The 219,803-nt window shown below is 36.4% G+C and overlaps 2 protein-coding genes across 2 annotated transcripts; one reads left to right on the forward strand and one right to left on the reverse strand.

The window, feature by feature from the left end:
- Positions 1–379: 379 nt before the first annotated feature.
- Positions 380–88,686, reverse strand: LOC150076005 (protein RER1-like). The gene is made up of 7 exons (XM_090388162.1): positions 88,544–88,686; positions 65,980–66,099; positions 56,211–56,315; positions 42,337–42,436; positions 22,213–22,291; positions 12,698–12,833; positions 380–622 (listed from the first exon to the last, which is right to left on the reverse strand). Exons 2-7 carry the CDS (start codon positions 66,049–66,051, stop codon positions 530–532), a joined length of 585 nt encoding a protein of 194 aa, XP_090244288.1. The 5' UTR covers positions 66,052–66,099; positions 88,544–88,686; the 3' UTR covers positions 380–529.
- A 19,699-nt stretch (positions 88,687–108,385) lies between these two features.
- Positions 108,386–169,376, forward strand: LOC150076006 (tRNA pseudouridine synthase-like 1). Its single transcript, XM_090387232.1, has 6 exons — positions 108,386–108,507; positions 122,951–123,005; positions 140,125–140,321; positions 153,305–153,481; positions 163,347–163,566; positions 169,179–169,376. The coding sequence occupies exons 1-6, from the start codon at positions 108,461–108,463 to the stop codon at positions 169,374–169,376; spliced, it is 894 nt and encodes a 297-aa protein (XP_090243358.1). The 5' UTR covers positions 108,386–108,460.
- The last annotated feature ends 50,427 nt before the right edge of the window (positions 169,377–219,803 follow it).

Raw genomic sequence — 219,803 nt, forward strand, 5'->3', positions numbered from 1 at the left:
TGGAATGCAAGCCCTACTAGCAACATGTTGTTCGTGGTCTGAAAATCATTTTAAGTTAAATGAAGTGAATAAACAAATAAAAATATTTAAAGAATAAAGCAATGAGGTCATTTTTGACTTTCTGTCACACATGGGTTAATATATATGTAGAAGGAACAATGTTATGAATGTATATATACACTGGAACTCATAAGCTTAATTGTTTGTTTTGATATGACAAAATTTAAGTTTTTTTATTTTGATATAAAAAGTCACTGTTGGAAATCTCAAATTAAACAGATCCAAAGTTATTTTTTTTAATATAATTTATACAAATTTATGACAATTCACCTTTAATGCTAAGTGCAAAACTTGCTTTATTTACAGAAATAATGGGAGTCTTTTCATCCACTGAACAGGTACATCAAATGATAAAATTTCTTAGCTGGTTCTCCAGTCTATGATATAATCTCTTAGGAAACCTGTCTCAATCAATTTATATTTCCACTGTATGTCAAGAATTCTAAAAGTTAATCATGCACTATAGACTTCATTTAGTAAGAATCACTCTTCCTGTATCTTCTTTTCCTCTGTAAACAGTCTTTCCTCTTGTCCATGGTAGGTACCTATATTTAATCATGTGCTGAAAAAAAATTAAGAAAATTTAACTTTAAAATGAAATAAGCTAATATTTATAATATTAAAAAATGGCTTTGGAATAAACAAGAAAATGGATAAGATTAAGTAAAATAAAGATGCATGGTTCAGCTCTAAAATAGGCAAACAAAATCCCTTTTAGATAAAACGTTATCTAGGTGGATGCTTTTTTTTTTTTTTTTTTTTTTTTCATTTTCATAAAAAGGCCCAATGTAGCTGAGTGGGCAAATAAAAAAGTATAGTAATGCACATACGTGAGTGGACCACGGTACAAGTCTGTATGACCTAAATGCAGTTAATGACTGTATTTGTAGTAAATAGAATAAGCTTTTTTAAATGTTTTGTTTATACTCTGGCTTGACCTAGTGGTCATGCCAGAGTATAAACAAAACATTTAAAAAAGCTTATTCTTAAGTATTTCTTCATAATATCATACCAAATCCATGTAACTTAACATTTTATAGTAAGTTTCTTCAAAAATTTTTAAAATTCTTAAAAATTTGTACATAAATGCTTTTAAATATTAATTTTTTCTTATTTTGACTTGATTGTCAACATTAGCACATAAAACTGTCAAAAATCAAATCAGTATTTAAAAAAAAAAAAAAATTGTAAAAATATACTTAATAAATTCACTACGCTTTTTAATGTAATATCTTATATCATCTATTTATGTATCATTTGATTCAATTTCATTTACTTTTTAATCTGAATTCTAGAGAATTTCAGCTGTTGTAATCCAAAATCGGACAGGCTGATAAGAACACTCTCCTCTGTTTTTAAAATCTACTTTTGTGCTGTAACCTTTAATAAACTGTCTACAATTACTTTGAAATAGAGACAAGAGATGGCAGAATATAATGAAAAATGTGGCATATTTTGAAGTGTTGTTTTATATGATATTTGATAGGTACTTCAATCTAGTTTTTAGGGTATATAATCATAAAATATTAAGATTCAACACAACTGCCATCATTACTGATATAAAGTGTAGTGCAATTCTGCAATTCCATAAACACATTCTCCAGCTGTGTTTCAGTTATGGCATAAATTGCATTTATCCTGGTAAAAAGGTCATTTAAAGAGTGCCGTTTTGAGGAGTAAACAACACATTTAAAATGCCCCCATAGAAAAAAAAAAAAAAAAGTCCAATGAAGACAAATTGGGTGAGCAAGTTGACCAAACAACTGGCCCACCTCTACTGATCCACATGTTTGGCAAGGCTGCTTAAAAATTGTTGAACATTCCAAGCAAAGTAGCAAGGTGCTCCCATATTGCTGAAAAAATGTATTGGCTTCAATTCTTTGTTTTAGTTCAGGAATAATAATAATAAAAAAAAAAAATCCAGGATTCCATTAAAAAGAAAGGGACTGATGTGTGTTTTTCCCACGCAAACCAGACAGTCGCTTTAGTGGAATCCCGGACTTCTTGTAGTTTCTCTATCCTCCTAAATACAGCAAATAAACCCTGTTATAATTTCTGATTGCTTCATCACTGTCAAGAGATAAGCTGTTGTTTTTATGTTTTCATTAAACTCGTGACAGCTAATTTTGCAGCAACATTTGATACACTTAAATCTTGTCACTTGCACAATTTCACTCTAAGAATTTTAATGGGCTTTGCTAAAAGCTTCCCCAGCAGATTCCATGGCCTCCTCATTTAATCCAGGCCTTCCAGTTCACAGCTTATCATTAATAGCACAACCATTCTCTTTAAATCTTTATCCAGTTTGAAATTGGATTTCTCTTCCTTCGTGTAAAGTGTTGTAATTTTTGTTCTAACTGCTGATATGCACTTAAGCTCTGCTAGCCAGAGGACACAGTTTACTTTGTCTCCTACTGAAGCCATCTCTTGTGGGGTAGATTATCTGGAAAAAACAAAAACAAACAGTAAATTAAGTAATTATTTTTGTGCATAAAAACTAGTATAAGTTACCTTTCCAATGCATTTTACAGATTTTCTCATATAAAACCTAAGTTACTACAGTTTTAAAGTGCATGTGGACTTTATAGACATCCTGCATATATACACATATGCAAAAGAGTAACATACAGCAGTATTATCCTGTTTCAAGAATATACTTTAACACTAATCCTGTCTTAAGCAATTCTCTTCATGGGATGGCTCCATATATATAGTAATCACAGATAATCCACAGTGTCACAAAGTACGTTGAGGTTTAGTCTAAATTGTGTATCTAATGAAATCACAATTTCCTCACAAATACATATTAATTTTTTTACTTGCAAATTAATGTCACATTCATTATTCCTCAGTTAGTCAAGGCCACCATTTATCACTTACCTGTCAATCATATAAAATTAGAATATTACTACATCAACAGTTAAGATAATGATTGTTTATTTCCTTTTTAAACTTTCTACAGGATAACATTCTTCTGTACATCAAGGTCACCTCACAGAATTACAGAAAAAAAAAAAAAAAAACTTTACTATACATAGAGCACAATTGGTCCATTAGCCAACACAATCTATATCAAGAACAGCATTAGCATTAGTAGAGGCATATGATGCAAGAAAGCAAGCTTATTCAGCATCAGCCAAAAAAAAAAAAAAAAAACACACACCACTCCCATTTCACCCCTCCGTTCGTTCGAAATACCTGTCCAGTTGAGCTTTAAATTTGTTTAGGCTATCAACTTCAACAACAAGTGATGGAAGTCAGTTCCACCAACCAACCACCCGCTGGCCAAAGGCAAATTTCCACACATCTATCCGACATCCGTCCTTCCTCAATTTGAATTTATGCCCTCTGAGGTGATTATTCTGAGCAAGATGAAGAATCCCATTGGCATTGAGCATGCCCAAACCATTCAAAGCCTTATACACCTCTATCAGATCACCTCGCCGGTGCCTAGTCTCCAGACTCTGTAATTTGCAAAACTTAAGCCTTGCTTCGTAAGAGCAACCCTTTGTTCCATTCACTAATCTTGTTGCCCTTCTCTGTACCCGTTCCAGCAGCTCTACATCCTTCTTGAAATGAGGCCTCCAGACCTGTATACAGTACTCAAGATGTGGCCTAACCATTGCCTTATACAAGGGAATAATCACCTCCTTATCCCTGCTAGAAAAATTCCTGTATATCATTGACAAGACACCATGAGCTACTCTTGCAGCTCGTCTGCACTGCTCAGAGAACTTCATATCTGCCTGCACAATTACCCCCAGGTCCTTTTCATTCTCCACCACTGTCAGTGTAGTACCGCAGAGTTGATACATTGCTCTGGGGTTACTGTTTCCCATATGTAGTACTTTACATTTGTCAATGTTAAACTTCATTTGCCACCTCTCAGCCCATCTGTTCAACCTTTCCATATCCTGTTGCAGAAGCATAGCATCAGTAGTGTCTTTAACAACCCTGCCAACCTTTGTATCATCTGCAAACTTGGACATTAAACTTGATATCCCATCATCAATATCATTCATAAACACCGAAAACAACAACGGACCCAACACTGAACCCTGAGGAACTCCACTAATAACATTAGTCCACGTTGAGCAGTGTCCATTGATTACCACTCTCTGTCTTCTGCCACTCAACCATCCCCTTATCCATAGCAGCAATTTGCCTCCAATGCCACACTGCTCCAATTTGTGCAGCAGTCTTCCATGTGCAACAGTATCAAAAGCCTTTCTAAGATCCAAATATATAATATCAAAGTTATTCCCTGCATCCAGTTCTTTTGTGACTACATCATAGTATCCAATCAAATTGGTCAGGCAAGACCTGCCCTTAACAAAACCATGCTGCGTCTGAGCTATAACTGAATTCTTGTCTAGATGATCCTGCAGTGCTTCTTTAACCAGTGCCTCCATTAATTTACCTGGAACAGAAGTTAAACTAACAGGTCTATAATTACTTGTGTCAGCCTTTGATCCTCCTTTGTGAATTGGGGTTACATTTGCACATCTCCAGTCTATGGGTACCTCCCCTGAGTCCAAAGAAGCTCTCATAATTATGGCTAGGGGTTTGCTTACTTCCTTTGCTGCCTCCTTTAATATAACTGGATAGATCCCATCCACCCCCAGGTGCCTTTTTTATGTTTATCCTCAAGAATCTCTCCTCCACTTTCCTCTCAGTTATTACAAAATCATCCAGCTCACTGCCAATGTTTACTTTACCTACATCATTCTCCTTCCTGAATAACTCCTCATGCGTGAATGTAGATGCAAAATACTCGTTTAGATTGTTAGCCACCTGAGCAGGATCCTCAACTGTTGAACCATCAATATCCAGCGGACCAATCTGATTCATCCCTTTCCTTCTTGAGTTTAAATATGTAAAGAACTCTTTTCTGTTTTTCTTTGCATCCTTTGCCAAGGATTTTTCGTCGTCTGCCTTTGCCTGCCTAATCTCCTTTGTGACTTGGTTACAGACCAACTTATATCTATCATAGGCTTCCATGTCTGTATCCCATGCATTTTTCTTCTCTGCCACATGTCTCATTAGTTCATCTGACAACCATTTAGGCCTAAACCTTGAACAATATTTCTTAGTTGGTATGTAAAGCCTGGTAGCCTCCAAGATTAGTTCCTTGAATGCTTCCCATTTTGAATTTGCTGTTGGTAACATCATCAGTTGGTCCCACTGTATAGAATTTAAATACTGTCTCAGACCATCATAGTCGCCTTTACAAAAACCCTTCCCTTTACCTCCTTGAGTAAATCCCACTTCAACACACTGTGATCACTGCCACCTAGTGGTTCATTTATCTGCAGATTCTTAATGCAAGAAGAATCACTACTGATAATCAGATCAAGAGTATTGCTCCCTCTTGTTGCATCACGAACATGCTGATGTAGAAAACAATCATCTAATAAATCCACAAAAGCCTTGCTAGTGTGCGAGTGACCAACCCACAAATTCCAGTCAATATCTGGGAAATTAAAATCCCCCATTATAAGACTCTCTGATTTACTGGCCCACTCTATTTCCCTGTACAATATCTTATTATACTCATCAGAGTCATTAGGCCTATAGCACACTCCTACTCTCAATTTTGATTTCCCTATGCTTATGTCACACCAAACTGACTCGACACTGCCCTGTCCATCGATGTCGACTGGCTTCACTTCCTTGGACTTTGTGTTTCTTAACTAATAGCATAACCCCTCCTCCCCTCCTGTCCTGTCTATCCTTTCTATACACATTGTATTCCCCAAATTCCAGTTCCGCATTACTTATATCTGTGTGACACCACGTCTCTGATATCCCAACAATATCTGCCTTTGATGTTTTGAGCAATACCTCAAATTCATCAAATTTATTTACCAAATGCCTAGCATTGGTGTACACGCAGGTATACATGCACCTGTTTCTATTCTTAGCTACCCTAACACAACCCATGTGTTTACTTGTACCGCAATGACTCCCAGCAGTCTCTGAAATATCCTGCATCTTGTTTTTCAGGCTTCTGCTCATTTCAATAGAAGCAGTGCAAGAATCACTTCCACCTCTGCCAGTGGCTACTGTTAATCTATTAGTCCTTGTATCCCCCCCCCCAACAAGGGGTGGTCCATAGGTATTTACCCTCGCCTACAAATAATTGGACTGGAATTTGTAACTTGGCTAGCAATTTAATTCTTCTCTATGTAGCCACCTTCTAGTGCTATGTAGAAGTGGATAAGCTCTTTCAGACCTCTTGAATAGAACTCACTTTGACTTCCACTTCATCATCTCTGACTTTAGTGAAATTTAACTGACAAGCAATGCCAATCAAATTTCACTTAAATCAGAAATCATGAAAAATATTTGGTAAAAACTAGTAGATTTAGCAGGTCCATTTGAACCTGCTAAATCTATTGAGAACATTCTGACTGGAATGTCAAAAAGGAATCCACTTTAAATTAAAATGAACAAGTTTCTATTATGTTTCGTTAAAAAAAATTTGCAAATTTCATAAAATGAATTTGAAAAATATAAAAAAAAAAAAATTAGCAAAATTGAAGCAGAAGTATAGTTCTCTCAGGAGTAGACAACATCAACATGATTAGAATTGCTCTGGCAACAGCCCATTACACTATAAGGTTGTTAGGGTCTTAAGATTTGTTACTTTCCTACAAACATCTGTTCAAAAGTTATTTTCACTTGACATCATTATACCTAAATTTTATTATTTTCATCAGATGCTCACTTCCCAGAAGTGACAAGAGGTATCATTCCAAAGCTTGTGGAGTAATTGCAAGGGGTCCATAGGTATTTACCCTCGTCTACAAATAATTGGACTGGAATTTGTAACTTGGCTAGCAATTTAATTCTTCTCTATGTAGCCACCTTCTAGTGCTACGTAGAAGTGGATAAGCTCTTTCAGACCTCTTGAATAGAACTCTGACTTCCACTTCATTAATTACCTCCTTAGCTTTCAAACTCCACTGTAAGAGGAGGAGCATTGTCAGTTAGATGGACACCTTTGTATGGACACCTTTGTATAGCTTCCTGTGTCTCTTCAAACTTGACAGCTTCTCTTAACTTTCCCAGGAGGTTTCTGTACTCAGTGAAGCTGTTGCCTTTTGGGAAATAATCTATAAGAATGATACTTTTTGAGTTCCAGAAGACTGAAAACATGACATTCTTGCCAGACAACTGAACCTGCCGACCAGGCTAGCCGGGTGGGTAGAGTGCCTGCCTGGCAACCTAAAGGTCGCGGGTTCGATTCCCGCCTCGGGCATGGATCAAAGTACTGCAAAAACCTTGGGAGGTGCATTATGGCCACAGAAGCCTATGCACCAACAACTACCAAAAAAAACAACTGAACCTATGCTTTTTTGAGGGTTGGTAAAGATGACAATATCAGAACCCATCAGGCTGCCAACTCAGACATGCACAGCAACTTGGGCATTATGGTACAAACAGACCAATGGCTAATGTTCACTTCATTTGCAATAAAAGTTAGTTACATGTCTGTCTTAAAGGACTATCTTTTCCACTTTAGCCACATGGACGGTTCAGACATGGGCAAATCAATGTGCACCTTTTCTTGGTGCACATTGATTTGCCCATGTCTGAACTGTCTTTTTAAATTTTTCAGTCTCATATAATGGGCAATCCTCTCCATATATAGCTTTTATCTCTTCATGAATTTGTTTTGCTTCTATCTTTGCAAATGAAGAAATTTTATAATAGATCAGACTTCAGCCTTCTCCAGTATACCACGTCTTATGTTCATGATTCTAGTTCAGTAACCAATGGATCTGGAAAAAACAAAACTTATGAGACTTAGTAGTATATATACATAATATCAATCCCTAACTCAAATATTTCTAGATAAGGGTAAATATTTATTGACTGCCCCTCTTAAGTCAGTGATCGAATTTTGTACAGAAGCCAAGAAAAAACAATTGAAATTTTAATTTATCAGGCTTTAAACTGGGCTGTGTTACTCTACAGGTGTTACTCTTAGCACATGGCAGAAATATCTATTTGACAACGGTTGTGAAAAAAGTTTATGCTAAGTCACTTCTGGATTTTGACATAAGTCAGAGCTTAAGGTCTTGCTATCTGAGGAGGCCTAGCCATTTCCTTTATAGGATAAACATTTATAAATTCATATTTTAGGGCCTCTCATATGCTTTTGCTTACAGCCTCATGATGTCAAAATCCAGCCCTGTTACCAATAAACATCAAAGAATGCTTTTTTAAACAATTTTAACAAATTGTGATTCATTAATGATTTTTACATTTCAAAGAAGACAGTTCTGCATAAAAACCATCGTGCAAAAACTGCTACCCATACTGAAGGAAAGAAAAGAAAGAATTGTATATTTCACCGATTTAATTTTATAATGGATCATAACAAAGTTAAACTTTATATAGTTATAACTTTATAACTTCAAAGTTATAACTTTACAGCTTCATAAAAAACACATTAATAAAAAATTTTGATCATCAACCAAATACTGTTGCTGTTTTTGAATAAAAATTTTTTACATTAATGACCACTGTGAATTATTTTGGGATCAGGAGTGATGTGTCTTATTCTTCTTGGACACAGATATTTGATGAAAAGAGTAAAACTTAGATACACAACCATTAAAAAACCAAGGTAAAAAAATAATATTAATGTCAAAAAAAAAATAAATAACTTTGGAATAGATCAACTACCTGCTAGCATAGTGAACTGGTCTGCTGCTACTAGAGCAACATCAATCACATCAAGTGTCTTCTCCTGAGAGAAGACACTTGATGTGATTCAACTTGACTAACATTCTCCACTTACAGAATACAACTACGACGTGTGGCTATTAAATAGCAAAACTGTTGAAGACGCGTTGTTTAAAACAGGCACACAATAAAATAAATATAATGAAATACTTTGTACCTTACAAGTTATCCCCTTCAAAATAATTGCCTTGGGTTGCCCACTGTTCCATATGTTTCTTCCAAGCACAGAAACATTTCTGGAAGTCATATTCTGTAATCCCTTTTAATACTTTGGTAGTTTTTTTCTTGAATGTCTTAAATGGACTGATTTGGTTTGGTTATTTGGTTTTTTTTTTAGGAAGATTAGCAACTAAGGCCATATTGCTCCGGAGATATGCGGTGGTCATTCCCTGACCTTTCCGCATCCTCTGCATTTGATGGTCACAGGCTCGAACCCCAGTCTAATCAAGAAGCATGTGCTACGCACTGCTGCTCCTGCCCACCTGGCTACAGAGGCACCTTTAAATGGACTGAAAATAGGTTCCCTGAAATACACTTTTCAGTTCAGGGAGGAGAAAAAAGTCACAAGGGGCTAGGTCTGGTGAGCAGAGTGCATTTTCACACACAGGGATTTGTTTTTCAGCCAGAAACTGGCAAACAGAGCACATTGTGTGCCAGAGCATTGTTTTGATGGAGCACCCAATCATCCTTCCACAATTCAGATCTCTTCCTTCAAATTTTTTCATGCAGCCTTGTCATAACTTCAATGTAGTATGTTTGATTGACAGTCTGATTTGGTAGGACTGTATTCAGCCATAATAATTACTTTAATTAAAAAAATTAAAAAACAAGCATAGTTTTCACTTTTGATTTTAACATTTTTGCTTTTTTCGGTCATTACATTGACTGTCTTACTTTTTGGGTTGTACTGGAACAGCCAATTTTCAAATTAAAGTAATTATAGTACTCAAAGTCTGGATCTTCAATTTTTTTCAAAACATCTTCACGAACTTGGAGTCTTCTCATTCTTTAATCTTCATTCAAAATTTTTGGTATCATCTTGGCACAAACTTTTCTCATGCCTAAATTTTCAGTTAAAATTTGTCTGTTTCTCTGTCCATATTGAGTTCTGATGGAACCATTCTAATGCTTAAATGATGATCACTTCTAATCAATGCCATTACTTGGCCCACATTTTCATTAGTTTTCACGGATATCAGACACAGCCTGGTCATTCACTGTCTTCCACATTCTCTCTTCCTTCTAAAAATCTTTTATGCCTTCAAAGATCTTGACATAGTATCTTCCCCATAAACTGGGAGTAACAACTCATGGCTTTCAGTTAGTGTTTTCTTTAGTTTTGCTATTCGATTCATTTGTCTGTCTGTCATTTTTCCGGCAAACTGCAAAAACACAAGGTAATGAAAACCTGTCTCACTGCAGTGCAAATCAGTGTGTTGGAATGTGACTTGGTAGACAACTAGGGAAAGGTTCAAGGCCAACCAATGTGCCTTTGTTTAATAGATGGCACTTGGTATGTATTGGCTGCAAGTGCAATCTTCAATCTTGCTATTTAATAGCCACATCTTGTGTAAATGGAGAAAACATCAGTAGCAATGGTAGTAGTATGCTCCACTAGTCACCTTTTGCTGAAAACTAAATATAAACCTATGCAAACTATAAATAAGCAAAAAAGTTTTGATTTCAAAAATATTTCCATATTAATAGTGCATTTACCATTCTTGCATCATACAATATACCCTTTATTTTAATTTGTCATAGAGAACAATCAGTTATTGCTGTTTTACTTCCTGAAATTTCAAATTAATAAGATATTTCTGATTCTATGCTGGGGAGTGGGCTAATACTAAATATTTTCTCTCACTACTGTTGATCCACATAACTAGATATGTATCATATCACCTAAGATACATACCTTACAAAAGTTAAGGTGTGTGTGCATAGGTTAATGACAATGATTAATGTATTGCTTGAATGTAATTTTAACAAACAGTTGCTATGACAACACCATAACAGTAACTTTGCTAATTTCCAAAGGTAATTACAGTATAAACCAGTTATCCAATATCAATCTATGATGTTTGGAAGGTGGGGTCCCAGATGCATGAACATTATTCTTACAGGCACTTATACTATACAAGGAAATACTGCAAAGTAAAGTTAAACTTTTCAATCATACCAATTTTTACATCTCTTTTGGCTTAATTTTAAAATTACTTATTTTCACACTTTTTATCACTGAAAAGTTATCACCAATTATTAAAAGCCAAGACTGTATTCTTTTGTAAGCACCATCACAATTTTGCATTCTTCTAGTTATTACAAACACCCAGTTCTTTTAAGACTAATACAACATAAGATTACGAACCTAAGAGGGCATAAATTCAAATTAAGGAAAGACAGATGTAGAATAGATGTGCGGAAATTTGGCTTTAGCCAGCAGGTGGTTAATTGCTGGAACAAACTTCCATCTGTCATTGTGGAAGTTGATAGGTTAAATAAATTTAAGGAGGAACTGGACAAACATTTAGAGGGAATTGTTTTGTAAAATTTTTTTTTTTTTTTTTGGCTGATGCTGCATAAGCTCATACACTTGCTTTCTTGCATCACATGCCACTACTACTATTTTTTTTTTACCAACTTTCTAATCTTTTTTGGATAACATAACAGGTGGTTTGGTTACAGATATGTTAATATAAATACACTTGCTGAAGTAAGCAATTTTTTAATAGGAATAGCTGAGTAAGGGACAAACAGTGCTGTTGTCACTTTTGATGTAAGGCAAATAGCTCGTACAATTTTTCCAACTTTCTAAAAAAAAAGAAACTTTTTCAAATTTGTCAGTTATATGAGCTTTCTGGATGGATACAGATACATATCATATATGTGTTCTTTTACCATATATTGATGATTTAATAATAATAATAATAAATAATGACTAAAATAAAATCAACAATAAGGAAAATACATCAAAAATGAGTGGAATTTCTTTTATCTAACAATAGGGTTTATTTGGTTCATATCCCAACAACTGGAAGAATTTCTTAAAGCCCCCCCCCCATTTGGAACTACAGTTACTGGTCTTAAGCAAGCAAAGCTCCCCTCCCCTCAGCAGTAATGGGCATAATTGAATAGACAGATAATCAAAATGATTAGGAAATCAAAGACGACAAAAGTTAAAAAAAAAAAAAAGCTGTAGGGATTCAAGCTGATGTTATCAAAACTAAAGCTTAAGTCCTGCATCATCTTATGCCACTCAGCCAGGCAATCTCTCTCACCCTAGGTATGATTTTTGATTATAGATTTCAATTAAGGATGATCAAATGTATATAATAAATTATTTTGATTATTTGCTATAATCGATTACTTCAATTGACTTCTCAAATATGCCCATTACAATCCCTCAGCAAGGTATTCTGGATTTTTTATCCTGCAAATACGAAACTGCTCTAGAATATATGGAGACCATATTCCTTCCTTCACATTGCAGCCAACATAACACTATTCACTGATGAAATGAAGTGATTTTCTATATTAATGCATTATGGGATTTTTAATCTTTTAATTTATTGCATCAGTCTCTGCCCTCCCCAATACAGACTGACTCATTCCATAATTTTTGAATTTAGTTCATAAAGGTTGACAGAAGAGCCAGCAGCAAAAATGCTAATGTTTGACATACCTGTATGAAGGCCAAGTTATAATAGCAAGTTCTAATACTATAGAACTGGGAATAAGAGATGCAATTCAGTGATTTTAATGAAATCTGCAATAACTTTCTGAACCTATTCAGAGATGGAGTTCCCCAGCTAGCATTATATACAAGGAAGAATATGGTCATATCAAATGTGATTAAAAAAGAGAGCACATAAGAACTTACCCTAATTTGTCGTTTCATTGTAATGCACAAAAGAGTAATGAAATACAGCAATAAGATTGGCCAGAATACAGGTACATTAAAAGCCTCAAAGCATGTACAAAACATTGCAATCAGGATTGCTTTCGTGGCTGAATACCTAAAATGGCAAAGTATAAGCAAGCATTAATTGAAAAAGTCTATACAAAACTATATATCTACAATTCCTTTCTGAACATACAGTATACAAATAAATATAATATCATATATATTTAGAAATCTTTCTGAACAATTTTTTAGCAAAAAGATTAATCCAAACACATTGAAAGCCATTAATACAAGTGTAACAAAATGCCCACTGCTGAATTCTACAATACGAATGAGTGGAATGTGTGTAAATTTTCTCATAGATGTTTTTGTAAATACCTGTCTCTTGTTCAGTTTTAATCACTGTTTGTACTACTTGGCATAACTATTAGGTTTTCATTTTGCAAATTATGGAAAAAGGTTCATGTGATTAGAAGAGTGGAAATGTATGACTGTATGCTGTAGCTCAGTGTTTCTCAAAGGGTGTGCCGCGTCACATTAGTGTGCCGCAAAATTTTCCAAATGTGCCGCGAAATCTTAAAAAAAAACTAGCGTCATTTTTATTTTAACATCATTGTCCGAATATTTTATTTTTGTTGTAAGAATTGTTTGCATAACACAAATATAATATAAGTATAAATAAAAAAAATGTTAATATTATTTTTCGTTCTATTTATTTAATTTAGAAATTTCTTCTTCTGTGACTACGTAGGTGTGCCGCGAAATTTTTCTTCTTGGGAAAATGTGCCACGAGAGTAAAAAGATTGAGAAACACTGCTGTAGCTTGATCTGGCTTTCTCTTTCCACTTTTGCAGGTCAACAATAGACATTACTTTGAACTGAGAACAAGTATACTGCTAAATGAACCATGCACTTGGAAATGTGTAGAACATATGGAAATTCATTACTATTTATTTAATTGAGCAATGTACTTTCTTGTAGCAAATGTAATAATATGGTAATAGAGAAACAAATGTTGCATTTGTAAATTTTTTTTTGTTCTATTTTACTCCAGAATTTACAGAGGATGTCAAAGAAATCCAAGAAATTAACTTAAAAGCAATGACTGCATTAATTCCTATTTCTTATGTGGAAATTGATTCACTCTGTGTTACTTTCAAAACAACACATTTGAGTATATTTGCTATAGCAAATTAATCTAAAGTTGATCATTTGTTTTTATTAATTCCTTAGAGAATGTGGTGAATTTATAGATGTTTTTCCTAGCTCAATTACAAAATTTATTTCCTGTCTAATGGCAATTCTCCAAGTCATTCACAACTGATTTATTACTGAAGAAGTTCGCTCACTTTTTTTTTTTTTTTTTTTTTCTGTTAGTTGTTGGCGCATCGGCTTCTGTGGCCATAATGCACCTCCCAAGGTTTTTGCAGTACTTTAATCCAAACACTTTTGAAATTTCTTATAAACTGGATGCTATATGAAGCAGTATTTCTTGCAGTAAGCATAGTAATAATTTAGTGAATAGCTTTACTTCTGATTCTTAAAAAAATAATAAATAAAAAAAATCTAATATAACATTTTGAAATCTTTTGCCAACCAAACTACAGCTCTTAATTATAAGAGCCAAACAACAAGTATACTGTGCTTGTTTCATCATTGCCAAATGTATTTTCATGACAACTCTTCTGATAAAATAGGTTCATTAAAGGATGTGACTATCAGCAATTAAGATTTTTACTATTTTAAATAAAATGCTATCTACAAAATGGATCAGTCAGTTACATCAAATGCTTCTATACTAGTCACTTCTCTGGCTGAGTTCCCATTAAGATCAAAGCTTAATTCTGAAGTCTGTCAATTGCCAACACTCTTACCCTCTCATCTCTACAATTGTCAAGCTAATGTTTCCACCAACAGGAATGGACTTTTGTAATTTTGACAATGTCAAAATGTATTTTCAGAGCCCATACATGAAAAACATAAATATCTATCTACTCCCTAAAAGACATTAAAAATAAACTTACAGAACACCAATAGAGAGAGAGTGTGTGTGTGTGTGTGTGTGTGTGTGTTCGTTCTCTAACTGGGGTCTGCAAAACAACCCTCTGGAATTGGTCAAATTATTCATTCTATGTATAGCAAATCAATGTTATTATTATATAGTTATTATTATATTTAATAACTTATTATCAAGTTATTATTATATATTTATGTAAAAATAAGAATAAAGTTGAGTTGTTTTAAACATAACTTTTGAATTTTCTTTTCAGAAAACCCAGTGTTCCTACATATACACACATACAGAAACATGCATATATATATATATATATATATATATATATATAGGGGATCTGCAAATTTTTTTCATTTTTGAAGGGTTCTGTAGATATCAGTAGTTTGGGAACCACTGTTCTAAACTATAATAAGTTTAGTATAATATATACTATAATAATAATTCCATATTTCACAGGAACTGTGTTTGAAATATCAAACACAGTTCCTGTGAAATATGGAATTGAGGGCTTCATCTTCAGAGTTCTCAAGCTCTTCTCTCCTGACAACCTAAAACTAGAACTTACTATTATCAAACACATCCTGATAAATAACCAGTATCCACTACCCCAAATTCAGCAATAAAATTAATAGAATCCTCAAAGATTAAACAAATATCGAACTAATCAGACACCAAACAGTTGGACAAAAAAAAAAAGTCAACGTTTTCTTACCAGGAAGTACAAACCTAAAATTTTAAGATCAAATCAAATGCCCCACCCCTTCACCCACTTGCATCTACAAACTAACGTTCACAGTTTCATACAGAACAAACAATATCAAAATATCAGCTTGAGGAACAATTCAAACATACAAGGTTTTGAAATCTACAGAAGCGATGCTGCATACCACACCATATCATTACAAAGGATGGTTGTTTCAACTTGGCTAGTACAGAATATTTATCATTGTTCCCTGATACAATTTTTTACATTTTTGCAAACTTTGTTGAAAGATTTCACATATCATCCTTCACAAGTGGTTAACAGAACAGGGAAGAGTTCTCATTCTCACATAATAACAAACAATTTTCAAAGAACTTACTTAAGAAAATATATTAAACAGATCTCCTTATAATGAAATCAAAATTTCAGTATAATTAACATTTATCACCAATAAAAATAAAATTAATTCCACATCCATTCAAAGACAAACACTGATTACATTTATCTTTGTGGTAAATAGGTATCTATTTTGGCTAACTTCGGCTAGTTTTGGACTCAACGGCTTTGCCAAATAATAATGATTAGGTATCACCCGAAATTCAGCAAAATAATCCATTATGAAATGAACAAATAAATAATATGACATGGATTGCAGGAAAGAAAATTTCAAATATTGTTGCCATTTTATTTGCATTATCCAGAGTTACTCAGTATGTGGAGTTGTTCAGTCTTCTGTTCTTCAGCATATTGTATACTGTACTGCATGTAGTTAGAATTATTGCACATTACAAAGTGATTTAATTTTTTATTTTGGTGATCATTAAAATGAAAGTCTTGCCTGACCAATTTGATTGGATACTATGATGCAGTCACAAAAGAACTGGATGCAGGGAATAGCTTTGATATTATATACTTGGATCTTAGAAAGGCTTTTGATACTGTTGCACATGGAAGACTGCTACACAAATTGGAGCAGTGTGACATTGGAGGCAAATTGCTGCTATGGATAAAGGGGTGGTTGAGGGGGAGAAGACAGAAAGTGGTAATCAATGGACACTGCTCATCGTGGACTAATGTTATTAGTGGAGTCCCTCAGGGCTCAGTGTTGGGTCCATTATTGTTTTCTGTATTTATAAATGATATTGATGATGGTATATCAAGCTTAATGTCCAAGTTTGCAGACGATACAAAGGTTGGCAGGGTTGTCAAGGACACTACTGACACTATGCTGCTGCAACAGGATCTGGAAAGATTGAGCAGATGGGCTGAGAGGTGGCAAATGAAGTTTAACATTGACAAATGTAAAGTACTACACATGGGAAACAGCAACCCCAGAGCAACATATCAACTCTGTGGTACTACACTGACAGTGGTAGAGAATGAAAGGGACTTGGGGGTGATTGTGCAGGCAGATATGAAGTTCTCTGAGCAGTGCAGACGGGCTGCAAGAGTAGCTCATGGAGTATTGTCAATGATATACAGGAATTTTTCCAGCAGGGATAAGGAGGTGATTATTCCCTTGTATAAGGCAATGGTCAGGCCACATCTAGAGTACTGTATACAGGTCTGGAGGCCTCATTTCAAGAAGGATGTAGAGCTGCTGGAACGAGTACAGAGAAGGGCAACAAGATTAGTGAATGGAACAAAGGGGTGCTCTTACGAAGAAAGGCTAAGTTTTGCAAATTACAGTGTCTGGAGACTAGGCACCAGCGAGGTGATCTGATAGAGGTGTATAAAGCCTTGAATGGTTTGAGCATGCTCAATGCTGATGGGATTCTTCCTCTAGGTCAGAATAATCACCTGAGAGGGCATAAATTCAAATTGAGGAAAGACAGATGTAGGATAGACATGCAGAAATTTGCCTTTAGCCAGCGGGTGGTTGGTTGGTGGAACAGACTTCCATCCCTTGTAGTGGAAGTTGATAGCCTAAATAAGTTTAAGGCTCAGCTGGACAGGTATTTTGAACGAACAGAGGGGTGAAGTGGAAGTAGGTTTTTTTTTTTTTTTTTTTTTGGCTGATGCTGCATAAGCTTGCTTTCTTGCATCAAATGCCTCTACTAATGCTAATGCTAATGTACAAAAAGAATGAAGAACGACAACATTTCACATTAATAGAAAAATTGTCAATTTTGGAAAAAAAAAAATAGATGCTGAGAATAAAAGTGAAGTTGCAAAAGAATTTGGCACTGCTCCATCATTGTCTGCAATTTTAAAAGATCACAAAAACATCGAAGACAAGATTAAAGAGAGGGCCTTGAGATCTCAAAGAAAGAAGGTTCGAAATGCTTTACATGATGATATTGATTTTTTTGTGGTTACAAAATGTTTTGTCAAGAAATATTCCAATTAGTGGTCCAATAACACATGAAGAGGCATTAGATTCTGGGAAACTTTTAGGACATGATAATTTTCAAGCAAGTGTTAGAGGGCTCAACAGGTTTTGAGGACAATATGTTAACGCTTGCAGGGCAATCTGTGGATGATGTACCAGATATGCAAATCGATGATGTTTTAAGAATGTTATGATCACTTACCTGTGATTATGATGCAAATAATGTGCTTGGATGACAAGCAATATTTATGCTAGTGTCATCCAATGGCTAAAAAAATTGTATTCCCAAATGAAAAGACAAAAGAAAAATCCTTCTCTTAATTGATAACTGCTTGGCACATAACTGACATGTGTATTAGGAACATGCCAAAGTTGAATTTTTATCTCCAAATTTTACAGCAGTTCTCCAACCTTTGGACTTAGGAATTATATGTGCAGTCAAAATGAATTACAGGAGCCAATTTATCAAAAAGCTATTACTAAAATTAGTTTCAGAGGCTAAGAGAAAAAAAAAAAAAAAAAAAAACAGATGTTAAAGAAGCATATGATATGATCACCGTGGCATGATGGTCCATAAAAGAGTCAACCACATTGAAGTGTTGAAAGAAGACTTCAATTCTTACAAACAGTGATCTTGAAATATAGACAAATATAATAGAAACAACTGAAATGGAACATGAGGTTAGAAAAATGTAGGATTCTATAGTTACTGCCATGGGAGTTACAAACACAGTTAATTATGAAGATTGCAGAAGCAGATGACAATTTATTGACTCTGAGCGAGTTGACAGACCAGGAAATTATCGAAACTGCACAGGAATCTTCATGTAATGCCTACATGAGGTTTGAGAGTGAAGATGATGAAAAATGTTGTTGAGCCACCTGATGAAGAAATTTCACTCTTGGAAGCTTTAAACAGCCTGAAAAGGGTTCGTGTGTATTTGTCCTTTACTACAGACACTCCGGGAAATATTTTTCCGCAGTTAAATGGTATCGAAAATAACAAACTTCTTGATCAAAAATTAAAATGAATTTATAATTTGTTTTCTTTTCTTTATCCAGTATAACGAAATTTCAGTATAACAAGATTTAACCTGTATTTAGCAAACAAAAACATTTCTGGGCAATCTCCTAAGATCTTAATAAATCCCCCCCCCCACCTCTATCTACAAATTTTAATGTTCAAAGTCTTATACAGAACAATTTCACAAATATCAGAGAGGAATAATTCAAACATACAAGGTTTGAAAACCTACAGAAGAGATGGGGCATGCCACGCCCTTCATTACACAGCATAATATTTCAAATTAACTAGTTCAGAAATATTAATCATTTTCCCCTGACAATTTTCCATATTTTCACAAACTTTTGTTGAAAGATTTCATATTATCCTTCACAAGTAGCAAAACAGAACTAGAGAAAGGGCTTGCTACACATAACAATACAGTAGACTGTCAAAATAATGGCACATTGAGATCAGATGTTTACATACAGCGGAGATGTCTTGAAGTGCCGAAAAAAAAAACAAAAGAAAACGGCAAGTCACATGATTACTTTATTTGTTAAATTTGCCATTTTGAAAGTGAATTCTGTACTGGTATCATGGATTATACTGCTATTTAATTTATTTTAAATTAAAAATCCCTCACTATGGCTCCTAAAGTTAATAAATCTCATACAGAGAAGAAAAGAAGAATAATTAAGAACATTGAAGCTTAGTGACAAACTTGATATAATGATAGAAAATAGAATGGGTATAAGTAAGAGTGTATTAACAGCAGAATATAACATTGGATTGTCAACATGTTTATCTTTTTTATGTGCAGTTAATAAAATTGCATTCTTAATCTCTTTATTTCTTATTTAGCCTCATTATTTCTGCATTAAATATATTAAAAATAAAACTTTCTAGATAACGGAAAAATCAAAATAACAGCATTGTGAATCCCCGAAAGCGGTTATTCTGAAAGTCTATTGTATTTAGCAAACAAAAATACTTCTGGGCAATCTCATAGGATTTTAATATATAACACAACTAGTAATACACAACTTCTCAAATTCCATAACAAACATCACGAGAATAATAATCTATCTTCTGCAGAGGCAGCAATGTTAGCTTCATCCAGCCAATTTCATCACATTCAAAATGTGAGCTGTTAATATTGCACAGTGTGATAAAGTGGGCAACTCAGTCCCTCCACACAAGAAGCTTCGAGGGGTTAGAATTAAACCGTGCATTTTTAATTACAGAAACAAGACTGTTTCAGTTCATAAATGAAGAATGGATGAACACACACACACAGGCCTGTCCATAACATGTACGTGTGTGTGTGTGTGTGTGTGTGTGTGTGTGTGTGTGTGTGTGTGTGTGTGTGTGTGTGTAAATAAATAAAAAAAAAAGAAGTAAATTGTTACTTTTGAGGCTTGCTGCCTGCATGCTGATTACAAAACCCACACTTATTTGAATAGCCCAGGGCACTCTAAATGTCAAGTTGTTTCCAATAGGTCTTATCTGTGGAAAATTTTACATAATCTGTGTCAAGGTTCTAGATTTTCTCTAGGAGTTGGATTGGTAAGGACCTGTCTTCCAAGCATAACTTAATTCTTATGCAGAGAATCCTTTGATATGATATTAACCATTTAGGTAATGACTTACTTTCAAAGCTACTAATCCCACAGTCCAAGTAACTTTTGGAAAAAGATGACTTTTCTGAAAAGTAAGAAAAATGCTACAAAAATTAATTTTTATTCCTGATACATAAGTGGAATATATTTTATTAACTTAAGAAATATTTTAGCGCTAACATAGCACAAGAATATCAGAATAGTAACTTCAGAACAATAAATTAGTCAAAATTTGTACAGTGTGTGATACAGCTTAAAGCATGGATCACACAATTTCACATCACCCTTCTTTTCTTTTGATATATGTACAAACATGATGGTACCTCACTAAATTTTTCTTGTGCAGGGGTACTAGGAACATTAGAAGGAAAATGATGTTCAGTAAGTATGTGAGGGCTTTCACTTGATTTTCTTCTGCAACCTTTTCCCTTTCTGAAAGTATAATGATCCTGTGAAAGTTATTATACTATGGATAACTGAAATTTTGCAAGAGGAATTTTTTTTTTTTTTTAACAGTGTGCTCTTGGTAAAGAGGATAGGCATTCAGTAAGTATACATCCACAAAATGTAAAAATGCTTTTACATTTTGTGGATGTAAAACTTATACTGTATACTTATACAGTTTTGTGCCGACATTCTAACAAACTTAGTATCACACAGATCGGAACCCATGTTGCTGTTACATGCATTTATCCATTCTGGCTTCATTATTTTATTTTTTGTTTTCTTTTCGACTTTTCTAGTGTCAACTATCTTGTCTGCCTGAAGTGTTATCAGCATTCTAACTTTCCTTCTGTCCATTAAATGCAAAGCCAGCATATACAAAGGTGCTACACAATCATTCGGCACAGAATGATTGTCTAGCACCTCTCAGTAATTTTTCCTTCAAATTGAAAGGTAGCATTACATGTCTTTTAGGATGAACAGTACCACAAGAATTAGTTTTTCTTTTCCTGCAGTTCTTGAGAAAGTAATGGATGTATACCAGTTATCTACATACAGACTACGACCTTTACCTAGACATGACTGAAGTAAATGCATTACAAAAGTCCACTTTACACCTGAATTTGTATCTGATGGTACTTCAGTGTGGATCCACTGTAAACTACTAGGTCAAGGATATATCCAATCTTTACATCATATAAAATAAAACAATACAAATATGTACTGTTTTATTCTAATATCCATTAGTGTGTATTTTATTATTACATTAGCAGCAGAATTTTACTTTCATTTTTTAAGCAATTTAATGCCAAGTAATGAACAAATTCACCAACTTCATCAGATAAACACAAATAATAACTTTTACTACAAATAAAACCCAATAATTTTTAAATATTTAAACAATTCCACTTAGCAGCTCTCACAAGGCAATGTAATATATATATATATATATTTTACATTGCTCACTCAATATATAGTCTATGTAGATGCAAGAGTTATTTAGTTATTTGGTTTTTAGGAGCATTAGCAACTAAGGCCATATTGCTCTGGGATATGCGGTGGTCATTCCCTGACCTTTCCGCATCCTCCGTATTTGGTGGTGACGGGCTCGAACCCTGGTCTAATCAAGAAGCGTGTGCTACACACTGCTGCTCCTTCCCACCTGGCTACGGAGGCGCCATAGATGCAAGAGGTTAAGAAGTCCAATACTGCCTGAAAGTAAAACAAAAGCCAAACAGCTAAATGTTTGGCCCTATTATTTATTGTAAAAAGATATCTAAAATGAAATTTCTAAATTCAAAACATAATCTGATAATTTTTTTGAATAGTGACCCAGTTTCAAGAAATAAAACACCTTCAAGTTAATCACTTACCAAAACTTAAACTCAGGTAATCTTCTGATAAAGGGGCGAAATTCTTCATTAGCTTTTGTAGGAAGCTCTGGACCCTCCTCTACAAACAAATTTCATGATAATATATAAATTTTGATTTTCAAATATTTTCATATATAAACAAATAGCAGTTTATAAAATACTGACAGAATATTAATAATTAATACAGGGTGTCTCAAAAATATTGGTACCAACGTTTAGGGGAGGTAGTTAACATCTAAAGGAATGTGAATCGCATAGGAACAGATAACCGGAAACGTCACCGTAAGTCGGTACACTGCACTCGTCGGTAAGTCGGTACACATCAGTTCACGAGAGGGAAAATTTTCTGGTTTACTCATTCAAGCAGCAGTCGCCGCACGAAGAGCATGCATCGATATACGAACTGTGAGCTGGCAGACATGCACCTAGTGTATGGGTTAGCAGAGGGTAATGGACGAGCCGCTCAACGAATTTATGGAGAACACTTCCCAGACAGACATGTACTGGACCACCGTTTGTTTGTTTCTCCAAGAAAGTGTTCAAGACTTGAACATTCCAGCCTATGTTTTGGCCACGGATGAGGCTTATTTTACTCGGGAAGGCTTATTCAATCAGCACAATGCTCATGTGTAGGCTCACGACAACCCACACAGTGTGCGCCCCCGTGCGGCACAACATCGCTTCGCAATAAATGTGGTCAGGTATGGTCGGTGTCTGCTTAGTCAGCCTACACCTGTTACCATCCCGCATGAACTCCACTAAATACCGGATCTTTCTTGAACAAGTTCTACCAGGGTTACTTGACGACGTTCCAGCAAATGTGAGACGCAACATTTGGTTTCAACATGACTGGCCACCTGCCCATTATGGAAGGTGTGTTCGTGACCATTTGAACAGGCGTTTTGGGCGTTGATGGATTGGCCGTGGTGGATCCGTTGCCTGGCCCCCACGCTCACCTGATTTGTTGAGCCTTCATTTCTTTCTGCGGGGGGGCCCCTCAAATCTTATTGTGTATGAATTGCCTGTGGAGAGGGAAATGGATCTCGTGGCGAGACTCGTCTGCATTGCTGCTACTGTCAAAGAAACTCCAGTTGTGTTCGACTGCGTCCGCCAATCCATGCTGCATCAGTGTCATGCATGCATTGCATCTCATGGTGGAAACTTCGAGCATCTGTTGTAACATCATGAAATGCATCCATCTCGTACTCCATTGTTAATATTATGTCAAATAAATGTTTGCCACTAATTACTGTCTTGTGACATTTCTGCTTCTTGTGCCTCTGCTACTACTTTCCTGTGACATTTCTGGTTATGGGTTCCTATGTGATTCACATTCCTTTACCCTGTATATACCCTGTTCCAAATGATCAGTATAAAATACTGATCATTTGGAACAGCTATAGCTATTTCAACATCAATAAGAACATTTAAATAGTAATATTAAAAGATCAAAATATCTTTTACTAATGTGATATATATATATTATCAGAAACTACATATTCCAATTATTAAATTACAAACCTTTACAGAATTCAATCAGTCAAATTAGACAAATTATAATCTTTATTGAAGTTTACACAAGTTTTTGTTTATACTTAGGAAGAGCCGCAAAGTTAGAGGAGTTCATAAAGGTTGGGGGCCATATTTCAATGTGGGGATTAAATCATTTCAAGAAAACTGTATGAATTTTCATATTCAATTCTGTCTTAGGAACATTCTGGCCCTTCAGTAACATACACCAACTTTTGGCCTTGAAAGCTTTAGCTTATTCTCACATTAGAAATAGCCCAATTATCCATAGTTGATCTAAACTGCCAAAAATCAAATACAAATAGTATCATCAAAAAAAAAAAGGGGTGAATGGTGAACTTTTGATGACACTATTTACAATAAACTGATATTTAAATTTAGGTTGTCTCATTGATAACAGTGTCATCTCTAATGAGAGCTTAAATTTAAGCCTTGAAGACTGATCTCTATCACTGGTGGTATCAAAGAGTCCCAAGACAGAACAATTTCTAAGATGCACATATTGCAAACAAATTTATGTTTTTCATTTAGAATGGACTTTCAATATCAGTAATAATAAGTAACACAAGTGAACTGTTGACAATATTAAGGTTAGCACTAAACTGTGCAATCCTTTTTCTATATTTACTGCTGAATAATCAGGAAAAAGAAAGCATGTTACTTAATTATCTTTGTATGAAGGGGTATCAAAAACTTCATACCCTGACCTAGATAAAACATCAGTAGGACGATGCCGTTTTAATATAAGTTGTCTACATATTCAATAACTAACGTGAAATTTCATTCTCATAGGTGATCAACTTAATCATTTCCTCATATTTCTCTTAATCACCAATATCAATTCTCTTCACAACAGCAATCCATAAGAATGCTAACAATTCCATGTAATCTCTCTTAATTTAGCAATATCAATTTTCTTTACAACTTCCAGCCAATAAATCAACTCAATAACATTTCCTTATTTCTCGTGTTTCTTCAACTTCAACCTTACTCTAAAATAATCTTCCACTTTATCTAAATACCATTTCCAAAACACAAAACAACACAGTTCAGAGGATTTACCTTCCATCTCTTTCACGGTGGAATTCCTTTGTGTGGGTTCCTTCCACAGAGTGCAGTGATCGATCTCTCTCTCTCTCTCTCTCTCTCTCTCTCTCTCTCTCTCTCTCTTCCTCCCTCCCTCCCTCCCTCCTTAGTTGAACTCTGCTGTATAGCTCTTCCAGTACTGTCTTATTTCGGGGTTTCGAGAACAGTTCCGTTAATACTGAAGGAAATTACCACAGCAGTAGTAGAAGCCAGGGCACTATCTGACTGGCTTGTTATTCAACTTCTGGATTAACTTCTAGCACAGGAATATGCCCGGCAGAACCCTTCACTATATAGCTGGACACTCCCAGAACTACCACTGGAATTCTGCAACCCCTCCAAACAACAACCACAAAACCCTCTTTTGGTGCGAGCACCTTATTTATTTCCTTCTCATTTATTTATTTATTGAACTGATTGCAAGTTACAATTGTCCCCTGTAGTACTTTTTTTTATACGCAAGTTTATGTGCAAACCCAAGAGGTTTTCCCGCAGCATAATTTTCCCACACGACGAAACACTTATCTTTTACCTCAAGATCACCTGTTAACAATACCTTTTGAACTGCTCCATACTGACACCCTTTCCCAAAATGCACTAAGTAGCATCCTCAAGTAGCAGTGTAATAGAGGGATTAAGCTATTGTTCACCATATTCCTTAATTGAACTACCAGGCCTACTGCCACTAATGGAAATATTTCTGTAATGATGTTTTAGTTATTCCTTAAGTGTTTTACTTCCACACACACACACACTATACTTACTAAGAGAAATATACTTGTAAGATTTTATGTCTTACAGTTTCATGACGTTTTCAGGTTTCTGTTACATTTGTACTGTGAATTTGCTCATTTGCAAAGTCAGCAGGATTAATGATTTATTGTTGTTGATTTTATAACCTTTATGTGAATAAATCATGGATAATTATTTTTTAAATTAGTACTGAAAAACTATTTTTATATCAATACCGGGATTTGAATACCGGAAAAAAACGACCAGGGTCCTGGAATCTCTGTATTGTAAGCCCTAGTTACCAGGTGACTCTTAAAAACAAAAAATTAGTAATCAAAAAGTGTCTCCACAAAATAAGCAGCAAATGACTGAACAGTAATTACTAGGACTTGCTTGAAGTTAATACATGCCAACATAATGATTACGAAAAAGCAATGGTAAAAAAAACAACTGTGTTAAATTCCATTGATAAAAGCATAAAAAATACATATTCCCATCCCAGCCTACGAACTTCAAGAAGATGGTAGAATGGAAATTTTAAAACACAGCACCCGACTGAAAATGTTTAATCTGTTAAAAAGAGAAAGCATCATTAGATGTTCTCATTTTTTACTATGTAAAAATACTAATAAATCTGAGATGAGACGGCACCAAAGGTTAGGCATAAAGAGATTAAAAGCAGTTTATGGAAAAAAACATTAAGCTATAATATGTTATTGGTTACTAAGGCGCATTTAGGGCTAGAGCCTCAAGCTGCGAACAAATTTAGACTATGTATATAAAGTGCTTAGCATCATAATACACAGCCATTTCTGAATAAACAGAAAATTTTTTTTTTTTTTTTTTTTCCTAAGGAGAAGACTTCACCTAAGGAGTCTTCTCCTTAGGTGAAGCGTTACTTAATCGAAGTAGTGCAATATCATGGCAACTCGTTGTGAAGGCATTCACAATATGAGATATAACCTAAAACGATGCCACCTTAAAAATTTTCTGTTTATTCAGAAATGGCTGTGTATTATGATGCTAAGCACTTTATATACATAGTCTAAATTTGTTCGCAGCTTGAGGCTCTAGCCCTAAATGCGCCTTAGTCTAAATACATCATACACCATCAGGCATCTCTCATATTGTGGAGTTATACTTCATAACTGTTTTTGCCATCATTGCATCACTTGGGTACCTACCCACTCACTGACGAAGGGCCAAATAGCCCTGAAACAGTGCTGTCTGGGTGGTGGTACCTATCTGAGAATAAGTAACACTAGTCTTCTCCTTAGGTGAAGCGTTACTTATTCGAAGTAGTGCAATATCATGGCAACTCGTTGTGAAGGTATTCACAATATGAGATATAACCTAAAACGATGCCACCTTAAAAATTTTCTGTTTATTCAGAAATGGCTGTGTATTATGATGCTAAGCACTTTATATACATAGTCTAAATTTGTTCGCAGCTTGAGGCTCTAGCCCTAAATGCGCCTTAGTCTAAATACATCATACACCATCAGGCATCTCTCATATTGTGGAGTTATACTTCATAACTGTTTTTGCCATCATTGCATCACTTGGGTACCTACCCACTCACTGACGAAGGGCCAAATAGCCCTGAAACAGTGCTGTCTGGGTGGTGGTACCTATCTGAGAATAAGTAACACTAGTCTTCTCCTTAGGTGAAGCGTTACTTATTCGAAGTAGTGCAATATCATGGCAACTCGTTGTGAAGGTATTCACAATATGAGATATAACCTAAAACGATGCCACCTTAAAAATTTTCTGTTTATTCAGAAATGGCTGTGTATTATGATGCTAAGCACTTTATATACATAGTTATTGGTTACTGTAAGAATGTTAATTTTGAAGGTCACCTGACAGATGACCCTCAAAAATAACATTCCTGCATTAACCAATTAATCAATGGTTAAAATCTTAAATTTTTTCTACCTTCTTAAATATAGTCAAACTTTTACTGCAATAGTTTGAAATCACTGTGTTTTTTTTATGGTTTTCATATATAAACTGAGTTTGATACCCTATCAGGAGACCCACGAGTCTTTGCAACTATTTGTCATTTTGCTTGAGAGTGGAAAAGTGCTGGGTAAGTACCAAAACTGTGTTTGTTTATAGTTTCAGGTAACCCATTTTCCTTCTCCCATTAAATATCCAGTCTTACCCCAGTTGTTTTTGAAAGATTTATTATTATTTTCACATAGTAAAGATGAGAACATGAAACTTGATATTCTCTCAAGGTGGATGGTACTCTACAGCAGGGGTGGCCAACTTTGTGATGCAATCTACTTGTTTTCTTCAAAATGTACCGCAATATACCCTCAAGAATTTCATTGTACATGCTTAAAAAAGTTAAACACATATTGAAAAATGCTGTTTATAAATTTTAAAATTAAATACAATTCAAAATTCTTATTTTAAATTCATACGTATTTAAATTTTTAATTTATGTGAAGTTTGTGTGTTCATGTCATCTGCCAAGCTTTCAAAATCGGGGAACTGTGATAAGGCCAACTGCAAAGAATCTTCTGTATGCAAGTCCATAAGAGTAGTGTGATTGTCTTTGTAGAGCAGAGAGTTCGCCTTTGTTTATTTCAAATAAGAAAAGGCCAATTCACACAGATATTTGGAACTAAAACAGGAATTTAAAAGTTCACTGCGTTTTTTTACATTTGGGTACTTTTCTCAGCAAACATATTTCCAAACGTCTGTTTACGATGATCTGGCTTTTAGGAAGATATCATTCTGAAATGTAATAATTTCATTTTCAAGTAATATTTTCTCCACGTGAAAAATCTCAGTGATTTTTAGTTGCAATTTGTTAGTATCTAAGTCAGTATTAAATGGATAATAAATATATTGAACAACACCTTCAATTGTTTTAAAATCACTGAATCTGGTTTCAAAATCATCCCCAACTCTCTCAATTTCAGAAACATTTTCACTATTAAATTAAAAACAGGATATTTTTACAAATGATTTTGCTATTTTCAAAATGATAGAATTTTTTTTTTTTTTTTTCTTTGAGATCCTTAGCCATTGCCAAAAGTTGATATTTATATGCAGAAATACTACGAATCATGTCACCCACATTTTTATTTTTTTCCTTGTAATTCCAAATTCAGATCATTTAATTTACTGGTAAAATCTGCCAAAAACGCCAGATCACACAACCAATCCATATCTTGTAGCTACTGATGATCAACTCCCCTTTGATCAATAAATTTTTTAATTTCATTCAGCAAATTTCGATATCTTTGTAGAAACTTACTCCAACTCAGCCACCTCACATCTGTGTGTAATATCAGATCTGGTTCATTTTCATTGAGTTGCATTTTGAAATGTTTCCTTTGAAGAGATTGTCCTCTGATGGAATTCGCAATTTTGAAAGCTACACATGTATATGTCCATAGCACTTTTAGTATTTAATCTTTTGATGGCTAACACTTGTTGGTGAATGATGCAGTGGTTACTCAAAAATCTGGGAATTCATCATCCTTTTGGCACAATACAATGAATCCGTTAAGATGCCCCGTTATTGCTTTAGCTCCATCTGTTGTTATTGATACAATCTTAAATAGTGGTAATTTAATTTTTTTCAATAAAATTTTTGAATGTGTTAAATACAGTATATCAAGACCACTAGTTCTTTCTTTTAACGAAACCATACCCAGCAGTTCTTCTGTAGTGGCAGAATCATCGAAAAACATATGAATATAAACGAGCAATTTAGCTGTATCATTGATGTATGGAGATTCATCCAGTTGTAAAGAAAAGAACACGATTAGCAATATGAGCACACAATTGTTCGCTCACATTTTTACTCATTTTATCGATGTGTCGCATCACAGTATTTCAAGATAATTGCAGATCTTGAAGAGCACATTTAATTTCATTTTTGTTCTTAAAATTTTCAAAAAGAGAATCTGTAATTTCTAAAAATGTGTCTGATGAATTGACCATCAGAAAATGGTTTGCATTGTTTTGCAAGATGACACTTTAAATGATGCTACAGTTACTGCTTTAGATTGTAAATTAGGTGTCATGAAGAAATTTTGTTGTGTGAATAATCTGGATTTAAGTTCTTTTAGTTTATTTTTTCTAAGGTTATGTGCCTTTCTAAGGCACATAACCATAAGGTTGAAGTGACTTTCTAAATTTCTTTATTTTTTTTGGGTATAGCCACGGAAGCATTGCAAATCAAACATTTTTCTTTTATCATTACAAAAAAGGTACTCCAGTTCCCACTCTTAATGAAAATGATACGTTTTACTCTTTTTCGTTGTATTCATTTTAAAACAAAGGATATTAAATTGCCTTATAAGTACTGTCCATTACTTAATAATATTAATATATAGTTTTATAATTTATATAATAAAACTTATTAATAGTTATTAATATTAAGTAAGTTAAATAAGAATTCAACAATACAATATGCTCCCCACAACGTAACTGCATGAATTTTCAATGGACAAGCCTAGCAACAAGAGTAGTCACGTTTTCAAAGGATTTTAATAAGCCTGTGCAGTGAAGCGCATAATAATAATAATAACATTTAGATTTTAACTAATCTATTTTATATCGTCTGCATGGTAGCACAGTGGTAACGTCACCATCCTCCCCACACCGGGTGGAAAAGGCCCGGGTTCGAATACTGTCAATGACGCGAGGAACTTTAATGGGCTTTTTTCACTCCGTGGCTGAGTTAGTCAGTCTCGGGCATAGATAGCAAGGTTCATCTCCCCCCCCCCCCCTCCCAGTTGTTATGTAGTTTTGGGTATGAACATTTTATTTTTTGGAGCATCATCTCTTTATATCATTTTATCTATGGAAAACTTTTCCTGATTTATGAACTTTCACTTTACAAACCCCTGGGGGTTAACATACAAATTTTTCAAAAAAATACCACAATATAAGAAATATGTTACTTTTTTGGTCTGTGTACTCTTCAGAGACCCAAAAACTCGGCACTTGAATACTAAATTTAAAATACAAATACTAGACTGGAATTCTGATAAAATCTACTCAATGGATGTAGAGTTTAGTCAGACTATAATTACCCTTCAGAGTTTTAGAAGTAAAACACACAACAGACAGTACCACGTGGCATTGAATGTGAGGTGTGCATAACTCTGTATGTGTATCTAATAATGCAGTATAAAAATACACAGCTAGTTAAATCTTCGAGTACAAGGAATCAGATGGATTCCTGAAATCCAAGTATAGGATATCAAAATTATTTTTAGTATCCAGTTCCTTCGTAACCACATCATAGTATCCAATCAAATTGGTCAGACAAGACTTCCCCTTAACGAACCCATGCTGTGTCTGAATTATTACTACAGCCTTGTCCAGATGATCCTGCAATGCTTCTTTAATCAATGACTCCATTATTTTCCCTAGAACAGAAGTTAAACTAATAGGTCTGTAATTACTCATGTCACCCTTTGATCTTCTTTGTGAATTGGGGATACATTCGAACATCTCCAGTTTGTGCAGGACCTACCCTTAGTCCAAGGATGCTCTCATAATTATGGCTAAAGGTTTGCTTACTTCATTTGCTGCCTCCTTTAATATAACTGGATAGATTCCATCCACCCCAAGTACCTTTCTTATGTTTAACTTCAATTTCTCCTCCACTTTTCTATCAGTTATTACAAAATAATTTAGCTCCTATTAGAGTTTAATATACTTCTGTCCTCCACATCCCTACAGAATTCCTCATGTGTGAATGTAGATGCAAAATACTCATTCAGTTTGTCAGCAATCTGAGCAGGATCATCAGTAGTTGAACCACCAATATCAAGTGGACCAATCTGATTCATCCTCTTCCTTCTAGATTTTATAGAAGTTGTTGCTGTTTTTCTTTACATTCTTTGCCAAAGATTTCTCATAATCTGCCTTTGCTTTCCTAAACCCCTTTTTGTGGCTTGATTACAGACTAGCATATGCTTCTGTGTCGCCTGATAATTTATATGCATCCCATGCATTTTTCTTCTCTGCCACGAGCCTCATTAATTCATCTGAAATCCATTTAGGCCTGGACCCCGAACAGTATTTCTTAGTTGATATGAAAAGCCTAGTAGCCTCCAAGATTAAGTCACTGAAGGCTTCCCATTTATAATTCACCATTGGTAAAATCATCAGTTGACACCATTGTACAGAATTTTAAAAAACTGTCTGAGACCACTGTAGTTCACCTTTACGAAAGCAAAAGCCATACCTTTATTCCCGATGATAGTTACATCTTTAAGTAAATCTCACATCAGTACACTGTGATCACTGCCACCTAGAGGTTCCTTTATCTGCAAATTCTTAATGCATGAATAATCACTGCTGATAATCAGATCAAGAGTATTACTCCCCCTGGTTGCCTATCGAACATGCTGCTGTAGAAAACAATCATTAAGTCCACAAGTCTTGTTAGTGAGCAAGATTATCTGTAATTCCAGGAGGTCTTAACCCAGCAGCCATTGGAAATCTCAATTAACAAACCCTTTAAATCATTCATGCATGAAGGCCAAATGGATGGCAACACCAAATCATGATTTAACACCAAGAAGACAAAGCATTCAATAATTTCACAAGTGAATAGGTGAAACCATAGGAGTTAATGAAACAGGAGATAGCTGCAGACTTTCAAGAAATTTTAAATCAGCAATATCCTTTTTGGCACTGAAGATTTTACATTCTTTGAAGAACAAGAATGTTCAGATCACAATATTAATAATAGATGAGTGTGACAGTATTAATGATTTTTGGCACTCTATGATGCCAAAAATTACACTGACATTTAGTTCAGCAAACACTTGTGAATTTGTGGTTCAAATATACACATAAAAAATATATCCCCCCCTCAAAATGTTTTCTAGAACATGGATAAGTCTTATGGTTGTGTGTTCTACTGACCAGAAAATATAGTACTTAATATAAGTTGATCAAACTTTATTAAGCTGAAGATCTTTCAATTAGCATTTATGTTTCAAAAATGAACACAGTGCTTAAAAAATTATTTAATGTAAGGAAGGCTATCCTCTCAAGGATGCAATGAACCTGTAAATCACTGGACTAACTGGACCAGTGGCTCAAACAGTAAATTAGCATTACTTTTAAGTTCTCAAATGACTGGGCAAGTCATTCAATAATTTAGAAATTTACAATTTTTTGATAAAGTGGCTGCTTGCAATTTAAAAAAAAATATATATATATACATACATATATATATATATATATATATATACACAGTGGAACTTCTCTATTACGAACTTCTATTTAATGAATTTCTCTATATTATGAATTTTTTCGCAAAATATTGCACCTTGAAATGCAATTACATGTAAAATCAACCCCATATAATGAAGTGTTAATCTCTCTATAACGAATTTTTAAAAAAATTAGTAAAAGCATTTTTGAAGATTTTCAAGCATTTACTGCTAAACAGCCGCTCAACTATACTGCCTCCCTCCCTCCGAAATTTCGCATTAGCATCTGGAATTAAATAATCATCCTTTTAGTGAACACTTGTGGCCATTGATACCCGTAGGAGGGTCTTTGTTTCATTTTTGATACAGTTATTAAACCAAATGGGTTTTCTTAAAAGTGGTCCTAAACTTTACAATAAATAGGGTAGATTTGTAAATTGATGTTGGCTCAGGGGAAAACGAAATTCGCTGCGGTAAACCTTTAGCATGCTGCAGCAGCAATACATAGAATGCTACCATAGTCGGTTTTTAGTAACGCCTACTGAGTGACATTCGCTTCTCACCTTAACTGTACCACGTGACCTTCATGTCAATCATTATATGATATGTTTGTTCTCGTCTAATTGGACTCCCAGTAGATGGTTTTCATGTTTTTTTTTTTTTTTTTTTTTATTTGTCATCAATCACAGGCCATATGCTCTTGTATTATTTTTTTTCTTTAAAGTAACATACAGCATACGTTAATCATAAATTTTCTTTCATGTATAGGAATGAAAGCAGAATAAAAGAAATTCAAAGTCGTATATTTCTTCAAAGGGAGTGATACTGTTGAATTGGCAAGCGAACGTCATTGAGTAGGCGGCACCTGTACTAACAATTCACTATATGGCCAGCGCAGCGAAGTCTGTGGTGTATGTATTGGCAAGAGCTGCAGTCCAGTAATTTTTACAATTGCAAAAACAATGTTGAAGAGAAAGTGTTTAAGTATTAATGATAAAGCAAAGATTGTTATGATATTGACCAGGGTTTTAAGAAAAAAGATGTTGCAGAGAAATATGGCATATCTGCAAGCAGTTTATCTACGATTTTTAAAAAATCGAGAATCAATTTTAAATACAATTGAAGGAGGAGCAGACAAGAAGCGAATTAAGTTGTGTATATACGAAGATGTTGATAAAGCTGTTCTAAAATGGGTGCAAATGATACGTGAAAAGAATATCCCAATATCGGGCTTAATAATTAAGCAACAAGCTCTGAAATTTGCAGTGTCCTTTGGACATACAGAATTTAATGCGAGCACTGGGTGGCTAGATAAATTTAAGAAGCGCTACAGAATTGTGGAAAAGGTTATTTGTGGAGAAAGTTTTAATGTAAGCGAAGAAGATTGCAACAGTTGGAGGAACAATACCTTAAAGAAGATTTTGGAAGAATATGAGCATAAGGATGTTTTTAATGCTGACGAAATGGGTTTATTCTTTAAATGTTTACCAAATAGAACACTTGCTTTTAAGGATGATAAATGTTTTGGCGGAAAACAAAGCAAAGAAAAGAATCACTGTGCTAGTTGGAGAAAATATGACAGGAAGTACAAAATTAAGACTTTTAGTCATCGGAATATCAAAAAACCCAAGATGTTTTAGAGGAACAAAATCTTTGGAAGTTGACTACACCTTTTAATAAAAAAAGCATGGATGACAAGTGATATTTTTGAAGAATGGATATTAAAACTAGACAAGCGTATAACAAAAGAAAAAAGGAAAATCGTGTTAGTAACTGCCAACTGTCTGGCACATCCTGCCAGTATTTCTGCCAAACTTAAAAGTGCGAAGTTGTTTTTACCACCAAACGTAACGTCAGAACTCCAGCCAATGGACCAAGACATCATTAAAAATTTTTAATTTCATTAACGAAAGAGAATAATAATGAAGATTGTCAATGCATTATCAGAAAATAGAAACTTGGAGGTTACAATTAACCTTAGAGATTGCATCTCTGAACTGGCAAAAGTTTGGACAAACGATGTCACTGAATATACTATTCAAAATTGTTTTTTGAAAGCGGGATTTGCATTGAATACAGAAGTCGAACAACGACTGGATGAACTAGATGAACTGCCCCTTTCACAACTGAAAAACTTTTGAACATTATTAGAATCGTCCAGAAACATCGAAAATGAAATAACACTGGATAGTTATGTTTATGTAGATCACAGCAGAACATCCAAATGAAGATGAAATACTGCTGAACAGTGTTAAACGCAACCATGATCATGAAGAAATGATCATAACGATGACGCATCAGAACAACCCGTAGAAAAGCCAACTCGCGAAGAAATGATTAACGCTTGATTAACAGTTCGTATGGGTTGGTTGGTTGTTTTTTTTTTTTTCTTTTTTAGGAGCATTAGCAACTAAGGCCTTATTGCTCCGGGATACTCGGTGGTCATTCCCTGACCTTTCCGCATCTTCCGTATTTGGTAGGGACGGTCTCAAACCGCGATCTAATCAAGAAGTGTGTGCTACGCACTGCTGCTCCTCCCTACCTGGCTACAGAGGTGCCAGTTCATATGGGTCTACAGTTTTGTGAAAATGTTCCTGATAATGTTTTTAATGCTCTGAACAAATGTGAGGTTTTCTTTGAGAATCAGACAATTTTTTAATTTTACTGTGCAAACGAAAATTAGATGATTTTTTTTTAATTTGTGATACTTACCGGCGAAAATTGTGTAAACGTAATTTAAATAAGTATGTTTTTGAAATAAAATACATTAAAAATAAATGTAGATTTGTTTTCATTTTACTAATTAGATAGTTTCTAATAAAAAAGATATTCTCTGTATAACGAAATTTCTCTATAACGAATTTTTTCGCTGGATTTATCGAATTCATTATAGGGAAGTTCGACTGTATATATGAAATAAGTATATTGGGTTAACAAGTGGCAACAGAGAGATATATATGTATGATATGATATGACAAATGCAGCTGAGCATGCAAGGCAGCAACAAAGGATACAAAAGTTTATATATGCATGGTAAAATTAATAGGTCTGTGAAAAAAAATTGAAGATGGAAGCGTAAATTACACAAAATGCCTCCTCTCACTGAAAGGAGAAGGATAGCAGAAAAAGGAAGTATTGTAGGCATGAAAAAGAGAAAAAAAAATGTGAAAATCCTATTTCTTATAATGAATTGATTAAGCAAAATTACAGGCCGAATTGAAAAGCCAATTAGAGAGAAGGTAACTGTAAAGCAAAAAATGATTAAATTAAAATAAAGAGTGATAGCCAGCATCAGATATGGGTGCATAATTTTGGTTAAGGTTCAAAAAGGGGTAGAGCAGGGCTCCCACTCCTGGGTTTTTCCACCCAGATCTGGGTTTTTTGATTGTCATCTGGGTTGATAGGTTTTTTTCACAAAAATATCTCATTATCTGGGTTTTTTCGGTAATTTTTAATTTTAAGTCAAAATTTATTTTTATTTCTTGTAAATACAATAAAATTTAATACATTTAATAACAGTTTACAATTTTCTTAATTTTATATTCTAACAATACTTATCATAATTTGTAATATCTCAAGTGCTTGTACAAAATACTACAAATGTAAAAGGATTTCAAAGTTTTCGCAGGGTTCTACACTATGAAATTACGCTTACATGTTCATACATATAAGCATACATGTTCGTGTTACTAACATGTATGCACAGCCTATTGAGCAGGCGGAAGGCGGTCTTTACTGCACAGTCTTTCGTGATCGTTTGTGGTATTATTGCATTATTTGGTGTAATTTTTACATTTATGCGTGTACTACATACAGTGATATAATAAATTTAAATTGTAGTGACTATTTCTATTTTATCTTAATGGATTAGTGATTTATTTTTTATTTTATAGAACATTTTAAATAAGATAATTGCTAATTAGCCATACCCACAAATTACCCACAATGTCTGAAACTTGTTCCCCACAGAGAAAGATGAGTAAACGGTGGTATACTCAAAATTTTAGAAATGAATGGTTAGAAGATCCGGAATTAAAGATTGGTTGAAAGAAGACAGTAATGAAAAAGGAGCGTCTTACTGTATTTGTTGTGAAATGAAATTAAAGAATGCCAATAAATCGATGTTACTAGTGCATAAAAATACAGTTAAAAAAAAAAAAAAAAAAGTGCAAATATTGCTAAGACAAGTTCAACGTTAGACACGTTCTTCACAAAACGTAAACCTACGGAGAATGAAGAAGTAGCAAAGGCAGAGTTAACAATTGCTGCACTCATTTCTGAGCATAATATTCCATTTGCACAATGTGTTCACCTTATAGAAGCATGTAAGAAAGCATTTCATGATAGCAATATTGCAAAACAAGTTCAGATGAAGGCGACTAAAGTCTCTTATCTTATACAAGATGGCATAGCCTATCATGAAAATATATACATTTCTAACATATGCAGAAACAACAAGTTTTCAATGATAATAGATGAAAGTACAGATTTATCTTTATCGCAAGTTCTAGCTGTTGTTTGTTAGATATTTTGATATTCAAAAAGTTGATGTTGTAGATGTGTTACTTGACACTGTTTGTGTCGAAAATGGTACTTCAGAAGGGCTTTATCAAGCTGTAAAAGATCTTTTCATAGAAAAAAACATTCAAATAAGTAATCTCGTTGGTTCTGGAAGTGATAATTGTGCCACTATGATGGGTACTAAGAGTGGGTTCCAGTCATTGCTAAAAAAGTATGTACCATCAGTATTTATAATGGCATGTGTTTGCCATTCTTTTGCATTATGTGCTAGTCATTCAGTCAAGGTACTACCATCATATCTAGAAATATTTATAAAAGATATCTCTTGTTATTTTTCCCGTAGTAGTAAAAGATTAAACAAGTTCAAAATGATTCAAGATGTTGTAGATACTGCTAAGCATAAAATCCCCAAATTAGCACAAACACGTTGGTTATCCCGTGGCAATGTAATAAAAATTATTATTGAGCAGTGGGATGCGTTAGTTCTTTATTTTCAGTCTCAATCAAAAATTGACAAAATCGATGGTGCAGGAAATATTTACAATACTATGATCACCAAAGGAACTAAGCATATGTTGTTTTTAGGATATGTACTGGAGAAAATAAACTGCCTAAATATTGAATTTCAATCTGAGTATTTCAGATTGTACTTACTTCATTCAATGGTTTCAATTGAGTATAAAAATATTCTTAGTTTTTTTCATAAAAGAAGAAGTCATTACTTCGTGCAAGCTGGTTGAAATTGATCCAAGCAATACAATAAATCATAAGCCTCTGAATAAAATATATTTGGGAGGCTGTTGTATGGCCTTATTAAATTCAACACCCCTTGGTGACAGTGAAAGCAGGTTTAAAAATGATTGCTTAAAATTTCTTGTTGAACTTTGTATGGAAATCAGAAAAAGATTTCCTCTAAATGATGATGGAATTATCGCCAGTCTCAATGTTCTTCACCCAGCAGAGATACATGATCGTGCCAATTCGCCATCCTCCATTTTCCATTTAGCAATGCAGTTCCCTCACCTTGTTTCTGAAGACAAACTAGATCTTCTAGATGATGAATGGAGATCATTTCGTTTAAATCAAGATTTAGATTTCTCTTACAAAACCATCCCTGAGTTTTGGTATCTGTTACGTAATGTAAAAGATGGCTTTAATAATTCTAAATATGAGATTTTATCTAACTTTATGACCAGTCTAACTATTTTACCTCACTCTTCGGCAAGAGTAGAAAGAATCTTCTCCCAAGTAAACCATATAAAAACAAAAGCCACAAACTGTGAAAAATCGACTAATGGCAAAACAGGTGATAAATAGATGTAATCAAAATTGCTATACATGGAAACCTAAATCAGAATTGGTAAAAGAAGTCATACAAGGAACTTGTCATAAAAGATACGAAGAATGTTTGAAAAAAATGAAAGAACTTCAAAAAATAAATGTGGAGGGAACTGAATGGGATGAAAATTCTGATTACAATTAAATAAAAGATATTTTTGCATGGTAAGTTTTATCTTATTTGTGTTGCTATACTATATGATGAAAACTAGGTTTTTTTTGGGTTTATTTAAGTTGCAATCTAAGTTTTTTTAAAATTTGTGAGTGGGAGCCCTGGGGTAGAGCAAATATAAAATTCAAATCTGATGGTACTTCATCAGGGGGACTACACCTGATTATGTGTCAAGAACTGCGTTTATATACTTGTCCATACCTGGACATTTATATACTTGTCCATACAAGCAAATTTAAGAATAAAACTTAAAAACATAGACAAGATAGTCCAGTCCAGTCCCAATGCAGCATATCCTTTATAGCAAAATAAATTAAGTATAGTGGTAATAATATTAAAATAGAAAAATAAATGTTTATTGTGCAAACTATATGCAAAAATAAGTGGTTATAAGCAAATGATGCTATTTAGAATAAATTTAATGAGAATATGTATATAATTTAAAGAGAATATATACACAGGTAGTTCCCGACTTTACGAGTTAATTCATTCCTAGCACGTGCTCGTAAAGCAAAAACTCGTATAGTGGGAATTTATTTCCCATAGACAATATTAAAAATAGGGTTACGTTCTCAACAATGAAATTAGTTAGCTAATTAGTTCGTTTGAACAATGATCGATTTATCCAAAGAAATGGAAAACGTAGCCTGTAAAATCAAGCAAATTATAATAGAGAAATTATTTATGACTTACAAATGTTAAAGAATGTTTATTCTTCATCATCATCACCGACCAAATGCACACTCGTTGATTTGTTGCACAAGGAGTCTTCTTCTTCAGAAATGCTTCAAGAGGCATTTATTTCCAAGATAACCTTCTCTTTTCTTTATAAATTTCAATAGCATGCATAAGCATTTTTTAACGAAACGCACAAATTGCAACTAACACGATTTGTGCAGAGTAACAAGTTTATGTAGCTTAAAAAGAAAAGGAATGAAGAGAAGATTCTGAAAATTTGTTTTTATATGATTGAAGATTTCAGTAAAAGGGAAACACGTTTCACCATAATAATGTAAAAAACCACAATTCCAGCTATCGGTATTTTCTCAAATGCAATAAGATCGAGTTTACTACCCGTTTATGCTTGCAGTAATTACAGGAAAGTCCAATAAACCGGAAAGTGCAAATTGTTTTATGATCGTGACCTCCAAGAAATGTGCTTTAGAAAAATATCACAAAGCCGTTCAAAATTGGTTCTTAATAACAGAACATAACAATGAAAGTGTAGTGCATTTTAACAATTTGAATTGGTAACTAATATAATTTACACTATAAAAACGATAAAATTTCAACTTCCAAGGTCGTGAAATGAATTACCAAAAAACAATGTCATTGGGTTCACATTACGATATTTTCATGATATGATGGTATCGATTAATATTGTAAAGCAGGGCACACTGTATTGTATAGCTAAGTGTGTGGTTTGAAATGCAGTATTTATGAATGTTTAACATTCATTTTTTACAATTAATGTTCATATTTTCAATTTTGTTAATATTTGACACTTGGAAAAAAAAAAAAAAAAAAAACAACCCGCTCATAAACCCGGGAACTCGTAAAGCGAGAACTGCCTGTATATAAAATTTAAGATTTTTCCTACCAACTCTTGCACAGTCTTTATGATCCCAGCTAGCTCAGCAATTTTAATATCTTTTTCTTAACTATTTATCTTTATACTTCTACTTTTTCCCCGTTCGTAAAGCTATTAGTGCAATTATTATTATTAATAGCTATATGGTGCAAGGAAACCTGAGGCTTATGCTGCAGCAGCCAAAAAAAAAATTTCCCCAAGTTACCCCTGAGAGAGAGAGAGAGAGAGAGAGAGAGAGAGAGAGACAAATGGTGATATCCAGCCCAGTAATGTTCCTGTCCTTAATCTCTTGCTATCTTTGCCTTCTTTTTATTTACACTTTTATTTGTTCTATCCTCAATTCACTCCCTTGCCTTATACCATTTGCTTGCACTAAATCTTAAATTTTATATACATATTCTCCTTAAATTATACACATATTCATTAAATTTATTCTAAATAGCATCCTTCACTTATAACCACTTATTTTTGCATCTAGCTTGCACTATAAACATTTTTATTACCACTATACTTCCTAATTCATCTTAATTTATTTTGCTATAAAGCATACACTGCGTTGGAACTACCTTGTCCATATTTTAAGAGAGTTATACTACTTTACCCCTCTTTTGACCTCACTCAGTTATTCTTAAATTTGCTTATCCTCCACAGGTATGGACAAGTATAGAAATTCAGTCCTTGATACATGATCGGGTGTAGTCCCCCGATGAAGCACCTGATCATGTATCGATTTTTACATTTAGCTAACATCAGATTTGAATTTTATTTGCTCTACCCCTTTTTGGACCTTAACCAAAATTACCCACCCATATCTGATGCTGGCTATCACTGCTTTTTTTAATTCAATCATTTTTACTTAATCATTTTTTGCTTTACAGTTACCTTCTCTCTAATTGGCTTTTCAATTTGGCCTATAATTTTGCTTAATTCATTATAGTAAATAGGATTTTCACATTCTTTCTCTTTTTCACACCTACAATACTTCCTTGTTCTGCTGTCCTCCTATTAGTTATGGCATTTTGTGTGATTTGCACTTCCATCTTCACTGTTTTTTTTAACAGATCTATTAATTCCACTTTGCATATACATATACTTAAGTGAGAATAATAATTAAAAAAAAAAAAAAAAAAAAAAAATATATATATATATATAATAAATTGCCAGCAGCATGGCAAGACAGAAGAGCGAAAATTGTGAAATTATACGTAACAATTAAACCAACAGAGAGGGAAGAGAATTAAATTATTGCAGCCGAAACTCGAAGATAATTTAGAAAGATGTGAACAACTACAATAAAATATTTTATTGTAGTTGTTCAACATCTCTGCTTGTGATATTTCACATAAATCTGGACCTGGTGCCCGTCAGAGGGGGCGCCGTTAAATTTAATTTAATTGGCTATTAAAATTTAATTGATTATTTTTATTATCTTTGTATTTAGACTTTCTAAATTATCTTCGAGAGTTTCGGCTGCAATAATTTTATTCTCTTCCCTCTCTGTTGGTTTGATCATTACGTATAATTTCACAATTTTCGCTCTTCTGTCTTGCCATGCTGCTGGCAATTTATTATATATATATATATATATATTTTTTTTTTTTATTTATTATTTTTTTTTTTTTAATTATTATTCTCACTTAAGTTTATATCTCAAGCGTCATGTAGAGGAAAATGCTTTTTGCTGCCTGTGATGTATGCTTTACCTCTTTTTTATGTAAGATTCAGTTTTCAATTATTTCAAACATTATTCAAATATACATATACACACACATACCATAATATATAAACACATACAATAATAACTCCAGTGATACCAAAATTACCAAAGAAATATATTTAAAAAAAAAAACTGTTCTGATGGAAAACACAATTAGCTAAAATAATTAACATAAGGAATATATTTTAGTAGAATTCTATATTACAGTTTTGCTTCCTAATGTAAATCTTACCTGTATCATCAATAACTGCCGGGTCTATTTTTGGTGTGAGAAATGCAATAAAGAGATTCAGATGATAAATTCCTAATGCATATGTTATAATGTACCATCCCTAAGGAGATAAAAATATTCTATTTAATAATCAAATTCAATTTAGACAATTTTAATGCAGAGGTAATAGTTTGACTAATACTGATGTTTAATATTCAGTGAAACCTCTAAAGTGAACACCTGGGTCAGAAGAAAGTGCCCACTATATAGAAGTATCTCCTTAGAAGAGGTAAAGTATAGTCAGTTTCAGTAATTTTTTATTGATTGTCACTGTACATCTGTGTTTCAATTCATTAACTTAGTAAATAACAATTTTTTATTAAATAAATCAATAATAATACGGACCCTTCATCCCGAGTGCCGGGCACTCGGGATGAAGGGTCCGTAGTCACAAATGGTTATTAGTGTAGTATCTCGAATAGAGCTTTATGGTAATTTAAAAAAAAAAAGTTTCTAGTACACTGGCTTGGCCTAAAACTGAGGAACTAACAACAAAAACATCTATTTGAGTTCCAGATGCTGTGAATAACAAGGGCAGGAGAAGTGACTCAGATTTCTTCCTGAAGAAGTGATTAAAGTCTTGGGGGAGAAGTGACTGGCAGGTGAGGGCCGTGAAAGACTCCACGGAGGTGCCTCACCAATGCCGCCTCAACACTGGCTCTCTGAGTAACCCCAGCTTTGAAAATTGTTAAAAAATACTTCTCATTGCAAAATTTATGACCTTTATATAATTATTAACCAACTATTTGGCACCCTTTTTGTCACCAAAAGAAGAGTTAGTGTACAAAGAAGTGCAATAAATTGGTTTCTTAATTTTAACACAAAAAGTAAATAACAGATTTCAGTCGGAATACTTACCCTTGATAAGCATTGAATAATGCATAGCCAATGTGATTTTTAAATTTTTAGCTCCATTAGTGAAGGAAATAGAGGGGGGGGGGACCACAAAAATTACTCACATTTTCCTGTCTGGCGCCGCCATTTTTAATTTTAAAAATATTTTAAACTTACTTGTTATATAATAAGCTATAGGTTGTCGACAACATTTTTTGTCCTCCCCCACTATAAACATAGTGGGGGGAGGACAAAACCCCATTTCTCAGACAAATTTTTGTCAACAACAATCAATACGGCATTATGTTGGCCCAGAATCTGTATACATGCTATATTCTTAAAATTTATAGTAGTATACTACTATGGGAGATTTGACATAAGTTAATACATACCTAATGTTTGAAAAGGAAGACAATGAAGTTTGCTTTTTTCCCCCCTTGATTCAACTTCATACAAGTTGTAATGCATAAATTTCAAAGCATCATCTTGTCAGTGAGAGTGGTATCTCCTTGTAGTCAAGTAGAGATACATTAAATTTAACACTTGTGCACGTTTTTCATTATTGATGAGTTAAAATTTTTGTTCAATAGAAACACCTCTATAGCATCAGCTATTTTCTGATGCTATCGAGGCAGTGTTAGGTGGGTCAGAAAACTGCTAGCTTGGGGAGGAGGAATTCACAGACTAATAGATTAATGGTAGCCACATGCAGAGGTGAAAGTGATTCTTGCACTGCTTCTATTGGGTAGACTTCTGCAACTGCTGCAAGCCAATAAGTTTTCATTTAAATTTTATATTTTTGATTAGTTAGCGTATTAATTTTTGTTTTACAAATAGATTAAATAGGCTTAGTGGCATTTGTTAACTTATTTTTTAAAGATAGCTAGTGATTTTATAAGTTACAACTTGCTACTCCTACCACTATCATAGTGGTGTTTATGGCGGAAATATTGTAGCATAACCATTAGCTCAGAAGAATAGTAAGGTTTAAATTGTAATAAATAAGTATTTTGAAGGGTTAAATCAGTGGTCTCAAACTGGCGGGCCGCATCCATCCCCTGAAGCAATTTTACACGGCCCACAAATACATTTCAATTATATATTTGTTGTAAATACGGTGCTTATAGTTTTAGAGACAGAGATATGGGCTGAGCTTATGTGTACGACTGCTATTGAAGGAAAAAGAGATAGAATGAATAGGTTGGGGCTTTGTCTTTGTCACTGTATGCTTGCCACGTGACAGGGCTAAGGTGGGAGAACTTCCCACATCGGTACAATCAGTAAATTTAGTTCGCCAGCCAACAGTTGGTGGCGCTTCAGTATTCTGGTGTTTCCGATTTTTTCTATTGAGTTGGTACTTCTGATATATATATTTTCCTTGAGTCAGTCACTAGTTGGTTAGCTGGATGCACAGCTGCACAGTTCATATTGCTATATAGATGGAGACAAACTAACGTACGGCTTACAAAACCTGTTTATTTGTGCTTGTTGTTAGGTCTACAGTGTAGATCTAATGATAAATGATAGGTATTGATATAACGTAAATTCTACATTATATGAATACCTATTGTTTAGAATTGTGCATAACTTTTGAGTGTTTCTTTCATACAAAAATTCATCTTGTTAAATTAAAGTTGTAAATAAAATTATAATAGTTATTTTAATTAAGAGATTAAACTGCAAGCCATGTCTTTAACAAAGGGTAAAAGAAAAGTGGACGAAGTAGGACGTGTTTTTCAAGATAAATGGAAAATTATGTACTTTTGTGGTGTTGTGCACAATAAAATTGTATGTTTTATTTGTAATAAGGGAATATCAGTTCCAAAAGAATACAATTTACGTCGCCATTATGAAAAGAATCATAAAGAAAAATTTGAAATGTTGGAAGGCAAATTGAAGGAAGAAAAGTTACAGTTTCTGAAATCTGGCTTATAATGACAACAAAATTTTTTTACTGAAGCAAATAAATCCAGTGAAGCAACAGTTCACGCAAGTTTTGCTCTCGCGCACATCATCGCAAAACGATCAAACCATTTACTGATGGGGAATTCCTTAAAGATTGTTTGATTAAGTCTGCTGAACTTCTTTGTCCTAACAAACAGCAATTATTTAAAAATATTAGTTTGTCAGCCAACACGGTAGCACAACGTATTAACGAAATCACTAGTGAGTTACGATGTCAGTTAAAAAAAAAAGTATAGATTTTGCAGCATTCTCAATAGCAGTTGATGAGAGTACTGACATCACAGATATAGCACAACTTGCTGTTTTCGTACAAGGTGTTACTGATGAATTTGAAGTAACTGAGGAATTATTGCAAATAATTCCTATGAAAGGAAAAACTGGTGCACAGGATATTTTTTCTGAAATAAAAACTATAACAGATAAACATAAGTTGGGATAAAATGGTTGGATTTGCAAGTGATGGTGCAGCTGCTATGGTTGGTAAAAAAAATGCAGTAAAATTAAGAAATATAGTGAAAGAAGAAAAATTTCAGAATAATTTTTGCACTATACATTGCATTATTCATCAAGAAGCACTCTGTGCCAAAAGTTTGCAGATAGATAATGTTATGGAAACAGTAACTAAAACAGTAAGCTTTACCCGTGGACGAGCTCTAAATCATCGAGAATTTGTTGCATTGCTTGAAGAAATTGAGTGCGGAGAAATGATTTATTATAACGAGGTGATGTGGTTAAGTCGAGGAACTGTATTAAAACAGGTTTTTTTTAATTTAATAAATGAAATCAAAATTTTCATGACAAAAAAATAAAACCGTCGACGAGCTACATAATGATACATGGATAACAGATTTAGCATTTCTTGTTGACTTAACTGGCCATGTAAATATTCTCAATAAAGAGCTGCAAGGAAAGAATAAACTTATCACTGACATGTATGCTTGTATTAAAGCTTTTAAAGTTAAATTGCAATTATGGGAAACACAACTGGAATCAAAAAATTTCGTACATTTCCTACATCTTAAATCCTGCCCTATTATTTCAAATGAAAAATCTCAAGAATATGCAAGAAAAATAGCATTTTTACGGCAAGAATTTGAAGAAAGATTTAAAGATTTTAATTATTTGGAGTCCAATTTTACATTATTTTCATTACCATTAAAAACGAACGTGAATAACGCACCAGAAAATCTACAAATGGAGCTAATTAATTTACAGTGTGATATAAATCTTATTCAAAGATTTGAAGATACAGATTTGATTAACTTTTATTCGTACTTGTCAAAAGATAAATACCCTCACAGTTACGAATTTTTGCAATAAGAATAATCGCTTTGTTTGGGAGTACATTTATGTTGAACAGTTGAAAATTAATAAGTCTAAGAAAAGAACCCGATTGACCGATGAGCACCTACAATCCGTGATGAAGATAGTTTCTAGTAATTTTTCTCCAAGGCTACAAACTTTATCAGAATCGAAACGCCATAAAGTGTCAAGTTGTAGTAAAGAAATAAAGTTTATAATTATTTACATACAAACATATGTATTTTTTCTCTGTGTGTCAGAGAAAAATTTAATAAATAAAAGAAAGAGAACAGGTTGAGAAAGAGAGAGAATTTCCAAACTTATCATAAATTTACACGCAACACACCCACCCACCCATCCACCCACACACACACACCCACACACACACACCCACACACACACACACACCCACACACACACACACACACACACACACGTAACACCAGTTATAAAGGGGTGATATCCATACATTAGGGGTAAGTATGGTGCAATATATATATATATATATATATATATATATTCACTCTCATTTAGTTAAAAAAAAAAAATTCCAGCCCGTCAGCTGCTTTCAGATCATGCATTCGGCCCGCATCCAATTTGAGTTTGAGACCACTGTGTTAAATCACCTTCAGGGCATATATCAGTTGTATTTTTTGATTAGTTAACGTATTAATTTGTTTTACAAATGGACTAAATAGGCTTAGTAGATATCATCTTTTAGTAGCGTTCGTTAGCATATTTCTTTGAATTTAGCTAGTGACTTTGTAAGTTACAATGCTATACTCTTACCACTATCATAATGGTGTTTTGGCTGGAATATTGTAGCGTAATCAGTAGAATAGAAGAATAATGGGGTTTTAATTGTAATAAATAAGTATTTTGAAGATTTTAATCACTTTTTGGGTATATATCTTTTGTATTTAGCTAAGGATATAACTAATTTAGCATTGTGATCGTTACAGTATAGCGTAACTTGATAATGTATATCTCGAATCTGATAGCTAAGGAATGACGTAAAACTATTTGGCGGAATACATATTATTGCATAGCTTAGTATAGTATCATCTAGTAAATTATTTAAAACAGAAATCATGCACAAAGTAGCACATATGATTTCCATCATGAAAACATGCACAAAGTAGTGAGAGTGCTGTTGCTTGGGGGAGAACCGAATGGGGAGATTCCCCAATGCATCACAGCGCCTAAAGAAATGTGCAACTTGTGAAATGTTTGCATACCTTTCTGGAACGGGACAAGATGTTGCCAAGGGGGAGGGATGTCTTTGTGTGTGCTCAATGTAAGCAGAGCGAAGTAGTTAGACTCCAACTCAACGTTGTCATGAGCCTTTATAAGAGCTTGAAAGACAAGGTAGATGCCCTCGAAGGACTTAAACTGGGGGACTAATCAAGCTCTTAGCTGCCCACGTCAATGCCAGAACTTGCAATTGAGTTGCCAATTGAGAATCAGGCAACACAGTGGCAACCTTCAGAGCAGAATGAGCTGGTCCTACAGGAGCTAGTTATTGTCGGAGATATGGGAAATATATTGTGCATAATGGATAGGTGGAGTAGAACCAGGATGTATCTGCCAGGGGCAAAAGTTGATGATGTTGTAGAGCAGATATCTTTTAAGGGATATTGTCGTACACGTTGGCATTAATGACATTAAGAGTAGGAGATTTGCAGACTTACTTAACAAATACAGGTCAATGTTGAAAAACAAGTCACGAGTTAGGGTTAAATTTGAAAGTGTATGCAATTCTGCCCAGACATGATAGGAGGGGGTATATGATGAGAATCTTGTCAATCAAGATTGTGCAAGAGATTAATTGCTGGAACAAACTTCCATCTGTCATTGTGGAAGTTGATAGCTTAAATAAATTCAAGGAGAACTGGACAAACATTTAGAGGGAATGGTTGTGTGAATTTTTTTTTTTTTTTTTGGCTGATGCTACATAAGCTCATAAGAGGCACATTATAGCCATAGTAGCTTATGCACCTTTAAACTCCCATAATAACAACAACAAACATAAGCTCATACACTTACTTTCTTGCATCACATGCCTCTATTACTATTATGCACGGCTCATGGGGTACAATTTTTCTCAGCGTGGTCTGTGCTTGCTAACAGGAGAGATTGTTTCTATGGGAGTGGGATACACTTAAATAGAAAGGGTGCAAGAATATTTGCTGATGCTATCGCGGCAGTGTTAGGTGGGTTGGAAAACTGCTAGCTTGGGGGGATTTCACAGAGTAATAGATTAACGATAACCTCAGGTAGAGGTGAAAGTGATTCTTGCACTGCTTCTATTGGAATCAGCAGTACCCTGCAAAGAAAGGTACTGGGGATTTCAAGGATGCTGAAAGTCATTATGGAACAAGTAAATACAAGTAATGGATTGTGTTAAGATAACTAAGAGTAAGAATAGGAGTATGTATACTTGCATGTGCACCAACGCTAGGAATAGAGTAAATAAATTTGAAGTGTTGGTCAATACATCAAAAGCAGATATTGTTGAGATATCAGAGATGTAGTGCCACACGGATATAAGTGGTGCAGAAATGCACCACTTATATCCATGTGGTGGACAATGCGATGTTGAGTCAGTGTGGTGTGACATAAGCACTGGGAAAGGGAAAATGAATAGGTGTGTGTTATAGGCCGCATTAGCAGAGGCATCTGATGCAAGAAAGCAAGCTTATGCAGCATCAGCCAAAAAAAAAAAAAAAAAAAAACCACTTCCACTTCACCCCTCTGTTCGTTCAAAATACCTGTCCAGCTGAGCCTTAAACTTATTTAGGCTATCAACTTCCACGACAAGGGATGGAAGTCTGTTCCACCAACCAACCACTCGCTGGCTAAAGGCAAATTTCCGCACATCTATCCTACATCTGTCTTTCCTCAATTTGAATTTATGACCTCTCAGGTGATTATTCTGAGCGAGAGGAAGAATCCCATCAGCATTTAGCATGCTCAAACCATTCAATGCTTTATACACCTCTATCAGATCACCTCACTGGTGCCTAGTCACCAGACACTGTAATTTGCAAAACTTAAGCCTTTCTTCATAAGAGCACCCCTTTGTTCCATTCACTAATCTTGTTGCCCTTCTCTGTACTTGTTCCAGCAGCTCTACATCCTTCTTGAAATGAGGCCTCCAGACCTGTATACAGTACTCTAGGTGTGGCCAGACCATTGCCTTATACAAGGGAATAATCACCTCCTTATCCCTGCTAGAAAAATTCCTATATATATCATTGACAATACACCATGAGCTACCCTTGCAGCCCGTCTGCACTGCTCAGAGAACTTCATATCTGCCTGCACAACGTCCCTTTCATTCTCTATCACTGTCAGTGTAGTACCACAGAGTTAATATGTTGCTCTGGGGTTGCTGTTTCCCATGTGTAGTACTTTACATTTGTCAATGTTAAACTTCATTTGCCACCTCTCAGCCCATCTGCTCAACCTTTCCAGATCCTGTTGCAGCAGCATAGTGTCAGTAGTGTCCTTGACAACCCTGACTACCTTTGTATCGTCTGCAAACTTCGACATTAAGCTTGATATACCATCATCAATATCATTTATGAATACAGAAAACAAAACTGGACCCAACACTGAGCCCTGAGGGACTCAACTAATAACATTAGTCCACGATGAGCAGTGTCCATTGATTACCACTCTCTTATCCCTGCTAGAAAAATTCCTTTATATCATTGACAATACACCATGAGCTACTCTTGCAGCCTGTCTGCACTGCCCAGAACTTCTCTTTCTTCTCCCCCTCAGCCACCCCTTTATCCACAGCAGCAATTTGCCTCCAATGTCACACTGCTCCAATTTGTGCAGCAGTCTTCCATGTGCAACAGTATCAAAAGCCTTTCTAAGATCCAAGTATATAATATCAAAGTTATTCCCTGCATCCAGTTCCTTTGTGACTGCATCATAGTATCCAATCAAATTGGTCAGGCAAGACTTCCCCTTAACAAAACCATGCTGTGTCTGAGCTATAACTGAAGTCTTGTCTAAATGATCCTGCAGTGCTTCTTTAACTAGTGCCTCCATTAATTTTCCTGGAACAGAAGTTAAACTCACAGGTCTATAATTGCTTGTGTCAGCCTTTGATCCTCCTTTGTGAATTGGGGTCACATTTGCGCATCTCCAGTCTGTGGATACCTCCCCTGAGTCCAAGGAAGCTCTCATAATTATGGCTAATGGTTTGCTTACTTCCTCTGCTGCCTCCTTTAATATAACTGGATAGATCCCATCCACCCCGGGTGCCTTTCTTGTGTTTATCTTCAACAATTTCTCCTCCACTTTACTCTCAGTTATTTCAAGATTCTCTAGCTTACTGCTAGAGTTGAATACACCTCTGGCTTTCCCTTCGCTAAATAACTCCTCATGTGTGAATGTCGATGCAAAATATTCATTTAGTTTGTTAGCTACCTGAGCAGGATCATCAACAGTTAATGAATCTGACGAGAAAAATAAGCAATTGTGCAGAGAAATAGAGTGGGCCAGTAAATCAGAATATAATGGAGAATTTTGACCTTTTCACAAGTTCCAGATATTGACTGGAACTTGTGAATTGGTCAATCACACACTAGAAAGACTTTTGTGGATTTATTAGATGACTGTTTTCTATAGCAACATGTTCAAGAGGCAACAGAGGGAGTAATACTCTTGATTTGATTATCAGCAGTGATTTGTCATACATTAAGAATATGTAGATAAAGGAACCACTAGTTGGCAGTGATCACAGTGTACTGATGTGGGATTTAATTAAAGATGTAACTATTTGTTTGTTATTTGGTTTTGAGAGCATTAGCAACTAAGGCTATATTGCTCAGGGAAATGCGGTGGTCATTCCCTGACTTTTCCGCATCCTCCGTATTTGGTGTTGACGGGCTCGAACCCCAGTCTAATCAAGAAGCGTGTGCTACGCACTGCTCCTTCCCACCTGGCTATGGAGACACCAAAAGATGCAACTACCATCAGCGGTAAGTGGAAGGGTTTTTTTCTTTTGCAAAAGTGACTACAGTGATCTCAGAGAATTTTTAAATTCTATACAGTGGGATCAACTGATGTTGTTACCAATGGTGAATTCTAAATGGGAATCCTTTGGGGACTTAACCTTGGAGGGTACTAGGCTTTTCATTCCAACAAAGCAATACTGTTCAGGGTGCAGGCCTAAATGGATATCAGATGAATTAATGTCAATCGTAGCAGAGAAGAAAAATACATGGGATGCATATAAATTATCAGATGACATAGAAGTCTATGGCAGATATAAGCTAGTCTGTAATCAAGTCCAAAGGAGGTTAGGTAAAAGGCTGATTATGAGAAATCTTTGGCAAAGGATGCAAAGAAAAACAGCGAAGAGTTGTTTACTTATGTAAACTCTAGAATGAAAGGGATGAATCCGATTGGTCCACTTAACATAGATGGTTTGACTATTGATGATCATGCACACGTAGCTGGTAAACTGAATGAGTATTTTGCATCTACATTCACACACGAGGAGTTATTCAAATAGGGGAATGCCAGACGTTTATCAAACTCTAACAGGGAGCTAAGTTATTTTGTAATAACGGAGAGCAAAGTGGAGGAGAAATTGTTGAAGTTAAACATAACAAAGGCACCTGGGGTGGATGGGATCTATCCAGTTATATTAAAGGAGACAGCAAAGGAAGTAACTAAACCCCTTAGCCATAATTATGAAAGCTTCCTTGGACTCAGTGGAGATCCCCATAGACTGGAGATGTGCAAATGTTTCCCCAATTCCCAAAGAGGGATCAAAGGGTGACACAGGAAATTATAGATCTGTTAGTCTAACTTCTGTTCCAGGGAAAATAATGGAGTCATTGGTTAAGGAAGTGATGCAGAATCATCTAGACAAGATTGCAGTTATAGTTCAGACACAGCATGAGTTTGATAAGGGGAAGTCTTGTGTGACAAATTTGATTAGATATTATGATGTGGTCAAAGGAATTGGATGCAAAGAATAATTTTGATATCAAAAATGTGGATCTTAGAAAGGCTTTCGATACTGTTGCACATGGAAGACTGCTGCACAAATTGGAGCAGCGTGGCATTGGAGGCAAATTACTGGTATAGATAAAGGGATGGTTGAGTGGGAGAAGACCTAGAGTGGTTATCAATGGCCCCTATTCTTCATGGACTAATGTTATTAGTGGAGTCCCCCGAGATTCGGTGGGCCCATTGTTTTTTCAGTATTTATCAATGACATTGATGAAGGTATATCAGGGTTAATGTCTAAGTTTGCAGATGATGTGAAGGTTGTTAATGACAGTAATGGTAGTATGCTACTGCAACAGGATCTGGAAAAGTTGAGCAGATGGGCTGAGAAGTGGCAACTAAAGTTTAACGCTGACAAATGTAAAGTACTGCATATGGGTAGCAGTAACCCCAGAATAACTTATCAACTGAGTGGTAGTAGACTCAAGGTAGTGGAGAATGAAAAGGACCTGGGGCTAATTGTGCAGTCAGATATGAAGTTTTCATAGCAGTGCAAAAGGGCTGCAAGGGTAGATCATGGTGTCTTGTCAATGATATACAGGAATTCTGCTAGTAGGGATAAGGGAGCAATTGTCCACTTGTATAAGGCAATGGTCAGGCCAACTTGAGTACTGTATACAGGTCTGGAGGCCTCATTTTAGGAAGGATGTAGAGCTGGTGGAACAAGTAAAGAGAAGGGCAATGAGATTGGTGAATGGAACAAAGGGTTGTTGTTACCAAGAAAGGCTTAAGTTCTGCAAATTGCAGCTTCTGGAAACTATGCACCTGCAAGGTGATATAATTGAGGCATACAAGGCCTTGAATGGTTTGAGTATACTCAATGCTGATGGGATTCTTCTTCTTGCTCAAATTACTCACCTGAGGGGACAAAAATTCAAATTGAGGAAAGACAATTGCAGAATAGATTTGCAGAAATTTACCTTTAGCCAGCAGGTGGTTGATAGTTGGAACAAACTTCCATCTGTTGTAGTGGAGGTCAGCAATTTAAATAAGTTCAAGACAGAACTAGCATTTGGAGTGAATGGATGGGTGAAATGGGAAGGTTTTTTTTTTTTTTTTTAGCTGATGCCATATAAGCTTGCTTTCTTGCATCATATGCCCTGCTAATGCTAACACCAGAAATTTTATGTTAATTTTAGGATTTTTTTAGGATTTTTAGGATTCCTTCTACAGGAATTCTGCTAGCAGAATTCCTGTAGAAGGAATCCTGCATAAATATTTAAAATTTAATTTTAAAAAATTAAATTTTCAATATCAAAAAAATGGAATTTTCACATTTCTGTTTGGAAAAGAACAAAAATAAAGATGGTATCAAAAATTTAACAATTTGAATTATTTCTTAATGATTTTTAAGATTATAAAAAAATCACTCCATCCACACTTTAGACATGATTTTTAAATTTTCTTTTAATACTTGGAATTTGGGAATTGTCATTGTTGACAATTGAAACAAAAAAAAAAACCATTGTCCTCAGCTGGATATCATCATTCTTCTCTTTCTTGGTGATTTCCTTCTACTTCTCTCTCTCTCTCTCTCTCTCTCTCTCTCTCTCTCTCTCTCTCTCTCTCTCTCTCTCTCTCACAGGGTAACTCAGAAATTTTTTTTGGCTGGTGCAGCATAAGCCTCAGGCTTCCTTGCACCATATGGCTATTAATAATAATAATAATTGTTGACAATTGAAACAAAAAAAAAAAAAAACCTGGCATGTTTCAACAATTTTAATGATAGCCAAATGTATAAACACATTGGAAGATGCTGCCAATTTTAAATTCTCATCATAATTATATGCAAATACACATGATAATTATATGTGCAAGAATTGGCAAATAAAGCCTAAAAATTTATTTTTTTATGGCTTTCAACGACTTCTTCAACAATTAATGATACAGATCAAACCAATAATGAAAGAAAACAAATTCCCACTGCTGTCTTTAACAGATATTTTTATTTTTAAATTAAGTCATTTTGGTGGATATTTATAACCAAAAATGTTCATGATGGACGAATATGGGAGCAAATTAAAAAAAAACTTGAATATTAAAATTAGTTGTGCAATAAAAGGATTACTGAAATATGACTTGAGTGTTAGCAGCCAGAAAAAAAGAAGGGATGAGGTTTCTGAGAAATTCAGCAGTTTTGTTTACATTTTTATTTGTTATATTTTAACAGCACAGGAACTTGTTGTTCACATCCATATATTGTATAGTTGTCTGCTGAAATGTACATCCACAGGTCAATTTGACCATCAATGCAAGCCAAAAAATCCGAAATAGCTCACAGGGAAAATCCTATTTTCTGTGGCTTGGTTTGGCTGATTACAACCTTGATTGAAGAGGACTTTAGAATTCCTCAAGTCATCTAATATCCATACAAAGGAGTGATAGATATCAATGTATCATTCCAATTAAGTTGCCATGGAAGATGGTTGTGTCTTGTCAAAATTATAAAATGCAAACAAACATCTTTAATGGATTTCACATATTTCTTTGTTGTCCAAATTAGACTGAGAAACTTTCATGTGCCATGGCAACCCCAGTTAATCCACCCCATATAATCAAGTCTATTTACATATATACAGGATCACTCCAAAACTAATGCCTTAATTTTTTTTTTTTACTCATATTATACTGCATACTGCATATAAAATGTAACAATGTTAGGTGGAGGGGCTACAGTAAAAATGGAAGGCGATGTTAATATGTACATAAAGCAGCAGTATCTTATTGAGTTCCTGACTGCAGAGAACACTGTGCCCACTGAAATTAATTGACATTTGAAGGTTATTTATGACGACATGACAGTCAATGTTAGCACATGTACACATCACTGATGATGGTAGTGGTTTGAACAGCATGCTAAGGCAAGACTCCTCCTGTTGCAGCAATGGCAGAAAACAAGGACAGAGTAGATATACTAATTGATAAAGACCCAGGAAATTAGAATTAACATTAGTAGAAGCATATGATGCAAGAAAGCAAGCTTATGCAGCATCAGGGTTTTTTTTTTTGGTGGGAATGGGAAATTTTTGCAAAAAGAGAGGGGTCATCCTTGTGGATTTCCTGGAAGAGAGGCACAATCAATTCTGGTTGCTATGTGAAGAAGCAACAGCAGCTTCTTTGGCCCTGAAGAAGGAAGCTGAAGATGTAAGTTGCAAGAGTGAGGCCAGAGAAAAAGGAAAATTTCTTCTTTAACATGACAACACCAACTCCCATACCAGCATCCTGACAAGGGAGATCATTGTGGAATTCTGATGGATGGTTCTGCACTCTCCCCACCATACAGTCAAGGCCTTGTACTATCTGACTTTCACTTATTGGCTCTACAAAGGATGGCCTTCTTGGGAAATACTTTGCTGATGACAATGCTATCATTTCAGAGAAGGGGTGCTTGGAGGCTAGCAGCAACTTATGAGAGAGAGAAATGCAAGCTCTGATTCAGCAGTGGAGAAAATGTATGTTAAGTGCTTGAAAACAAAGTATATAATATATAGTTTAAATTGCATTAACTTCAGTGGTAATCAAGAAAAATAATTTGGAAGCACTAGTTTCAGAGCAGCCCATGTTATATTTTTTATTTAACCAAAGTTTCTTGAAAAGTTTGTGATCAAAATATTATAGTCTTTTCCTGCTTCAATTTAAAAAAATTTTAGTTTTAAAAAATCCTTTTAAAACTTCTACTTCAAAAATATACTCACTTGTAAATATAAGACACGAATCAAGAATATGAAAAGTAAAAAACAGGAGCCAATCCATCTTAGAGTGGTATGAGGAGTCCATACATCTAAAACATGTTGATAAACCTAGTAACAATAACAAATACCTGTAAAAAGATTTTTTTAAAAAATCCTGAATGGATTAAATTATTATGGACTGGTAAAAAGAAAGCAGCCATACAAATTCACTTTTCACTTAAAATAACCAGTATTTAATCCCCAATGATAAGTTAACAAATATCATTTTGAAGACAATTTTTTTTTAATCCTCAGTAGAAAAAAATTAAAAACTATGCAGTTTTTTGCAAATTATTTCACTTATTTCTATAGCAGAAATTTGTATAAATAAAACAAGCTATAAAATTTCTTTTTTGTTGACTAGCCCACATTGGATTTAACTGATCTGTAGCAATAATATTATTCTTATTAATAAGGTGATGATATTGAAGTGGATCAGAAAAGTTTCTTGGAATGCATAAAAGCAAATAACTCTTATAACAGACTTTAATTTTTTTTTTTTAAAATACAAATTAGATGTGTTCCTCTTCATACAGATAATTATATGGTAGATCTTTGAATTTATTCAAACTGTCAGCCTTAACTCTACCTGTGAAGGCAATTATTCCAACAATCAATGACTCACTGTCTAAAGGAAAACTTCCTACAATCTAGTCTAAACCTCTTCCCCTGCAATTTGATTTATGACCCCTAGTTCTAGAATTCTTTATAACAGTGAAAATTCCACTTTCAATTTTACTTAACCCCTCTCAGAACCTTATAAACCTCATTCAGGTCATCTCTGAGGTGCCCAGTTGCCAAACTCTGTAGCCTGCATAATCACTCTTCCCTTGTACAGTCGCCTTTTGCTGATCTCACCATGCGAGTTGGCATCTTTGAACAATTTCAAGAAGCTCAAAGTCTTTTTTCAGATGAGGTCTCCATACCTGAACAGTACTCCAAATGTCTTACATAGCTTACATAAATAGCTTAATTTCAACTCTTTTTTTCCTTCTATAAGTTCACTTTTTTAATATGGATTCTGAGGCGAGTGCTGCAACCATAAGCCACTGCTAAACAATTTAATGATAAACTAATAGTACTTTAAGCTCTAGTTGATTAACATAATTATTTCACCATACTAAAACATCTGGTATAATGAGCTGGCGTTTGATAAAATCTCTTTGTGGAAGTATGGTGCCAATGCATCATTAATAAGGCAACTACTTCTTTGTAGGAAAAAGTGAAAAAAAAAATCCTTCTGGGACTTCTCTTAGTGACACTTGAAAACATTGCCAATTTCAGTACAAGACATGCCAAAGCATGACTTGTACTGGAATTGAGAACTTATTTCAGTATGAAAGTCACAGCTTTCATCAATGAAATAAGTACCTCTCTGTGAGTTGCACACTGCAAATAAACACAATTAGCATTAGCAAATACGTATGATGCAAGAAAGGAAGCTTATATAGCATCAGCCAATTAAAGAAAAAAAAACCACACATTCCCATTTCACCTATCCATTCACTCCAAATGTTTGTCTAGTTCTGCCTTAAACTTATTTAAGTTGTTGAGCTCCACTACAACAGATGGAAGTTTGTTCCAACTATCAACCACCTGCTGGCTAAAGGCAAATTTCTACAATTGTCTTTCCTCAATTTGCAAACCCATCAGCACTATACTCAAACCATTCAAGTCCTCATACACCTCAATTAGATCAGTTCAAAGGTGCCTAGTCTACAGATGCTGCAATTTGCAGAATTTAAGCCTTTCTTGATAACAGCAACCCTTTGTTCCACTGACCATTCTTTGCCCTTCTCTATACTTGTTCCAGCAGCTCTACCTCCTTCCTAAAGTGAGGCTAGAGTTTGATATATAAGTCAATATAAGTCAATGGTCAAGCCACTCAAGATGTGGCTTGACCATTGACCTATACAAGGGGACAATCACATCCTTAGCCCTGCTAGCAAAATTCCTGTATATCATTGACAAGACACCATGAGACAGGCTGCTACTCTTGCAGCCTGTCTGCGCTGCTCAGAAAACTTCATATCTGACTGCACAATTACCCTCAGGTCTTTTTCATTCTCCAACTTCCCCGAGTTTAGTACCACACAGTTGGTACGTTATTCTGGGGTTACTGCTACCTATATACAGTTTTTTGCAATTGTCAATGTTAAACTTCAGTTGCCACCTGTCAGCCCATCTGACAATTTTCCAGATTCTGTTGCAGTAGTGTACTATCATTAAAACAATCCTGCCAACCTTTGTATCGTCTGCAAACTTAGACATTAACCCTGACATACCTTCATCAATATCACTGATAAATGCAGAAAACAACAATGGGTCCAACATCAAACCCTGGGGGACTCACTAATAACATTATTCCACAAAGAGCAGTGTCCATTGATTACCACTCTGTCTTCTCACACTCAACCATCCTTTTATCCATTGTAGCAACTTGCCCTTAATGCCATACTGCTCCAATTTGAACAATAGTCTTTCATGTACAACAGTATCAAAAGTTTTCCTAAAATCCAAGTATATGTTATCAAAATTATTTTTTTGCATTCAGTTCCTTTGTGACCCCATCATAGTATCCAATCAAATTTGTCAGATAAGACTTCCTTTTATTAAACCCATGCTGTGTCTGAACTATAACTGCAGTCTTGTCTAGATGATTCTGCATTGCTTCTTTAACCAGTGCCTCCATTATTTTCCCTGGAACAGAAGCTAAACTCACAGGTCTGCATTTACTCGTGTCACCCTTTGATCCTCCTTTGTGAATGGGAACACATTTGCACTGAGTCCAAGGAAACCTTCATAATTATGGCTAAGGGTTTGTTCGCTTCCTTTAATGGATAGATTCCATCCACCCCAGGAGCCTTTCTTATGTTCAATTTCAACAATTTCTCCTCTATTACAAAATCATTTAGCTCCCTGCCAGAGTTTGATAAGCTTCTGGCCTCCGCTTCCCAACAGATTTCCTCATGTGTGAATGTGGATGCAAAATACTCATTCAGTTTGTCAGCTACCTCATCAGGTTCATCAACAATTGAACCGTCAGTGCCAAGTGCACCAATCTGATTCATCCGCTTACTTCTAGATTTTACATAAGTAAAGAACCCTTTGCTGTTCTTCTTTCCATCCTTTACCAAAGATTTCTAGTCATCTGCCTTTGTTTGCCTAACCCCCTTTGTGACTTGGTTATAAACCAGCTTATATCTATCATAGGCTTCCATGTCACCTGTTAATTTATATGCACCCCATACATTTTTCTTCTCTGCCATGAGTCTCATTAGCCTGTCTGACATCCATTTAGGCCTAAACCCTGAACAGTATTTCTTAGTTGGTATGAAAAGTCTAGTAGCTTCCAAGATTAATTGCTTGAATGCTTCCCATTTGGAATTTGCTGTTGGTAACATCATCAGTTGGTCCCGCTGTATAAAATTTAAAAACCTCTGAGACCACTGTAGTCACCTTTACGAAAGCAAAATCTCCTGATGGTAGTTACATCTTTAAGTAAATCCCACATCAGTACACTGTGATCGCTACCACCTAGTGGTTCCTTTATCTGCAGATTCTTAATGAAGAATCACTGCTAATATTAATCCCTCTGGTTTTAGTATCAAGAGTATTAATATCAAGAGTATTAATCCCTCTGGTTGCCTCTTGAACATGCTGCTGTAGAAAACAATCCTCCAATAAAAAATTCCACTACAACCATTAGAAGTTTCCAGATGTTTTGCACATTATTCTTTGCATCAATCAAATGAAATTGAAAGTCACCCAACTTGATCTTATTGTTTTTATGCATCATAATACTGCTTCATCCCAAAAAATTCTTCGAGAATATTAACAGGTTAAAAGTGACATAAGAAGACTTCTCATTTTACCATGGATGCAGAAATAAAGTGATAGTGAACTGTTTTGTGCTGTGCTCAACACAAAACTGTTCACTATTACTTTGCTTCTTTATCCAAAATTAAATGAGAGGTCCTCTACTGTTGCTTTTATTTAGCCATTCATTTTTAAAACTAAATCAGCCAAAATCAAAAGTTCAGTAAACCTTGAAAGAAAGTCTTATATACAGAGCTTCACAATCAATGTTGAAATCCTGAAATGACAAGGTATAATGTCACATCATATTGATGGCAAAAAAAAAAAAAAAAAGTTTTCAGATTGTCTACTAAGCAACAAAAACCTATCCAAAAATTCTAAAACAACTTTGAAGATCTACTGATTTTCTTTCAAGATCTACTGAACTTTCAATTTGGGCAGGTGAATGGCTAAATAAAAGCAACAATAGAGGACCTCTCATTTCATCATGGATACAGAGCAAAGTAACTGTTTTGTGTTGAGAACACAAAACAATTCACTCTCACTTTGCTTCTCTATCCAGGATGAAATGAGAGGTTCTCTTATGTCACAACTTACAACCAACTTAAAACAATAGTTAAGGAAGCAAGGATATAAAGAGAAATAAAAATGGTTTTTCTGGGAATGATAGAAAAAAGAAACAAAGAAATTATTCATTTAGGGAAGAAGGATAGACAGACAGAATGAGTATTCAACAGCAGATTTTTTTTAGAAATCTGCTACTATCAGTATTTGCCATACTGTTATCAAAAAAACTTTGCCTCGGTTTTGCAACAGTGAGAAAAAAAAAGGAAGCACAGAGCAGAGTTTTAAGTTAATATCATTTCTAACAGTAGTAAGTTAAAAAATAAAATAAATAAATCTTCTGCCATTACATTATGCAAATTGTATAATGTAATGGCAGAAGTTGAAAATTTTTCCAAATTTAATTTCTTTAAAAAATTAAAATAAAAAAGTACTTAAGCAATATTTTAAAATAAGGACAAAATGGACCAAGTTAAAAAAAAAAAAAAAATATATATATATATATACACACACACACACACACCCCGATGAGTCAAAACATTGACCACCTACCTAATATGATGTGGGTCCTCCATGTGCAGCCAAAACAGCTCGTACCTGGTGAGGCATGGATGCTACAAGATTTCTAAATGTGTCTTGTGGTATCTGGTACCAACACGTAACCAGCAGATCCTTTAACTCCTGGAAGGTCCATGGCTGAAATGCCACAGATCGGAGTTGCTGTTCCAACACAAACCACAGATGCTTAATGAGATTGATGTCTGGTGAATTTGGAGGCCAGGGCAATACCTGGAAATCTTCCTCATGTTCCACGAACCAGTCTCAAACAATCCGGGCAGTATGGCATGACACATTATCCTGCTGAAAGATGGCGCTGCTAGAGGGGAAGACCGTTGCCATGAAAGAGTGTACCTGGTCAACAATGATGTTTAGGTAGGTGGTAGATGTCAGGGTCCCCAGCACATGGATGACTGGACCCAGGGTTTCCTATCAGAACATCGCCCAAAGCATGACACCGTTGCCACCGGCTTGTTTTCGTCCTATGGTGCATCCAGGCAGCATCATTTCCCCAGGTAAACGACGCACACGTACTCTGCCGTCCACATGGTGCAACAGGAAACATGATTCATTGGATCAGACAACCTTCTTCCAATCACTCGAGGTCCAGTTTCGATGCTCGCGTGCCCATTGTAGGTGCTGTCGCCGGTGAACCGTGGTTAGCATGGGCACTCAGAGTGGCCTACGGCTACACAGCCCCATTTTCAGCAGGGTTCGATGTACTGTGTGTTGTGACACATTACTCCCTTCACCAGCATTCCAATTACCAGCAAGTTGCGCCACATTCACCCTTCTGTTGCCACATACCATTCAGGAGAGCCTTCGCTCACCTCAAGCATTAATGAGCCATGGTCATCCAATACCTCACCAGCAGTTCATGGTTTTTTCCTCCTCTGACCACTTTCAGTAGGTACTAACCACGGATGATCATGAGCATCCCACCAGCCATGCTGTTTCGGATATGCTCTAACCCAGTGGTCTGGCCATTACAATTTGTCCTTTGTCAGCCATTGCAATTTGTCCTTTGTCAAACTCGCTTAAGTCCACTGCCTTTCCCATCTGAAGAACAAGAGTAACACTGATTAATGGAGATCAGTAGCAGGTGTTTTTTATACCATGTTCCAACCTGCGCACGTGCCGTAGTTCACCTGCAGTTGCTTCAATTTGCATAATGACTCACTGGTCATAATGTTTTGGCTCATTGGTGTATATAAAGGAAAAATATATAAAAAAAACTATCAGTAAAATAATAAGAGGAGTTTACCTCAATATAGTACGTAGAACACTTCCGTATGATACCCTCCAGAAATTAAAACGGAAAAACCGAAAAAAAAAAAAAAAAAACACTGACAACTTACCAGTACATTAGAGTAAAATATAAATAATTAAATAATCAATTTAACACAATTCAAATCAATTTAAAACAATTGAAAATCAAATTAATGCAATTAAAAGAATCTAACGAAAATATTTTAAGGAGCAGAACATAAACCGTCCCCAACCCACCTAGTTTATGTTCTGCTCCTTAAAAAAAAAAAAGGAAGGAAAATCGTTTTGAATATTTTCGTTAGATTCTTTTAATTGTGTTAATTTGATTTTTAATTGTTTTAAATTGATTTGAATTGATTATTTATATTTTACTCCTAATGTACCGGTAAGTTGTCGATTTTTTCGGTTTTTCCGTTTTAATTTCTGGAGGGTATCATACGGAAGTGTTCTACGTACTATATTGGGGTAAACTCCTCTTATTATTTTATTAATATTATTATCAACGTAGAACATATTGAGTATTACAGCTCTGATTCATACTATCTAATAAAAAACTATATAGGAAAAATAAGGACCATTTTGGTACCATGTATATTTCACTATGACTAGACATGAACACAGCACCTTAATAATGATAAAAACTGTTTCAATTTTTTATAGTTACCGTGTTTAATACATTCTGCAAGTGGTATCCCAAGGCAAAACTTATATCTGTTGGCTCAGTCGTACTACTATCTGTGATGAAAACTTCAGCCGTATCTGCACTACTTGTTCTCTATTTCCCAATTATAACCATTGCCAATTAAAATGTACTGTACGTGGAAGTAGTAAATTAACTGACTACACTGCATATTTTATTTTTGCAGGTGTGGGAAATCCCAACTTTGACATGCTATGAACTTCTGAAAATTGAGCAGCACATTTTTTTTATTAACACGTTGACTGCCAAATACGAGTTAACTCGTATTTGGCAATCTGGCCCAGCACAATGCATACGAGTTAACTCAGACTGGTATGACTTGCCTTTCAGGCGCAGCTACAAGTATATTTGTTGCAAATACATGCAACTGATGGATAGTGGGCATCTGGAATAAGAATGAAAAATCAACCACTGCTTCAGAAAACAGAAAATTTATTTTCAAAAATAAATGAAGAAAAAAGTGTATTACTAAAACTCACAAAAATAATATTGTTTATTTGTGATATTTCTTGAAACATTCTTCTACACAAAGAGCTGGCTTCTCTTGACACACTGGACAATAATAGCGTGTTTCATGGCGTTTTTTTATTTCTTGTACATACTCAACACAGCTTAGTTGGGTGTGTTTTTTTTTTTTTTTTTCAGTTGGTGGTATAGCCTCTAAATAATGAATTTCACGTTCAGACCTAATCTTCTTTGGAAGATTTAGAATTTTTTCTCCAATCAAAGATTAAATGAATGTTTCTCTGAATTTTTGTCATTTTATGGTGGAACCTGTAATCCGACGGAAAAGGATGTATGCATTATGTATATATATTTCTAAAATATGTAATGCAATTTTTTTCGGCCATCTGATGGTTTTTCTTAGTGATAATTAATATGAGAGCATTTGATCCAATCGATCTATGCCAGACATTCGGCTATTGTAATCTCAAATTATGTTAGGTTTAATTGAAATTTTTCCATTCTGGTTACATACCTAGACCATTTCAACAATGCGTTTGTTATAAATAGTGAGAACTTCTCTTTTATCCTTCCACTTACATACTAAAACAGGGCCATTTTGTGGCCACACAACGCAACTTCTTTCTTCAATTTTCGCATCACCAAATCTTTTGGATTTTCCCTTCTGTAGGTGCGTAATGTTCCACATACATAAGCAGACAACAATTTTGTCAGAGCAACAATAAAAACTGTCCATATACAATACATATCCCTTGTTTAAGAAGTCCTCAAGCAAGTATAGCACAACTTCAGCAGTATAGCCTATGTTTTGTTCAGTTTCTGATTTGCTGTAGCAAATTTTTATTTTCATAATAAGGCTATTGGACTCAGTTTGTAAAGTTTGATTCCGTATTTGCACTTAGTTTTTATGTACTGGTGGAAATTCGGTCTCCCACTCCACATCATTGACTCGTCAATACAGATATTTTTATTTGGTACGATTATTGTGCATAACATTATTGAAATGATTCAAAATCAGTTTTACTTTGTACAGCCTATCAGCAGATTGTAATGATTTATCTGCGAAGTGAAAATATTGTAATATCAACTGGAATCTATTTCGATTCATAAATGATCGGCAAAACATAACATTGTAGAATGCACTTTGTACTCCAGTAATGCTAACATTGTAGAATGCACTTGCACTCCAGTAATGCTCTATTGAAGGAAAAGAACAAGGACCCATTTGTAACAAAAGTCCAAGAAACACTTTCATTTCTGAGATGTCAGTGTCCTTCCAATCTTGACAACCTGGCAGATTTTTGCAATTGTCCACATTTTTCAATTTCTTGCAAAGCGTATAAATTAGTTTGTTCAACTAATAATGTAAGAAATTCTTCCGAAAAATACTGGTCTACCAATTTTTGTACACTAAGTTCTGTTGTGTCCATTTTCAAACCAACGTTCCCTTCAAAAATAAATTGTGGAGGATCTTGTGCTATTTCATTCCACAAATTGTCATTATTTGATGTACTTGCCTGCAGAGAATTAGGATTATCTTCATGCTGGGAGCTGGCTTCATCTTCATTATCCTCACTTGAATCGTTAGAAGGTTCATCATAATTGTCACTGTCGGAACCAGAACTGTATGGCTCGTCAAAAATCTCTTCAAATTCCGAGACTCATATTAGCATAGAGCTGAAGCTCTTCTTCGGTCAGTGGTCTCTTCTTATCCATGTTTTAGAATTTTTATTTTGTAAAAAAAAAAAATAATTACTAAATACAACATACATGGCACAGTCTGTGTCACTACTGCAGATTTACACACAGCGCTAACTCATACAGCAAATTCTGCAAGTAACAATAAGTCTGAGTTAATCGTGTTAACTCTTAGTTGGCTGCTGCAAAGAATTTTCTATTACACACGCCATCTACGAGATGATTCGTGAAGCTTTTCTTTTTTTTTTTTTTTTTTTTTTACAACAATAAGCTTTTTTTACGAGTTTTGGTAATGAATATATATTATAATTTGGGTTTTGAATAATTTAACATGCCTAACTCAGATTGGCATCAGAGACCTGTTTACCTGTTAAAAAAAAAAGAAAAACCAGTAGCAGTCAACATGTTAACAAGAAAAAAAAAAAACACTTCCAACATGCCTATAACATTTTATTTACTGAATATTAATCATGTTGTTTAGAAATAAATGCTCATAAATGGTACAATTTTTTTTTTAAAACCTGGGTTTATCAACATGCATTATTTAAAAAAAAAAGGGTCAACATCTCCTAGGAGAGAAAAGGTTTATCTTATTTCGATGATATTTAGAGTGTGAAATACTTTCAAGTACAGAAAATAAATATTAAGAAATAAACTTACTTGGGAAATTTTCTGTGTTGTACAGGTAAAAGCAGATGGCCTGGGTCTGACACTACTGTCAGTATCTACCATTTTGATGACAGTATATTATATTCACTGACTAAACATCAGAATCCTTTTCTATATATATATAAATAAAAAACTAATTAAAAATACCATTTTATACCCTTAAAACTATTTAAGAAAGCTTTTATACTTGAAACTTAGAGTTATACTGTATATTCATTGAAAGAAATATTTGATCTGGCAACACTTAACTGTTCTATGTGAACCAAATTCATTGATTAAGCCTTAAAGAAGCCCCAGATGTCACTGGAAGAGAGAAAAGGCAGATTCAAGTTGTTAAGGCAGCTTCAACTAATTATGCCTTTGCTATTGTTAGCTTATTTATAAAACATCAATACCTCCTACTTCAATTTATAAATCCCTTCACTTATAAGCCAACTTATTCTCCAATGTCACTGTGACAAATCATTTCCTTCATTACTGATGTTAACTCATCAGCACCTTCATGTGGATACTTGACTTCCTCTCCCCCATTCATCCAGCAGTAACGTTGACCTTGTGTTCTTTCATTTCAATGATATACCTACTGCGATTTATATCCATCAAAATATACCTGGAAGGCAACATCTTTTAATGTTACAGGCATCTCATGTCCATTTTGACATACAGTGCACTCCTAAAAGTAGACGACATGAATTTTACTTATTAGAAACTGGGTTTTTTTTTGGTTTTTTTTTATTATTAATAGTTTACATTTATCCCATTCCTCGTTGCATGAAATTTCTTGAGCTGCACTGCATTTTCACTATTTTTTAAATCTTATATCTGAGTAATGAAACTACAAATTGCCCCACCACACAAGATTCTCAAGTTGGCTACCCTGTGCTTTTTAATACCCATACCAAATCAACTGTTGCTTCTCCCCCTCCTGCAGTGGGCATGTTAGTTTCACAACTGTATTCTCCACTACCCCAACTTATATCAACAATGGAGTGTTTCACACTACAAACTGGAACTGCCTGTTCAATGCCAAATTCCATGCCATTCTATTAGATATCAGTTAAACACGTAACCTCTGGTAATCGACATCAAATTAAAACAAACAGAAAATACTTCATCAAAACAAGAAAACAGTTTCTTTCTTGAAGGTACCTGATGGAGGGAGTCGAGTTAGCACATGCAAACAGATGGATGGATATGGTGAAGGTAAGACACATTTTATGCATCTAACAAGGATGAACTGAATTGTTTAGAAATAGGAGTAGAGAAATTAAAGTCATAATAATCAGTTTACCATTTATGTAAATTTCATGATTTTTTATGATTGGTTTAGCTGTTCTACAGGATGAAAAATCTGTATTTCTGGAAGGAAAAAAAGCACCATGCAAAAAAAAAGTCTTGAAAAATTCTTCCTGTTCTTGATAGAATAGGAATCAAATGCAAGTGTTTTTCCACACAGGAAAGGCTTGGCGTCAGCAGTCACTGTATTATGGGAATTTAAGTCAATCAGGGTTATAAAGAAGTAATATAAAATTAATTTGTGAATGGTCAAGTGGAAACACTTATGGATAATGCTCTGCAGTTGTTTTGACGCTATTCAATAAATTTCACAAATTAAAATTCCTGCAGGATATTTTGGTTGAAAGGTACCAAGAGATATTGCTAGATCAGAGTTTCTGTGAAAAATCATAATTAATAATTAAAAAAATAAAATAAATAAATTTTGCATATTTGTCGCATCACTTTTGTATCATTATAATTTTTAACAATTTTTTTTTCTGGTTATTAATGTACTCGCATAGACTAATAATCAAAGAGACCACAGAACACTTTATTTTGGCAGGCTTTTGCATAGATAAGTATGCGTAGAGGTAATGACATCTACAAAAACTAGCAGTGTAGTGATCTAATATGCCATTCGTATGCAATTTAGCCTGTAGTACACGGGTTGAGGGAGAGGGGAAAACAAACTGATATCATAACTAAACTCACTTCCTTGTATAAATTTTTTTTGATAATTATCAGTATTTCGAAATATTATTAAAATAAATGACCATGGATTTGTGGTTGAAAAAGGAACTTCAAAACGAGAAGCAAGTACTTCTAGTATTGCAACTGTGGTTGATGAAAATGAACACAATATTGTCACACTTCAAAGTGAGGATGAACAATCGTAGCCTTTTTTCCTCAAAAATCCGAAGTGAAAAAACAGGAACCAACTAATAAAACACCAAAACAAAAGTATGATGACAGTTATTTGAATTTCAGCTTTACGTGCTGGAAATAAAGATGCTCCTGATGCACAGTGCATCACATATAATAAAATATTAGCAAACAGTTCTTTGGCTCCCGTTAAACTTGTGTTTCGTAAATATACTGTGAAATGAAAAGTGTTCCGTGACTAAAAAAGTTTGGGAAACTGTGCTAGATGATGTAAAGTGCAAAAGACAAATTGATGGGCATCAAAGTGATCCCACACATCTGATAATGGGTTGGAAAAAGTGACATCAATATCTGCTTCTATCAAGTTTTCTGCTGTTCAGCTTTAAATGAAATTCCAGAAGTTTAAGGTCTTCATCTTTGATTTTTCTTAATTTCATAACCCATCTAGGCAAAATAATTCTGACAACCCCACCACAATCCCTTCAGGTGGCAGTGATGTGGCTATAAAAGCCATATCGATGCGAGATTTATTCAAAGAAACAAGTACTGTTAAGGATAAAGGGAAAGAGTTCGGTTTTCACAAAGGTGATTATAACGGGCTCAGACATTTTTTAAACTCTTTTCAGTGGGACCAACTAATGTTAAAAAATAGTAAATCACAAATGGGAAGTGCTCAGAGAAGTAATCATAGAGGCCATGTGTTTTATAGACTACAAAGTACTCTATGTTCAAGATTTAGACCAAAATAGATGTCAGAAGAACTGTGAAGTTTATTGGCAGAGAATAAAAATGCATGGGATGACTATAAATGGTCAGGGGATACAGTGTTATAAGTGCAAACTGGGGTGTAGTCAAGTTACTTAAGGAGTGAGGTAGACTATGGCAGATCATGAGAAGTTTTTGGCTAATATTGCACACAAAAGCAACAAGGTTTTCTTTGCATACATTAAAACTACAAATAAAGGGATGAGTCACATTTTTCAGGATATGAATAATAACTGTGATGATCCTGTATAGAATGCTGATAAACTGAACATTTTGCATTTACATTCACACGTTTTTAGAGATGGGGCTAGCATGAGCCTGTACAATATTGATTGGGAGTTAAGCGATTTTATAATAGCAGAAATTAAAGTGAAAGAGAAATTGTTACAGCTAAAAGTAAAAGAAGCATCAGTGGCTGATGAAATCTATCCAATTATATGAAAAGCAGCTGCAAGAGGTACTTTAACCTTTAGTCATCATAATACAACCGTACTTTGATTCAGAAGTACCTGCAGATTGGAGATGGACAAATATTCGCAAGGTGGTTTAAAGAAATGGGTAACTACAGATCTGTAATTTCAACCTCTGAGCCACGAAAAATAACAGAATCAAGAGTTAAAGAAGTAATACAAGATAATCTTGAAAGGAGCGGATCCATAAGGAAATCAGAGCACAGATATGTTAAAGGGAGATCATGTCTCACCAAATGTTGTATAAATTAGAGCAATGTGGTATTAAAGACAAATAACTATGGATAAAGAGATGGCTAAGTGGTAGGATACAAAGAATGGTTATAAATAAAAATTACTCTTTGTGGATTAATGTAATAAATGGGGTTGGACAGGGGTCAGTGTTGGGCAGTTAATGTTTTTAATACTCATTAATGAAATTGATGTAGGTATTCCCAGGTCGATAAAAGTTTTCTGATGATAGACACAATCATTAATGACAGTAATCAGGCAAGTCCCTACTGGCAAAAACTTTGCCAGTAGGGACAAAGAGGTGATTACCTCATTGTATAAGGCAAAAGTTAGGCCACAAGTAAATTGTTACATGCTGGGTTTGGAAACCTTATTTTAGGGAGGACGCAGATCTGCTGGACAGGTTGCAAAAAAGAGAAACAAGATTATGTGGGAGATATTCTTACCAAGAAAGACTAGAATTCTGTAAATCAGGGATCTGATTTACAGAATTCACTGCGTGTTGACCTAAGTGAACTAAATGCTGACAGCTTCTTTACCTTTTCTCAGATGAAATACACAAGACGGCATAAATTTAAATTGAAAAAGGATGAATGATTGCAGAAAAGACGTGCAGAAATTCATTCAGCCAAGGAGTAAGCAACCATTAGAATATTCCACCTAATGCTGTAGATGTCAGTAGCTAGATTAAATTTAACCTTTCTTCACTCATTCCCTCAATTAAGTTTTTTAGCAAGAGCTTATATTTTTTTATTTTTTACGGTTCTAACCTCTAAATCCGTATAGTTCGGATTCAGTAGTGAGAAAAATAAAAGCTCTTCTAAAAAAAAAAACTTAATGACAAAAATCATCAGTACTATAAGTGCTTTCTATAAATAATTCATATCCTCAATTAAACAGACACTTGTGTGGCATTTGTGAGACAGCCTTTTGTTTTAATTATCAAAATTTAATTTTTATCTTTTTTACTGAGTTGAAAATGGCAATCTATTCATCATGATTTGCTAAACTCTATTAAAATAAGTTGTACAAAACTAAATGAGAGAAACCAATAATAAAGCTTTTTTTGTATTTTTCAGAATTTTTGAAGTTGCTCATTCCAGATTGAAATACAAACACTCACGTGGTGTCTGGCAGATATAATGTGAATGACGTATTTTTGTCAGCTGTCTGCATTTATCTGATGAAACAAACTCTTTAGCAAAATAAGACACCTGTAACTGGTGTTTCACAGACGTCGTAAGGGGAACCACCGAGACAAAAGACAGATGCTTCTGTTCATGTGTCTTAAATACCAAAAAATTAACGTCTTATAATTTTATTATTTTAACTCATAGTATATCAAAATGAAAACAGAAAATACTATACAGGATGTCCCAAAAGTCACTGCATATTTTGGTGAAACTGTGATTTTCAAATAAATCACATCACAACAAGTATATTTATTATTTTTTACGTAAAAAATAAGTATTTATAATGTGTTAGAGATGTTATAAATTTTTTAACGTTTTCTTTTCCCATAATTCATGATGAATGTTCTGTACACATTGCTGCTCAACATGGAAAATCTTCATGCAAGGTAGTAGTAGTAGTAGTGGCATGTGATGCAAGAAAGCAAATGTATGAGCTTATGCAGCATCAGCCAAAAAAAAAAAAAAAAAATCACACCATTCCCTCCAAATGCCTGTCCAGTTCCTCCTTAAATTTATTCAAGCTATCAACTTCCACAACGACAGATGGAAGTTTGTTCCAGCAATTAACCAACGCTGGCTAAAGGCAAATTTCCGCACATCTATTCTACATCTGTCTTTTCTTAATTTGAATTTATGCCCCCTTAGGTTCGTAATCTGAACAAGTGGAAGGATCCCATCAGAATTCAGCATGCTCAATCCATTCAAGGCCTTATATACCTCAATCAGATCACCGCGCAGGTGCCTAGTCTCCAGCCACTGCAATTTGCAGAACTTAAGCCTCTCTTGGTAAGAGGATCCCTTCATTCCCCTCACCAATCTTGTTGCCCTTCTCTGTACCCGCTCAAGTAAATCTACATCCTTCCTAAAATGAGGTCTCCAGACCTGTACGCAGTACTCAAGGCGTGGCCTGACCATTGCCTTATACAGAGGAATAATCACCTCCTTTTCTCTGCTAGCAAAATTCCTATATATCATTGACAAAACCCCATGACCTGCCCTGGCAGCCTGTCTGCATTGCTCAGAGAACTTCATATCTGACTGCACAATTACTCCCAGGTCTTTTTTCATTTTCTACCACCTTAAGTGTAGTACCACACAGTTGGTACGTTTCTCTGGGGTTATTTCTACCCATATGCAGTACTTTGCATTTGTCAAGGTTAAACTTCAGTTGCCACTTCTTAGCCCATCTGCCCAAATTATCTAGATCCTGTTGCAGTAGCAGACTGCCATTACTGTCATTAACAACCCTGCCAACCTTTGTATCATCTGCAAACTTCAACATTAAGCCTGATATACCTTCATCAATATCATTGATAAAGATACAAAACAACAGTGGACCTAACACCAAACCCTGTGGGACTCCACTAATAACATTAGTCCAAGAAGAGCAGCACCCATTGATTACCACCCTCTGTCTTCTCGCACTTAACCATCCTTTTATCCATTGTAGCAACTTACCCTTAATACCATTCTGCTCCAATTTGTACAATAGTCTTCCATGCGCAACAGTGTCAAAAGCTTTCCTGAAATCCAAATATATGATATCAAAATTGTTTTTTGCATCCAGTTCCTTTGTAACTACATCATAATATCCTATCAAATTTGTCAGACAAGACTTTCCCTTAACAAACCCATGCTGTGTCTGAATTATTGCTGCAGTCTTGTCTAGATGAGCGACTCCATTATTTTTACCCGGAACAGAAGTTAAACTAACTGGTCTGTAATTACTCGACATGCAACAGCTGGATGTGGTAAGGCTATTTCATCAGTGTCGAATGCAAAATTCTGTGAACTGAATGTCTTGGGTACGTTAAGTCTTTGAGATCCCTCCCCAACTGATAATTTTGGGTCCTCTTCAAACATTTCTCGAATTGATTCAACGCTTTCACGTGCTGTCCTTGGGCATCTGTTTTCTTTTCAGACGAACATTCATGATGAATGTTCGTCTGAAAAGAAAACAGTAAAAAATTTGTAAAAATTATAACAGCACCTCTAACATTACAAATACTTATGTTTTATGTAAAAAAGAATAAATATTATTTGAAAATCGCACTGTTTCACCAAATTACACAGTGACTTTTGGGACACTCTGTATAAGCAGTTGGAGAATATTGGTGAGCATTTACAAATTTTAAAAAAATTTTTTTTTTTTTTTTTTTTTAAGTTTGATCCGGCAGATACCATATTAGCAGCAGCATCTCTCACCATAATGCACCAAATGCATGGTTACAGACAATAAGAGGTATAACATTTAAAGGCACAACAATAAATCACAAAAGGTCAAGTTGTATAAAATATAAAACTACAAATATAAGATATATAAATATATGCATATCTTGTATAAAGTACAGAAAGTGGATGTAAAAGATATATAAGCAGTACACTGTATGATCACAGGTTAGATTCTACAGTAGAGGTGAGTTAATTGTAAAAAAGGTAAAAACATCCAATATATTATCTTTTTCAGTTAAAATCTGCCCGAGTGTAGAAAGCAAAGGCAGTTGATTAAAAGCAGTATGCTTTATTGCTTGTTAAAAAAACAAGGACAGGTAATTAAAACATGTTGAACTGTTAAAGTAACACTACAGTGTTCACATATAGGAGAAACTTCAGCCTTTAGACTATATAAATGCATAAGGTAACTGGCCTATTTGAAGTCTGGCCAAAACAACTTCCTCCAGGCAAACTTTGTGCATACTAGATTGCATAAGTCCAATCTCAGATAGTGATATACAGGTAGTTCCACTTTTAAGAGTTTTTTTTTTTTTTTTCCCTACCCCAAGTATCAACAAAATTGAAAATATGAACATTAATTGCAAAAAATGAATGTTAAACATTCATAAATATTGCATTTCAAACCATGCGCATGGCTATACTATGTACTCCACTTTACAATATTAATTTGCTCCAGAGACACCATCGTATCATGAAAATATCGTAATGTGAACCCAATAACAGTTTTTTGGGAAATTCGTTCCACAACCTCAGAAGTTGAAATTTTCATTATATAACTCTCGGTTTTTATAGTGCAAGTTGTATTAGTTACCAATTCAAATCATTAAAATGCACTACACTTTCATCGTTATCATATGTTCTGCTACAAGAACCAATTATGAATGGCTTTGTGATATTTTTCTAAAACACATTTCTGATTTCTGGAGGTCACAACCATAAAACAATAAAAACAATTTGCACTTTCCGGTTTATTGGACTTTCCTGTAATTACTGCAAGCATAAACAGGTAGTAAACTCAATCTTATTGCATTTGAGAAAATACCGATAGCTGGAATTGTGTGGTTTTTTACATTATTATGGTGAAACGTAATTCACCATAAAAATCAGTATCTCTTCAATTGTATAAAAAACAAATAAATTTTCAGAATCTTCTCTTCATTCCTTTTCTTTTTAAGCTTCATAAACTTGTTATTCCGTGCAAATCGTGTTAGGTGCGTTAGTTGCAATTTGTGCGTTTCGTTACAAAATGCTTATGCATGCTACTGAAATTTATAAAGAAAAGAGAAGATTATCTTGGAAATAAATGCCTTTCTTGAAGCATTTCTGAAGACGACGACTCCTTGTGCAACAAATCAACGAGTGTGCATTTGGTCGGTGATGATGATGAAAAATAAACATTCTTTAACATTTATAAGTCATAAATAATTTCTCTATTATTATAATTTGCTTGATTTTACAGGCTATGTTTTCATTTCTTTGGATAAATCAATCATTGTTCAAACACAAACTAATTAGCTAACTAATTTTACTGTTGATAAGGTAACCCTATTTCTAACATTGTTTATGGGAAATAAATTACCGCTTTACAATCATGCACTAGGAACGAATTAACTCGTAAAGTCAGGAACTACCTGTAGTCTATTTCTATTCTGTCTGTGCCACATTGCCTGGCAGAATTTTCATGGATGGCACATCAGCAATCTGTATAAGGACTAATATGCTGAGTTCAGTTAAGGGCAATGCTGATTTTGCAGCCTGGTTAGCTAACTCATTTCCCTCAATTCTCTGAGTGACCTGAAATCCAGAAAAACCAGATATCTCTATCAGTCAAACAGGAAATGCAACCCAGGACTGGACAGTAATCAGTCTGCATACCTACAAGAGCATTCAAAAAATCACTTTACAGCAAGCATTTCATATACAGAATGTCTCAAAAATATTGGTACAAACATTTAGGGAGGTAGGTAACATCTAAAGGAATGTGAATCGCATAGAAACCCATAACAGGAAACTTCACCGTAAGTCAGTAGACGGCGCGGTAGTCGGCGCACGAAGACCATGCATCGATATACAAACTGTGAGCTGGCAGGCACGCACGCACCTAGTGTATGGATTAGCAGAGGGCAATGGACGAGCCGCTCAACGAATTTATGGAGAACGCTTCCCAGACAGACATGTACCGGACCACCGTTTGTTTGCACTTTTGCATCAAAATTTGTGCGATTATGGGTAACAGGAGTAGTGTAGACAGACCATGTTCGACGTGAACTCCCACCATGAAAGAAATTGTGTTGAATGCCGTACAGAATAATCCTACAACCATCACACGTGCCGTTGCCTCTGCCTTAGAAGTGTCTTGTTGCAGTGTACAGCATGTCTGGCACGACGATTCCTTACACCCCTTTCATCTCCAAAGGGTTCAGTTACTGCTCCCCCAAGATCATCCTGCATGTGTGGCTTTTGCGCGGTGGTTTCTCTAAGAAAGTGTTCAAGACTTGAATTTTCCAGCCTATGTTTTGTTCACGGACGGGGCTTATTTCACTCGGGAAGGCTTATTCAATCAGCACAATGCTCGTGTGTGGGCTCACGACAACCCACACAGTGTGCACCCCCAGGCAGCACAACATCACTTCGCAATAAATGTATGGGCAGGTATGGTCGGTGACTGCTTAGTCGGCCAATACCTGTTACCATCCTACATGAACTCCGCTAAATATCGGATCTTTCTTGAACAAGTTCTACCAGGGTTACTTGACGATGTTCCAGCAAATGTGAGATGCAACATTTGGTTTCAAATTGACGGGGTGCCTGCCCATTATGGAAGGCATGTTCGTGACCATTTGAACAAGCGTTTTGGGCGTGGATGGATTGGCCGTGGTGGACCCGTTGCCTGGCCCCCACACTCACCTGATTTATTGAGCCTTGATTTTTTTCTGTGGGGGGGGCCCCTCAAATCTATCGTGTATGAATTGCCTGTGGAGACGGATATGGATCTCATGGCGAGACTCGTCTGCGCTGCTGCTACTGTCAAAGAAACTCTACGTGTGTTCGACCGTGTCCGCCAATCCATGCTGTGTCGGTGTCACGTATGCATTGCATCTCATGGTGGAACCTTCGAGCATCTGTTGTAAGATCATGAAATGCATCCAATTCGTACTCCATTGTTAATGTTATGTCAAATAAATGTTTGCCACTAATTACTGTCTTGTGTCATTTCTGCTTCTTGTGCCTCTGCTACTACTTTCCCCGTGACCTTTCCGGTTATGGGTTCCTATGCGATTCACATTCCTTTAGATGTTACCTACCTCCCCTAAACGTTTGTACCAATATTTTTGAGACACCCTGTATATACGCTCCAAAGCAAGCACGACAGCTACTGATTTGGAAAGACGGCAGCAGAACTAGTAGTTGTCCGAGTAAATATTCAGAATATTGGGCCTGGTTTGTGGCAAAAATCTGCAGGTTATGGTTAAGATTATGGACAGTTTGGACAATATACTGAAAGGAATGGGATTTTATTTTATTTTTTTTTTTTTTGCTGATGCTGTAAAAGCTTTGCTTCATTGCATCATGTTGCCAATACTGATACACTGGCATCCTGCTCAAGGTCAATCAAAAAAGAAGTTTCAGTTTAAATTGCAAAAATTTTTTGATAATACACTTAATACTTTGGGATGACTTTGGTGTTAATTAGCAAAGTTGACTAAACAGAATAATCCATCGATAGAAAACATGCTCAATACTACGAGACCATTTCTCATTCAATACTCCAAAGCCATTTCTAGTTTTATGTTGAAAATTGGCAACTACTCCGCCTACTGTATCAGCAATAATTCTGATGATAGCAGATGCAATTTTGTCTTTTAGTTCAACTGTATCTAGGCTGTTCCTATAGATGTAGTCTTTCAGAACCCTCTCACAAAAAGTAACCAAAGGGATTGAGGTCAGGAGAACATATACTTATTTGCATAACTACTTTGAATGAGAACTTTGCATAACTGCTCCATTAACACATTTAGTGTTCACCGATTTCACTTTTCTGCTGATGCTTTCTTACTGTCACTCACAGTACCTCATACTTCAAAACTTCTAGACCAACTTGTTTATTGCTAGACCTGCTTAGACCTTTCCTGCAATTGAATTTCTTGCAAAAAAAATTGTGCTGCTTTTGCACTATGCTACTGGTAGAATAACATGTTTTTGCTATGAAAACATACCGTTCCAGCATTTATGCCATCTTATGAACCAATGCCTCAGAAAGTTATCAATGGCAGTGATAACTTCTCCAAAGTCTGCTGTGCTAATTAACACCAAAATCATTTCTGAACAATGATTTTTGACAAAAATCATTGTGAAGAAATATACTTTGATTCCGTCAAAAAATATAAACAATTTAAAGCAAAGCACCTGTTTTATATGGTCCTGTACAAATATGTATATGGATAATACAGCATCTCTTCACACAAACAAGCATTACAGGACTTGCATCAAGTTCTTTTACAATGCTTGTTTTGTGACAACTGTCAAAGTCTATAGTATGCCTTCAAAAGAAAAAAAAAAAAAAAAATGCTCAGTTTCTTACTGAGAAATGAAAGAGATATCAGGTTATAAACATTGAAGAAAAACAGCAAGGGGTAAATAGAAAAATTAATTGAATGCATCAGAGAAATTAAGAACTTTACACCATCTAGTAACATCTACATGAGCAATTCCCAACCTTTTTTCACTTGCAAACCCCTTTCAACATAATATTTTCATCACGAACGACTAAGCCTATATTCTCTGAAATCATAATAGTTCTGAATTGTTATTAAAAAATATTTCAATTACTACATTTTTATAAGCGATATTGCATGATAATATAAAATTATTATTATGTACCTATACATACTGCTGAACAAATTGGAGCAGTGTGGCATTGGAGGCAAATTGCTGCTATGGATAAAGGGGTGGCTGAGCAGGAGAAGACAGAGTGGTAATCAATGGACACTGCTCATCGTGGACTAATCTTATTAGTGGAGTCCCTTAGGGTTCAGTGTTGAGTCCATTGTTGTTTTCTGTATTTATAAATGATATTGATAAATCAAGCTTAATATCCAAGTTTGCAGACGATACAAAGGTTGGCAGGGTTGTTAAGGACACTATTGACAGTACAATGCTGCAACAGTACCTAGAAAAGTTGAGCAGATGGGCTGAGAGGTGGCAAATGAAGTTTAACATTGACAAATGGAAAGTACTACATATGGGAAACTAACTCCAGAGTAACGTATCAACTCTGTGGTGCTATACTGACAGTGGTAGAGAACGAAAAGGACCTGGGGGTAATTGTGCAGGCAGATATGAAGTTTTCTGAGCAGTGCAGACTGTCTGCAAGAGTAGCTCATGGTGTCTTGTCAATGATATACAGGAATTTTTCTAGCAGAGATAAGGAGCTGATTATCCCCTTGTATAAGGCAATGGTCAGGCCACACCTTGAGTACTGTATACAGGTCTGGAGGCCTCATTTCAAGAAGGATGTAGAGCTGCTGGAACGAGTACAGAGAAGGGAAATAAGATTAGTGAATGGAACAACAGGTTGCTCTTACGAAGAAAGGCTTAAGTTTTGCAAATTACAGTGTCTGGAGACTAGGCACCTGCGAGGTGATCTGATTAAGGTGTATAAAGCCTTGAATGGTTTGAGCATGCTCAATGCTGATGGGATTCTTCCTCTTGCTCAGAATAATCACCTGAGAGGGCATAAATTCAAATTGAGGAAAGACAGATGTAGGATAGATGTGGAAGTTTGCCTTTAGCCAGTGGGTAGTTGGTTGGTGGAACAGACTTCCATCCCTTTTTGTGGAAGTTGATAGCCTAAATAACGGAGGGGTGAAATGGGAGTGTTTTTTTTTTTTTTTTTGGCTGATGCTGCATAAGCTTACTTTCTTGCATCATATGCCTCTACTAATGCTAATAACAATGGTCTTTAAAAAGGGAAAAAAAAAATTAAGTATGGAAAACATTTATTTAACACGATATAGTGTATGATAGTAAACTAATTATAAGCAATTGTGGGAGATGTGGTTTCTTTTGTTGGCAATTCTTTACTTTATATTTGTTTATTATTAGTTATGTTCATAACCCTTTTACTACAGCCAAATGGTGCAATACATTTTATTATTTTTTATTATTATTAGCTATACAGCGGAAGGAAGCCTCAGGCTTTTGATGCACCAGCAAAAAAAAATTCCTGAGTTACCGAGAGGGGAGAGAGAGAAGAATGAGGATATCCAGCTCAGGATCCTGGGTGTGCCAAGCCCATACCAGATGTGAGCCCCTGGTTATTTGAAATTATCTTAGATACAGTTTTATTTGAGAAAAATGTTTATAATAAGGGAGTAAGCTTAATGTGATACAAAAATAAAACAACTTTTATTAAATTCCCTTTATTGAAACAGTACTTTATATTGCAACCAAGTCAAATCATCACTTCAAAGGGAACAAAATAAGTCGGTGCCATTGCTTCAAGTAAAAGAGGCACTTTGATAACTATATACTTAGCTGTCAACATATCGGCACTTTCACACACAATCCTACCCACCCCCCAACTAACATCCTGCCAAACCACAACTAAATATAAATTTTGAACTGAACTGCATAAATTAATATTAAACTATTTTGTAGTTTACAAAAATATACCTATGTAAATCTAAGCAGATGCCATTACAGAATTTTTAGTGTGAACCCCCTGTAATGCTTTTGTGAATCCCCCAGGGGTTCAAACCCCCTTTGGTTGAGAACCACTGATCTACACCACCTTAGTGCTGTCAGAAATGCAATGCAGAAGAAACACTAACACTGTTAGTTTTTCCGCTTCATCTCTAAATGGAACACAAATGCTTGTGTGGCATACATTAGATGCCAAACAAGTTCTGAAGTTTTTTTGAACTGAAAATGGTCTTTTATTAATTATTTAAACAATTTATTCTATTTTTTGTCAGTTGAAGTTCTTTATTCATTATACATTTTTTCCCACTTGTCTTCCATTATATCCTTTTTCCTAAATTTCCTGCTTTTCATCTAGCAAACCACACACCTTGAAAAAATATCAATTTTCAAAAAAGCCTATGACAAAGGGCCAAATTATAAAATGGGGAAAAAAGGAGGGATGTGTGGCAACTATCAGGTCTACATGAGTGATGAAAGGTTAAGTTGCAGAGATATTACACTAACTCATATCTCCACTGTTCATTTGGTAACTGTAACTATCTCCCCCCCCCCACACACACACAGTGGACTATGTTGAGGGGAGGAGTTATTTGGTAGTTGTTGGCGCATCGGCTTCTGTGGCCATATTGCACCTCCCAAGGTTTTTGCAGTACTTTGATCCAAGCCCGAGGCGGGAATCGAACCCGCAACCTTTGGGTTGCCGGGCAGGTACTTGACCCACTCGGCTAGCCCGGTCGGCGGGGAGGAGTTATAGTTACCAAATGAACAGTGCTTATACACACCAGCTAATTCTGAAAAAGAAAATACAGTCATCCACATGTCATTTGTTAGATGCCAAATACCTTAATCTTGCATAAATAAACTGAAACAACAAAAAATACTGTTTCATTTAGGGAACATTAACACGGAAAAATGAGAGGTACATGGAAGAATGATTTCCCCCTACCAATATTTTGAAACATAACAGGGAAAAAAAGAGGGGAGGTGTGGCAACTGTCAGGTCTACATGAGCGATGAAAGGTTAAGGCAAAGGTTCCCAAACTTTCTCAGTTCACGGTGTCCTAAGTGTCCCAGTAATTTTTTCATGGCACCCCTAGGCCAAAAGAAATACCTAACACAGTCGTTTTCAACCTTTTAATATATAGGATTGTTAAAATTAAAGTATCCATATGTATAGGGCTCTGGAGAGAGGTCTAAGGCTGGTACTGAAGAGAAATTTGGACAACAGGTACAATAAAGAATTAGCTCGCCATTTATTGGGGAAAAAAAAATTGTTACAATATTTGTCACTATATGGCACTGTGGTAATACAAATCACTTGAACAGCACTACAAATGTTCAACGTGTCCTCCATTTTGGTCAACAACAGTTTCCATTTGAAAAACAGCATTTTCTAAAGCAGAATGTAACATGTCAAATGGAATAGCCAGCACATGACGATTAATGCTGTCCTTCAGATCTGCCAGTTTGACATCCTTCCCGATACACCTGGTTCTTCAAAAAATCCCACAACCAGAAGTCGCATGGGGTGAGGTCCGGTGATCGGGGTGGACAAGATGTCTAGAAACAACGGCTGATGATCCATTTGTCTGTAAAGCATTGCCTTAGCAATCTTTAGACACAACGGTGGATGTGGGGTGGCACCCCATCTTGCATGAATATGGTATCCTGAAAGCACCCACATCGTTGCAATTCTGGTATTGCGAAATTTGCCAACATTTCATATCGCTGTCCAGTGACGGAACAGGTGCGGGGGTCCAGTCGGTGTTACCTGTTCAAAAAATATGGTCTAATCATGAATGTGGCCGTAAATCCACACCACACTGTCACACTTTTGCAGAATGCAATGGGACCTCTTGGATAACTCTAGGGTTTTCTGTTGCCCAAATGCAACAGTTGTGCATATTCACTTGTCCATTTAAGCAGAAGTGGGCTTCATCACCCCAAAGGATGTTCCATGGCCAAGTGATATCCACTGTCATTTGTGCCAGAAACAGAAGTGCATATGTGAAATGAATATCTGCATCACCACACTGAAGCTGTGGTAGCATGTGCACCTTGTATGGATAGCACCGCAACACCTGACACATTACTAGCCTTACAGTGGAATATGGCATGTCCACTTCACGAGAAACAGCTGGCACACTTGCGCTACCACATGGAGAATGACTTGATAAATCCACGACAGCCATAGCCACATCTTCAATACAAGAGGATGTCCACTCGTTTTCGACCTCTACCTGGTTGAACACCAAGAAGTCTTGTCACTTCAAATTTCGCAATCATTTTGCTGATAGCACAAACAGTCATAGGTCCACGCCTTATGTGCTTCTGACAATGGAATTCTCTGATAATCGCAGCTGTATTGTTGCTGTTCTGATAGTAAAAAGTAAAGTAGTACAGCTTCACTAATAGCAGCTTTCCCTGCAAACATCTACTGTATGATTTTGAAGAGACTGCTTTGCTTTTATACAGTACAGTAGAGCTGAGTAGTGGCACTGTGGCAATAAGTTACGATTATTCAAATAACTTACGTTATTTGCATAATCGTAACTAAGCTAGTTAAGGGCCATACAGTGAAAAATTTTGAAACAATTTTTTTCCCCCAATAAATGGAGAGTGCATTCTTTATTGTACCTGTTGTCCATATTTCTCTTCAGTACGAGCCTTAGAACTCGCTCCGAGCCTGCTACATAAGGATACTTTAATTTTAACAACCCTGTATATACCCATATAATATTTTTTTCTTTATATAGAGGTACTAAATAAAGATCAATTATAGATCACCACAAAATTAAAAAGATACGGTATAATGGATACCGTACACCTTTTTATAATGGAATCAATATACAAATTTTTAAAAAAATAATAACTTTAAGTAACTTAAACCCAAATTACACGACACCCCAGTTGAAAACCACTGGGTTAAGGTTCAGCCACAAAATAGTCAGAGCAGGGAATCAGTACAAGTGGATGAAATCTCTTCCAAAACAAAGAACACAGCAGTCACATAATAATGGTATATTAATCAGCATACAGTTATACAATTAGAAATAACAATAGATCACTTTGTATTCACCTCGTCACTTTTCCTTCACTTCTAATAAAATGGTCTTTTTGCTATGTTTCTTTGTAACACTACCACTTCAGCAGTGACCTTCCTTTTATCAGCCATTTTTAAGGTGCATCAAATCAAAAATGCTCAAAATGTACAAAAACATTTAACACTGGAATAAATCAATAATTAAACGGAATAAAGTCTTTCTTTGTGAAACTGTACCAGCATTGTGCAATATGTAAATAACCCTTTTTTTATATAATTAAAAATTATTATATTAATGGTGCTTTCTTGCATCATATGCCTCTACTAATGCTAAGTGAGCTAGTAACAGTATAAGAAAACCTATATTCCTAAATACTGTAATGGTAAATTCAATGAAATAAATATAGCAGACAATTCTTAGTCACACTGATACAATTTATTTTTAAACTATGCTTTTATACCTTATTTTCTCCTACTTAAATTCAGGTATAAAAAGTTGTTACTGCTGCAACTTAGCACACTGATATTTTGGATGTTGATAAATTAGTTAACTTTCGAACTGTAGATATAAATTTCTGAAGGTATTTAATTTTTAGGGAAAATATATAGTAAACAGCCCAGTGTAAGAGTGAAAGACCTTTGGTTTGAAGTTCCACCTGGCTATCCATCTGCATGCAACAACTCAAATCCCAGCGGATGGATTTTCATGGAAGCTTGTATTTGGGCCTTCATAAAAAATTTGCCAAGCCATTCCAAATTACATTAAAATCACACTAAAAGAACTTCAACAATTAACTTTACTTTGTCCCAGTGGATGGAGTCTCAATTTTATATCTGGGTCTTTTAGAAAGATTTGTCAAGCCATCCTAAATTTTATTAAAATCAAATGAACAAAAAATTGCAATTATGTTTTATTATTTTTTTATACATATCATATAAGCTATCCATATACAGGGGGATCCTCGTTATCCGAGGATAATTGGTTCCAGAAAATTCCACTTAAAATGGGGACCAATTTTCGTAATGTTTATTATTTAAAACAAACTAAATGCAACTAGGCATAATATTTTAAGATTCTATATCTATATAATCTCGGAGTAGATACACCATAGAAAACTCTTAAAGAAAAACTACAGTAGTGTGAAAAGCATCATTTCATCTGTATCTCATCCTTCACAACGAGTTGCCCATGTATTGCATTACCTCAAATAAGTAACGTTTCACTAATAGAGAAGACTGTCACTTATTCTCGGTGGGCACCACCACTGGCTAAAGAAGCGTTGCAGGATCATCTAGACAAGACTAGATGATCAAGACTAGACAAACATGGGATTGTTGAGGAGAGGTCTTGTCTGACCAATTTGACTGGATACTACAATGTGGTCACAAAGGAAGTGGATGCGAAAAACACTTGATATTATATACTTGGATTTCAGAAAGCTTTTGATAATGTTCCACATGGACGACTGCAATACAAACTGGAGTGCTATGTCATTCAGGGCAAATTGCTACAATGGATAAAGGGATGGTTGAATGGGAGCCGGCTGGAGTGGTAATAAATGAACATTCTACATGGACTAATGTTATTAGTGGAGTCGCCCAGGATTTCAGTGGTGGACTATTGAATTTTTGTGTTTTTATCAATGATATTGATAAATACCAGGTATATCAGTTTTAATGTCCAAGTTTGCAGATTATACGAAGGTTGGCAGGGTGTTAATGACAGTATGCTACTGCAACAGGATCTAGTAAAGTTAGGCAGATGGGCTGAAAAGTGACAACTGAAGTTTAATGTTGACAAATGCAAAGTACTGCATATGGGGTAGTAGCAACTGTGTGGTACTACACTCAGGGAAGTGGAGAATGAAAAAGACCTGGATGAAAAAGTAATTGTGCAGTCAGACATGAATTTCTCTGAGCAGTGCAGACAGGCTGTCAGAGCAGGTCATGGAGTCTTCTCAATGATATATAGGAATTTTGCTAGCAGGGATAGGAGGTGATTATACCCTTGTAGAAGGCAATGGTCAGGCCACACCTTGAGTACTGCATACAGGTCTGGAGGCCTTATTTTAGGAAGGATGTAGAGTTGCTAGAATGAGTACAGAGAAGGGCAACAAGATTGGTGAGAGGAACAAAGGGTGTGCTTATGAAGAAAGGCTTAAGTTCTGCATGCTGATGGGATTCTTCCGCTTGCTCAGATTAAGAATCTGTGGGGGCATAGATTCAAATTGAGGAAAGACAGTTGTAGAATAGATGTGTAGAAGTTTTCCTTTAGCAGGCGGGTAGTTTATTGCTGGAACAGACTTCTATCTGTAGTTGTGGAAGTTGATAGCTTAAATAAATTTAAGGCTGAACTAGACAAACATTGGGAGTGGCTGGATGGGTGAAATGATAAGTTTTTTTTTTTTTTTTTTTGGCTGATGCTGTATAAGCTTGCTTTCTTGCATCATAGGCCTCAACTAATGCTAATGCCTGCTTGCCATTTTTTTCCCCAAAGTTGTAACATTGGGAAAAGAAGAAGAAAAAAAAAAAACAACTGATAATAGCACTTTTCATATCACTTATCTATCCATTCTAAGTGAAAAGCAGTGCCCCCCCCCCTCTCTCTCTCTCCCCAAAGTAACAGTTATTTAGACTAAGGCGCATTTAGGGCTAGAGCCACAAGCTGCGAACAAATTTAGACTATGTATATAAAGTGCTTAGCATCATAATACACAGCCATTTCTGAATAAACAGAAAATTTTTAAGGTGGCATCGTTTTAGGTTATATCTCATATTGTGAATGCCTTCACAACGAGTTGCCATGATATTGCACTACTTCGAAATAAGACTAGTGTTACTTATTCTCAGATAGGTATCACCACCCAGACAGCACTGTTTCAGGGCTATTTGGCCCTTCGTCAGTGAGTGGGTAGGTACCCAAGTGATGCAATGATGGCAAAAACAGTTATGAAGTATAACTCCACAATATGAGAGATGCCTGATGGTGTATGATGTATTTAGACTAAGGCGCATTTAGGGCTAGAGCCTCAAGCTGCGAACAAATTTAGACTATGTATATAAAGTGCTTAGCATCATAATACACAGCCATTTCTGAATAAACAGAAAATTTTTAAGGTGGCATCGTTTTAGGTTATATCTCATATTGTGAATGCCTTCACAACGAGTTGCCATGATATTGCACTACTTCGAATAAGTAACGCTTCACCTAAGGAGAAGACTAGTGTTACTTATTCTCAGATAGGTACCACCACCCAGACAGCACTGTTTCAGGGCTATTTGGCCCTTCGTCAGTGAGTGGGTAGGTACCCAAGTGATGCAATGATGGCAAAAACAGTTATGAAGTATAACTCCACAATATGAGAGATGCCTGATGGTGTATGATGTATTTAGACTAAGGCGCATTTAGGGCTAGAGCCTCAAGCTGCGAACAAATTTAGACTATGTATATAAAGTGCTTAGCATCATAATACACAGCCATTTCTGAATAAACAGAAATTTTTTTTTTTTTTTTTTTTTAGGTGGCATCGTTTTAGGTTATATCTCATATTGTGAATGCCTTCACAACGAGTTGCCATGATATTGCACTACTTCGAATAAGTAACGCTTCACCTAAGGAGAAGACTAGTGTTACTTATTCTCAGATAGGTACCACCACCCAGACAGCACTGTTTCAGGGCTATTTGGCCCTTCGTCAGTGAGTGGGTAGGTACCCAAGTGATGCAATGATGGCAAAAACAGTTATGAAGTATAACTCCACAATATGAGAGATGCCTGATGGTGTATGATGTATTTAGACTAAGGCGCATTTAGGGCTAGAGCCTCAAGCTGCGAACAAATTTAGACTATGTATATAAAGTGCTTAGCATCATAATACACAGCCATTTCTGAATAAACAGAAAATTTTTAAGGTGGCATCGTTTTAGGTTATATCTCATATTGTGAATGCCTTCACAACGAGTTGCCATGATATTGCACTACTTCGATTAAGTAACGCTTCACCTAAGGAGAAGACTCCTTAGGTGAAGTCTTCTCCTTAGGAAAAAAAAAAAAAAAAAAAAAAAAATTTTCTGTTTATTCAGAAATGGCTGTGTATTATGATGCTAAGCACTTTATATACATAGTCTAAATTTGTTCGCAGCTTGAGGCTCTAGCCCTAAATGCGCCTTAGTCTAAATACATCATACACCATCAGGCATCTCTCATATTGTGGAGTTATACTTCATAACTGTTTTTGCCATCATTGCATCACTTGGGTACCTACCCACTCACTGACGAAGGGCCAAATAGCCCTGAAACAGTGCTGTCTGGGTGGTGGTACCTATCTGAGAATAAGTAACACTAGTCTTCTCCTTAGGTGAAGCGTTACTTATTCGAAGTAGTGCAATATCATGGCAACTCGTTGTGAAGGCATTCACAATATGAGATATAACCTAAAACGATGCCACCTTAAAAATTTTCTGTTTATTCAGAAATGGCTGTGTATTATGATGCTAAGCACTTTATATACATAGTAACAGTTATATAAGTAACAGGAAAAAAAAAATGCATAATTCAATGCATTTATGCATTGAATGGCAATCGAAGACCTGCCACTGTTCAAAAAAAAAAAATTTTTTTTTTCCTTCTTCCTTTGAGCTCCAACATTGTGATGTAATGTGACATCTCCCAGTAATGTGTAGCAAGGAGAAAAGTAAGCAGTGAGTCTGAGGTGCCTTCACCAGCCTATCACTGTCTCCTTCCTCTTTCTCACTGAACACAGGAACGGGGTTGTACCCATATTCTGGAGTATAACCCTTTTGATTTTTGCAGCACAGTTACATAGTAAAGATTTTCGTATGAGATGTAGTGGCGGCTCATTTGCCTCGACATACAGACTGTCTTTAGGATGCTATGCTGAATAGCATTCAGACGTAATAAAGAACAGTTCCTTGTGGAGTCATAGATAGATGATCAATAATCTAAGTGGGATCAAATTAAAGTTTTATAAAGATGTGAGAGGGAGTGTCTATCAGCAACCCAGGCCTTAAGCGAAGATGTTCTTGGTTGTTCTTTTTTAAACAGGCTGTCTGAAGGTAGGCTATATGAGTAGAAAAACTAAATTTATTTCTAGATATAAACCCAATTTAACATAACTTAATAAAGAATATACACAAATATAACTTGTCTTTTCGTAACGCATATTATATGCCTATCAAAGTCTGTTTAATTGTACAATTTATTTAATTTATTTTCAATTTACAAATTTTTATACATGTTATTGCTTATGATACATGTTATTGCTTAGGGCCAAAAGTTTAAATCTGGCCCTGTGATTATACTTTCTCTGGCCACAGCTAGCAATAAAAAAAAAATATGCACTTAGTAAATCTTCGCATCATATGACGGAGAATTTTAAGCAACATTTTCCTGTTATAAAAAAAAAAAAAAAAAACGCGTCTTATGATCAAGAAATTACGGTAATCATTTCTCTGAAAGCTATAAAGCGTCTGCGAATAGGTTCCCCCCTCCCCCTTTTTTCTTTCTCGTCAACTTTACTCATGTACCATTCCGTCACATTTAATTTTTATAACTCAGAATAAAATATTCTGAATGACTTCGTTATGTAGGTCTTGCTAAATACTTTGAAAAATATCGCTGCAATAAAAAAAAAAAAAAAAATTTATGTTACAAGCCGAACTCCAAGGCTCTAACTCGGAATTATTCCACCAAATATAATCCAATGTATAAGGCGTTAAAATATTCATACTTACAAGTACAAGGCTCTCGTGAAAAGCTTGATAACGCCGGTTTCGACACTCAATGTTCCTGGCGTGAATTAAACTCTTAGCGTGAACCTTCCAGTTTTAAATCTTAGGTCATCATTACGACTAACAGAATCATTTACATTATTTTTCTTTTTAAATAAATATCCGTACTTATCCCCAAAACCACCTACACAACAAACGGAGCCACGTTGGAAACCCAAGACAGTCTGACGCACTAAAAGCGAGAGTACTAACGGTATTCGAGATTATTGCAGCCGAAGAAAGATGATTCATAGCCCCTCTACTCTGGGGTTTTGCTGAACTTCGAAATTCGGTTAGCTTTCAAGTCCATTTTTAGAAGGCTGGTTTACTGGTAGAATCTGGTCCGTCCTACAAAGGAGTAAGGCTGCGCTAGCATTTTGCATGAGAACGGAAAACTTCCTATCTCTCTCGGTTTTGTCACCAGATGTTACTCTACTAACTGCGAGGTATTTTTGTAGGTTATTGTTACAGTAAACTATTACATCAGGGTCCCCTAGAAAGCTACTTTCAACTATCCATGTGCATTGTGCCTGTAAATTACGTGTGTTCTCTGGTCGATCTGCCTGATTTGCTGGACGAAAAAAAGCCCGTTTTAACTGTAGGTTATTGTTACAGAGCGACTTCTGTACTCGAAGCTCAGCAGAGGCGAGCTACGTCATCCTTCATTTCCAACCAGGACTCGAAATTAACGCCAGAAACACAGTTCTCGTTACCTACAGTTATGATAGATTTGAAAGGAAATTGTTGTTCTCCTGTCTGTCGTTCATGTGAATTTTGAGAAGGATTTAATTACAATTGAGCTATGGGAATTTTCCATCCTATGAGGATCCACAGATCTGGGTAATCTTGGTCCGAATACCTACCTAGTATAGAGAGTGGCAAGATGGACTATATTGTAAATCGTGTTTCCATTAGAGACGCGAAATCCCGTATAATGCTTTTGCATTACAAAACCAAGAGAAGAAATTATGGTGTTACGTAGCACAACACCAGGCCACATGGAGGAAGTATATAAAAAGATGGGTTTAGGCATTTTGCGGAAGTATTTAATAATTAAATTACAGAAATGAACACGTTGAAGTTCTTAATGACCAGGTTGCTTTGGTGAATTCATTGTACAAATAGTTGCAATGAACAGCAAAAGCAAATCTAGAGTCTCAGGGTATTCCTAAATCTCTATGATAAGAAGTTAGGGGAATAATTTGAGTGGGATAAACTGACGATGTTACCAACAGTAAATTCTAAGTGGGAAGCATTCAAGGAATTAATCGTGGATGCTACTAAACGTTTCATACCTATTAAGAAATATTGTTCAAGATTTAGGCCTAAATGTTATCAAATGAACTAATGAGACTCGTGACAGGGAAGAAAAATCCATGGGATGCATATAAATTATCAAGCAACTCAGAAGCCTATGGCAGATATAAGCTAGTCTGTAATCAGATCACAAAAGAGGTTAGGCAGGCGAAAAAGGCAGATTACAAGAAATCCTTGGCAAAAGATGCTAAGAAAAACAGCAAGGATTTCTTTATTTATATAAACTCTAAAAGGAAGGAGATGAATCTGATTGCTCCAATTGACATCGATGGTTCGACTGTTGATGATCCTGCTCAGATAGCAAACAAACTGAATGAGTATTTTGAATCTACATTCACACATGAGGAATTATTAAGGTGTGAAAATGGGTGAAGGTTATCAAATTGTAGCAGGATACTTAATGATTTTGTAATAACTGAGAGCAATGCGGAGGAGAAATTGGTGCAGTTAAACATAAGAAAAGCACCTGGGGTGGATGGGATCTATCCAGTTATATTAAAGGAGGCGGCAAAGCAACTACGCAAACCCTTAACCATAATTATAAGAGCATCCTTGGACTCAGGGGAGGTTCCCACGGACTGGAGATGTGCAAATGTATCCCCAATTCACAAAGGGGAATCAACGGGTGACACGAGTAATTATTATAGAGCAGTTAGTTTAACTTCTGTTATGGGTAAAATAATGGAGTCACTTGTTAAAGATGCATTGCAGGATCATCTAGACAAGACTGCAGCAATAATTCAGACACAGCATGGGTTTGTTAAGGGAAAGTCTTGCTGACAAATCTGATAGGATATGATGTAGTTACAAAGGAACTGGATGCAAAAAATAATTTGGATTTCAGAAGAGCTTTTGACACTGTTGCGCATGGAAGACTATTGTACAAATTGGAGCAGAATGGTATTAAGGGTAAGTTACTACAATGGATAAAAGGATGGTTAAGTGGGAGAAGACAGAGGGTGGTAATCAATGGGTGCTGCTCTTCTTGGACTAATGTTATTAGTGGAGTCCCACAGGGTTCGGTGTTGGGTCCATTGTTGTTTTGAATATTTATAAATGATATTATTATTATGATTATTATTAGCCATATGGTGCAAAGAAACCTAAGGCTTATGCTGCACCAGTAAAAAGACAATATTCCCCAGTTACCATGAGAGAGAGAGAGAGAGAGTCAAATGGAAATCACCAAGAAAGAGAAGAATGATGATTTCCAGCTGAGGACCTTGAGTGTGCCAAGCCCATACTCACCAGATGTGAGCCCCTGGGGTTAATTGATAAAGGTATATCAGGCTTAATGTCGAAGTTTCCAGATAATACAAAGGATGGCAGGGTTGTTAATGACAGTAATGGCAGTGTGCTACTGCAACAGGATCTAAATAATTTGGGGAGATAGGCTAAGAACTGGCAACTGAAGTTTAACCTTGACAAATGCAAAGTACTGCATATGGGTAGAAGTAACCCCACAGAAACGTACCAAATGTGTAGTACTACACTTAAGGTGGTAGAAAATGAAAGAGACCTGCGAGTAATTGTGTAGGCAGATATGAAGTTTTCTGTGCAATGCAGACAGGCGGTCAGGGCAGGTCATGGGGATTGGTCAATGATATACAGGAATTTTGCTAGCAGGGAAAAGGAGGTGTTTGTCCCTCTGTATAAGGCAATGGTCAGGCCACGCCTTGAGTGCTGCGTACAGGTCTGGAGCCCTCATTTTAGTAAGGATGTAGATTTACTTGAGCGTGTACAGAGAAGGGCAACAAAATTGGTGAGGGGAATGAAGGGATCCTCTTACCAAGAGAGGCTTAAGTTCTGAAAATTGCAGTGACTGGAGACTAGGCAGTTGCGCGGTGATCTGATTAAGGTGTATAAGCCTTGAATGGGTTGAGCACGCTGAATTCTGATGGGATCCTTCCACTTGTTCAGAATACGAACATAAGGGGGCTTAAATTCAAATTAAGAAAAGAGAGATGTAGAATAGATGTGTGGAAATTTGGCTTTAGCCAGCAGGTGATTAATTGCTGGAACAAACTTCCATCTGTCGTTGCGGAAGTTGGTAGCTTGAATAAATTTAAGGAGGAAATGGACAGGCATTTGGAGGGAATGGTGTGATTTTTTTTTTGGCTGATGCTGCATAAGCTCATACATTTGCTTTCTTCCATCACATGCCACTACTACTACTACTACTACTACTACCTAAAAACAGTACTCAAGGTGTGGCCTGACCATTGCCTCATATAAGGGAATAATCAACTCCGTATCTCCGATAGAAAAATTCCTGTATATAATTGACAAGACACCATGAGCTACTCCTGCAGCCTGTCTCTCCACTGCTCAGAAAACTTCATATCTGCCTGTACAATTACCCCCAGATCTTTTCATTCTCTGCCACTGTCAGTTTAGTACCACAGAGTTGATACGTTGCTGTGGTGTTATTGTTTCCCATACGTAGTACTTTACATTTGTGAATGTTAAACTTCATTTGCCACCTCTCAGCTCATATGCTCAACCTTTCGAGATCCTGTTGCAGCAGCACAGCTTCATTAGTGTCCTTAACAACCCTGCCAACCTTTGTATCGTCTGCAAACTTGGACACTAAGCTTGATATACCATCATCAATATCATTTATACATACAGAAAACAACAATGGACCCAACATTGAACTCTGAGGGACTCCAATAATAATATTAGTCCACGATGAGTCTGATTACCACTCTCTGTCTTCACCCCCTCAACCATCCCTTTATCCACAGCAGCAATTTGCCTCCAATGCCAAACTGCTCCAATTCGTGCAGCAGTCTTCCATGTGCAACAGTATCGAAAGCCTTTCTAAGATCGAAATATATAATATCAAAGTTATTCCCTGCATCCAGTTCTTTTGTGACTGCATCATAGTACCCAATCAAACTGGTCAGGCAAGACTTTCCCTTAACAAAACCATGCTGTGTCCGGGCTGTAGCTGAAGTCTTGCCTAAGTGATCCTGCAGTGCTTCTTTAACCAGTGCCTCCATTAATTTTCCTGGAACAGAAGATAAACTAACAGGTCTATAATTACTTGTGTCAGCCTTTGATTCTCCTTTGTGAATTGGGGTCACATTTGCACATCTCAAGTCCAAGTACCAGGATTATGATTAGCTTCGCGTTCTACAGTTAGTATTAGCATTAGCATTAGCTTTAGTAGAGGCATTTGATGCAAGAAAGCAAGCTTATGCAGCATCAACCAAAAAAAAAAATAAAACAAATAAAATAAAATAAAAATTTCTTTCTGCCTCCTTTTTTAAAGCAAAAATTCCTTTGCTGCCTCCTTTAATATAACTGGATAGATCCCATCCACCCCAGGTTCCTTTTTTATGTTTATTCTCAACAATTTCTCCTCCACTTTCCTAGCAGTTATTACAAAATCATCTAGCTCACTGCCAGAGTTTACTTCACCTCTGGCATTCCCCTTTTTGAATAACTTTTCGTGTGTGAATATAAAGGCAAAACACTCGTTTAGTTTGTTAGCCATCTGAGCAGCATTCTCAACTCTTGACCCATCAGTATATTCAGTGAACCAATGTGATTCATCCCTTTCCTTCTAGAGTTTACATAGGTAAAGAACTCTCTTCTGTTTTTATTTGCATCCTTTGCCAAGGATTTCTCATAATCTGCCTTTGCCTGCTTAATCTCCTTTGTGACTTGGGTACAGACCAGCTTATATCTATCATAGGCTTCCACGTCACCCATTAATTTATATGTATCCCATGCATTTTTCTTCTCTGCCATTTGTCTCATTAGTTCATCTGATATCCATTTAGGCCTATACCTTGAACAACATTTCTTAGTTGGTATGTAAAGCCTAGTAACTTCCAAGATAAGTTCTTTGAATGCTTTCCATTTTGAATTTGCTGTTGGTAACATCATCAGTTGGTCCCACTGTACAGAATTTAAATACTGTCTCAGACCATCGTAGTCACCTTTACGAAAGCAAAAACCCTTCTTTTTACCCCTAATGGTAGTTACCTCTTTGAGCAAATCCCACTTCACACATTGTGATCACTGCCACCTAGTGGTTCCTTTATCTGCAGATTCTTAAAGCATGAAGAATCACTACTGATAATCAGATCAAAAGTATTACTCCCTCTAGTTGCCTCTCGAACATGCTTATATAGAAAACAATCATCCAATAAAACCACAAAAGCCTTGCTAGTGTGTGAATGACCAGCCCCCGAATTCCAGTCAATATCTGGGAAATTAAAATCTCCCATTATAAGACTCTCTGATTTACTGGCCCACTCTATTTCCCTGTACTGTTCCTTATTATACTCATCAGAGTCATTAGGCCTATAGCACACTCCTACTCTCAATTTTGATCTCTCAATGCTTATGTCACACCAAACTGACTCAACACTGCACTGTCCGGCGATGTCGACTGGGCTTCACTTCCTTGGTTTTTATGTGTTTCTTAACTAATAGCATAACCCCTCCCCCTTCCTATCCTGTCTATCCTTTCTGTAGACGTTGTACTCCCCAAATTGCAGTTCTGCATCCCTTATATCTGTGTGACACCACGTCTCTGATATCCCAACAATATCTGCCTTTGATGTTTTGAGCAATACCTCAAATTCATCAAATTTATTTACTAAACTCCTAGCATTGGTGTACACGCAAGTATACCTGCACCTGTTTCTATTCTTAGCTACCCTAACACAACCCGTGTTTACTTTTACCGCAATGGCTCCCAGCAGTCTCTGAAATACCATGCATCTTGTTTTTCAGGCTTCTGCTCATTCTAATAGAAGCAGTGCAAGAATCTCTTCCACCTCTGCCAGTGGCTACTGTCAATCTATTGGTCTTTGTCTTCCCCCAAGCTAGCAGTTTTCCAACCCACCTAACACTGCCTCGATGGCATCAGCAAATATTCTTGCACCCTTTCTATTTAAGTGTATCCCATCCCTGTAGAAGCAATCTCTCCTGTTAACAAGTACAGTCCAGGCTGAAAAAAATTCTACCCCTTGAGCCTTGCACAGTCTTTCCAGGGCCGAATTGATCGACAAGGCTCTCATCATATACTCCCTCCTATCGTGTCTGGGCAGAATTGCAGACACTTTCAAATTCAACCCTAATTCTCGGCTTTTGTTCAACAGTGACCAGTACTTGTTAAGTAATTCTGCCGGTCTCCTACTCTTAATATTATTAGTGCCAACGTGTACAACTATATCACCTTTTGTGCCCTTAAAAGATGATATTCGCTCTACAACGTCATCAACCTTTGCCCCTGGCAGACATTTGGGGGTCATCTTCTGTATGGACTCCTTATCTCTAACTCCCCCCCCAGCCTTCAGTCTCCCTCCCTCTTCTCTAACTTATAACCAGCGTCTGAACCATCTCTAAATTGCCTGAGCCCTACACCCAAAAACTTAATAACAACATCAGTTACATAATCAGTAATCCTTTTGGCTGATCCCTATCTGTAGCGTTTTTGTTTTTTGTTTTTTTAGGTCCTAGCCAATGAACTCTCAAGAAATTAGGTGGCAGGACCTGCCAGAGTAAATAACTATAATATTGGTGTACCTGGTCTGCCTCCACTGGGCAGATTGTGGACAACGTTGGAACCCATTAGGGGCCCAGTGGCTAAATGACCAGTGGAACAATGGTACACGACACTACACATATACTAAACCCATACACTTTTAAACCTCTGGCATTGAGAGTGTTCTGTTTCACACCCACAACGTATACTAACCGGAAATGGGGGAAACCCTGGTGCCGTTTGACACTAAACACACTCTACACTCTACACTTTGAGGCAGTGATATTTCTTGGAACAACTTCAAACGAACTTCAAACTTGTCATTTGATTTTTCACCTTCCATTTCGTCCTTACTGTCTGAAATTAATTCCGAAGCGACTGATGTTGATTCTGTCGGGTCACTCTCATCCAACTTTACAAATTTCAACATGGATCCTCATGATTTTTCCTTTTCCTTATCACGTTCATTCTTCCGCTTGCGATTAAAAGCACCAGACTTCATCAATATCAATGATATTGATGAAGGTATATCAGGCTTAATGTCGAAGTTTGCAGATGACACAAAGGTTGGCAGGGTTGTTAATAACAGTAATGGCAGTGTGCTACTGCAACAGGATCTAGATAAATTGGGCAGATGGGCTAAGAAGTGGCAACTGAAGTTCAACCTTGACAAATGCAAAGTACTGCATATGGGTAGAAGTAACCCCAGAGAAACGTACCAACTGTGTGGTACTACACTTAAGGTGGTAGAAAATGAAAAAGACCTGGGAGTAATTGTGCAGTCAGATATGAAATTTTCTGAGCAATGCAGACAGGCTGCTAGGGCAGGTCATGGGGTTTTGTCAATGATATATAGGAATTTTGCTAGCAGGGAAAAGGAGGTGATTGTCCCTCTGTATAAGGCAATGGTCAGGCCACGCCTTGAGTACTGCGTACAGGTCTGGAGGCCTCATTTTAGGAAGGATGTAGATTTGCTTGAGCGTGTACAGAGAAGAGCAACACGATTGGTGAGGGGAATGAAGGGATACTCTTACCAAGAGAGGCTTAAGTTCTGCAAATTGCAGTGGCTGGAGACTAGGCACCTGCGTGGTGATCTGATTGAGGTCTATAAGGCCTTGAATGGGTTGAGCACGCTGAATTCTGATGGAGATCCGTCCACTTGTTCAGATTACGAACCTACGGGGACATAAGTTCAAATTAAGAAAGGACAGATGTAGAATAGATGTGCGGAAATTTGCCTTTAGCCAGCGGGTGGTTAATTGCTGGAACAAACTTCCATCTGTCGTTGTGGAAGTTGATAGGTTAAATAAATTTAAGGAGGAACTGGAGAGGCATTTGGAGGGAATGGTGTGATTTTTTTTTTTTTTTTTTTTGGCTGATGCTGCATAAGCTCCTACACTTGCTTTCTTGCATCATGTGCCACTACTACTACTACTACTACTACTGCCGTTTTGTTTTCCTATCTGACATATCTGAACCTATAATAATAATAAGGATAATACATCAGAAGCTAGGAAGGAAATACCAGTTGGTCGAAGAAAGTGTACCGTACTACAATAACGAACCCCAGGCAGTACTAGAGACCCCAACCGACAAGCTGTACTGGGACCGCACCATAATAACGGATAGGATAATCCCGCACAATAGACCGGACATAACCCTTGTGGACAAGAAGGAAAAGGTTACCCATCTGATTGACATAGCGGTACCGAACACTGGCAACCTGCAGAAAACCCATGGGGAAAAAATCAGGAAGTACACGAACCTAAGACAGGAGATCAAAGAGATGTGGCATATGCAACAAGTAACGACCATCCTGATCATCGTGTCAACCACAGGTATGGTGTCAAAGACCCTACATAACAGCCTAGCAGCAATAGGTCTCCCAGAGAACACCTACAAGGAACTCCAGAAAGTAGCAATCCTGAACACATGTAGGATAGTCAGAGAGTTCCTCGACCAACAGTAACACCAGACATAACAACAACAAAAAAAAAAAAAAAAAAAAACACCGCCCTGTGTACTTGGTAGCAATACCCGTCACGAGGTGGAACTCTCGATCAGGGAGAAATAATATAAGAGCAACAATAATAATAATTCTTTGCTTACAGGGCACAAACTATTTTTTCTCTTTTAGAATGTATAAAAACTTTGTAATGACCCAAACCTGACTTAAACCTTTCTGTGCAGGTACCGAAGGTACACTAAATTAAAATAAATAAGCACAAAATGAAAACATATACCTGTTATATTTAATCTTTATCAGCAAAAGCTCTAATCTCATACGACAGTTTCTTAGGATACATTTATGATTTATGCACCCGTTGTCCATCTACATTCTTCTCGCCTCACTGCTCACTCAGTAGTAACGAATTTTTTTCTGTGAAAATGTTGAAAACGGTCCATAAGAGAATTGATTATAGGGTGAATATTTAAATGAATAACGTTCGTGCGCATCTCTCTCTCTCTCTTTATTTAAATTTCATTTCGGTTCCGTCAACAATTAAAACAAGACGACTGGGCTAGTCGGGGTGGGTAAAGTGCCTGCCTAGCAACCCAAAGGTCGCGGGTTCGAATCCCGTCTCGGGCTTGGATCAAAGTACTGCAAAAACCTTGGGAGATTCATTATGGCCACAGAAGCCGATGCGCCAACAACTACCAAATAAAAAAATAATAAAAACAATTAAAACAATGATGTAAGTATCGCTTTAAGATTCACAATACGGGAATAAAGGCCCATTCACAATGAAAATTAAACATAACATAAGCAGACGTATCCCAGTCGTCAGGAGCGAGAGTGCATAGCACACGTTCCTTGAGTGGACTGGGGTTCAAGCCCGTGACTACTAAATACGATAAATATTTGTATTGACGATTTATTGTAAAACTCTACTGACTTGGTTGTCGTGCCGGAGTATAAACAGAAAATTTATTTATTTATAAAACCTTGTACATGTGCTATTTAATGAAACCATTCACAATAAATTACGTAAGTGTAACTTTAAACTTAATCATAAGACGTTAACATGAAAGGTTGCAAACTCCAAGCTTTTATGCTTTTGTTTACGTGGTTTAAAACAAGATACAATCGTAGAGGTTATGGAAGTCCCATTGTTGAATCCTTCTCTAATTCAACGGATGAACCCACTATCGCCTGCTCTTACACTTTTAAGTTTTCTGATGCAAAACACCTAACTTGTATGCTTCGGCGTTATTTATAACCATAAACTGCACAGCGCTATCATCCGTCATCCTGCACACATCAATTTTTTGAAGTATGAAAGAAGAGCATGTTGTGTTTCCATGGTTACCAAATATGTTTACGGTCATGTTTATGTTCCCATTGTGAATGTTGGTATGACTTCTTAATTTTACGGTAATGTTTGTTACGTTATCTTTATGTTTAATTTTCATTGTGAATGGGCCTTTAGAGAATACAATATTATTTGTTAACAATGCCAAGTTCGTTATTTCATCGCCGACCATAATATTAAAATAATATTAAATTACATTTTTATTTTATTCTTTAAAGCGCACTATCGGTCGCCTTAGGGATTTGGCCGCCTGCGTGCACGTAAACTGCACATCTATCAGAACCGGCCTGCGTAATGTACTCGTTTTTTCGGTACGTTGTTAAATCCTTATTATATTGGTTGACTAAATTGGAAAAAAGGTCCCGATTGACTTCTTCGTATGTGGAAGTATCTGATACTATGGAACTTAATTTGTTGATATAATCTTGCTTGTCTAAAACTACAACTGTATCGCCATTGTCAGCTTTTTTTTTTATCATGATATCTTTGTTTTTTTGAAGGTCACGTAGTGCTGAGGCATCTTTACTGTTTAATTTGGGAAGGTGCAGGCTTTTAGGGTTGTTCACTATCTGGTTTATTTTATTGAATGATTATGTCTTCCTGTGGGACGTTCCGAAGTCCAAATTCGACATCTATAACAAGTTGTTTCTTAGGCAAATTGCGGAGGGGTAGATTGTAGTTTAAGCCTTTGGACAGAAACGAAATTTGGTCACGGGTCAATGTACGTGGCCCTACCCATCTCAGATGCATGATCCTTTCCGCGCATGCGCCAGGATCGCAACTATTTTCCATTCTGTAAAATTCCCCAGCAATACCCGTTGTTTCACTTTCCTGTGATCATGACCCTAGTCGAAAAGCCTCATTCGCTTCAAGGAAGTACAAAATTCTTCAGTCTCTTTATGTTTTATAGGATTCTTAATTTTTTATGTTTTAATATTAGTTTTTAAAGTATTAAGAGTATGGATTCAATATGTATTTATTTTATCTCAAATCATTTAAATTGTTTTTAAAATACGGACGTATTGTATTCTCTCGCTCAAAGATGGGGCAGTGATTATTATTATTACTGTATTATTATTATTATTATTATTAGCCATTTGGTGCAAGGAAGCCTGAGGCTTATGCTGCATTAGCCCAAAAAAAAAAAAAAAAAAAAAAATTGAGTTACCCTGACAGAGAGAGAGAGAGAGAGAGAGAGAGAAGTAGAAAGGAATCACCACCACCAAGAAAGAGAAGAATGATAATATCCAGCTCGGGACCCTAGGTATGCCAAGCCCATACTCACCAGATGTTAGCCCCCGGGATAAATTCGATCTTGTTTTGCGGTCGGACTTGGGATATACGCGGGTCTCCGATTCCGGTATTCATTGGATCGCTGATCTTGTCTACGAGAGAGCGGAATACATTTAATCTATTTACATAATTATTCAACTACGGAGAGTATCAGCACTGAAGTGTTCTACAAGACATCATAGAAGTAAATCTTCCATTTCTAAACTAATTTACTTATAACGTAGAACGTATTGAGCCATTGCTGCTCTGTTAACTATTAATTAAAGTTACTACAGTAAACTCCCGCTATTCGCGGTCGCTGATTTAATATAAAATGAAACCTAAAAAACGTGAATTTTAAAGCGCCGTGAACATTTTCCGCCATAAAAAAACATGGACGTGGCTAAAATTATCTTTCCCGGTCAAAATAGCACTCGGTGTGGGGGAGAGGGGTGACAAAATCGTGAGAGTGGATATTTCTCGCTAATCCTTGTTCAGTATGTGTTATGCACTTGCCATGGAAGGTTTCGTCGTTTGCTTTTAATTTATATGGTTATAAATTGAATAAATTTATCAATTTATAAATTGATATGCTTTCAAAAGTGATAAATCTACTATTTTGCAGTGTAAAACAGACTTTTTGAGCGTGTTAACGGAAGAAAGTGACTTTATTGTGGACAAGTTCTTTCTAACCCGTACAAAAATATAGCTACGAATAACAAGGGAAATGTGAAAATTTCAAAGAAGGTGATGACATTAGCGAATAAAATTGAGTTATTAGACAAAATTTCTAATGGTGAAAGTGTCTCCTCAGTGGCGAAACATTATAAAATCAATGAGTCAACGGTACGATCAATCAAGAAATTGGAAAAAAAAATCCGCCGTAGTGTTCGTGAAAACGCGCTAATTGCTTCAAAAATTTGCTCTGTAACTCGTGATGTTAAATTAGAAAAAATGGAAAAAGCTTTAAATCTGTGGATAGAAGACCGAACTCAAAATAAAATTCCGTTAAGTTCACTCATCATTCGTGAAAAGGCAAAACTCCTTTATCAACACTTTAGCGAAACTGGCGATAACACTGGAAGGATAAGTTTTTTTAGCTAGCAAAGGCGCTGGTTTGAAAGATTTGTTTGAAATTTCTAATAAATATTACATTTAATATTAAATTGTTTCTTATTTTCATTTCGATGCCATATGCTTGCATTTCACTATGTACATAGACATATTATGAAGGTACATATAATACATACATAGACAAAATTTTAGACTAGTTTTTCTTATATATATTTGGAACGGAACCCCTTTATTACTAGGGGAGCCATAACTCAGTATTCGCGGCATTTCTCAGGAACGTAATGTATATCTATATAATATCGGTGTAGATACACCATAGACAACTCTTAAAGATGAACTACGATCGTAGTGTGTTAGTAACGAGTTACCGTGTATTTCTCTACCTCAAATAAGTAACGCTGCCCTAATAGAGAAGACTATTGTCACTTATTCTCGGTGGGCACCATCATCCAGACGGCACAGTTTCAAAACTAGTTGGCTTTTCATCGGTGGGTGCCTTTCACACCACGATCGTAGTTTTTCGTTAAGAGTTGTCTATTCTGTATCTACACCGATACTATATAGATATAGAATCTTAAAATATTATGCCTTGTTGCATTTAGTTTATGTAAATAAATACGTTACATATGGAAATAAAGAATAGTACTGCGTGGTCATGTTAGATAAACATAGCGCGTGACCACGATTAAACAAAAGTTTGTTTTACCACAGTAAAATAAGCTTCTGTTACGTATTTCCACGTAACCCTCATCTCTCTTCTCCCATTGGCTGAATAATTTATCATTCTTCTTCAGTGCATCAGTGTATCGACTGGTTTGCCCCTTTAATGAGCTGTCTCCATTTCTCCCAGTCTTGTGCTAGGTGTTTCACTTCTGCCTAGCTTTGAAGTCTAGTTTTCTTCAGAATTGTATTTATGATGGTGTTTCTTAGTCTTCCTTGTTTTCTTTTTCCCGGTATTTTGCCTTCCAGCACATCCAGTAACATCCTTCTATACCTCATGGTGTGTCCGATTCATTGTAGCCGTTGTTTTCTGATTCTTCTTAGCAATTCTCTTTCTTCTCCTACACGTTGTAAAACCATGTTATTATTCATTTTTTCTGTTCAGCTAATCTCCATTCTTCGCCAGCACCACATCTGAAAAGCCTCTGGTTTTTTTTCAAGTTGGTTTTGTTTAATGCCCATGTCTCTTCTGAATACAAAGAAATTGACCAAATGTATGTTTTCATAATTCTTTTTCTTAGGTCTAGTGACATATTTCTTTGATCATCTGCAAATCTGATTGTCCTTAGTGTTCATCCGCCCATCTTTATATCTAACGTTTTACCATCAAATGCTTCTTTGACTATTAATTCTGCAAATATATCAAATAAACCTGGGGAAAGCAGGCATCCTTGCCTCACTCCTCTCCCTATTTTTGCTCTTTTTGTCAATTCTCCGTTTAACCTGATTATGGCCTTTTGTCTTTCATACAAGTCAAATATTAGCCTAATTAATCTTTGTGGACATCCCATGTTTTCTAGTAGAGAAAAAAGCTCATTCCAAATTACCGTGTCAAATGCTTTTGCATAGTCAATAAAGCACACATACAGATTCCTGCCATTGTTTATCATTCTTTTGCCTAAGAATCTTAAAGTTCCTATTGCTTCTTTTATAGATAAGTTCTTTCTGAACCCACATTGTGTATCCTCTAAAAAGTTCGATGTAGGATTCTATTCGTATTTTTATGATTTTTAAGAGAATTTTTGATGCATGTGATATGAGGCTGATGGTTCTGTAGTCTTTGCATTTGGTTGGTGCAGATTTTTTTGGTATTGGTACTATGACGGTTGTACAATGTTCTTCTGGCCATTTTCCTTCACTATATGTTTTCAAAATCAATTCAAATAGTGATTGCTTGGCTTGATCTCCACTGTTCTTTATTAATTCTGCTGTCATATTATCTATACCAGGAGCTTTGTTGTTAGGAAGTTACTTTAAAGCCAGCTCAAATTCTTCTTTTAATATGATCTTCAAATAAAACTTTTTGATCTTGTTTGAAGTTTTGTTGTTCTGCTTTCTCGACATATTTCCAAGTGTAACTACATGGTTCCATGTATAAATCCTCTATATACTCTCTCCATGTCTCTTGTTCTTTTGGATCGAGAATAGCATTATCTTTTTAATTCCTGATTGCTCTGGAGCGAATTCCACTCCATTTTCTTGTTATTTCTTTAATTTTCTTGTAGGCCCTATCTGTTCGTCGTCCATACTGCATTATGGTTTCGATTTCTTGGCATTGTTCTATCAACCATTTATCTTTTGCTTTTCTGCATTCTCTATTAATTTCATTCTTGAGAGCATGGTAATTATTTTTTCCATCTTTTGTTTTCATATTTTTGAAGATTCTTCTTTGATCCATCATTTGAAGGATGTCTTCTGTTATCCATGGTTTTCTTTTCGCCTTGTTTCCATTTTCCAGAAATTTATGAGCTGCTTTGTTTATAGTTTCTTTAATGTTATTCCACATCTGGTCAATATTGTTTATTATATTTTCCTTATTTACCTCATTATAGCTGTTTGTAGTATTCTGGAACAGTATTCTTATTACTTCATTCTTTTTTCTAGGTTTTATTTATTATTTTTTTTCTTTCCATTAATTTTCTTTAGCTTTAATTATGTTATCATTTTCACCATTGAATGGTCACTGTCCACATCAGCTCCTGGTAAAGACATGGCTTTTTTTTTTACCTGATTACGGTATCTTTGTTTCACCAGAATGTAGTCTAACTGATATCTATCCTTTGTAAAAAGGATAGATATCAGTTTCCACCTATCCTTTGTAAAAAGGATAGGTGGAACAGGACCAGGGTATGTCTGCCAGGGGCAAAGGTTGATGACGTTGTAGAGCGGATATCATCTTTCAAGGGCACAAAAGGTGATATAGTTGTACACGTTGGCACTAATGATATTAAGAGTAGGAGACCGGCAGAATTACTCAACAAGTACAGGTCACTGTTGAAAAAAAGCCGTGAAATAGGGTTGAATTTGAAAGTGTCTGCAATTCTGCCCAGACACGATAGGAGGGAGTACATGATGAGAGCCTTGTCGATCAATTCGGCCCTGGAAGGATTGTGCAAGGCTCTAGGGGTAGAATTTTTTTCAGCCTGGACTGTACTTGTTAACAGGAGAGATTGCTTCTACAGGGATGGGATACACTTAAATAGAAAGGGTGCAAGAATATTTGCTGATGCTATCGAGGCAGTGTTAGGTGGGTCGGAAAACTGCTAGTTTGGGGGGATACAAAGACTAATAGTTTAACAGTAACCGCAGGCAGAGGTGAAGGTGATTCTTGCACAACGTCTATTAGAATAAGAAGCGACCTGGAGCGAGGGGTGTTGGGGGTTTCAGGGACGGATGGCAGTCATCATGGAATAGTTGGGTATATGGGATGTGTTAGGGTAACAAGGAATAGGCATAGGAGCATGTATGCTTGCATGTATACCAATGCTAGAAGTATAGTAAATAAATTTGATGAATTTGAAGTGTTGGTCAAGACATCAAAGGCGGATATTGTTGGGAAAGCAGAGACGTGGTGTCACAGAGATATAAGGAATGCAGAACTGGAATTTGGGGAGTACAATGTGTACAGAAAGGATAGACAGGACAGAAAAGGAGGGGGTGTTATGCTGTTAATTAAGAAAAACATAAAATCAAAGGAAGTGCACCCAGTTAATATAGATCAACAGTGCTCTGTTGAGTCAGTTTGGTGCGAGATAAGCACTGCGAAAGGAAAAATAAGGGTAGGAGTGTGTTATAGGCCTAATGACTTGAATGAGTACAATGAACAATTGTACAGAGAAATAGAGTGGGCCAGTAAATCTGAATGTCTTATAATGGGGGATTTTAACTTCGCAGATATTGACTGGAACTTGTGGGTTGGTCACTCACACACCAGTCAGACTTTTGTGGATTTATTGGATGATTGTTTTCTGCAGCAGCATGTTCGAGAGGCAACCAGAGAAAGTAATACTCTTGATCTGGTTATCAGCAGTGATCATTCGTGTATTAAGAATTTGCAGATAAAGGAACCACTAGGTGGCAGTGATCACAGTGTGCTGAAGTGGGATTTACTCAAAGTGGTAACTACCGTCAGGGGTAAAGGAAAGGGTTTTTGCTTCCGTAAAGGGGAGTACAGTGGTCTCAGACAGTTTTTAAATTCTGTACAGTGGGATCAACTGACGATGTTACCAACAGTAAATTCTAAGTGGGAAGCATTCAAGGAATTAATCGTGGAAGCTACTAGACTTTATATACCGATTAAGAAATATCGTTCAAGGTTTAGGCCTAAATGGTTATCAAATGAACTAATGAGACTCGTGACAGAGAAGAAAAATGCATGGGATGCATATAAATTATCAGGTGACGCAGAAGCCTGTGGCAGATATAAGCTAGTCTGTAATCAGGTCACAAAGGAGGTTCGGCAGGCGAAGGCGGATTACGAGAAATCTTTGGCAAAGGATGCTAAGAAAAACAGCAAGGATTTCTTTACTTATATAAACTCTAAAAGGAAGGGGATGAATATGATTGGTCCACTTGACATCGATGGTTCGACTGTTGATGATCCTGCTCAGATAGCAAACAAACTGAATGAGTATTTTGCATCTACATTCACACGTGAGGAATTATTACAGTTTGAAAATGGAAGAAGGTTATCAAATTGTTATCAAATACCGATTAAGAAGGTTATCAAAGATTTTTAATGATTTTAATTTTAATGTGCTTAATGATTTTGTAATAACTGAGAGCAAAGTGGAGGAGAAATTGTTGAAGTTAAACATAAGAAAGGCACCTGGGGTGGATGGGATCCATCCAGTTATTTTAAAGGAGGCGGCAAAGCAACTAAGCAAACCCTTAGCCATAATTATGAGAGCATCCTTGGACTCAGGGGAGGTTCCCACGGACTGGAGATGTGCAAATGTGTCCCCAATTCACAAAGGTGGATCGAAGGGTGACACGAGTAATTACAGACCAGTTAGTTTAACTTCTGTTCCGGGTAAAATAATGGAGTCACTGGTTAAAGATGCATTGCAGGATCATCTAGACAAGACTGCAGCAATAATTCAAACACAGCATGGGTTTGTTAAGGGAAAGTCTTGTCTGACAAATTTGATTGGTTATTATGATGTGGTCACAAAGGAACTGGATGCGAAAAATAATTTTGATATCATATACTTGGATTTCAGGAAAGCTTTTGACACTGTTGCGCATGGAAGACTACTGTACAAATTGGAGCAGAATGGTATTAAGGGTAAGTTGCTACAATGGATAAAAGGATGGTTAAGTGGGAGAAGACAGAGGGTGGTAATCAATGGGTGCTGCTCTTCATGGACTAATGTTATTAGTGGAGTCCCACAGGGTTCGGTGTTGGGTCCACTGTTGTTTTGTGTATTTATCAATGATATTGATGAAGGTATATCAGGCTTAATGTCGAAGTTTGCAGATGACACAAAGGTTGGCAGGGTTGTTAATGACAGTAATGGCAGTGTGCTACTGCAACAGGATCTAGATAATTTGGGCAGATGGGCTAAGAAGTGGCAACTGAAGTTCAACCTTGACAAATGCAAAGTACTGCATATGGGTAGAAGTAACCCCAGAGAAACGTACCAACTGTGTGGTACTACACTTAAGGTGGTAGAAAATGAAAAAGACCTGGGAGTAATTGTGCAGTCAGATATGAAGTTTTCTGAGCAATGCAGACAGGCTGCTAGGGCAGGTCATGGGGTTTTGTCAATGATATATAGGAATTTTGCTAGCAGGGAAAAGGAGGTGATTGTCCCTCTGTATAAGGCAATGGTCAGGCCACGCCTTGAGTACTGCGTACAGGTCTGGAGGCCTCATTTTAGGAAGGATGTAGATTTGCTTGAGCGTGTACAGAGAAGAGCAACACGATTGGTGAGGGGAATGAAGGGATTCTCTTACCAAGAGAGGCTTAAGTTCTGCAAATTGCAGTGGCTGGAGACTAGGCACCTGCGCGGTGATCTGATTGAGGTCTATAAGGCCTTGAATGGGTTGAGCACGCTGAATTCTGATGGGATCCTTCCACTTGTTCAGATTACGAACCTACGGGGACATAAGTTCAAATTAAGAAAGGACAGATGTAGAATAGATGTGCGGAAATTTTCCTTTAGCCAGCGGGTGGTTAATTGCTGGAACAAACTTCCATCTGTCGTTGTGGAAGTTGATAGGTTAAATAAATTTAAGGAGGAACTGGACAGGCATTTGGAGGGAATGGTGTGATGATTTTTTTTTTTTTTTTTGGCTGATGCTGCATAAGCTCCTACACTTGCTTTCTTGCATCATGTGCCACTACTACTACTACTACTACTACTACTACTATACCAACGTCGTAGTGGCGCCTGAAACCAAGTAGTAGTAGTAGTGGTGGCATGTGATGCAAGAAAGCAAGTGTATGAGCTTATGCAGCATCAGCCAAAAAAAAAAAAAAAAAAAAAAAATTGCACCATTCCCTCCAAATGCCTGTCCAGTTCCTCCTTAAATTTATTTAACCTATCAACTTCCACAACGACAGATGGAAGTTTGTTCCAGCAATTAACCACCCACTAGATAAAGGCAAATTTCCGCACATCTACTCTACATCTGTCTTTTCTTAATTGGAATTTATGCCCCCTTAGGTTCGTAATCTGAACAAGTGGAAGGATCCCATTAGAATTAAGCATGCTCAACCCATTCAAGGCCTTATACACCTCAATCAGATCACCGCGCAACTGCCTAGTCTCCAGTCACTGCAATTTTCAGAACTTAAGCCTCTCTTGGTAAGAGGATCCCTTCATTCTCCTCACCAATCTTGTTGCCCTTCTCTGTACACGCTCAAGCAAATCTACATCCTTCCTAAAACGAGGCCTCCAGACCTGTACGCAGTACTCAAGGCGTGGCCTGACCATTGCCTTATACAGAGGGACAATCACCTCCTTTTCCTTGCTAGCAAAGTGTTGGCCACTGCGCATCTTTCTTGACTACAGAAATCAATTAGTCGTTGTCCCCTTAAATTTCTTGCTCCTAGCCCGAAATCTCCAACAATATTTTCTTCTCTTTTGTCTCCCTCAACTGCAGTACAGTCTGCCATTAATTCCTCCTGAATATCATTAGGAGGAATTAATGGGAGACTGGAGGAAAATTATTTTAATGTATCAGAAAAAAAAACCCAAAAAGAAACTCCCATTCCTAGATGGCGTTAGTATTCATTAGCACATGTCTACTACAGAGTAGTAGCATGTCTTATACGTCTGTGCACAGAATAGTATAATAGTGTGTTGGTTGTTGTAGGAACATCTGACAATTAAAAGTACGGATAGCAGTTGAAAAAGAAAACTGTGAAGTTGTGACTTGTTTTTATACTTCATGGTGCGGTACCTTATGTATTTTTCTTATTTCGGAACACGTTATAGGTTAGTAATATTGGCCGAACGCAGTTGGAAATGACAGCTGCCAAGAGCGACAAATTCCTTTTTTTTTTTTTTTTTTTGTTGGGGGGGGTGGAGAATAGAGTGCTAAACAAAAGTTTCAAGTTTTTTAGGCACTGGCCTGATGGTACAAAAGAATATGAATTTCTATGTTATTATTATGGTGCAAGGAAGCCTCAGGCTTCCTTCCACCAGTCAAAAAAAAAAAAAAAATTCACAGTTACCCAGAGAGAGGGAACTAGAAGGAAATCACCAAGAAAGATGATATCCAGCTGAGAATCCTGGGTGTGCCAAGCCCATACTCACCAGATGTTGAGCACCTGGGGTAGGAATTTGTGTAGGAATTTGTAATAATAGCCTTTTACTTGTTACTAGTCAGAAGTACAAAGCAGTGAGCCATGTCAATACATAGTGCTATGGAATAGGTTTGTCAATTACACTCCAGAGCAGAGACCAAGCACTGTAGCCAGTGACAAGCACAGCATGCCCTGAGACAGGCATGGAACAGCAATAGGGACTGACATAAACAGTGATGAATAAAAGAAGCAAAACAACAACAAAATTTATAATAAAACAGTTGCATGAAAATCATAGAAAAACATTAAAATAAACATGAGTTGTCAATTGAATAAAGTGGACTCCACAAGATTATTATTTAGTGAAAAGAAAGGATTATAGCATTAAGTCTGGATGGAGGGAGAGAAAGGATGCAATGCTTTGGTTTTTTGATTGAGATTCATTTGAAGAGAGGTGGGCCGTCCCAAGGGTGCAAGGGGTGCACCGACGTTCAAGTGGCACCTGAAACTTACATACATCTATGAAGAAAATTTTAAAGGGGGTTGCAAAATTTCAGTTGGCACCCAGTGCCACATACCCTAGGAATGCCCCTGCATTTCAATTAGTTTAACTGCATGGGAAAGAACTTTATTGTGATTAATAAGGCAGGTGGCCTAAATTCAAGGAGTTAGTAAAGAAGATAAAATTAATTGGAAAGTTTCTCAGACAATTGCAGTCTAGTTAATAAAGAGGTAAGGGTTGGTTTTGCTGTGGAGGATTTTCTGTGAATTTTTTATGCTGTGAACTCACAAATTGTAGGGCAGTGAATGGCAGAGCTGTATAATTTGCAGAAAATATGGGAGATTGTACCAAATTGAAAAGGCAATTGACTATGAAACCACAATACAGGCTTATAGCCTGTAAGAAAAAGTCTGAGAAATCGGTATTCAATAGATGAGATTTTATGTTTTAGTTAGAAACACCTCTTTATGCTTCACCAGATAGGTGAAGCATAAAGAATATTATGGTGCTCATTGTTAAAAAAAATTGATATGGGCACAGTGAATATTTTGCAGATTTTGTTTAGCACACTAAATAGCTTTTGTAAGTTTTTTTCAACAGATAGTTTATATGATTAGAGAAACTGAATTTGGAATTTGAAGTATATTCCTAGATCTTTGTTTGAGAATTGGATTGGAGAGGCTGAGATTGGATTTTGATGGATTAAGAGAAAATTGAAAAAAAAAAAAAAAAGTATGAAGAAAGTTCTTTTAGGGTTTTACATATGTGCTTTTGTGCAATTATGGAAGATTGAATTGAATGAAAGGTGGAAAAGATTTTAATGTCATCTGCAAAAGAAATCACATGTTCATGTGATAATAAAAAAAAGCTGGAGGAGAACAGTGTTTCCAAAAGGGTGCCCCCTTGAGAAAAGCATGTGATATGATAATATATGTTCTTAAAATTGAAGACTAGAACTCTCACTTTCAGGGAATCAGAAGAAAAGTTTAAAAGGTTTCCACTGATTAGGTAAACATATTTGAGAAGATTAAGAAAAGATAAAGATTGAATTGAAACTGCTTCAAATACAGAATTGACATCAGTGTCTATGTCAGTTTGTTTTTTTTTTTTGTTTTTTTTGAGTTAAAGGCATTTAGAATAAATAAATTAGTTGCAGGCAACTTAGTCATGGTTCACTTGCCTTTTAGTCAGTAATTTTATTTGATTAAATGTAATCAATAATTTGATTACATTGGAATGGGAATAATTCTGGCTAGTATATGTTATAATGAAGACATTAGGGCACATTGAGATGGGCCTAATATCTGTATTGCTTTGAATATTTTTGCATTGGTATTTGAAAAGTTTGTATTGTGCCCATTCAGGATGGAGAAACGTTATTAGTAATAGCTAAATTTAAAAATATATAAACAGTGTTCTCCCCAGGACCTATCAAATGGACACACTGCCCGTTGAATTTAACTGACCATCCAGCTAAAATTTAAGCAATTCTTGCAGTACCATACGGTACTGCTCACTGATCTCGATCAATATTAATTTGAACCTACTATGCGATCAAGGTCAATGTGACAGGGGCTCACATCATCTGTTGAGTATGCGCTTGGCACACCCAAGGTTCTGAGCTGGATATCATCATTCTTCTCTTTCTTGGTGATTCCCTTCTACTTCTCACTCTTGTTTTCTCTCTCTCTCAGGGATTTTTTTTTTTTTTTTGGCTGTTGCAGCAAAAGCCTCAGACTTCCTTACACCATATGGCTAATAATAATATGATGTTAAATTATGCAATTAATTTTTACTCTGGATCACTTAAGCCACATTTATGAAAACAGAAAATTTTATAATATTGTGAAGTATTACACTTCCCCACCTGGCTACTGCATAATGCCACCCGACTGACAAAATTTTCTGGGGAGAACATTGATAAATATTAATTATATAAACACTTGATTTTGCTCATGAAGAGAAGAATGATAACCAAGCCATCAGTGCCCTTTGAAAGAAGATATTACAGATTAACAATACTGAGTCAACCAGATGGTTGATCATGGTGCATAGAAATAAAAATGACTTTATATATCAACATAAAGATTTTGCATACAACTCACTTAAAATTAAATTAACATAAAAATTTCTGTAAATATTACAAAATTTATTTGTATTAAATATAACGTAAATTAAGACTAGTAATGTAGAATGACGAAGCAAAGTGAGTTAGGGAAAAATATTAGATAATGTACCCCTTACTACTTTTTGTTCATAAAAAAGTAGAGAAGAGATACTTTTAAAAAAATAGTGATAAGTTAATCTCCAAGTCATTTACTACCTGAGATGTTGAAAAAGTTGCTGATCTAGAAGATATAAAAAAATAGAAAAAAGATAATTGTGAAAGGAAAAAAAAAAAATTGTTATGGATTTCTCAAGGGCTAGTTTATACATCCCAAGCAGAGGCTCACCTTGGGATGGCTGCCAGCCAGTCTTAAGCTCACCCTTCTTCAAAGAAAAATCTGCTTGTAACACCAAGTATAATTTGTGTGAAATTGCATGTATGTGGTCAGTGTGCCCATTTTTCTGAATGAAAAAATGTTGCTAACCTAGGACCGACTAAACACAAGCATAGTGTGAAGAGAAGTTCCTCACGTCATTTATAGGATTCAAATTTGGGCCTTTTTCATGCAGTGTGGGAAGACTGAAATTATAACCACTGTGTCACCCATGAGGGTAACTGAAGGGGATGCAAAAGGAAAAGAGAAAAATAATAAAGTTAAGTAAAAAATATATAAATTTTATTGCATCAGTGCCAAGCTTATGATAATAAACGAATAAAATATTAACACTAATGCAAACTAAAACTCTTGGCAAACTAGAGTAGTAACCATACTGATAGCAGTTCTCCTGGACAAATATAATGAGATTTATAAATCAGTTTACAGTGGACAAAAATTGAACATATTCAACAAAAATAATTGTTCAGTTAACCCTATGCTGTTAACATTGCATATGACTGATATCACTTTTTAAAATTTTTCAGCTATTTTATTAAATTTTTTAAACGAAATTGCATCCTTCTTCGTCAATATTCTCTAAATGATTATGCAGTATTTTCTGTTTTTACTTTGATATACTATGAATTATGCAAAACTTATTTATTTTTAATCTTTAACAGACACCAGGTGAGCAAAAAGTGTCTTTCCCTGATATACTCAACTCCCATTTTCATATGGCATTTGTGACATTCCAGTGAGAGCTGTCTAATCGTACTGTAGAGCTTTGGTTCAGTTAGCTAAATACAAACAGCTGATAACAGATATTCACATTGTAGAAGAATAAGAAAAATTTACCTCAATATGATGTGTAGAACACTTCTATTTGACACTCTTCAGAAATTAAAACGAATAAAAGATTAACAGAAATTGATTACAGTAAAAAATCAATTGAAAACAATTCAAAAATTCAAAATTCAAAAAACAATTAAATTAATTTTAAAAATTTAACTTAAATTTTGAAAAACTATTTTCCTTCCTGAAGCTGACAGAGCTTTTTTAACCGTATGTTGTGATCACAGGAATTTCCTTCTTGAAGCTGTCAGCTTCAGGAAGGAAAATGGTTTTTCAAAATTTACTTTAAATTTTTTAAATTAATTTAATTGTTTTTTGAATTTTTAATTGTTTTTACTGTAATCAATTTGTCAATTATTATTCATTTTAATTTCTAGAGAGTGTCATATGGAAGTGTTCTGCGTATCATATTGAGGTAAATTTCTCTTATTCTTCTACAAATTGATATCAACGTAGAATGTATTGAACATCAATAGCTCTATTATGTGCTATCAAATAAATGTTCACATTGTGTTTGTGAGATGCCATGCAAGCATCTGTTTCAGTTCAAGGATGAGTGACCTTAAATTGTATGAAAATATTATTATTAATAATGTTTCATGTTTATTTTTGTTTGATATTTTGTAGTTGAGTTTAACATATAATTAATAGAACATGGTTTCCAATTCAGTAAAAAATCTAAAAATTATATATTTTTTAATTAAAACAAAGGTCTTGCACAGATGCCATGCAAGCGTATTTCTTCCATTTAAGGCATGAGTAACAGTGTTAACAGACATTTTTAATCACTGAAAACTGTTGCTGTTTTCATCAAACAACATAACTTTTGACTATAGAAAGCAAAAAATTTATTTCTGTTTTGTATTGTCAAAAGTTATAGCTGCTTCCTTTTCAAAATCTTTGGCCTAAAGCTGATCAAGAGAAAGAGGTGGGATTATTTTCAAGTAAAGTAATTATTTTTAGATTACTTTATAATTAAAAAATTGATTTATTAAATGTTATTTATTCAGGAAAAAATATTACAAGGACTTCATTTGTGAGATTTATTTATAAAGATTTCTAATTTACAGTTTAAGACCTTACAATGCCATAGTTTAAAATATTGTGGTACATGACACAAATATTAAATGATTTTGTAAGTCACATGCATTCTAAAAAAGTATATTATTATATACTTTTTTCTTATTATATTATTTTATGTTATATTATATTATTATATAAAATTATGACTAGTAATGTAGAATGACAAAGCAGAATGAGGTTTTATTTATTATCATTTTCTTTGCTGTCTACTAAATTCCTAACATAATTGCCTTAAAATGGAATGGAATTTTATTTATTCTCTGCCATTCTATGATCTATATATATATATATATATATTCATTTTCTTTACTGTCTACTAAATTCCTAACATAATTGTATTTTTATCTTTCTGCTGTCTAATTCTAAATTTCTTCCCGTTCATTAAACTATTAGTGCAGTACAAGGGTGAAACGAAGTTCCTACTTCTATTGCTATTTTTTGTCTTTATTTATTTAAAATACACCTTTTTCCTTCCCCATCCTCAATTTAATACCTCACCCTTATACTATTTGCTTGTTCCAAATTTATTTTTAAAAAACACTGATTTCTTATCTATACAAAATTAAATTCAACACTAAATTCCACATATTTATATTACACTGATTTCTTATCTATACACAGTTAAATTTTACACTAAATTCCACATTTATATTAAACATATTGATATTAACCATTTTTATCCCAACTCAATGCTTATATTAAACATATTGATACAAAGGGTACTAGGAAAGTTTTGCAATACAGCTTTGTTTATTTAATTTTTTCAAAGTAATTTCCTCTACATTCAATACACCTCTCCATCCTCCGAAACCAATCTTTAAACCAGTTCTGCCAAGTTTCACTAGGGAGTAAAGCACACTCGTTGTCCCAAGCCCGTAGAAGGTCCTCATCACTGGAAAACCGCCTCCCTTTTAGCTTCATTTTCACATGCGGGAACAGTGCAAAGTCGCAGGGAGCAAGGTCTGGACTGTAGGGAGGGTGCTCGAGAAGTTTCAGTCCTGTCGTGGTCAAATATTCGGTGCAGGCTTTGGCGCAGTGAGCTGGAGCATTTTCGTGATGGAGGTACCAGGTGTCCATTCTTGACTTTGGCCGCAGGTTCTTCATAGATCCAATGACTTTAGGCAGGCATTGTTCAGTATACCACTTAGCTGTGACTGTCTTCTGCGTGTCCAAAACGACACGTTCCACAATTCCACTCGATTTGAAAAATACAGTTATCATTTTCTTCTTTACAGATCGGGATTTTCTGACAATTACGGGTGTGTCGTCATCATCAAAGACCCAAACTTTGTTTTGAGCCTTGGTCGGCAGATCGTAATAGTACAGCCAAGTCTCGTCACCTGTCACGATGTTGTTCACATACCGAGATTGTCCCTTATCAAACTTTTTTAACATCTCCCGGCACCAAGTCCCCCCCCCATATCTGATGACAGCTATACCATTTATTTTCATTTTTATTACCATTTTCTTTTTATTTTCATTACCATTTTCTTTTTATTTTCATTTTTATACCATTTTCATTTTAATACCATTTTCATTTTATTTTCACTTTTATTTGCATTTTTTGTTGTACTAATTTTACTTTACAGTTCTCCCACTTTATATTGGCTTGGCAATTCAGCCTATAATTTACTTAATTCATCATAACCTCTAGGATATTAACTTTCTTTCGCTTATTTACTACTCTTCTTTTTCTACTTTCCTCACCCTTATAGTTACTGGTACCTTGTGTAACTTTCACATCCATATATACTTAATTTAATATTAATACAAATTTTATATACACACACACACACACTGGTGTTCAAAGAAAGTGCATCACCCCTTAAAATTGTAATTGTCGTCTGATTGACATAAGTATATGGCAATATTTCTTACAGATTGCATCATATTAGATTGACATGTATAGATGATGATGTAATGTTGCATCAGCTGTTACTTTCAGCTATAAGCACGCTATGTAAGAGTTGTAGTCATTCCTTGCTTGTGTCAGGATGGCAAGTTATGTGCAGTTGACGCCACGAAGAAAGAGTGTTATTATTGCTTTACGTGAGGAAGGACGTTCTTCCCGTCATATTGCTTATAGAGTGTCTTGTAATCAGTTGACAGTGAGTAGCTTTCTTTCCAAACTCAAGAATACTGATTCTGCTGGTTTAGGAAAAAGGAACTGGATGCAAACGAGTCTCTATGCCAAAACAGGACTGCATTTTGAAGTGCTTATGCCTTAAAAAACATAAAGCTTCTTTGTCTGAGCTGAAAAGAGAATGGGAAGAACATACAGGAGTGGTAGCAATTGCAGTAATAATCAGAAGATGCCTCTTCAAAAATGGACTTGTAGCCCGTCTTCTAAGAAGCCTCTTCTCACACAAAAAAATGAAAAAGGCCTGATTAATTTGGTGTAAGGAGCATGTCAAATGGACTCCCCCGAGCAGTGGAAGTCAGGTATTTTCTCGGATGAGAAGAAATTCAACCTGCATGGCTCTGATGGGAGACAAACGATTCGCTGTAGACGTGGTGAAGAATACCATCCAGATTGTATGGTGTCTACAGTGAAATTCCCTACCACCCAAATGATATAGGGATGCCTTTCGTATCACTGAGTAGGTCACCTGCAGTTTATAAAAGGTACTGTAAATGCCAATGGATACCTGGCTATGTTGGAAGGCAAATTGCTGCCAACCATTAGAGACCATTTCAACCTGCCAAGTAACTGCATCTTTCAGGGCGACTCTGCTCCTTGTCATCAGACGAAAAGTGTAAATAGGCACTTCTGTAGTTACTTTAGCTTCATTTCTGCATTAGAGGTTTGACAGTAATGTGTTTACATTTGTTACAGGTGAAAAAATGGTTTGAAAAACAATCCATTACAACTCTTAGCTGGCCAGGAAATGGCCCAGACCTGAATCCTATAGAGAACTGTTGGCATGGTATGGAATCTGCAGTTGCCAGAAAGAAACCAAAGACCCTTCATGAATTTCAGGAAGCCATAATTCATGTTTGGAATGATGAACTATCAGTTGATTATCTTCAGAAATTGATCTTGTCAATGCCTCGACAGTGTGCTGCTGTCATCAGGGCCAGAGGCAGTTTAAATAAATATTAGTTTGCACCTGGTGAACTTTTCATTTTATTTTCCATTTAAAATGATAAACTGAAGTAAATTGAGGGCTTCTGATAACATCTGACAGGAAGGCGCTGACTCTCTTTAAAAATTACAGCCGTGAATTACAGGCTCCGAAAAAGCGATGTGTTTGCCTTTTTATTTACCTAATTGTTATTTTATATTGTGCTTTATACGTAGTCTTATAGTTATAGTTACGCTGGTTATTTTTAATTTAGATAAAGAGTTTTTGTAGATTACTACTTAATATACGTAAAACCGTTATTTCGTTCGAATCTTGCAGCCATTGTTTTTGTATAGAGTAGTAGGGAATGGCCTCCGTAGCTGAGTGGGCAGGTGCGAGAGTGCAGTAGCACACACTCTTTGAGTAGACCGGGGTTCAAGCCCCTGACTGCTGAATATGGTCGATCTGCCAACCCGCACTGGACCAGCGTGGCAGATTATGGTCCATTTCCCTCAGCATGAATTGTTGAGGAGGCTTCCATTCTGCAGTGGGTTGATAATGGCTGCACTTTACTTTTTTTTAGTAGGAAATTCAAATTTTTAATTTTGGTAACTAGGTAGCCCTAACATATAATTATATAGCGTAATACGCATCACTGCATTTAGGATTCTATTAGATAGCGTAGTATTGACAATTAATTAATTAAATTTATTGATCTTATTCATTTAAAATATCATGCCCCAGACTAGAGCAGCAAAGCAACAGGCACAAAGTGGCAGGAGTGCCGTGACTCGGGGGGGGGGGGTGATTCTCCCAAGCATCACATGTGCAACTTGTGAAATGTTTGCCGAACTCTCTGGAACAGAACATGATCTAGCCAAGGAGGATGTCTTTGTGTTTGCCAGGTGCAGAGTGTCTAGAAATTAGGCATCAACTCAGTGGTCTACTGGCGTCTATGAGAGCTTGAGGTGTATGGTAGATGCCCTCGAAGAAATTAATATGAGGGCCCCTTCAAGCTCTCAGCTTCCCAACTCAACGCCAGAGCTTACTCCTGTGCATCAGGCAACACAGCAGCAATCTCCAAGGCAGATTGCACTGTTCCCACAAGATTTAGTTATTGTTGGTGACTCTATTGTCAGGGACATGGGTAATATATTGTGTAAAATGGACAGATGGAATAGGATAATGGTATGTCTGCCAGGGGCAAATGTTGATGACGTTGTAAAGCATATATCTTCTTTTAAGGGCACAAAAGGTGATATTGTTGTACACATTGGCACCAATGACATTAAGAGTAGGAGATCTGCAGATTTACTTAAAAAGTACAGGTCAATGTTGCAAAAAAGTCGTGAGTTAGGATTAAATTTGAAAGTGTCTGCAATTCTGCCCAGACACGATAGGAGGGAGTACATGATGAGAGCCTTGTCAATCAATTCGGCCCTTAAGGAAATGTGCAAGGCTCAAGAGGTAGAATTTTTTTCAGCGTGGTCTGTGCTTGTTAACAGGAGAGACTGCTTCTACAGGGATGGGATACAGTTAAATAGAAAGGGTGCAAGAATATTTGCTGTATGCTATTGAGGCAGTGTTAGGTGGGTCGGAAAACTACTAGCTTGAGGGATTCACAGACTAAAAGGTTAAAAGTAGCCACAGACGGGGGTGAAGGTGATTCTTGCACAACTTCTATTAGAATAAGTAGCAACTTGGAGCGAGGGGTGCTGGAGGTTTCAGGGGGGCACCTCCATAGCCAGGTGGGCAGGAGCAGCAGTGTGTAGCACACACTTCTTGATTAGACTGGGGTTCGAGCCCGTGCCCACCAAATATGGAGGATGCGGAAAGGTCAGGAAATGACCACTGCATATCCCCGGAGCAATATGGCCTTAGTTGCTAATGCTCCTAAAAAAAAATAAACCAAAGCCAATACAATATAAAAAAAGGTTTCAGGGACTGATGGCAGTAATCGTGAAACAGGTGGTTATATGGGATGTGTCAGGGTAACTAGGAATAGGTGCATGTATGCTTGCATGTATACCAATGCTAGAAGTATAGTAAATAAATTTGATGAATTTGAAGTGTTGGTCAAGACATCAAAGGCGGATATTGTTGGGTTATCAGAGACGTGGTGTCACACTGGTATTAGGAATGCAGAATTGGAATTTGGAGAGTACAATGTGTAAAGACAGAATAGGAAGGGAGTAGGTGTCATGCTGTTAATTAAGAAAAACATAAAATCAAAAGAAGTGCATCCAGTTGATACAGATGAACAGTGCACTGTTGAGTCAGTTTGGTGTTACATAAGCACTGCAAAAGCAAAAATAAGAGTAGGAGTGTGTTATAGGCCTAATGACTTGAATGAGTACAATGAACAATTGTACAGAGAAATAGTGGGCTAGTAAATTAGAATGTCTTATAATGGGGGGATTTTAACTTCGAAGATATTGACCGAAACTTGTGGGTTGGTCACTCACACACTAGTAAGACTTTTGTGGATTTATTGGATGATTGTTTTCTGCAGCAGCATGTTCTAGAGGCAACCAGAGAGGGTTATACTCTTGATCTGGTTATCAGCAGTGATCATTCGTGTATTAAGAATTTGCAGATAAAGGAACCACTAGGTGGCAGTGATCACAATGTACTGATGTAGGATTTATTTAAGATATAATTACCATGAGGGGTAAAGGAAAGGGTTTTTGCTTCCGTAAAGGTGAGTACAGTGGTCTCAGACAGTTTTTAAATTCTGTACAGTGGGATCAACTGACGATGTTATCAACAGTAAATTCTAAGTGGGAAGCATTCAAGGAATTAATCGTGGAAGCTACTAAAAGTTTCATACCTATTAAGAAATATTGTTCAAGGTTTAGGTCTAAATGGTTATCAAATGAACTAATGAGACTCTTGACAGATAAGAAAAATGCATGGGATGCATGTAAATTATCAAGTGACTCAGAAGCCTATGGCAGATATAAGCTAGTCTGTAATCAGGTCACAAAGGAGGTTAGGCAGGCGAAGGCAGATTACAAGAAATCTTTGGCAAAGAATGCTAAGAAAAACAGCAAGGATTTCTTTACTTATATAAACTCTAAAAGGAACGGGATAAATCATATTGGTCCACTTGATATCGATGGTTCGACCGTTGATGATCCTGCTCAGATAGCAAAAAACTGAATGAGTATTTTGCATCTACATTCACACATGAGGAGTTATTAAGGTTTGAAAATGCCAGAAGGTTATCATATTGTAGCAGGGAGCTTAATGATTTTGTAATAACTGTAAGCAAAGTGGAGGAGAAATTGTCGAAAGTTAAACATAAGAAAGGCACATGGGGTGGATGGGACCTATCCAGTTATATTAAAGGAGGCGGCAAAGCAACTAAGCAAACCCTTAGCCATAATTATGACAGCATCCTTGGACTCAGGGGAGGTCTCAGCGGACTGGAGATGTGAAAATTTATCCCCAATTCACAATGGAGGATCGAAGGGTGACATGAGTAATTACAGACCAGTTAGTTTAATTCTGTTCTGGGTAAAATAATGGAGTCACTAGTTAAAGATGCATTGCAGGATTATCCAAACAAGACTGCAGAAATAATTCAGACACAGCTTGGGTTTGTTAAGGGAAAGTCTTGTCTGACAAATTTGATAGAATATTGTGATGTGGTTACAAAGGAACTGGATGCAAAAAATAATTTTGATATCATATATTTGGATTTCAGGAAAGCTTTTGACACTGTTGCGCATGGAAGACTACTGTACAAATTGGAGCAGAATGGTATTAAGGGTAAGTTGCTACAATGGATAAAAGGATGGTTGAGTGGGAGAAGACAGAGGGTGGTAATCAATGGGTGCTGCTCTTCTTGGACTAATGTTATTAGTGGAGTCCCACAAGGTTCGTTGTTTGGTCCACTGTTGTTTTGTATATTTATCAATGATATTGATGAAGGTATATCAGACTTAGTGTCGAAGTTTGCAGATGATACAAAAGTTAGCAGAGTTGTTAATGACAGTGATGGCAGTGTGCTACTGCAATAGGATCTAGAAAATTTGGGCAGATGGGCTAAGAAGTAGCAACTGAAGTTTAACCTTGACAAATGCAAAGTACTGTATATGAGTAGAAGTAACTCCAGAGAAACGTACCAACTGTGTGGTACTACACTTAAGGTGGTAGAAAATGAAAAAGACCTGGGAGTAATTGTGCAGTGAGGTATGAAGTTTTCTTAGCAATGCAGACAGGCTGCCAGGGCAGGTCATGGGATTTTGTCAATGATATATAGGAATTTTGCTAGCAGGGAAAAGGAGGTGATTATAAGGTATTGGTCAGGCCACGCCTTGAGTACTGTGTACAGGTCTGGAGGTCTCATTTTAGGAAGGATGTAGATTTGCTTGAGCATGTACAGAGAAGTGCAACAAGATTGGTGAGAGGAATGAAGGGATCCTCTTACCAAGAGAGACTTAAGTTCTGCAAATTTCAGTGGCTGAAGACTAGGCACCTGCACGGTGATCTGATTGAGGTGTATAAGGCCTTGAATGGGTTGAGCACGCTGAATTCTGATGGGATCCTGCCACTTGTTCAGATTACGAACCTAAGGGGGCATAAATTCAAATTAAGAAAAGACAGATGTAGAATAATGTACAGAAATTTGCCTTTAGCCAGTGGGTGGTTAATTGCTGGAACAAACTTACATCTGTCGTGGAAGTTTATAGGTTAAATAAATTTAAGGAGGAACTGGACAGGCATTTGGAGGGAATGGTATGATTTTTTTTTTGTTGTTTTTTTTTTGTTTGATGCTGCTTAAGCTCATACACTTGCTTTCTTGCATCACATGCCACTACTACTACTATTTCAGCCATAATTGTCGTGTTTACAAAAACTGTTGTATAAAGGTTGCAAATGCTCATTTTGGAACATTTTGAGAGCACCTGTCAAATATTACTTAGCTTTGCCTTAACTATTAATAAATATCTTTTGTTTGTATATCTATTTGTGATGCTATTCATTAGTGTAACATATCATCACGAAAAAGGGTTAGAAATGCGAAATTTCTAGGTGATGCACTTTATTTGAACAGAAGTGTGTATACTATATATATGTATATATCCAAATACTCCGTTTCCAAATATCTTTCTGGTTATAGAAAAGTTTATACTGTGGTTTCCACTTCCAAAGAAGTGGAAACCATAGTATAGCCAGAAAGATGCCATAATTTTACTTGTGTTTGCTTCAGTTTTAAACTGGATAATTTCTCTTCTAGAGTTTTTTTTCACTTATCACAAATCTCCTCATAAAAAATATGTTCTTTTTCAAATATGGATTTAAAAAAACCTGCTCAACTCATCAGCCATCCACTTATGTTTTATTAATATTGCTTTTGCTGCCACTCTGTAGTAGACCAAAAATAGTTGATTTGTTTACTCTTAGTATTTGTTTTTTGTTGTTGAGTTTTAGGCCCATCAGTTACTTTTACTTTTTTACATATGCAAAGAATTCTTCACATTAAATAAATAAATAAATTTCCATTTATACTATGGACAGCTGAGGCCAGAAAAGTTTACAACTTCATTGTAACTGTTTTACTGCAGCTGATATACTAGAGCAATAGCTAACAATGGGCCATATGCTTTTTATGGTACTGTACAAGCTTGATCTCGCAATATGTGAATTTGTGTCTGTGCATTATCCAAAACTGAACCATAGTCAGCCGTATATCTTTCTTGTGCCTCTTTGCCACATCCTTTTCGTAACCTGCCTTTGCCTGTCACACCTTCCTGAGTAACATAATTACAAACCTATTTATACATCCTACAATTGAATATGGCTTTCCCTAATATTTGGAAATTCATTTTTTTCTGCTTTAAGCCATATCTTTATAAAAATATGAAATGATTAGTAGCATCAAGAACTGTATCCTGGATGTTCCCATTTAAAATCACTTTCGTATCCTTCAGAAATTTCAGCTGCTCCCACTGAATTGAATTGATGTCTAAAGCCAATATAATCTCCCTTTAGAAATGAAAACCTTTACCCTTAATCACTGTAATTTCCTTGGATACATCCCATACTAAAATTTTATATCACTGTCTACTAGTGGCTGCTTCTGCTTATCATTTTGACACAAGTATTTATTGTTATTGTTCTTTTTATTTTTTTTTTCAGAGGAGTGCAGTGTAGCTCACATATAAATTCCTCTACTGTTCAATATGTTTTAGAAGTAAGCCTCTTTATTTTTTTACTTTTATTTATTTCTGTATCTAAGAATATTATGCTATTTCATTATTATTATATATTTAGATATAACTGAATTGTTGTTACCAAAATATTAGCATTATCAGTTTATCATACTTGTAATAATTTTCTCTGTTAGAATTTTATTTGAATTATGAATGTCTGCTAAATTTATACTGGTCTTTTTTTATATATATATATTTTTAAGTAAAGTAAAAAAAAATCTCTTATTGTGAAATTTCAACCCAACAAAACAATTCCAGTCCTCCTGCACCTATATAGTGGTTTTTGCAGTCATCACTCATTTGGAAAGGTTTTGACTTTGAATGGTAATAAAAACCTGTATAACTCCATTTTGTATGGCCAGATAGAGGAACCAGATGTGGCACAAAGCTTTTCACAAAAAAATTACATTGATTACAATGTAATCAATGTAATTTTCTGTAATCTACAGAGAGAGAGAGAGAGAGAGAGAGACAGGATTTCCTCTTTCCTGGCATATTCAAGGTTTAGGACTTGAAAATGAAATTATAAAAATCGGCATTTTTCATTAACAAATACTTAATATGCTGAGTTGATTGTTTTAGATTTAGTGCTAAGGGAGCCAGGCAATCAGATATCTGTATACATTTCAGTAAATTGTGCATATTCTGTGGTTAGTATCAATGGCATGTTTTTATCAGTTGGGGTCCTCAGAGGCTGTAGGATTTAGATAGCACTATTTCTACAAAATGTTGTGTACTGTATTTGAATATATATTTAAACGTTTTGAGACTCTAAAGGTTAAGTTTCCTAGATGCACACTTTGTGCACTTATGTGGAAGTGCACCATTGGTTGGGTTGCCTGTTTTAGCATTAGTAGAGGCATACGATGCAAGAAAGCAAGCTTATGCAGCACAGCCAAAAAAAAAAAAAAAAAAAAACCCCTCCCATTTCATCCCTCTGTTTCCAAATTTATTTAGGCTGTCAACTTCCACAACAAAAGATGGAAGTCTGTTTCACCAATCAACCACCCGCTGGCTAGAGGCAAATTTCCACACATCTATTCTACAACTATCTTTCCTCAATTTGAATCTATGCCCCTCAGGTTCTTAATCTGAGCAAAAGGAAGAATCCCTTCAGCATTCAGCTTACTCAACCCATTCAAGGACTTATACACCTCAGTCAGATCACCTCACAGATGTCTACTCTCCAGGTGCTGCAATTTGCAGAATTTAAGCCTTTCTTGGTAAGAGCACCCCATTGTTTCCCTCACCAATATCGTTGCCCTTCTTTCATTTCTAGCAACTCTACATTCTTCCTAAATTGAGGCCTCCAGACCTGTGTACCATGTACAGTACTCTAGGTGTGGTCTGAATATTGCCTTGCACAATGGGATAATCACCTCCCTGTCCCTGCTAGCAAAATTCCTATATATCATTGACAAAACTCCATGACCTGCCCTGACAGCCCGTCTGCACTGCTCAATAAACTGCATATTTGATGGCGCCTCCGTAGCCAGGTGGGCAGGAGCAGCAGTGCGTAGCACACGCTTCTTGATTAGACCGGGGTTTGAGCCCGTGACCAAATACAGAGGATGCAGAAAGGTCAGGGAATGACCACCGCATATCCACGGAGCAATATGGCCTTAGTTGCTAATGCTCCTAAAAAACAAATAACAAACAAGCATATTTGACTGCACAATTATCCCCAGGTCTTTTTCACTTTCCATTTTCCTAAGTGTAGTACCACACAGTTGGTACTACACTTAGGGAAGTTGGTTTCTCTTCGGTTATTACTACCCATATGCAGTACTTTGCATTTGTCAATGTTAAACTTCAGTTGCCGCTTCTCAACCCATTTGCCCAACTTGTCTAGATCCAGCTGGAGTAGCATACTGTCTTTACTGTCATTAACAACCCTGCCAACCTTTGTCTCATCTGCAAACTTGGACATTAATCCTGATATATATTCATCAATATCATTGATGAATACACAAAACAACAATGGAATCGGCACAACCCCGGGGAACTCCACTAATAGCATTTGTCCATGAAGAACAGTTCCATTGATTACCACTCGCTGTCATCTCTCACACACAACTATCCCTTTATCCATTGGAGCAACTTACCCTAAATGCGATACCTCTCCAATTTGTACAGCAATCTTCCATGTGCAACAGTATCAAAAGCTTTCCTGATATCCAAGTATATGATATCAAAATTATTTTTGACATTCAGTTCCCTTTGTAACCACATCATAGTATCCAATCAAATTGGTCAGACAAGACCTCCCTTTAACAAACCCATGCTGTGTCCTAACTGTTACTGCAGTCTTGTCTAGATGATCCTGCAATCCTTCTTTAACCAGTGACTCCATTATTTTCCCCAGAATACAAATTAAACTAACAGGTGTATAGTTACTTGTATCACCTTTTGAACCCTCTTTGTGAATTTGTGATCACCAGTCCATGGGGTTCTCTGCACACCTCCAGTCCATGGGGTTCTCCTCTGAGTCCAAGGAAACTTTCATAATTATGGCTAAGGGTTTGCTTACTTCCTTTGCTGCCTCCTTTAATATAACTGGATAGATCCTGTCCACCCCAGGTGCCTTCTTATGTTTAATTTCAACAATTTCTCTTCCACTTTGTTCTCAGTTATTACAAAATCACTTAGCTCCCTGTTAGAGTTTGATAAACTTCTGGAATTCTCCTCATTGAATAACTCATGCATGAATGTAGATGCAAAATACTCATTCAGTTTATCAGGTACCTGAGCATGATCATCAATAGTCAACCCATATATGTTAAGTGGTCCAATTTGATTCAACTCTTTCCTTCTAGAGTTGACATAAGTAAAGAACTCTTTGCTGTTTTTCTTTGCATCCCTTTCCAAAGATTTCTTGCAATCTACTTTCACCTGCCAATCTCCTTTGTGATTTGATTACAGAAAAACTTATATCTGCCATAGGTTTCTGTGTCACCTGATAATTTATATGCATCCCATACATTTTTTTTCTCTGCCACGAGTCTTATTAGTTCATTTGGCAGCCATTTAGGCCTGAACCTTGAATAGTATTTCTTAGTTGGAATGAAAAGCCTAGTAGTCTCCAAGATTAAGTTCCTGAAGTCTTCTCATTTAGAATTCGCCATTGGTAACATCATCAGTTGATTCCACTGTACAGAATTTAAAAACTCTCTGAGGCCCCTGCAATCACCTTTACAAAAGAAAAAGCCCTTCCCTTTAGTCTTTATGGTAGTTATATCTTTAAGTAATTCCCATATCAGTACATTGTGATCATTCTCACCCGGTGGTTCTTTTAAATGCAAATTCTTAATGCATAAATAATCGCTGCTGATAATCAGATCAAGAGTATTACTCCCTCTGATTGCCTCTCGAACGTGCTGCTGTAGGAAACAGACATCCAATAAATCCAAAAAAGTCTTGCTAGTGTGCGAGTGAACAACCCATAAGTTCCAGTCAATATCTGGAATGTTAAAATCCCCCATTATAAGACATTCTGATTTACTGGCCCACTCTATTTCTCTATACAATTGTTCATTATACTCATCAGATTGATTAGGCCTATAACACACACCTGCTCTCATTTTTCCAGGGTTATTAGTCGACAGTAATGACAGTATGCTACTCCAAATGGATCTAGATAAGTTGGGAAAATGGGCTGGGAAGTGGCAACTGGTGTTTAACATTGACAAATGCAAAGTACTGCATATGGGTAGCAATAACCGAAGAGAAACGTACCAACTGGGTGGTACTACACTCAGGGAAGTGGAAAGTGAAAAAGATTTGGGGGTAATTGTGCTGCCAAATATGAAGTTCACTGAACAGTGCAGATGGGCTGCCAGGGCCGGTCATAGATTCTTGTCAAAGACCTGGGGATAATTGTTGCAGTCAAATATGCTTGTTTGTTATTTGGTTTTTAGGAGCATTAGCAACTAAGGCCATATTGCTCCGTGGATATGCGGTGGTCATTCCCTGACTTTCCGTATACTTTGTATTTGGTTATCATGGGCTCGAATCCCGGTCTAATCAAGAAGCGTGTGCTATGCAGTGCTGCTCCTGCCCACCTGGCTATGGAGGCGCCATCAAATATGCAGTTTACTGAGCAGTGCAGACGGGCTGTCAGGGCAGGTCATGGAGTTTTGTCAATGATATATAGGAATTTTGCTAGCAGGGACAGGGAGGTGATTATCCCGTTGTACAAGGCAATATTCAGACCACACCTAGATTACTGTGCACAGTACACAGGTCTGAAGGCCTCAATTTAGGAAGAATGTAGAGTTGCTAGAATGAACACGAAGGGCAACGAGATTGATGAGGGAAACAATGGGGGTGCTCTTACCAAGAAAGGCTTAGGTTCTGCAAATCGCAGCACCTGGAGAGTAGGCACCTGTGAGGTGATCTGACTGAGGTGTATAAGGCCTTGAATGGATTGAGCAAGCTGAATGCTGATGGGATTCTTCGTCTTGCTCAGACTAAGAACCTTAGGGACACAGTTTCAAATTGAGGAAAGATAGTTGTAGAATAGATGTGCAGAAATTTGCCTTTAGCCAGCGGGTAGTTGATTGGTGGAACAGGCTTCCATCTTTTGTTGTGGAAGCTAAATAAATTTAAGGCTGAGTTGGACAGGCATTTGAAACGAATGGAGGGATGAAATGGAAGGGTTTTTTTTTTTTTGGTTGATGCCGCATAAGCTTGCTTTCTTGCATCGTGTGCCTGTACTAATGCTAAGTACGGAAAATCTCAAGCCAAGTTCGTGGCAAGCAATGGGTGGTTTAATAGGTTCAAGCATCGTGCTGGTTTCCAAAACATTAAAGTATGTGGTGAAGTCGCAAGTGCCAATTCTGCAGCTGCAGAGATATTTTGTGATGTGTTGGAAAAAACCCCTTCTAAATCTCCACAGCCCATCAACTTCCGCAGCGGTGTGCTTATCAGCTGTAGAGTTAATTCTGGCAATGATGCTCGAAAGGTAAAAGATGCTGACATTATGCCAGTCTCCTCTCTCCTTTTGTAATTTTATAATTTTGAAAATTTTGTAATTTTTCCTGTGCATGAGATAAAAAAAATTGAATAAATAATTATTCAATTTTGTGAATGCTTATTTAGGGAAAATACCAACTTACGTAAAATCCGACTTATGTAGCATTCCACGGAACACAACCCTTACATAAGTCAGGGAGTTCCTTTACTTGGACACGCTGAAGCAGAACTTCCTCACACTCAGCAAGAGACCATGCCGATATAAAGAGAGCTCCCAGAATAAAATAAATAACCTAATCTTCGACGAGGACCAAAGAGTCTTCTCCAGGAAACTGGGTGATGAGAAAACAGGAAATGGCCCACTGGAGAAGAAGACAATCAAAGAGTTATGGAAAAATATCTGGAGCAGTGAAGTAAGACATAACAGCTGAGCCCCCTGGATAGAAGTAGAACTGAAAAAAACCAAGGACGTACAAGAGAGAGATTTGAGAAGTGAAACAGTCGATCAGGAACAGCCACTACTGCCACAAGAAGTTGACTTGTGCCACAAGCACCTAGCAGAGTAGTTCACTCGAATGATAAGGCACCCGGAGACAATCCCGAAGTTTCTCACCGAAGAAGTCACATATTTGAAGCCTAAAGACGAAGATACAAGAAACCCAGAAATCTGCTTTATCAAGGTATACAAGAAATACCTTGATAAAGCAGGCAGTCACCTTTGAAAGCTACTTTTCTTTTATCGCTTTTAATTTTGTATATTTTAATTTTATCTATCATTTTATTGCTTTTGATTCTACAGTTTTCAGTGTATTTTATTTTTATAATACAATTTTATCCTCTTATTTTAATAAAAGTTTCAGTCATAGACTGTTGGTATTCCATTGCCGTTATTATGAGTCAGAACTTTCCCAACCCCAGAAGGGTTGGGAAAGTTCTGAAGAAATTCTTCAAATTTCTTCAGAAGAAATTTGAAATTTGAAGAAAAATCCCATTTTATGACCTTAAAATTCACCAAGAAATAATTCAGAATTGTTCACTTTTTGATGCCACCTTTATTTTCAATCTGCTATGAATACAACTGTGTAAAGCGCATTTTTTTTTTTTTATATTTAAAAAAAAATTAAACTTTTTTAAATTCATTTTTTTAAATAAAATCCCCTCTGGAGCACATTAGATGTGTGCATATGCTTGCATTCTAATATTGCCTCCCACATTTGAGCATATCTTTGTTGTTGCTATATGGAGAAGAATGAATTGCAATGGCTAATGTCACTGTACAGTAGTATCAAGTAGCTGCGTGCTTAAACTGTGTAATGAAAATGGCCAAGTGCTTCAATAAATAGATGCCATCCAAAATTCTGCAGTGAAATATAAAGCCAACATATATAGATAAATTGAAACACTGCTATATAACATGAATCCAGCATACATCAACAATTGGATGTGAGAGATGCTGCTAATTTTATATTTCTGTTTTATAATAATTGCCTATGACCATTGAGAATTGGATAACGATTAGCATATTATTTTATTTATTTATTGTCAGAGTTCTTCAATAACAAAACAGTTTAATGATGCAGATCAATGCATCACATTGACATCTACTTAATAGATATTTTAACTTATAAATTTAAGTCATTCTTATAAATTTTTGGCAGATATTTAGCATTAGTAAATGCACGTGATGCAAGAAAGCAAGCTTATGTAGCATCAGCCAAAAAAAAAGCCCCTTCTCATTTCACCCATCCACTCGCTCCAAATGTTTGTCTAGTTCTGCCTTGAATCTATTTAAGCTATCAACTTCTACAATTACAGCAATCAACCACCCGCTGGCTAAAGGCAAACTTTCTCACATCTATCCTACAACTGTTTTTCCTCAGTTTGAATTTATGCCCTCTCAGGTGATTATCCTGAGCAAGAAGAAGGATTCCATCATCATTGAGCATGCTCAAACCATTCAAGGCTTTATACACCTCAATCAGATCACCTCGCAGGTGCCTAGTCTCCAGACACTAATTTGCAAAACTTAAGCCTTTCATCGTAAGCACAACCCTTTGTTCCATTCACTAATCTTGTTGCTTTTCTCTGTACTTGTTTCAGCGGCTCTACATTCTTCTTAAAATGAGTCCTCCAGACCTGTATATAGTATCAACTTCTACAACGACAGATGCCTTAGTGTGGCCACTCAATGTGTGGCCTGACCATTGCCTTATACAAGGGGATAATCACCTCCTTATTCCTGCTAGAAAATTCCTGTATATCATTGACAAGACACCATAAGCTACTCTTGCAGATTGTTTGCACTGCTCAGAAAACTTCATATCTACCTGCACAATTATCCCTAGGCCCTTTTCATTCTCTACCACCGTCAGTGTAGTACCAAACAGTTGATATGTTACTCTGGGGTTATTGCTTCCCGTATGCAGTACTTTACATTTGTCAATGTTAAACTTCAGTTGCCACCTCTCAGCCCATTTGCTCAATTTTTCCAGATCCTGCTGCAGCAGTGTACTGTGTCATTAACAACCCTGCCAACCTCTTATCCTCTGCAAACTTGGACATTAAGCCTGATATGCCATCATCAATATCATTAATAAATACAGAAAACAACAATGGATCCAACACTGAACCGTGGCGGACTCCACTAATAACATTTAGTCCACGAAGAGCAGTGTCCATTGATTACCACTCCTGTCTTCTCCCACTCAACCATCCCTTTATCCATAACAGCAATTTTTCTCCAGCAGTCTTCCATGTGCAACAGTATCAAAAGCCTTCCTAAGATTCAAGTATATGATATCAAAATTATTTTTTGCATCCAGTTCCTTTGTGACTACATCATAGTATCCAATCAAATTGGTTAGACAAGACTTTCCCTTAAGGTGCCTCCATAGCCAGGTGGGTAGGAGCAGCAGTGCGTAGCACATGCTTCTTGATTAGACCGGTGTTCGAGCCCGTGACCACCAAATACGGAGGATGAGGAAAGGTCAGGGAATGACCACTGCATATCCTCGGAGCAATATGGCCTTAGTTGCCAATGCTCCTAAAAACCAAATAACAACTTCCTCTTAACAAACCCATGCTGTGTCCGAGCTATAACTGAAGTCGTGTCTAGGTAATCCTGCAGTGCTTCTTAAACGAGTGCCTTCATTAATTTCCCTGGAACAGAAGTTAAACTAACATGTCTGTAATTATTTGTGTCACCCTTTGATCATCTATTTATCACCAATGTGCTATTACATAGTTTAAAAATGCAGCAAGTGAGGTAAAACCTTTATGTACACTGAGTGGACAGAAATCATGAGATACCTACCTAGTAACGGGTAGGCCCATCTTTTGCTCAGATAAGGGACAGTCACACGGGGAGGCATTGAGTCCACTAGTTTACGAAAGCATTCCACATGTATTTCAATCCATGCTTGCTGCACCCGCTGTCCATAATTCCATCGTATTCCTGGATGGAGGATCCAAAGCTCTGATGGACCTTTCCACAGCATCCCAAAGGTACCCCACGGAGTTCATGTCCAGTTAACAGGAAGGCCATTCCATGGTGGTAAAATCTGCAGAATGCTCTTCAAACCATGATCTAGTCACCACAGTTCCGTTGGGTGGCTCATTGACCTGCTGGAAGAGTCCATTGCCCTGTAGTTAAACAATGACCATGAAGGGATGCAAATGGTCTGCAAGGATAGACACATAATCTGGACCTCTCAGAGATGCGTCTAGATGTATCACAGTCCCATGTGCCAGTTGAATACGCCCCAGACCAATACCGACTGTCCACCTGCCTGAACAGTTCCTTGTTGACCTGATGGGTGCAACAAGGTTTTCACCAGATGTGCACCCTCCCATTTGCTCGAAATAAATGTAAAAAGGATTAATTGTACCAGGAGATCTGTCTCCAGTCATCCAGGGTCCATTGCCAATGTTCTTTCGCCCAGATGAGGCATAGTCCTGTGTCGTGGTGTTAGCAATGGGACTCTGGTGGGTTGGCGGCTTCCATAACATGTTGTGGCTAATGATTGCCTGATGGGCTTGTTGGAGATGTTTCTGGCACCTACTTTGTTGAAGTAGGTGGTGATTTGTTCCACTACTGCTCTCCTTTTGGCTGAAACAATGCTAGATAGACATCGACGGCCACTTTCATCCACCACCTTTCTCCGCCCACAGCGCTGTCCATGATGAGATGTTATTTCAGAAATAGCATATTTCCGATACACTCTTGATACTGTCAAACGGGGATAGTGCAATTTCTGTACCACCTCCATGATAGAGTGACCCATGTATCAGGCACTCCCTGTCATCTCTCTTTCAAAGTCACTTAACTCACTACTTTTATCCATACAGACATCGAATTACCGTTTATGTGAATGCAATGATGCAATGTACCTATGAATGCAATGATGCAATGTACCTATATACCTGCAAGCAGTAGGTTTGTCCACTAACGAGAGGAGTGACAGCATCACTTTGCCCAGGAACCAGGTATCCCACAAATTCTGTCCTTTCAGTGTATAATGGTGTCCCTGCAGATCGGAGATGTGAGAATGTCTCTCCTATCCATAAAGGTGGTTCAGAGGGCAAAATGAATAATTACTTATGAGTTTAATTATTTTTGTTACAGAGAAAATAGAGTTAATAGTTGTGTATTGCAAGATTGTCTCAGTAGGAATAGTGCTATAAGGCAATTGCAGCATGAAAATCTTAAGGAAAGCTCATGCCTGACCAATCTGATTAACTACTGTCAGGTCATCAGAAAGAAACTGGATGTAAAGAATAATTTTGGCATCATGTACTCAGAAGAGTAAAGCTTTTAATACTGTTCCATTTTAACAATTGCATAAATTGGAGCAATGTGGCATTAGAGGCAAGTTACTGCTGTGGATTGTTAACTAGTAGAAGACAGTAGCTATAAACAACTACTGCTCTTCGTAGATTAATTTTAGTGAGGTCCCACAGGATTCACACTGGGCCCATTAATATTATTGATGATATTGATGTTAGTATTTAAGATTTAGCATTTAATTGTGTCTCTGCTTCAGTATGGTGCTTAGTAGGGTCCATTCCCTTGAATTCTGCTAGGGCTATCTTCCACTCTTCTTCTTTTATTCTGAATATTGCAATCTTGTCTGTTTCTACTTTTCTGCTCTGGGTTGTAGTTCTTGTATTTGCTGTTCCTCCTCCAGTTTTGGTTCCATTGTATCTGTATTAATTGTTGTTTATAGTTGGGAACCGTTCCAACCACCTGGTGTGTAGTTTCATCCTGTACATTGTCATGTCTGTCTCTAGCTTTGTTACTTCATAGTATGTTCTCATGATGAATGTATTCATTTGTGGGTGGTCACTAGTGCACTTGTGCAAGAAGCACTTCCAGATGGCTGGGCTGGGTGGTCTTACCATTCAGTTTTGGTAATCATACAGTAGACTCTGTCCAACTTTTTGAACTGACCTCTCTGCCTGAATGCAAGTGACTTTATCCTGTGTCATACTGGATGCGGTATGTTCAATATTTCTACCTGTCATCTTCATCCAGCTGTAGAGGTGAACCTGTTTTAGCATTGGCTTTTGTATTCGGTGGTGGTTATGGGAGCAACATCAGATGGTGCCACTCTCTGCCATCATTTTGACATTGGGATAGGTAGGTCCAATGAAGCAACTTTCGCATTTTTTTTCCCTTCGTGATGGGATTCAAACCAGGTCCATGATATTGGCAGTCCAGTGTTGTAAATCACGCCTTTTATTATTAATAATAAAAGGGCATGATTAGCATAGTGGTTATAATAATAATTATTATTATTTTATTTTATTTTCTATGGGTGATGCAGTAAAAGTGAAAGTCTGCTCCTTATATCATTTGGCTTTCTTACAACCAAACTTCTCTGGCTGTAAGAAAGGATGAATTGTGTAATGATATAAGCAATTATATCAGTATGGTTTGCATTGATACAATTGATCATAAGTCAAATAAGATCTTTTTTTAGCCCTATTTGTTATGATTTTATAATTTCCATAATTTGTATCCCCTGCCCTCCAGCTAAAAGTTTTCACAGGCACATGATTCTGCCTCACTATCATCTGCAAACTTTCTTAACCATTTCTGTCTGAGTGCATGCCATATCTACAATAAAAATCCCTTCTTTCAACAAATACAGGCCATGCAGAAAAAAATTTCTGACCATTACCCCTGCATAATTTATTTAGTCTAAAGTAAGTTGATCAACAAGTCCTTTTTCATATATTCTCTTCAACTATGATTTTATAGAACACTGGAGGTCTTTCCATAAGATCCAACTCAGAGCCATTTCTTAGCATTATACAGGTACTGGACCATTTATCCGTCAAGCTTGGGACCGGAGATGACCCAGATTTCTGGTTTTCTGGACCGAGGCTTAATATATACTTAAAATATAAAATAAACAATGAAAAGTAAAGAAAGAAATTGCATTTAACAGATACAAATTAATACACTTCTAAAGCAGGGTTTAGTCTGTAATCAATATTAATCCAATAATTTTCATCTGAAGAAAATTCAACATCTGGGGTGACTGGTACAGGAAGAGAAGCAGCACAGGTATTGGAGGTTGAGGCTCAGGCTGAACTTCACTTGAAAGTTTCTGGTTGATCTTTGGAAATATGTCCTGCAGATTCTGTTGTTTCATATACTTTGGTTTTTCTTTAATGAAAACCTCTTGTATTTTATACATCCACATTATGTGCTCACTAATGAAGCTCTTTTGCTCCATTCCCCGAATCAGTTCCTCAGTCAGGCTGATACACTTATCTATAGACACTTTCTCTTCTTCTTTCAGTGCATTGTAATCACCATTGTCATCATCACTCTCATCTGATTTGTTCTTGTTAGCAAATTCATTATCAGTGAGTTGGAGTACAACTGGAGCATCATCATCAATGTTTATACACTCTCGTATAGTCCCTTCATCAAGTGACTTGGCTACTTCACGTGACAAATCTTTTGCATATTCCAATAAATTCTTCATTATTTCTTCCTCACCTGACATATGAAAACCACAAAAATCAGGTTCATCATCACTGTCAAGAAATAAGTTAGATGGCCATAGTTTATGCCAGCCATTTATCAAAGTATCCTTGGGTACATCAACCCAGTACTTTATACCTGCACTTCAAAGTGCATCTTTAACATTAAATGCTTTCTGTGAAATTCTTTTATCCCTGTACATTTGTTGCTAGTGTCTAGCTTCTGCAGAAATAGATCCCTGTACCTGCACTTGAATGCAGAAAAATGCCTTGGTCTAAAGGCTGAATTAGCGAAGTACAATTGGGATGCAAGTAAACAGCACATTCATTGTCCTTGACTAGGACTTCAGCAGGAGGGTGTGCAGAACAATTACCAAGCACTAAAATAATTTTGCAGTCATCAGGTAGTCCCACAGCTTTATAATGAGCCCTGGCATCAGGCACAAAGTTCCTTTAGAAACCAATCAGTGAAAATCTGTGTTGTAATCCAAGCTCACTTATTTACCTTATAACTCACCATAACTCCCTTAAATGCCCTAGGATTCTGACTTTTCCCAACAGTGAGTAATTTGCACTTGTGAGTGCCGGCTGCATTGGAATATGCAAGAATCGTAAGTCCTTATACCTTGTTGGTGTAAGTCCTTATACCTGGAATCCTTATACCTTGTTGGTGCTGACTCATCTTGCTTATATACAATTTCCTTTGTATGTAACACCATAATAAAGAAGTTTCATCTGCATTGTACACCTGTTCAGCTGACTGTCCCTAATCAGAAACCAACTTGGCAAATTCATCTAAATATGCCTCTGCACTTTCGTGGTCTGCAGAAGCCTTTTCTCCACAAACCTTCATCTTGCGAATGCCGTGCCTTTGTTTAAATCTGTTGAACCACCCAGATGAATATTCACATGGAGTTGTCAGTTTAATTCCTCATGAAAAAGTCTAGCTTGGGCCATTATAATGGAACAATCAAGTGGAAACTTTTCACTCCAACGCTGTCTAATCCATTCAATCAACACTATGTCCACGTCTACACTCTTTGACTGGTGTAAAGTTTTTCGCTTGTCCATTAATTTAGGCACACATCGCTGTCACCATAGAATTTAAGTATCTGTTTCTTGATATCATAGATAGTAGATGTACCAACACCATACTTCTCGCTCAAATGCCACACTGAAGCACTTTTATTGAGTCTCATAAGTAACTCTACTTTCTTTGATATGCTGAGCATAAAATGTTTCATTTTAGACATGGTATTAAATTAAAATTATAATAAATTGGAACAGACAATCACATAAATGTAGAGGGGCAAGTGTACACAACAGCTGTCATACACAGCAGCTGAAACTGACATGCAGTTGATTGCTATGATTCATGCTTGCCAGTTTTCTGGTAATTCCGGTTTTCTGGAAGCCGGATAAATGGTCTGGTACCTGTATTATAATTTCTAATTAACTCCTAGTTTGTTTGCTTCTAATAGTATTAGTTCTATCATGGCTGACAACAGTGCTCATTTTACCTTTCAGATTTGCTAACCAGTTCATATCTTATACTCTTGTCTCAGGTCAGCATACCCTGGTTCTGTTCCACCTGTTGCCTCTTAACATGTGGACATGGACATGTGTATATGCAACGGGCGGCACCTAGAGTGTCTGTTCAACTCCATCTCGTTTCTCTGTGAAGAACAGTATCACTACAAATGGGCCAGATATGTGAGTGATGTAGGTTTGTGTGTGTTCTGTTCTGGCCTCTTGGCTACCCAGAAGCATCAGTCACCTGGACAGATGATTTTGGGTACTCGTCCATGGGAAGGTGGGCCAGTCCCAGCAAAACATGTACTGTCTCAAAGAGACGCTTATCCACCTAGTGTTGCCAGAAGCTGGGCCAGAATCCTCTGGGGACCCATTCCAGAGGGGGGGAGGGGAAAAAATCAAAGAAAACCACCCATGGTGCAGCTTATAAAGAAAAAAAAATTAAAAAATAACAATAAATAAATAAATAAAGATTAAATAAACAAATAAAAAAAGAATAAATAAAAAGTAAAATAAGTAAAAATAATATCAACTAGTGGTACCGATTAAAAAAAAAAAAAAAAAAGAGTGATTAATAAAAATAAATAGACGATAAATTTCAGGCCATATCTAAATGGCAAATTAAGCAGAAAAAAAATAATAATAAATAATGAAATTAAAAAAAAATTAATTTGGTGTGTTTGAAAAAAAAAAAACCACTGCACTGGATTAACTAACTCCAGACAATTGGGATACGACGAAAAAATAATAATAATTAAAAAAATTTTTTTTAAATAAAAAAAAAAATAAAATAAAAAAATAAATAATAATAATAATAATTAGGAAAATAAAAAATAAATAAAAATTTTAAAAAATAATGATAAAAAATATAAATAAATAATAATTAGGAAAATAAAAAATAAATAAAAATTTAAAAAAATAATGATAAAAAAATATAAATAAATAATAATAATAAAAAGTTTTTCACTGCTGACTTTCAGTTTGCTCCATGAGTATTTCTAGCGTGCACACTTCAGCATGGCATACTAGAAATACATGGGTTTGCCTTCTATGATTGAAGACCTATGCAGCATAAGTTTGCAGTGCTGAGAGATTTTCTGGTGTTCAGAGTAGGAGGTCTGGTTGATGCTCAGTGATGTTTGGTACTTCCCGTGTAAGAGGTCTTATGTCTTAGTGCAGTGGACATTCAAGAAGGAGACGTTTCCAGTTCTCCTTTTCTCCACAGAAACAGCTATCTGTTGTAGACAGTCCTAGCTAATAAAGCTTCTCGTTGAGGGAGCCATGTCCAGTGACCAAGAAGGAGGATTCCAAGGTCAGCGACAGTCAGGACTTAACAGTTTTTTTTTCTGCAGTAAACGAGACCTATGGAAGGAATTTTCTAGTGACGGCGTCTGATACAGAGGTATCCCATCTGGTCTGCCAAATGTTTATTGGTTCACTGTAGCACCTGAGTCTTTCAGCTTTGGGTTTGCTGTTTATATCCAGTTCAATTTCAAAGATTTTAGTTGGAATTTTCTTCTTAATCCTCAAGTTAAGACCTCAATAGATGATGTACAAATCCAGTGGTAATGTTCCGGTGATCACTTGAATGGCAGCTGTGGACACTGTCCGAAAAATTCTATAAGTAGACAAAAGCATGCTTCACTGGATGGAGTTAAATTTGTCTCTCATTTTGACTAGCTTCACTCTATGAAACCACGTTCCAGCCGCATGTGTCAGAATAGGCAAAAAGACCGCTCTGTAGTATAAGGACAGAGTTTTATTTGAGAGCCCCCAGTCACATCTGGAAATTCTAATGATGGCCGCTGAGAATCTTTTAGCCTTGGTCCCTAAGTACATAAGATGTTGATGAAGCTCAGCTTATGATCAATAATTACGCCCAGGACTTTCGTCTGTGTTACGATTGGGAGTTCCTTTCCAGAGATCTTAATCTGTGGTGGGCATCTGAGATCTAGCTTGAATTTGAGGACATCATTTTTGTTTTATTCGGATTGATTCATAGTTTGTTGAGCACCGTTCAGGAATTGAGATTGGACAGGATATGGTTTGCTTTATACTCTAGGTCAAAGTGAGATTTTCCAGGAACGATGATAGTGAGATCATCTGTGAAAGCCACTATTTTACAATCATCCAAGGGTTTCGTGAGCTACTGTGGAGGACCATATTCCAGACAAGGGGCCCTAGGACAGAACCCTGTGAGCACCCTCAAGAGGTTGGTCTGGTTACCTGCAGGAAGTTGGATTTAACTATTATTTCACGTTCTGTGAAATAATTTCGAAACAGCTGATATAGCTGGAGGGAGCACTGAGTCTGGCGGAGGCGGGCCAATGCATTCTCCCACTAGACAGTGTCAAAGGTGCCCTCGAAGTCAACAAAGATAGTCAGTTCATATTGCCTCTTAACGTAAGAATTACAGAATATTGCAACTTCCTCTTGTGCTGCTATTTTGTTTTAGTTTGTTGTTCTCATTTACAATAGCCTTCTGCACTAATCTGGATTTGAAGCTCCTCTGAACTGATTCTTTTCCAAATCATCTACTCTTTTTCTTAAAAGTTCAGTTTCACTTACTAAAATACTAAATCTCTCCCATTTAGCTCTTTGGTCTTCTTATATTTCTTACATTTAAAAGAAATGTTTTGTGTGTCAGGAATACTATTAAAGCCTGTTCGAGACATCTTAATTGACATGCCACCAGACAGTGACTGCTATGAGTGGCAGTCACTGTCTGGTGGCATGTCAGTTAAGATGTGGTGGTAGTCCCGAGCCATATCATCCTTACTTTTCAGTCATTCTGTCCAGCTCTATTTCTTGACATAATTATTGCATTAAATAAAAAAAAAATAATATATATATAATAATAATAATACTGATAACTGTAAAAACTATTCAAGGAAAATGAATTAAAAAATTTTCATTCTCAAGATATAGACTACTGCTAGAAATATATTATCTACAGAAATTAAAGCCTAATGTGATTGTCATTCTTCCCAGCCTTCAACATGTGAATGGTGCTAAGTACTGTTGGTTCTAATAAATCTCATGTTTAATATTTCTAATACCTCTCATGTCTTTCATATAAAAAAAATAAAAATAAAAAAAAAGGCAAAATATGATTCACTATATAATTCTTGCAGTACAGATATCGTATGCAATTTAACATTTATGTTATAGAAGTCTTCAGAGAGAATAAATTATATCTGAAAAGAAAAATTACATTGAAAGAATTAAGAATTAACCATTTTATCAGAAAAAAAATCATAAGGCAGCAAATTGTTATATTTTCATTGAAAATGAGAAAATCTCTGCTTTTCTGGTACATACCAAACTACAAACTCTTATAGGTTATGGTATTATAAGTGTTGCATTATTTGTGCCATATTGACATTTTTTATAACATGATTAATTTTTTAAACATAACTAATAAGTGATGCCATCAAAGGTTCATACCATAAATAGGAGTTAAAATGATAGCTGTATATTTATACTTCATTATAAACAGAATTACAGTATAAGATATATGAAAAGGTTTGCTCATTTAATTGTGAATTATGAATACAAATTGACATATGATTACTATCTGTAACTTTTTTCTTCCAGAATACTCTACGACATGTATTGCATCTTAGAGAAAGGCCAAAAATTGTGCTGTCAAGCCATACTGACAGTGGTAGTCATGCTTTAATGAATACAAGCCATTTTGACTTCATTCCTGACATTAATAAGCGTTATTTTCCTCATATCATTAGTACAGAAGCAAATCTCTCTCTTTTTTATAAGTGCTACCAGGAAATAATGTAAGTACAATTTAAATTTTCAAAAATCAATAAAAGCAGTTAAAATTTTTTTTTGTAATGTTATTTATGAAAGATACACTAATAGTGTGATTATATTGATGTATTGGGTATTCAGAAATGGCAATTTTATTTTAAAAATAGGTTTTGTAATTGTTTGTGAACAGAGAAATCAGAAAGTTGCACCGGCTGGCTCTGAGGCAGCCAGCCAATTTTTTGTTGTATTGTCTGAAACCAGACCCTCACTTATGACTCAAGTATTGTTGTGCTGTTACCTAGGTTTCAGGGCCACCCCCAGCCTAACAGAAACATCCCCACCTGTTTCTGTAGTAGCATCAGTTGTCGTTAGTGTATAATTATTCAGAATATCCAAGTAGTCATGGTTTCAAATGCCGACGGGTCCAAACCAGCTGAAAAAGCCCTATACAATCAAATTGCATGCACTAAACTTCACAGTCAAGTTGATATACTCTGACAGGAAGCACTCTCTGGACAATGTCCATAAAGAAACTTGTCCATCAGAATGAATGTAGCAAGATTCATCTGTTTCTGGCATCTTATGCCACCCTTGCAAAGTCCATAAACTTTGGGAACAACACCACTTCTGTATTATGTTGCTCCCAATATAAATGCTGTTTCGCATTAGTGGCCATGATATTGGGATTATGCACAGCTGCCCTGCCATTAAACTCATAGCTATGCAGCTCCATGTGGATACTAACAGATTCCTGTAGCTTCTTAGACCTTCTCTGTGATGTTTTTTTTTTTTTCGCAGATAACACACATGTACAATGTAAATACTATCCTCTTTATGGTTCAGTGACATGTTTCTTGAGTTTTTGAGGCTATTCAGATCTTTTTTTTTGAAGTATCACGTGTAGTCTTTCATCTTTGAATAACATCTGCCACATTGGAGTTTGGGAGATTCAGAAAAGCCACAGTGCATACACAGAAAGGTTACTGATGTGGCATCCAACCCTATTGCATGTTGAAAGTCTGTAAGTTCCAATCAGTGATCCATGTTGGCTTCTGATATAAATATAAATCTCATGGGTCTGCTGTATAGGCAGACCTGTGAGATTTATATTTGTAGGTCTAAGTGGATGTGCATGCATGAGGGAATAATGGCACAGTACACAATATTCACGGAAGAATGTCCTGATATGTTTTTCATATAATGTATATGCCTTGCCATGACTGTAAGCTCAGGCTAGGTTTGTCTTAAGTATAGATAGATTATTCAGTTGGTCTTTAAACTTTCCAGTTCAAGTATATAATATTTGGGAATGTAAGGTTCTGCATTTTAGCAATGGTAATCGTAGATATCTTATTACCTGGGAAGCAACAAAGTTAAGGTGATAATGAAAAAAAGACTTAGGACATTTTTTCATTATCTAGCAGTCAGTCCATACTGTTCAGAAAACTGACAGTTTTCTGAACAGTATGGACTGACTGCTAGAATAACAAATATTGGCTTATCTGCATTGTATAAGAACTTTGCTAACAGGATCAGTGTATCTGCATTGTACAGTAATTTTGCTTCATTATATAAAGCTGCCTAAGATATTACCTTGGTTTGGATACATCTTGAGCATTATATGTAAGTTGGACCCTCCATTTCAAAAAGGTTACGGATCTGCTGGAAAAGGTGCTCTGAAGAGCAACGAGATTAGTTATTTATACAAAGAAGTACTGCTATCGAGAGAAGTTTCACTTATGTGCATTACAAAGTTGTGAAACCAAAGATCTGTCTAAGAACTTGATTTGAGGTACTTAAGGCTTTAAAAGGCTTAAGTAAATTAGATTCCCAATATAACATTCCCTGCAATTGAATTTATTGCTGCATATGATATCTATCGTAGAAATAAACGAAATTTCAGGCTTTAGTCTGCAAGATGAGTGGTTCTCGTGTTATTAGAAGGAATGAATCAGTCACTACACAATTTGTCCTCAATCTGTGTAATAAGAAACTGACAATGGACTAATAGGGGATTCTGTAAATGAATTTTGTGGTGATTCTGAGAGAAAACTCAGAGTTATTTAACTTGTTATGAGGGTGGAAATTGCACTTGCTCATGTTCCAGAGGAGAGTGGCCACCCAAACTGATGTTATAATCTCTTCAAACACTTCAATCTCTGACTGGGCTTGGACTGTTCTTTCTCAGCAACAGTCAAATATCCCTAAACGATTGAACCAGGCAAGCAATACTGCACTTACAGTACCAGCTACATCTCCTTCTCCTCCTCCAATGATTGCTTCTACATCAAATAATCGAAGCTCAAATTTAAAAAAGAATATCCGAGAAACTTCTATGGATACAATTGACTCATCCAGACAAGAAAACCCAATCCTAGAAATGTGGAAGAAGATATGGACACTGGTCGGCCATTCTTCTCAAAAAAAGAAAACTAAAGCCTGAATGCCATAAGCCAGTCACATTAAAGAAACAGTCAGATATAGCTTCATCTACTAAACACCAGTAATGCCTTACATTCTACAATGGAATTGTAGAGGATTTCGTAGCAACCTTAATGATATTTAAATCCTAATTATCCGCTACTCTCCAGTTGGTTTCTGTTTACAGGAAACCTACCTAACTTCTCAAATTTCTACCAACATAAAGAACTATTCCATTTATCAACAAGATCGTAATACTTCAAATGTTGCCCTTGGGGATGTGGCCATCTTGGTTAGTACAAACATCCTGACCAAACAAATTGTTTTGCAAACTGAAATTGAAGTTGTTGCTGTACGTTTAATTGCCCAGATTGTGTTAACACTATTATCAATATATCTCCCACTAAGTCATACCGTCTCTTACCAAGATCTTGAAAACCTGCTAATGCAGTTACCTTCCCTTGTGTGTCTCTCTTGGAGGATTTCAATGGCCACCACCCCTTATGGGGATTAACTAAATTAGATAGACATGGCCGACTAATTGAAACCTTTCTGGATAAGCAAAATCTTACTGTTCTTAATACTGGTGGCATCCACTCATACAATTACCAACTGGACAAACTTCTGCAATCAAACTATCAATATGCTCCCTGATTCTGTTTCCAGTCATGGAATGGTCTGCTATGAATGATCCCATGTGAAGTGACCATTTTCCAATTGTTTGCGAGCTGCTCACTACCCAACTACCATTAGCCCAACCCTGTAGGGAATGGAAATTCTCTCTCCCAAGCCAACTGGGTCAAATTTCAGTCAGCTGTTAGCCAGGATGAGAAATTTATATGACCACAGCCGATAGATGAAGCCACAGATTATATCACGTCACACCTATTATCTGCAGCTAAATGCTCAATTCCATTGTTGAATCCCCCTTCTTGACTGCATCATAACTGTTGGTGGAATGAAGAATGCAGAAAAACAAAGAAGTCAAAAAATAAAGCATGGAATTTATTTTGTAGATCCCCAACCACAGTTAATCTTATTAACTATAAGAAGCTAAGGGCAAAAACACATCTCACACTAAGACAAGCCAAGAGAAATTCCTGGATTCAATTCACCTCTACCGTAAACAAAAACCCTAATCCCAGGTTAATATGGAATAAAATTCTGCAAATTTCTGTTAAGTTTCCAACCATCCCATCCCCAATTCTTTCGTGGAATGGGCAAGAACTCTCTTCTCCTGAGGACATTGCAAATGCTTTGAGCACAACCTTTTGCCCAAGTTTCAGTGGCATCAACTTAGTCTCTGGATTTCCATAAAATTAAGACCATAATTAAACAGCAATCCATCAATATTCTGAAATTCTACATGCTATCAAAACAACATGAACAGTACCACTGGACCAGACAGAATATATTATATCATGTTACCACATCTTGAAGAAAAAAATTTAAAAATACTGCTGGTCTTCTATAACCGAATATTTCTTGAAAACCCCACCTCTTGGCACCATGCTACAGTTCTGGCCTTTTTGAAACCTGGAAAAGATCCGACCAATCCGTACAGTGACAGACCAATTTCCCTCTCCAGTTGCCTCGGTAAGTGTTAGAATCATCGAAACGCAACACCTTCTGAGTAATAACCAGCATAGCTTTCGCCAGAACAGGTCCTCCTTAGATCTCATGATCAAAGCTGTCTGCAATTCATAATGCCTTTGTAAAAAATGAACATCTTGTTATGGTTTCCATAGACATAGAGAAGTCATTTGACACTACCTGGCGTCGTGGCATTTTCGGTGACCTCCATGCTCTTGGTCTATGAGGCAACCTGCCTACATTCATCAGGAACTTCCTCCAGAATAGTTTGTTCCAAGTTTGATACCAGAACATGCTTTCTATGACATTTTTACAGGAAGGAGTACCACAAGGGTCTGCACTGAGTACAACCCTTTTTGCTCTTAGAATTGATTCCATCACAAAAGAACTTCCAAATACTGTTCAGACCTACCTTTATGCTGATGATCTCTCTATTTCTTGCCATTCTCAGAACATGAGATCCATTAAATGGCAATTGCAAATATCCCTGAATAAAGTCCAAAGGTGGGCAGTGTGCAATGGCAATCGTCTGTCACAGCAGGAAGCTGTTGCAATTCACTTTTGCAATCAATGTAAATTACATACAGATCCTGAACTTCAGATGTCAAACTCTACCATTCCAGTGACTAACAATGTCAGATTCTTGGGATTAATCTTTGACAAGAAGTTAAGTTTCTTTGAGCAGATTAAATTTGTGCATACTACCTGCCTCAAAAAGCTGAACATACTAAAAGCTTTATCTGCCTTGTCTTGGGGAGTAGACTGTACATCTTTGCTGCTCTTATATAGAGCATTAATCAGATCCCATTTGGATTATGGTGCTCCAATCTATGATTCTGCCCAAAAGAGTACACTACACTGGCTGGATCCTATATAGCATTGCGAATTGCCCTTGGTGCTTTCAGGACATCTCCTACCCATAGTTTATATATTAAAGCTCATTAGCCCTCCCTCTTTGCCTCCACAGGAAAACACTACTTAAGTATGCAGTGCAAATACAATATTGCTGTCAGCATCCTATTGAGCCATACCTCTTTAATCCAACACCAAAATCTCTATAGAAATAAACTAATTAAAATAAGACCAGCAGGCTTATGCCTTATTGAATTAATGCAGAGTTGGAATATTTCTATTTTCAACAGGCAACAAATAATGAATTACTCCCAACCACCTTGGACTCTCCCTCCTCAATTAACTTTCAATACTTATCTTCACAAGTGGGGAAAGAATTGTCTACTGACATTCAATGTGAAACAACTCCATGCAAGCCATATTCAGAAATACACTGATTTTTTGCCAATATATACTGATGGCTCCAAATGACATTCAGCCATTGGAGCAGCGGCAGTATTTCCCTCTACTATCATTTTGGCTTCCCTTACACCTGAGTATAGCAGCTCTCTACAGAACTTCATGCAATAAAATTAGCTTTAGACAATCTGAATCTCTACCCATCTCTAAAATACATAGTAGACACAGACTCTCTCAGCTCAATTACAGCAATGCAAAACTCTTCCTACAAGGTTCACCCTGTGTTAAATCAAATCAGAAGACTCCTATTATAAATTGAAGAATGTCATCAATCAGTGACCTTTTGCTGGATCCCAGCACATTCGGGGATAAAGGGGAACGAACTTGCTGATCAAGCTGCTAAAAATCAATCAACTTTTGATTTAACCTCCATTCCGGTTCCAGCCTCTGACTACAGTCATATCATACAAACAGCATGTCTCACGCAGTGGAAATAGCTATGGCAAACCCAAACCAATAATAAACTCTACCAGTTGAAACATGATCCAAAGCTTTGCACTCTAGCACCAAAACAGTGCAAAGAGAAGTGGTACTTGCACGAGCACAAAATGGACATACATATCTGACTCACCTCCATCTACTCACAGACGAAGATCCTTCACTATCAACAGGAGAGAACGTTCATCCTGTTTTCCCTGAGAACTCTACGAGAACCAATAACATTACAATATATTATTGGAGATGATGCAAACATCAACGAATTTTTCTCTTATCTGAAAATAATTGGTCTACCTCAGGCCTTCTTAAACTATGGGTCGCGACCCCATTTGGGGTCGCGTAGCAAAATTCTGGGGTCGCGAGAGATTTTAATGTCAAATATTTAAATACACGATTTTATAACATCTAGATGTGTATTTGTGCAGAGTCACACTCACACACCTGCACACAAACAAAGAGAGGAATGCGTGCGCACACGTGCAGCGAGACTATGATTCAATAATACCGACTGTAATGTGAACTAGTGTAGTATTGACGCTCTTCTAGTGTAGTCAATTGTCAGTGTTCCGCCGTAACGAGATTTTAGTTTTTTTTTTATTTATTCGGTAATTAATAAATCAATTATTATATGCAATATGTTATTTTTATATATTTATTGTATTTTAGGATCAAAATAATTTTTGGCCATGGATAAATGGCTGAACTTAAATAAGAATAGCAATGACGCAGATAATAATGCTACAAACTCTTCTCAGGCAGGACAAAATATTGAAAAACAGGCATCTTATGTGCGAAAAAGAACATATGATGTCTTTTCTTCAATTTGGCTTTACATTTCAAAATTGTAAGGGTAATGAACAACCTCTTTGTTTGATCTGCAATGAATTATTGGCTCCGGAGAGTGTGAAACCATCAAAATTAAAAAGACATCTTGAATCAAAGCATGTTTCGTATGTCAATAAACCAAAAGAATATTTTGAAAGACTGTATAAATCTTTAAATAAAGAAAAAAAATCCTTTGAAAAATTTATAACCGTTAGTGAAAAATGTTTACTAGCGTCATATGAAGTTTCATACTGTATTGCTAAAAATAAAAAGCCGTTCACCATTGGAGAAGATCTTGTATTACCTGCTGCTAAGGCGCCTCCGTAGCCAGGTGGGAAGGAGCAGCAGTGCGTAGCACACGCTTCTTGATTAGACCGGGGTTCGAGCCCGTCACCACCAAATACGGAGGATGCGGACAGGTCAGGGAATGACCACCGCATATCCCGGAGCAATATGGCCTTAGTTGCTAATGCTCCTAAAAATCCAAATAACAACAACAACCTGCTGCTATTAAAATAGTAGAAATACTACATGGAAGTAAATATGGCGATGATATTCGAAAAATTGCTTTGTCGAACGACACTGTCTCGAATAGAATTTCTGATATTAACAAGGACCAATTAGTGCAACTTATTACAAGAATTAAAGAAAGCCCAAAATTTTCAATTCAGTTGGACGAAACAACTGATATTACTAAATTGGCTCAGTTGTTAGTATATGTCAGGTACGTTTATAAAGAAAGCGTGGAGGAAGAATTGTTATTTTGTCGTCCTATGGAAGACCATACTACAGGGAAAGACATATATTGTAAAGTTGACGAATTTTTAAAAACTGAAGGTTTAGAATGGAAAAATTGCTGTGGAATATGCACAGATGATGCAAGAGCGATGACCGGCAAAAATTTTGGTTTTAAATCATTTTTTCAAGCTGCTCATTATGATCATATAACTTTTACTCACTGCCTTATTCACCGAGAGGCCCTTGCAGCAAAAAAATTAGCACCAGAATTGAACGATGTGCTTCAGGATGCTGTTAAGATTATAAATTTTATTAATTTATAAGATTATTAATTTTATTAATGCCCTTAACAGCCGCTTATTTTCAAATCTCTGTAAGGATACGGATTCCAACTACACAACTTTATTATTACATGCAGAAGTAAGATGGTTGTCAAGAGGTCAAAGTTTAAGAAGATTATTTCTATTAAAGGACGAGATCGAAATATTTTTAACCGAACAAAAATGTGAACTTGCTGCTTTTTTTCAAAATGACTTATGGCTATCCAAGCTGTGTTATTTGTCAGATATTTTTGCGAAATTAAACGATCTCAACTTGTCTCTCCAAGGAAAAAATTGCGATATATTTACTTCGAATGATAAAATTGAAAGTTTTATCAAAAAGATCAACATTTGGAAAAGTAGGGTAGGAAAAAATTCGTTCGAAATGTTTTCCAGTGTCGACAATTTTATAATCGAGAAAATTCATTGTAAAACTTTTATTGCAAAAATTATTGTAGATCACTTAAAAGCGCTAGAAACACAGTTCCGTACATATTTTATATTAAATATTGATTTCCAAAAAATAGTTTGGATTCAAAAGCCGTTTTGGATTGGCTTAAGTGAGATTGATCACCTGCCACTTAAAGCTCAAGAGGAATTTGCTGAGCTTTCGAGTGACTCAAACTTAAAACTACAATTTCAAAAAAAGTCCTTGACTGAATTCTGGATCGGAACTAGAACTGAATTTCCCACAATCGCTGATATGGCGTTAAATGTACTTCTGCCATTCAACACCACATATTTATGTGAAGTTACTTTCTCAGCTTTAACACATATTAAATCCCAGTATCGTTCAGCGCTAAAAAATGTTGAAGAGGTCTTACGTCCAGCAGTGTCAAACATTCCACCAAGATTTAATTTGTTATGCAATAAAAAACAGGCACATCCATCTCATTAAATTTTTTACTTTAATTTAAATTTAATACTTACCACTCAACGACTGCGTTCGAATATATTCGAGCGAACTAAGACGGTCAGAATCCCCTTTTATTTATGTTATTGCAAAAAATGCAATTTTGATGAAAAATAGGGCATATAATTTTTGTAACTATAATAAATACAATTTTACAATTTTTTGTGCAATTTTTAATTTTAGATTTTTGTATGTTTCAAAACGAATTCTAAAACTATATATTTTCATATGTATATGTATATTGTTACCTAATAAATAAATCATCAAAAAATATTAATTTATCTTTCTTTTATATTTATATGGGGTCGCCAAGAAACTCGCAATCATAAATGGGGTCGTGAATGAAAAAAGTTTAAGAAGCCCTGGTCTACATGATAAATTCTAAAATATCTCTACAAAATCAAGTGGTTATGCTAAATTTTGTTTTTAGCATTTTCCTGTGAATAGGCACATTACAGCCACAGCAGTTTATGCACTGTTAAACCCCCATAACACACACACACACACACACACACACACACACACACACACACACACACACTTGAACAGTATTTCCTAGTTGGGACAAAAGCCTATTAGCTTCCAAGGTTATTTCCTTGAATGCTTCCCATTTAGAATTTGCTGTTGGTAACATCATCAGTTGGTCCCATTGTATACAATTTAAAAACTGTCTGAGACCACTGTAGTCACCTTTATGAAAGTAAAATCCCTTCTCTTTACCCCTAATGATAGTTACATCTTTTAGTAAATCCCACATCAGCACACTGTGAACACTGCTACCTAGTGGTTACTTTATCGGCAGATTTTTAATGCACAAGGTCCAGTCAATATCTGAGAATTATAATCCCCATTATAAGACAATCTGATTTAGTGTGTGTGTGTGTGTGTGTGTGTGTGTGTGTGTGTGTGTGTGTGTGTGTGTGTGTGTGTGTGTGTGTGTGTGTGTGTGTGTTAATGGCGCACAAATGGCTGTGGCTACAGTGTGCCTTCTGATTTACTGGCCCACTATATTTCTCTGTACAGTTGCTCCTTGTACTCATCTGAGTCATTAGGCCTATAACACATCCTACTCTCAATATTACACTATCCACCCATATCAACTGGATGCACTTCCTTAGAATTTATGTGTTTCTTAACTAACCGCACAACCCCTTCTCCCTTCCTATCCTTTCTATACACGTATTATCCAAATTCCAATTCTGCATTCCTTATATCTGTGTGACACTACGTCTCTGATATCCCAACGGTATCCACATTTGATGTCTTTACCAGCACCTCAAATTCATCAAATTTATTTACTAAACTCCTAGCATTGGTATACATGCATGTTTTCTTACTCTTAGTTACCCTAACAGCCCCTGTATTTACTTGTTCTGCAATGACTCCCAGCAGTCCTTAATCTCCAGCACCTTGCTTTCTGGGCTACTGCTCATTCCAATAGAAGCAGTGCAAGAATCACTTTCAGATCTGCCTGGAGCCATTGTTAATCTATTAGTCTATGAATCTCCCCAAGTTATGAGATTTCTGACCCACCTAACACTACCCCAATAGCATCAGCAAATATTCTTGCATTCTTTCTATTGAAGTGTATCCCATCCCTGTAGAAGCAGTGTCTCCTGTTAACAAACACAGACCACACTGAGAAATATTCTACCCATGAGCCTTGCACAATCTCTCCAGGACTGAATTTGTGCCATCCTGCAAATTGACAGAGCCCTCATCATATACTCCCTTCTATCATGTCTGGACAGAATTGCAGACACTTTCTAATTTAACCCTAATGACTGTTTTTTCAACTTTGACCTGTACTTGTTAAGTAAGTCTGCTGATCTCCTACTCTTAATGTCATTAGTGCCAACGTGTACAACAATATCACCCTTTGTGCCCCTAAAAGGTGATATTTACTCTAGTGTCATCAACCTTTGCCCCTGGCAGACATACCCTGGTCCTGTTCCACCCATCCTTTTTTTTGCATATTATGTTTCTCATCTCCCTGACAATAGAGTCACTGACAATAACTAGTTCCTGTGGGACCAACGTATTCTGCCTGAAGATTGTCACTTTGTTGCCTGCCTGATGCACAAGAGTTGGGCAGCTGAGAACTTGATGGGTCCCACATTTTAATACTTTTGAGGGCATATACCCTACTCTTCAAACTCTCATAGCTGCCCATCAGAATGCTGAGTTGCCACCTAATTTCGTGACACTCTGCACCAAGCATACACAAAAACATCCTCCTTGGCTAGATCATATCCTGTTCCAGAAAAGATCTCAAAGATTTCACAAGTTGCACATTTTTTTAGGCTATGCTGCATTGTAAAATCATCCCCTTTGTTTCTTCCCCAAGCCACAGCACTCCCACTACTTTGTGCTTTTCTTTGCTGCTCTAGTCTGGGGCATGATTTCCATTTAAATGCTGTTTAATTAATTGATTTGAATTATGAAAATTAATAAGGTTAATCAATTCAATTGACAGTACTATACAGTACTAAGCTAATGCAGTGATACGTAGTTCTTGTGCTATCTAGTTCGTATGTTATACCTTATGCTATCAAGTTCGTATGTTATACCTTATGCTATCAAGTTCGAGATATATGCATCAAGTTATGCTATGCTGTAATGATCACAGTGTTAAATTAGTTATATCCTTAGCTAAATACAAAAGATATATGCTCAACAAGTGATTAAAACCTTCACACTACTTATTTATCACAATTAAAACCCTACTATTCTTCTGCACTACTGGTTACATTCTGTGATATTCATGCCAAAATGCCGATACAATAGCGGTACGAGCAGTGAGTCCTAACTTACAAAAATCACTAGTTAAATTTAAAACTGAGCTAACGAATGCTACTAAATCTGTTTAATATCTTTGTAAAACACAATTTAATATATTAATTAATTAAGAATACGTTAATTTTCAAAATATTTATGTTTGCAGGAACTCTAATTCTATGATTTGGCACTTTTAGTCTCATTCCCAACCAAGTTCCAATTCATGTTCTGGGCAAGTTTCAGTTACAAGGTAATGGTCCTCGTAGAGATCAGGTCGATTCGGCAATTTCTAAGGTATATACATTCCCTACGCAGGTTTATCTGCGTGTCTTACCAGGGTGCCACAATGCTATATTGGTCGCGTATGGCTCCCTGCAGGAAGTTACAGTCAGTGTTACCTAGTGTGAAATTGTCTGTTACCCATGCTACATCATGTGGGAGTGATTTATCATATTACTTGTCCAGATTACAAGGGCTGTTATGTTGGAGAATCTAAATGTGGGTTAGTTGATTGAATTTCTGAACATGAGAGTACTATACGACAAGCTAATTTTGTCACTTCAGCCATTGCTGAGCATTATTAGAGTGAGCAGCACTTTAATTATGAACCCCAGTCTAATGTTGAAATTTTGGATTATGCTTGTGATATGTGTCATCTCCCATGGATACATGCCTTCCATATAGCAATGGCAAATCCCCCCCCCCCCATTAATCATAGTGCTGGGACCTGCATTTTCTCTATTATGGAGGCCACCATTTTACATTACGTTGGGAGGTGACAAGTTAACAATACGGCTGCTATCCACCAATAACAACACAGGGTCTGATAGTAGCCTCTTCTATTTTTCTTACTAGTTCTTCCCTCCTCTTCTCCCCCACCCTTTTTTCAGCATGAGAGGACTATAAGACAAGCTAATTTTGTCACTTCAGCCATTGCTGAGCATTATTAGAGTGAGCAGCACTTTAATTACGAACCCAGTCTAATGTTGAAATTTTGGATTATGCTTGTGATATGTGTCATCTCCCATGGATACATGCCTTCCCTATAGCAATGGCAAATCCCCCCCATTAATCATAGTGCTGGGACCTGCATTTGCTCTATTATGGAGGCCACCATTTTACATTACGTTGGGAGGTGACAAGTTAACAATACGGCTGCTATCCACCAATAACAACACAGGGTCTGATAGTAGCCTCTTGTATTTTTCTTACTAGTTCTTCCCTCCTCTTCTCCCCCACCCTTTTTTCTCCTTCTTCTGCTACATTCAGTATGCAGGCATTGATTGTGCACACATGGGATTTTCATTTGTAATATACATATATTTAGTTCACTGTCATTGATCTTTATCAAGCTGAGCAAGAGACTGCCGCCTCGAAAACTTCTTGCCTTATATATAGTACATGTATGTTTTAGTGCTTTTATTTAGTTGTTTTATTTTATAATTGATTTGTATATGGTATATAATCTTTTTTTATTTTATTGTGCATAGTCAGTGATTTTAAATTCTTGTACATATTTTAATTTCTAATTTTGTATCATTGCGTATTTAATAAACTGTTTGTAGTCATTAGAAGCAATATTTCATTATTATTCTTATTTGTTAGTTTCACAGTACTCTTGATATATATATCTATGTAATCTCTTTGCAATTTTCATTTATTTTTTTTTCAGCATTAGAAGAATTTTAATAGTTCCAGATAATTTCCATGCTCAATTTTCTGCTCTGTGGAGGTTTTATGTATATCGCTTAGCAGTTTTAAAGAAAAAAACAGAGAATCATCACATCTGTCCAGATGTCTATGAATCCCTCCTTCCCCTGTCAGAATTAGGGAAGTGTTTTGTAGTTCCGTGAGTGTTAAATTAAAACTAATGCATTTTGATATATTGTTTTTATAAATTATTAAGAAATGTTTTAAGTTGACACTATTTAATACAAGGACTAATAAAATAGTCATGGATGTTTCTTTTACTGTTTATTGCATATGATTCATTGACTTTTTTTCTAAATTAGTAACTTTTTAACATCCTCAAAAACTCAAATGTAAAACAAATACTATCTGAAATAACTACTATCTACAAATATTATCTGAAAAAATAGCTACTTATTTATATCCATCTGCTCACTTTTATAATGTTATGATGCCTTCACCATTTGTCAACCATTTGAGGCTGTCTGGACATATTCCATAAGATGACAACAGGGACAATTCTCCATAATGACTCTTTTTTTTTTTTTTTTTTTTTTCTTTTTTTTTTTTCTTACTTGGATCTGGCTGTAGTTAGCTGATCTCAGTTAGAGATTTGATATTTTTTTCTAGAAATTCAGATTTTTCCTCTTTCGTACATGTGAATCAGCATTGAATATATGCACTTTACAGAATATATGCTGACATATCATTATCTTAGTTGCTTCACCACTTCCTTAAATGTCTGAATTCTAGTTGTGAAGCCTGCCATTTTGACTTTTGTTTGTTTGGTGTAGAGAAGTGCATCTGTTGACAAAATTAGAACACTGCATCTTAGATATGTCATTACAAGTTCAGTGTTTGTTGGAATGGTGCTGAAAAATTTCCATAACAAGCAAAAATTAATAAGAATTTAACCTTGTTCATATTTTGGAAGAATCAAACCCTTTAGAAAAAATTGTATGACATGACATGACTGTGTAGTTCTTTGCTGTGTAGTTCTTAGCTTCTCTTCCATTCTTTTGGTGAGTGCCCAAGTTTCACTTCCATAAGTCATGGTGGGGAGTATACATTGATTCATTATTTTACGTTTCAGACAAACTGGGATATTGCTCTTCAGTATGTGACTATATTTCCTGAATGCTATCCATCCAAAATTTATTCTTCTCTTGACTTCCAGCCATTTATCATTATTACAGCTAATAACTTGTCCCAGATAAGTATATGACTCCACCTTTTCAATTACTGCTCCTTCAATCATTATTTCCCTTTCCGTGGCATACTTGTTCATCATTACTTTTGTTTTAGCCATATTCATCTTTAGTCCAAAATCCTTGCTAACTGTGCATAACTGATTAAGATTTTCCTCTAATTCTTTGGGATCGTGGCTTATGACCACAATGTCATCTGCAAATCGTAAATGGTTTAGGTACTCTCCGTTCACATTGACTCCTTTCTGCGACCAGTCTAATCTTCTGAAAGCTTCCTCAAGGGCAGCAGTAAACAGCTTCGGAGATATTGTGTCTCCTTGTCGAACTCCTTTCTCGATTTTAAATTTGCTACTGTCTTTGTCTTGTCTAATAAAGGATGTAGCACTCTCATATATTTTCTTCAAAATCATAATATATGGAGTATCTATGCCTTGTTTTTCCAGTGCCCGAAACATTGCCTTATGCTGTATGGAGTCAAATGCCTTTTCATAATCCACAAATGCCAGGCATAATGGTGTTTTATATTCATTCGCTTTCTCCATTAGCTGTGATATTACGTGAAGGTGATCCATAGTTGAGAATCCTGTCCTAAAGCCAGCTTGCTCTTTTGGTTGATTCTCATCAAGTATGCTTTCTAATCTGTTAGTAATGACCCTTGTGAACAACTTGTAGATATGGGATAACAAGGTAATTGGTCTATAATTTCCAATTTCTGATTTATCTCCTTTCTTATGCAGCAAAACTATGATTGCATTATTCCACTGCTTAGGCATCACACCTTTTCTAATGCACTTTGTGAAGAGCCTTGCCAGTTTTTGTGTTGTCTCTTCCTCCCAATTTTAACAACTCTACAGTAACTTCATCTTCCCCCAGGGCTTTCCGATTCTTCATTTTCTTCAATGCATGTTCTACCTCATCAGGAAGAATATCGGGTATGTCGTATGTGTTGCTACTTTGCAATCCATCTTCCCCACTGCTGGTATCATTCCCTTGCTCCTTGTATAATTCTCTATAGTAGTCTTCTGCTATTTGAATTATGCCTTCTCTGCTGTTTATAAGTACACCATCGCTATTCTTCAGTTTCAGTATCATTTGTCTTTCTGTATTACTGCTCATGGCTGCTGATTTAAATCCTTTGTTTTCCCTTAATGCTTGTTCTACTTTTCTTGTGTTAAATCTTCTTATGTCCTCTCTGAGTCTCTTTCTAATGGCTTTGCATAACTCAGTATACTCAATTTTCTCCCTGTCAGTGTTTTTCTTGCTCTTCATTTGTCGTCTTTGGTTCATCATGACAAGTGTTTCTTGACCAATTTTTTCTTCTTTGGATTTCTGTTTCCCTATAGGTTTCTTGGGCTTTATCACTTTCAGAAAGTTGTAATATTCCTCGTCGATATCTTGGTCCTGAGCAGTCTGCAGAAGCTCAAACTTGTTCTTAAGTTCCAGTACATACTGCTTTTTCTCCTCCTCTGTTATTTCAAAGACCTTTGTATTATTTACTCGAGTCAGTTTTTTCCTTTCCTTTCCTACATCTATATCAAGTGTACATCTTACCATTCTGTGATCACTTCCAACATTTACCTTATTCAGGACGGTAACATCATTGACAATATATCTTCTGTTAGTGAGGATGAAGTCGATTTCATTAGTTGTTAATCCATTTGGACTCTTCCATGTCCACTTTCTGTTCGCCCTTTTCTTGAAAAAAGTGTTCATTACTGCCAGTCCTTGAGATTCTGCAAATTCCACAAGTCTTTCACCTCTTTTATTTCTTTCACCAATTCCAAAATTTCCTATAGTTACTCTTTCTGCGCTGTTTTGCCTTTTTCCAACCTTAGCATTGAAGTCCCCCATAATAATAGTGTAGTGGGTTTTCTGCTCATCTAGAAGACTCTCAATTTCAGTGTACATTTCTTCAACCTCTTCATCATCATGGCTTGATGTTGGTGCATAAATCATTATAATCTTTAGCTTATACCTCTTAGAAACCTTGAATATTAGTCTTGACACCCTTGGTGATGCACTTTTGAATTCCAAAATGTTGTTTTTTATATCTTTATGGACCAGAAACCCAACTCCACCTTCACTCCTTTCACTGTTTCCATTGGTGTACAGCAGATTTCCACTTGATAAACTTATAAGTGATTCATTTCTTCTTCTTGTTTCAGCCAAACCGATGATATTCCAATTCACATTTTCTAATTCCTTTTCCAGCTCTAATATCCTGTCTTCACCGACGAGTGATCGTACGTTATAACAGGCCAAGTTCAATTTCCGTGCATGGCAGCCTGGTCGTACCCAGAGATTCTTAGCACCCTCTGCTTCCACTCTGATCCTCTCGCTGCCGTAAGAGGGAGAGTGAAAGCTGCTGGGGACTGAGGGCCATTTGTATTGTTGTGCTCTCATTGCTGGAGGGTTTGGTCTTTTCCTCTTCACGCTGACCAGGCGTCTTGAAGAGAACCACTCTACACGTTCGTTGCCACCTAAGTGACGTAACAGGGCTTACCATCGAGAAGGTGTGCACGAGTGGATTTTAGGGAGGCAGGCCAACCGGACTTCTCCTAAATCTTCTGTAATAGAGAGATATTGGATCCATCAGTGTTTTAGGCTGAGTGTCTGATAACACACAGGATACCTGTTCCCCTCTAAGGTACTTCATATGAGGAGCAATAATCTCAGATTAATGTACCAGCTGTGTGGTACCACACTCTGGGCAGTAGAGAATGAAAAAGACTTGGGAGTAATTGTGCAGTCAGATATGAAGTGCTCTGAGCAGTGCAGACAGGTTGCCAGGATAGCTTGTGTGGTTTTTTCAATGATATTCAAGAACTTTGTCAGCAGGGATGAGGAGGTGATTATCTCTTTGTGTAAGTAAGCTACATCTTGAATACCACATACAGTTCTGGAAGCCTCATTTTAAGAAGAATATGGATCCATTGGAACAGGTGCAGAGACAAGCAACAAGAGTGGTGAGGGGAACAAAAGAGTTCTTTTTACCAGGAAAAGCTTCAATTTTGCATTTCACAATATCTAGAGCAGTGGTTTTCAACCGAGGTGCCGAAACAGCATTCCAGGGGTGCCATGTAATTTGGGTTTAAGTTACTTAAACTTATTTTTTTTTAAATTTATATATTTATTTCATTATAAAAGGGTGTATGGTATCTTTTTAATTTTGTGGCAATCTATAATTAATGTTTATTTAATACCTCCATATAAAGAATAAAATTATATGTATATAATTTGTATTATGAATTGTAATTTTGTTTATAGTTATATTATTGTAATAACTATCATATAACATATTTTTTTAATATTAGATATATATATATATATATATATATATATACATATAATATATACATATACATATATATATACAGAGAGAGAATCGGATCGACCAGGCAGAGAATTCAGTAGGGATGCCACAAAATAAATTACTTAGGGGTGCCATTATTAAAAAAAAAGGTCGCAAACCACTGGTCTAGAGACTAGGCTCTTGCAGGGGGATCTGTTTGAAGTGTTTAAGGCCTTGAATGGATTGAATAAGCTCAGTGCTTATGTAATCTTTCCTCTTGCTCAGACTACACACATGAGAGGCATAAATTCAAACTAAGGAAGGTTGCCAGTTGTAAGTACAGTAAACCGTTGATTTAATGGATCCCAGTATAACGGATTTTGGATTTAACGGACCAGACAAATAATAATACAGTAATGTACATATTAATCTCAACCATGTTATTTTTTAGGTTATACAAAACTTGTGTTATTATTAATTAAAAATTAATAATAATTACCTATTTCCATTATTGTTTTGATAATTACTTATTTTTATAATCAAATTCAGGAAATTGTTTTTTATTCTTTCTGAAAACATGTTCAAATAGCTGTTTTCCCAGATTACAGATAACGGATATGAACAGGTGGTGACGTGTGAGCTGAATGCAACTCGAGACACTAAACTGCAGATCTACCAACTCGCTTTGTTTCAGTCTCAATCTGCCTCAAGCTCTCGTGCAGTCAGGTTGTATACAAAGTGTTTCTATGATTTCTGGATTGTGACTTTATTTATTAAATAATTTGCAATCCTTACAATTTAAAATGCCATCAAGTGATAGAGGAGTTAAAAGAAAGCGGGACAAATGTGGCACAAATTAGAAGAAAGGAATCTCAGTAGCATGTTTATGAAATTTACAGTGAAAAAAAAAAACAAACTGTTTCTGATATCCATAAATCAAAGGCCAAATTGGAACATTTTATATTTTCAACAGAATATTACATATTCTTTATTATAATTTAATAATTTTATATTGTACAGTACTGTATTTTGTATTAAAGCTTTTTTTTTTTACATTAAGAACAATAAAAAATGCCTTCCCAGGTTACATTCGATTTAACAGACTTTCGGCAGTAACAGACACCCCTTCTCCCCTATTAGTCCGTTAAATCAAGGGTTTACTGTATAGAAATTTTCTTTCAGCCAGAGGGTGGTTGATTGTCAGAACAAACTCCCATCTGGTGTTTTTGAGGTAGCTAGTTTGAATAAATTCAAATAAGAACTAGATAAACTGTTAGAGGGGATGAGAAATGTTTTTTTTTTGCTGATGCTATATAAGCTTGTTTTCTTGCATCACTAATACTAATAATAAGACTTCATTAGTTTACCAGTAACAGTTATAATGTCTGGTGAATAAAATTTTTCCAGTTATCCTGGTTGCACATATATTAATCCTTTAATCTTTGCTACTTTCCTATAATTTCTGACAAATTATAGGAATTTTATTTGCTGACTATAGTTGTGCCTCATTACATCCATGCAAATTCAACTATATAGCTTTCTAAGCTACAGGCACCCCCTTTCAACCACAGAACTTTTGTTTAACTATATAGCTTCTTAAGATACAGGTGATCCACAACTTTCAAACATACTGGATAATGGTCTCATTGTCTGTGTTAAAATTTTGCTTTTATCTTTTGATGTAGCAATGATTGAACTAAACATTTAGGGAATTGTGTTTTGTTTTGTTTTTTTTTTTCTTAACATAATTTCATATGTATCTAGTGTGATCTTTCTAATAACTGTTCTTCTGAATCAGTAAATATAGAATTTAATGATACAGTAGAACATTGATTATCCGAATTAATTGGGACCAGGGTTGGTTCGGTTAATCAAATAGTTCAGATAATCAAACATACACGAGAATACCCAGTTTATATGAAACAGTGTAATTAGGCCTCAAATTAAATTATTGTATGCAAGGTTATTAACTATATAATATTGGTGTAGACACACCATAGTTTACCCATAAATTTGAACTATGAATGTAGTGTAAAAGGCATCGTTTTAATAGTATCTCATATTGTGGGTGCCTTCACAATGAGATAGCTGGTATTGCACTACTTCAAATAAATAACGCTTCTCGAGTAGAGAAGAGAAGACTACTGTTATTTATTTTCAGTGGATACCACCACCACCACCCAGACGATCATTTCGAAGCAGTATTTATTTGAAGTAGTGCAATACCAACTATCTCGTTGTGAAGCACCCACAATATGAGATACTATTAAAACAATACCTTTTACACTACATTTGTAATTCAAATTTATGGGTAAACTATGGTGTATCTACACCAATATTATATAGTTAATTACCTAAACCCATAAGAAATTATGCCTTGTGCAAGGTTATTACTACCGTATTTTGAAATATGAATATTATAAAAAATAATTGATTTAGAAAACGGTTTGTAAATAATAACCAAAACATTTTGAAGAAACAATGTATATTATATTTATTTTGAATTTTCCTAATAGTTTTACTTGGTTTCAACTATAAATCACACTTTTTTTACATAAACAGAAATAAACAAATAATTCCACACAAATAAGGTATAATGAATCTTGGGAAGGTTTATTTTTTAAAATATGTAATCTTGAATTTTTCTTTGAACCATGCGAGATTGTCTTTTTTTGTGGTGAGGTCTCTTATCCTCTGTAATAGCAGTATCTCCCCATAGAACTGCATTCAGACTGTTGCTCACACAATGCAGTTTCCAACATTAGTGAAGGCCTCCATGTGAGTGGGGCCCCCCCCACACACACTTCCTCCTCTTCTTCATCATCAGAATCACCTTGGTTAAAATAAGTAAATTCTTCATCCTGGACTAATGCAACAATTTCTTCTTTGGTTAAAATATGATAACCAGGATCTTCAGCATCGTTGTTTAACCTCGGCATCATCTTGCCTACACTCAGAAAACCTGAGAATCCTTTTTTAGAGTCATCATCATTGTCTAACTTAGAAGCAAACTTCAAAATTTCATTTTTTCTGCTTTTTATGTCAAATATGGTTGCTTTTCCAACATTAAAAATATTAGCAAGAGATACACCAGTTTTGCCCATTTCCATTCTATTAATAATTGTTATCTTGTCTTCTATTGACAACTCATTGCCTGTAGATGCCAGGCAATGAATTGTCATTGCCTGGTTTCTTTTGCCTGTAGATGCCATTATTAACACAAAGGGGCAGCAGTATTAAAATTAAAAGCAAAATGACATAGTATTTCACTTTGAAATAGCCACGAACAAAAACTCGAACATTGAGTGATTAGAAATCAAACACCTGCAATAACCTCACACTGCAGTGGCTCGCAGCAGGCTGAGGAAAAGCTAACTACCCCTGCACCATATTCCCGTGCTCACAACGGACAATGGTATGACAGACAGTGACTCATCAAGGTCACGGGAGACTGTCCTGGGTCCACACAGCAGTTAAAAGCCCACATTTGATTTTTAATTTTTTTTAATGACAAATTAAAACTATTTCTATGCTATATTGCATAAATCTTCGAATAAATAATTGGAAACGAATGCATTAAGCGGCAGAAGTAATATTTCAGCATAACAACCAGTGCACTAAAAATAGATACTGTAATTTTTGGGGGGGAGCAGTGGTGGTTCAAATAATTGACAGTTCGGATAATCAACGTTTAGATAATCAACATTCTATTGTATTTCATTACTTGTGGAGTGTCAGCTTTTAGCTAATATATGTAATTAATATATACAGTAGAACGTCAGTTATCCGGAATAATTTGAAAGGCTGATCTTCCTTCTCCTTTTTTTTTTTTTTTTACAGTAGTACAGTAAGCGCCAGTTATGTTGATCACGTTTGCAAATCGAATTTTGATTATAATAAGTGAAAGATCGATTTTACTGCCTGTTTATAACAGACTGTACAAACAAAAAACCCAATAAACTGAAAACTGCAAATTGTTTTATGGTTGTGACATCTAGAATTCTATGTGACCTTCAGAAATGTGCTTTACAAAAATATTACAGAGATTACTGGGTTTTCTCAGAAACCACTAGTGAATTTCAGATCAGTTTAGCTCCAGATTTGGTACGAATAATATTGGCCTGAAACTGTGCAACTTATTATTTTTCTCAATTTTTTACAGTAAAATGTGAACGAAAAGAAAATGCCTAGTTTTAAAATTGCAACAAAAAACGAAAATTATTAATAGAATTAGAAAAGGTGAAAATTTAGGAAATCTCTCCAAAGAGTTTAATGTGGAGACTTTAACAATTTATGACATTAAGAAAAATTCCAATGCTGTAACAGAATTTGTGCCAATTATGGATAATGAAGGAGGATCTATCAAGAAAAAGATGCTGTTGAAACCTGAAAATGCCACTTTAGAGAGTGCACTCACTTTATTTTTTTGTTTTCTTCAGAGTGAAGTTTATAACCAGTGTCTGACTCAATGTTGTGTGGAAAAGCATTGAATTTTAATTGAAAATTAATAGGTAATGAAGATTTTAAGGCAAGCACAGGTTGGCTGAAAAACTTTAAACTGAGACATGGTATACATGTCTTGAACTAGATATTCAAGATGTCCTTGAACTAAATATTTAAGGCGAGAAACTTTCTGCAGATGAATCAGTAGCAATGTCCTTTAAAAGTAAGTTTACTTCGGTTATGGCAAATTATGAGAAAGAAAACGTTTATAATGTTAATGAGACAGACTTATTACAGAAAGAATTGCTGAGAAAAACCCTAGCCACTAAAAGAGAAATGCCTGCACCAAGTTTTAAGATGAGAAAAGAGCAAGTTACAATTGCTATGTGTGCAAATGCCACTGGGATGCACAGATTGTCTGTGCTCGTTATCAGTAAGTCGAAAAAACCGAGAGCACTTAAAAATCTTTCTAATTTTCCTGTTTTGTATAAAAATCATAAAAATGTCTGGATGGATGTTTCTGTTTACCGAGATTGGTTTATAATTTTTTTAAAATTAATCTTATTTAATTTAATCTTAAGGAAAGATTAAATTTATTTAATCTTACGGGGAAAAATTATTCAGAAAAATTTTTGGTTCGATTATCTGAAAGAGGTCTGACATCAATTATTCCAGATAATTGACACTCTACTGTAAGTTAATAAAAGGATTACTGTGGGATAACCCCTAAATAGTTCATCAAATTTTTAATAAGTGGTCATCATTTAAGTTACACAGTAGAATATGTTCAATGCAAGGAAACTTTCCATATTATTCAATTGTATCCATATTTATGCTTGTACGTTTTTTTTTATTTAACCCTGAATAACTTGAATAGATTTAATAAATTTTTAGGATGAATGTTTGAGTCTCATAAGGAAAAGGTGTCTTTAAAAACTTGAGCATTTGTATACAGTATTTTTTTGGATATACTTAATTTAAATGCTTAACTTAATACAGTTTGATCTAAAAGTCTTGTAGCATTTAATATGTTTCTTGAAAACTAAAATCAGATGTCTGTACTTTCTTTTTACTTTATCTAGGTATGACATTAATCTACAGGATGTTCAAGAAGCCCTTAGTCTTTTTTCTGGTACTCACGATTTTGCTTGTTTTACTAAATATGATGAATCAAGGATACAAAATACATTGAAAACACTATACCCTATTGAAATGAGGCCATCACAGAGTTTATATCATCATTGCGACAATGTAGAGTTTTGGGATATCTTAATAAGGAGTCACTCATTTTTATATAATCAAGTAAGTTACTACTCTCCATTTTTACCATAGTCTTAAATTTTAATTGAATACAATTGGATTTAAATAAAAATGTCATAACCAGTATGAATAGGAATGTAAGTACATGTCTTTTTTATTAATATTCATATAAATCAATTGTTGATTTATATGAATATTAACTTAATTGGAAAATCTATTTATTAAAAGTTTTCTAATTAAGTTGTAAATTTACATAATTTTTAATTATTTATATTTGGCTACTAATTGTATAATGTGAATAACAGCATAGAATTTTTTAATATTTCTAACATAAATTTTCAGTTTTATGTTAAAATAAATATCCTTTAACTACAGTAATAGGTAGAAACATTGCAACATTTAACAAAATTTTTTAAATGTTTAATTAAATGTTTTTACAACAGCAATAGTTCTAATGCGATATGATATTTGAATTTCTCAACAGTGTAATGTTTATTTATAAAATTAATATGAACTTTCCATTTTGCATTAACAAAAGATGAACCCCTTCAGCAGTATGTACCTATGTATATACATTTTTAATGTGGGGGCTCAAATGCGTATGTATATGTTTTGGAGGTCATTTCAAATAATGCATCAATAAATGTACCAACTGTCTTGAAATCTTCAAGTACATGTTGCAACCTGTAATCTGTTTACCCAATAATATACATTCTTAATAGATGGCAGCAAAAAAATAGCTTTGAAAATTGGAGGAGGAAGAGATTGCAGTTGTTAGTCTCAGTTGTCTAATTTGGAAACAGTAGTAAATTTTTCTAGAATTTAGATCCAGAAGTGGATGAAATTGAATCAAATGATAAATAATTAGAAGTAAGTGATGTTATTGCATCAAAACAAAAAAAGTATGTGAGGTAAGCAGAAAATGATGAGGTTTTTTTTTTTTTTAATTTTGATTTTGATTTGATCAAACTTCATGATGTATATTTATAGGTGAGAGAGAGAGAGAGAGAGATCCTATATATTTTAACTATATTTACACAATAACATTGCAAATGCACCGATGAGCCAAAACATTATTACCACCTACCTAATATGACGTTAGTCCTCCACGTTGCAGCCAAAACAGCTCGTACCCGGCTAGCCATGGACGTTATAAAATTTCTAAATGTGTCTTGTGGTATCTGGTACCAACACGTAATCAGCAGATCCTTTAACTCCTGTAAGGTCCGTGGTTGAGACGCCACAGATCGGAGTTGCTGTTCCAGCACAAACCACAGATGATCAATGGGATTGATGTCTGGGGAATTTGGAGGCCAAGGCAATACCTGGAAGTCTTCCTCATGTTCCGAAAACCAGTCTCGAACAATCCAGGCAGTGTGGCATGGCGCATTATCCTGCTGAAAGACAGCACCGCCAGAGGGGAAGACCATTGCCATGAAAGGGTGTACCTGGTCAGCAATGATGTTTAGGTAAAGTTTATTGATGTCAAGCGGCACCAGGGGTTTCCCCTATCTCTGCATGGTGTTTAGGTAGGTGCTAGACTTCAGAGTGCCTGGCACATGGATGACTGGACCCAGGGTATCCCAGCAGAACATCACTCAAAGCATGACACCGCCGCCACCGGCTTGTTTTCGTCCCATGGTGCATTCAGGCACCATCACTTCCCCAGGTAAATTACGCACACATACCCGGCCGTCCACATGGTGCAACAGGAAACATGATTCAATGGACCAGATGACCTTCTTCCAATTACTCAAGGTCCAGTTTCGATGCTCGTGTGCCCATTGTAGGTGCTGTAGCCGGTAAACCGTGGTTAGCATGGGCACTCAGAGTGGCCTGCGGCTACACAGCCCCATTTTCACCTGGATTTGACATACTGTGTGTTGTGACACATTACTCCCATCACCAGCATTCCAATTACCAGCGAGTTGCACCACAGTCTCCCTCCTGTTGCCACGTACCATCCAGGAAAGCCTCCGCTCACCTTGAGCATTGATGAGCCATGGTTGTCCAATACCTCACCAGTGGTTCATGGTTTTTCCCTCCTCGGACCACGACTGACCGTGAGCATCTCACCAGCCGTGCTGTTTCGGATATGCTCTGACCCAGTCATCTGGCCATTACAATTTGGCCTTTGTCAAACTTGCTTAAGTCCGCTGCCTTTCCCATCTGAAGAACAAGCGTAACACTGATTAATGGAGCTCAGTATCAGGTGTTTTTTATACCTTGTCCCGACCTGCACATGCGCCGTAGTTGACCTGCAGTTGCTTCAATTTGCATAACAACTCGCTAGTCATAATATTTAGGCTCATCGTTGTAAGCCCATCATGGTGAGGGTCAGGGGTTGACAGTTAGATCAAATACAACAGGTAAATAAAATTTTTACTTTACATTAATCTCCATTAATGATTTTTTTAATAGTTTTTAATATGCTATCCCATTTTTAATGAGGGGGCACTTGTAAGTGCAAGTAGAGGCAAGCTTGTTGAGGTCTACATCAAAGTTTTACACAAGATGCAGCGTCTGATATAATGAATCGATCAATGTGTTTGGGTGGGTGATGAGGAGTCTTTGCATCTCTGTCGGCTGGAGTGTCCTTGGACTCTGCATAGAGGCTGCCAGGACAGTAGTTAATAATTAATCAGAATTCATTTTCAAGCAGTGGATTCATTGTTGGTGGCAGCCAATATTCATATTCAACACAATATAAAAGTAGTGGATATGCTTTCGTCCTGATATATCTCTTTATTATTGTAGAGTCATTTATATACTATAGCTCTTGCTTTGCCATCCATCTGAGGTTGGCAGCATGCAACAAAAGCTTTTCATGTTCCTGATAAAAAGCAACAGCTACTGTTATTCAAATTGTGCATCATATATAAACGAAATTTTATTTTTTATTTATTTTTTAATTGTTCCTTACATATAAGAATAAACATCAATCATGTAAAGAAGTTAAAAGCTATCGTTCTTAAATATGATTATCTTTTTTGGGCCATCAGTTACAATTTTCATATTTTCATATCATGTTAGTAACTGACTGGGTATGAGCAAATTTCCAAGCAGAAGGAAAAACACCTTTGGAATAAGAAAGTGAAAAGACGACACAGAACAGGAGCACAGGTTTTAAGAACAAGTGGAGAAATACCATCAGGACCTGGAGCTTTCTTAGCATCATGATTCTTCAAAATCCTTTTGATATTCTTTTGGCAGAAAACCACAGGAAACATTGAATGGAACATATTGGGAATGGTGGGAGGTGGTTTACCAAGATAATTAATATACAAGTTGGAAGAAAAATAGGATGCTAACAGGTCAGCTTTATCCATGGCTGAAGTGGCAATAGAACCATCTGGTTTTGACAGGTGGCAACAGAGATTGGCAAAAGCTGCAGCCAATAGCTGTGGCTGAGAGACCAAATACTCGGTTACCATTTGGACAAGAAGCAAGTTTTCTGCTCTTAGCCTGTTCTAAATCTAGATTGGATTGATTAATAACTGTTTTACAATTGTGAGCTTTGGTGTAGGGAAAAAAAAAATAATAACCTGGAGATTTGTATAAAAGCCAATTACAGTATGTAGCATTCTTATTTTGAACAGCCTTAACACAATTATTGGAAATCCAAGGTTTAGATAAAGGACGAGATTTTAAGGTGGAGTGTGGAAAAAAGGATTCCGTCCCTACAAGTATAATTTCACCGACACGATCTGAGCAAACGTTGACCTCAGAAGATATGAAACAATAATCTGACCGAGGAAAAGGAGAAAAAAAAATCTCACAGATCATCCCATTTTGCATTCCTGTAATACCAAACAACATGAGGTTGGGAATGACCATGAGAGAAAGGCTCTATTGGAGACGAGACCATCACCAAGTGTGATCTGAGGTGCCTAGATGACCACTCACCTTGACTGTGTACTTAGAAGGGTTGTTTGTGAGAAAGAGATCAAGCATGTTGGCTGTATGGTTAGGACTGTCCAGTATTCTGGTAGGTAAATGAACAATCTGTACGAGGTCATTAGTAATCACAAAAGCCTCACCATTTCGACCGGCTAGGTCGGTATGACTAAAAAATGGAAGCCAGCTGGAGTTGTGAACATTAAAATCACCAAGGAAAATTACCTCGTAGTAATGTTGGACTGGAGACAGTCAAGTTTCAAAGAGAGGAAGTCAGAGTTCCAAGTGATTAGTGGAGTTGGGAGAACAATAGAGACAAGAGATCAATTTGACAGAATGTGGTAGAGATTTTAAGCCAGTGAAGATCAAAAAGAGAAGATTCCTAATTACTGTCTCTAACAGGAAATGTCAGAATGGACATATGCACCAGTACCACCTTTGAAGCAGACGGAATCATACAACGAATAATTTGGACCACGGAGATGAGCAGTGGTTGAATCAACCAATAATTGAGAGGGGGTTTGGCAAACTGTTAGTTGAAATGGACATCATTAAGATTAGACCTGAGACCACGTATATCTGTGAAGTGAATGAGGAAAAGTTTGGGAGGTTTAGATCTTTTTGCAGATAAGTTTTCTCTATTAGTCTTTAGTCTGCATGGGTAGCACAGTGGTATTGTCACTGTCCTCCCACACCAGATGGAAAAGGCCTGGGTTTGAATCCTGTCAATGACACAAGGAACTTTTCACTCCTTGGCTGAGTTGGTGGGTCTCAGGTGTAGAAAGCAAGGTTTTTTCCCCAGATACTGGGGTTTTTCATCCAGCAAAAGAGAAAATCAAGTAGAGAACACAATTTACAGACACAATACACATGGGTATATTAATTAAAATTCCGAGCAATCGTAATGTAATAGTTTGGATTATATCATGTTTGTTACTAAGCTTTACTGTTATTCTTCTTTTCTTCTCTGTGTGAGGTTTATTAACTTTATGAGCTGCAGTGAGGGGTTTTTAATGTAAAATAAATGTAAAACAGTGGTATGATTTGTGATATCAGTACAGAATTCACTTTGAAAATGGCAAACGTAAAAATGGCAAATGGCAAAGGGTTTTTCATCCAACAAAAGAGAAAATCAAGTAGAGAACACAATTTACAGACACAATACACATGGGTATATTAATTAAAATTCCGAGCAATCGTAATGTAATAGTTTGGATTATATCATGTTTGTTACTAAGCTTTACTGTTATTCTTCTTTTCTTCTCTGTGTGAGGTTTATTAACTTTATGAGCTGCAGTGAGGGGTTTTTAATGTAAAATAAATGTAAAACAGTGGTATGATTTGTGATATCAGTACAGAATTCACTTTGAAAATGGCAATCGTAAACAAATACAGTAAGCACGTGACGTCATTTTCTTTTTCCGGCACTGCAAGACATCTGCACTGTATGTATACATCCAATTTCGATGTGCCATTATTTCTACAGTCTACTGTATATGAATTGTAGAAAAATGCCTTATGGAAAAATCTTACAGAACTTGAGGTAACTTTCTCCCTCCCAATGTTATATGGAAAGGTGTACCGTGGCTTGGAATCACAATGACTCCATATATGAATAATCAGCCAAATATTATCTCTATTACTTATCTGCTCTTTTGTTGTATTAATTTTTTTATTTGGCATTTTTTTTTTTATTTGATTTACAAATTTTTAATGTTATTACAGGTCAGTAATTATAATTTATTTTTCTTAATTAGATAAGAAGAATGGTTGGAGCAGCTATAGCAGTTGGTAATGGGAAACTCTCCTTGGCTGACATTCACTGGATGCTAAATAATCCATGTTTTAGTAATTGGAATTCATTAATAGATGTTGTACCTCCCTGTGGATTATATTTAGTGCATGTGGAATATAAAAAGGAAGGTAACAAAACAAAAACATTTTTTTGTTCCTAAGATTTCCCAATCTTTTAATGTTACTAGCATTGCTTGCATTTACTTCACTATAAAAGTGCAATCAGTTAGTATTCACCTCTAAGAAAGAAATTTATACAGGAACTCCCTGACTTACGTAAGGGTTGCATTCCGCAGAACGCTATGTAAGGCGGATTTTGTGTGTCGGAATTTCCCCCATGCTTGTGCAGCACTTGCAACTGTGCTCGCTGAATTGATTGAATCAAAAAAGAAATGTTCGACAAACATGTAAATGGAATTATTTATTGTATTTATTCAATTTTTTATCTCATGCGCAGGAAAAATTACAAAAGCGTACAATTTAAAAAAACTTAAAAATTATAAAATTACAAAAAAAAGAGAGGAGACAGGCATAATGTCAGTAAGTTTTACCTCGAGCATTGTTGCCAGAATCGATGTCTTCGGCTGATAAGTACGCCACTGTGGAGTTTGAGGGCTGTGGAGGTTTAGAAGGGATCGGCCGTTCAACCTTATGAAAGAACATATCAGTGGATGACTGGACAATGGCTTTTTTCTTTTCATTGTGGATTTATTTGTAGCAAGCAAGCATATCATTCACCCCCCCTCCCCCGCTAACTTTTAAGAATCGTTCACTGTCAGGATCCATCTTCTCAAACCTCGCCATTGCCGATGCAATTTCACGAAATGCCATTACCATCTATATGCTGATGAAGCATCTTGGCTCCTCAATTGATTAATCTTGAGCTTTGTGTTGGTTGTCAGCATTTTCTTCTTTCGCTGTCGCTGCCTGCAATTCAATAAGTTATATTAAATAATTAAACTTCACACCAACCAGTACTTGAAAATATTTTAATGCTGTAACTAAAAACACTATTTACAATAAAATAATTAAAACTAGTTTAAAATATTTAAAATATATAAATAAAAACAATTAAAATATGACTGTCATCATATCAAAAGGATGCTGTCATCACAGATCATGCACAGGGGTTCTGGAACCGTAAATGGCTCGAGAGCTTACGCATTGGGGCAGCCAGTAATACCATTAATAGAGATAAGGGTGTACGTTTACAGCCTCTCTTTGAAACGGTTGTCTTGGGACACGATGAACGGTTTCAGGTAGCGTGCTCCTGAGCCATTTCCGGTTCTGGTGCGCAAATGGGAAATACCAATCACATTCCTGGGAAACCATGTGACGAATGCCTTGGACCTGCTATTTAAGGATGTGGCATACAGAAAAATGTACGCTGTTGAGAAAGGAGACTGCCGTCTTCGAAAGCTACAGTTGTTACGGTATATTTTAAATTTTTAATATTCTTTAATATCTGTTTTCAGTCATATTTTAATTGTTTTTATTTATATATTTTAAATATTTTAAACTAGTTTTAATTATTTTATTGTAAATACAGTGTTTTTAGTTACAGTATTAAAATATTTTCAAGTACTGGTTGGTGTGAAGTTTAATTATTTAATATGAGTTTTCCCAGCCTCGTAGGCTTATTTAGAGAAGTCAATAAGTTCTTCATTAGATAATTCCTTCTCTTCTTCCTCTGTTAACCCCTCCACATCTTTGGCATCAACCTTCAACTGAAGTAGCTCTGCATCCTTTACAATTTTATCTGTAACCTCTTCATATGATGCGTCTTTTTCAAATCCTTCAAGCCTTTTACATGCCTTGGGCATATTTTCTTCCATGCGCCATTTAAACAACTTTTAGTAATTTCTGCCCAGGCCTTATTAATATTTAAGATGGTGTGGTAAATATTGTAAGATTTCCAAAAGCCTCAATGTAAAATTTTTCTCATCATCTACTGCAGACAATACTTGAGCAAATGGGCATAAAGTATGCCTTTAAATTTGAAATAACACCCTAATCCATAGGTTGGATGAGTAAGTCGTGTTTGGTGGTAGAAACATGACTCTCACAATTGAATCGAAATAATCTAGCTGCATAGGATGTCCAGGAGCATTATCTAATAGAAGCAAAATCTTAAAAGGAACGTCATTGTCTTTACAATATTTTTCAACCTTAGGAATGAAACAGCATTTAAACCAATCCTCAAAGAGAGATATTGTTATCTATGCTCTCTGGTTCGATCGGAAATGCACGGGTAGGATGGCTTTATCGATGCCCTTAAATGCAAGAGGATTTCCAAAATGGTACACAAGCAGTGGTTTTAATCTGTAATATCCCACTGCATGAGCCCCAAGCAAGAGCGTGGCCCTATCTTTTGACACCTTGAAACCTGGCATTATATTTTCCTCTTTGGCAATGTATGTTTGATGATCCAGCATTTTTTCCCAATACAGAGCAGTCTCATCGATGTTAAAAATTTGCTGCATTGAATAGACGCCTTCATCAATAATTTTTTCCAACACATCACAAAATTTCTCTGCAGCTGCAGAATTGGCACTAGCGACTTCACTGCATACTTTAACATTGTGGAAACCAGTGCAATGCTTGAACCTGTAAAATGCCTGCATTTTACCTATCATTTGCCTACATCCCTCTACTGAACTTTTTGGGAAAATAAGTGTTTGATCATTTTATCGCATTAGAAGAAACTGTAACTATTGAAAACAGACTCTTAATGTGAAACTCTAATCTGATAACTGCAGCATAGACTGTACAATCAGTTCTTTTTGCAGAAATTGGATTCCCGAGTTCGGAGACTGTGAACCCTCACCCCGAACAAATATGAGTATCATTTTTATATGGCTGTAGTTCCCTCTCTGTTTTGGTTCCCAGTTATCAGACCTGAAGATTAGTCTTCCCCCTCCCCACAAGAACAACCGCCGAATCAGTGGGAGTGTGGGAAGTGTATGTGTGAAGGGACCTATATATACACAGAGAGAGAGAGAGAGAGAGAGAGAGAGAGAGAGAGAGAGAGAGAGAGAGACATGGAGAAGAGGAGAGAAAAGTGTTAGGACCTGTGTAGGAGTTTTGCCAGTCTTCTAGAGAGAAATAAGTGAGGGAATGACGAAGACTTAGACCACCGCCCTGAGCTTCCAGCCGAACCAATTGAAACGATAGTCGTCATTCAAGTTACAGTAGATCAAGTCATTCTTCATACTGGTAAGTTTTATTTTACTCTTACCCTCTTTTAGAACATAAGCATCGCTCCTCAGTAATATAGTTGTTATTGCAATACATCATGACACATTGTCTGTAAATTAGAGTTTAACTTGACTAGTTTATTCTTAATGTCGCTATACAAATTATTATATACCCCTACACTCTCCAAGACATGGATTGCAAGCTAGAGATGAGCAAGATACCGTAGAAGAAGCACATGAAGAACGTAAAGATGTCACTAACTCACATCACTAGCTAGAGGTACATAAGGTGTCTTTCCATTACTTATTACTGTTAAGAGTGTAAGAAAAGATGTTCTGTACCTATGTTCTGTAGCTTATGTGTATGTTTCTGCTATAGTTTGATAATAAATTATGTTTCGTTTAGGTATCCCTGCCTCAGACCTATTCTTTTGGTGTACGTCAACCATAACATAAGTTTTAGAAGCTATTATTGCTACACTTCAAGATCTGACTATAACAGATAGGATCTTATAGCAAAAAACACAATGCTGATCGAAGTTGCAGGTTCTATTCCCTACACGGCTCAATAGATCTTTAGGGCTCGAGATCATTGTCCTATTATAAAAGCCAATAGGCATTCACATAAGTTCATTGGTGTTTTCTGGAACATGCTTTAATTAAGATTTTATAACATCCAAACCATTCCTGGTACTTAGGCAGATTGCACAGCATTTCGGGTATATAAAGTGATAAAACCCAGCCCAGCGTAGTAATGAGTTCCCCCAAAAACACTAATGTAACAAACCTATTAAACCACCCATTGCTTGCCACGAACTTGGGTTGGGGTTCACCGTACTTATCCTTAATATCTTTATAAATACTTGTTGCTTTTGCTTGAATGGTCATTAGACTCAGGGGCACTTGCTTCTGAACCTGATTTTCCATCCATATTATTAACAGCTGTTCCATCTTCAATATAGCACTGAACACTGTTTTTTGATCACTGTTGATCTTAAATGCGCTGATCCTTTAACATGTTCTTTTACATGTGCACTGTCCTTTAAAATAGCATTCACTGTTGAAGCAGCGAGACCTAATTCCCTTGCAATAGATGACAAACTTTGTCCTGCTTCGTACTTCATAATCATTTTCATTTTCATTTCTAAATCAATTTTGTTTTGTTTCCTGTTACTACCACCACTTGCAGTTTTCATTTGTCACTTTCCCTCAACATAAATAGGAATGAAGATAAGTTTCTGAAAATTAGTTTTTTATGTGATTGAAGATTTCGGTGAAGGGGAACACATTCCACCATAATAGCATAAATCCCCTCCCCAATTGCAGTTATCAATATTATTGCAAATGCAGTAAGATCGAGTTTACTACCCGTTTATAATTAGATGCACTAACAGAAAAGCCCAATAAACCAGAAAGTGCAAATTGTTTTATGGTTGTGGCCTCCAGCAACATGCTTTAGAAAAATATCACAAAGACATTCAAAATTGATTCGTATAACAGGAACATATAACAATGAAAGGATAGTGCAATTTCCATTAAAAATATGATCTTTTAGAGAAATAAATAGCTTAGTAATATAGCGAAATTTTCAACTTCCAAGGACTTGGAACGAATTACCAAAAAAAAAAAATGTTATTGGGTTCACATTACGATATTTTCACAACACCTCCAGTTGTTCCTACTGGATGCAAAACGTTTTTTTTAAAGTTTGCACCAGCCGGCAAAAACTTGCGTAAAGTCAAATTTGCATAAGTCGAGTATTGGGTAAGTTGGGGAGTTCCTGTATATAAAAAAAAAATTGTGTGTATGTGTACACACACACACACACACATATATAAAGAATAAGAAAATTTTGAGAATCATCTCTCTATACATTAAAAAAGTTTTCTTCCTGGTGATATTTATTAGAGCCAGTGGGAGAAGAGGGATGTAGGTGACGTACAAATGGGCGGGGCAATTACGTCACTACAAATGCACAGGTAAATAATTACATAGGTCACATTTCCTGATTAGATTTCAATCAGTGTGTTATAATGTTAGTATATTAGTATAATTTACAAGAGGGGTGTAGAAGATTTGACTTACTCTGTCATATCTCTGCATTTTACATGGGACAAAACGGGAAATAAATGGCGTCAATATAAAAATATGTGTAAAGTGGTCGCTTGGTTGAACAGCGTATTACCACAAGATGTCGAGAGGTTTCATTTGAAATTATTGTTATGCGAAGCGAAATGTGTACAGTGTTTCGAAGACATGAGAACTGTGAACGGAGTAGTGTATGAGAATTTTCAAAAAGCCACTCGAGCAGCAGGTGTAAGCAAATCGGTCGATCATGTGAAGGAAACTCTTTCCAAAGTGGCTTCAGTAATGATGCAAAGCAGATTGACATTTTTTTTGTATATTTGATATTAGCTGGGGGTTGGCGAGTGAAATGAGCAGGGGGCGGAGCCCTCTAGTATATATTTTAAAAAAGGGGGGAAGTAAAGTTATGCACATCAAAGAGAAACTTGGGAAAACAGGCTAGTTAATACTGAAATAAAAGTATGTATGCCCTCAGCTATAATCAAAAGAGAAGCCCGGGGGAAAAAAAAAAAACTGAAATATTATTACTAAAATTTTTTTCTAATTATCATAATAGGATACAGTGAATGGTACATTAGCACACCATTGAATATACCCAAATAGTAATCAGCAAAACCTGTCTGATTGTTATTTGCCAGTAATTGCAGGACCTAATAATAGGCCACTAGGCCTGAGTAAGAAAAATGTAATAAAAATGTGATAATTTATTAAAATTTTAGCAACATACTTGCAGAATAGCAGCTAGCCTAGCAGACTGCTGGCTTTTGCTGCACTGGGGAAAAAAAAAAAAACGAAGTAGATAAGAAAATGAAAATTATATGCTTTCCTCCTCACACAGGTAAACTATCCAGTTGACCTTTGAATTTCTTCAAACTGTCAGCTCCAACTACCTGCAAGGTCAACTTGTTCCAGCAATCAACAACTCGCTGGCTAAAAGAAAACTTCCTATAATCTAATCTGAACTTCAAGCCCTCTAATTTGAATTTATGACCCCTAGTTCTGGAATTCTCTATAATAGTGAGAATTCTACCTTCATTTATTTTACTAATCCCTCTCAGAGCCTTGTAAACGTCAATCAGTTCATCTCTGATGTGCCTGGTTGCCAAGCTGTGTAGCCCACATAATGTGTAGTCTTTCCTCATATGGTTATTCTTCTGTCGATCTCGCCATTCGAGTTACCTGTCTTTGGACCATTTTAAGAAGCTCGATGTCTGTTTTTTCAGATGAGGTCTTCATACTCAAACACAGTATTCCAAATGTGGTCTTACAATTGCCTTATACAGTGAGGTTGCGACCTCCCTAGCTCTACAGGATGGCGTTCGATAAATTATTGAACTTAGGCTTTCCTGACTGCCTGTTTACACTGCTCAGAAAACTTCATATCTGTCCGTATTGTAACTCCCAGATCCCTTTCCTCCTCCACTGTCTTTAATTAACCCCACCAAGTGTATAATTTATTTATGGGTTGCTATTCCCCAAGTGTAAACCCTTGCATTTAGCAGCATTAAAACATAGCTGCCACTTCTCAGACTATCTTGAAAGCCTTTTCAAGCCATTCTGAAGGAGCGTTGCTTGGCACTGATTATTAACAACTCTGCCAATCTTTACATCATCTGCAAATTTTGACATCATGCCTTCTATCCCTTTGTTGATGTGATTTATGAAAATGAGTAACAACAGTGGTCCAAGAACCGATCCTTAAGGGACCCCACTCCTGATGTTACACCAATCTGAAGAATATCCATTAATCACAGCCCTCTGCCTGCAGTCACCCATCTTAGCATCTTACCAGGAATCCCAACCTGTTCAAGCTTATACAGTAACCTATCATGAGGGACCAAGTCAGATTCTTTGCTAAAATCCAAATAAACTATTTCGAAATTGTTCTCTAAATCCAGCTCATTGGTAACTATGTCAAATTAGCCTACTAAGTTAGTTGGCATGATATATCCGTAACAATGCCATGTTGTGTGTCCTTCAGAATGCCATATTTATCTAAATGTGTGTTTCAGAATGCCATATTTATCTAAATGTCTCTGGATTGTGCACTCTTAATCATTGCCACTAAGATTTTTTCTACCACTGAAGTCAGTCTAATCAGTCTGTAGTTACCAACTTAACTCCTAGAACTGCTTTTGTGTATTGGCAATACATTGGCAATTCTCCAATCCAAAGGAATCTCCCCTGAGTCCAAAGATGCCCTCATAATTAACCTCAATGGTTCAATACACTCCCTCATGCTCTCCCTCAAAACTACAGGGTATATGCCATCAACTCCAGGAGCCTTACTTGCCTTTATGCTCAAAAGTTTTTCTGATAAACAATCTGTAATTATGACATCACTAATTTCATATGGCTCTGCCTCACTCGCACAGATTCTTCTCAGCATGAAGGGTCTTTCGTTAGTAAATACAGATGACAGCGTCTGTTCAATTCATCCGCAACATCAGCTGGGTTGTCTAAGACTTTCCCACACCCAGTGCACAAGGGTCCAGTCTGATTTGCTTTTTTCTTGTATTCACATACATGAAAAATTCCTTGTCCCCATTCTTTTCTCTCTTAGCCAATTCTTTCTCATATACAGCCTTGGCTTCCCTGACCTTATTTGTGGTACAGATCAACTTGTACCTGTTGTAGGCTTCAGTACTTTTCATCGCTCTGTAACTATCCTGTGCTCATAGACTAACTTACCCCTAGGCAAACAAGGCAATTGCCTAGGACCTGTAATATCATGGGGCCCGATCTCCTCAAATCATAAAATAAATTTTTTTTTATTTACAATTCAAAAAATGCAAAATTCTACCATAGTACCCTATGCTGCTGTGAGAACCTTAAAACCGGTTAAGGAGATGCCAACTGTTCTCTCTCAGCAATTACTGTCACACAAAACACCTTCTTCCAGAAACTTTCATCTGTATCAAATAACAAGTACAGTAGAGTGTCAGTTATCTGGAATAATTGATGTCAGACCTCTTCCAGGTAATTGAACTAGAAAATTTTTCCGGTAAGATTAAATAAATTTAATCTTACCGGAAAATCGTAAGGTAAGATTAAATAAATTTAATCTTACCTTACGATTAAATGAAATAAGATTAATTAAATAAATAAAAAAATTATAAACCAATCTCGGAAAACAGAAACATCCATCCAGGCATTTTTATGATTTTTATACAAAACAGGAAAATTAGAAAGATTTTTAAATGCTCTCAGTTTTTTTGACTTACCAATAACAAGCATGGACAATCTATGTGTCCCAATGACATTTGCACACATAGCAATTGTAACTCTCTTTTCTCATCTTAAAACTTGGGGCAGGCATTTCTCTTTTAGTGGCTGGGTTTTTCTCGGTAATGCTTTCCATAATAAGCCCGTATCGTTAACATTATAGCATGTCGTGATGTGAGGAAAGGAAGGATAGAAATAAAATTTTTTAAATTCTATACACTGTTATTTCATGATACCTGTTATATTTTTGAATAAAATATATTCAAACTTAATATGACATTTTTCATTACAAGGTTGATAAGTTCAGCAAATTCTTGAACTTCTGAAACAGATAACCTAACCTTTCAGAGGAGTTGAGAATATGCTGTGCAAGATATTTGTAGAAGAATAAGAGAAATTTACCTCAATATGATGCTCAATATCAACGTCGAATGTATTGAGCATCATAGCTGTGTTATATACTATCAAAAAGCTATGCAAGATAGAATTTGTATATAACTAAAACTGTTATAAATGTCAATAATGGATATGATCTGTAGTAATTTCACCATCCTCTGTGGCAGCTTAGTTGGCACAGTACATTGCCATCTGCAACTTATTTGGAAAAGTCTGGGGTTGATCCTGTAGATAGCTGGAGGAATTTTGAAAGTTCTCTTCAATTGAAATTGTAGTTAGCTGGTATCAGGTGGTAGGAGTAGAGTTCCCCCATGAGTTACTCTGGGTTTTTCAGCTTGCACAACATGCAAATTGGCCTATGGCGCAAATGTCTCAAACAAATAAAGTGATAGGGATGTGAGCTTTAAGCTCTGGTACCATTAAATAATAATTTGAATTTGTATATGGTATGTGTTGGGGAAGAGTATACCTTCTCCACCAGACATCAGTTTGAATTCAATAATTTGAATTTGTATATGATATGTGTTTTTTTTTTGGGGGGGGGGGGTATACCTTTGAATTCAATAATTTGAATTTGTATATAGTATGTATTGGGGTGTGAGGTATGCCTTCTCCACCAGACACTCAATTTGAATTTGTATATAGTATGTGTTGTGGGGGAGAGGTATGCCTTCTCCACCAGACACTTGATACAGTTTCATTAGATTCTGAATGAATGTATATGTCACTGTTCCTAGCATGAAAATGTATGTGAACTGCAGCAGTTCACACAAAACAAGCTAAACGATGTGGGTAGAGGTTTGAATTTTTCAAAATCTACAGAAATCGTAATTTCAGGATCATGGGATCAAGATCCCAAGCTAAAAATCTACTCTTGATTATCCTGTTCTTAGAGTACAAGAGTAGAAGAATTTATAGAGGCTTTAGATAAGGATGATAATTTCTTGAAGTAATCTTTTTCAGTAAATTTTTGAGTTTATCCTGATATAAAACTCAAAGAAGGCATTTTCATTTGGCAGCAGATAAAAAAGTTAACTTCAGATGAACAGTTTGAAGAAACAATGGACACAGTAAGAAACTTGGATTGGCTTCAAAAATGTTTGCAACCTCTTTGAGAACAAAAGATATGTCAATTATGAAAGAATTGTTTAAGTTATGTTCTATTGAACTTAACCATCAGAAATTGGGATGCAAGGTGGGCTTGGAGGTCCATATATCCCACAGACTTTTTTTACTTCTAGTCTTTGAAAAGGAAAATGTCAGACATGGTGCATAAAATAAAAACCATAAAAACAATTTATTCAGGCCAAAATACCTTGAATTTATATAAAGAAATCTGGCAAATTTGTGTAAGCATTAACTTTACAAATATTCTTCTATTTTCTTTACTTTGAGTGTTGTTTATTTTATTATAAAAAAGTACACAAATTATTATTAGAATAAGTTAAATAAGATTGATATTGTGTTTTCCTTTTTACCAATTTGTGAAAAATCCTTATGTGATATAAAAAAAAAAATAGATGGCAGTTTTGAAATCAGCAGAGAAAACTTAATGAAAGTAACTTATTAGAATATAAAAATCTGTTCTTCAAGTTTCAGTTTACAGGTTGTGCTATCAGCATTAACTGCCTCTGTGATCATTTTAATGTTAATTGCAAATTTGTCCTCATTTTAAATCAATCAATGCAGCTAGCAACAAATTATTCCCCTACCATCCTTTCTTCCGATCACCACAGGGCTTCCAAACTTTCTGGAATCAGTCTATGACATTAGGATATCAATTTTTGTCTTCAAGCTACAGTTGAAAGTAATTATTGGCAAAATAGTGTAAGGAAACAAAGCTTATATAAGTCATTCTGAAAAATAATAATAAATGCAGTCATACATAAAGATATTACTAATTGTAACACTTATTGCTATTATAATACCTTTATATACAAATTAGTAGACTTTTGGATCATAAAACAGACTATTTACTTTTATTCTTTTATATTAAAAAAATGTTGAAATTTCAAAAAGAAATTTTGTATTTTTTTCCCCTCCATCCTTCAGATTTAGAATTTTGTGATCCTCCGCTTACTGACATTGCAGTCTCTTTTGAAGATGAAGATAGAACTGATATGCAGTTGAATGAATGAGTGAACTTTCTGGTTACAGAAAGAAGCTTTATATTTGGAGTTATAAAGGAAGAGTAAAAATATAATTTCACAAGCTGAATGTGAGTTTTTTTTCCCTCCCTCCTGTGTGCAATAAGACTTCTTTTGATTTATAGGAACTTTTATATCTGTAAATAGAATTATTTTCAGTAGAAGTAAAGTTATTTTTAATTTCTTAAATGTTTGTGCTGCCATAAAGTTAATTTCATTAAAATGGTAATTTAAATTGTAATGTTTCATTAAAGTTGATTTATAGTATACACTAAGCCATTTGTCATGGCAAGCACTTATATTGTAATATTTTTTGTATTGGACTCTTGAGCAATTAATAATGAGTTAGTTGTCCTATACTGATAATAACAGAGATTAGCCATCCTTGGCATTGATTATTCAAGATGTGGCCATGTATTCCTGATGATAATAGCCCATTTCTTTTAGTGTGTGCTTTTTAACCTGTGGGATCAGTCATCTTATATACAAATACCTTTAATACCTTTATATACAAATTAGTAGACTTTTGGATCATAAAACAGACTATTTACTTTTATTCTTTTATATTAAAAAAATGTTGAAATTTCAAAAAGAAATTTTGTATTTTTTTCTCCTCCATCCTTCAGATTTAGAATTTGTGATCCTCCGCTTACTGACATTGCAGTCTCTTTTGAAGATGAAGATAGAACTGATATACAGTTGAATGAATGAGTGAACTTTCTGGTTACAGAAAGAAGCTTTATATTTGGAGTTATAAAGGAAGAGTAAAAATATAATTTCACAAGCTGAATGTGAGTTTTTTTCCCCTCCCTCCTGTGTGCAATAAGACTTCTTTTGATTTATAGGAACTTTTATATCTGTAAATAGAATTATTTTCAGTAGAAGTAAAGTTATTTTTAATTTCTTAAATGTTTGTGCTGCCATAAAGTTAATTTCATTAAAATGGTAATTTAAATTGTAATGTTTCATTAAAGTTGATTTATAGTATATACTAAGCCATTTGTCATGGCAAGCACTTATATTGTAATATTTTATTTATTGGACTCTTGAGCAATTAATAATGAGTTAGTTGTCCTATACTGATAATAACAGACATTAGCCATCCTTGGCATTGATTATTCAAGATGTGGCCATGTATTCCTGATGATAATAGCCCATTTCTTTTAGTGTGTGCTTTTTAACCTGTGGGATCAGTCATCTTAGTTGATCCACACAGGTTCTTAATTAGATATAATCTGAATACTGTGCAGGACAAGGAAGGTACTACATATATTCAGTGTTCTTTAAACTATTTTTGGAATTAATTCTGGTGTCTAGTGGTATTTTCATCTGAAATATTTTAGTAACAGTTGGGTACATCTTAAAAATGCAAGGAATACCTGGTCTACAACAATACTGAGACACACTTGTGAGTTAAAAGAACTCCAGGAATGATGAGAGAACTGTCGCCATGTGAAGAAAACATTGCTTTCTCCAGAATATTTCTGAGGCTTGGACAGAGAGCATAATGCATTTTGGATCCAATGTGATGTGGGGCTCCTTCTGTGGCCATATTCATCTGTGAGTGGTAAACTGTGTGAAATGTGATTCATTGGGTCACATTAGATTTGTGCTCATTCAAAGACCACTTTCACAGTTTAGAACTTCACTCAAACAGATTTGTCTGTTCTGCTTGGATTCAAAGGAGTTACACAATGCAGTACAGCCATTGGTGTACTGAATTACTTAGGTATGTACTTAGGTCATCTGGAGCTCTGGGTGAATTTCAGTTGCTGGACCCTTGGTAGGAATTAAATGTGCATGCCAACTTCTCAGATACAGAATGCAACCAATTTAATATGTAGCATTATCCAGGGAAAATGTTACAAATCATTGAAAAAAAAAAAAGAAGTAAAATGTGATGCTTAATAAAAGAGACAATCAAACTTTATCCAGTGAGATCATGCATCAAAGTGATGGTTTAACTGACCATCAAGTCAATGAGTGTGTAGTAGAAAATCTGCTTCTCCAACATGTTCCTGTAAAGATATGGTGAAACTGCTTGAGTGATCATAGTTTCTGATTTGTAAAAGTTCCCCCCCACCATGACATGACTCTAAGTCATGTCATGGTGGGAGGAACTTTTACACAATTTTTTTTTTATCATCATCATCATTGGGTTCAGTGTTGGGTCCATTATTGTTTTCTGTATTTATAAATAATATTGATGATGGTATATCAAGCTTAATGTTCAAGTTTGCAGACGATACAAAGGTTGGCAGGGTTGTTAAGGACACTACTGACACTATGCTGCTGCAACAGGATATGGAAAGGTTGAGCAGATGGGCTGAGAGGTGGCAAATGAAGTTTAACATTGACAAATGTAAAGTACTACATATGGGAAACAGCAACCCCAGAGCAACGTATCAACTCTGTGGTACTACACTGACAGTGGTAGAGAATGAAAGGAACCTGGGGGTGGTTGTGCAGGCAGATATGAAGTTCTCTGAGCAGTGCAGACAGGCTGCAGGAGTAGCTCATGGTGTCTTGTCAATGATATACAGGAATTTTTCTAGCAAGGATAAGGAGGTGATTATTCCCTTGTATAAGGCAATGGTTAGGCCACACATTGAGTACTGAGGCATCTGTCATTGTAGAAGTTGATACTGTATACAGGTCTGGAGGCCTCATTTTAAGAAGAATGTAGAGCTGCAGGAGCAAGTACAGAGAAGGGCAACAAGATTAGTGAATGGAACAAAGGGTTGCTCTTACGAAGAAAGGCTTAAGTTTTGCAAATTACAGTGTCTGGAGACTAGGCACCGGCGAGGTGATCTGATAGAGGTGTATAAAGCCTTGAATAGTTTGAGCATGCTCAATGCTGATGGGATACTTCCTCTTGCTCAGAATAATCACCTGAGAGGGCATAAATTCAAATTGAGGAAAGACAGATGTAGGATAGATGTGCGGAAATTTGCCTTTAGCCAGCGGGTAGTTGGTTGGTGGAACAGACTTCCATCCTTTGTTGTGGAGGTTGATAGCCTAAATAAATTTAAGGCTCAGCTGGACAGGTATTTCGAACGAACGGAGGGGTGAAGTGGAAGGTTTTTTTTGTTTTGTTTTTTTTTTGGCTGATGCTGCATAAGCTTGCTTTCTGGCATCATATGCCTCTACTAATGCTAATCATCATCATCATCATCAGCCATTTTCAATCCACTGCAGGATGAAGGCCGAGAGGCCTTCATCCTGCAGCAACTTTCCGGTTCCTTCTGTTTTGTGCAATGGCCATCCATTTACTACCCACAAACTCATGAATTTCATCTATCCATCGCCGTTGTTGTCTTCCAGGTTTTCTCTTGCGTACCATTCTGTTATTTTCTTAGTCATCTGTCATCATGTCTTTGAGCTATGTGTCCTGCCGAAGACCATTTCAGTTCTTTAGTTTTGATAATAATGTCCCTTTCTTGAGTTTGCTGCCTAATCCATGTGTTTCTCTTCTTATCTAATAGTCTGATTCCCAATATAATTCATTCCATTCTTCGCTGTGTAGTTCTCAGCTTCTCTTCCATTCTTTTGGTGAGTGCCCAAGTTTCACTTTAAGTCATTGTGGGAAGTATACATTGGTTCATTATTTTACGTTTCAGACAAATTGGGATATTGCTCCTCAGTATGTGATTATATTTCCTCAATGTTATCCATCCAAAATTTATTCTTCTCTTGACTTCCAGCCATTCATCATTATTACAGCTAACAACTTGTCCCAAATAAGTATATGACTCCACCTTTTCAATTACTGCTCCTTCAATCATTATTTCCCTTTCTATGGCATACTTGTTCATCATTACTTTTGTTTTAGCCATATTCATCTTTAGTCCAAAATCCTTACTAACTGTGCATAACTGATTAAGATTTTCCTCTAATTCTTTGGGATCGTGGCTTATAACCACAATGTCATCTGCAAATCGTAAATGTTTTAGGTACTCTCCATTCACATTGACTCCTTTCTGTGACCAGTCTAATCTTCTGAAAGCTTCCTCAAGGGCAGCAGTAAACAACTTCGGAGATATTGTGTCTCCTTGTCGAACTCCTTTTTCAATTTTAAATTTACTACTGTCTTTGTCTAGTCTAATAAAGGAGGTAGCATTTTCGTATATTTTCTTCAAGATCATAATATATGGGGTATCTATGCTTTGTCTTTCCATTGCCTGAAACATTGCCTTATGCTGTATGGAGTCAAATGCCTTTTCATAATCCACAAATGCCAGGCATAATGGTGTTTTATATTCATTTGCTTTCTCCATTAGCTGTGATATTACGTGAAGTGATCCATAGTTGAGAATCCTGTCCTAAAGCCAGCTTGCTCTTTCGGTTGATTCTCATCAAGTATTCTTTCTAATCTGTTAGTAATGACCCTTCTTTTCTTCAACGCATGTTGTATGTGTTACTAATTTGCAATCCATCATCCCCACTGTTGGCATCATTCTCTTGCTCCTTGTATAACTCTTTATAGTAGTCTTCTGCTATTTGAATTATGCCTTCTCTGTATTTATAAGTACACCATCGCTATTCTTCAGTTTCAGTATCATTTGTCTTTCTGTATTACTGCTCATGTCTGCTGATTTAAATCCGTTGTTTTCCCTTAATGCTTGTTCTACTTTTCTTGTGTTAAATTTTCTTATGTCCTCTCTGAGTCTTTCTAATGGCTTTGCATAACTCAGTATACTCAATTTTCTCCTTATCAATGTTTTTTCTTGCCCTTCATTTGTCATCTTCCGTTCATCATGACAAGTGTCTCTTGACTAATTTTTTTCTTCTTTGGATTTCTTTTTACCTATAGGCTTTTTGGGCTTTATCACTTTCAGAAAGTTGTAATATTCCTCATCGATCCTTGGTCGTGAGCAGTCTGCAGAAGCTCAAACTTATTCTTAAGTTCCAGTACATACTGCTTTTTCTCCTGATTATTATTTTTTTTTATACTGATTAGCAATTTTTACATTTAGAATAATTCTGCTGTAAAGTTTCACTGAATAATTCTGCTATTATGATATAATTACTGTCTTGGGCAAGGGCTGCATGGTTTTTCATCTATCAAAACAAGCAAACAATTATTCAATACATGCAATTTACAGATATAGTATACAGACACCTTATGGCCATAGTTACAAAATCAAAAACAACAATGCAAATGTCAGTTAACCATCCCATTCTCCACTATAGCATTCACATGCCACTCTTCTCCATCTTATGTACATGACGTCCATGTGGATCGGTTTCAAAAGCCTTTCAAAAATCCAAGTAAATTATGCCTGAGTTATTCCTCACATCTATTTCCTTGTGATTAATTCAATAATTCCTACACATGAAGAAATACTGAGAAGTTGACTCAAAAGGGTGCACTTACCAAGAAAGGCTTGAGTTCTGTAAATTGCAGCATCTGGAACCTAGGCATTTGTGAATAGATCTGATTGAAGTGTTTAAGGCTTTAAATGGATTGAGTAAACTAAATTCTCTTGGCATTCTTACTCTTTCTTGGATAAACACGTAAGGATGGTTGTAGGATAAATGTGCACATTTATTCTTGCAAAGTATTTTGTGACTGCCTCTATAGCCAAGTGGTCAGGAGCGGAAGTGCAATAGCACATGCTCTCTTTGAGTAGACTGGGGTTCAAGCCCCTGACTGCTAAATACGGTTGATCTGCCAACCCACACTGGACCAACGTGGCAGATTATGGTCCATTTCCCCCAACATGAATCGTCGAGGAGGCTTCCATCCTGTAATGGATTGATAATGGCTGCAGTTTACCTTTTTTTTAAGGCCATGTTGACATTGAAATAAATTTCCACCTGGTATGGTGGAAGTGGGGGCGCCTCCGTAGCCAGGTGGGAAGGAGCAGCAGTGCATTAATGACTCACACTGTATAAGCTTGCTTCCTTGCATCATTTTGCTGTAACTGAGTCAGAGGGGATAAATTCATTTCATAATTGTAAATATTGGAAAGCAAACCATAATATAGTAGCTTATTTAGCATTTATGTTAAATGAATGAAAACTTCTGAAATGTGGAAAGGAACTGCTTTGATTTCTCCGTACTGGAAGATGACTTTTATTCTTAACAGTACGTAAGGTTTGGACAGAGCCGGCCGCAAATTTTGTGGGGCCCTGTGCAAGGTGAGACAAACAGGCTAGGAAGTTTGGACTAAAAAGGGGGGGGGGGGGATTAACCAAATTTTCATACTTATTACATATTTATTTCATGTAGGAAGAATATAAGAAAATAACATGATATTATAATCAATATTTAATATACTGATAAATAATAAACAACTGACTAGAAATATCACATGTATTTCCATTGCAAATTACAGAAATAAAAAGAAAAACAATTAGTACTGATCCAAACAAGCAATTATCCAGAAATATCAATAAATTAGTTTTTTTCTACACCTGAGATAAACAGTACCTTATATTTCATTCATATGCGTATTTCAAGTAGTGACTTTTCTAACAATTAAAAAAAAAGTAAGGAAGAGTGCAATAAAAGTCCATTACTTGTCATTATTTCACTCTTATGCACTGATTACCATGGTTATGAGTCATTTTTAACCAGTAATCTTCAACTTTGGGAATAATGTCAAATGGTAGAATTCAAATTATACAGTTTTCATTAGGTTATGCCATGCCATTACAAATGTCAAATATTTCTTTCAAACTGTTTTAATTATGGGCGTTGAAAAAATATTATATGCAACTAAAGTAAAAAGTGTTTTATTAATTCATACGAATTCATGAAATAATACCCCACTTTTTACTCTTGTTGCATAAATAACTACAGAGTTATCAAAAATTATTGAAGTGTGCTGCTTCATAGAAATATGACATGTGCCGCTAACTTGATATAAATCCATTATTAATTCAGAGTTATAGTCATAAAAATGACTGATAATCATTACAGAAATAAATAAAGAACCCTTCTAAATATGCTCAGTAACCAAAATTGTAAATGATGTAACGTATGGCAAAAGTTGAATGATAAAATTAATTTTTAACATTACTTTGATATATGCTATAATTTTCGGAAAGTAGTTTGGATCAACTTTAGGAAAACAGAATATAGTTTTAATAACATTGTGGATAATTTGTTGTCACATGACTATCATTCATTTATGATCACCCTGTATTTATTTATCACATATTATTGCATAAAAAAAAAGGAAATAAATAAAATCACATATACATTTTCCTGGCCCTTTTTGCTGCAGAATCACTCACTATATCATCATAATTTATTTTATCTGCAATTCATACTCAGTTGATATTAATGATAATAAAGTAAGCCTTTTTTGACAGTTCGACGATCTCAGGTAGTTCTTTATTAGTTTTAATTTTGAAAACGATCTTTCACTTGTCACGGGACTTGTTAATATTATCCTTAAAGCTATTGTAATATTAGAGTACAACTCCGTTAAATTCTTGGAGTATATGTACTGCAGTACTTCAAGACATGTGAAATTGATGGGTACAATGGTTCTAAACATTTTAATTTCCGCATAAAAATCAATTTTGTTGACATCTGTATGAAATATTGAACAAAAATTTTCTAGTTGTTGTTTTAGGTCAGCTTCAGGCATGACTTGCAATTTACTGAGATCGTACAAAAAACCAAAGATATCTTGTTCTTTATACAATTTAAAATGTTTTTCAAGTAATACTATTTTCAAGGCAGCATCAACAATTAATGAAAACAAATTGATTTTGTAAATTTCTTCTGGGTTTAATATAGGATCATCTCTACCTTCATAATCAAAAAATCTTTTTTGACCAACACGCTGCTCCTTGAAGGAGATATCAATGTTTATTTTCTCATATAACCGTTTAGCTGTTGCTAAACAAGAGACGTATCCATTTTCCCTATACTTTTGAAATAAATTAATTAACTCTTCCAAATGCCTTGCTGCTATATCTATATACGTTGTTGAACTTTGCAACAATTTACTAACGAAATTAACTTTTGCGAGTAATTCATACCAAATTACAAGACTTAAAATAAATTCAAATTTGTGCATATGTTTCTCAGTGCTCCTGATTTCTACTTTTAGATCATTTGAATTTCATTCAATGCTGAAAAAAATTCTACCAGTTGAAGCCAGTTGTAACTACAGTTGTCTAATAATTAATAGCTAATTAATAATTAAAGCTAATCAATAGCTTTAATATCTGTTGTATTTGTAAAGTATACAAAATAAAGTATATATATTCCTTGTATTCTCTAGAAAACTTTTACTCCAAGTTTGTAAGATTTGGCAATATCACCCAAAACAAGGTTTATATTGTGACATGCACGGGGAGTATATATATCGCTTTAGGCTTTTCCTTCAAAAACCGTGCCCGAACTCCTTTATTGATACCTTTCATGTTTGACCATTATTGTATCCTTGTCCTCGACAATTTTCAATTGGTATGCATAATTCTTTTAATAATGCCTTCAATCTGTCAAATAAACCCTTTCCAATTGTATCGTTAACAGTTAAAAATGTGACAGAATTTTCACGAATCTCAACTTTAGCATATTTGATATACACAAACCTAAATACAACAGATAACTGTTCTTGTTGACTTACGCCTGGAGTACAGTCAAGTAAAACAGAATAGTAATTTAGATGAGTTTATCATGTCTGCAATAATTTGCTTTATTTTTGAACCAATTAGCTCAATTAATTCATCTTGTATTCTATGGGGAAAATAGGTAATATTTTTTTTTGCAACCAGTGCTTTGTCTTTCTAAGTAGTTATTTATGTGTTTTTTTAAAACTGGATCAAATTTGGAAATCAATTCCAAAAAGCCAAGGAAATGTCCATTACTGGGGTTGAAAAGTTTGTCACTTGTTCCTCTTAATGCTAAATTGTGCTTTGCCAAGTAGCTAATTTCTCAAATAATCCTGGCAAATGCTTGACATAATTCTTGTCTTTTCTTTTATAAGTTCTTCACTTCTCGCATCTAGTGATGTTCCTTTAATTAAATTTAGTTCCCTTTCGATTAAATTATTCATACATTTGCGATGAATTGGTGGCCTTTCATGTTCTGGAATTCTTGGATTTAGGTGAGACCAATCATTAAATCCTTTGCTACAAAAAGCGATTTCTGAATAGAAAAAGAGTTTACAGGCAAAACACCATATGCTGTCCAAACTTGATGAGTATGCTGTCCGAACTCGTTGAATTTCACCATTTGGTAACTGCTTTGTATAATAGTACTTGGAAAAGCATCTTCCATTGCTATTTTGTGGAAAATTATCAGATTTTATTTGAACTGGTCCTTTTTTAATTATTAATGTTCTCATTTGGTCGGATGTTATATATTTTGGCCAAGTTGCTGGATCTTCAATAGAAAAATTTTCATCGACACTAACACCGGACTAGGCTTCAGAAGCTTCATTTTTGTCTTGTGCTTTGTGTGCTTTTATTTCTTGACCTCCTATTTCTTCTCCTCCTGTGTGTTCTTTTATTTCTTGACCTCCTATTTCTTCTCCTCCTCCCATGTGTTCTTTTATTTCTTGACCTCCTATTTCTTTTTCTCTCATGTGTTCTTTTATTTCTTGATCTATTTCTTCTTCACTTGTAACTGCTACCATTGGCGTGGTCAGCATAGTCTTGACACTGAGGTTTTTGTCATTGCTCGGTGTTTCCAAATTTGGTACAGTAACAAATTTCAATTTTGCAATTTAGATGCTGCTTCTTGTTTCTTTCCCAATTTTTTTCTGTTTTCAGATCCATTAGGATATTTACGATTCTGGTATCTATTATGCTTGCCCATTTTACTGTAAATGCAAAAAACTTTTCTTCATATAACATATGCAATAATATTAAATCTCATGCAAGTGCATTTTCGATAGTCACACTCGTGATATAGTTATTCGCAGATTAAATAATTTATTAAACATAAAAATAAAATAACACTTTAACTTACCATATTATGACAATCTATATATGGAATATAGATGGAACGAGGCTTAAGACACAAAATATTCTTCAAAAGACACCATCAGCTGAGCTGACACATGACAAGTATAGACCAATCAGGGCATTGGTCATGTGTCGGTAAGCACCAATTAGCAATTACCACATAGCCGACACATCGACCAGTCAGAGACTGCCACATCAAACAAGAACAATTCTTTCATTTCTTGTTGATTTTGTGCAGAACCGTATAATTTATAATAATTACTTCATTAACCATTTCGTATTGTGAATTGTGCAAGCGCAGGGCCCTGGCCGATTGCCCTGGTCACACATGCCTCAGGCTGGCTCTGGGTTTGGATTGGACTGGAGCACCAATCCAGCTTGTTACATGCATTGGTAATGTCATATATATACTTGATTAAAAATGTGATATTTTATTAATCAGTATTCCATTTTGATTCCTTCCCATGAGCTGAGTATTTTCCAATATAGCCTTCCAAGAATGTCATGATTGCAAGAATATTACTAACTTCTGAATGATAATATAAATTAAAGAAAACAACTTAGCTAGGTCATAATAATAATGATAATATAAAATTAACATTTTAAAAATATTCTTTAAAAAGTTGTATGTCAAGCTGAACATTTTATTGGAAACTTAATTGAAAATATCTTTACTGGTACTCTGTACCAGCGATTTCATATTTAAAATTTCTAATCAGATGTATCTTTTTCAGAGTAGTCTCCTTGACTCTTATACACCTGTAACTTCTGGAAGCATTCCTGATAGACCTCTTTTGGAATTGCTAAACGTGCCTTTCACTTTCTGAGTAATTTTCTCAGTTGTTGCAGACCTGTGACCTTTCAAGTGGGCTTAGCTTGAGCGGGAAAAAAATAACAGGGAGCTAAATCCAGTGAGTTTGGTGGATTGGGGATCGCAGTAATGGAGTGCTTTGCAAGAAACTCTTGAATGGAAAGCAAGTGTCCAGGGACGTTGTCAATGATACAAGTGCCAATACTCCGAAGCTCACTTATTGAGTTCTATTCTTCGAATAGCATTGGATTATCAACATAGGCTTGTTTTGTAGTATTCCTGGTTCACTGTTTGCCTGTGTGTGTGGGATAAATTTATAATGTACAATGAGCTTTGAGTCAAAAATTATAAGCATAATCTTCACATTTTACCAACATTGTCTTGCTATTTTGAGCCTTGAAGATGATCTTCCATTGAGAGAACGAGGTTTGTTTCTGGGCCATAGCCATACATCCACAATTCATCAACAGTGATGAAAGAAATGAACTGTAGGTCAGCAGCAGAAGCAGACTGATTAAGAATCTGACATGCAGAACTGATGTCTGTAATTTTCAATGAGGATGCAAGGCACCTGGCTGAAATGTATTGCATTCCCAAATCTTGTGTTAAAATTGGTTGCATGTCCTATCAGAATGCTAATTTCACTAGCAGCCTTCACAGATAGTTAAACATTGATCACTCCTGATGAGATCACAGATGATTGTATCACTGGTTTTTGAAATTGAAGGAGCTTAGTTTAGTGATCTCTGTTTGCAACACGCTGGATTAAGCTCCCTGTGATTTCCCCCCACCCCCAAGTTGACAGTCCTCACCAGAGCAAGGATTACTTTCAATGAACAAGTGGCCCTCTTTACGCTTTGCACTTACCACTGAAAAGCCTTTGAATAACATATCTTCAAAAGCTGTTTATAATGTTTCACAGGTTTTGTTGCACTTTTCTCTCTAATTTGAAACAAAATATGATGAATATTCACTGCTCAGTAAAATCACGTTTTTTAAAATGCAACAAAACATGTAATACTGTACACCTATTCAACACCTCTCAATTCAAGCTGACTACATATAAATGAGTGATTCATGTATTACTGTCTAGTGAGTTGTAACCTGCTATAATACCTTGATTTGAAGATAAAGTCAATCTGTAACGTTTTTGATTATATCTCATAAGTGAAACTGCAATACAGTAAACCCCCGCTATTCACGGGGGTTACGTTCCTGAGAAATGTCGCGAATACCAAAAACGCGAATACTGAGTTATGGCTCCCATAGTAATCAAGGATTTCCGTTCCAAAGTATGAAATATATAAGAAAAACTAGTCTAAAATTTTGTCTATGTATGTATTATAGGTACCTTCATAATATGACTATGTACATAGACAGTACATAGTGAAATGCAAGCATATGGCATCGAAATGAAAATAAGAAACAATTTAATATTAAATGTAATATTTATTAGAAATTTCAAACAAATCTTTCAAACCAGCGCCTTTGCTAGCAAAAAAACTTATCCTGCCAGTGCTATCACCAGTTTCACTAAAGTGTTGATAAAGGAGTTTTGCCTTTTCACGAATGATGAGTGAACTTTGCGGAATTTTATTTTGAGTTCGGTCTTCTATCCACAGATTTAAAGCCTTTTCCGTTTTTTCTAATTTAACACCATGAGTTAGAGAGCAAATTTTTGAAGCAATTAGCGCATTTTCACGGACACTACGGCGGATTTTTTTTTCGAATTTCTTGATTGATCGTACCGTTGACTCATTGATTTTATAATGTTTCGCCACTGAGGAGACACTTTCACCATTAGAAATTTTGTCTAATAACTCAATTTTATTCGCTAATGTCATCACCTTCTTTGATATTTTCACATTTCCCTTGTTATTCGTAGCTATATTTTTGTACGGGTTAGAAAGAACTTGTCCACAATAAAGTCACTTTCTTCCGTTAACACGCTCAAAATGTCTGTTTTACACTGCAAAATAGTAGATTTATCACTTTTGTAAGCATATCAATTTATAAATTTATTCAATTTATAAGCATATAAATTAAAAGCAAACGACGAAACCTTCCATGACAAGCGCATAACACATACTGAACAAGGATTAGAAGAAACATCCACGCTCGCGATTTTGTCACCTCTCTCCCCCCACCCACTAAGCGCTGTTTTGATCTGGAAAGATAATTTTTGCCACGCCCATGTTTTTTAATAGTGGAAAATGTTCACGCTGCTTTAAAATTCACATTTTTTTTAGGTTTCATTTTATATTAAATCAACGACCGCGAAATCGCGAATACAGATACCGCGAATAGCGGGGGTTTACTGTATATTCTTTTATGGCCACAAGGCCAGAGGTTAACAGAGACAAAAGAATAGGATACCTGTGACTGAATGGAACACAACATCAAGATACACTGTAACAACACATCAGTATAAATACTTTTAAATAAACAATGTTAGAAATATAAATAAAAGAACCATAAACATGAAAGAGAAAGGATATTAGTAGAATGGTATTAATTAAACTGAATAGAAGACTGTAGGCCTGTGTTGACAAGAATAGCATTAGCAGAGGCATATGATGCAAGAAAGCAAGCTTAATGCAGCATCTGCCAAAAAAAAAAAAAAAACACTTCCCATTTCTCACCCATCCATTTGCTCTAAAAGTTTGTTCAGTTCTTCCTTTATTCTACAATATGTAATTATAATACAGTAATATAATGCATAAGACAAATTAATGATGACTTAGCAAGAGTAGTGATTATGAATTGAAGAGAATGTCTAGCACATTGAGAAAAGTATTTAATAACAAGAAATACTAAGAGATCCTTAGGATATAGTGGTTGCATACTATGCAGAGTGCACAGCAGCCACTTTAGAAGGGCAATTCCAGAAATATTGTCTGCAATTTAACCATAGATATACAGATAGGCCTTGCATAACGCGAGTTCGATTAACGCGATATTCAGTTAATGCTATTTTAAAAATGATACCACTTTTCACTTTACACGATGCAAATTTCCAGGTAACGCTATCTGTTTTTTTTTATGCAATAGTTGAAAAGGATTTGAATCGTGCGTTAAGCTTACCGCGAGTCGTACGGTCATTAAACAAACGTTTGCTTGCTGCCTGCCTCGGTGTGTTCCATCAACCATCGGAAGAAGACATGTTTGTCTCCTGTCTCAATAATTTTTTCAAGGCGCACCCAGACCAAAAGAAATACCTAACAGTTTCGTTTAGTAGTTAGGTCCAAACAACTTAATAAGAAATGCTGAAACTGTGAACTACCTCGAGCTAGTAGTTCGCGCAGTGTCTGACAGATGTCGAGTATCGCTGTTTCCCTCGAAAATTTAAAATATTCCACGACGCACAGTTTAAGAACCGCTGTTTTATGCAATAAACATTTAATTCCATAATTATTTTCATTATCTTTTACATTATATACAGTTAAAAAGTTATTTAAAAGGTATTTTTAAAATTCTCTATGGACATTCCAAAAGGTCAAGGACCAATTATAATTTTTCCTATTGGTTATATTCGATTAACGCATTTCCTTTTTGCACGATGCGCTCGCGGGACGAATTCATCGCGTTAATCAAGGCCCGCCTGTACAATGCTACCATAAACAACACAGTCAGTTTAGATGAGCCAAAGGCAGGGATAGTTAAAACAACAACTCATTTTCCTCCAGTAACTGAATTTTTAAAACAGATTTGTAAGCGAGAAGATCAAGGTTAAGATTATTCAAAAATCAATCCCTATCACCCCATCACCAGGGGTACTCCATGCCCAAGGCTACACTGTCTAACATGTACTCTAAATCAGGGGGGGGGGTCAAACTCGTTTTCCATATTAGGGGCCATTTTCCATATTAGGATACCCCATGCGGGCTGCACACAGCCTACAAACCTTGCCATTGCTAAGCCTAAAGATGCTTTTTTAATTGCTTAGTTGTTGCTGGTTGCTGATTGATACTCACAGCTGAGAAAGCACTAATAACTAATTGAAAGGAAATAAAAGTCTGAATAAACAGAACGAATAAGCAAAAGCAAGTATTATTCCAGATAATACAATATTTAACCCCAGGGGCTCACATCTGGTGAGTATGGGCTTGGCACACCCAGGATCCTGAGCTGGATATCATTCTCTTTCTTGGTGATTCCTTTCTACACACACACTCTCTCTCTCTCTCTCTCTCTCAGCCATATGGCTAATAATAAATAATAATTTCAATGAGAATATATATGAAATTAGGTAATCTAGTCCTTTTTTTCCAAAAAATTGATTTCCGTTTGCTTGCAACCAGCTTCGTGAGATTTGGAGTCAAAGATTGAGAAGACGCAACCTTCATTATGGAAGAAAGATTGGCACCAGTTAGCCTTGATCTGTGGGCTGTTTTGTTAGCTTTCATACATGAAAATGGTTGTTCACATAAATATGTGTTCCCAAAGTAATATTGAATTTGTACGGCAAACTTTTTTTCTTTATGGGTATTTTTGCCCTAAATACGAGTAGATTTTTAGGATCCCAACTTCTTGGTGTCCTCTCTTTTTAAAATTGAGCCATCCTGCAGATCAATTAGTTCCGTTTGTATGGAAAGGGGGCTCTCTTGACATTAAAAATAAAAGGACCTGTGAAAAGAGAAAAATCTTGGTGCTCCTTGAAATCTTTAAAGCGCCTATCAAATTCATCTTTAATCTTTTATATTCTGTCACAATATTTTGAAAAGGTGTCTTTGACTTTGATTTTTCAACTGTTCACACATATAAAAGTAAGTCAGAGTATCCTCTTTTAGTTGATTTTGCCACACAATCAACTTTTTTTGAAAACTAGCCAGTGCATGTCTGTTATTAACTGATCTTTCCCTTGTAGTTTGATATTTAGATTGATTAGATGACCTGTAATATCTACTAGAACAGCCAGGTCTTGTACCCAAGACTGATCCTTCAGAAGCAATAAATCCTGACCTTTCATTTCTAGTAACAGTATTATTTCTTCCAAAAGTAAAAAAAAAAGCCTCTAGTGTGTTGTGGCAAGACAACCAATGAACCTCTGTGTAGTATGGCAGCCCTTCAAATTCACTTTCCAAATCCTTAAGAAGGTGGTGATTCAATCCTCGACCTGATGAAGTTCACAGTTTTGGCCCCATTCTTGAGCACATAGTCCATTTTCAGTATTTTCAAACACAGAACCTGCTGATGAATAATACAGTGGAAAGATTGCAATTTTTGTTTGCCAGATACTCATCCTTCAGTTTTGCTTCTAGTGTTGATACAAATCCTTTGACTTTGCCTGTCGTCGCTGGAACACCACCAGTAATCACAGCCATGAGTCTCTTAAAAGGAAGCTTGTATTTCTCCAGAATGCACCATACGGCATCACAAATGTCTTCCCCAGTAGTAGTTTCGTGGATGGAAATCATTTCCAAAAACTCTTCAGTTACAGTTTCCCCTCGATTTCGTGGACCTCAGTTTCCTGGATTTCTGATTTTCCGGACAACATTTTGGATAATCGAAATTCCACTATACCACCATTTTTCGGACGTCGACTGTAATTCACAGGATGTCAGCCAGTTAGCACACACAGCAGCAGTATTGTTTTTGTTGGACCTGGCATATGATGGGTATCAATGTTTTCTGGAGTAGTTGATGTTAATGGATGTCCACTATGCTGTTCATCTTCAAGAGTTCTGCCTTGTTTAAATTCAGCCACCAAATTTTTGATAGTAGCATATGATGGGTAGATTCCTATAATGTATTTGCCATATCTTCATGAATATACTTGCTTGATAAACTCTTTTTTGTACAACTCTCATGCTCTAATTTCAATGACTTAAAAAGCGTTTTAAGTTTTGAACTATAAATTTTCATATAAAGATTCAAATTACCGAAAAAAAAAAGATATATTTATATATATGCAGACCAATAATACATTTGGATTTGCTTTTCCATGCCCTCATAGGTTTTAATAACCATCCTCACACATCAGGTGGAAATGGTCTGAGTTTGAATTCTCTCAATGAAGAGATTTGAACTCAGGCTATTCCTGTGAGGAATTTTTGTGGACTTTGTTACCACGTGGCTGAATTATTTGGTCTCAGATGAAGGCTGCATGCTTTTTCACTCCCAAAAACTTGGATTTTTCTTGTATATAAGTTAGAACAGTACATTTGGTGTGTGTGTGTGTGTGCATGCATGCATGGGTAGCATAGTAATTATAATTACTATCCTACCCATACTGGGTGGAAAGAGCCTGGCTTAAAATCCTATCAACAATGTGAGGAACTTTTATGATCTTTTTTTCACATTAGGGCTTCCATGGCTGAGTTAGTCAGTCTCAACATAGATAGCACGTTCCCTCCACAGAAACTTGGGTTTTTCATTCAGTGAAACAGGCAAATCAGCCAGAGAACACACAATGTATGGAATAATGCACATGGGTATAATATAAGTTAGTTGTTGGATGACCCTAATATGAAAGTTTTTTACAGCTGATGTATTGTGTCATGAAGTTACAGGCACAATACGCTGAACACCTCATGCTCATGTTGGTCCAGATCATGGCCATAGCTTAAAAAAAAAAAAACATAGGGAAAAGGTGGTCTGATGAAGCTGTGTGCCTCCCCCCAAGACCCATACTAGCTGTTGTCAGCCCTGTGTTGTGTATGCATGTGCACCAGACTGCCCAAATGAGAGATAAATTGACTAACAAAGCCAAAGCAACTTTGAGCTCAGTGAAATAGTGCTAGCTGTTCTGGTACAAGCAACTGAGTGGTGGGGGGGGGGGCATTCACATGCAACAGTGCCTATACTGTGCCAAGAGAAAACATCCAATTGATAATGGTCCTGTGAATGAAGACAACGTAAAGTGAGAGGCTGATGAAGCAGACAGATCGCCTATCATATAGTTCTGTACAGCAGTGATGTGCAAAGGGATATATCTGAATTTACAGTATGTCACACCTGTTGTGGACAGAGGATATAGGCAAACAGCTAAAGCCAAGGGCTACAGGTATAGTGGGCAAAAGAACATGGCAGACATTTGAGACAACAGAAACTTTTAATGATGTTCTTTCAGTTTGGTGCTGAAAGATTTTTTGTCAATTCAATTTCTAATTCTGAAGCACTAAATACAAAGTTTATAATCAGAAGCAATATAACTACATAATAGCAACAATAACATTGTATCAAGAGCCCTCATGGGTAATAGCATAATCCCAATCCATTCCCCACCAGTTGGAGAAGACCTGAGTTCTAATCCCGTCAATAATGTGAGGAATTTTTAAGGGTATTTTTCACATTGTAGCTGAGTTAGCCAGTCTCAGGCGAGGGTAGCATGTTTTTCCTCCCGAAAACTTAGTTTTCTTCCAGCAAAGAGCAAATTGACAACAGAACAAGCAATTTACAGACATTATATATGTCATAGTACGGCCTAAGTTGCTTGGTGTTAAACCCTACAACAACCAACCATTACAATCACAGATAATTCAGAAATCGTAAAAGACCTGACCCTTGTGTTTTTTTAAATCGAAAAAACTAATCGTACCTTTTCGAATGCGCGCAATTTATGAATATATCAATAGTGGAGTAGCATTGTATGTAATTAAAACCACAAAAAAATAAACATCTCATAATTTAATAAATAATGTTACATAGAAAAACTAATTAAAACAGTTATAAGAACATTAATTTTTGGTAGTATTGTATTAAAATTATTTCTATTCAAAAACTGGATCTGCACTGCAGGTACCCGACCCAATGCATGACTCTTGCGGTGAGTATAAACTGTTCAGAAAGAATTGTGAAGATTGACTGGATGGGGAGAGTTATTATTATTAATGGCCATATGGTACAAGGAAGCCTAATGCTTATGCTGCACCAGCCAAAAAAAAAAAAAAAAAAAAAAATTCCCAAGTTACCCCCTGAGAGAGAGAGAAGTAGAAAGGAATAACCAAGAAAGAGAAGAATGATGATATCCAGCTCAGGACCTTGGGTTTGCCAAGCCCATACTCACCAGATGTGAGCCCCCGGGGTATGCTTGTCAAAAGCTCTGAAAGTGATCAGAATGATCCAGAGTCAGATCAAGTTCAGATGGACGTTCAGTCTGCATGGTGCAAGGTGATTTGCAGTAAAGGGAAGAAGATAATTGTGGCAAGTTAGAGACTAAACGTTATGATCAAAATCTCTATAGGCAAATTGAGCTGCCGCCAAATAAGATTTCCCCGTTATAGGCGACTTCAACATGCCTCATACATTGAAAGTCATAGACTGGCAATATGCTATGGGGAAACATATTTGAGCTATCTGGATGAATAAGTTATAATCAAAAGGCCATCATAAGTAGAGCAGTTGGTAGAATAACTGCCCTCCCCACATTGGGTGGAAAAGACTTCGAGTCCCATCGATGAGGAATTTTTATGAGTCTTTTTCACAACGTGACTGAATTAGTCGGTCTCAAGCGAGGGTAGCATGTTTTTTACCCTCCCGGAAACAGGTTTTTGATCCAGAAAATAGAAAATAGAAAAACCAGTGAACATGCGCAATTAATTTGCAATATATATACAGGGCAATATCGCCATAGTCGCTTAGCATTAGTTGCAGCATAAAATGAAAAAAGCAAGCATATGCAGCATCAGCCAAAAAAAAAAAAAAAAAAGAACACCTTCCATTTCACTCCAAATGCTTGTCCAATTCAGCCTTAAATTTATTTAGGCTATCAACTTCCACAACAAGGGATGGAAGTCTATTCCACCAGCCAACTACCTGCTGGCTAAAGGCATATTTCTGCACATCTATTCTACAACTATCTTTCCTCAATTTGAATCTATGACTCCTCAGGTTCTTAATCTGAGCAAGAGGAAGAACCTCCTCAGCATTGAGCTTGCTCAACCAGTTCAAGCCCTTATACACCTCAATCAGATCACCTTGCATGGGCCTAGTCTCCAGGCACTGCCATTTGCAGAACTTAAGCTTAACTTGGTAAGAGCACCCCTTTATTCTCCTCACCAATCTTGTTGCCGTTATTTGTACTCATTCTAGCAACTGTACATCCTTCCTAAAATGCAGTTTGCAGACCTGTACGCAGTACTCAAGGCGTGGTCTACCCATTACTTTATACAAGGGGATAATCACCTTATCCCTGCTCAATGAACTTTATATCTGACTGCACAATTACTCTCAGGTTTTTTTCATTCTCCACTTCCTTGAGTGTAGTACCACATAGTTGGTGTTTCTCTGGGGTTACTGTTACCTATATGCAGTACTTTGCATTTGTCAATATTAAACTTCAGTTTCCACCTCTCAGCCCTTTTACCCGACTTATCCAGATCCAGTTGCAGTAGTATATATACTACTGCAACTGGATAGTAGTATACTGTTTTACTGTCGTTAACAACCCTGCCAACCTTTGTATCATCTGCAAACTTGGACATTAAGCCTGATATATACCTTCATCGATATCATTGATGCATACACAAAACAACAATTGGCCCAGCACCGAACCCTGGTGAACTCCACTAATAACAGTCCACAAAGAGCAGTGTACATTGATTACCACTCTCTATCATCTCCCACTCGACCATCCCTTTATCCATTGTAACAACCTGCCCTCAATGCCATACCGACACAATTTGTATAATAGTCTTCCATGTGCAACAGTCAAAAGCTTCCCTGAAATCCAATATATGATATCAAAATTATTTTTTGCATTCAGTTCCTTTCTGACCACATCATAGTATGCAATCAAATTTGTCAGACAAGACCTCCCTTTAACAAACCCATGCTGGGACTTCACTATTACTGCACTTTTGTCTAAATCATCCTGCAATGTTTCTTTAACAGTGACTCTGTTAATATCCCCGAAACACAAGTTAAACTAACAGGTCTATAGTTACTTATACCACCTTTTTAGCATTAGCAGAGGCATACCATGCAAGAAAGGAAGCTTAAACAGCATCAGCCAAAAAAAAAAAAAAAAAAAAACAAGAAAAACCTCCCATTTCACCGCTCCATTCATTCGAAATGCCTGTCCAGCTCAGCCTTAAATTTATTTAGGCTATCGACTTCCACAACAAAAGATGGAAGTCTGTTCCACCAATCAACCACCCGCTGACTAAAGGCAAATTTCCGCTCATCTATTCTACAATTGTCTTTCCTCAATTTGAATCTATGCCCCATCAGGTTCTTAATCTGAGCAAGAGGAAGAATCCTATCAGCATTCAGCTTGCTCAACCCATTGAAGGCCTTATACACCTCAATCAGATCACCTTGCAGGTGCTTACTTTCCAGGTGCTGCAATCGCAGAAAATAAGCCTTTCTTGGTAATAGCACCCCTTTGTCCCCTTCACCAATCTTGTTGCCCTTCTCTGTACTCATTCTAGCAACTCTACATCCTTCCTAAAATGAGGCCTCCAGACCTGTACACAGTACTCTAGGTGTGGCCTGACCATTTCCCTGTACAACGGGACAATCACCTCCCCGTCCCTGATAGAAACTCCTCCAAGTCCCCACTAATGCACCTAAAACCCGATAATAATGTAACGCCGCCTTTTCTCTCCGTTATAGCGCGGGCATGCTACTGTAACTTTCACCAATATCCATACAACTTTCAAGCATGCTCCACACTAAAATGAATGTCCAGAGAGTCGGGTTTTAATGTGCTCGTCTACCAGTTTGTATTAGGACATAAACCTCAACGTGTTCTTCAATCTTATTCGTGGAATAAAATTGGCAACATCGGAGGGCGCTGTGTTCTCCACCCCGATTCTCTATTGACTTAATAGAGCCTCGAGAGTGGCCGCAAATAAAGGTTCTTTCTTAATTCGGATTCCGTGGTCCGTGTGTAACCAGAGAATGTCATGAGGCAAAATTAGCAAACTAACATGGTTTATTAAACAACAACATTACATAACAACATTACATATAAACATACAATAAACATAATATAACCGTATCTAGTATCCAGATAATTGTTAAGTTAGTTTAAGGGACGTTTGGTTGGTATATTAAATCTGTGTATCTTCTTGTAGTTCGGCAAACAACGATTCCTTTCCTCTAGATGATGACATAGATATTCTCCTATCTTAGTGTTAAATGAGTAGCAAAGGTAATTGCTGGGTAAATAATAGAACACAATATGGTATCATTGGATAATATTACTTTACTGTTACAATCACATCAAACACATCTTGAAGCTTACTTCAATGAGAAGAAAGGTGGGTATAATATGACATACTATCATATACAATTCTATTGATTAAAATGGGGTGAACTTACCGCAAAGTTCCGAGCCACGTCGGAGCGAGGACCTCACTACCTCTGGTATCATCTTTTCTCGCTTCTACTCGGGAAGAACACTTCTAATACCGCTCTCTGCCTCTTTTCTCCTTTCTGCTCTCGAAACAACTCGACTGCGACCACTGGACCACGGCAACTGGACAACTTTCTGATCAACGAACTGGACCACTCCCTCGACGACGACTAGACCAACCTCCTTTGTTCTCAATCTCTATATATAAGTTTGTCCCCTTTCTGCCTTCCCCTCTGAGATGCAGGTGTTCATTTGGACGGTCAGGCAAAAAGGGTTTTTGCTTGACACTTTTAGGACCTGACTCACCCAGGGACGATATTTATTAAGGGGCTTGCATATTCGTGCAGGGCTGCTTTGGAGAAGTTTATGTGACATTCACCTCTCCCCCTTTTAGTCTCCCCACTACCAAACATTCCGCTGATACGTGATTCAGTCGGCCTCAGTAGTATGACTCTTACAGGGGCGACTTTTCTCAGAGTGTCACATCTCACATTCTCTCTTTTGAAAACATGCGTCAGCCCACTGCCTGGGGAAAGATGACCACTCTCCACTAGCTGGCGGCACATGACGGGGGCGATACTGTTTCACTTGCGCGGCGTCACCTGCACACCACAGGGGGCAGCGACGCAGCCTTCTCCGTTGGGGAGGGAGGAAGCTTTTACTTCTACAGGCCGTGGCAGAGAATTAGCGTTATGAAGATTACTTATTAAGATAAGCCCAAGAGGTAAAATAAAGCTATTTTACACACCTTTACCCCACCAGAAGATTTTGCGCACGTGAAAAGTTAATTTTCTCGTGCTCAAAATTTTAAAGGGGTGTACGTACTCGTCGAATCGAGCATGAAGTTCTTGGACTAGGGTGAAAAAAAAACACACATTTCTTCTCTTACATAATTGGGTTACTCATTCTAATCTAAATAATATCTAAACTCAATTTATAATAACTTGTTATGTATTAAGATGGTTATCTAAGAATAATTAGTATCAAAGCAATACCGTTATATTGTTTTCACATAAATAATTAACACAATAAATGTTCACATGTTTCTGGGAGTCCAAATGTTCTTAGATGTATGTATGAATGTCTCATGAATGTCTCTATTTCACCATTTATACATTATCATGTTCACTGCATCCCCTTCTTCCGTTTGTGACAGTTGATTCAGGATAAGCACAGTCTGGTTGAAACTGTTTAACACTGGAACGGAAGTTCTTTGAAAGTTTCTTCTCCTGGTATGCTGGAGACGTAGCTGGTTTGTGACTCTTGTCATTCGTTGTCATACAAAGTGGTGATACAACATGAAACAAAGGAACACAACATTAGTATCTGCCCTTATTTCTAATATAATTTGTCAAACACATACATATTTGTCATTAAAGACACAACACATTACCATCAATATCTAAGAACAATCCATTATATATGTACTACCATCTAATAACTTGAAAAGTTATATATTTTGATTAAGTATCATATTGATTAAAAACACCTTCAGATATATTCTCAAGGTTTGATAGCAAAACACACAATAAATGCTTATGAAGGTTATATTATAAAAGAAATAGGTAACATACTTGACCCGTTTATAAAGCCATGATTTTAGAAAGTGCATAATTGATATTGACAGGTGCTACAATGCTGCCAATTATCCATACAATTAATAACATAAACAATTATCTTAAAACCTACTTATTTATCTAAAAAAAAAGTAATTTCCGCATACATATGATTATTATTATTTTTTTTTTTATAATATATATTTATATATTTTTTTTTCTTTTTTTTTTTTTTGATTTACATATAAGACCATTTCATATATAGCTGGTCAATAATTAAATTTAAGCAGTATTAGCAGTAAGTTATTAGTTATAAAATAGCCAAAAATACATGTTAGTTACAATAGGATATGGTTATAATCAATACACTCTGTTTGGAGAGAGGTTTTCTCCCCATTTTTTTCTCAATCAATAAAAGATCCTCCTGGGATACTTCTTTTCATTAGTCTAAAGAGGATCACTCCCACCATTCAGTCGAGCTGGTCTCACTACGCAGCTGGATCAGGCCCTCGGATTCTGCCCACTGAGTGAGGACACCGACCGAGTGGACCGCGCAAAACTTCTCTTGGTGACCCCAAGGACATCTAAATTGGTGGTTTCGAACTGCAGGGAGACGGTCTTGAGCAGGGCAGGAGAAGTCTTTAATGTTCAGGACTGTCTTGAAAACAAGAGACTCACGGAGAAGCCGTGCCTTTTCCGAACCATCTGTGAGAATCACCGGATAGCTTCTTAGGAGTTGGGTTAGCTGAGAATCAAACTCCGGGGAAAAGAGGGTTCCTGGCTGGAGAAGGAAAGCACCATCCTGACCATCTGCTGTAATGAAGGCAAGTTCTTCAACTGGCCCTGACTCCTGAATGTCTCGCGTAAAACGAGCGTCTAAAAATGCCCAATCTTTAAATGGCACCACGAGCGTCTTGAAAGGGCGACTCGTAGTGGCAATCTGGGATGGGGTAAGCTTGATAAACGACGGTCTGGCATCTTCAGCGTGCTGCTCCGGGGTGTGACGGGGAAGACTACCTTCTAAGGAGCTGTCGTCTTCACGTCTCCTTTTTACCACACGCATTCTTGCCGCCTCATGTCTTCGGCAGTGCCTGGCAAGTTTTTCCGGCGTCAATACCAGCTGTGCCCTGGTATGGTCTTGGCAGGTACTCCGAGAGGGGGGAGAGGGTGCTGCATCCCTCCAAAACCAATTCACATGAGTGCCGAGGAAGATCCTCAGGCAACTCAACACATACCCCCATAATTTGGTTATTGCTGAAACTGTGAGTGGGAAGAAACAAAGAGAAATAGATGCTAAATTAATCTCTGTTTTTTTTTTTATTTATTCTCCTCACTCCTTCCTTTTAGACAAAAATTTGCTTCATTTGTACTTCTGTTCACCTCTTACGTTGGAATCAAGCAGGAGGACATTTGCTGTCATTTACTCTTCACATTCATACTATCCATTTACTGTTCACATTTTTAATCTTCTTTCATTCCTCTTCACACATAGAATTTTAATTTTTTTTTACTAATGTTATCCTTATTATTTATTATTATTTGCGAAAACAAGCTAAGCATGTCGAGACAATAAATGATCCTAATAAGGCCATAGAAAGGAGTATAATAGGTATTTTAATCCAAGAAATAAGGCCTCCATCCATTAATTGGTGGAACCACACTGTCCATGGCGACAGTCCCGATGCGTAACTTGCTATGTGTGAAACTTGTGAAAAGTTTGGGTGGTTTACTTGTAATGCTGGGTCTTCTAAACAGAATTCTATGTCCTTACAAGCTGTAATAGTTCGTGCGACTAGGCACAAGTTCTCATTATGACATTTAATATCGGTCTTGAATTGAATAGTGTATGTACTAGTTTCTTGAGTTAACTTAACTGATCTTGTGGCCACTAATATGTTTTGAAAGTTTACAGAAACTGTTCCAGAAAGACATGTCGAAAATGCTTGAAAAGTAAGTGTAGCCAGTGTATCACATGTAAAACATCCAATCGGTTTGGTAACCTCGTCAACAAACTTTGGACATACTGTGTGTGTTTCCAAGTAAAATTCGAATCCAAGAAACGACAAGTCTAAGGTTAATGGAGCTGATTGCAGCATTTTTGATGTGAGCCTACCAGAAGGCTCAACTTCTAGCGGATGAGAAACCTGCGTTTTGGGGAGCTTATTTATTTTGCTGGCTACCATTTGTTCTAAATAAGACTCGCTTTTTTTGACAACGGACTTTCTCTTCATAGTATTGACACTGTATCATTCTGTCATCAAAAATAAAATGTTTTGACACACTATAATTCGCTTGTACGTCACCAATCTCTCCGTATTTTGGTCGAGATATCAAAGCTGCTTGGTCTAGGTAGGCTTCAGTACTATCACCAACTCTCAGAATTAAATGGTGTTCGAGAATGTCGGTGGGTTGATCAAAAGCTCCTAAAACTTGAATTTCAATGTTATTTCGTGTGATAGCGAAATTCTTTAATGACAACGTCTCAACAGTTGCATTAGCGTGTGATTGTACTTCCACTATCTATCTACAAGTAACTCCTTCAATCTTTCGGACTTCATACACACGTGTGAAGTCGGGAACTAGCCAAACTCGATAGTGTAAACAGGGCTGGCTATCGATAATGAAACAATTCGAACCACTATCTCCTGCAATGCAATTTGTAATCCCTGGCCAACTCAAGGATTCTTTAGTCAATGCCTCAAAAATATACATTCTAGCATACTCTTCTCATTAGTCAAAAACTGAAAAAATTTTATTTATTTTTTTTTTTTTATTTAATTTATATTATTTTTTTTTTTTTAATCCCTCCAAGCATCTCTGAAGAGACTTGACCAATTAAAACTCTTTTCACTGTCCTGTGAATCAACCCTTGATGCAAGTGGTCCAAGCATCCACTGTAATGTCCTTTCGGCACCACCTGGTGGTTCATTTTGTTCAGGACTACTAAGGTCTACAAGATTCTGCTCTTGAATTTCATCACTCGGCATCCCTACTTCAAGAATGGGATTACTCTGTCCTGTTTCCTCTCTTTCGCTGGGAAGTGATTCGGGAACTAACACTTCATTTTGTGGTGGGGAAGTGATAGTCACTACATGCGGAGTATGAGTCACTCGATTTCGGCTACGCAAGTTGTATCCATGTGTCTGTGTTGGCACTTGGGTAGCTTCAACTGATTTATCAGCCAGAATATTTTTATTCCGACTTGGGAGATTCCTTAAGGGAATGGATACTGGCACAGTTGTAGGCCGAACTGGTCTTGTTATGGCCGGCCTGGGATTTATTGGTGGGATTAAATCACAAGCTTCCACAACAGGTTCGTCAAATATCCAAGTTTCCTTAGGCACTGTCTCTGTACACGTTTCTTCCAGCGGTTCATTATCTTCAGCTTCTGCTGTCTCTTCAACTCTCAGTTCAGGGAAAACTTTTCGATCAACTACCTTTGTCAATCGGTCTACATGCACTAATTGCTTGTCTCTTGGGTTGAACAGATTCTGAATCTCAAAATTTACTGGCGAAGTTTGGTTGGTTACACGGTAAGGACCTGTACTCAATCGAGCCAGTTTCTTTGTTGTGCCTACTTTTATTTTAGGAGTAAAAAGATAGACAAGACTTCCCACACGAATATTCTTGTCTACAGCTACGGTAGCTCTTCGTTCTTCTTGTTTTTGCACTGCCTCTTCCAGATGTTGGGCCACAATCTCATAGGTTCTTCTAAGACGCGCACACAACTTTTCAGAGTAATTTTCCAAGGATGCATAAGACTGTTTTTCTTTCACATGCCATAAATCAGAAGGCAACAGTAAGTCTCTACCATAAATTAAAAAGTTAGGCGATTCCTGAGTAGCACTATGGGTTGCTGCATGGTACACAGCTATCGCCAATGGCGTCATTTCATCCCAGTCTGATTGAGCCTCATTTGTGACATGCGATAAAATATTTGCTAAGGTGCGATTTAGACGTTCTACCTTGGCATTTGTTTGCGGATGATATCGAGACGTATGAATTTGATGAATATTTAACCTCTCACACACTTGTCGTAACAAAGAAGACATGAAATTTGTGCCTTGGTCTGTAAGAATGTACTTAGGAATTCCATGCCTAGCGATCACATTATTAATAAAAGCTGTTGCAACTTCATCCGCTTTTTGAGTCTGCAGTGGGACCACTTCGGCATAACGCGTAAAGTTGTCAACTGCCAACAGCAAATACTTGTTTCCTTTCAGCGTCATTGGGAGAGGTCCCAAAATATCTAACGACACCCTCACCCACGGGGCGTTTTCGACTGGGACTCTCATCAGAGCCGCTTTCGCTTTAGGGTTAAAACCTCTACGTTCTAAACAAGATGGGCATGATTCAATATAATTACGGATGTCTGCGTACATGCCTGTCCAGAAAAAGTCCCTCTTAACTTTTTCCAGTGTCTTCTGTAACCCAAAATGGCCTCCAGAAAGTAAATCGTCGTGGCATGATTTTAAAATTTCTCCCTTCAGACCTTCTGGAACAACTAACTGTTCATTTGGGTCTTCCCGGGTGTTTCCAGAGCCCGACAGAGTATAGTGGTATAATAATCCATCATTACTCATATAAAAGGAATCTGGCACTCTTGTTGATGCCTGGGGTGTTCCTTCTAGCGCTTCAATTAATTTCTGCAAAATCGGATCTTCTCTCTGTAGAGTTTTGATCAAAGTTCTGGTTTGATTTTGAGGAAAAATCACTGATTCCTGATTTGCCTCTGTTGATAATGGAGCGACTACCTTCGTATTTCTTGGTTTCCTATTCCTTTTTTGTGTCTCATCTTCCTCTAAAACCGGTCTAGAAAGAAAGTCTGCATTTGAATGCACTTTACCAGGACGGTAGATAATTTGAAAATCGTATTCTTGCAACATCATACTCCATCTAGCTAAGCGGGGCGATGGATTCTTTAGATTAAGCAAAAAGCTCAATGGTTGATGATCCGTTATTAACGTAAAATGATTTGACACCAAATAAGGCCTAAATTGCATGACTGCAAAGATTATAGCCAAGGCTTCTTTCTCTGTAGTACTATAGTTCAATTCCGACTTTTTTAACAATCTGGATGCATAAGCTACTGGCTGTCTAGAATTCTCATCTATCTGTACTTCTAAGCATGCCGCGACACAATATGAAGACGCATCAGCAGATAGGACGAAAGGTCGGGAAAAGTCAGGATAGACCAGCAAAGGTGGTGTAGTCAAAACAGCCTTTAACTGATCGAAAGCCTGCTGCGTTGAGCTGTTCCAGACAAATGGTGTTCCTTTCTTCGTCAAATTTGTTAGAGGTCTCGCAATCTCCGAAAAATTAGGAATAAACTTCCTGTAAAACCCTGCCATTCCTAGAAAAGATCGCACTTGTTTTGCGTTCCGAGGAGGACATGCATTTCGAACAGCAGCCACCTGGTCTGCATCAGGACGAATACCTTCAGAATTGATTAGATGCCCAAGGTATTTTAAATGTTCTTTTAGGAACTCGCATTTCTTGGGTTTTAGCTTAAGGTCGTATTCTCTCAAACGCTGGAAAACCTTTCGCAACTTCAAGAGATGTAAATCAAGGTTGGGCGAAGCAATAATTATTTGTTCAAGGTAAGGGAAAACCGATTCTTCTCCGAGTCCATGAAGCACTAATGATAAGGCTTTTAAAAGCGACGTAAAACTATTCTTTAACCCATGTGGCATTCGAGAGAATTCATACAAAGATTCACCAGTAGTGAAGGCGGTTTTGTGACGATCAGCTTGGTGCACTTCGATTTGGTGGAATGCACTTCGTAAATCGAGAGAAGTAAAATAACGCGCTTGCCTGAGATGTTGGAGTACCTCGTTAACATTAGGGAGAGAATAATTTTCAGAAAGAATTTTTGAATTTAATTTTCGAAAGTCCACACACATTTTATAACTCGAATCAGGCTTTTTGACTAGAACTATAGGCGCGGCGTATGGGGAATGGCTTGGTTGTATGATGTTGGACTCCAATAGTTCATTTACCTGCCTTTGAACTTCATTTTTTAGCAAATATGGTACTCTATAGGCTGTCTGCTTCACCGGTACATTATCAGTCAATCTAATCCTATGTTTTAGCACCTTCGAATTTCCTAGCTGAGCTGGGGACTTGGCGAAGATATCTCTATATTCGTATAACAAATCGGACAGTTTATGCCTTTGATCATCTGTCAAGTGATCGAGGTCAAAGTCTTGCAAAGTCACGGGAGATGTAGCTTTCTCATTAGCTTTCTCACCTGTAAAAACAACTGCATTATCCCTAACACCCTCAAGACTAGCAATATTCATCCCTTTGGGAAGGTGGAGCGGCTCGTCTGTCAGATTGGCGACAAGAACTGACACTTTGCCATCTGGACCTACTCTGTCTATTGAGCATTTAACTGCCAGGTCGTCACGACCTAAGTTAGAGTTAGGTTCTGTCAAAACCAACTGTTCGGCAAAAACAGCAAGTTGGTTACAAACAGCTGTTACTACTTTTTCTGATGAGGCGGGGATCAAATGTTTACCTGTTAATTTAGCTACCGACGGTTTTAAATTCAAATACTGGTCTCTTACGCCTTTCTCCTCGCTACCCTCTTCCCTTAAGCAAATGTTCAATGGGGCTGAGTGTATAATTCCGTTACCTAGATCTATGGTAAATGAAAAACGTCTTAAGACATTAAGTCCTAATATTAAATCATAACGACCCTTAAAATTCCCTGAAGCTACTAAAACACTTTCTTGGAAAGTAGCATCACCTAACTTAAAATTCGCTGTAACCTCAGTATAAATTGGAACAATATAGCCAGAAACTCCGGTTATAGTTAGGTCTGGTGTTCTCGAATTTAATGACTTATCATGCTTAATTTTATTATATAAATTTGTATTCATAAGCGTTATGCTAGCTCCTGTGTCCACTAGAAATTTAGCCGGAACACCTTGAATAAACCCACTAATCAATGGCAATTTGGAATCATCATCTAATATATATACCCCTTGTTGTACGTTTTCACTACGGGCATACGATTTAGCGACTCCGTTTATATTTTGATGCAATGAGGTAGTTCTATAACATGAAAAACTCTTTCTATTTGGTGCAGGAACTGATCTTTGTCACATATATCTCCCCCTATCTGTTTTGTAACTATCTTGATTTATTTGCCTTCCCAAAACGGCCTTAGGTTGAGTTTGTTCAAAGATACGCCCACTTTTATTTATTTCCCTTCTTTCCCTATTATACGAGTTCATATTACCCTTATTTCGATTACTACAATACGTTCTATTTGCTATTTTGTCTCTATTCCTGTTAAAATTGTAACCCTGACTGTTAGCATGGGGTGTCCCATTTTTTGGTAAGGTAGTGTACTCGCGCGCGGTATACCTCGCGCACCGAGGAGGAGAACAATCTGGCGTCGGGTAATAGTTGCCCCGACAGCCGCATCGATCAGAACAGCGGCCCCTGCCTGCTGTAGTGTTAGCTTGGTTACGGTATGCTTGCTTCCCGGCATAACTCGGCTCTCCGTAGCGCCTGTGATAACGAGTATCGCTAGCGTCTCTTGGCAACGCCCTGTTCGACTGTAAGTGCCTTACCGGGAACGCTTCGCGGTCGCACGAAGGGGAAGATGCATAAGCTCCAGTGCTCCATTTTTGACATGAATTATTTTCATTGTTTGTAGAATCTTGCGTTTCTAATTTATTTTGCATAACATTATTTACTGATAGAGTATATAACGATTGTTGTAGGTCTCGTATCTGTTCTTGTAACGGCTTTAAAAATTCTTTAAAATAGCTTACTTGTTGATTGAGCATTTCTCCATCACTATTAGTTTGCCCACAAAGAGTGTTAACGGATCTATGTTTTGAATCCGATATGAGGTCATTTGTTTCCTCACGCTTCGCTATGTTTATCGCTTGTGAGAAAGTTAACGGATTTTGGGAGAGCACCATCCTTCTAATTTTATTTGATACTCCCCTGAGAAATTGAGCCAACATTGCCTGGTCTAAAATTGATAATGCCTCAGGCGACTCACTCTGGGTTTTAAACGCTAGACGTCCCAAATTTCTAACGCGGGCGCTAAAGTTCGCCACATTTTCGGTGGGCCCCTGAACAGCATTTGAAAATTGACTCAAGCATGTCACTATTGGTTCCGTTTTTTCGAACTGGGCTAAGAAAGCATTCTTGAACACGGTATAGTCTTTTTCTCTACGTAATTCTAATGACTGTGCTAAGAATTCTGCTGCAAGAGAGCGAAACTTAGCTTTACAGACTGCCAGAAGTTCAGAATTTCCCCAAAGAGCTAATTCTCCTACACTTTCTAGCATTTCGAAAAAATATTGAACAGATGGGCCTTCATCAGGGCTGCCTGAAAAAACTGGAACAAGACCCAAGTAACCTGCAATATTAGCCAACTGCGGTCCAGCTGCATCGGGAGGAGACTGAGTCTGTTCTGTTACGAATAATGGAGCTGAAGGATCTATTCCGACCTGTGTGGTTTGTGGGGACTGTCCCTCCATTTTAAACTTATTCCTGTGTAAGTGAAATTAGATGACCCTATTAGTTTTCAGATAAAATGTTGGGGTAAGCCTATCTATGTACTGTGGGATCCCGTTTTCCAAAATAGTGTGACCTACCTTTACGTCGCTGAAAACATAATTATATAACGTTAGTAATCAATAATCTTAAACAAAAGTGTTACAACATATAGCAACTATTTATTTTATTGGTTTTCCCTTCTCGCTTAGATGTAAAAATAGTACTAGTTACTAGTTGCTAACTGTTGTTCAATGTGGGTGTTCCTGAAGAGGACCGTGTTACTTGTGCTGATGTGCTGAAAAACAAACTGCCTCTACCATTCTCTGCAAACACATCCACGGTACAAGTGTCTTCCCTTCTACAGTAGTAATTTTCTTCTATTTCTTCTTCTCTATTTTCGTTCGTTCTACTGCTGTTTCACACTTCAGTCTACAGCAATCCTAGTTACCAATAAGTACTCGTAAAACAGTTTTTCATCCCGAAATGACACATTCAATCCTGGTCGCGATTAGCGCCAGTGTAATCCTGGTCACGGCACCAGTGTAACGCCGCCTTTTCTCTCCGTTATAGCGCGGGCATGCTACTGTAACTTTCACCAATATCCATACAACTTTCAAGCATGCTCCACACTAAAATGAATGTCCAGAGAGTCGGGTTTTAATGTGCTCGTCTACCAGTTTGTATTAGGACATAAACCTCAACGTGTTCTTCAATCTTATTCGTGGAATAAAATTGGCAACATCGGAGGGCGCTGTGTTCTCCACCCCGATTCTCTATTGACTTAATAGAGCCTCGAGAGTGGCCGCAAATAAAGGTTCTTTCTTAATTCGGATTCCGTGGTCCGTGTGTAACCAGAGAATGTCATGAGGCAAAATTAGCAAACTAACATGGTTTATTAAACAACAACATTACATAACAACATTACATATAAACATACAATAAACATAATATAACCGTATCTAGTATCCAGATAATTGTTAAGTTAGTTTAAGGGACGTTTGGTTGGTATATTAAATCTGTGTATCTTCTTGTAGTTCGGCAAACAACGATTCCTTTCCTCTAGATGATGACATAGATATTCTCCTATCTTAGTGTTAAATGAGTAGCAAAGGTAATTGCTGGGTAAATAATAGAACACAATATGGTATCATTGGATAATATTACTTTACTGTTACAATCACATCAAACACATCTTGAAGCTTACTTCAATGAGAAGAAAGGTGGGTATAATATGACATACTATCATATACAATTCTATTGATTAAAATGGGGTGAACTTACCGCAAAGTTCCGAGCCACGTCGGAGCGAGGACCTCACTACCTCTGGTATCATCTTTTCTCGCTTCTACTCGGGAAGAACACTTCTAATACCGCTCTCTGCCTCTTTTCTCCTTTCTGCTCTCGAAACAACTCGACTGCGACCACTGGACCACGGCAACTGGACAACTTTCTGATCAACGAACTGGACCACTCCCTCGACGACGACTAGACCAACCTCCTTTGTTCTCAATCTCTATATATAAGTTTGTCCCCTTTCTGCCTTCCCCTCTGAGATGCAGGTGTTCATTTGGACGGTCAGGCAAAAAGGGTTTTTGCTTGACACTTTTAGGACCTGACTCACCCAGGGACGATATTTATTAAGGGGCTTGCATATTCGTGCAGGGCTGCTTTGGAGAAGTTTATGTGACATTCACCTCTCCCCCTTTTAGTCTCCCCACTACCAAACATTCCGCTGATACGTGATTCAGTCGGCCTCAGTAGTATGACTCTTACAGGGGCGACTTTTCTCAGAGTGTCACATCTCACATTCTCTCTTTTGAAAACATGCGTCAGCCCACTGCCTGGGGAAAGATGACCACTCTCCACTAGCTGGCGGCACATGACGGGGGCGATACTGTTTCACTTGCGCGGCGTCACCTGCACACCACAGGGGGCAGCGACGCAGCCTTCTCCGTTGGGGAGGGAGGAAGCTTTTACTTCTACAGGCCGTGGCAGAGAATTAGCGTTATGAAGATTACTTATTAAGATAAGCCCAAGAGGTAAAATAAAGCTATTTTACAATAACAAGAACAATATAATCAGAAGCAATATAATATATATTGTCAGAGAAAGTATAAGAGGCTGATATTTTCGAATTGATTCTCATAAAGGATCCAAAGACTAGCTTGCACTAAAATTTTCAGTGCAAGAACTAAAAGCGAGTTTATGACCACAATGTCATAAAATAGGTAGAGTCCAAATTCTTTGGGCACTACCCAAATTTGTGGTTAAAGGAAAAGGGAAGGACTTCAATATCAAGTTAGTGCAGCTATAGTGGATTGAGGAATTTCTTCGACTCAGTAAAATGAAGATTAAAAAAAATATATATATTATATTAGGGTTATCCGTAATTGATTACACTAACCCGTATTTGTGTCTGTAAATTGCATGTTCTGTGGTCGAATTGCCTGTTTTGCTGGACGAAAAAAACCCAGTATCGGGTCGGTAAAATGGAGAGAGGGCTGAACGCAATTGAATATGAGTTCATTATGGGATGTATTCTGAAGCTACAAGTGTATTTGTTCCAATTTTCGCAAAAGAAAGGGGACCAAGTGGATCAAATTAAGGTTAACCTTAATTTGATCCACTTGCAATGAAACCTAAAAATGGAGACCAGGAGTCTTTGTACGTGAATATAAACGAGAGTAGAGTATCAAACAGATTCCTCGCTTGGTTCGAGTGGAAAAGTGATAGAAACTGCAACAAAATTGGAACTGTCTTTACACTTGCATGACCGTTTAACCACGAGGCAATAGTGATAAGAACTGAACCTGTTCTAAATTAACTAGTACAGTAATCTTGGTGAAAATATTACTGAACCTGAGTGAAGATAAAGTATACATGCTTCTGTACTAATAAACGACTTCATATGAGTATATCACTGCATTAGGGATGTTAATGTGATCATCCTTACATTCTGGGGCAACCGCTTCTGGTCAGTCGAAGCACTAATTATTATTATTATTAGCCATGTGGTGCAAGGAAGCTGGACGCTTATGTTGAACCAGCCAAAAAAAAAAAAAAAAAATCCCATGTTACCCTGAGAGAGAGAGAGAGAGAGAGAGAGAGAGAGAGAGAGAGAGAAGTAGAAAAGAATCACCAAGAAAGAGAAGAATGACGATATCCAGCTCAGGACCCTGGGTGTGCCAAGTCTGTACTCACCAGATGGGAGTCCCTGGTGTCTTCCTAAACCACAAAGGAGATGCGATTGACGTGATGCGTAACGATAGACTAGTAAGATTGACTTCAGTGGTGGAAAATGTCAGGCAGTCGGTGATCGTAGGACATTCTAAATAGGATTAGTAGCCTTAATAGATCATAGGTTCGTGTAGGGAACGTTTTTCCTGATCAGTATTGTTAATTATTTGAAGAACTGACGTGCATATTAATGCAAATGTGTCGTCTATTCAATTGTATTTCGTCCAACAAAACAGGCAAATCGACCAAAGAACACACTCAATTATTATTAGCCATATGGTGCAAGGAAGCCTGAGGTTTATGCTGCACCAGCCAAAAAAAAAAAAAAAAAAAATTCTCTCATGAGAGAGAAGTAGAAGGGAATCACCAAGAAAGCAAGAAAGAGAAGAATGATGATATCCAGCTCAGGACCCTGGGTTTGCCAAGCCCATACTCACCAGATGTTAGCCCCAGGGGTAGGATATCATGGTAACTACTTGTTGCGAAGGCATTCACAATATGAGATATACTTAAATGATGCCAATTCCTAGTTACTTAGTAGTTGGCTGCGTGCAGAAATGATGCATTTGAACTAACTTGCCCACACCGGGTGTAAAGGGCCGTGTCGAATCCCGTCGATAATGCGAGGAACTTTAATGGGCCTTCTTCACTCCGTGGCTGAGTTAGTCGGGCTCAGGTGTAAATATCAAGGTTTTTTTCACCTCAGAAACGGTTTTTATCGTCCAGAAAAACATGCATATCGACCAGAGAACAGACTCAATTTACAGACACATTACATACATATATGAGTATATATAAGAAATTATCGGTGGCCCTAAGATAATAGTTTGAGTTTGACTTTAGCAAAGACTTTTTAAACAGTTTTCCCAAGAAAGGCTTTACATAAACGATCAAATTGAGATTACCTTTAAGATCCTTCGTTGGATCAAGGGTAGTCCAGTAGTAAGTGGAGTTCCTCAGGAAACCGTATTGGGTCCATTCCTACTTCTGATGTTCCTTATTAATATTCATGAAGGAGTGTATAGTAAGTTGTCAAAAATTTGTTGATGATTTTCATTTTAAGGTAGGAAGGACAGAACTAAGTCATTTTTAGAATGACTTAATTCAATTTCACAAATTATCTGCGAAATGACAACTACAGTTTAATGCTTCTTAATGTAAGTTTTTGTATCCATGAACAGAAATCTAGCAGTTATAAGTTAAAGGGGTGGGAGTCGAGTTCGAAGTGGCCAAGAGGGATAAAGAATTAAGGGTTACTATTTAGTCAGACATGAAATTTTTCATGCAGTGTTAACACACCGGCTAGGAACGCACATAGTATTCTGTCTCGTACATATCAGACTTTCAAAAGTTGAGAAAATTATGTCATTTGCCCTCTATAAAAGATTGTGGTGAAACCACAACTAGATTATTGTGTTCAGATCTGTAAAAATGGCTTAAAAAGTGCAGACTGCAAAGCTTGGCGACTAATCGTCTTAGTAGAAGAGTAAAGAACCAGGGGGCACAAATACACAATTTTGTGATCAACAGAAGGCTGGAGTTCATGACCTTTACTTTCGTGCAACGCGTTGTAGGTTATTGGAATAAAGTGATCACCACAATGGTTGAGACGGAGCTTGGTAAAGTTCAAAGTGAATAGCCACTTTTTTAACGATGGGGAAGGTATTAGTGATGAAGAATTTTATTCTTTTTGGCAGATGTAAAAGCGTCATATTAGGGCCACCTGAGAACTAACTCGTCACTCCATATGTTTTTCCAGATATAGAAAAAGCCCACTTCCTTGAATCCTTTAGTCATTATAATACTAATACAATGATACAATTCTGTTTGTATCAGATTGCTTCCTCGATCTTATTTTTGAACCCTCTAAAATTTGTGCGCTACACCTCTATATTACCTAAACACATCGACTACAATACTTCTTTTCTGGTAGAAAGATGGCTGCATTTCATCCATTAAATGTAAATACACTACAAACGATATGTTAGCTAAAAGATATGTGCTAGCCGCTGCCATATTCTGATGCCATTCCCTTCAAACCTTGCAATTGGAATTCTTGCTTTGGGACAGGGATCTATCGAAATGAAGGGTGTGAGGACCACTTTCATAAAGGTTGCACAATGCAGGACACACAATCCAGAATCAATGTACGAAGCAAATTCATGGTTCCACAGTTCGAGAATCATCTCCAGACCATGATACACACCCACTTTTTCCTCCCACCTCAGCAAGTTGTTGGAGCAACTTGCTCCAGTAGTAAGCATTCTCCAGGCTTCAATATTAAAACACGTCCATCAGACTGAAAGAGCATGTAGCGTGATTTGTTGATCCACTGGACCGATTTCCATTGATCCACAGTATAGGCTCGGCGTGCCTTGCACTATGCTAATAAGCAGTAGCGGCTCAAGAATTTTCAGAGGTGCAATATGGCTATAGTAGCATTGGGCCAAAATACTCATTACGACAATTCAAGGATTTTTAAAAGGAGGCTTGAACAGTGTTCCACGTTAAGCTTTTAATATCAAGTAGTAGTAAAAAATATACACTATTTTAATTATAAGAGGGATATCTGTAACCACTTTAGCCCTATCAGGGACCATGTGTTTGACGATGTGCTTTTGGGTTTGCTCGTGGGTTGCAACTCTTTAGTAAAAATTCATAGATGCTTCTCTGTTTGCAGCTGCAAACAGATTTTCTAGGGTTCTGTTGGCGAGATGAAGTAGTAGTAGTAGTAGTAGTAATAAATGCATGTGATGCACGAAAGCAAATGTATGAGCTTATGTAGCAGCAGCCAAAAGAAAGAAAAAACAATTTCACACATCCATTCCCTCTAAATGTTTGTCCAGTTCTTCCTTGAATTTATTTACGCTATCAACTTCGACAACGACAAATGGAAGTTTGTTCCAGCAATTAACCACTCGCTCGTTAAAGGCAAACTTCCGCCATCTACTCTACAATTGTGTTACCTCAATTTGAACCAGTTCCCCCTCAGATTCTTAATCTCAGCAAGAGGAAGAATCCCGTCAGCATTCAGCTTGCTCAACCCCATTCAAGGCCTTATATGCCTCAATCATATCACCTCGCAGGTGCCTTCTCTCCAGGCATTGCAATTTGTAGAACTGAAGCCTTTCTCGGTAAGAGCACCCATTTGTTCCCCTCACGAATCTTGTTGGCCTTCTTTGTACTTTATTATTATTATTAGCCATACTGTGCAAGGAAGCCTGAGGTTTATGCTGCACCAGCCAAAAAAAAAATTCCCGAGTTACCCTTTGAGAGAGAGAGAGAGAGAGAGAGAGAGAGAGAGAGAGAGAGAGAGAGAGAGAGAGAGAGAGAGAGAGAGAGAGAAGGGAATCACAAAGAAAGAGGAGAATGGGGAGAATGATGATATCCAGCTCTGGATCCTGGGTGTGCCATGCCAGTACCACCAGATATGAGCCCCTGGGTATTGTTCTAGCAACTCTACATCCTTCCTAAAATGAGGCCTCCAGACCTGTATGCAATACTCAAGGCCACACCATTACAAGGGATAATCACCTCCATTTCCCTACTAGTAAAATTCCTGGATATCATTGACAATACCCCATGACCTGCTCTGGCACCCTGTCTGCATTGCTCAGAAAACTTCATATTTGACTGCATAATTACTCCCAGATCCTTTTCATTTTCTACCAAACAGTTGGTACGTTTCTCTGGGGTTATTTCTACTAGATCCCACCAGAGGCTTACATCTGGTGAGTCTGGGCTTGGCACACCCACGGTCCTGAGGTGGACATCATCATTCTTCTCTTTTTTGGTGATTCCCTTTTACTTCTGACTCTTTCTCTCTCTTTCTCTTTTTTTCTGGCGCAGCATCAGTCTCAAGCTTCCTTGCACTATATGGTTACTAATAACAAAAATAATGTGCAGTACTTTTCATTTATCAACGTTAAACTTCAGGTAACCGCCATCTCAAGGTGCAACTCCTGTCAGTCGATATTTTCCACGTGACATACAGCTGTTATTCGCTTGTGAAACTTTTGACGCCAGGGCTTAAGAAATTTTGATCCCAGGGCTACCTGCCGTCAAACATTTGACTTGCTTAGTTAATTTAGCGCTTTGAAGTAAACAGTTCACACTGCGCTTCCAACAACTTGGAAAGATCTATTTTATTTTTTGCAACCTTAACAGAAA

This window comes from Mastigoproctus giganteus, chromosome 13, assembly GCF_048544385.1.
Source record: "Mastigoproctus giganteus isolate SK-2022 chromosome 13, ASM4854438v1, whole genome shotgun sequence".
NCBI classification, from domain to species: domain Eukaryota; kingdom Metazoa; phylum Arthropoda; class Arachnida; order Uropygi; family Thelyphonidae; genus Mastigoproctus; species Mastigoproctus giganteus.

Coding starts and splice junctions, on each gene's coding strand:
- LOC150076005 (XM_090388162.1), bottom strand. CDS start 66,051: ATGGTAGATACTGACAGTAGTGTCAGACCCAGGCCATCTGCTTTTACC. Junction 12,834..22,212: donor TTACCTGAGTTTAAGTTTTG/GTAAGTGATTAA, acceptor TTGCCATTTTAG/GTATTCAGCCACGAAAGCAA. Junction 623..12,697: donor CAATGAAACGACAAATTAGG/GTAAGTTCTTAT, acceptor ATTTTTTTTCAG/CACATGATTAAATATAGGTA.
- LOC150076006 (XM_090387232.1), top strand. CDS start 108,461: ATGGTGCGGTACCTTATGTATTTTTCTTATTTCGGAACACGTTATAG. Junction 123,006..140,124: donor CTGTTCAATATGTTTTAGAA/GTAAGCCTCTTT, acceptor TTTTTCTTCCAG/AATACTCTACGACATGTATT. Junction 163,567..169,178: donor ACTCATTTTTATATAATCAA/GTAAGTTACTAC, acceptor TTTCTTAATTAG/ATAAGAAGAATGGTTGGAGC.